This window comes from Hyaloscypha bicolor, assembly GCF_002865645.1.
Source record: "Hyaloscypha bicolor E unplaced genomic scaffold K444scaffold_183, whole genome shotgun sequence".
NCBI classification, from domain to species: domain Eukaryota; kingdom Fungi; phylum Ascomycota; class Leotiomycetes; order Helotiales; family Hyaloscyphaceae; genus Hyaloscypha; species Hyaloscypha bicolor.
The window spans coordinates 1,350,255-1,559,322 of NW_020194685.1; the positions used below are offsets into that span (position 1 = coordinate 1,350,255).

General features: G+C 47.4%; 78 protein-coding genes across 78 annotated transcripts, besides 3 other annotated features; 43 read left to right on the forward strand and 35 right to left on the reverse strand.

Moving 5' to 3' along the window:
* Positions 1 to 215: 215 nt before the first annotated feature.
* K444DRAFT_670077 (uncharacterized protein) lies at positions 216 to 5,378 on the reverse strand. Its single transcript, XM_024887583.1, has 4 exons — positions 4,696 to 5,378; positions 3,360 to 4,508; positions 2,777 to 3,279; positions 216 to 2,712 (listed from the first exon to the last, which is right to left on the reverse strand). Exons 1-4 carry the CDS (start codon positions 4,933 to 4,935, stop codon positions 462 to 464), a joined length of 4,143 nt encoding a protein of 1,380 aa, XP_024727231.1. The 5' UTR covers positions 4,936 to 5,378; the 3' UTR covers positions 216 to 461.
* A 183-nt stretch (positions 5,379 to 5,561) lies between these two features.
* Positions 5,562 to 6,900, forward strand: K444DRAFT_547391 (uncharacterized protein; the record flags this gene model as incomplete). Its single annotated transcript, XM_024876301.1, has 3 exons — positions 5,562 to 5,775; positions 5,826 to 5,963; positions 6,020 to 6,900. The coding sequence occupies 3 exons, from the start codon at positions 5,562 to 5,564 to the stop codon at positions 6,898 to 6,900; spliced, it is 1,233 nt and encodes a 410-aa protein (XP_024727232.1).
* Positions 6,901 to 6,979: 79 nt separating this feature from the next.
* Positions 6,980 to 9,087, reverse strand: K444DRAFT_546854 (Vps52-domain-containing protein; the record flags this gene model as incomplete). The annotated part of the gene is made up of 3 exons (XM_024876261.1): positions 6,980 to 8,119; positions 8,168 to 8,565; positions 8,616 to 9,087. The coding sequence occupies 3 exons, from the start codon at positions 9,085 to 9,087 to the stop codon at positions 6,980 to 6,982; spliced, it is 2,010 nt and encodes a 669-aa protein (XP_024727233.1).
* Positions 9,088 to 9,361: 274 nt separating this feature from the next.
* K444DRAFT_621706 (eukaryotic translation initiation factor eif-5a) lies at positions 9,362 to 10,628 on the forward strand. The gene is made up of 4 exons (XM_024881957.1): positions 9,362 to 9,498; positions 9,627 to 9,893; positions 9,949 to 10,081; positions 10,144 to 10,628. The coding sequence occupies exons 1-4, from the start codon at positions 9,481 to 9,483 to the stop codon at positions 10,209 to 10,211; spliced, it is 486 nt and encodes a 161-aa protein (XP_024727234.1). The 5' UTR covers positions 9,362 to 9,480; the 3' UTR covers positions 10,212 to 10,628.
* A 111-nt stretch (positions 10,629 to 10,739) lies between these two features.
* K444DRAFT_603549 (uncharacterized protein) lies at positions 10,740 to 12,779 on the forward strand. Its single transcript, XM_024878777.1, has 5 exons — positions 10,740 to 10,958; positions 11,011 to 11,535; positions 11,593 to 11,800; positions 11,847 to 12,224; positions 12,275 to 12,779. The coding sequence occupies exons 1-5, from the start codon at positions 10,797 to 10,799 to the stop codon at positions 12,553 to 12,555; spliced, it is 1,554 nt and encodes a 517-aa protein (XP_024727235.1). The 5' UTR covers positions 10,740 to 10,796; the 3' UTR covers positions 12,556 to 12,779.
* Positions 12,780 to 15,465: 2,686 nt separating this feature from the next.
* K444DRAFT_670082 (Yip1-domain-containing protein) lies at positions 15,466 to 16,730 on the forward strand (the record flags this gene model as incomplete). Its single annotated transcript, XM_024887584.1, has 3 exons — positions 15,466 to 15,510; positions 15,563 to 15,962; positions 16,013 to 16,730. 3 exons carry the CDS (start codon positions 15,466 to 15,468, stop codon positions 16,426 to 16,428), a joined length of 861 nt encoding a protein of 286 aa, XP_024727236.1. The 3' UTR covers positions 16,429 to 16,730.
* Positions 16,625 to 16,924, reverse strand: K444DRAFT_514160 (Rhodanese-like protein; the record flags this gene model as incomplete). The annotated part of the gene is made up of 1 exon (XM_024873535.1): positions 16,625 to 16,924. A coding segment is annotated over one exon (300 nt), but the record flags the coding sequence as incomplete, so codon positions are not given.
* Positions 16,925 to 17,740: 816 nt separating this feature from the next.
* Positions 17,741 to 19,929, reverse strand: K444DRAFT_575806 (putative MFS transporter). Its single transcript, XM_024877489.1, has 5 exons — positions 19,400 to 19,929; positions 18,732 to 19,306; positions 18,408 to 18,673; positions 18,290 to 18,344; positions 17,741 to 18,227 (listed from the first exon to the last, which is right to left on the reverse strand). The coding sequence occupies exons 1-5, from the start codon at positions 19,648 to 19,650 to the stop codon at positions 18,058 to 18,060; spliced, it is 1,317 nt and encodes a 438-aa protein (XP_024727238.1). The 5' UTR covers positions 19,651 to 19,929; the 3' UTR covers positions 17,741 to 18,057.
* A 152-nt stretch (positions 19,930 to 20,081) lies between these two features.
* Positions 20,082 to 21,376, forward strand: K444DRAFT_621713 (uncharacterized protein). The gene is made up of 2 exons (XM_024881958.1): positions 20,082 to 20,308; positions 20,358 to 21,376. The coding sequence occupies exons 1-2, from the start codon at positions 20,111 to 20,113 to the stop codon at positions 21,279 to 21,281; spliced, it is 1,122 nt and encodes a 373-aa protein (XP_024727239.1). The 5' UTR covers positions 20,082 to 20,110; the 3' UTR covers positions 21,282 to 21,376.
* A 2,533-nt stretch (positions 21,377 to 23,909) lies between these two features.
* On the reverse strand, positions 23,910 to 24,536 carry K444DRAFT_547220 (WD40 repeat-like protein; the record flags this gene model as incomplete). The annotated part of the gene is made up of 1 exon (XM_024876291.1): positions 23,910 to 24,536. A coding segment is annotated over one exon (627 nt), but the record flags the coding sequence as incomplete, so codon positions are not given.
* A 141-nt stretch (positions 24,537 to 24,677) lies between these two features.
* K444DRAFT_512107 (WD40 repeat-like protein) lies at positions 24,678 to 24,983 on the reverse strand (the record flags this gene model as incomplete). The annotated part of the gene is made up of 1 exon (XM_024873485.1): positions 24,678 to 24,983. A coding segment is annotated over one exon (306 nt), but the record flags the coding sequence as incomplete, so codon positions are not given.
* Positions 24,984 to 25,043: 60 nt separating this feature from the next.
* On the reverse strand, positions 25,044 to 25,686 carry K444DRAFT_547920 (WD40 repeat-like protein; the record flags this gene model as incomplete). Its single annotated transcript, XM_024876338.1, has 2 exons — positions 25,044 to 25,402; positions 25,530 to 25,686. Coding segments are annotated over 2 exons (516 nt in total), but the record flags the coding sequence as incomplete, so codon positions are not given.
* A 354-nt stretch (positions 25,687 to 26,040) lies between these two features.
* K444DRAFT_670087 (uncharacterized protein) lies at positions 26,041 to 28,852 on the reverse strand (the record flags this gene model as incomplete). The annotated part of the gene is made up of 4 exons (XM_024887585.1): positions 26,041 to 27,075; positions 27,316 to 27,762; positions 27,977 to 28,423; positions 28,508 to 28,852. 4 exons carry the CDS (start codon positions 28,850 to 28,852, stop codon positions 26,281 to 26,283), a joined length of 2,034 nt encoding a protein of 677 aa, XP_024727243.1. The 3' UTR covers positions 26,041 to 26,280.
* Positions 28,853 to 29,822: 970 nt separating this feature from the next.
* K444DRAFT_575819 (uncharacterized protein) lies at positions 29,823 to 30,794 on the forward strand (the record flags this gene model as incomplete). The annotated part of the gene is made up of 2 exons (XM_024877490.1): positions 29,823 to 30,436; positions 30,483 to 30,794. A coding segment is annotated over one exon (563 nt), but the record flags the coding sequence as incomplete, so codon positions are not given.
* A 2,035-nt stretch (positions 30,795 to 32,829) lies between these two features.
* K444DRAFT_266179 (uncharacterized protein) lies at positions 32,830 to 33,703 on the forward strand. The gene is made up of 2 exons (XM_024871439.1): positions 32,830 to 33,281; positions 33,342 to 33,703. Exons 1-2 carry the CDS (start codon positions 32,954 to 32,956, stop codon positions 33,476 to 33,478), a joined length of 465 nt encoding a protein of 154 aa, XP_024727245.1. The 5' UTR covers positions 32,830 to 32,953; the 3' UTR covers positions 33,479 to 33,703.
* A 1,063-nt stretch (positions 33,704 to 34,766) lies between these two features.
* Positions 34,767 to 35,349, reverse strand: K444DRAFT_710137 (ankyrin; the record flags this gene model as incomplete). The annotated part of the gene is made up of 1 exon (XM_024888213.1): positions 34,767 to 35,349. Exon 1 carries the CDS (start codon positions 35,277 to 35,279, stop codon positions 34,767 to 34,769), a length of 513 nt encoding a protein of 170 aa, XP_024727246.1. The 5' UTR covers positions 35,280 to 35,349.
* Positions 35,350 to 36,597: 1,248 nt separating this feature from the next.
* On the reverse strand, positions 36,598 to 38,840 carry K444DRAFT_575821 (cytochrome P450). The gene is made up of 6 exons (XM_024877491.1): positions 38,745 to 38,840; positions 38,484 to 38,682; positions 38,278 to 38,428; positions 37,260 to 38,227; positions 36,929 to 37,212; positions 36,598 to 36,881 (listed from the first exon to the last, which is right to left on the reverse strand). Exons 2-6 carry the CDS (start codon positions 38,647 to 38,649, stop codon positions 36,846 to 36,848), a joined length of 1,605 nt encoding a protein of 534 aa, XP_024727247.1. The 5' UTR covers positions 38,650 to 38,682; positions 38,745 to 38,840; the 3' UTR covers positions 36,598 to 36,845.
* Positions 38,841 to 43,285: 4,445 nt separating this feature from the next.
* On the forward strand, positions 43,286 to 44,180 carry K444DRAFT_637721 (uncharacterized protein; the record flags this gene model as incomplete). Its single annotated transcript, XM_024884161.1, has 2 exons — positions 43,286 to 43,490; positions 43,561 to 44,180. 2 exons carry the CDS (start codon positions 43,286 to 43,288, stop codon positions 44,178 to 44,180), a joined length of 825 nt encoding a protein of 274 aa, XP_024727248.1.
* Positions 44,181 to 45,456: 1,276 nt separating this feature from the next.
* Positions 45,457 to 46,386, forward strand: K444DRAFT_621722 (uncharacterized protein). Its single transcript, XM_024881959.1, has one exon. The coding sequence runs from the start codon at positions 45,481 to 45,483 to the stop codon at positions 45,922 to 45,924; it is 444 nt and encodes a 147-aa protein (XP_024727249.1). The 5' UTR covers positions 45,457 to 45,480; the 3' UTR covers positions 45,925 to 46,386.
* Positions 46,387 to 47,803: 1,417 nt separating this feature from the next.
* K444DRAFT_637723 (uncharacterized protein) lies at positions 47,804 to 48,202 on the reverse strand (the record flags this gene model as incomplete). Its single annotated transcript, XM_024884162.1, has 1 exon — positions 47,804 to 48,202. The coding sequence occupies one exon, from the start codon at positions 48,200 to 48,202 to the stop codon at positions 47,804 to 47,806; it is 399 nt and encodes a 132-aa protein (XP_024727250.1).
* Positions 48,203 to 50,094: 1,892 nt separating this feature from the next.
* K444DRAFT_670091 (uncharacterized protein) lies at positions 50,095 to 50,647 on the forward strand (the record flags this gene model as incomplete). The annotated part of the gene is made up of 2 exons (XM_024887586.1): positions 50,095 to 50,128; positions 50,176 to 50,647. The coding sequence occupies 2 exons, from the start codon at positions 50,095 to 50,097 to the stop codon at positions 50,631 to 50,633; spliced, it is 492 nt and encodes a 163-aa protein (XP_024727251.1). The 3' UTR covers positions 50,634 to 50,647.
* A 624-nt stretch (positions 50,648 to 51,271) lies between these two features.
* K444DRAFT_648288 (uncharacterized protein) lies at positions 51,272 to 52,183 on the forward strand (the record flags this gene model as incomplete). Its single annotated transcript, XM_024885444.1, has 4 exons — positions 51,272 to 51,452; positions 51,514 to 51,671; positions 51,737 to 51,970; positions 52,019 to 52,183. 4 exons carry the CDS (start codon positions 51,272 to 51,274, stop codon positions 52,181 to 52,183), a joined length of 738 nt encoding a protein of 245 aa, XP_024727252.1.
* A 33-nt stretch (positions 52,184 to 52,216) lies between these two features.
* On the reverse strand, positions 52,217 to 54,068 carry K444DRAFT_637726 (triacylglycerol lipase-like protein; the record flags this gene model as incomplete). Its single annotated transcript, XM_024884163.1, has 5 exons — positions 52,217 to 52,845; positions 52,905 to 53,230; positions 53,280 to 53,359; positions 53,410 to 53,757; positions 53,808 to 54,068. The coding sequence occupies 5 exons, from the start codon at positions 54,066 to 54,068 to the stop codon at positions 52,217 to 52,219; spliced, it is 1,644 nt and encodes a 547-aa protein (XP_024727253.1).
* Positions 54,069 to 56,363: 2,295 nt separating this feature from the next.
* Positions 56,364 to 57,165, forward strand: K444DRAFT_266327 (uncharacterized protein). The gene is made up of 3 exons (XM_024871440.1): positions 56,364 to 56,512; positions 56,572 to 57,059; positions 57,115 to 57,165. The coding sequence occupies exons 1-2, from the start codon at positions 56,460 to 56,462 to the stop codon at positions 57,053 to 57,055; spliced, it is 537 nt and encodes a 178-aa protein (XP_024727254.1). The 5' UTR covers positions 56,364 to 56,459; the 3' UTR covers positions 57,056 to 57,059; positions 57,115 to 57,165.
* A 7,097-nt stretch (positions 57,166 to 64,262) lies between these two features.
* Positions 64,263 to 64,972, forward strand: K444DRAFT_266454 (uncharacterized protein). Its single transcript, XM_024871441.1, has 2 exons — positions 64,263 to 64,481; positions 64,540 to 64,972. The coding sequence occupies exons 1-2, from the start codon at positions 64,429 to 64,431 to the stop codon at positions 64,841 to 64,843; spliced, it is 357 nt and encodes a 118-aa protein (XP_024727255.1). The 5' UTR covers positions 64,263 to 64,428; the 3' UTR covers positions 64,844 to 64,972.
* Positions 64,973 to 66,978: 2,006 nt separating this feature from the next.
* K444DRAFT_648290 (cystathionine beta-l) lies at positions 66,979 to 68,413 on the reverse strand (the record flags this gene model as incomplete). Its single annotated transcript, XM_024885445.1, has 2 exons — positions 66,979 to 67,095; positions 67,151 to 68,413. 2 exons carry the CDS (start codon positions 68,411 to 68,413, stop codon positions 66,979 to 66,981), a joined length of 1,380 nt encoding a protein of 459 aa, XP_024727256.1.
* A 380-nt stretch (positions 68,414 to 68,793) lies between these two features.
* On the reverse strand, positions 68,794 to 70,485 carry K444DRAFT_657366 (AAA-domain-containing protein). Its single transcript, XM_024886152.1, has 4 exons — positions 70,358 to 70,485; positions 70,013 to 70,289; positions 69,592 to 69,964; positions 68,794 to 69,545 (listed from the first exon to the last, which is right to left on the reverse strand). Exons 1-4 carry the CDS (start codon positions 70,418 to 70,420, stop codon positions 69,005 to 69,007), a joined length of 1,254 nt encoding a protein of 417 aa, XP_024727257.1. The 5' UTR covers positions 70,421 to 70,485; the 3' UTR covers positions 68,794 to 69,004.
* A 293-nt stretch (positions 70,486 to 70,778) lies between these two features.
* K444DRAFT_648292 (amidase signature enzyme) lies at positions 70,779 to 74,248 on the reverse strand (the record flags this gene model as incomplete). The annotated part of the gene is made up of 4 exons (XM_024885446.1): positions 70,779 to 70,957; positions 71,003 to 72,133; positions 72,169 to 72,822; positions 74,227 to 74,248. 4 exons carry the CDS (start codon positions 74,246 to 74,248, stop codon positions 70,779 to 70,781), a joined length of 1,986 nt encoding a protein of 661 aa, XP_024727258.1.
* A 433-nt stretch (positions 74,249 to 74,681) lies between these two features.
* K444DRAFT_266718 (uncharacterized protein) lies at positions 74,682 to 75,573 on the forward strand. Its single transcript, XM_024871444.1, has 2 exons — positions 74,682 to 75,135; positions 75,186 to 75,573. The coding sequence occupies exons 1-2, from the start codon at positions 74,841 to 74,843 to the stop codon at positions 75,398 to 75,400; spliced, it is 510 nt and encodes a 169-aa protein (XP_024727259.1). The 5' UTR covers positions 74,682 to 74,840; the 3' UTR covers positions 75,401 to 75,573.
* Positions 75,574 to 75,912: 339 nt separating this feature from the next.
* K444DRAFT_621734 (GPI ethanolamine phosphate transferas-like protein) lies at positions 75,913 to 79,407 on the forward strand. The gene is made up of 6 exons (XM_024881960.1): positions 75,913 to 76,282; positions 76,344 to 77,899; positions 77,950 to 78,137; positions 78,190 to 78,331; positions 78,379 to 78,487; positions 78,535 to 79,407. The coding sequence occupies exons 1-6, from the start codon at positions 76,105 to 76,107 to the stop codon at positions 79,344 to 79,346; spliced, it is 2,985 nt and encodes a 994-aa protein (XP_024727260.1). The 5' UTR covers positions 75,913 to 76,104; the 3' UTR covers positions 79,347 to 79,407.
* A 1,043-nt stretch (positions 79,408 to 80,450) lies between these two features.
* K444DRAFT_266525 (uncharacterized protein) lies at positions 80,451 to 83,713 on the forward strand. The gene is made up of 6 exons (XM_024871442.1): positions 80,451 to 80,708; positions 80,770 to 80,794; positions 80,901 to 80,918; positions 81,018 to 81,142; positions 81,191 to 83,566; positions 83,617 to 83,713. The coding sequence occupies exons 1-6, from the start codon at positions 80,572 to 80,574 to the stop codon at positions 83,678 to 83,680; spliced, it is 2,745 nt and encodes a 914-aa protein (XP_024727261.1). The 5' UTR covers positions 80,451 to 80,571; the 3' UTR covers positions 83,681 to 83,713.
* Positions 83,714 to 83,977: 264 nt separating this feature from the next.
* On the forward strand, positions 83,978 to 86,282 carry K444DRAFT_621736 (carbohydrate-binding module family 50 protein). The gene has a single exon (XM_024881961.1). It carries the CDS (start codon positions 84,134 to 84,136, stop codon positions 86,054 to 86,056), a length of 1,923 nt encoding a protein of 640 aa, XP_024727262.1. The 5' UTR covers positions 83,978 to 84,133; the 3' UTR covers positions 86,057 to 86,282.
* A 419-nt stretch (positions 86,283 to 86,701) lies between these two features.
* On the forward strand, positions 86,702 to 87,671 carry K444DRAFT_266775 (uncharacterized protein). Its single transcript, XM_024871445.1, has 2 exons — positions 86,702 to 86,991; positions 87,047 to 87,671. The coding sequence occupies exons 1-2, from the start codon at positions 86,963 to 86,965 to the stop codon at positions 87,579 to 87,581; spliced, it is 564 nt and encodes a 187-aa protein (XP_024727263.1). The 5' UTR covers positions 86,702 to 86,962; the 3' UTR covers positions 87,582 to 87,671.
* Positions 87,672 to 88,710: 1,039 nt separating this feature from the next.
* On the forward strand, positions 88,711 to 89,409 carry K444DRAFT_637737 (uncharacterized protein; the record flags this gene model as incomplete). The annotated part of the gene is made up of 1 exon (XM_024884164.1): positions 88,711 to 89,409. One exon carries the CDS (start codon positions 88,711 to 88,713, stop codon positions 89,407 to 89,409), a length of 699 nt encoding a protein of 232 aa, XP_024727264.1.
* Positions 89,410 to 90,114: 705 nt separating this feature from the next.
* On the forward strand, positions 90,115 to 91,304 carry K444DRAFT_621738 (hydrolase). The gene is made up of 4 exons (XM_024881962.1): positions 90,115 to 90,195; positions 90,244 to 90,699; positions 90,750 to 90,835; positions 90,986 to 91,304. Exons 1-4 carry the CDS (start codon positions 90,171 to 90,173, stop codon positions 91,067 to 91,069), a joined length of 651 nt encoding a protein of 216 aa, XP_024727265.1. The 5' UTR covers positions 90,115 to 90,170; the 3' UTR covers positions 91,070 to 91,304.
* K444DRAFT_266801 (uncharacterized protein) lies at positions 90,982 to 92,104 on the reverse strand. The gene has a single exon (XM_024871446.1). It carries the CDS (start codon positions 91,968 to 91,970, stop codon positions 91,233 to 91,235), a length of 738 nt encoding a protein of 245 aa, XP_024727266.1. The 5' UTR covers positions 91,971 to 92,104; the 3' UTR covers positions 90,982 to 91,232.
* A 1,437-nt stretch (positions 92,105 to 93,541) lies between these two features.
* On the forward strand, positions 93,542 to 95,596 carry K444DRAFT_621739 (uncharacterized protein). The gene is made up of 4 exons (XM_024881963.1): positions 93,542 to 93,744; positions 93,870 to 94,293; positions 94,351 to 94,635; positions 94,696 to 95,596. Exons 1-4 carry the CDS (start codon positions 93,609 to 93,611, stop codon positions 95,513 to 95,515), a joined length of 1,665 nt encoding a protein of 554 aa, XP_024727267.1. The 5' UTR covers positions 93,542 to 93,608; the 3' UTR covers positions 95,516 to 95,596.
* Positions 95,597 to 95,915: 319 nt separating this feature from the next.
* On the forward strand, positions 95,916 to 96,886 carry K444DRAFT_637741 (uncharacterized protein; the record flags this gene model as incomplete). The annotated part of the gene is made up of 2 exons (XM_024884166.1): positions 95,916 to 96,104; positions 96,254 to 96,886. The coding sequence occupies 2 exons, from the start codon at positions 95,916 to 95,918 to the stop codon at positions 96,884 to 96,886; spliced, it is 822 nt and encodes a 273-aa protein (XP_024727268.1).
* Positions 96,887 to 97,122: 236 nt separating this feature from the next.
* Positions 97,123 to 97,760, reverse strand: K444DRAFT_266817 (uncharacterized protein). The gene is made up of 4 exons (XM_024871447.1): positions 97,667 to 97,760; positions 97,504 to 97,587; positions 97,361 to 97,413; positions 97,123 to 97,308 (listed from the first exon to the last, which is right to left on the reverse strand). Exons 1-4 carry the CDS (start codon positions 97,675 to 97,677, stop codon positions 97,226 to 97,228), a joined length of 231 nt encoding a protein of 76 aa, XP_024727269.1. The 5' UTR covers positions 97,678 to 97,760; the 3' UTR covers positions 97,123 to 97,225.
* Positions 97,761 to 97,900: 140 nt separating this feature from the next.
* Positions 97,901 to 98,864, reverse strand: K444DRAFT_546800 (uncharacterized protein; the record flags this gene model as incomplete). The annotated part of the gene is made up of 2 exons (XM_024876258.1): positions 97,901 to 98,773; positions 98,820 to 98,864. 2 exons carry the CDS (start codon positions 98,862 to 98,864, stop codon positions 97,901 to 97,903), a joined length of 918 nt encoding a protein of 305 aa, XP_024727270.1.
* Positions 98,865 to 99,313: 449 nt separating this feature from the next.
* Positions 99,314 to 101,734, forward strand: K444DRAFT_621746 (N-acetylglutamate synthase). The gene is made up of 3 exons (XM_024881964.1): positions 99,314 to 99,439; positions 99,488 to 99,664; positions 99,713 to 101,734. The coding sequence occupies exons 1-3, from the start codon at positions 99,386 to 99,388 to the stop codon at positions 101,687 to 101,689; spliced, it is 2,208 nt and encodes a 735-aa protein (XP_024727271.1). The 5' UTR covers positions 99,314 to 99,385; the 3' UTR covers positions 101,690 to 101,734.
* Positions 101,735 to 101,984: 250 nt separating this feature from the next.
* K444DRAFT_621747 (uncharacterized protein) lies at positions 101,985 to 103,396 on the forward strand. The gene is made up of 6 exons (XM_024881965.1): positions 101,985 to 102,101; positions 102,192 to 102,264; positions 102,321 to 102,403; positions 102,471 to 103,068; positions 103,115 to 103,246; positions 103,305 to 103,396. Exons 1-6 carry the CDS (start codon positions 102,067 to 102,069, stop codon positions 103,338 to 103,340), a joined length of 957 nt encoding a protein of 318 aa, XP_024727272.1. The 5' UTR covers positions 101,985 to 102,066; the 3' UTR covers positions 103,341 to 103,396.
* A 382-nt stretch (positions 103,397 to 103,778) lies between these two features.
* On the reverse strand, positions 103,779 to 104,995 carry K444DRAFT_547673 (DAK1/DegV-like protein; the record flags this gene model as incomplete). The annotated part of the gene is made up of 3 exons (XM_024876321.1): positions 103,779 to 104,256; positions 104,310 to 104,735; positions 104,784 to 104,995. 3 exons carry the CDS (start codon positions 104,993 to 104,995, stop codon positions 103,779 to 103,781), a joined length of 1,116 nt encoding a protein of 371 aa, XP_024727273.1.
* A 296-nt stretch (positions 104,996 to 105,291) lies between these two features.
* Positions 105,292 to 107,129, forward strand: K444DRAFT_603612 (Dak phosphatase). The gene is made up of 3 exons (XM_024878778.1): positions 105,292 to 105,838; positions 105,885 to 106,177; positions 106,228 to 107,129. The coding sequence occupies exons 1-3, from the start codon at positions 105,375 to 105,377 to the stop codon at positions 107,007 to 107,009; spliced, it is 1,539 nt and encodes a 512-aa protein (XP_024727274.1). The 5' UTR covers positions 105,292 to 105,374; the 3' UTR covers positions 107,010 to 107,129.
* Positions 107,130 to 107,460: 331 nt separating this feature from the next.
* K444DRAFT_603613 (uncharacterized protein) lies at positions 107,461 to 108,399 on the forward strand. Its single transcript, XM_024878779.1, has 2 exons — positions 107,461 to 107,732; positions 107,780 to 108,399. The coding sequence occupies exons 1-2, from the start codon at positions 107,593 to 107,595 to the stop codon at positions 108,072 to 108,074; spliced, it is 435 nt and encodes a 144-aa protein (XP_024727275.1). The 5' UTR covers positions 107,461 to 107,592; the 3' UTR covers positions 108,075 to 108,399.
* Positions 108,400 to 119,951: 11,552 nt separating this feature from the next.
* Positions 119,952 to 121,818, forward strand: K444DRAFT_637747 (uncharacterized protein; the record flags this gene model as incomplete). The annotated part of the gene is made up of 6 exons (XM_024884167.1): positions 119,952 to 120,071; positions 120,129 to 120,201; positions 120,259 to 120,690; positions 120,745 to 121,207; positions 121,253 to 121,712; positions 121,765 to 121,818. 6 exons carry the CDS (start codon positions 119,952 to 119,954, stop codon positions 121,816 to 121,818), a joined length of 1,602 nt encoding a protein of 533 aa, XP_024727276.1.
* Positions 121,819 to 121,881: 63 nt separating this feature from the next.
* K444DRAFT_575862 (uncharacterized protein) lies at positions 121,882 to 125,981 on the reverse strand. Its single transcript, XM_024877492.1, has 15 exons — positions 125,762 to 125,981; positions 125,633 to 125,706; positions 125,352 to 125,575; positions 125,161 to 125,302; positions 125,048 to 125,104; positions 124,491 to 124,970; positions 124,388 to 124,438; positions 124,302 to 124,334; positions 124,180 to 124,234; positions 123,927 to 124,125; positions 123,641 to 123,875; positions 123,164 to 123,587; positions 122,856 to 123,111; positions 122,541 to 122,800; positions 121,882 to 122,485 (listed from the first exon to the last, which is right to left on the reverse strand). The coding sequence occupies exons 1-15, from the start codon at positions 125,806 to 125,808 to the stop codon at positions 122,017 to 122,019; spliced, it is 3,006 nt and encodes a 1,001-aa protein (XP_024727277.1). The 5' UTR covers positions 125,809 to 125,981; the 3' UTR covers positions 121,882 to 122,016.
* Positions 125,982 to 126,460: 479 nt separating this feature from the next.
* On the reverse strand, positions 126,461 to 127,494 carry K444DRAFT_621753 (uncharacterized protein). Its single transcript, XM_024881966.1, has 3 exons — positions 127,030 to 127,494; positions 126,710 to 126,977; positions 126,461 to 126,621 (listed from the first exon to the last, which is right to left on the reverse strand). The coding sequence occupies exons 1-3, from the start codon at positions 127,057 to 127,059 to the stop codon at positions 126,596 to 126,598; spliced, it is 324 nt and encodes a 107-aa protein (XP_024727278.1). The 5' UTR covers positions 127,060 to 127,494; the 3' UTR covers positions 126,461 to 126,595.
* Positions 127,495 to 128,186: 692 nt separating this feature from the next.
* On the forward strand, positions 128,187 to 129,790 carry K444DRAFT_621755 (uncharacterized protein). The gene is made up of 5 exons (XM_024881967.1): positions 128,187 to 129,060; positions 129,115 to 129,214; positions 129,263 to 129,418; positions 129,472 to 129,551; positions 129,615 to 129,790. The coding sequence occupies exons 1-5, from the start codon at positions 128,631 to 128,633 to the stop codon at positions 129,710 to 129,712; spliced, it is 864 nt and encodes a 287-aa protein (XP_024727279.1). The 5' UTR covers positions 128,187 to 128,630; the 3' UTR covers positions 129,713 to 129,790.
* Positions 129,791 to 131,058: 1,268 nt separating this feature from the next.
* On the reverse strand, positions 131,059 to 132,518 carry K444DRAFT_267262 (uncharacterized protein). The gene is made up of 3 exons (XM_024871450.1): positions 132,382 to 132,518; positions 131,267 to 132,333; positions 131,059 to 131,211 (listed from the first exon to the last, which is right to left on the reverse strand). The coding sequence occupies exon 2, from the start codon at positions 132,279 to 132,281 to the stop codon at positions 131,379 to 131,381; it is 903 nt and encodes a 300-aa protein (XP_024727280.1). The 5' UTR covers positions 132,282 to 132,333; positions 132,382 to 132,518; the 3' UTR covers positions 131,059 to 131,211; positions 131,267 to 131,378.
* Positions 132,519 to 134,022: 1,504 nt separating this feature from the next.
* On the forward strand, positions 134,023 to 135,690 carry K444DRAFT_621758 (uncharacterized protein). Its single transcript, XM_024881968.1, has one exon. It carries the CDS (start codon positions 134,034 to 134,036, stop codon positions 135,540 to 135,542), a length of 1,509 nt encoding a protein of 502 aa, XP_024727281.1. The 5' UTR covers positions 134,023 to 134,033; the 3' UTR covers positions 135,543 to 135,690.
* Positions 135,691 to 135,857: 167 nt separating this feature from the next.
* Positions 135,858 to 136,855, reverse strand: K444DRAFT_603623 (3-oxoadipate enol-lactone hydrolase-like protein). Its single transcript, XM_024878780.1, has 2 exons — positions 136,365 to 136,855; positions 135,858 to 136,308 (listed from the first exon to the last, which is right to left on the reverse strand). The coding sequence occupies exons 1-2, from the start codon at positions 136,795 to 136,797 to the stop codon at positions 135,938 to 135,940; spliced, it is 804 nt and encodes a 267-aa protein (XP_024727282.1). The 5' UTR covers positions 136,798 to 136,855; the 3' UTR covers positions 135,858 to 135,937.
* Positions 136,856 to 138,898: 2,043 nt separating this feature from the next.
* K444DRAFT_710170 (uncharacterized protein) lies at positions 138,899 to 139,307 on the forward strand (the record flags this gene model as incomplete). The annotated part of the gene is made up of 1 exon (XM_024888214.1): positions 138,899 to 139,307. A coding segment is annotated over exon 1 (398 nt), but the record flags the coding sequence as incomplete, so codon positions are not given.
* A 2,155-nt stretch (positions 139,308 to 141,462) lies between these two features.
* On the forward strand, positions 141,463 to 142,516 carry K444DRAFT_547413 (aromatic compound dioxygenase; the record flags this gene model as incomplete). Its single annotated transcript, XM_024876303.1, has 4 exons — positions 141,463 to 141,740; positions 141,795 to 142,156; positions 142,213 to 142,280; positions 142,325 to 142,516. The coding sequence occupies 4 exons, from the start codon at positions 141,463 to 141,465 to the stop codon at positions 142,514 to 142,516; spliced, it is 900 nt and encodes a 299-aa protein (XP_024727284.1).
* A 1,008-nt stretch (positions 142,517 to 143,524) lies between these two features.
* On the forward strand, positions 143,525 to 144,033 carry K444DRAFT_267337 (uncharacterized protein). Its single transcript, XM_024871451.1, has one exon. It carries the CDS (start codon positions 143,655 to 143,657, stop codon positions 143,964 to 143,966), a length of 312 nt encoding a protein of 103 aa, XP_024727285.1. The 5' UTR covers positions 143,525 to 143,654; the 3' UTR covers positions 143,967 to 144,033.
* K444DRAFT_621761 (uncharacterized protein) lies at positions 143,784 to 146,756 on the reverse strand. The gene is made up of 2 exons (XM_024881969.1): positions 146,150 to 146,756; positions 143,784 to 146,091 (listed from the first exon to the last, which is right to left on the reverse strand). Exons 1-2 carry the CDS (start codon positions 146,259 to 146,261, stop codon positions 144,101 to 144,103), a joined length of 2,103 nt encoding a protein of 700 aa, XP_024727286.1. The 5' UTR covers positions 146,262 to 146,756; the 3' UTR covers positions 143,784 to 144,100.
* A 2,881-nt stretch (positions 146,757 to 149,637) lies between these two features.
* Positions 149,638 to 150,486, forward strand: K444DRAFT_575878 (Sm-like ribonucleo protein). Its single transcript, XM_024877493.1, has 3 exons — positions 149,638 to 149,778; positions 149,888 to 149,938; positions 149,996 to 150,486. The coding sequence occupies exons 1-3, from the start codon at positions 149,677 to 149,679 to the stop codon at positions 150,179 to 150,181; spliced, it is 339 nt and encodes a 112-aa protein (XP_024727287.1). The 5' UTR covers positions 149,638 to 149,676; the 3' UTR covers positions 150,182 to 150,486.
* Positions 150,487 to 150,549: 63 nt separating this feature from the next.
* Positions 150,550 to 152,584, forward strand: K444DRAFT_575879 (uncharacterized protein). Its single transcript, XM_024877494.1, has 3 exons — positions 150,550 to 151,132; positions 151,183 to 151,521; positions 151,570 to 152,584. The coding sequence occupies exons 1-3, from the start codon at positions 150,560 to 150,562 to the stop codon at positions 152,485 to 152,487; spliced, it is 1,830 nt and encodes a 609-aa protein (XP_024727288.1). The 5' UTR covers positions 150,550 to 150,559; the 3' UTR covers positions 152,488 to 152,584.
* K444DRAFT_575880 (MFS general substrate transporter) lies at positions 152,566 to 154,395 on the reverse strand. Its single transcript, XM_024877495.1, has 4 exons — positions 154,185 to 154,395; positions 153,206 to 154,135; positions 153,064 to 153,151; positions 152,566 to 153,002 (listed from the first exon to the last, which is right to left on the reverse strand). The coding sequence occupies exons 1-4, from the start codon at positions 154,388 to 154,390 to the stop codon at positions 152,727 to 152,729; spliced, it is 1,500 nt and encodes a 499-aa protein (XP_024727289.1). The 5' UTR covers positions 154,391 to 154,395; the 3' UTR covers positions 152,566 to 152,726.
* A 3,965-nt stretch (positions 154,396 to 158,360) lies between these two features.
* K444DRAFT_710179 (uncharacterized protein) lies at positions 158,361 to 159,950 on the reverse strand (the record flags this gene model as incomplete). Its single annotated transcript, XM_024888215.1, has 3 exons — positions 158,361 to 159,618; positions 159,690 to 159,787; positions 159,842 to 159,950. The coding sequence occupies 3 exons, from the start codon at positions 159,948 to 159,950 to the stop codon at positions 158,407 to 158,409; spliced, it is 1,419 nt and encodes a 472-aa protein (XP_024727290.1). The 3' UTR covers positions 158,361 to 158,406.
* Positions 159,951 to 165,015: 5,065 nt separating this feature from the next.
* On the reverse strand, positions 165,016 to 166,106 carry K444DRAFT_621768 (uncharacterized protein). The gene is made up of 3 exons (XM_024881970.1): positions 165,914 to 166,106; positions 165,517 to 165,860; positions 165,016 to 165,471 (listed from the first exon to the last, which is right to left on the reverse strand). The coding sequence occupies exons 1-3, from the start codon at positions 166,009 to 166,011 to the stop codon at positions 165,224 to 165,226; spliced, it is 690 nt and encodes a 229-aa protein (XP_024727291.1). The 5' UTR covers positions 166,012 to 166,106; the 3' UTR covers positions 165,016 to 165,223.
* Positions 166,107 to 169,060: 2,954 nt separating this feature from the next.
* On the forward strand, positions 169,061 to 170,689 carry K444DRAFT_267513 (uncharacterized protein). Its single transcript, XM_024871454.1, has 3 exons — positions 169,061 to 169,256; positions 169,303 to 169,497; positions 169,709 to 170,689. Exons 1-3 carry the CDS (start codon positions 169,180 to 169,182, stop codon positions 170,604 to 170,606), a joined length of 1,170 nt encoding a protein of 389 aa, XP_024727292.1. The 5' UTR covers positions 169,061 to 169,179; the 3' UTR covers positions 170,607 to 170,689.
* A 978-nt stretch (positions 170,690 to 171,667) lies between these two features.
* K444DRAFT_648309 (Septin-domain-containing protein) lies at positions 171,668 to 173,442 on the reverse strand (the record flags this gene model as incomplete). Its single annotated transcript, XM_024885447.1, has 3 exons — positions 171,668 to 172,303; positions 172,350 to 172,816; positions 172,866 to 173,442. The coding sequence occupies 3 exons, from the start codon at positions 173,440 to 173,442 to the stop codon at positions 171,668 to 171,670; spliced, it is 1,680 nt and encodes a 559-aa protein (XP_024727293.1).
* A 1,204-nt stretch (positions 173,443 to 174,646) lies between these two features.
* K444DRAFT_267463 (uncharacterized protein) lies at positions 174,647 to 175,585 on the forward strand. The gene has a single exon (XM_024871453.1). The coding sequence runs from the start codon at positions 174,914 to 174,916 to the stop codon at positions 175,511 to 175,513; it is 600 nt and encodes a 199-aa protein (XP_024727294.1). The 5' UTR covers positions 174,647 to 174,913; the 3' UTR covers positions 175,514 to 175,585.
* Positions 175,586 to 175,952: 367 nt separating this feature from the next.
* K444DRAFT_267461 (uncharacterized protein) lies at positions 175,953 to 176,713 on the forward strand. Its single transcript, XM_024871452.1, has one exon. It carries the CDS (start codon positions 176,055 to 176,057, stop codon positions 176,589 to 176,591), a length of 537 nt encoding a protein of 178 aa, XP_024727295.1. The 5' UTR covers positions 175,953 to 176,054; the 3' UTR covers positions 176,592 to 176,713.
* Positions 176,714 to 177,694: 981 nt separating this feature from the next.
* On the forward strand, positions 177,695 to 179,590 carry K444DRAFT_657385 (cytochrome P450; the record flags this gene model as incomplete). Its single annotated transcript, XM_024886153.1, has 5 exons — positions 177,695 to 178,000; positions 178,052 to 178,295; positions 178,343 to 178,461; positions 178,511 to 179,293; positions 179,347 to 179,590. 5 exons carry the CDS (start codon positions 177,695 to 177,697, stop codon positions 179,446 to 179,448), a joined length of 1,554 nt encoding a protein of 517 aa, XP_024727296.1. The 3' UTR covers positions 179,449 to 179,590.
* Positions 179,591 to 181,025: 1,435 nt separating this feature from the next.
* K444DRAFT_670125 (uncharacterized protein) lies at positions 181,026 to 181,987 on the forward strand (the record flags this gene model as incomplete). Its single annotated transcript, XM_024887587.1, has 3 exons — positions 181,026 to 181,443; positions 181,530 to 181,921; positions 181,975 to 181,987. The coding sequence occupies 2 exons, from the start codon at positions 181,026 to 181,028 to the stop codon at positions 181,868 to 181,870; spliced, it is 759 nt and encodes a 252-aa protein (XP_024727297.1). The 3' UTR covers positions 181,871 to 181,921; positions 181,975 to 181,987.
* Positions 181,988 to 182,397: 410 nt separating this feature from the next.
* On the reverse strand, positions 182,398 to 184,636 carry K444DRAFT_621772 (multidrug transporter). The gene has a single exon (XM_024881971.1). It carries the CDS (start codon positions 184,469 to 184,471, stop codon positions 182,615 to 182,617), a length of 1,857 nt encoding a protein of 618 aa, XP_024727298.1. The 5' UTR covers positions 184,472 to 184,636; the 3' UTR covers positions 182,398 to 182,614.
* A 998-nt stretch (positions 184,637 to 185,634) lies between these two features.
* On the reverse strand, positions 185,635 to 186,153 carry K444DRAFT_547458 (cupin 2 domain-containing protein; the record flags this gene model as incomplete). Its single annotated transcript, XM_024876307.1, has 1 exon — positions 185,635 to 186,153. The coding sequence occupies one exon, from the start codon at positions 186,151 to 186,153 to the stop codon at positions 185,635 to 185,637; it is 519 nt and encodes a 172-aa protein (XP_024727299.1).
* A 306-nt stretch (positions 186,154 to 186,459) lies between these two features.
* Positions 186,460 to 187,287, reverse strand: K444DRAFT_267657 (uncharacterized protein). Its single transcript, XM_024871455.1, has one exon. The coding sequence runs from the start codon at positions 187,193 to 187,195 to the stop codon at positions 186,767 to 186,769; it is 429 nt and encodes a 142-aa protein (XP_024727300.1). The 5' UTR covers positions 187,196 to 187,287; the 3' UTR covers positions 186,460 to 186,766.
* K444DRAFT_710194 (uncharacterized protein) lies at positions 187,287 to 188,190 on the reverse strand (the record flags this gene model as incomplete). The annotated part of the gene is made up of 2 exons (XM_024888216.1): positions 187,287 to 187,811; positions 188,007 to 188,190. The coding sequence occupies 2 exons, from the start codon at positions 188,188 to 188,190 to the stop codon at positions 187,381 to 187,383; spliced, it is 615 nt and encodes a 204-aa protein (XP_024727301.1). The 3' UTR covers positions 187,287 to 187,380.
* A 1,419-nt stretch (positions 188,191 to 189,609) lies between these two features.
* K444DRAFT_546723 (uncharacterized protein) lies at positions 189,610 to 190,734 on the reverse strand (the record flags this gene model as incomplete). Its single annotated transcript, XM_024876250.1, has 4 exons — positions 189,610 to 190,163; positions 190,218 to 190,441; positions 190,596 to 190,611; positions 190,665 to 190,734. 4 exons carry the CDS (start codon positions 190,732 to 190,734, stop codon positions 189,610 to 189,612), a joined length of 864 nt encoding a protein of 287 aa, XP_024727302.1.
* A 418-nt stretch (positions 190,735 to 191,152) lies between these two features.
* On the reverse strand, positions 191,153 to 193,351 carry K444DRAFT_603653 (cyclin-like protein). Its single transcript, XM_024878781.1, has 3 exons — positions 192,768 to 193,351; positions 192,508 to 192,718; positions 191,153 to 192,460 (listed from the first exon to the last, which is right to left on the reverse strand). Exons 1-3 carry the CDS (start codon positions 193,007 to 193,009, stop codon positions 191,603 to 191,605), a joined length of 1,311 nt encoding a protein of 436 aa, XP_024727303.1. The 5' UTR covers positions 193,010 to 193,351; the 3' UTR covers positions 191,153 to 191,602.
* Positions 193,352 to 193,617: 266 nt separating this feature from the next.
* Positions 193,618 to 194,604, forward strand: K444DRAFT_546795 (alpha/beta-hydrolase; the record flags this gene model as incomplete). The annotated part of the gene is made up of 1 exon (XM_024876256.1): positions 193,618 to 194,604. The coding sequence occupies one exon, from the start codon at positions 193,618 to 193,620 to the stop codon at positions 194,602 to 194,604; it is 987 nt and encodes a 328-aa protein (XP_024727304.1).
* Positions 194,605 to 194,857: 253 nt separating this feature from the next.
* Positions 194,858 to 196,104, reverse strand: K444DRAFT_637770 (ribosomal protein L1; the record flags this gene model as incomplete). The annotated part of the gene is made up of 2 exons (XM_024884168.1): positions 194,858 to 195,985; positions 196,033 to 196,104. The coding sequence occupies 2 exons, from the start codon at positions 196,102 to 196,104 to the stop codon at positions 194,858 to 194,860; spliced, it is 1,200 nt and encodes a 399-aa protein (XP_024727305.1).
* Positions 196,105 to 197,204: 1,100 nt separating this feature from the next.
* K444DRAFT_621783 (uncharacterized protein) lies at positions 197,205 to 199,280 on the forward strand. The gene is made up of 2 exons (XM_024881972.1): positions 197,205 to 198,931; positions 198,988 to 199,280. The coding sequence occupies exons 1-2, from the start codon at positions 197,420 to 197,422 to the stop codon at positions 199,018 to 199,020; spliced, it is 1,545 nt and encodes a 514-aa protein (XP_024727306.1). The 5' UTR covers positions 197,205 to 197,419; the 3' UTR covers positions 199,021 to 199,280.
* A 204-nt stretch (positions 199,281 to 199,484) lies between these two features.
* On the forward strand, positions 199,485 to 200,611 carry K444DRAFT_603660 (uncharacterized protein). Its single transcript, XM_024878782.1, has 2 exons — positions 199,485 to 199,769; positions 199,876 to 200,611. The coding sequence occupies exon 2, from the start codon at positions 199,920 to 199,922 to the stop codon at positions 200,256 to 200,258; it is 339 nt and encodes a 112-aa protein (XP_024727307.1). The 5' UTR covers positions 199,485 to 199,769; positions 199,876 to 199,919; the 3' UTR covers positions 200,259 to 200,611.
* A 2,400-nt stretch (positions 200,612 to 203,011) lies between these two features.
* On the forward strand, positions 203,012 to 203,880 carry K444DRAFT_547166 (lytic polysaccharide monooxygenase; the record flags this gene model as incomplete). Its single annotated transcript, XM_024876286.1, has 3 exons — positions 203,012 to 203,107; positions 203,146 to 203,398; positions 203,450 to 203,880. Coding segments are annotated over 3 exons (780 nt in total), but the record flags the coding sequence as incomplete, so codon positions are not given.
* Positions 203,881 to 206,149: 2,269 nt separating this feature from the next.
* Positions 206,150 to 206,314: a sequence feature (Protein overlapping with rRNA (K444DRAFT_670135, PMD50405.1) was converted to a misc_feature.).
* Positions 206,315 to 206,346: 32 nt separating this feature from the next.
* Positions 206,347 to 206,425: a sequence feature (Protein overlapping with rRNA (K444DRAFT_670135, PMD50405.1) was converted to a misc_feature.).
* A 75-nt stretch (positions 206,426 to 206,500) lies between these two features.
* Positions 206,501 to 206,727: a sequence feature (Protein overlapping with rRNA (K444DRAFT_670135, PMD50405.1) was converted to a misc_feature.).
* Positions 206,728 to 209,068: the final 2,341 nt, after the last annotated feature.

Genomic DNA, 209,068 nt, shown 5'->3' on the forward strand with positions numbered 1-209,068 from the left:
CTCAAATGCTAAGGAGGACCTCACTATCTTCGATGACATCAGCTTCCCGAAGAGGGATGCTCTCACGTGTCAAAGCTTGGTACAATAGTAAAAATAGGGGGTCCCCACAACAAGCTTTGGCTTTAGATTGCCCTTGGCAACAGTTGCTCACAGATTACCCGAGTTTCAGCACTCCGCATTCTATAAAAATAAAGAGAGTGAATGCAAAGTAGGTCCTTTAATTGGCTGCAAATTTCAAGTAACGAGTGTCACCCAGTGAAAACCCAGCATTAGAGTTCTTCTGGAAGTGTTAAAGTCAGTTCCCCTCAATGAAATGAGAGAAGTCATGTGATGTGATCCCTTCTCCTTAAATTCTTAGATTATCATCCATAGCATCGTTACTGTAATGATACTGCTTTCAAGGGCTGTGACCGAGCCCTCCTGCACCGCGTCTACCTTCGTCCCAGCATCAAACATGAATTCTACAGTACAGGGCGGAGAAAAAGTTCCAAGAAAGCGTAAGCTTGGTCCACATATGCAGCCGGAGTAGCGTTGTTCTCCAGCTTTCCACAATCTGCTGCTTGGAGGAGTTCACAAAATGTTTCGAATATTTTGCGAGCTTCGGCTGTATCGTGACTGACACGAAGTAAATTCTCCAGGCTTCGTCCTTCTAGACATCTTTTCAGGATGTCCCCATCCACGTGCATCATGAGCTTCGGCTCTACGGCCAAATCTAATGGTACAGGATCGTCCTGATACGTGAACTCACACAATGATGGTGATCGTATAGCGAGATTGATTAGAAAGCGTAAGAACTGCCACGTTTTGAAATCGAGGAAAGTGTAGTGGCTGAGCACTCCTGTGATGGATAGCCCAAGTAATTCTGATCGTTTCCTTGGATCTTGAAGTTCAGTACCCATTTTACCCAAGCCGTTGGTATTTGAATTGATGCCCTTCGATATACGAACGTCATCCCAGACGGGACGGCAATCTGCAGCACGAAACCTCAGCACCGAATACGAGAGCTCTGCTTCGAAAAGTGTTACCAGAGTATCGGCTTTGGTGTGATAAGCAGGCCACAGTCCGACTATCGAGCAAAGTTTGTCCGAAACTAGATGTACTGGACGATTTGCTAAAGGTAGAGACACCATGGCGTGATGTAAACTCGCTCGAGAAAGTGGGTCACCGTGTGTCCGAACAATCTGAAAATCTCCTGATGTAGCGACTAAACGGAGCACTTCGAGCGAATGAGCTTTAGTTAGAGCATAAATGGCACCGTTGTTGTAGGAAAGATCAATGGCGGGAGACGGAAGTTGATGCTGAGCAGCGCGTTTGAACCTCTTTTCCCCCAGGTCGAGGACATCACAAAACAAGTTCTCGCCAGCACACCACAATAAACCATCAGCGAAACCAGTTACAGAATACACTGGCTCAGCACATTTGAACTTATGGCGTGTGTAATAGGAGATCTTCGACCTTGTATGGTGGCTATTTTCGACTTCGCGGTGTGAAAGGCCTGCACGTAGAAGATCATCTCGAACTCGTTCTTGGTCAGCAACCGATATGATCAGAAGACGCCCAGTATCCGTCGACACGATGATAAAGTTCCATGTCTTGCCGTCTTTAGTGTAAGGCCACTCAAACATCCGGAAGACTCTTTCATTAGTGTTGCCGAGGCCGGAAACAAATTCCACACATTCCTTGGACTTCTGATCAACCGGCTGTGACAGGTCTTCTCCCGTATCAGGATCGATAAAAAGGAGGGTGGATCCTCCTTTTATGGACGCTGCGACAATGAGAACTTCCAAAGTGTGAGAGTATAGCAACCGTGTTGGGGTCCCTTTAATCGATATTTGGCGCGGTACGGCTTTGGGCTGAGTGCTTAGCTCTGCTAGCAATAGCTGAGAGCCTGCAATGAGAAGAAGATTGCTGTCCGCACTGCTGAGACCATTCGGTGGCAGTCTGGCGATTGAGGTTATTTTTGGCTGTTGAAGATCAGGCTTCAAAGCATCAGTTAACCAGACTTGGTTGATACCGAGACTGCGTAGACACCGTTCGGAGCTAGTTGCAGATGCTTCGGGCGTATTTATTGTCAATGCGCAAACCTTCGAGTCACAGCTCACAAAGAACAGGTCCCCAGAATGTGAGTATTCATCTTTGCACAGTATAGCGGTTGTAGCCCCGATACAGTCGCACCTGGAGAGAATGATTTCAAGGGTGCTTCCACATATCTCCAGCGTCAGGACCCTTCCGTTCCGGGTCCCGCAGAGTAATAGGAAGTTTCCGGACGGAAGTGATGCTGTTGCCATGCTAACGATCGATTCCAGAGGGATTTCTTCATCACCAAAAGAGTAAGGAATTCTCAAAATCCGTTGACCTGCGGTGTGGATCGAATGAAAAGACAAGATTATCGACTCTTCATCCAATCCGGCAATGACAACGAAAGGACCTGCCTCTACCTGGCCGATGGTTAAGCTTGTTACCTGACAGGAAATCTTTGTAACTGTGCGAATACTGCTTCGTGCCGGAGATGTCGAACTATCATCAATTTGCATAATATCATGTGTCGGAATTTCAGGACATAAAACTTGGACGTAAGTGCAACCTCCACGAGAAACGGTGTATATGACAACATCTTCACCAATAGCAGCGTCGTGGATCATCGGATCAAGGCCCGAGGGAACGTCCAGTCTTGACTCAAAATGTAGAAGCTCTTCCAATTCATACACATGGCTCGAGTCGAGTTAGCCTAAGCCGTTCTCACAGACAAATTTAGAGGGTTCAGTGGGATTCTTACCACTGAGTGCCATATATCACAACTATCGACTGTTCTGTGACTTGAATCGTGTATTGCTCTTGCGTAGCTGCAGCGATTGTTCGAAATCGTAGGTCTAGGCGCGTTGATGTCACATCAAGTTCCATTATATCTGACGCATCGCTTGAAAGCAAGAGGGCTGCTGAGTGATCCCCCAAAGAGAGCAGAAATATCGAGCCACTCTCCTCTTCGAGTTCATTCGAATCTTGAGGAAGCACCCAAGACTGCAAGATTGGAATTTCGTAATCCATCTCGAGCCCCAATTTGCCTTCAATGCCGTATCTGAACTCGACAATAGAACTCTTTATGCCTTTACCGACACAAGCAAATAGTCGATCTGGTTTGGTAGGTGCATTTTCATCGTTTCGGACTTCATCGTTCGCAAGGTATTTCTTCCCTTTATCATAGGACATGATGGCCAAGTCATGTGCCGGCGACCAATTCGGAATTGGTTGAGTCAATGTAGGTATTTTCCTTGCCTCGTTCTAAGGATCACGTGGTTAGAAACATTAACATCGAAAAAAAGTCATCGGGAGGCGAAAAGAGTAGAAAATGGCTTGCTCACCAAATATGTCCCACTTGGACACGAGTCGCCCCCTGTAACAAGAAGATCACCACTCTTATTGTGTTGAGTTTCAAAGTCGAGGCAAGCTAGTGCAGTTCCACAATTGGCTCCAAATTCGCCAATATTGTTGTCCGCCTTGACAAATTCGTCTTCTGTTGAGTCAATCTCCAGAAATTTGATCAGACCGTCCTCTCGGGCGATGTATATATCGTCCCGAACTCTTGCATATCCCGGCAAACGCGGCGGTCGGGCCCATGCAGTCCACAACGGTCTCCCAGATCCATGGTGAAGCTCAGTAGGCACATCGATCCTATTGTTGAAATCTATGAAAGTTGGTGAACCTTGAAGGATACCCTGACAGACGGCCATTGAATCTTCGCAGACGAGAATGAAAGACGATTTCAAGGTCAATGGAATGAGCAAGAGCGGCATCTGTCGGGACTGCTCCAGTAAGTGGCCCTTGTTGCTATGTGCGTGGATCTGCTTGAGATCGCTGCCTGTTTCCCACTCGTATAGTAGCATTCGAGTCTTTCCCTTAATGACGACTAGCACTAGCAGGATGGTGTGACCTTCATCATCAGGTGATGGATAAAGAAACTCCATCTTTTGAATGAGTCCATTCAAAGACATGATCGACTCGGATTCGACATGGCGTAGCTCTGGTCCCATAGGAGACTGCTCTTTCAGTTGGTCCCTTGAATGTAATGCATAGATCGTTAAGAGACGCTCAGAACAGCCTATGGCCATGTACCGAGAACTTGGGTCAACAGCAAGATGTATGCCTGGCTGTAGGGTGAGCATCGGTTTTGTTACCCGGTGACGACTGGAAATAAACGCCAGTTTCCCATTTTCCAGTTGATGAAGCCTTAAAAACACGGAATCGCCAGTGTGCAGTTGTAGCAGAAGGAACTGAGGCGGCAGGGCCGACCTGCCGAGAGGCTGAGCTTTCGACTGAGCTTCGCCGTTGTCCATAGAGACGTCGTCATCCTCGTCCTTCACTTGCGTAGCTTCAAGCTTCATGTCCTCTTCGTATGCCTTGACCGATCCAACAACACGTGCATTTCGAATACGAGCACCGAAATTCTCCTTTCGGAGCACATCCCAGAGGTGTCCATCAGGTCGCAACTCCTTGATCTGGACAAACTCGTCCTGTGACAATCAGCATTTTGAGGTCAAGAGAAACAATTGATCCATCAAAATAACATGGCCCTCTTTCGGGTACACTATTATAACTTCATGTAAACCACCAGCTAACTTTATTAGGATTGTGCCATGTATTAGAAACGAACGATGAAGTTCTGAGCAGCATCGATGATCAAATGGAAAGTAATCTTACCCCAATGAAGGCTACATGCTGTGTCTCGAGGTCCTTGAGCTTGACGGGCAGAATCCAGTGGACCAAGGGGCTACGTATGACAGTTTGAGTCAGGATCCCAATGGTGGGAGCTGACTCGACTTCCATAAACGTTGTAGTAGCTTCTTTATCCTTTTGGTCATAATGCCTAAGGACGGTGTCAACATCAAGAGTCCGGGTGGTCCACTCGCCGTTCACGAGAGTGCTGGTCTCGAAGGCCATTTTGGCAAGCCAGATTTACCGTGATGCCATCCAATCGAGAGAGGGTTTTCCACTCTGTCGGGTACAAGGGGTGACACGGGCAGACGTGATCGACCCTTCTGAACCGAACTCCTGGGCCCCAGATGCTCTAGGCCGACGGGTTGAGGTACACTTGCAAAACGATCCAGTAAAGTTGCCTCTCAGTGAAGTGAAGTAAGGGAGTCGCTGCAGACCGCGTGGCAAGAGTCCAGCCTTGCTTGACGGTGGTCGATAAATTCTCCTAGCCTTGGGCGGCAAGGCTGTCGAGCTAGGCGGTGGCGGCAGCTACAACAGACAAAGAACGGTGCGAATAGCCTCAGAAAGCACTTGTTCTCCGCACGTGTGCTGGGAGCTGGGAGCCGCTCATGAGAAGATCATGGCAGACTGTCAGCATTCGAGAATGCGGCGTTGGTTGCGGACTTGACTGATCATTTTACTCTTTCCACATGGATGATGGATTCAGAGCAGGCTGCATGCGCGCTAAAAATCGCTTGGAAGAAGACACCTGCTGTCCACGAGCTGTCTCCTTCCACCCCGGAAGCCACGACCACGCCGGCCTTTTCCCTATCGAACGGCGATGAGAAGCGCATCGATGGACTGTCCAAGAAATGGAGCCCAATGGAAGAGTCGTTGAAGAAACTGAGAAGCCGGAAGACCTCCCGAGCGACCCTGACGCCTCGTCTCCGCCCCTGAGATCGAAGGAGAGCAATGCGAAGGTCGCGAGCATCCTGGACGCCTGCAAATGGAAGGATATCTCGATTTTGAGGACGCTGGCAACTTCTGAAGGCGGGCTGGTCTCGGACGAGGTTCGACGGCAGGCATGTCAGTGTTACAGTGGGAGCGTTCTGTTCGAAACTGACCTTCAATAACAGGGCCGCTGCTCCTGGGCTATATCGATCATTATAGCGAGGAAAAAGAGTTCCTCAAGGACTGGAGAATGCTCCCAAAGCATCGCGACGAGGACCAAGTGCGGCTGGATGTTGACAGGTCCTTTATATACTATCCTAATGGTGCGTCATGACCACTATATGGTCACATATCACATGAAGCTGATACTTTCGCACAGACCAGTCCTCTGAGGACCTCGACCGACGCAAAGAAGAGCTTTCCAACCTGATTACAGAAGTTCTACGGAGCCAACCATACTTGTGCTACTTCCAAGGGTACCATGATATTTGCCAGGTATTCCTACTGGTCCTCGAACCACGAAGTCGTGCAGCTGCTGTGGCACGGCTCTCAACACTGCGAATAAGAGATTTTATGCTTCCTACACTCGCACCCGCGTTGGCTCAATTACGTCTGATACCGGTAATATTGGATGCGGTTGATCCGAAACTCTGCGCGCATCTGTCTCTGACCCAACCGTTCTTTGCGCTCTCTGGAACCCTCACCATGTACGCCCACGACATCCAAGAGTACGGTGAAATCGCAAGGTTGTTTGATGTTTTGCTTGCACGCGAGGCTGTCTTCTCTGTGTATATGTTTGCACAAATCGTGCTTCAACGCTCCGATGAGCTCTTCGAAACACCAGCAGACGAACCAGAGATGCTTCACTCGATCTTATCAAAGCTGCCCAAGCCACTGGATATTGAGAAATTGATTGCAAGTACCGTGTATCTTTTTGAGAAACACCCGCCGGAGCGGTTGAGGACATGGCGGTCTATATCGTCGTCCAGCGTCTTGAAGACCGCTCGTTGGCCGGAACAAACCAAGGATCAATCGCTAGAAGAGGGAGAAATGTATTTTAAGAAGCAGGTGAAAGAGCTGCAATGGGCAGAGCAACGCGAGAGGGTCTTGAAGGTGGTATGGAAATACAAAAGACCTGCTGGCACGATCGGCGTCGCTGTACTTGTAGGAGTATTATCTTTCTACTTGCGGAGAGGTTCGGGACCATCTGGCTTGTTTGGGGCGTTTTGGAGACAATGGACAGGATACAAGGGACATTAAGAGATACCATTTGCATTCGTGGACCGCAAGGTTCTAAGATAGATCCGATTCTATAGTTGTACAACAAGTCACACCACCGTTATGAGCCCTCAAACGCTTTTTTCAGACCTTCAAAATGGTCCTGCTGTTCTGAGGCTAGCTTTCCCTCAAGGTCTCCAATAATAGTGAGAATCAATGAATAGTTGTTGTAGAGGAACCTCTCCCGCTTCCTCGACTCCCCAATACTCTTGCTCGACCTAGTGAGGAATGCTTCGATCTCACTGCGCAGTCTGATCAAGCTTGCGGAGACAGGTTCATCATCACCTGCCTCTGTGCTCAAGGTAAGGATGCCCTGCATGAACTGTCCGAAACGCTGTGTCATGAAATGAGGCGCGGCTGATTGCTTCGCCTGCTCGGATGCCGATTGCTTTCGGGTGGAGATGGCATTTGTAACTGTCCGGACCGATTCGCAATGTTGGTCCATGATAACTTGGAACCGAGGCCAGAGGAGCATGCCGGTCCCATTTATATAGCCGTCCACTGCAGGTATCTTCCGGCGTTGAAGCTCGAAAGCAAAGTGTTGGTTAAGCCTCACACATAACAGGAGGCCTAAAGAGTCGAAGGTCTCATGGACAAGGGATTTGGTGAGACTTTGGCCAAGAGCAAACGTCGGCTCGAATATATAGTTGAAATGTCGTGAGATGGCCGCAAACGATAGTGCTGGCGAGAAGAAGGAGGTGAGAAAAGAGTATTCGGCCGAGGCATTATCAACGAGGGCCAGGTTGAAGTTCCGAAAAGGAAACTCGAGGTAATGAGTAGCCTTGTCTTCCTCTGCGAGGAATGAGGGCAGTGCTGTTTGATTTGACGTCTTCAAAAGATCGATTCGACGACCTAAATTGAATGCATCATGGGGTGGACCTGAGGACTTCGTGCCAGCTAAGAGATTCGTCTTCCGGTTGCCATCATCTCCACCAAGAACGTCATGCCTATCAATGACATGAAGCTTAATTTTTTCAAGCGCTTTCTGATAACGAGTAAACTGGTTCAGGAAATACCACCGCATGGTATTCATGTAGGCCTGACCGATCTCCTCAGCTAGTTGTGAGTGGTGCTTATGCAAAAATTCATACAGGTCTTTGTATCGAATGAAATGTTGCTGTTGTATAATCTGAGCGTTGATGTTTGGAGACCTCAGCGCCTTGATTTGGGCTACAAGAAAATCCCGAATTCGTTCAAGAGCCTAGTCCAAAAATCAGCACTTTCTTTCGACGGTATCCATGTATCTTACCTTATTGACGAGATTCTCTAATAATGGCTTCAAGTCTCTGACGCCCTTGATGTTGCGTTGCTCCTTCGATTTGATGTCAATAGCTTTAGACCGCTTCTCAACCTCAGCCAAAGCCCTGACCCAGGCTTCATCGATTACACCCTCCACTATTTTCCTCACAACGGTAGGTGAGACACTGATCTCTTCAACGATCGGGCCCAGACCACTTTCCACTAATTTCCGATTCTCCAATCGTACACTCAAAGCGGTGGACCGCGCTTGTAAGGTTTCTATCTCTGCGGAGACTGTGGCAAGGTCATTCTGGAAGCTCGCTAAGTTGCTTTCAACTGAGCTCAGCACATCATCGCAGGCACGTATCGATCGATGAAGATCTTCGAACTTCGCTTTATCTCGCTCGACTGTTAAGCAGGGTTAGCGGAGTCTTGCGAAGCCGACTTGCACAACCTACACTCTTCGATCGTCTGTGTTGCATACGCGTGCCCCTTCTTGGCAGATAAAGACTTCCTCGAAACAAATTCCCGTAGACTCAAATCTTCAAAGTCCAATTCAAGCTCCAACTCATCTTTAGCCACATTGCCCCCATTTGTATGTGGTTTCGCGATAGCCCCTTTTCCTTCAGTCCCTAGAAGCTTTGCCAACACATCTAATGGATCCGGCGCATCAGTCACTGTCACCGACTGCTTGAGTCCTGATCCATTGGGTCGCCGAGACGAAGCTAATAAGGATGTCGTAGAATCATTTGAGTGTAGAGAAAGGGAGGATGATCGTGGGCTGAAACCGGGTCTTTGAGCCGCAGCAGCGGGCCCTAAGTGACTAGGTCTTCGAGCAGCTGGAGAGTAAGACCTATTCGCGGGTAGAGGGGGGGAGGCAGAGGGAGTTGCTGCGGGCGTCGAGTGTCCTGACAATCGGTCGAGCCACATTGCCTCGTCGTTGTGGCATTTAGAATCCAACTGGGGAATTACAGTAGGGTGTGCTACCGGATTCTCAGAGTCATGATCATAAATATGGGCGAAAATACGTTAGGCCGCGTGGGTCAATGTACGAGAACTTTGAGAATACTGAGGACTCTTCAGACAATACATGAAGGGTCAGCCTCATGTTGAACGGCCCGCAATTCAGTCCAACCAATCAGGCTGAACCTTTAGAGGCCGCTAACGCGAGGTTAACTTGTCAAATCCCACACGATTTTCCTGCAACCTCCTGGAATTCTCCAACCCACCACAATCTACCCGGTCCTCTCTTTGGTCTTTTCGACTTCACCACAGGCGCAGCCCTCTCCTCTGCCCAATCCTTACATTACGAACGCAGTCAAGATGGCGGATGATGCCCAGGTAATTATTTGTCCAGAGATATAAACCCCGCACACGCCCCGCCTCCGGTTGGGCGCATACTCGAAGTTCTCGACTTCAGTTACCTTCGACAGCATTTTTAGAATAATACAAACTAATCATTCGTATAGCATGAGCACACCTTCGAGTCCGCCGATGCCGGCGCCTCTGCTACCTTCCCCATGCAATGCTCTGCCTTGAGGAAGAACGGCTTCGTTGTGATTAAGAACCGTCCTTGCAAGATCGTCGACATGTCTACCTCCAAGACTGGCAAGCACGGCCACGCCAAGGTCCATCTTGTCGCCATCGACATCTTCACTGGCAAGAAGCTCGAAGAACTTTGCCCCTCCACTCATAATATGGATGTCCCTAACGTCACCCGCAAGGAATACCAGTTGGTAAGCTCATTGAAGGCGAAGGCACTGGGATTCTGCTAACGTAATACCCCTCCAGCTCGATGTCTCGGATGATGGTTTCCTCTCTTTGATGGCTGATGATGGTGAGACCAAGGATGATGTTAAGGTCCCCGAGGGTGAGGTTGGCGAGAAGATTGATAAGCTTTTCACTACTGAGGAGAAGGACACCAGTGAGTTTCCACTTTGCCACACAATGGCTGATGGTTTTGCTAACCCGTATCCTCTCTTCTAGATGTTATTGTTCTCACGGCTATGGGCGAGCAGGCTGCTATCGAAGCCAAGGAGGCTCCGCGCGGTTAAATTTCTTGAAGCCAAACCTACAGCATCGACCTTGTTGTCAGCACCGGCAAACCTTCTTCGTCTGCAGGCCCAATTTGCTTGGAGGGTGATCTTTTACGGTGGATTCTTGGAGCGTTGGGACACCTGCATTCTAATGGTCGTTGCGTGGGCACCTATCTGGACAAATGATATCACTGGTTACGTCTTCCTGGCTTTGCGAGCAACATCTTCCTTTTGTTACACTCGATCCTACCTATCACACTTGGCCGGCGTAGTCAAAAAGTGGACGCTCGGAGCGTGGGCGACATCATCTTGTAGAAATCGATGGTTTCTGATACTAACTGACCTCGCCTTTTCATGTGAAAACTGTTGTAATTCCGTTCATAACTTGTGACTCCAATAGTTTCAGCATCTACAAACCAAATTGTAACATCTGCATATTTTGAATCCCTTCCTGTTCGAGGATGAAGATTGCCATGCTGGCCCGACTTTCTACCGCCTTTCCCGGAGGCATCTCCAGATATAGTAAAGCCGACGAACCAGCACCAGCAATACCAAACTTCGCATCCACAAACATGACTCACAGCGAAACCTTGACCTCGATGTATGAGCCTCGAAATTAGGCCTAGATCTACCCGACAGATGTCTTCACACGTAGAGTACCAGAAATTTCGGCGCGGGGAATCCTGCACCGAGGAAGGTTGCCGGGCGCGGAAATTCTACATCGAGGACGGGAAGAAATTCTGCCAGAGAGGCCACGAGCAAGCCGTTCGTCCTCACACTTTCTCTTCTAAATAACAGCAAACCCTAACGAAAGTAGGGATTCACACAAACTCAGCAAGATGAAGATGATTGGAATGCTCAAGGCAAGAAAACGCGAAGGGCGCGCGAGCAGAGAGAGCGTGTTGAGACGGTGTTGAGTGGGGGCGAGGCACGTGTGCTGTTTTTGGAGTGCTATCAGTTGATTCTGTGGAAGCAGTGTCACTGGTTGGTTAATGTGAAAGGCTTCCCTCGAGAGTTGGAGACGGTCATGAGGGATTTGTGGGGCTTGAGGATGGGCATTATCCAGAAGGTGGGGGATGAGCGGGATGGATATGGCTCAGGAACGGGCACGATGATGTTCAGTTCTGCGAGTGAAGGGGAGAGCCTGGATTCTGATGCCACCGGGGGAAAGAGCTTGGGATCGAGGAGGAGTAGGAAAAGCGTGGCGGCAGAGGAAAGGCTTCCACGACTGATTGAGACATTGGGACTTTGCTACCTTGGAACCCTGCTTTTGAGATTACCCACAAGCCTGGGTGAGTTTTACAAATGGGCAGCCCACGAGGAATTAGTTTATACACGAGCTGTAAGTATATGCTAGGATGTGTGTTGGTTGAAGCCCAGTTACTAAATTTGTCACCAGATCAAAGAAGTCCCAAAAGAGATGCGATCCAAGCTACCCGGTCACTTCTTCTCAGCTCTTGAAATTAGAGCTCCATTGAAGGGAGGAACTCTTTACAGTGCAGCTTTAGATCTGGTTGAGTTCTACAACCTCCATTTTGAGATGGTCTTCCCACCATTGAATTATCCCTTGCTCATATTCAAGCACATAAGAGATCTTGGACTTCCAGGTAGGTTTCTGGACTACAGTATCATGACGAGTGCTGAATAAAACAGTTGAGATCTATCCAGCTGTTCGCCGCCTAGCTACTTTACTCGAGCTGGATTTCTCGTTTCCGATATTGCACAAGAAAACTTACAGAGTTTCTGGTTATCCCGAAATACAGTTGATGAGCCTGATTGTCATTGCGACAAAGCTCAGCCACCCATTTGATGACATTAAGCGGGTCCCTTATAGTGAGACCGATCCCACGACGGTCAAAGTAGATTGGGCAAAATGGAGGAAAATAATGGCAGAAGCTCCGACCAAGGGTTTGAGAAGAGGCGAGGAGATTAAGATCACGGACGCAGACGTCATGAAAATGAGTGGGAAACAGATGGATGATTATTTGGACTGGTATCAGCGAACGTGGATTGATGATCGGAATCCGGAGAGTATGTTTCTTGATATTCCTATTTTGAACTGGATTACTAAACGTCCTTAGTTGCTGAGCAAATTCTCGAGCTGTTCTCACTTTCAGATCTACCTCCCTCACTGGCACAAGATTCGGATTATGAGCAACGTGTGGAACACTTGAAGGAGGTCCAGAGAAATTTGACTCTTCAGAATTGGAAGCCTGTTAAATTTGGTGAGGGTGATGAGATCCGGAGGCCAGGTGAGCTTTACAAACGTTATCGACGGGTCGAGGAGCTTCACGAAAACGCTAAGGAGTTTCACGAGCTTGCTGGTGGGAGTTTTCCTTTCATATTCGAAAGCAAAAGCTAATTGTGGATAGCATTAATTGCGGGAATCTCGCTGAAAATGCTGGTTCAAGGGGTATTTCAGTTTGAAGTTCAGCTAGACAATTGGCTTTTGGCGGAAAGGAAGAAACGCTTGATGGAGGAGGAGCAAAGGCTTGCGCTAGGGAGTTGATGATTCATATCGAGCATATCGAAAGTACCCTTGAATCGGAGGTCGGCATCGGTAGTGTTCTGTTTTCGGTGTTCAGGAAGATACCCAGAGGTGAGGAAAACTTTGATTTTCCAGTATTCAATTAAGAAATCCCATTATAAATCGTCGATTCATCACTTCATTTTACGTAGAATTCGATGTGAGACAATAGAAATATTAGAACATATTTCGAGGTAAGCAGAGGTCGATCACGTGGATACACTTAAAACTCGCTTACCAGTCCGCACAAAGATACCGCCGCGATTTTCAACTTCAACCTCGAATCAACGACACCACGACAACGACGTAGAAACCGCAATCAGTAAGTTCAACCCCCCTTGATCTTGGATTTCGTGCCACTTAGGATCTTTGCTAATACTTTCTCTCAAACAGTGCAGATGTAAGCTCCCCAAAAAGCTCCCACAAACTGCCCCGCCACTACAGCGAAATTGCGCAATCTTCGAATTCGAGACTGACCAACAATAGCTTCGTCAAGACCCTTACGGGCAAGACTATCACTCTTGAGGTTGAGTCCTCTGACACAATCGACAATGTCAAGTCCAAGATCCAGGACAAGGAAGGAATTCCCCCGGACCAGCAACGTCTGATCTTCGCCGGAAAGCAGCTTGAGGACGGTCGCACCCTTTCGGACTACAACATCCAGAAGGTATGGCCACATTGTTATGGTTAGGAATGGTCAAAGTCTGCGGGGATTTGGTGGCGGAGGGAGAAAGCAGATATGGTTGAAGGAATTGATGGCTGACTGGGCTTTCAATAGGAATCGACACTCCACCTTGTTCTCCGTCTCCGTGGTGGTATCATCGAGCCATCGCTCAAAGCTCTCGCTTCCAAGTTCAACTGCGACAAGATGATCTGTCGAAAGTGCTACGTATGTGATCCCAGGAATATTTCAGATTTGACATTGGAAACTAATTAGCTGTACAGGCCCGTCTCCCACCCCGCGCTACCAACTGCAGAAAGAAGAAATGCGGCCACACCAACCAACTCCGACCAAAGAAGAAGCTAAAGTAAATGGTTCGCTCATTTGGCGTTTGGGTTGGGTCGAGAGATGGAGGGGACAGTCAGAGGAAGGTTTCTTTGCATGGCTGGCTGGTTGTATTTGTCACAATAGCATGAGCAGCAATGGGAAGATGAAGACCATCTTCGATGACTTGTGTGATACTGGTTGTCTCAACACGTGAGCGTTCACTGGATGTTGTTGGTCCGCTCGAAACCTCTAAGCTATGCCCTTCGTGAAGGTTCGTTCCGTCTACAACTTCGAGTGGAATTGCTCAATGGAGCAGGGTTATTAGGTCTTCTAAACGCTCCCAGGCAGGACGGTTTCAAGCGGGAGTTGACGATAAGGTCCAAGGAGTGGTATCACAGCTTCTCATCCTTCCATTCTATAATGCCAGAGCTGAAGATAACGTTTTGATTCTCCTATCCAAGAGCACTAGGCGGAGGCTCTTCAGGCGCCCCCCTCATATCACGAGACACTTTCTGGATGGATGCCGATGGTGATTTGATGTTAATGACCTTATTTTGATTCGCTTTTCGGTGTCCGAGTTCGTCTTGGAATCGGAAAGTTTTGGCAACTGCCTTGACTGCGCACGTGGAAGGATGTAACACTTCTGGAGCTTCCTGATCTCCAAGTAAACAGTCGCGCATACTTTGCCGCCAAACGTGGTATCGAGTTGGCTTATGCGTTTGCTTGAGATAGAGCTTCATGCCAATTTGCCAATTTTTCATATTGCGCCTAACTTGAACTACAGCATAAGAGCAGTCATCCCTATCCGCTTTGATCCGTTGTATCAATTGCTGAACATTACTGCCAACAAGATCAATCAAGTGTTCTCGGAGTTCTTTGACCTCCATAGCACTTCTGATCTTTTGGTGGGTTCAGGGCTCATTTAGAACATCAGGGAGAGCGGTAGGACTTTGATCATTATCTGAAAGGATTAGACCCTTCGCTCGAGACTTGTCATTGCTGTCTTGCTGATGAATTCCAAGCCGGATGACTTGTAATGTGGATCACATCCTCCAATAACTCTGCGGATCTTGGGGGCTTGTAGTAGTTTGGAGCCGAGTATTTCAGTCTTCTTGGAAAGACAACATGAGCTGAAACTCGAGATATAACGAGAAAATTGGTTCTTCTTCCAAATCGTGACGCTCTAATGGACCTTCCTGGTCACCGAGGGGCTCTGTCCACCGTTGTAAGAGCGCGGTTACTTGGATGTGAGAAATACCGAAAATCCCGGGTTGACGAGATCAAGAGAAGCACACTTTTGTCATGAGGGCAACACCGATCTATGTTGACTTACATCGACACCAACTTGAAGGCTTCGATCTAGTCTTCGGGATCCGGGATTGCTGCTCATGGAGGCTCGATCGTACGGGTGCTGTCAATGTGGCCCTTGCCCGGTTGGGTTTGCAAGATCATGGCAGTGAAAGTTGAATATTCCGTCAATATGCAGAGGAAATCCTTTCACGTATTTTTGGGGCTGGCCATCGGCAAATATGAAGCTCCGATGGAGCTTTTTAAAAAAAAATTAAAAAATGAGCCCTGGAGTTTAACCGGGAAGGTTGGGCGCATCGAAATTCAGATGAGAACGGAAATAGCCGTCTGCAGGGGCTGGGCTAGCTTACTTGCCGTCAATGGATTCGCAAGCTGTCCGTCTCCAGGCCCACAGCAAACATGCGATCACCCAAAATCTAAGAACACCACTCTTTCCCTCTTCTAAGAAAATGTCCGGAGCTGGGTATGATGTTGTAGTCGACGTCGACGAGGAGGTAAGCGCGTCGTGAGTGTGCGCGGCGTGAGCCTCAGTTAATCACAACGCAGGGCGACCTTGGACATACAGACCTTCAAGAGGACCTCGAATTCCACTCGTCCAACTTCAACACCGACGCCTCCACCAGCTCAAGAAAGCTTCCTGGTTCTTCCCCAGGATTGCCACCTCCCGCAACAACTGGAAGCGGCTCTTCCAAACGCTTCCTCTGGACCCTGTCCTTCTACGCGCAATTCTTCGATGTGGACACGAGCTCCGTATTAGCAAGATGTTGGGCGGCGTTGTACCCACGGGCGAACTTCCTCGATGTTCTAGAGGGAAATCCTGACCTTTATGGGCCTATTTGGATTGCAACAACTGTGGTTTTCATTTTGTTCCTTGGTGGGACAATCAGCAAGTACTTGGCCGAGACGGGCCAAGGGCATTTTGTGTATGACTTCAGACTGCTAAGTGGTGTGTATAACTCTTATGGGAGAAATTTGGCATAGCTGATTTTCAAACAGGTGCTGCTGGACTCATCTATGGCTACACCCTCGTCATTCCCATCGTCCTCTTCCTCGCCCTGAAATACTTTGGCAGCGAATCCGCCAACCTCCTCGAATGCTGGGCTCTCTATGGCTACTCGAACCTTATCTGGATCCCTGTTGCTCTTATCTCATGGTCTCCTATTTCGATCCTGAACTACGTCTTTGTCGGAGTTGGGTTTGGTTTGAGTGTGGCATTCTTGCTCCGAAATTTATACCCCGTCTTGAGCGCTACAGATAAGCAGACTAGCAAGATCTTGCTCATCTTAGTAGTGGTGTTTCATGCATTTCTAGCCATTTTCATCAAAGTTCTCTTCTTCGCACCTGCGCGGAAAACGACAGAAGACCCTACACCAGTCAAAGACGGTGAGAGTACGAGGCTATTTATGTTTTGATTGAGGGGGGTTGGGATGTAGGATTTAGTGCAGGCTTCAGCTCGGAGCATCCAAAACAAATTTATCTCTTTGCCAGAATCTCCACGTGGTGCACTGTGCCGTAGTCTAACACTTTACCATTATATCAACTCCGTGATCATCTCTGCTTTGTAGCCTCCCTTAATCAAACCAGCCTTTACCTCACAGCCTCCTTCTCCCCACCCCTCTTCTCCCAATCTAACCAACTCCCTGAATACTCCCCCACCCTCTCCCACCCCGCCTGCCTCGCCAGCTCCGCGGCCGCCCGACTCCTCACCCCCGCCTTACAATAAAAGACCACCTCCTTCTCCTTTCCTGGCCTCTCAAAGCCCATCCTATCCTCAAACTCTTCCGGACTTATAAAGAAGGCGTCTGGTTTTGATGTGATTGGGATGTTGATCGAGCCGGGGATTGTGCCGGTTGCTTGCAGCTCCGAAGGCTCGCGGGTGTCGATTAGAATTCGGTCCGTAGAGGGATTGGAGAGGTGGGCTTGTACCTGGTTGGTGTTAGATGGGTGAAGAGAGGGGAGAGGTGAGGGGAGACGCACGTCTTCGAAGAAGTAGATTTTGCTGGCTTTGGGGACATGGGAGTATGGTCTGAAGTGTGACGATGCAAAAAGAGAGGGTGGGGCTGGAATTCGCGCACTGGGCAGGACTCTCAGTTGTCGAGCTGCTTTTGGGAGTGAGGACCTTGAGGCCCGTAGTATGATGGAGGTGGCGAGGCGTGGAGTGTTCATTTTGAGGTTGTTGTGTTGGGACGTTGGGCTTGAGGCGGTGGTATTCCAAGCAAGCTCTTTTCTGTACCAAGCGCTAGAAGCTACCCCGGATTTCGCCTCGGCTGCATTGACGACATGTAAGGCACTAGACTTCTTGACAGTAGCTTGCCAGGAACATAAGCTCTCATAGTTGGAAAAAAAAATAGGTCTGTATCAGTTTATACGAGTAGAGAGGATTTTAGAAAATGTTTAATCTTAAAAGTCTGTTTCTCATTCAGACTATTTCTCTGATGGCTGAGCTCCTCCTGCATCTCATACTTGTACTGCATGGCACGTCGCGGTGGACAGAAAAAGCGGCATTAGTACTCAGTGTCCCAACTCAAGATTGGGCATTCAATTGTTACCAATAGGGCCACGAATTGAAATTCTAGAATTTCCGAGAGAACCGAAGGGGTATACTTTGAATGTACAATACTGCTGAGCACGTTGGGAGAGGAAGTATTTGTCATGTTCAACTTCACTTGGGACATTGAGAATTAGTGCCGCTTTTCCTGTCCACCAAGAGGGCACTTAAAGAGGCTGAGAATTCATTTAAAGTCAACATATTAGAGTTTTATAACATCCTCGACCAGAACCAACAGTTTCTGCCACACTTTTACTTGAAAACGAATACCACCCGTCTTCTACAACGAGCTGTGTAGTTCCAGAGTCTATGTATACTTAAATCCACCAGTTCGAGTAGCAGAGAATCCCTTCAGACCATACTTCCCCTGAACCGCCTTCAACTTGGCGTAATTATTTCCCGGATAAGTCTGATATGGTACTTGGTTATCCGCCCCCCTTATTATCGTTAGTAACAAGGACGCCACTCTAATAGACATCCGTATGTGCTCTTTTTAATCACTGCGATTAGGAACTTTGGGTACCAAGATCCAACTGGTACCCATTGCCACAATAAGTCCGACTAAAATTGGCTGCAAGACTTTCACACCTGCCGAACTGGCGATAAAACCTGTGATGGAGGGGAATAACGAGCCTCCAGCCTGAGCCATGACAAAAACGAGCCCTTTGAAAGAATGTGTTAGTTCGTCAGAGTGTCAACCAGGTAGAGGCAAGACCAAGACTCACCGAGCGCTGAAGCCTTCACTGAGTTGGGAAATAATTTTGTGCCAACCGAAACGCCCTACCCACCAACGTTAAGAGTTTGCTCAACACCGTTCAAGGGGACACATTAGGGGCGACTCACTATCGGGAATAGGGGACCGAAGAAAAACCCTAGCAAACTCAATGCAGTAGCGTTGGCGATAATATTTGGCACCAGCCAGAATATTAGCTGTAAGCCTAAGATAATGACGCAATACAGCAGAATCATTCGTCTCTCCCCAAAGCGATGTGTTGGTTCTGCAAGCAATAACCTTCCTAGAAATAGACCTCCATAGAGACCGGCTGGAGTGTAACCCACTTGCGAAAGCTTTCCGTGGCGTACGTCCACAAGATACTCAACCACCCAGCCTAGTTCGTATCTGTCAGAGATCTAATGTTGCCTCCTAGAGATCGGAATTTGACGTACCACCTGCTGTAATGCCAACGCCTAGACTGAAAAAGAAGAACAGGCTCAGTATCCAAACTACACGAAGCCGAAGGGTGTTCGCCATTCCGCTTAATGCCTCCCTGCCTCTGCCAGGGGCATTATCATCTCCAGAAGTAGAGGCCTGCTTTGGAAGTATCCGTATAGAGCCTCGAAATGCTACGAGGACGCCGACCACGTTGACCACGCCAAGCCCAACGAGAAAGACATAAAACATACTCCACCTTGACTGCATTGACGACGCAATGGGAGTGGCGACAAATGGTGATACCAAAGCTCCAAGAGCATACATGGCATGAATAAACCCGAGCCATCTGTGCGCCCCATTGACGGTGCTCACAAAGGTGTTGGAGTGCGAATCCTGAACCCCCATGCCCATGGAACAGATGAAGAAACTTGTGGCAAAGAGTCCAAAGGGAGGGTTCCAGAACCGAAGAACATTGGAAATGAGCTGAAAAACAGCCCCAATCGCTAGAATGGCACCAGTATCTAGATATTGCAACATGTGACTGTTTGCCGCCGCCGCAAGGAGCCATCCAACGAAGGACGCAGCGTAGCTATATCTCTGTGAGTGAGTGTTGTTGAATGCTACGAGCAAGAGAAAAGCAGGTAGAAGAATTTGGTGGGCTGCTTTGGAGGTCATTGCCTACATGATGGAGATGAAGCTTGTCCCAACATTGTAGCTGCGAAGCATGTAAGGGATGAGCGGGCCTAGACTCCCATCAATTGTTCCAGCAACGAAGAAAGAGAAGCCGGAGCTCAGGAGCTTGAGAATGACCTTGCGGCTCAAAGGTGTTGGTTGCTCAGCGGACGCTACATTGCGTGCATCATCGAGAGATGTATTCTGAATGGTTTGGAGTTGAAGGCCACCAGAATCATGGGGCATTGCAGTGGCGCTCATTGCGAAATGAGATGTCTTCCGTTGCGAGGGTATTGAAAGACACAAGAGCTCCCATTAAGTAGAGTTATATACTTTGTCTGTCGCGTATACTCTCCTTCAATGGAGTCCTGGGCTTTTGAGACCTTGGACTCTTGAACAGAGTGATGGGAACCGGGCCGGCGATCCGTCGTCGATCTTCGGAACACGGCAACTGGAGGTGGCTGTCACATCGCGATAACCAATTATCTGTGGTCCCGATCTAAACGCGGTGAGTGCCATTGCATTTCGAGTGGGCGGAGTTGATGTAGAAGCAAGGGTAAATTTACAACGAATGAAATCTTGGCGACGTTGAGCACTCAGGGGCAGTTTTGCGGGGTCGCTTGAGAAAAGCCGGGGTTCTGCCGAGCAAAACTCAACGCGACCAAGACGCGTTCAAAAATAACAACGAACATCACGAATCTTGAGCATCAACCTGCGCAACATGTCTCAGTCAAGCACATCAGCAGCGCGACCCTTGTCTCTCACCGAAGAGCTTGAGAAATTGGAGCAAAGCATCACATTAACACTCCAAGAGATTGACCACAATTTCAGCCGAGCACACCGAATTGTCACCTCCAGTATCTTGCCAATTGTTGAGCAGTATGCAGAGCATTCGAATGCGGTTTGGGAAGGGTCAAAGGTTGGCAGATTCTCTCCACGTCTGAAAACGCAAGCTGATCCGTGGGTAGTTTTGGAAACAATTCTTTGAAGCAAGTGCCAATGTTTCTCTGTCTGGTGTCGAAGAACGAGATGAGGACGATGATCTCTCTTACACCCAGTCCCACGAGAATGCAAGCACGTACGCAACTTCAACTTCACAGCGTAGAGATGATACACTTCATCCTGATGGCGAAGAGCACGAAACCTACGACCAGGCAGATGATTCTCTTCTCGATAATGTTGACATTAGTGGCAGCACACCTCGGGCTCCACGGCCAAGGAGTGCCACAGAGGAGAAGCCCAAGTTTGCCGATTATCCGTCACCTTACGAAGAATTGAAGCAAGAACTCAAGGGTGGAGCGAAGGAGCAGGATGACGGTAATACACAGATTGCTCCAGCAACACCAGGCGCTCAATCTCGGATTCCGGATATGTCTATGACACCAACTTCATCGCCGTTCGATCCGACTTCTTACTTTCAATCTACTGTGCAGCGAAAGCCTGGGCAAGATCCTCTGCTACACCGAATTCTGGATAAGAACTATCGCGTGCAAGCTACACCCCATACCACTCGCAAGGAGCACAGAACCCCGGCGAGCAAACCCTCCTGGCGAGACACGACGTCTCCTATGTCTTCCCCACCAGCTGCGGCACCACAGTTGCACGCTGAGATCTTCAGTTCGCCAATCAGACAGCAATACAGCAAACCGACCGCACCAAGAACTCCGGGAGTGAGCGTTCTGCCCTCGAGGAGCAAGGCAAAGGAGGCGGCAGCTAAGCCTCCAAAGAAGGACGAAATCAGTTGGGAAAGCGACAGCGATGAAGATGCCGAGGGTGTCTACAGAGAATTGGGGATGAGCCCACCCAAGACCATTCAATTTTCACTGCTTCAGTCAAGGCTGCTACAAACTCCAGGCAAGTACTCTGGACCTTGGGATTTCTTTCATGGCTGACACGAGACAGCACGCGAAGCTAGTAAGCGGATCGTTGAGGACTTGCTTACAACCGCAGGAGCAGGACTGGATGATACAGATGGCCTTGATGACAGTCCTAGTGTTGTAGCTATGAAGAACGATTTGGATGATAGTTTTTAGGGAAAGCCTTCCATTAATGTAGTAATCTATCAAGGACTTTTAATTCCCGAAAGCATACCAAGACCTGGAATGCCCGTACACTTCCTTCAAAACCCTGTCGACCGTTTCCATTTTACATTTTGCCAATCTTGGGCCGACCGAGATTTACCAACTCCTTGACGCCTTGCTTCCGAAACCTTGTGTCCCATTGCTGATATAAACAAACAAATTTGAAGAGGGTGGCACGCCGGTCATTTGACGGAAGCAAGGTAGAAGAATGCTGCCCCCGTTTCTTTTCTCGCTATATCGACAGTCTGATCAGCTCTAGTTTCTCTTTGGTATTAGGTCAGATCGGCTCACCATTATACTCAGGTAATTGCTTAGACTCACGAGTCTTCACGACCTCCTTCTCCTTGACAACATTGGATGCTGCCTCGGCATCCTTCCGAGCTCGGTGCTCCTTGTAGGAGACCGGCAGCTTCCTCTTGACGGAGTCCTTGATTAATCCGACAGTCGAGGAGAAGGTGGATGTGCTGGCCATTGAGGCAGCGTCTACATCCTTTGCTGGCTTGGCGGGTTTAATCTTAGGTGAGGCAGGATGAAACCACGATGGTGGCTTTTCGTTGGGATACTCTGTTTGATGTTAGTAACAAAATTGGGAAGCTCTGGAGTGTATGAGAACATACGATTCGCAAGGGCGGCTGGGAATCCGTTAGGCATGTTGATTGATTGTGAGGTTGTTGTTACTTGAGTATTACGTATATCGAGAGTCTTATGACTGGAGGTGGAATTGCTTGTTGCTCTTGCGTGATCTTGTTCTTTAAACTTATGACAATATTCTGATGGACAATTCCAATTCAAAGGCAGGAAGCCCTTCATATATAGCTCAGGTAAGAGTCACAGGCATCCCATCTCATATGCACGCCCTGCACCCCAACTACGGCATGTCAAGCATCAAGCCTCAAAGCCTTTCCATCCGCCTCCTGAGACGCCTTACCCCGAACTGCTCTCCGGTATCCATTCACAGCCTCCCTCCTCTCCCATGCGACGCAACCGTGAAAGCCGACTGGCTGCTCTAGCGAACTCCGGGGCAGCAAGTGTAAGCATCGCCAAGGATCCACAACGTTTTCCCGACCGGTGACTCAGGCACGACACAGCCTTTCATCAAGCTTTCTTCCTTGTCAATTCTCGCAATCACTTTGGTCAATTTGGGTTATGGTGCTTGTCAGAAGCCGACGGGATGATGTTACTGTACTGGAAATTCAGCTAGTTGAGGCTATTTCGTGTGGAGATGGTTCACCACCTCGTGAGACTGTGAGACTTCAAAATGAATCTTAGAGGATGGGATAGATGACAGTATCCAACACAGCCCCTGAGCCTTTTCTATTCCCAGGCCGGCCAATAAGTGCCAAGATATTTCACCACCCCTTCGACCTCTCTGCTTTCGTAGCTACTCGGCCAGCCTTGGCTACGCTTTCTTCCCCTCATTCGTCATCACCCTGCTTAGAAATCCACACATTCAATCATCCCATTTCCAACTCCCATTCGGTGTCCAAGCATTGTTGCCTAACGGAGTACACGAATATACGTTCATAATCGACCAGGCAAACAACGGAGTTCAAAAGCTTATGTAGGTTAAGCTACGCAGGTACCTGCTGCCTTTTGGTTGACACACTTCCGTAAACCGGCTCGACCTTAGGTTATCAGATTGTTAGTGGATGGAAGAGTGGACCGTGAGGCCATGACATAGCGTGGCATGCCGAACCTGCTTTGAAGGCTGCGGGTCTGAGGCAGAGTGCTTATAGTAGAGTTCGAAATCGGCTTCAGTTCCAATACTCAATGATTTTATTTTGACCCACATTTTATGCGGCACTAACCCTCTCTGGCTAGCCTGATTCAGACCCGTACTTCGTACACTCGCTTAATTCCCTGTTCTGGGTGTCACGTGGACCACTGCCTGAGGATTAGCCGATGCCGGCGGATATCACCTCCTAGCACTTGTACCTCGAACGGCCTAGGACCTACAACCTCATCCCAACCCTCGTCGCAACAGATGGAAACAAAATGGTACGGTTGAAAGATGTGCAGGGCAGGATTTACCGCTTCAAGAACGAGTCGGAATGCTTAAAGTTGGGAATTCTTACTCCTGTTATCCAAGACGTCGTGCGCTGCCACATGGTCCTGGTCTTGGATGTTGTGCCGGCGAAGAAAGATTACGTGAAAATAATGACAGTAAGTGCGTAAAGCTTTACAGTAAGCTAGTTATTAGTAAATAACCTTTAACCCTTCTTTGAATCCGATAATAGAAACTCTCCCTGATAGGTATCCTAAGACAAGACTTTGGTTCCAAACAGCTACACAGCTTGGTTGTCGGTATTCAAGAGGTAGCCAGAGAAATTTTGTGCCCCCTTCTACTACCCAATTATTTGACACAAGTAGAGTATTCACCTGCCTGCCGTCCGGCGAGAAGGCAGCTAAGCAGACCCAGTCTCTATAGCCCTCGAACGTCTACAGCGCCGCTCCTATAACGGCGTCCCAGAGCCGGACTATATTATCGTAGGAGCAAGACACGATCTGCTTGCTATCCGGCGAGAAGGCGGCTAAGTAGACCCTGCCACTATGGCCCTCGAGCATCTGCAGCACCGCTCCTGTAATAGCGTCCCAGAGCCGGACTATCTTGTCGCTGGAGCAAGACAAGACCTGCTTACCGTCTAGCAAGAAGGCGGCTGAGCAGACCCAGCCTCTATGCCCCTCTAGCGTCTGTAGCGCCGCTCCTATAATAGCGTCCCAGAGCCGGACTGTATTATCGTAGGAGCAAGACAAGACCTGCTTGCCGTCCGGCGAGAAGGCGGCTAAGCAGACCCAGCCTGTATGGCCCTCGAGCGTCTGCAGTACCGCTCCTATAACGGCGTCCCAGAGCCGGACCGTATTATCCTCCGAGCTAGACACGATCTGCTTACTATCCGGTGAGAAGGCAGCTGAGTAGATCCTGCCTATATGGCCCTCGAGTATCTGTAGTACCGCTCCTGTAATAGTATCCCAGAGCCGCACCGTCTTATCGTCTGAGCTAGACACGACCTGCTTGCCGTCCGGCGAGAAGGCGGCTGAGCAGACCCAGCCTCTATGTCCCTCGAGCGTCTGCAGCGCCGCTCCTGTAACGGCGTCCCAGAGCCGTACCACCTTATCATCCGAGCTAGACACGACCTGCTTGCCGTCCGGCGAGAAGGCGGCTGAGTAGACCCTTCTTGTATGGCCCTCGAGCGTCTGCAGCGCCGCTCCTATAACGGCGTCCCAGAGCCGGACCGTCTTATCGTCCGAGCCAGATACGATCTGCTTGCCGCCCGGAAAGAAGGCGGCTGAGTAGACAGTGCCTCTATGGCCCTCGAGCGTCTGCAGCGCCACTCCTGTAATAGCGTCCCAGAGCCGGACCGTCTTATCGTCTGAGCCAGATACGACCTGCTTACCGTCCGGCGAGAAGGCAGCTGACCAGACCCTGCTTCTATGGCCCTCGAGCGTCTGTAGCACCGCTCCTGTAATGGCGTCCCAGAGCCGGACTGTCTTGTTATAGGAGCAAGATACGATCTGCTTGCCGTCCGGCGAGAAGGCAGCTGAGTAGACCCTGCTTCTATGGCCCTCGAGCGTCTATAGCACAGCTTTTGTAATAACGCCCCAGAGCCGGACCGTATTATCGTCCGAGCTAGATACGACCTGCTTGCCGTCCGGTGAGAAGGCAGTTAACCAGACCGTATCTATATAGCCCTCGAGCGTCTGTAGTACCGCTCCTGTAATAGTGTCCCAGAGCCGTACCGTCTTATCGTCCGAGCTAGATACGACCTGCTTGCCGTCCGGCGAGAAGGCGGCTGACCAGACCGAGCCTGTATGGCCCTCGAGCGTCTGTAGCGCCGCTCCTATAACGGCATCCCAGAGCCGTACCGTCTTGTCGGTCGAGCCGGACACAACCTGCTTGCCGTCCGGCGAGAAGGCGGCTGACCAGACCGAGCCTGTATGGCCCTCGAGCGTCTGTAGCGCCGCTCCTATAACGGCATCCCAGAGCCGTACCGTCTTGTCGGTCGAGCCGGACACAACCTGCTTGCCGTCCGGCGAGAAGGCGGCTGAAGGCGGCTGAACAGACCGTATCTGTATGGCCCTCGAGCGTCTGTAGCGCCGCTCCTGTAACGGCGTCCCAGAGCCGGACCGTCTTGTCGTCCGAGCAAGACACGATCTGCTTGCCCTCTGGCGAGAAGGCGACTAAGCGGACCCTGTCTGTATGGCCCTCGAGCGTCTGTAGTACAGCGTTCCAGTTTGTTTGCACTTTCGGTTTTCTTTGAATCCAAGCTAGTATATCCGCCTTAAACTTTCTCCGAATAAGACTTCCTTCTGGAGCAAAGACAAGGGCTAAAGAGTATAGTTGGAGGGGCGCCTGTTCAATCACTAACCGGTTGGATAAGGCAAATCGCTTTGCATCATGGACGAATGCATATAGATTAGGACTTTTCTCGGTCTTAATATGTATTAATCAAGATTTGCTAGAAATATCGTAAAGAAAACTTACTGAAATTTGAGCCTCTAATAAGAGTATTGCACGAATCCCTTCAGAAGTCTTACCCATCCAGCCAAGTGCTTTAAGCCAGTGAAGGAGATGATTTTGTAAGAACAGATAAACTTGGTTATAGTCGTCAAGCTTAGCATCACTCTCTTGAAGATGCTGAACCCAGTAGACACAGCAGTATTGGAGTCCTTGTAGTGAATCTGGGCTTGGGACCGTTATATCTTCTAACCCGGACCCGGGGTGCAGGGCATAGATATTTTTTCGCAATTTTGACATGTCATCGATTGAGCGTCTGCTGATGTCCGCATGCCCTTGAACAGCCCCACCCTGCTAAAGCTTCGATTTGTGATTCGCTTTCAGGTAGTCCTTGGCTGACTGGTGGATTAGATAGATCGTATTCTCCTTAGTTGTCAGAAATGAGCCGCATTCCTCAACGATCGTCTGCGGGTCAATCTCAGGTCCCAAACCAGCGAGTAAGGCAAGCTCAGAGAGTGAGAGAGGTCGATATGCAAGAGAAGTAACCACCAGGACATTCTTACAATATTGCAGATCCATCGTATCTCTCCCAATTCTGGTCATCATATGATCGTACAGCTCTGGCAAGCCAGGAGGCATCTCTTTGACAATCTTGATAGCGTACCATCCACGCTCCGAGTCGAGTTTTTTGAACACGAGAGCCACCCAGAGGAACGTGTTCTCTGCTCGTCGACAGACTTCATCTGAAACCTCGGCCAAAACACTGTCGGTATATCCTTTTTTGCTCTTAAGGGTAGAGAGCTTGTGGTTGATGTATGCGTTGACAGGACGTTCCAGACTTTGAGCATCCAGCTCAACTAGGGCCCCTGTTGTGTCTGGATTCTTGAGCTCGACCTCCGGACGGCTAGAGACTAGCCACTTTACTTTACCGGAGAGAGTAAGGGAAGTTGAAATGAGCTGGACAAGGTCTGCCAATCCCTGGTCACACTCGTCAAGGGCATCGACAATGAAATACATTGGTAATAAACCAGGATCTTTCAGCATGCTCTCGAACACACGAGTCATAGCAACCAATGCATTCCCATTACTAAAAAGAGAACGGCCCTGGTACTTGTACTTCGATCGTAAATGCGAGATGAGATGTGGTTGCTAAACAAGTAGTATCCAGACTAGAGATCTCAGGATGGCCGTTGCGCTATTATGAGACTTGTTATCTGTGCCTTGACAGAAGAAGTGCGAAACATTAGGTGAAAGTACGGCGGGCTAATCCGAAAGTTGGCGAATAATCCCAATTAAGAGTATCGTCTTCCCTGTACCGGCATGACCCTTGACCCATAGCAGTCGACATAACGGTAGGGACGATTCGTCATTACTCCAATTCGTAAATACTATATACTCCTTCGTATTAAGGATCCACTTATACGCATCGTCGAGCAATTTATCCTTTTTCTTCTCAATTGTGTCTATATCATCTTGCGGATCCATCACAAAGAGGTCGTAGAGGCATTCTGTATCCTTGTTATCCATTTGCATCTCCTTCTGCAAAACGATGAAATCTCGAAGGGTCTGGCGAACGTCCCCAAGCAGTTCCTCCATTGTTTTAGCAAGCTCGACAAGCCGCCCCAGGGAGCTTTTCGCATGCCAGCTATTATACTGGTTCGAATCCGTTTGAAGAGCGACTTCTGCATCCGTAACACTCTTCAGATCGTCATCCCAGTTATCCAAGTTCGCGAGGCCACGGAAGAAGACTAGGACTTGGCTCCGGTAGTAGGAGCAGATGCTCTTCATCTGATACAGGAGGAGAGCCTTGTAGAGCGTAACAACCGTCTTTTCCAACTGCTATAGGATTGTCTCGAAAGACTCGCTCCCGACCACGATGTTGTCCTTGTTCAGGAGATGTTCGGTCAGGCCGCAATACCAGTCCATTCTGGAAACAACATGTATAATGCCCGCGAGGTTGGATCTTGTCGCTTTCGCAGGATTCAAGAGGATCTCGATAGATATTAGTTGACAAGAAACCAGCTTTTGTGATAGAGGGGTGAGTGCTTACTTGCAGCCCAATACAAACACCAGCCCACGGAAGGGCAGCCTGTGGTATGTTCTGGATCGCCAGGTCGACCATCCCCTTGGCCGAAAGAATAAATTGGGCGACATCACCGACTCCCTTTGCAATATTCGACGCTGTGAAAACTTTCGCCTGGCCATCTTCAAGCAGTTTCTTCATGTGCATCTGTCGCTTGATCGGGTCTTTCAGTTCAGTTGAGACATCGCTGGCTTCAGTAGCGGGGGTGTCAGGGGTTTTCTCGGCCTTGAAAACCATCTTCAGGGTCTTCACGTAAGCCTTGACAAGCTCTGCAGTCTCGTTGTCACTCTCAAGGCTGTCATAAGCGGCATTCCAGATTCTCTGGGATGTGGAAATAGCTTGGGTCTGTTGCACCGCAAATTCTGTCGCTGGCAGAGGCTCTTTGGCCCGCGGATCGTCCCCGGCATGACCCGCCTGGGCATTAGTGACGGGTACAACTGAAGGTGGAACTTGAGCGTATGCAACATGGCTGGAAGAAGCTTTCAAAGTCTCTTATACAGCGGATACTGGGAGGAGAGGGTTTTTGGTTCCTGCGTCTGGGCTAGCGGGAGTGCCTTGAGCATCAATAACGATAGGCGGTTTTGGAGGACTGTGTGGCTTTGTAACGCTGCTGAAAGCGACTGTCGTATTGTCTTTATCAAGGGAAGCACTACCACTCAGGTTTTGAGCCCGAGACAGTTCGGGAGCCGTCAAAGTTTCCGCTTCGCGCTTAGACGTCTCCGACGCTACAGGCGGGGTAGTGGGACCGTCTGGTGGATGCCCGTCGTTCTGCACCTCCAGATTCCCTACTCGCTTGGACCTGAGGCTCTTGAAAAGTTTCCGCGGCGAGAAATTGGCAGACATGGCTTCGACGCAGATTGGCGAGACCGGTAGGGATTGTAATGAGGTGGTTGATGGTTATGCGAAGTCGACGCGCCGAGTTTCTCGAGGCAACTGAGGGCTGAACTGCATGAGAGCTGGCCAACCTCTGCGGCCAATAGAGCTGAGCAGAGATGGTAACACGACCATTGCTCGAACAACTGGAGATACTTCTATACATACGAGAACTTCGTGTCTCCAAGTGAGGCAACACTGTAGTGACTATATGGTACTGCAGCGTTGTATCTGTTCCATCACGTGAGGGGATTGAACTTCTGCCTGAGGATTGTTTTGGCCTTTGTAGAACATTCTAGCAATCTGGCTCTGAATTACATCCTCCATTGCTGTCCTTTCCCTAATTCTACTCCCCCTAACAGTGCTGTCGTATTATTGACTCTGGGTATTCCTCCCCTAATATCACCATAAACCAATCGACTCAGGGCATAGCTCTCATTGGCAAGTCATGGCTTGGGAGACAACGTTTCGGCGACCTACTTATGATAGCACAGGATTGGACAGCCAACCTACAGCACACTACCAGCGTGCTCTATTGGCAAGTTATCGTCTGCTTGGGTGACGCTCTAACGACCTACTTATGGTGACACAGGCTTGGACGACCAGGACCCCTAGCTCTGGAACGCGGTTGTCCGAAAGGCAACGATGAGCAGCCCTACCCCTTCCCTCGACCCTGTCGATTCATATGAGCAGTGGGATCCATACGATGATGTCAGTCAGTAGCAGACACAGTCGAACTATCTTAAGCTATACCAGTTTCCCGACTGGGATAGCGAGGGGATATACGATAATGATATTCATATACATTACTCAATCGTATGGAAGGTTACACGGAATAAGAGGGCAGTAGTAGGACCAGATACGGTACAAGATACAGTTCTGGCCCCTTCTGCCTTCTGCCAACACTTTATCCAACCAAAGATTGACAGTTATTAGCAAGGGAAAAAAGACAAACCAGTCAGGTCCGAGGATACGAATGTTGTGGTTTCGGTCACACAGCGCAAACAGGATGGCCTTATAAGACGCTTCCCTAATACTAGTATTAACTGGGCAGTTATAGAAAAACAACTCGTTGCCTGGGGCGAGTTTTATCGCACAGGTAAGAAACTAATACTCAAACTCTCATTCAACTACATAGACGTAACTCCGTCCTCGACTACCTTATCAGGGAGGCCAGCCAAAAGAGGCTTCCGATCCATAACCCAGCAGATACTAGCCGAAGGAGCTCTGCAGGTAGATACAGAACAGGCATCTTCCGGACAACCATCCGTTTGGCGGAAGGTATATAATACCATACGTTGCCCTGGCCCTCCCTGTAAGAAGGGACATTACTGCTGGGTTGACCCTATTAGTAAAAAGCATTACCCACTGAATACGCGCCAGCTAAAGAGCCTCATTATATATGTACAAGAGAGTCATATATTAGAAACACATGATGATATACCCGAGAATGTTCGGGAGGAGTTATACACAGAGGAGCAGAAGTCACTCGAGAGGAGTTAAAAGGCTTCTGGGACATCTATAGCAACCCCTCCTGCTATTCATATTACAAACGTACTGCCCCCGCCGTCTGGTCCAATACCCCACCTGACGTCTTCAGATACAACTCTAGCTCTGGACATGCCTTCAAAATCTACTCCTCCAAATCGTCTCAATATTCCCGGCTTTCGAGATAATACTATAGAGGAGTACTATAACTGGCAGAAATCACAAAACAAGAGGCCAGAACTAAAGCTAGAGTACCAGAAAGCTTGCGATATAATAATTAAAAAGGGAAAAGACCTTGGACTGATCCGCCAGAATCCAGACCCTAAATTTTTGATCGATACAGACGTTCTGGAAGGGATTGCCGAACATATCGTAGGTGATATCGACTACTAGTTCGAGAATATCAAGCGACCTAGAATTGAGGAATAACTAGAATGAGATAGTATGCGTTGCAAGTAACTTAGTCTGGTTATTTAAGATTTTGAATTTGAAAACTGTTCTGTTACCATATGCCAAGCTATGGCTCTTTAATAATTAATCCTGTATGCCTAAAATGTCCTCTAGCACTGTTCTTCTTTTGACCAACTACGTTAATATACCACTCCAAAAAGCTATCAAAGCCTTGCTCTGGATTTTCCTTATAAATATACCAGTTCCGTTTAACAAAAGCTTTTAACTCGGCGAAGAACTCTTTAATTAGATTAAGATCTGGTGAGTATATCGGCAGATATACCAGCTTTATACCTGTATTACGATATATCTGCTCGATCCGCTCCGTATAATGAATAGTTATATTATCCATAACAAGAACCGACTTCGGCTCTGGCCATCTACCATACAAAAGAAGGAGCTGCTCTACGAAATCCTTAAAGACAGTACTGTTTGTGGATCCCAGGAAGACGCGAGCGAGGATAATGCCGTCCTGTATATATACGGGCAATATCTGATATCGCTTCTTATATTAGAATCGGGCAATTTGAACAGGAGTCACACCAAGGGAAGACCATCTTATCTGTCTAAATCCACTCCGTTTGTCATAGCCAGATTCATCTACGAAAACATAATAATACGAGCGGAAGCCCGAATCCCATGAGTTATACATATACAAGTCTCGTAGATCAGCATTTCGTCCCTTTGCTATACGGCGAATTGTTTTCTTAGTCCAACCGCAGGATTTCAGTGCTCTCCCAATACTAGAAGGTGTTACGTGCGTATTGAACTCATCCAGTACGAAGAGCACCATCTCGTCCCGGTACAAATCAGGTTTCTCGAGCAAGTATTCACACAGAGCGTCTAATATCAGAGGTATAATGCTTCGGGGCCGTCCGACACTATTCGAAGGGGCTTTCGTAGAGCCAAAATGGCGAAGGTTTGACTGTATCGCAAACACGGAACGCTCACTGCAACCTACGACGTCAGCTATTTCAGCAGGAGGACGGCTACTAAGGATCATGTCGCGAATCTGCGCATGCTGCGACTCTGCAAGGTTCGGCGCCATTCTGGGGAGTGATGAGTGTTCGAGCAACACTCTCGTCGACGGTGCTGAAAAGGACAAGTGGTTTGTGCCTGAGGCCATAACACAGATGGTTCTTGAACCTCAGTATTGGAAACCTCACGCAGCGACGTCTTCCTGACCTTCCAAGCAGGAAACACACCTCTAGTCTCTAAAGCACCGCGGTGGTGCTGCCAACAAGCACACAACATTTACCCCCCTCCTAGGACTTTGTAATCCTGGGAACGTCCCACCAGTTCAACCCATACCTGCCTATTGGAAGAACGTCCTCTTGGTTTGCTTGCTTAATCCGCCGTAACAGAGCTCGTTGGGTTAACTTCATCCTCTGACACAGAGCCGACCAAAGAATAATGTCCGTTCTCGGGGTGCCGGTTGACCACAGATTGAGGGACATCATCCGAGAACTAATAAAGCTCAACGGAGCTCCTACTGCCTCGAACCTTTCGTCCAACCACAACGAAAATCTTCGACAGCTTTCTCAATTTATACGTGACCGGGGATAGTCGATATCGGAAAATGAGGTCGACTTCGCCTGCTATCTCGCGGAGCCAGCAATCCGGGGTGGCATTGTCGTAGCATTAACGCAGCCGCCCCCGAATCAAGACTATAGTATCCCATTTGACGATATTGTGAAGGATTATAACACCTTGCTTGCATTACGAGAGTTAGTAGAGTTCTTTAGCCTGCCCTTTGACAGGTTGAGCATCTTCAATGCGTATCCCTTTATTACCGAAAAGGAGCTTGATCAAGAAGATATCGACTATTCCGAATCCTATACCATATTCCACGAGATAATATTAGAGAAATAGCTAACGGTGGTATTAATAGGTTAGATATCCCCATATTTCGGGGGTTTTATAACGAAGTCATTACGGAAACGGGCTATCGGTGTAGTATTCCCTTCGCCGACGATTCGCTATTGCGGGTTAACTTTTTCTATGGTTAATATGCCTTATCCTAGCTACTATATGAACTACCACCCTACTAAGAGCTATTTCCGCCAGTTATAAATTCTAGAGTTTGCCCAAGCTTGTGGGCGTTTGTGGGGGACGTGGCAAGAAAAGGGATGGATGGCAGACTTTCGGGGAAAGTGCAGGGCTCGAGCCAAGTTTCTGTTTAATAGTAAGTTTGACTCGTCTAGTATATTTATCTGTATTAATAGAGGAGACCGTTGTGATTCTTCGGATAAAGCATTCGTTACCAAGCGTCTTACTCAAACCTTGACCCAGCTAGAGCCTGTACTTATTGGGATACGTTATAGCTTCTCTTCCAAAGCTCAGATTAAAGACCATATATCCAAAAATAATATCTTAGAGCTATATACAGATGCCTCATTAATCTTACGCCACGTCGACGCAATATTTAGTAATACGGAGAGTGTTGAGTGTGCTAAAGCAAGTATGACTTTCCTCTATACCTGGTACGAATATCAATGGCCAGCATTAAGCGAGTTCTTAGTACCTGCCTCCGCCGGACTTCCAGGTATATATGCTCATGGTTGCTTTGACCGAATTCCTGTAGTGGATATGCCGCCCCTGGCACGGCAGATCGAGTCTTGCCTTATAATCTTTGCCAAGAAGATGAATCTAAGTTAGATATCTTATGGGGATAACGATTTCGAAGCGGACTTTGAAGCTCAATCTTCAGCTTTCTTTTAGCTAGTAAAAGGCATTAAAGATATAATGGATGAGACCCCAGATAATACCCGTATCTGGGGGAAAACTCGGGATGAGCTCGTTACTGCTCTAGAGGCTTTGAATCTTTGAAAGTAGGCCTCCCCTAAAGAGGGTTTTAATTATTAATAGCTTGTGCGGAACCACGATAATGATAGTGAAGCATCGTTAAAGAATCATGATACTAAAGGAAACTTAATTAGATCAGGCGAACTGGGCACTTGGAGCGGGGTACTTTAGCTTATTAACCTGAGCTAGGGAATCTGGTAGTCTGTATATGGCCTCGACGATCGATATTCGAATTACTAATAGTCTGAGTAGAACTAGGGTTAATAATGGTTTAGTTTGTGGTCTTGTATTGCCAATAAGCCACGAAACCATAATTAGCACATTTAAATAAATTCTTCCCAATTATAATCTCGCAGATACCGCATTAACCTCTCCCTTTCTACTTTAATAGCCCTAACGCCGAGTGAGAGCATGGTTGCCATTTAGTCTCATATGGATTTTGTCTCCGTACTTCTGCTTCCGCCTTTAACTTACCCTAACTTTCCCGAGTAGTATCTTGCTTCTTCTGGTATATAGTACTAGCAGGCTTTAGCTCGCCAGTACTAATCTGTTGCTTTTTGGTTTCTTCTGTTTCTCTTCGTAGTCATTCGTTATCCGCTGCTATCCTTGCCTTGGCCCAGCTTTCTTGAATAGCATAGTATTTCTTATACCTCGAAATATTAGCAAGCCTCTTCTTCTCCACTCGATTTTGGTGCTCTGCAGACTCTTTTATTTTTCTTAATAGTTCTTCTTTCGCTTTCGCATTCGCTTTCTTTTCTGCCTCCCGTACCTTTAGCTTCGCAGCACGTTCGGCTGCGAGCTCGTGGATTTTACGGATCCTCTCCTCCTCTCGCTCTTTCTTTTTCCGCCGCTATTATTAAATGGCTTGGTCAAGTAGAATAGCGTCATTAAGCGTAGTATTAGTTATGTCCTGGAAGAGAAGCTTAATAATAGAGTTCGGATTTCTCTTCGCAAAATCCTTGGGACGCTAACCTGATTTATCCCAAGAATCCTTAATAGCTTTCTTCTCTAATAAGAAATTCATAGTTATTATGTTCCTATACCAGATCTCATTCTTCTTATCAAACTTTACCGCATAGTATAAAGGCGTCTGCAGGTTCCCATCCTTAACTTAAATACCCATTCCTCTATTAAGAAGTAGTTATATAATATCGGTAAATCCGAAGTGACTTGCGACGTAAAGGATAGTCGGCCGATTTCGTACTAGGAGGGGTTTCATGAAGTCTGCGCCGCTCTCAAGCAAAACACGTATAATATGCTCATGTCCACATATAACGGCTCCATAGAGAGGTATAATACCTTTAGATATTCGCGCATTAATATCAGCATCACTTTGGATCAAAATCTCCACTATAACTAGATATCCACTTTTTGAAGCCAAGTGGAGCGCCGTTGCGCTTTTGTCTTTATCCAACATTGCCTGAACGTTTGCTCCCAAGTCGAGGAACTTAAGAACAGTATTAGTGAGTCCATAATGCGCAGCCCAGGGGAGGGCTGAATAGTCGCTTGTCCGTATATGATATTGGTATAAAAACGTGTTGAGCAAATAATAGAGCTGGCTATTCGTTCGAGCAAAAGCATTAATGCCACTTTCGCATCTCAAACTCTCTGCTATAGACAGGAGCAACTCATTTGGAAGATCCAGCAGAGACATCCTAGCGATATAGGAAGGTAGAAACGGTGGTCAATGCCGATATTAGGGGTGTTCAGTCAGTAATCTTTGTGAGTGCAGCCGTACGTTGAAGCAAAAGTGGATGGATGACGCTATCCAGGAGCCGCACATCCCATTAGTGCTTGAGTTCTCAATTCTTAGGCAGAAATTAAGTCAGCATCCGCCGACATCGGCTAATCCTCAGGCAGAACAGGAGTTAAGCGAGTGCATGGGGTTCGCATAAAATGTGGGTCAAAATAAAATCATTGAGTGTTCCGACTGAAGCCGATTTCGAACTCTACTGTAGCTCAGCATATTGACTTCGATTCTAGAGTTCGGTGGAGGGGAGTGGAGTGGAGTGAGTAATTCACGAACTGCGGGAAAGTTTAGCAATGTAAAAAGGTTTACTCCGAATGCTTGATTTCGTCATTCCAACGGGACTTAGTTGAAAGCCGTTTCTAGCCAGTATGACGAAGTGTATTTATCCCTTCAACAAGAAGAAGAGGTTTTGTCTTGGCATTTGGAGTCATATTCCCTACGTAGGCCCAAAATACCGCAGAACCTTGAGGTTGGTGGAGACTTGAGCCCTTCTTCCTTCGTACAGTGCGATTGGACGCTGACTTTCTGGAAATTCCGAAAAGCATGTTCACTTTTACATTTACTCCCCCCCACTAATTAAATGTAACGGTGGGTCAAAGTGCAGGGGTTTTTTTGTCTGGCAACTGGACCGTGCCAGGCTGGTTTTGCGGGGACCCACTATTACATTTATTTAGGGGGGAGGGGGAGAGTACCAAATTCGGTGAGCGTTGAAAAAAAAAAAGGGGGGGGGGGGGGGGCACTCACCTGAGTGTGGAACGCTAAGCCTTGCGGACGCGACGCTGTGTTGATGTTGTGATTTGCTGGGCCGTGGAGGTCGGAGTAGGGTATACTCATGAATCACTTTGATGTTGCTCTCAACTTAGCAAGCAATCTTAAGGGATATGTGGACTTAGAGGTGAAGGGCAATTGGTTTGGTTTCATCGTGAACTACATGTTGAGTTAATGGAAGGAGTTCGCAAGACACCCTTCTCTCGAAGAGGGAGAAATATATACGACTCAGTCAATGAGAAGTCTCTCTCACTCGGGACATTCAGGACATTTGGAACGACTCAATGGTCACGATTGGTGGTGAGAATGTACTCGTCCCCATCGTATGGTTGCTTCCAATCCGAAGCCTGGACCAAAGCTCAGCCTTGCCATCCCATGCTTGGATTGCCAGAACCACAGTCTTGCATTACGTCGATGTCAGCCATGTGACAGCGAGTCGGAAGAGAGACTATTTGCTCAAACAGGCTCGAAGCCCTTTTATTAGAATTATTACAACCTGATTATTCTTGATGGCATCACCATCGACTCATGAGTAAATACAATGTGTGGACTTCTCGGAACGCCTGTATACTTCCCTATTTGCAATGCAGTGGAGGCAGAATGGCACAGCACGCCATATCTATAAAAGCAAGCCCAAGCCGGATTGCTCAGATACAGAGATCTTTTTGCACCCCTTCACACCAAACTCCATGACTGCTGATTTCATGCTCGCTTCGAGAAAGTTAAAGGACAATCGTCCTATGGTATGTTAGCATGAGGCTAATACGAACGAGGAGTCTACACACCATTGGGAAGATAGTTGCAAACACCTTGATCTCCTCTGAGCGGGGCGTTGGGTGGTGAACCCACTCGAGAGACATTGAGGCCTTCCCGATCATAAGAGCCAAGTTATTCTGTGCATAGACCTGTCCAAGGCAGTAATGGGGACCAGTTCCGAATACCAAGAAGTTCTTTGCGCCCTTCACCTCGGCGTCACCCGTTACATAACGATCAGGATTATATTCATCGGGATTTTCGTAGATCTCGGGATCACGGAGAGACGGATATACAGTTGGAATTATCATAGCGCCTGGAAGAGAATTAGCAAAGGCCAAGTTTGGAGAAACTAGTACTGACCTTTAGGAACGGTATAGGTATCGGTGATTGGGAAGGGCTTCTTGGCAACATACGGAACCATGAGGACTGGGGGGCGATATCTCAACAGCTCTCTGACGGAACCCTTAGTATAAACCATCTCATCCAGCATATCCATTGTGATAGCCTTGCTTCGATCACCTCCTCGGACGCGCAAATTCTCCTCGCGAATCTTGTCCAAGACATCTGGTCGTTGGGCCATGGTTTGGAACAGCCATGTGGCCGCGCTGCTAGTAGCGTCCTGGGAAGCAAACAAGAAGGTAAAGACGGTCTGTGAGATCTCGTAGTCCGTGAAATCGCGCAGCAGAGATGCTGGCTTCTCGATACCTTCCATGGAAAGTCCTTTCGCCTCACGTTCGCGCCAGGTTGCAGAGTCCAATTGAGCCTTGACCCACCCATCCATGATGCAAGTGATTTCGCCTCCAGCTGCCATTCGGACCTTGCTCTTCGCAGCACACTTTGCGAACTCTTCCAATACCATATCAGCGGCTTTCTTGCCATACCAAGTCTTTGTGAATGGTATTATAATTGGGAAGTTGACCAGTTCCAGGGCCGCGGTGATATTGTAGTAGTCGTCGGCAATCTTCTTGATAGCCTCATCGGAGATATAGTGGCCAACAAAGGTTCGGCATGAAACTGCACACATGAGTTCACGGAATTCGGGCATGAACGGAACTGGTTTTCCCTCCGCATCCTTGGTGACCTTAAGGAACTTCTCAAAGTAAATGTTGTACACGTCCTCTTGCCCCGGCAGATATAATTCCAGTGCTTTGCGAGTGAACAGGCCATTGAGACCTTTGCGGAAGTCGACATGTGCTTTTCCATCGAGGAAGACCCAGTTTTTTGCTCCAAGAAGCTTGTGCGCCACATCAACAACGCAGGGCTTCACAAAGCTGGGAGAATTGAAAACCTTCCTGGACATGTCCCGGGTGGATGCAATAACCACGAATCTAATAAGGATCAGCACTGGGTCTCGTAGAACCTACTCCGCCACACTTACTTGTGGAAAACGGAGACGCAACTGAGAGGCCCACTGGCCCATTTCGCCATGTATTCTTCGAACTTCGGATCCATCGACTGGAGGAAAGGGCCGATGAACGGAGTCTTCCATGCTGGGCCAACAATCGAACCTTTCTGCCAGAGGTAGGAGCCTGTAGATGAGTGAGCTCGAGGCTAAGTGGTGTGCTTGGCATGCATAAAGCTTACATTGATCGTATGCGATCAGGACGAGAAGAATGGTAAATGCAATTTGCCAGCCGCTGAGCTCTGCCAGTCTTCCAAGCAATCCATCGATTTGAGGGTGTCCGACGATTTGCGCGTACTTCGCGTCTGCCAGGGGCGAGGCGAAGCTGACGTTCGATGCCGTAGCCATGGTGCTGAGGTTCGTGCGCCTTCGTTAGGGGTCCTATCAGCGGTCAGGTACAGTCTGTCAAATGGTAGTGAAGGTTTGTGCAATTGGGGACGCACGAGAAGGAGTCTGTGGGCGAGACAGACGTGAACGAGCGAGCGAACGCGGCGGATGGCGGGAATTGAGAAGGAGAGGATATATTTGCAGATTGTTTTAGGGTGAAGTGAAGTCGGCCGTGGAGAGATCCACACCGGGAAATTGCCTCCCGGCTACAGGCGAGTACCAGGTGGGGAGAAAACCGCACAGGGGAGGATGTCCTGATCTGTCTCAAAATTGCACGAAAATTACGCGCTAAATGTATGATTTGAAATTGATGTCTGATTTAATCATTTAACTGTGGACGAGAGAGGATTTCGGTGATTATCAATCCTGTACTCACGTTCTATGAATATGTAATGAAACGTCCTCAACATCTCGCCCTCGCTTCAGTACATTTGTGTTCGGATGCTTGCCGTTCTCTACGGAGGAGAAATAAGCGGCGGCCGATATTGGCCCCTGCGCCAACACCAAAACCTGAACTTCCTACCCTCTTTTTGAGACAACACAAGTCAATTAAAGGTGCAAAAGACGTATGTAGGACTTGCGAGATCTGGTATGACTGTAAGAAGTTGTAGAGAGAAAAGAAGTTAATTTGCTGTCTAGTAAATACTGATTTTCTGGTGTCTGCTGAATTTGTCAAAATCGGCCATTTTCTTCTCCTCCCGCTAACCGTCCAAGCCATCAAACCAGGGGTCCAGCGCGATTAGCTCTGTAGCTGATAAGGCGTCCTGCTCACCGCACCGCAGTATCCTTCCTGAGAACGGCTTCTTCTTCTAGATTCAGATCTATATTTTGGGTGAAAAAAACCTCAATTCACGAACGGCAGCGGAGACAGAACTCAAGGGTACTCCGTCTCAGTGTTTCGTGCTTTCCCCATGATTTTAATTACTCAGCCTGCAAGCAGGTTCGGAGCTATCTCAAATGTACCCTCACCGCCTTTCCAAGCATCCTATACTACCTATGAGGAGAATGCGTCCAGCCACGGTAAAGACATCGCCTGACGATTCGAGATGACCATCTAGTAACTAGTTGAATCGGGAGGTCTACTTCGTCTTTCTGTTCATGTTGGTGGGGTACGGCACACTACCGACGATGTCACCGCTTTGTCGCTGGTTCTGTTGCAAGCTCGCAACTTATGCTCTATTTACGAGGTATACCCCTACCCTGTGCAACAGCTGCTCGAGCTACTGGCTCATAATCCTTGCAAGAGGGTATGATAAACCAGAGCTTATTGTGCACTTTGAATGTTATCGGGCTTAACTGCTTCGTTTCCTCAGCCCTTTGACATTTCTTCGAAATCCTCTCATCAATTGCTCTAGCTAACAGACAGCATAATGGTTAAAGCTTGAGAAAGTCGGCAAGCGAGACCTGTTACGGGCATTTAATTAGCACGTGGATGCGTCAGACACCAGATCTCCAAGCCCTACGAGATTCCATTGAACACCTACTTTAACATCCTAGCATGCACTTCTGTTGCTGTTTCCGACGCTGATTCATTAGGCCCTATCAAGTCCGGGATCACGAGAGTACGAGGGCGTTTCCGAAGCTTTAGAGGCTTTAGCAGCCCCTAAAAAGACGAACTTGGTGAACTTGGGTATGGAATGGAATGTGTGCGCTCGTCGATGCATATGGGTTGGGGTGACACTCCCGGCCATGAACTTTTCGATGCTGGGGCTGCGAGTTGTCACCACCAACGAAAACGCCGAATTTCAAAAATAGAAGATGGTTTAATTTTGACACATGTCGAAGAACATACATTCGAACGAGTTATTCTTTTCCTAGAATCAGAGGATGAGTTGAAGGAGTCCCTCCTTTTAGGTGATGAGATCGATGGAACTTTTAGGATGGGAGTATTCACGGATGTCAAGCTTCGGGTCGTTAGTGATCCGAACTGACCACTCCTTAGTTCTGCTTGGAAGGATTTTGTTTGTTGCGAGAGGCACTTTCTACTTTTAGAAGGAGACAGGCTGGCATCATATCCTTGACCAATCCATTGGTTCTTTTTTAATTCGACTCAAGTAATGCTATTGAGACTACCACAATTTATGGCAGCTCATTTGATGATTGATCGAATACTTCCAAACTTCTTGCCGTCGTGCAGTACATTCACTTCAAGGTCATGGAACTTGGGCCAGGCGAAGTATTCTCTCCTCCATCCACCTCAACGCTTCCTCTCGTCATCCCAACGCACCACGCATCAAGTCATCGACTAACCATCCGCTCTTCCCGATGTTACCGACAAAGTCATCCTCGAAAAAACATCGCGTCTCCAAACCCTCCCCGCTCAATTACCACGCCTGGAGCCCCCAGCAAGCATGACCGAGTTCACATTTCCCCAAGGCTCCCCTTGAGCTGGGCAACAAAGTCTGGAAATACGCTTCGTTCGAGCCCAGGATTTTCACGTCGTTCGAAAATCAATACTGGTGGAACGATTCAGGCACCAGAGAATCGAGGGGCTGTACTCGCGAGACCTTCACGAATACAATTTCGATCCCAAAGTCCTGAAACAAATTCAGTATCTCGACTTCGACCACAACTACAACATCAGCGATGAATTTCCGATAAGCGGAGTATGGATGAAGTTGATATCCCATATCACGGCGCTGGAAGATCTCACGGCCTCGTTGGATGGTTGGGGAAGATACAGAAACGACAGAGAGAAGGCGTTAGGCCCGGTCAGCTTGGATTTGTTGCGTCAAAAAATCGAATTGGATGGCCTGGAAAATATTTCATCTAACTCAAATTGGGGAATCAGTTGTCCGATCATGTTCAAGTTCATGCTTCTCCAGGACGACTTCGACACAGCACCGTGGCTAGTCGATCAGCAGCCCAATCGGTATTTCGGTGATTTGACTTTTTTTTTTTTCTCGGGGGAGGACCCTTCGAGATTAAGGAGATATTTTATAGGTGCTGAACAGGGTTGATCAGTGGAGAGCGAAACAACCAAGAAGATTCGGAGATGGATTTTGTGCAAGGGTCGCTGAGGGGAAGCGAGTTGTATTGATGCTTGATGAGAATTTGATTGGCTTGAGCTCTGAGACGGGAATTCAACGATCTGTTCCAGTCTTAAAATATTTCAATGCTTCGGGGGAAATATTGGCGTTACTGCTGGTGGATCTGTATTGAGAGAAAGATGAAGGTGGCTACACAAATGACATTTTACTCGAATCGAAGAACCGGAAGGCACTCTGAAAAAGTCTGTACTTGGTAGGAATCTCCGATCTAAACAAATACCTCGCTGACGCGTCTGAAAGGTCTGCAAGACTGTCTATCTTATCTTATCTCTGCGTGCATCTGGCTCGAGCCTTTCTAACCTGCAAGTCTACCTTATGGTTCGCCCTTTAACAAGTGCCAATGCATGGATGAAATGAAGGAGTATCAGAAACTGGAACAGTCAATTAACTTGGTAAGAGTATCTAGGAGACTTTCGTTGTCAGATAATATGCATCCAATGCGAGATGGTGTAGATGATTATCCTAAGTTCGAACACGGAATTTCCTGGCCCTTTTCGTTTGGAGCTTTCATCTATCAAAATAAGCACTTTCCCCTAGGTAACGGATCCAGTAATATGCCAACGCAAATAACTTCCTGAACATGCCTTAAACTTGCGTTATATCCTCCACGAAGCCTGCCGACCTCGATTGTCGAAATCTCCTAGCCGGGCTGCCTTATGTATTAAATAAGAAATTTTCAGTTAGCTAACAAACAAGCTCGCTTGTATGTTGTAAGCCTCCACCTCAAAGTGGTTAAACACCCTCCGGAATGGTATAGAGGATAAACTAGTCAAAAAGCGCACAAGCTTCAGTCAATATACCCTTTCACGGTCGACACAAACTCAATTTGTCTGGTTTGTCTCTCTGTTCACCCTTTCCGTGCGCTACACGACTGCGTCGGATTGGCTGAGCAGCAAAGTTTTGCTGTTTTGGCTATTGCAAAAGAATAAAAAATTGAGGATGCGTGTGCCCACTCCTAACCACAACTAAGGCAGCAACCAGGGTAACGACTTAGAAGTGATGTTCTGCCATAGTAAACTGAGCGACAGGCAAATTCTTGAGTCCTCTAGGATTTCTTTTGCTTCTCTTATTTATTAATATCTTTGCGTCCTGGTGTTTTGCAATTTTTTGGCAATTTTTTGCAGGCTGTGCTAAGCGAGGGGGTTTGTTGACTTTTCCTTGTTCCGACTGCTAGACGGCGAATTCGGAGTCCCAATGCAAAAAAGACCCGCAAAGCGAGGCCTCACTCGAGCCTAACAGAAATTTGTCTCTCTTCCTGGTATCGGGGTCCTGAAAGTGAAGTCGCCGCCGCCGTTGCGCGAGGCTAGAGGAAGCCAATCTACAGCCTTCTTTTCTGTCAACGCTTCAACTTTGCTGTCCCTATGCTCATTGCGTCACAACGACACTCGCCTACTGTCCGCAATAGATACTCTGTGAGCGCGAGCTTGTGTGTTGGTGTTGCGCAAGACTCGCATTAAGGAGTCCACTTACTCCTCCCATAACACTCTTTGTTCCCTCCTCGAAACTGAGACCCGCCTCCGGCCAGGGAACCTCTGGTCAATCTAGACATGACGCGTCTTCGAGAGCTACTCACGCAATTGCAACCTCTCGACCTCAATTATGGCCGACCTCTGGAGGCATTCACCGTGTTCCCCAAGCTACCACTTGAGCTCAAGAAGAAGATCTGGAAGTACTTGATAGATGAGCCGAGAATGATCAGACTGCATCAAGTGACATGGGAAGATGACAACCTGAGCAACCCTGTTATGATAAGTCAGCTTTATCCTCCCCGACATGTTTCTTGTTTCTTTTGCTCGGTGGGAGTGGCTAACTTTCATAATAGAAGGACTCCCCGTACCAGCTATACTCCACGTTTGTCGCCAAGCCAGGATCGAAGGACTCCCTCACTACGAGTTAATCCATCAAAACGGCTTGAATAAGGATGGTGAGGATGATCAACTTGAAGCAGCTCCAGCAAAAATGCTATACGTCAACTTCAAAGCGGACCAGTTCATCTTATACTCGGTTTCGAGCGATGTGGGGTTTATTGACAAGCTCAATTTCGACAAAACTGTTCTCAAGAAGATTCAACATCCAGCCGTCTACTGTTATGCTTGGAACCGCGGCATGTCAGATACTCAATCGGCGCTGCTTAGAGCAAGACTGTTGGCAAGCATATTCCACACCTACAAGGCGAAGGAGTTGACTGTGATTTATCACAGGGCATGGGCATTGTCAAGGATGGGAGATTCGCTCGCTAGACATCTGTTTCGTCGCACAGTTCTGGACAGTCTCCCCTCTCGATTTGAGATGCCTGCAGGAGAGAAATGGTGGTGGGGCTGTCCGCAGACGATCACAGACGACCTGAGCATGCCTCTCAATGTCTTGTGGGACGTTATCGACGATGATGATTTATCTCCATGGTACACGATGGGAGAAACTGCCGTGTCCCACGGGCAGTGATATTCGCTGGTAGGAAGTTTGAGAGTTAAGACGATATTGAGACAAGCTTCTTTTTGGGAGGGAAGTCACAAATGAAATCCTGAACTCGACAGCTGCAACTGCACTACGTGGCACATTTATGATGGGATGCATGGGATTATGCGTTTGAGTAGGGCGCAACCGATTTGAGGAGCGTTGAAGATGTTTTACGACGAACTCCCGTAGTGGAACGATAATCGAAAGCGTCAGAAGCAGCTTCAAGATTGATAAAAACGAGAAATTTGTTGCAGAAGCAAGGTTCATTTGAATTCAGAGAACCCCTTTCTACTCTCGGCAATTCTTTCCCTGTGGTTGTGAATGCATGACTTTGATTCGGAGAAACTTGAGTTCAACCACTTGGCTTTTTATTACAAACTTCCGGAGCAGAGACTCATGGCAGGCAAGTGTTGATTTCAAGGCTGCAGATGATGTACTAGTCAACATGGCTGTGGCCTCCTAACGGTCGGAATATGGCTCCCTATTTGGTCGGCAAGCTGATGCGCTTTTCTCCAATTTGGCCAAAATGGCACGCGACCCTTTCTCCGTAGCGTCACCACTTTAACCAGACGCATCAGAGTAATTCAGCCTTCGAGCCCCGCCGCCAAAACTCCTACACCTAAAATAGGTTCCTTTCTCAGTCACTTTATGATGCTTCCTTCGGCTGCGGGCCTCACTGCCCTTTGCGACCTCGGGAGCTATCCACGTCGTGACGCCAGTCTTTTCTTATGGGGCTGACGGAGAATTGAACGTGATGAATGTGGGAGAAAGAACTTGAGTGGCAACACTGAATATATGAGAGTGAAAATGGAAGGCAGCACCACGTTGGGAGCGTCCATTTAAGTTGTATGCATCACCTTCTTCCTCTCCCAATTTCCCGTATCCACCTCAACCCTCTCGCCTTTCCCTGCTCTCTTCTTCACACCAGCAACAATATCTATATCTTTCACTCCGTTACCGATTATCTCCCTTTCTGCTCTTTCGACTTCGTCCCCCAGTCTAGAAGAGCTTGCACAACTTGCACCTCGTCTCGACGAGTTTTTCTCCACGCCCCGGTTTTGCATATCTCACCGATCTTCCCCTCACCTGTACCTATGAAGGTGTGTTCGGCCTTTGCGATGGGTTCTTCGGTTCGAAAGGAATTCCAATGGAAGGGAAGATGAAGCTTGCGAAGAAGACATTCGTCAAGACCAATGCCAATACATGCCGAGGGTAATCTTCCTCTCACATTTTCAACCTGGCTCGACTGACCTGACTTCCAGATATTTCCCACCTCAAGTTGGTGATGACAATTTCAAAGAGTGATTTGAGCTTGGCAAGACCCCCAGTAAACCTCTGGCTCCTGTCCCAAGCGTGGAGTTCAACCTCGCAGAACCAAACGTCTTTCCTTCCTCCAAGCCGACCTCCAAGTTTGGCTGTGAGACCCTACACACCGAGCTTCAAGAACTCTCGGCCCGCCTTCTCCGCCTACTTGCCCTTTCCCTTGGGGAAAGCTTCTTCATTCTTTGATCACTATCCCACCGACTCGCTCAGCACTTTGAGACTGCTGCACTACCCACCGCCCCCCGCCTCTCGTCAACAAGAATTGATCTGTACACCCCGCACTGATTCCGATATTCTCACTCTTCTTCACCAAGATGAGACTGGTGGGCTCGAAGTTAGAGACAGCACCGGCGGATGGATCCCAGAACCTCATGTTCCTGACAGTGACGCCTGTCAATATTGGTGACTTGATGGCGAAGCTTAGTGGGAACAGATGGGTAGCCACTTTCCTCAGAGTCAGATCCTCGAAAAATTGGGTGCCGCACCAAAGGGGGGATACTTGGTTATATTCTTCTTTGAGCCCGGATTGAATTGTGTGGTGAAGAGTCTTGACGGTGGTAAGGTTGTCTATGGTGAGCATGTGCTGGAGAAGATGAAGGGATGGGTTGAGTTTAGGGATGTTGACGAAATACCTGGTATGATGAACGCTAAGAGAATGGAGGTGGAGGTGTATTGATTGAAGCACCCGGTCCAAGGCTCTAGAGACTTGACGATACCTCTTGGCGATCTCCTCTCGGAAGGCACAATTACTGTGCAACCTTTGAGGGTGCACGATCTCAAGTTGTGAGTTGCCCCTTGCGTTGCTCACCTAACGATGTGTTATCGATCGATGCGGTATCAATTCGCCCTTCATTTATAATCAAACGCGCGCTTGCTTGACTCGGTTTGTTTTTGCCAGATATTCATGCTCCTCATACCTGCCTCACCATATTTATGTGTTGTGGTGATGCGGTGATGCGGAAAAAGCTAGTTTGCCTTCCTCTGTAACCGTATTGCGTCGTGCGAGCACTGCGAACCTGGCCTTGTTTACCCTGGCCTTGGCTTTTGAAATGTGCTCGTTTCTATTTCATCAGTTTTCAAATTGCGATCCGTTGCAGGAGGCAACCTTTCCACCATGCTTGCCTCATTATACCTGGCAAGTGTGGCTGATGCGGTCAAAGGATCCTAACAAAACTGGAACAGTGCTTGAAGGAAAAAGGAAGGGACATCGAGTCAAGCTTCATGTTGCAAGGCCACCTCTTGAGCGTGCTTCTTTCTTGATCTGTAAAGTTGCCAGGGTGCTCAAATCACTGATACACGATATAACGTTCGACAGTAACTTCACATGCAAACAGAGTCAGCTCATGTCGCCAGGCTAATATTAGCTTCAAAGTTTTTCGGAGGCGCCCCTGAACCTTGTGATCCCGTGGGGGTTGTTCAATATGATGTGGTACAACCAGGGGTGGGGAGCAATCGTTCGAGCCAGTAACCTCGCTAAACTCTCAAATTAACCCCTCTGGTTGGCCAAGTTACGAAGAAGGCTGTGGCGCGATTGAGCCCGTTATCTGCAAGGCTACAAAGCTCCCAAGCCTACTTGGAGGGTCAATTGGAGAAAGTGCACCTTTCAAAGAGATCTTTCGGTCTCTCACTCAAGAAAACTCTTCACCTTATCGTGCAAAAGCAAAAGTCATGTAAGTAGACCATTTCGGAATGGAAAATCAAAAACAGCCCAGCTGACGACTTTCAAGCGTATGTTACGAAGCATTTGACCTCCACCTTGCTTCAATTTTACAACTCTGCTTCGATTCTACAGTCTTCGAAGCAGGAGGCAGGGAGATGGTGGGGGCATTCCAGAGCTATTTCCGATTTGTTTCAATTTACGATCGTAAATTAATGTTCGTGTGGCCAAGCTTATCGTTCGTGGGGTTGAGAGACTGTTTGCACGGGGCCAGAAACTCCAATCCCCTGCGCCGTCTGCGTGTGACATCGAGCCCGAGTATAAGGAAGAAGGCCTGACTCGGATTTTGACTTGGCTTACGGACTCTTTCGGCGCTTGCAAATGGTTCCGACGACTTGGAAAAAAACCCTTTAAAGGCGGGCCGCCTCAACCTTGTGTAACACAAAGCTGACTCGAGGTAAAAACCGCCTTTCTCGGATGATTGGCCAATCAGTACCTATGGAATCGTGTTCGGCCGGGAAAGACACATCACAATTTTGTCCAAGGGCTTTTGAAGGTGAGTGGTGGCCAGGGACAGCGGGGTTTCAGCCATTTCAGCCCTCTTGTTGTGGCGTTGCCCAAAAGGGGGTTACAAGAGGTCCGAGGGAGAACTTTGGCTGGCAAGCAGTGCAAACATGCCGGTAATTAAATACAAATTGACAAGCCTGTATCTGATCACCAGGGGAGCAAGATATTGGCGTCGCAGATAGAGTTCAAGAGGGCCCGGACTTTTTGCAAGTATGCATGATATTGGATGATCCTCCGCCCCCACCACGCCTGGATTCTCGTCACATTTCTTGCGCGATTTTGTCTCTCGTAGGCAAGCCACCGTTGCTTCTTCAAATTCCCAAACAATTTCCTCCGCTGAGTCCTTTTGGTCAAGGATCAGATGAGCCCGGTACAGTCGTGGGACTTCCAATGTGGCGTCCAAGCCAGCACTGGTGAATCTCTCGAAGTCGTTGGCACACACCGAGTCAAAGTCACCCATGCTTTGTGAATTATATGTCACGGTAGAGGAAGTCTTCTACCCCCCACACAGGTTTATATATCGCAGGTAGTCCTTTCATGTTTGCTGGAGTCCATTCTACAACGAGGTTGTGGAAGACTCATCAGTTTCCAAGTCCTTCATACTTTCCGAGGCGTCAAAATACGTCAGCAAGTTCCCTTGACCACTGATCAGCCACCGGTCACTATAGTCCTGCATTCCATTATCCATTACCATCCACTTCAATGAAGGAGCTGGATCGAGACTTGGAAAATCAACAAAGCCCCAGAAAATAGTAAGCCCCGCCATCTACAACTGTTCAGGCAGACTTATACTAATATTTTCCCTTTAGATATTCGACTTCAGGTTCTTCAGAATCTCATCCTGTGACTTTCAACCCACATCCAAAGTCTCTCTTACGGCAAATCCGGCAAGCACTTCTCCTATTGCTGCTGCCAGACTTCCTGAGATGGATGCCCAACTAGATCTAGCTCGTTCCGAAGCCGGCAGGTCCACCAATGCAGCCGAAAACGGCTCTGCTGCCACCAGTAGCGAGCGTCAACCAGCTCCAGAGCCTGGCAAGAAGACTCAAGCCGCACCTCAGCTGCATAAATGGGTCTATCAGACAGCTCAAGCGGACCTCACACTTGCGGAGAATTTGGAGAAGTCTAAGTGGGAAGAGGGGTTGCAAGTGTGCGGGGAAAAAACGGGGGAATAATTGTGTAGGGAACAAGTGCAGGATTAGAGGGCTTGGGACTGACTGATTGGCTTCTGGTTTCTGTTTTTTCAACATTTAATGTTAATTGTCCTTGGTTTATATGCAGAAGAAAAGGGGTCGTTCTGCTTTTGATCTTTCTAGATGGTGTCTATTCAGTGGAAGTTCTCTCCGATATGTTTATAAGAAGATTTTTGTTGCATTAGGGAATTGGGTCATTTAGGGATATATGGTGAAAAAGACGAATACGGTCTAGTCGTGAGGATTATACAAAAAGCACTAGAAAAATATATTTCCGTTGCGGACTTATCCAGAGTTATCTGTAGAAGCTAAAAATCCCTGGCTGTTCGAATTTTCATTTATGAGATAGCTCCTTGGAGATAGGTTTCAATTGACTTCTAGAGCACTGGCTCCCGAAGGCTACCTCGAAGTTTGAGAAAAAGGACCGGAGCCCTCTCCATAACTCTGAAATTAATCCGGATTGTTCTTTCATTGGTTAGGAACATTAGTTGAGATGCTTGACGTTCAGAAACACATGGGACAGCCATTCCACACCGAGTATGCAACAATCTGACTGACAAGAAACTTGATAGGCATTGCCGCTGACTTCTGTCGTACTCTGGATATCAGTCCAGAAAAATTTCGAGTTGGGGGGGGGGGACGATGCCTTCGGCTTGCAGCAGCCCCCTGTCTATCACCCTGCACGTCGTTAGAACAGGATTAGCGCCCAGTAATCTGGACTTCAGGATTGGCTATACACAAGGTGGCAGAGCAAAACAGGATTAGCGCGTGCCTTCTGACAGGCTGCCCATTGGGTACTCAATCACAGCCCCTGGTCCTCCCATATATGGTCATCCCGAGCAGCCGCACATTCTCTTCATTCGCAGGAAGTGATATCAGAATGAGAGAGTAATTGGGCAGACCTGAGTGCGGCGTCTTGAAGATGTTGTCTGCCTGGTTGTAAACCTGGTTCGGTTGGGTTCAGTCAGTGAAAGCTGGTGCACTTAAGGCCGGAGGCCCCCCACCAGCTCAATTTCCGTCCCCTCATCTCCTCTTCTCTGACAATTCCTTCTAACTTCAGATATTTCAACACTCGACCTCTGCTATTAATTAAGTTGTTCAACCAGTCAATTATACCTCTTTGAAAGTCTGTCAATCTCAAGATCTTCATCCATCTATGATGGCGAGGAGACATTTCAAGCCTCGAGCAATTGGTACGAAGAACAATAAGCGGTATTGAGCCCGTACGACTGTGAAACAGATATAACAACGCAACTGACACTTTCCAGCAACAAGTCATTGCGATCCACGGCTCATGTTGGCAATGACCGTCAGGCGGATCAGGGGCAAAGGCTAGAGCAAGCTTCGAAACCGATAAAAGCTGCCAACATTACAACCACTTGTCAAGAAAACGATCCAAAAGATCATCGAAAAATTGTCCTCGACGATAGGGCGAGCAGCGATTGGTCACAGAACCAATATCGAGCTTCTGCAACTGAAGGAAAGGAAGTTGATGCAGGAAAGCTGTCCAAAGTTGTCCCCTATCAGCTTCAGCAGTGGATGTTTGAGACTTCGAATCCAAACATCACCCTTGCTGAGAGGCTCGAGAAGTCTAAATGGAATTGTGGGGATGCAGTTACTGAGAAATGCTTGAATATGGAAGAAAGTTGTGGGAGTTGGGGACGGAAGCCATATGACTGGATTCTCTTTGATGAATAATGGGTGATACACGGAGTAGATGAAATCAAATACCATTCTTAAGCAATTTATAACTATTGATGTTCTATACGCCTCCTGAAACATTTCAGAAGTTCCTGTCTGCCTAGAAGGCCCCGAATGCACACTACGCCCAACGTCGGGCGGTCTGGGGACTTGCAAGGTGCATCAGTCCTCATTGTGAGGCCTAGCGATATTCTTATTCCTTCATTGCTTCTTAGATCGCACTATCTTGCTGTCCGACGACGCATTAAAAATCATGGTTATTGTTGAAGTTCAGGGCAAGCGAGAGGAAAAGGGGAGGCAGTGAGGAGGAGACACTAAACTCAAAGCGGGCAGCGGCTGCAAAATGACCAGGGTCGGCATTTTTGTCACGGAACTCCGAACTGCTTCAGTTCTCAACTTCCATTATTAATCAATCGAAGGGTAAGATTTGATTTGCAATCGAGTTCTGATCCACTGAGATAATGGCTCATTTTACGGCGGTGTTGTTGAGCCATCAATTGTATACATAAAACCAGCCACAGGTTTTCTGGGTTCTGGTTCAGCTCCGAGCACCATTTTCTCATTCAACGTCGCTCCACTCCTCATCGCCAGCTCGAGTTACAACACCCCAAAGACATCATTTTAAAACGGAAAACATGGTCCTCTTCCAAATCCTTCGCTTTGCCCTCCCCCAATCTTCCGCCATCTCCGCCCCCGCATTTCTCAAACTCCGCGAGTTCGTCAGGTCACATGGGCAAGCTGAAGATCAATACTTTGACCACATTTTATCGGATCCTCAATTGCGGAAACAGAGTGATGAGATGTGTTGGGTTATCCGTTAGCTCCCCCAAGACAATCTTGAACCCTCTGAGCCAAAACTGATTTCAATCGATTACAGAGTGGCCCAATGGCTCTGATCTCCGCACGAATGCTTCGTTCAGAAGCAAGTTGAACGAAGCCACTCAAGACAATTACACAAAATCTCTGCTGTTCGAGTACAATGAATCTCAAACGGCGGAATTGAAGAAGGGATTAGAAGCGCCTGTCACTGAATTTGTGTGTCCCTTCTTCTTACCACTCCTGGTACAATGGAAAAGCGGCTAACTTAAAGACTTGGGTAGGCAATCATTAATCTCTCGCCCACTGCACCTCTCCAGGATGCAGGCTTGCAACGTTCTATGCACAAAACGTACACTGATTGCTATTTCGCAGGAGGTTTCAGCGGAGGGAACTGGGCTTACAGCTTAAATACGAATGATGTCGATGAGCTCCTGAGGGAAAACACGGGTGAAAAGGCAATTCCGGCAGAAGGGAGGAGGTTGGCGGTATATCCTCTCGGATGGGAGAGCAAAGAAGTACGTCTCTTTTCCATCCCCCAGAATGATGGCTCTAACAGTTACTAGCATCACACGGCTTATTCTTGTTCTCCTCTTTTTGATGAGGAGATACTGAAGTTGGCACCTTGGTTTGGGCCGGGGACGGGAGCGTGGTGGGTGACTTTGGAAAAGCATAGAAACAACCAATTGCCAATTGCCAATCCCTCTAGCATCGAATTGCTTGGAGGTTGAATTTTAATGTCCAATCTCGTCAGTCCCTCACGCTTACTGCTCCATGGTGACAGCCAATCCCTTCCAAAACGCACACCGCCGCCTCTGATCCGCCGGAATTTTCTCCATAACCGTCCCGTTAGTCTGCAAGAGAATCCTCCTCCCCCCATCCTTCCCATGCCCAAAACTCTCCCAATGCGGCGCGCTGCCATCCTTATACCGATTCGGCGTCAGCTCCCTCACAAAGCTAATCCAATACGACATCACTATTGGAATTATCTCTGCATTATAAGTAGCATAACTTGAGAGGATGTTATTGTTCGCATATCCGAGACCGAAGATCGCGGGAGACTCAAAGGTGTGTGGGACACCAAGACCAGAGGCGACGTTATTGGCTTGCAGGACGTTGTATCGGTAGTTCCAGACTTTGGAGCCGGAGAGGGCATTGGCGAAGGTGTGGGTGATGAAGTTTCCGGGGCAGGTGAAGGTTGCCTCGCCATAGGCTGCCGAGGCGGATGGAAAGTAAGCGGCATGCTTTGGGAGTGGTGACACGAGGGGGTATTCTTTATTTATTGCATCTGTGTCTGCTGTTGTCAGGTGGGGATAATTGTTCTGCATGAAGGTTGCGACATCTGCTGGAGATGACGCGTTGACTGCGAAAATTGAACCTTCATCTGTGTCGTCTTGAAGAGGTCACTATCAGAACTGTTTTTAATAGCCAAAGGGAGGCGTTTGGCCTTACCTCCAAATATGATTGGGACTTTTACGAACTTCCCCTGTTCAATTAAGCGATAAGGATAGTCTTGAATGAAGTCGCCATCAATGGTTGGTGTCCAGTAAAAATTTGGTGCCGAGTTGCTGCCAGGATAAGGGCTCGGGATATTTGCAGCTTGCAAAACAATTGTATCTTTTGACCTCAGACATTGAAGTTGATCAGTTGTTCCAGAACATCCTGTCGCATTCGCATATCTCTCAAATTGCCATTCGAGTTCTGAAACTTGCGGCTGTGTTGGGAAGAAGACCGACTCGCCAATTCCACCGACGAACAAACCGTCGTCACGTCCACCGCTAATGTATATTAGAACAGCTGCCTAAGATTGGATTCAATCAGACTCACTATGCTGTAAGATGCAATGCCACTGAACCTGCACCGGCTGAAGCTCCATGGATTACCACATGCTCTGGATCGCCTCCGAACTATCAGGAAAGTCAGCCGCTAAGCTCATTTACAATTTGGGAGTCCCTACCTCTGAGATATACTTCTGAACCCATTGCAGAGCAAATCGTTCATCAAGCAGACCGGCATTCAAATTTCCATTACTTCTGACTTTCTCGCTGGCCAAGAATCCCCAAGCTCCAACCCGATAATTGAAATTAACAAAGACAATATTCTGGCCGGAATTCTGTACTACAGTGGAGCCATTATAATTCGCATTCGAGTTCGATATATAGCCTCCACCTTGGATATAGACCCACACAGGAAGGTTCGAGTCGGCAGTCGCTGAAGCAGGCCCCCATACATTGATAAAAAGACAATCCTCGGCCTGGGTCCTTGACGGAAGTTTGGTACTAATACTAAGGCAAATAGGTTGAAACTGTACGACCATTAGCGGGTAGCCAGCAAGGGCAAGAAATAGCCATTTACTGCTGTAGCATTTTGCAGGCTAGTGGTTGTTAGAGGCTCTGCGGGTGCCCTGAATCTCAAGTTACCGACTGGTGGGGAGGCATATCGCATCCCAAGATATTGGTTGACACCTGAATCTAGTCTTATGCCTTGGTATTTGGAGTACCCAAGGTCAACAACTGGCTGACCAGATGTGTCGAGTTGTGAAGCTGGCAAGCTATTAACATTATTAACTAGCAAAACTATGGACACAGCCCATTCAAGGAATATAACTGAGAGCATATCGAAGGGGAAAGTAGAAACGCGGGCGAAGTGCGAGTAGAGAGAAGACGCGAGAGTGAACATGAACCTCTTCCTGGTGTTCGGCTAATTGTGCCTTAAATAATCGTCCGGACTACCGGTTGTCGGCCATGACGGACGAAACTTCTCGGTGTAGTACTACACGAGAGGAACAAATTCGCTCCAATGATTGTAAGTGGGAATGCGGTTCTTTTATCTGCGCCTGCAGTAGAGCCTCTCTCATCCTTTATTTGACAACACTGGTGACATAGCGGGGTAAAGTTGGACTTAGCTCAACGAACTTTTGCGCGGGGTACCCGTTCGTACCTTCCACTAGTTCCACTGGTGGTTCGTGAAAGCGACCTGGCCAAGTATTTCACATAGTAATTTGTGTAGGAGGTACTTCTAGCTAGCGGGTCTGTGCTGGTCTGCTACAAATTTAGCGAGGAACACCAATTTTGGGGGGTTGGCCAGGTCGCTAGTGTGGCCAGGTCGCTTTCACGAACCACCAGTGGAAACTAGTGGAAGGTACGAACGGGTATGTCGATCATTTTCCGTGTGAGGACAGGGACTTATGGGAAGAGGAAGGGAAGAGAAATGATAACACCAGTAATACAAAGAGCATCTCTTGTAAGAAGATGAGCGCATTACATCTCCTATAAGCTTGAACGGAGCTGTCTGCGGCACAATGGCGCAGGGAGATCGGGTATTCGGCATCGAGCCTGGATCTTTAGATTTGTTGACGCAATTTGCCGAAGCGAATGAGAAATGTTTGGGTAATTGGCATGAGACTGAAGAGTTCTGTGGTAATTATTCCTGAATTCAGGAGGTTGGGGGAAGGAGGTCCGATTCTTAGACCCACTTTTTTTTTTTAGCACGTCTTCCAATCCTACAGTAACTTAACGCAGCCCCACGTTTTCTTCCTTCAATATCATCAACGACATCGACACCAGCGTTACGGTCTTATTCAACATCAATCCGGATGGGAACATCACATACCTTTCGCAGATATTCAGACTGATATGGCTATCAGCTGGATCGTCAATGTCGTGTCTCTCGTGCGAGTTCCGTTTGGAGGATGCTTAATTCGACGGCAGATTTTCCGGCCCATTAAAGATAAATCGACCGATACGCTCCCTGGCCTTTTTCTTCCACAACAGCTGGGCGAAATGGTGATGGTGTCTGTTGGCTGCCTCATTGCCATGGCCATTGATTCACCCTGGATCTCCTCTGATGATCGGCGGCAGCTCGGCTGATTGATACAACTTGGATTGCGAATTTAAATTTGGAGTCCGCCGAAGCCACCGGCCACACTGGCGGGTCGAAACAAAGAGGCGCGGATAAGGCAACGGTTTCTCCTGTCGTCACGCTGTCAGCGGACCCGAGCACGCGGATATGTTGTTTGCATTTGGCAGCGCCATCGGCCCAATAAATTTTCCCAAAACGTGGATCACCCACATCGAAATCCAGAACCGTCAGTCCAGTCACGCAAAGGCAGACTTCTCCTTTAGCTCAGAAAAAAAAGCATCAGACACGGTTCTCCATAATGTCCATTCCCTCCCGGAGCAAATACAATCAGAAACGTCAGACTGACAGTGTATCGTTCATTAGCAGGCGGGCCAGTCGAGTGACTGCAGTGTGCTGAGCTTTTGATATCAAACTTGCAGTGTCTCTGAAGATCCCATGTTGGTTCGCACAAGGCTGGACAATGGCCTCCTGGATTTTGTTGAAGAAAACAGAAATGGGGAGGAGGGGGACGTGATTCTACCGGTTCTGGTGGTTCGCATTTTAGCGAACCCACACAGGCTCATTGCCTTGTTCAACCGAGGGAGCGCCTTGGGACTTGATTTTTGATGTCACGCGGGGGCTCGAGTGTGGGATCGCGGGCAAAATCCCAAGAAAAAAGAAGGGGGAATGGGAGTTCAGCCCTCAAAGTGGTTCGCCCAAAAAGCGCACCCGTCCTGGTGCCGATGCCTCAATCCAACCGAGAGGCAGCCATGCAAGGCTGATAAACAGCCTCGCTTCTCGAGTGAGAAACTACCAGCAAAGTGTGGGATGTGCCTTCAGTTACAACGTGTTTTTGCATTTTCCCCGTTTCCGAACTGGACGCCTTGTACCATTTCGGCACATATGCTGCATACGTGGAGTTATGTTATCTCATCACCAACTGACACCGAGAATGCCGCTCCTGCAAAGATATAAAGGATCGACCTTCCTCCCTTCTATTTTCCCTGGCCTTCTGTGTTGCCAATCGAGTCCGCAAATGAATAACCCATTTTGCCATAGTTTGTGATCTTCAAATTCCACCTACCCCATCCCCCGAGTATATTTAACGGAGTACGCCGGTCCGTCACCAACCTGGCACACACCAGTGGAACCACCAAGCCCACCACAATGCCTAAATGCAAGATCGATCCCAAGAAAATTTCCAAGAAGTCTAAAAAAGGGTCAGGAATGATAATTGTTGTTGGTTTCGTCTTACGCAAACTGATTCGTCTAAATGCAGTGCCTCTTCGATTTCTATTATCTTGACCCAGCCTGCCGACAACTTTGTGGCACATGATGCTCAACAATACCCACTTGAGATCCCTCGAGACAATGATTCGTATCGAATGCACGAAGAAACCCACCCAAAAGATTTGCGTCTTCCTGATGTCGCCGAAGCCAGACTAACCATTTCGGGATCTGGGCTCACAGATGAGCTTCCGTACCTTCATTACGCAGTTCACTCCAAGAAAGAGGCCACGAGCACGATTGCCAACTTTCAACAGGGATTTGACAACGAGTTGTGGCAGCTTCTCCTTCCTCCGTCCGTGGTTTCCCAAATCGAAGATACTCATTTGCTTAGCGATCGATTCAACGATGGAACTTCCGTTGCCAACCAATCTCTACTTCAGCGGTGGGTCTACGAAACCTCCAACGCGAATATCACATTCGCCGAGAGATTGGAAAAGACGAATTGGGAAGGGTCAAGAATGGAGAGATTGTAATATGGTGAGATCTAAATACCTTGAATCCTCCCAGAAACAACTAATGATTGATATCCCAGGGGGTTTAAAAGTTTGCTTACCCTGCTGTTTATGCACCTTTGATGGATCATTGCTCCTCAAGTCAGACGCCCATGACAAGGAGGCTATGCTTAGTGTACAGTATCTCAAGTGAGACGTTCAATGGGTTTAAAATGCATCCTTTCAAAGTTGCTCTTAATTTGCTCCTCGCAGATTAATCTCATGCATGCTTTGATTGGACCCGTGCTTGTTTCTGAGCGTATGGCTTTACTGACATCTTTGAACTTGAGTTGGTCAAGGAATCCAATGGCCCCCCAAAATTTACTAAAAGTTGTCGATAGAGATGTATATAACCAACGATAATGAACCGAGCAGAAATAGCACCGAGTCATCTTCATAGGTGCTGGCAGGTATTCACTGCGCATTCTGCCAGGGATGCTTCGCATGCGAGAATGACTCACGACTTAAGAACCAGTGGGATATAATTTGGCCCCCACTCGGGCCTCACTCGGGACGATTCACCTGGACGGGTCCTGCGGTGCAGCTTCGGGAAATCCCGAAATTTATGCTCGGGCCGAAGGTGGGGCCAACTTGTCTCAAGATTCAAAGCATTGCTACCGGTAGTGTGTAGGATGAAAAGAAAACCCCCCCTGCCTGCAATGTGTTTCCAGCACATTCGCCCCACAAAGCCTTGAATTCCAGCTGTCTTATTCGTTAGTACCCCTTGTTACGGCGTCTGTGGATCCAGACAGGACATGGGATCTTTTTTTTTACCCAAGTCGCCAAGTAGCAAGCAATATTGGCAGTCCATGCGGGACAGCATGTCAACGACGGCCGACGCTTATGGCGGTTGTTGATGCAATTAGTTCAGTTCTGTCAACCACAAAGTAAGTATTGAACTCTCCGTGCGGCATTCTCCGTTGAAGATCACCGTCATGTATTCGCCATCCCGGAATTCCAGTCATTGAGGACGCACAATACAGATCCTAGGCCCCGGCCTTGTGAACGAAGCATTCCCTCCTCACCTTGTTTGCAAGGTTGACTTCTTTGCAATGGAAATGAATATACGTTTCCAGGTGATTCCTAATTTTTAGATTCAATACCGACAACAATCGCTCCATTCTATTTTGAGGAGCCTGCATGGCATTGCCAACCCGCTTCGTAAATTGGAGCTCCACAGACGACCGATAACCGGCTCCCCTGACTTAGTCTGGGGAATACAAGTAGCCCAGTTCGCGGGGTGATCCAGCACCTATGCAGTGGTTGGTGGACGGCTGCAAAGATCGATCAGTGGCTGGCGCTAGTTCCAATCTTCTGGGTATGGTGCATTAGTGCAAGCTGAGATCGTGTCGTGGGGGAGAGATTTCAGTCACCAAGCTCGGGAATACAACGTATCAGATCCACGTCCTATCCACATCCTATCCGCGGTATTGACGATTATTGGCTTTTCCGGGAACATATTTCTTGCTTGTTGTATATGCCTCAATGCCCTTTCATCAATCGAATCGATCAGTGCGGTTCAAATTTGTCATCCGGGCCAGGCCGAATATGCCCACACCTCTTCATTCCTGCAGCCGTTTGCAAAGGCCACGTAAGCACTCTTCTCATGCACGGCTTTGATCAATTTCTTTCAGTCGCAGTTAAATCACCATTTTTGGCCAATTCCAGCACCATGGCATAAAAGCAGACGGTCCCATGTCTCGAGTTCCCCTTTAGTTTCATGCGTCGCATACTGTAGGGATCAACCTAGAGCAAGCTCAGAGGAGGATTGACTTGGGTGGTCTGACCTACGGCTCCCGCGGATTCTGGGATCAGGAGTCGGGTTATCCATGTGGTTGGGAAAGGTGGAGGTGTGTCACCATCCGTGCCTGACGCCTGTGCAGCATCGTGGCCCGGGCTTGAACTTGAAGACAAACGAAAAGGCTTGCAATGGCTTTTTCGGAAGGAAACGCTTAAACGCAACCCTTTACCGCCCGAAGCCGTCGATCACCAAATCGGACCGCACTGACCACAAATGTTCGCTTCAGTCCAGGAGCACTGCAGGAGGTTTCTTCATGATCCCGGCCTGCACGGCTATACAGGCTCTGAACAATCACTTGAACACGGGAGGTAGTCGGGCTCCCCTACGGCGGAATCAAGACTTGAAGGCCCAAGTTCTAACATAACTCAAACATACAGACTAATGGTGGCTGGGTATATGAAAGCGTTCTGGCTGTTAACGTGTTTGGTGTCCGTGTGTGAACTGCCCCCCTTGTTTCTCTCCTATCAGACCTTTAGCTCCGGAAGACTGAATCAAGAACACCTAAACCCCTATAACGTATAAATGCCACCGCAGTTCCTCGATTAATTCCAACTCACTCTCAAAATCCTCGTACATCCTTCCCTCGGAGCTTGGCAAGCCTCTTTTCAAATCACTTTCAAAGTATCTTTTGCGAACCTATTGCAACTCAGCGCCAGCAAACCTCCACCTTCCAGTCATGGGAAAGGCGATTTTCCAACCAAAGAAAACGTCAAAGAAATCGAAGAATAGGTAATATGTCTATACTCACCGCTTTCACGAATATTGTTGACAAAGCCATTTCCAGAGTCACTTCGAAGAGCTCTAAGGCCAAGGGGACCCCACTAATTCCTGAAGAATCTCCCAAGAGAAACTCCTCCATGGCGACTCCCGCATCCACCAATCCTCCAAGCTTCAGCAACAAGATGTATGATCCATACACCCATGAGCCAAGCCCCGTATCTGGGTCATACTCTCAAGCCGCACTCCAGCACACGACTACCATTCTAGCTCCGCATCACCAAATCAACGCTTATCCAAACTTTCAAAACACAAACTATGCTTCCACACCCTATGCCGCCAGTGGCAACTACACATCATCGAACACGTACCATCTGCAGACCGCTCAAGCACAAGTGTCCGACTCCTGCCCTGCCGAACGGCTTTCTACAACAGATGTCTTCTACACTTACGAAGAATCGTACAAGAACTCGTCCACGATGTTGGAATATTCCTCCGAGGCTGGGGATCCTGCAGACCAATATCAGCCACAGAGCCCTCAGCTCCAGACATGGGCGGAGGAAACGTCGAATACGAACTTGCCTGTCAATGAGAGACTGGTTAGGTCTAACTGGGAATAGAGCCAATCTCAATTGTGAGGTAATGTGAGTCTACTCCATGTATGGCACTATGCTGGCATCTTGCGTGGAGAGGGTACTAAGCGATCGGACATTTCTGGGTTTGCGTTAAACTTAAAAGGGATTATCAATGATGTACTAATAGAGTATTTGGATTCCGTGTGCTTCCAATAGCTCAATCAGTATCATGCTGATAACGGAGAGTAATCAGCAAGTGATATAATTTCAAGCTGCGAGTGCATTTCCCATCACCGCTGCATCCCATAGCGCCGAGCACGGACGGCCATGCAACTCTTCAAGATACGAAAACTCTTTCATATCCGTCTTTATCCTACCCCATTCTCATAGCTGCAACGCGTCGGCAACCTTGGATATTCTGACCCCGAACCAGGCCTTGTGCGCCGCCCCGACATCTATGATGCCACCAACAAACAACAATCACTTCACGAGTACACCAATCATCCCATCGGTTGCAAAGCAATTGAGGTTGACGCCATCAATGCACGACTTGAGCTTCTCGGCAAGAATTTTGCAGACCCGATCGTGGACAGGATAGCCTAGGGGGGGGTCTTATTGTAGATTAACGCACTGGGCGAGGTGGTCGTGGGCTCGTCTGTATGTGAATGTGGGGTTTGTGTTGAGATCGATAAAAAGGTATGTGGACTTTTGAAGGTTAAAGAAGATGCCGCTGAAGTCCGAGCCAGAGTGGAGGTATTGAGTTCTCGACGGGGGGCTCAGTTGTGGGATGAGAGACAGGGGTGTCGAAGAACGGAACTCGTGGAGGCAAATCGACTTCGAGGCTGCCAAGAAAATCAACCCGAGTCCCGTCAACAAATGAATAGTAGAATGTCGAGATTTGTGTAGTTGAAGTAAGCACGTTTGGAGAATCGTTTCGGGTTAGGTTGCTTTCCCTTTTTCTCTGAAATGGCTAGCTTTGTCTGCAACAAGCTTCCAACTGCGTTGGACTTAACCATCTCCCCATGAGGACTGCTCAGACTTGAACGAGTGAACGAATTGCAAGTTCAATGGCTAATAAGCGGGATGGCATTGGGTAAAGGCAGGCTGTTCATTATAAGCCCCTCCATTCCTGTTTTCTTTCTCTACATCTCGCTTCGTCAAATTTGCTTTCTCGTGTCTCTTCGTCATATTTACTGGTATAACCACCATTCTTCGAGATGTGTTCGAGCGGGAAAGTCAGTTTTAGCACCGGCGTTATCACAGCACGCGACATACAGAAGGGGCGTCTTGCTGTTGTCGATATCAGAGCTGCTGTTCCTGATGGCAAGATCACTGTTTTTGCAGGTGGACCTTGCTTCTCTGAGATCAGTTCAAAATGCTGCCAAGAAATATCTCGGCTCGTCGTCACGTCTCGATATTCTATTTAACAATACAGGGGTCATAGCCGCCCCTGCGGGATGGACGGAAGATGGATACGAAATTCTCATGTATTGGCACCGTGGTTGGTTTCGACCGCCAGCTTGGTGGTGCTAGCTACTGTTCAGCACAGTGGCTTGAATAAGCTGTGGGCAGCGGCGAGCAAGGACTTTCAAATTGGGGAGTTTGATGTTCCTGTTGGCAAGAAGGCTGGGTCAAAACTTCCTAATGACACGGAGTTGGCGAAGAAGCTGTGGGATTGGACCGCAAAGGAGCTTCACTCGTGTAATCTGTGAACGTGGACTGGATGGAACGAGGATGATGGCACTTCAGAAACTTCACGACACAAATTACATGCTTGGTGACGATACCAGCTACATTGGCGAGGTCAGAAGCTAGAAGCCATCGCCGTGAATATGATGTAAGTGGTCACCGCCGAATGTAGTAAAGAATGCTACTACACTGAGGGCAATATATAGGTGCAAAACGATATCATTAATGGTTGGCTAGGCCTAATTAAGTAAAGTACAGGCAGAGTGAAGAAGGAAAGAGGAGAGGTGAGGGTACAACGCCTCGCTCTTATAGCCAGTGGCTCCAGCGATGTGTGTGTTCCAGTGTACGTGTTCCTCAGTACATGACGATATAAATGACGATATTAATAAGCTAATAAGCTCTCGCGAGTGACGCATGATAAATGAGAATGTAGAAAACTAATTAGTACTTGAACCTGGTGCTGGAAGGAATGGTAAACTGGTTAAGCTAGTGTGCCGCCAATTCAACAAATACCTTGGCCTCCAGAATACGAGTAAAGAGAAGCCCGCTGTCGCTGAAACAAGAGTCACTGACCCCCCTTTTAAGCGAGTTAACGATTACCGCCTTCTGATGTTCCGGACGCCGCGACAGTTACAGAGCTCCCTTTATAATACCAATTTCCGATAGCAGGCCACAATACCCTGAATGTAGATAGTGGAGTGGATCTTTGCTCGGACTAAAGTGATTATGGACTAGTGTTCTATCCTTAATCAACTCCTGTTGGGCTCTGGTTGTTCTTGATACAACGGCGCCAATTGCAAGGTAATCCATGCCAAGTCGATGGGGGGTAGCGCTGAAGTCGGAAGTGAAGTTTGTGACAGTCACTGCAATTTCCGGCCAAATCAGGAGGCAGCTCTCGGAAGGGTGTTGTTCACAGCCACTGCAAAACCGGTGAAGGTTGTTGGTGGCGTTTAGGGCAAGGACCTAGCCTTACCAGTGGGTCGGGCCACCCACCTAGCCCCCAACTTTACGAGGGAGCCTTGGTTCCCGTGCGGAATTGCTAATAGTATTTTGATTGCTTCTTGCTCGCTCTGATTCCGGGAATGGAGCACTGAGCTGCTTCGAATGTGATAGGAAATGATGGAATGTGACGGATGTAAGGTTCGCGGAAATCTGCAAAGCTCACACGTTCACCCCACTTCGTCTGTGGCCTCTCAGGGAAACACCTTCACTTCGGAACCTGGACAACTCAGCGACGGGCTTAACAATACCTCTACTATAGGCAGTCTGTTCTTTCTCTCCCTCTCTCCGTGTGCTCAGTGCGCCATGTTCTCGAAACCCATACGGTTGTGAGATGGTGTGATATGGGCTCTTCTCTCGGCTCCTTCCTTTTCTGGAAATGGATCCCCATCCTGCGTGGTTTGCGTAAGGAAGGCGGGATCTTCTCGGGGAGCGGGTGCGTCTAGAGTTGCGTCTGGAAACGGTTTCAGTGGAGAACCCGTGGCTGGAGTCCTCCTGCCCCCCATGGGCTTACACCGCTGCGCGCACCCTGCCTTCGGAAGCACGGTATCTCGTTCCATGGGGACTATTCCGGCCTTCCCTGCTCCGCAGCAGCCAATGTTCACGTCTCAACTCGTCCATCTCAGCTTGTTTTCCAGAAGGCTTGACTCGAGCACGCGGAGGGAATCCCAACATCAGAAAGAAGGGGGTTTGGTGTGCCGGTAGGTTGGGTTGATTCGGTTCGACGCGGATAAGAGCGCTTGCTTCCCCATTCAGTCTTCCTGCAGCCCCATCTCGCCACGTGTGCATTGATCTTCTGCGAGCCACAGTGTCAATGGGAAGCCTGCCGAGAGGCCCCGGGTAGGAAAGATCCTGTTCCCCGGGGCGGGATTATGTGGTTGTGCCCCAGCACACACCCCACGGGACGTGAATTCGCAAGTGACTACAGTATGTAGAGTTGATGGGACCAACCCCCTTGCCTAACCGAGATCAACGGTCGAAGTCGGCAGTGCGTGTGCATGCTGAAGGAGGGAAAAAGAAAAGATACCGATTAATTTGCACATGGGTAGTAAATATCCTTGAATGTAATGTCTGGTAGTCCAGTCCGGGATGGCCATGACAAAAAGACGCAAATGACAGAAATGAGCTGCAATTTTCGCAAGTCCTCGCTGAGATCGACTGAAAAGGAAAGGATGTGCCGGCTTTCATGTCAAGTCAACGGTATGGGACCCTTGTCCAAGGGAGATATAGTAGCTTTTTAAGATACTCGGCTTTGAAGAAGGCTGTCGCTCAACATTAAATTTGAGAGGCGGTGTCAAGCCCAAGTTCTAAGACCCAAAAATCAGAGTCCCAAATGCGTCGCTCATCAGCTGAATGGTATTCTTTCTTTATCGGCGCATTTTCCTTCACCCCTGATTAGTTGTCCAACTGAGTTACGGGACGAGAAGAAAAACTAGCTAGTTCTAGGCAAGTACATAACACCCACCCTTTCCCCAGCTCTCCCTCAACCCAGTATCTGTCACTTTCCAGATACCTCTAATCTTCTAACTTGGGTCCGTTTCGCCTCAACTCTTTGGACTTCCCCTGTTGGTCAGATGGCGGGCTCAGATGACAAACTTCAAGCAAGTCCCAGTAAGTCGGACAAGAGGTATGAAATCTAGCGTAGCCATTCCCATTAGATGGACACTTCCTAACATGCCATGCAGTGCTATTTCAAAGACGGCTCCAGAGCCAATAAACGCACCCACTGGAGACAACAGCTCACCCTCCACATCGAATGCACCAGCTCTCCACTGTAGCCTCGCCCCAAATAACAAGAATGGCTACAGCAAGACCACTGACTCTGCTGCACACGATTCCCGATCTGACATGCACTCGCTTGCTCTATCCGAAGACCCCCATGAAGTTGCTCCTGCCGACGAGCAAAACCAACACCAGCTCCAACGGTGGGTTTACGAAAATCGTGACTCCGTCGTCCCTGTATCCGAAAGATTCCAGAGGCCTGGCTAGGAGAATAGGGAGGGACAGACTTGAGGCATACGAAGAGCTGAGGGTTGAGTCACTTGACAAAACCTCCCCTCGGCTAATCTGCCGTAATGCCTCAACAAGATCTGAGAACTTCAAAAAAGGGGGGATTTATTGCCCGAGTTGATGGATATAATGGATTTATGCATTCCGGCCAGGCCAAAGCACAATCACTTCCGTTTCACTAGATAGGTGGTCTTGTACCGCACTTATCTAAAGAAGGGCAACAAAAAGTTGTCATGTATGGCAAAAAATAAACTGTGTGGCTGGGGGTTCTGCGTAACAAGTTTGGAAAGTGTGAAGATAGAACTCACTCAAAATTCCCAACTTCGTAGAACCGAATTCGATGAGAACATGCAACCTTTCAATGACAAATCCAGGCATAAATTTCCCCCCTCAAGCAATCCTCCTCTCTTCCCTAATATCCTCCCTACACCCCACCTCCCTCAACTCCAAGATATCGTCCGCTTCCCTCGCACCTCTCCCTTAACCTTCCTTCTCCAAGAAACAAAAATTCCAACAGCAAGAATCACAATGACCAGCACCATAACCCCCCCAATAACACTACCAGCCACAAACTCTTTGTATTTCTACTGCGGCACATACGACCCCGCCTCGACTCCATCACTCTTGCTGCAGTGCGTTTCCCGCTCCACCTCCCCCTTCGCAGTCGCCGCCGAGCCTGCAATCGATCTCGTAAAGGCTACCCCTGCGGAAAGAGAAGTCGAATACAACGTCTGCGTTTCCTGGAGCGTGAACCCCCCCGGTCTCAGTAGTCTTGACTGATACGCGGGATCCGGGTAGCGTAAGTGATATCCGCGTCGTCTCCTAACCAGCGTGGTAAGTGTCCGATGGTGGTTTGACCGTGGTACGTTATGTGGACGTAGAAGGGCTCTTCGTGGCATGTTGATTGGCAGTGGAGGATTGAATAACTTGCTTCGGGCCCTACACGGGGCGTTGCATAGTGGGGGAGGTCCGATCCGCTAGCTGGAGTTAATTATTCTGCTATTAAATGGGAAGGGAGGAAGTAGTGACTGAGATGCTTTTTACCATCGTATTGCGCTGGGATTGGCAAGGCAGTCGGCGTAACACTCTTGCAAGGCACGATAGGGTACGCATGATGGATGTAGTTAATCGAAGTTGGGTTTTCCGCAACCGAGTACTTTTAGATGAGAGTTCCAAAGACAGGTCTTGTGGCTCGCGCAGGTATATGGATTATCTGGATTATGTTCAGCACAGGAGTAATACGAGAGTCCGAGAAACCTTTCTCACATGATTCGAATTGAACATAGCCGCAAATATGAGGAGGCTCGTAAGTCGAAGGAGTCTCGATGTGGGTTGCGCGAGTCGCGAGACGGCGCTGCTGTATCCAATGACGCCGCTGTAGCATGAGAGTGCCTAGTCCTAGCCGTCGACGACGGTCCCGTCCATTTTATAGCAACTACGAGTGCTAAATGCAGGTACCAGAGTAGGATGCCGTGAGGCCGCTCGGCGATGACATTTGGGCGACAGCGAGGTCCCTACAGTGTTTACAAAGCTGGGGTAGGCCCAACAGATAAAAGAAAAGGGATTAAGGGATAGAAGCACAACAACCACGAAGTGTCACTGGGTAACGTGATACATCCCAACCCTTCGGTCGTGGCGCATTGACGCCAAAACGGGGGCTTGAGAGAATGCAGGACATCAAAAGTTCGATGTAAAGGTGCGCTGGGGTGGGCGAAGTCTAAACCATAGCAAGCTGACATGCAAAAGCAATTTTTACTAGAGCTCATGTATCCTTGATCTCAACGGAACCAGCTCCGTGATCCCGGGATCCCGACAGCCCGGGCCTTGTGTGATGTGAAATCGTGAGGAATGTAGATCATTGGTACCAGGCGAACTCCGAGGACAATTACAGAAGCCCTCATATCATCGACTATCGATTTGACTGGTCAATTTCTGATAAAGAAGCAAAAAAGAATGAATGAAAGGTTCTGTAAAGACAACGGCAAATTCCACCGACGTCTATTTTTTCCCCCATGACGCTCTCCAAACCAGGTTTAGCCGATTGAATATCTGGAATCGAAATTTTCCACTCCACAAACGCCAGCGCCTGCAATGCCAGGAAATGGATGCGAGTATCATGATGGTGCAGCAGCAGCATCTGATTCCTCTATTGGGACGTCAGCTAATGCCGCCGCTGAGCCAGTGGCGTGAAATCCATCCAAAGTCACAGTGACAGCTCCGGCTTGAACAAGCTGTTTGGATATTAGTTAGGCTGAGGGGTCAATGAATCTCGAACAAGGCACTTACTGCTCTGCTTAAATCGTCAATCAAATCATCTGGGTCCTCGATGCCAACACATAGTCTGATTATATCTTCTGGCATCTTGCGTTCCTTCCTCGTCTTCGCATCGATGCTCGCGTGACTCATCTGGCATGGCATGCTGATCAAGCTGTTGACACATCCAAAGCTCACACTAATACCCCATAGTCGAGCAGCCTCGACGATTCTCTCGGATAAAGTAACATCCCCAGTCTCGAAGGACAAGACAGCTCCTGCTCCTCTTGCCATGGACCAATGGAGATCATACTGAGGGTGGGATTTCAATCCAGGGTATCGAACTCGGAAACCGTGTGCTTCAAGGAACTCTGCAATTCTCTGTGCATTCGATTGCTGTTTCTCCATACGGATTGCCAGAGTTTTGATACCTCTCATGAGCAGAAACGCGTCATTGGGCGCCAATCCACAACCAGTCGAATTGATGGTGAAATACATCTTGTCTCCGATCGCTGGGTCATTGAACGCTAAGACTCCAGCCATGATATCGTGGTGTCCTGAAAGATACTTCGTTCCGGACTCGTAGACGATATCCGCGCCGAGATCGAGGGGGTTCGATAGCAAGGGAGAGAGCATGGTGTTGTCAACCACTACTAAAGCCGTCGGGTTCATCTTATGCACAATCTTCGCAATCGAAGGGATATCTACAATCTTGATCAGGGGGTTTGTTGGAGTCTCCAATAGCACCATAGCCGTCTTCGCTGAGACAACTTCCTGCACCCGCTGCGGAATCGTGGTATCGACATGGTGGACGATGATTCCGTGATTGGTGGCCATATACGTCAACAGCCTGTTTGTTCCTCCGTACAGGTCATCACCGGTAATAACCTCATCTCCTGGTCGCAAAATTCGCGTAATAACATCCAAAGCACCCATTCCTGAACCAACAACCAGTGCTCTCGAGGCGTTCATGATCTTCGCAAGATGTCTCTCCAAGTGTGTCCGAGTTGGGTTTCCTGACCGAGTGTAATCGTACTCCGAGCCTCCCGAAGCAGAGCTCTGCTTGAAGGTCGCCGATTGATAGATTGGCATGCTTGAAGCTCCATATTGATCCTTGCTCTCTGTATACACCAACTCCGTGGCCAAGGCGTATTTTCGACCATTTCGAGGACTCGAAGGTGCCGGAGAGGGCGGCAGATCATGACCATCCAGGTCGATATGAGGAAATGCTTTGCCTACGGCTCCATTGAGCTTGCTCTCTCCAAACCCTTCTGATGGCCGTGGCGGTGTAGACATTTTTCTCTGTCCGAATATCGGTGGGACCGTGGTGGCAGTGGGGTTGTCGTGGGTGATGCTGTCCGTCTTCTTCAGGTCTCGAATGCGACTGAGGTTGAGCTCAATCGATGCTACCAATTGCTCCACGGGGATTTCCCTCTTATGTACCACCAAAAATGATTGTGGAAGGTTGAAGTTGAGTTTGTGCCTGGGAGTCACCAATAGCGGTTTCGTGGGGTAAAACAGCTGCCGGGATCGCGGTGGCGTGCTCTTTTCGCTGTCGTCTGAAATGACGTGCTCAGACCCGCGGAGCCAATACCACACCAGGGGCTGTGGCACGCAAGAAAAGAGAACAGTGGAACTGTTTACTCTTTACGTGGAAAAGGGTGAGTGAATCTAGAAAGGGAAAGAGGTTTGCCATGGACAAACTACCAATATTCATGAGAAGAGATGAAAGTCTTCTATCCTTATTTACCCTCACACGAGCTCTGTGCTCCAGCAACTCCATCGTTATCTGCCGCAGTTCTATTTGAAACCCGAGAAACGCCCCCGCCATATGCTACACAACTACACAACTATCCAAGTATTACAGTACCCAACAAGTTTCCAGGCTCAATCCATTGATTCCGCTGCATCATTATCGTCGAAGTCTTCGTACTCATCGCTTGAGCCCTCAACCTTCTTCTCGGCCCGCTTGGCTGATTGCTGGGCATGATTATCCTTGATAATCTGTCCACCCCCCTTCCGCCCGAAGAAGTCCTCTGTCCTGACGCCCCTTATGGAATTGGCATCCGCTCTAACTCCAGCCATAGTAGCACCCTGCTCTCTCTGCTCTCTCATGAACTCCCGTACTGGCACCATAGCTGCATCTCTGCATGCTTCTTTGATATCACTGCCTGACATGCCGGCCATTACCCGAGTCAAGTATTCGATATCAAATTTGTTAGGATCGATCTTGGTGTCTTTCAGAATGAGCTTCAAAATCCGCCGTCTCTGTGAGTTCGAGGGTAAAGAAACCGGGAATTTTTTCGGCATTCTTCGTAAAATGGCCTCGTCTATATCTTGTATTCGATTTGTTGCACCAAGAATCATGATTCGAGCAGGAACACCTGCCTCGTTTGCAGACGTCAGACCATCCCACAGAGTCATAAATCTTGAAGATGTTAGTAGCAAAGATGTGGACAAATATGAATACTCACTCTGCCTTGACCATACCGCTTGCCTCGTGCTCTCCGCTTCGTCTTTGCCCAAGAACAGCATCTATTTCATCGATGAAAACAATCGTCGGTTGTAATTTTCTGGCCAGAGAAAACACAGCTCGTACGAGTTTGTTCGAGTCTCCATACCACTTCTCTGTCAGGGTCGAAATATGAAGATTGATGAAACATGCTCCGCTCTCGTGTGCAAGAGCCTTTGCGAGCATAGTTTTTCCACATCCAGGAGGACCATAGAGGAGAACACCTGAAGGTGCAGCCAGGAGGGACGACGAGTGCGAGTATAAATGTGGCATTGTTAGGGGGTATATGACGGATTCTTTGAGCTCCTCGATAATATCTTCAAGACCACCGATATCTAAATTTGTTAGTTAAAAAAACAGGAAATTCTTTGGGTAAGACCGACCATCAAATCCAACTGGTATATCTTCTGGCGCAACAACCTCCATCGCTATTTGACTCTCATATTGATCCAAATCGAAGTCCTCCTTTCGAGGTCGCCGTGAATTATCCGTTCCTCTCCCTGAATCGTCCCCCGAGTCCGTGTCGTGCTTTAACCTGTCGAGCCTTCGAAGATTTGCCGTCGCCTTGACACGTGCTTGCTCATGCTGCTCTTTCTCCGAATCCGTCCCTAATGGTAGGCTGGACACTACACTCTTTGCAATATAATACATGGAGAAGCTCTACAAATATAGCCACAATTAGCAAATGTGCCTTCCTTTCTCTGAGGGCATGTGGTGATATAACTTACAGAGACAACGATGAGCAGGAGATCCTGCAGCAGGCCATACTTTCTTGACCCGCCATCACCCATCGTGATGATGTTGGCAGGGCCCTCGGATATTCTTGGCTTCGTGTATGGGAATTTCGAGATGATTTGCCTCGGTGTCGAGCGTGTAAAGAAAGCATTCGCGTCCGCCACAACTTTATCGGAGGCTGATAATGATATTGCTTTGTCAGTCTAGGGCGCATTGGGACTAGTCGCTCTTGCCTTACTCCGTAAGTTTACGCAGATGAACGCCGACGTTTTGCCGGGCAAATCAAGCGAGACAAAAAGGGGTCGTTTTTCGTTATCGAAATTAAATTGCGATAGAGTTTCAACTATTTCTTTCTTTAAAAACATTTATATCCATCATCAAAGGTATAGTAGTGTAAGGAAAAGATTAATTATCTTAATCCAAAAGCAGGAGCTTTGCAGTCGACCGTCCATTTTTACCCAACACAAGAGCAATAACCATTGTCTTGTGGATTTCTGCTTTGCCTGTGGTAGCATCGACTTTAATATCACTCTCCGTCTCCCAATTTGTACCTTGAATGGCAACGGCAACACTTTTGCCATCAACAGTCACAACTAGGGTATCCACGTCGTCAGTCTCCCCAGCTTCAAAAGTCCCACTCAACCTCAGCAGAGCCCGGCCATTGCCATCTACCCGCTTCTGCCCTTCAATTGTGACTATTGGCGGACTTGCTCCTCCTTTCGCAACCCTAGTCTGGGTCTGAATCAAGTCGCTCTCTAATTCCGGCGTCCCTTTAGGCGCTCTCCTATTCTTACTCTTCTCTTCATACGCAAATGCATACTTCAACAGCTTCGTATCATCATATGCCTTTCCAGCAAAGGTCAATCCGACAGGCATCTGCGTATCCGCCATGATTCCCATGGGAACCGTAATTGTTGGAATTCCCAAATGTCGGATCACGCGATTGCCATTGGAATATAGAACCCCGTTCTTCCACGCTGCATCTGCGGATGCTTCATTTGTGTCTGTATCAGCGCGACCCACGTCTGCATTAGCAGGAAAGACGATGCAGTCGAAGTTTTCTACCTGAAGCCAGAATTCGAAAGACTTTCGCCGATTTTCGAGGGCATGAAGTGCAACTTCCATGCCTGGAAGGGAGTTGATCGATCCTCTGTCTTCGGAGACAAGGGACACAACCGTGGAGTATGGTATCGGAGCACCCAGCTTTCCATATCGATCCTGGAGGGCGCCAGGAGGGCGAGGAAAGATTTGAGACGCGTCGACGCTGGAGAGTGATGGATAGGCAGGGTCACCGTTCTGGCGCAAGAAGTCATCCCAAGCATAGGCAACAAGCTCGCGTCTTTCGATTGAGTTCCACTCTTCCGTGATGCCATCGCTAACAGACATGTTTCGGAGTCCCGTATTATTTGCTGATTGTGGAGACTTTGCGGGATTTAATGTGCTGACGGTATCGTACTCGGTCATGAGAGGAAACTCCGTCTCAACCACTGTTGCGCCTAATCTCTCGAGAGTCTTCTTTGCTTGATACCAGAGGTCTAGGATGGATTGACGGGTATTTATTGGGTTGTTCAAGGTTTTTGATTTTCTAATATAGATCTTTGGAACACCGATGCGTTTGCCTTGTAGCGTCTTAGCGTTTGTCAGGGACTCGAAGGACGGCGGTCTGACATCGGAAAGGGGAGGGAGTGTGACAAAAGGCTGGGCTCGCCAGAAGTCTCCTGCTCTGCGCTCATCCTTGACCAGAATAATGTCCAAAATTTCGAGCAAATCTTGTACATTGCGATATGTGGAACTACCACATCACACGTAGGATATAGAGGCCAGTTTCCCCGTATTGAGATTAGTCCTCTCGAGGGTGTGTAAGCTACTAGTCCGTTGTTAGAGGCAGGGCTTCTTCCCGATGATACCGTCTCTTCAGCCATGCCAAACGCAGCAAAGCTGGCAGCAGTAGAGGTTGCCGATCCATTAGAAGACCCCGAAGCGAATGCGGCGGTAAGATAATCCTTATTGTATGGACTTTCGGCTCGCCCGTAGACACCGCGTTGCATCCCACCAGCTGCCATCGGCGGCATGTTTGTTTTCCCAATCAGGATAGCGCCAGCATCTCGAAGCTTTTGAACAGTGAAGGCGTCCTCGTTGGCTACGAGATTTCGAAACGCAGGCGAACCGGATGCTACAGTCATGCCTTTCACCTTATAACTATCTTTGACAGTGAAGGGAATGCCTTCTAGTAGTCGTATGGGAAGGCCACTAGCTCGCCGGTGATCTGATGCAGCCGCATCTTCGAAGACTGATAAATTCAAGACAGGTATCGAATTCAGCTTCCCCTGTCGATCGTAAACCGCAATTCGATGCAGATATTTTGACACGAGCTCAACACTGGTGATCCAGCCCTGATCAAGTGCTCTGCGTATCTCGTTGATTGAAGCTTCGACTATGCTAAGACCATTGCCGTGATCTGACACAGGGTCAGGAATCTGGAACAGAATGAGACCGACTTCTGTGTGGTTGAGGAGGGAAGACACTTACAGATGCCATTATCTGCGAGCGCGTAGGAAGTTGAACATACACCAACTATATTCGTTGTTGGTGTCAGAAGAGATGAATCAGGCCAATGTACGAGTTAGAAGCCACTAAGTAAGAGGATATAGTCCTCCAGTGAGTGGGGGAAAAGCGTTCCAGAGATCTGAAGGCTAATTGCCCACTCTTGGAATTACTCAACCCGTCGTAAGCCGAAACTTTGCTCAGATCTCAGAATATGAGAGACGCAAACCTCTTTGAATCAATGACAGAAAGGAGAGGAACGTGTTTAAGTATTCGATCTACCATGACAAGTTTAGGTCTCGGTCCGTAAGAGTTTTCTGACTTCGGAGTTCGGACTACCAAGACGGTGTTGTCTTCGCGATTTCCTCCCCTAATGGTATCCATATTCGTTGGCCACTCGGCATTCGCCTCCCACTCATGGCCAGCAGAGCTTAACATCTGATTCTGGCTAAGAGGGGAAGATTTGGGTGCTTTGTTGAGGAGATGCAAGTGCACTGGGTTTCGGGGGTTTCTCGTCGAGGTTTGATGTGGCTGAGCTCCCTAGCCGAATATGGACTAGTTTCCGGCTTGATCGTGGCTACCGATTCTATTTGTTTACTTCCAAGTTCCCACCAACCCATCCCCTCACTCGTTGCTATCCTTGCTACAACTTCTCAACACCCTAGCATTCATCTTGCGCACGACATCCAACGCGTTGATATACCGTCTGCAACTCAATTGCTTTGCTTCGCTCTCGAAAGTAACATCCTTTCGCTTCGTCGCGTGTTTCCAATTTAATACTCGCCGCGACGCGGTAGCAAGCATTTCTGGCTAACATCAATCATCATCCGACCCAATGCCGAAACCAAAGCACGCACACTCGACGCTCTCTGGACTGATTGACTCGGATTCTGAAGACACACAATTCGTTGACGCGATGCCTACTCCAGATTCAGCTGCCGAGAATAGAGCTCCTGGGAAGAAAGCGCGAGGACGGCCTAAGGTTGCGCCTGCGAAAGTAACGAAAGCCAAAGCCCCAGCTCGCCGCACAAGCGGCCGTTTGACTTCGAAGGCGAAAGCAAATCCCGCAACGACGACAAGGAGCAAGAGACCAGCGTTGGCAGACAAAACGAACCAGCAGTACGCGAGTGAGACTGAAGAAGTGGAAGATTTTGATGCGAACGAAGATGTTGATATGGGAGGTCAAGATGTGGAGGATGCTATTGTTGTAGAGAAGCAGACAAAACCCAAGACTACGACGAAGAAGACTACGACGAAGAAGGCCACGACTTCTAGTAAAGGTAAAGCGACGAAGGAGATGTCATGTACAAACAAAAACATCGCGGATACTCCCGATGCATCGAGGCCAGTGTCGCGCGTGACGAAGAAGCGAGGTCCATCAAAGAAGGAGACACCTGCAGATCCTTCACCGGAGAAGATTGTAATGGAGACACAAGTCCCGCCAATGGACATTGATGCCGAAGCTGAGGAAGATGAAATAGTTGAGAAACCCATCACCAAAACAGCTCATAATGCTTCTCGTGCACGGTCGAATTCGAGACACCGCCAACCGTCTCTACAGCGGCGACAGGTTGGGAGTGCATCAGACACTGAAAGAAACGACCCGGCTTTGAGAAGAAAGCTTGGTGAAGTTACAAAGAAGTACGAGAATCTGCATCTCAAGTACCAAGACCTTCGAGAAATTGGGTTGAAGGAGGCCGAGAGGAATTTTGAACGCCTAAAGAAGCAAAACGAGGAACGAACGAAGAGTATGTCATGTGCAAATTCCATCATGGGTATTAACTAACTTCCTTAGTTTCTAACAACCTGATTGCAACTCTCAAGGCAGATGTTGCTGCACAGACGGCATTGGCTAAGGATTCAAGTGTCTTGAAGAAGAAACTCGATACTCAGAAGAATGAGATTGCTTCCCTACAAGCACAGCTTGCAAGGATGACCGTTTCGTTATCGGAGGCACAGTCAGAAAATAAGACATTGTCTGCAAAATTGGCTGCAAATCGAACCGCTGCTACCTCAGTCGAGAGCACAACCAGCAAGGTCCCAAGTAGTGCGGTCAAAGCTAATGGTGGCATCCGGATGGTTGGATCTGCAGAGGCTGCTCAGGTAGCACAAGCAGCCCAGCTTAAGGAAGACATCTACAGTGATCTCACTGGTTTGATTATCAGAAGTGTGAAGCGTGAGGCTGAAGAAGACGTTTTTGATTGTATTCAGACCGGTCGTAACGGCAGTAAGTTGATAAGCCTTGTTTTGCCTGAACTTTACTGACCAAGTTCGCAGCTTTACATTTCAAATTAGCTGCCGGAAACGAGAAGTCCGCCGACAGCTATGACGATGTGCAATGCAGTTACATCCCACAGCTTGATTCAAGTAGGGATAGAGCTTTGATGGAGTTACTTCCAGATTATCTTGAGGATGAAATCACATTCCCAAGACCACAAGCTGCGAATTTCTATGCCAGAGTTGCTAAGGCCTTGACGGACAAGGCCGCTTGAGGAATGTTTTGAGAATAGTGAGGAGTAATGAGTTTGAACGGTGGGCATGAGGAGTTAAGGAGCATTGGACGTCCATGTTAGACTTATTGGCGTAAGAGCATGCATTTTTGATTGTTGTATTATACCTAGTTCGATTCCGCCCTGAACATGGAAATTCCCTGAGGCTGGTCTATTAATCTCCTCTGAAAGTCGCATGAATTCAGTGCATTGGTTTGTTACCCTTTAGCTGGAGACAGCCCGAAACAGAAGTCCGAGTTCCTTTAAGCGAACAGATGCATACGTTTCCCATGACGTTTTTATCGTGTATTAAAACGATAAAAATTACGAGAATAGACTTGCTTAAGAATGACTTCCAATTCCGAAGTATGCTTCCAGAGTTTCGATATAATTCAAGGCTGTATTGAGCGTCGAGAAATCTCAGAACCCTATTTAGCCTTAGCGCGCTCTTTTAATTTTTCCGAGCGAGATGACGGTTGCGTCCCATCAAGGTAACAATTCGTTGATCTCCAAAACCTCCATCCTCCTAATTCTGAAGACACGCTCTTCAACAAAATTTACATATGCATTTGTCCATCCAAAGGACGCGCCATTCTTTTAGTAATTTCAGAAGAGACCTGATTTTACGGGTTCCAGACCATTCAATTATTTTCTGAGGACGACGCGGTTCACAACTCTGAAAGAGAACAATCAAAAACCCATTTACCATGGCCCGAGTCAATCGCTTTGGCTTTTTAGTCATTGCGCTCACTTTCCATTTGGTCTACATCTTCTCGATATTCGATATCTATTTCGTCAGTCCCATTGTCTCTGGCATGCGAGAGTTCGAGGTGGTAAGGCCAGAGAGTGTTGAAGCCCCTGCAAAGCGTCTGGTTCTTTTCGTCGGTAAAGTTACAACTTTCCATGATAATATTTTCCTATTTACTAACTGCGATCAACTGCACAGGTGACGGCCTTCGAGCGGACAAAGCTTTCCAATCATTTCCGGAACCATATCCCAAGGACGATGCAGATCTCGTCCGCCGACCTCTTGCCCCCTTCCTACGATCACGCGTCCTCGAGCACGGTACCTTCGGCGTATCGCATACCCGGGTCCCTACAGAGTCTAGACCTGGGCATGTGGCTCTGATTGCAGGGCTATACGAAGATGTGTCTGCCGTGACGACTGGATGGAAACTGAACCCAGTCAATTTCGACAGCGTGTTCAACAGGAGCAGGCATACATGGTCTTGGGGAAGTCCAGATATCTTACCAATGTTTGAACTGGGCGCTGTACCTGGCCGGGTCGATACATACACGTATGCCGCAGAAGAGGAAGATTTTTCTCAAGACGCAGTTCATTTAGATCTCTGGGTCTTCGATCGGGTCAAGGCGCTTTTCGCTGATGCGGCCAAAAATGCGACCCTGGATGCTGAATTAAGACAAGACAAGCTTGTCTTCTTTCTGCACCTTCTGGGGCTGGATACGAACGGGCATGCCTACCGACCATATTCGAAGGAATATCTTAACAACATAAAAGTGGTCGATGAAGGAGTGAAGGAAATCACCAAGTTAATCGAAGACTTCTATAATGATGGCAAGACTGCTTTTGTCTTCACTGCAGACCACGGAATGAGTGATTGGGGTAGTCATGGCGATGGACACCCTGACAATACTCGCACGCCTCTTATTGCATGGGGTTCAGGTGTTGCAAAACCGGTGACGACCACTGATACGATTGCACCAGGCCACGATGAGCTGTCTGCAGATTGGGATCTGGATCATATCCAAAGACACGATGTTTCTCAAGCAGATGTTGCCGCATTGATGGCATATCTTGCTGGTCTTGCTTTCCCCGTCAATTCTGTTGGCGAATTGCCGTTGTCATATTTAGCAGGAGATATTGCTATTAGATCCGAGGCTTTTCTCGCCAATTCAAGGGGCATACTTGACATGTATCGCGTCAAAGAAGAGCAAAAGAAGGCCACTGAGCTGCGATATCGACCCTTCAAGCCGCTTAGCGATGAAGCACATTCTATGGAGCACCGCTTTTCAGTTATCAGAAGTCTAATCGATCAAGGAAAATACGAGGAAGCCATACAGGAAACCGCCGCCTTTGTCAAGGTGGGTCTAGAGGGGTTGAGATATCTCCAAACCTATGATTGGCTTTTCCTTCGAGCATTGATTACCACTGGCTATTTGGGATGGATCGCATTTGCACTTACAACAGTCATCGACCTTCACGTACTTCACGGCAAAACCGAGACTTCGAGGACCCGTCTCGGAAACATTTTCTTCTCTTCCATTCTTGTATCACTTTACGCTTCTTTCATTGTATCAAAATCGCCGTTCACATACTATGCTTACGCCATATTCCCCGTTGGCTTTTGGGAGGAGGTTTATGCCCGCCGGAATGCTTTGATGGAGGGGAGGAAAGCCTTGTTTGGTCACATCACGTCAGCTGGCGGTTTCGTAGTGCTCCTCTTGAAAGCTGTCATTGGCTTGATTCTTATAGAATCTCTAGTAAGGCTGCCGAGCTTCCCTCCGCTGGCAGTAATTGACATATGCTCTAGGCACTTGGGTATACCCATCGAGAGGTCTTCTCTATATTATGGGCAGCTGCTGCCTCGTGGCCGGCGTTTTACGGAATGGCTTTTCTGCAGGCAAACAAAGAGCTTGCAGGAACTTGGGTAGTATCTTGCTTAGCCATGAGCTCATTTACTTTATTGCCTGCTATGAAGGTTGAAGATGTCACCCTTATGTGAGCAGGGTTTCCCCATCCCACTTGTGTTAAAACTGATGTGGTCCAACAGCCTATCCGGCGGCGCCCTAATGGTTACAATTGGCGTCTTGTACCTTGTTTTCGAGAAAAAGTTGCTTTCGAAGTCAAAAGTAGCCAGAGATTCAACAGCAGCGGCGGATAACGCTTTGTCCAGATCGCTGGTCGGGATTCAGGTGAGATACTCGGAGATCGGCCTATGACATGTTTCTGACAGAAGTAGATTGGCCTCATTATCCTAGCCATGATCGTCACAAGGTCGAGCGCATTGTCCCTGCAAGCCAAGCTAGGACTTCCACGTGGAAACCAGATTGTTGGGTGGGCTGTTCTAGGTATGCATATTCTTATTCATGCCCAGATCCTTACTTAATCTCAACAGTTCTGCCTTTAATTATGCCATTCTTGCATCGTTTGCAACCAAACAATCACTACCTGCACCGATTGATGGTCATATTCTTGACATTTTCTCCGTTATTTGTCATTCTCACGATATCGTACGAGGGGCTTTTCTATTTAGGTTTTTGCGTAACCTTAATTACCTGGGTTCGCCTCGAGCACAGTGCTTACACATACGACAAGCCACAGCTCAGACCCACCCCGAATGGGACTGCTGCTGTCCCTGGCTCTCTAGCACCTTCTCCGTTCCGATCGCTGACCTTATCCGATGCACGAGTCTCATTCTTCTTCCTTACACTGCTCCAGTCAGCCTTCTTCAGCACCGGAAACGTCGCATCAATTTCGGCTTTCAGTTTAGAGAGCGTTTCTAGGCTGATCCCTATCTTCGACCCCTTTTCCCAGGGAGCATTATTGATGTTGAAGCTGATGATTCCTTTTGCTTTGATTTCGGCTAACCTGGGGATCTTGAACAAGAGGTTAGGAGTAGCTCCGTCCGCACTCTTCATGGTGGTGATGGCTATCAGCGACTTTCTCACTCTGCATTTCTTCTGGGTTGTCAAAGACGAAGGATCGTGGTTAGAGATTGGATCAACGATCAGTCACTTCTGCATTGCAAGCCTTCTTTGCATGTTTGTGGCCAGCTTGGAAGGGGTGAGCGAGCTATTCATTGCTGGTGTGGAGGTTGAGGATAGTTCACCACAGTTAACCAAAGAAAAGGAGCTCGGTGCAACTGTAAATGGAAAAGCTTCCAACGGCATACCGAGGAAGCCTGTCCCGAATGGGAACAGTACATAGTGTAGACGAAGGATATACGAGTGTCAAGTTCACGATCAGGAAGCGGAGATGAGGTCCTTCACATTGTCACATTATTTCTGTTTCACTTGTGACGTCATAACATAATACTCCGCCCACACGCCTCACAGTCAGTTGAGCTTCGCCGCAAATAACGGCGCCCGATTTTTAAGAAGCTGACACGGCAGGATGAGGTATTCAAGCCAGGATGGTGTTTCAACCTCGGCATCTCCACTTTTAACTGTATCCGTTCCGTCCTTTAGAGTTGCGCACCCCCCTACTTTCTGGGGTACGCCTGCAGGGGAACGATCTACGGCGCCTTGGTGAGGTTTGATTTGAGTTTACGAGCAAAAAGGGGGTGTGGAGCGGGTAAAACAGGGAGAGCTGACATCGGAGGATTCCCATTGCTGTGGGGATTCTGATCTGGGGAAGGGAGAAAGCCAAGTTGTGAGCCGAGCCGTCAAGGGTCAGGCACAGATCAACCGCCTTCCCCTCTCTTGTGCGTGTAAATTACCATACAGGCACCAGGCTCCTCACTTAAATCTTAAAGCGGAATCTCCCTCTGCTCCGCCAGAGATATATGCTATCTAGGGGCACAGAACGTGGCTAAGGCTCTCTGCCACTGCTCGGTATCACAAGCTTGTCTGTTGTCTTAGTTGTTTCGAGTGAGTCCTTGGCTCGACTTGCCTCCCACCGGCTTTCAACTGCCTTGCTCCCGCTGGATCCGCACGCTCCATCTCCATCATTTCCCCATCGCTCTTGTTGAATTCTACGTAATCCGATTTGATCGGAGCCAGCCAGGGGCCGTTGGATCCAAAGTCCAGAAGTGGTCGCTCTCGATTTCCAACCCGGATTCTCCCACGGCTGGCAAGGCTGTTAGGCCTCCCCGGTTGTGTAAATACTCAATGATGTTATAATTGTGTAGAAGAGCGGTCTCCAGCTTCATCCATCGTGCCCATCGAGCCACGTACAGCAGAACTAGCATGAAATCCGGGTTCAGGGCAGCTCCATCCCCGCACGTGAGGTGTTGGAAGGCTCGACCCCAACTTTTTTGCTGACTGACCTGACGTCCAATTCGATTCCCTTCGCTTCCGGCCTTTGCCCAAGCCCCTCGAAAACCCCATCAACAGCATAGCATCAACACACAACCAACCTACAGGGCAGCTCTGCACGACGGCGGCGATAACGCAGACGCATTGAACGCGGCGGATGAAGACAGGACAGCATCATGGACATGGCCATGGCCTCCAGCGAGCCGGCCGCGCAGCCGCGACCGAACGGATATGCAGGACCGTCGAGTAACGCACCACAAGGATCGAACCCAATGCCAAACAATCAGACTCCCGGCCACCCGAGCTTTAGAAGGTGCGTTGAAAGGTTGCGCATGCTGCTTGGAAGTATTTATCGCTGACACGCAGGTACAAAGACAACGTGCGTCGCGAGCTTGTGAGGTACGAAGCCATCCCATTCCTTTTGTACAGGCTGCGGTCGAAGCGTGCCTCGGCACCGAGGATCGAGTGTAAGTGAGATAATTGCTAATCAGATATCATCCAACAGACCTGTCATGCGAGAAAGGTAACCAATAATTCCCCAAAAAGCCTCATGCTGTGGACACCGATCACATTCATATCTTGGACGTCGCGCCGTATAGGGACACATGGTTGACGGTTGTAGGTTCGATGCGATGCCGCCAGCTTGGGCGTGCCATGCACAAACTGCGTAGCATTCTCCATAGAATGCAAAATCCCGACGCCGAAACGGAAGAAGACGGCTACTGGGAAGGCAAAGGATTCGGATAGGTATGGCTGCCGAGGATGTCATGGGAGTCCTCGAACTGACACGAGCAGTGACCGCGGCGAAGCTGTCGATGAACGTTCCCCTCGAAATGACTCCCCCGGTACAGGCCGAAGCGCCAGTGTCTACAATTCACAGGATGGAACTCCTGCTACCTCTCTCACCGAGGCACAGTACAAACAGCGACAGGATGACGATGGTATATACGCACAATTCATGAAGCCCAAGTTTACAAGAGCTCCTATCAAGGAGGCCGGTAGGGTGGCATATCTCGGAGAATCCTCGAATTTGACCCTTCTCGTTCACGACAGACACGGAACTGCGGATGTTGTGCACTACCCTCTGCCTGAGCATGTCAGAGGTTCTAGGGCACGATTGACCGAGTTGGACAACGTGGAAATCGATATCCTCCACCAACGAGGCGCCTTCTTACTGCCACCGAGGTCTCTTTGTGACGAGCTGGTGGATGCATACTTCAAATGGGTTGCTCCAATTGTCCCCGTCATCAACCGAAATCGATTTATGAAGCAATATCGAGACTCGAAGAATCCACCCTCCCTGCTTCTCCTCCAAGCCATCCTGCTTGCAGGATCCAGAGTCTGTACGAACCCTCAGCTTATGGATGCCAATGGATCAACCACACCAGCCGCTTTGACGTTCTATAAACGCGCGAAAGCACTTTACGACGCTAACTACGAAGATGACCGAGTTACCATTGTCCAGGCTCTTGTACTCATGGGCTGGTACTGGGAAGGTCCCGAAGACGTGACGAAGAACGTCTTCTATTGGAGCAGAGTCGCAACGATCGTGGCCCAAGGTTCAGGGATGCATCGAAGTGTCGAGGGTTCTCAACTAAGCAAAGCCGACAAACGACTATGGAAACGAATTTGGTGGACACTCTTCACACGTGATCGATCAGTTGCTGTCGCTTTGGGCCGGCCGGTTCATATCAACACCGATGATTCGGATGTCGAGATGGTGTCTGAGGAGGACTTCATTGAAGATGATAGTGGAGAGCCCCCAGAGTTCCCAGCCGATCCGTTGCACATTCAGTTTTTCTTGCAATATGTGAAGCTGTGTGAAATCATGGGGCTTGTTCTCTCACAGCAGTACTCGGTGGCGTCAAAAGCTCGTCGACAGAATGCCATTGACCTTACTCATAGTGATATGGCTTTGGCAGACTGGCTTCAAAACTGCCCCAAGGAAATCTATTGGGAATCATCTCGGCATCATTTCTGGTCTGCTTTGCTTCATTCAAATTACTACACTACTCTTTGCTTGCTCCACCGGGCCCACATGCCACCGGCAACAAATCAGCGAGGGGGAGGTTATTTGGATGAGCCCTCGTATCCGTCGAGGAATATTGCGTTCCAGGCCGCGGCAATGATCACATCTATCATTGAAAACCTTGGAGCACATGATGAATTGAGATATTGTCCAGCGTTTATTGTCTACAGCTTATTCTCTGCGCTTATCATGCACGTATATCAGATGCGATCGTCAGTACCCTCAATCATCCAGGCTACCCAGGAACGGATGCACATCTGTATGAATGCCTTGAAGGATGTATCAAGAGTATGGCTTGTTGCAAAGATGGTGTACACACTTTTTGAGTCTATCTTAGGCAATAAGGTTCTCGAAGAGAGACTTCAAAAGGCTGCTGGGAAAAGGCATAAGAAAATGGCCCAGAGTCTTACCCAGGGCATCGACCAAGTAAAGAAGGAAGAATCCACAAAACGAAAGTACGATGACATGGCTCTCGATTTCAACGTCAACAATCCACCTGCGCCTCAGGAATCGTATGAGCGATCGCGACCTCAGACACCAAGTCACACCCCAGGACGCGAGATGGGTCATGGCCTTGCTCCTATGGCAGCACCACCGATTGCATCGCCAAACTCGACACGACAAAACCAAGATACTTTCATGGGTGGGACAAATTCTCGTCCTCATACCAGACCTGCGACTCCATTCAACCCCTCATTTTCTGTTCCAGCAACGCCTCCTGATTTGTACCTCGTCACTCGCAACTCGCCAAACCTTTCACAATCTATCTGGGAGAATTTTCAACCAGACCAATTGTTCCCGGAGGGATCGGCTAGCATGCAAGCTAATCAATTCTCATCTCCACCGCCCCATAATCTGGATCCAAACTTAATGCCTCACATGGGAATGCATCAGCAAATGCCAACTCCGGGTCAGACGTCTCAGCTACCTCAAAGGATGAGAACTGGGCAGCCTGGAATGAGTGGCAGTCCTCCTCAAGGGAACATGCTTCAGCCCGGAGTGGCAGGTTATCAGGTCCAACAAAATATGTGGCAAGGAGGTTTTGATCCGCCGATGCAGGATCCTCAAGGCCATAGTCCCAGCGACACCTTGAGCAATACATCTGCGCAAGCAGTGCCTATGACTATGAATGTCGAAGACTGGTAGGTTGTTCGTCTAGTTGATTTCAATACACGTCACTGACTCGAGATAGGTTTCAATTCTTTGGCATTAACGGTGATCTTAGCGGAATGAACGGGGACGTGCCTCTTGCTTGAGGGCATTGCCTTATTGAACTTGTCAAAGGTGTCTTGGTCGTCTGGGAAATGAAGCGTTGGGATTTTTAATTACAAAAGCCAATGGTCGTGTTGATCGTGTTGTACATTAGGGGTGGCATTTTATGAGAATGAGCTTCGTAATTCAAGGACGATGGCATAAGACTTTTGTGTTTATAAACGTACCTGAAGGTGAATCGTGACCCGAACTCGTGCGGTGATGTTTCTGATGAGGCTGAATGCGCGGATCCTGCATCCCCGCAAGATCCCGGCTTCTGATAGCCACTTGTCCCCTTCATCCACGTAATCAACGTCAGCGAATTAACAACCAAATGCACCAACATCCCATCGGAATGCTATCACCATAATATATCACGTCGATCGGATGCAACAGGAAGCCAGCACTCATGCAGGCACACTGCACAGGAGCCGCTGCCGCTGCCGCTCATACCCATCATGATACCGTCGTCCTCGATCCGCGCGGCCACCACCTCGAACCTCCGATCCGACTCGATTCCGCGAATAGACAGTAGTGTGAAGAGGGTAGAGGGAAGCAATGGGGGTGAAATCAGACCTAGGAATCGGCGGCTGGCGACTGCGGAGCAGGAGTTGGTCAGTACGAGTGCTACGAGTACGCCTGGTGGCAGCAGGGCCGTGAGTCCGATTCCGCAGAAGCATCCGAGTAGGAGGGTCGAGAGGGGAGGGGGGAATGGAAGGGGTGAAGGGAGTGGGAGGCCAGTTGGGGGGTTACTGGCTCCGCCGAGGGAGACGGGAGGCAGATCGAGTCCGATCTCCACGGGCGTGTCGGGCATCTGGTGGGGGGCTTTGCAGGAGCTTGCCAGTTCGGTGCTTGGGGGGGATGTGGCCGAGGAGGAAGGGGCTGAGAATGGGGAGGGCAGTACTTGGGGGAAGAAGAAGGCGGCAAGTGGGTTGGGAAGGATGAGGCTGCCGGATGCTTGGGGACCGGAGACAGGGTTGCCGAAGAAGAATGATGGGGGCACTGGCATAGGGAGTACGAGTGAGAGGGATGCTAAACTGATGCAGAGGAAGAGGCGGGGTGTCTTGGAGGGGAAGGACGAGGATAAACAGGTTATGGATACGAGTGGGAACTATAAACGGAGGACATCGACGGAAGAAGCAAGGCCTGGAAGCTCGCAGGAAGACGACTACGCGCTGGTTTATATACATCATGTCAAGCCCCACGATACACTGGCGGGTGTGGTGCTGAAGTATAACTGTCAGAAGGAGGTATTCAGGAAAGCCAATCGATTCTGGCCCAACGATTCGATACAGATTCGCAAAACCGTTGTCCTACCGGTTGATGCTTGCACGATAAAAGGACGACCTTGCGAACCACCTACCCCGAACTCTCCTCAAGGAGTAGATCTCCTTGCTCCTACACCAGCTATCGAAGATCCTCCCTTCTCGAATGGAAGCACATGGCCAGGAGCCTCGTCGTCACAAAACGGGACGTCTGCAGAACGTCCCGAAGATACTGAACACCCTTGGACTCACGTCCGCTGGGTTTTACTTGATGCATCGCCAAATTCGAAACCGGTCGAGATAGCACGAATGCCTCAAAAAACATTGGGATATTTTCCGCCTCGGCGAAGAAAGAGCCAAGCCACACTTTCCTCAGTCTCTACACCTCGTGGATCCATGGAATTTCCACGAGTATCACAATCTACTTCGAATGATCCTTCCAGCAGTACAGCAAGTACACCGTCACGACGAACGAGTAATCTTGGACCTCGACCTCAACAACCTATGAACACCATTGGAAGCTACTTTCCTCCTGTGCAACCCGGCACTCGCACACGCCGCGAAAGCGTGAGCGAAGCTGCGGGTCGATTAGGATGGTTCAGTGGCCCTGGTGGCGTTGGTACATTTGAGAAAAACGTGAGGAAACCTGGTCCAGCACAAGACGGCTTGAACAGCTGGGCAAGAAAACACATGCCCGGTCTGGCTATTGATTCTCTGCCTTCCACCTCAATATTAGGCGCGGAGACTGCTCATTTTGGATTTACCGATGAGCTGGCTAGCATAGCTGAAGGTCCTGTCAATGGTAGGGCAGTTAGTGGTACTAGCACCCCTAAAGGCGGCCAAGGTCTCGGTCTCGAGAATGCAGCGTCTGTACTCGAAGGTTGGGTACGGAAACTGGCTACCAAAGTCCCTGGAACACCGAAGATAGGTGGCAGGGCAGATCATCCGGACCTCATCGAACTCTTAGACGGAGCAGGCAGCGATGACGGAAGAGCATTCGACTTAAACCCTGGTGTTGGGAGGAGTTCAGCGCCAGCAGGTACAGGGAGAGAAGATCTGGATGGGATGATTAGAGGCAGAGCGACTGCTGGTGCGAAAGGGGGCAAGAACGATTGAGTGGGTGCGCGAATGTTGGATTTAGGGGACACGGTATGCATGAGATGAAGGCGCATTTGGACACGGCGTTGACTGAGCGGACTTATTCTTTTCGGGCTGGTTTCTTGAGACCGCTGGGTTGTTTGAATTTGAGACATAGCGAGAGGGTGGCAGATGACACTGAATAAGGTGTTGATTTGAAAGTGAGAAATGAAATTCATTTCGAAATTGAATTGTTCATGCTTGTCCTACATACCCATTACCCTTGATTTGATTTGATTTTAACTCGATTTGGGGCAAGCGCCTTTTTCATGCTCTCAGCTTATTTTCTTCGGATACTGTACTCTTTCTGATATCGAGGCTGCAGCTACGGGACAGGTGATTGGGTCATCACTAGTCCACATGCAAGGTGCTTTTGTGTTGCAATGCGCACAGTACTCTTGTACGATCCGCCAATCACCTCGCCACTTGAAGTTGATCCTGTCGCCTTATGAAAGGGGTTCTCCTTCAACCTTGCGAAGGCGCTCTGCTGCGCTGCAACAACATGATGGAACTAAGCTAAATAATTCCGCACCTTGCTGACCTGGACATTTATATCAGCCTCGCCTGGGAGTGAGAGAATCCCTATTGTCACCCAAGTCTCAGTCATGACCAAGTGGCTCTGTTTCCACCCCAGAGTCCACCGAAAACTCACGAATTGTACTCCTTGGAGTTGGGACAATATGAGCGAAGACGAAAATTGGGTGAGTCAGAGGATGATATGGATGAACGCAACCCCCAAAGTATGGGGTCTCATGCCACCACGATAGAGACGCCTGTAGCAATCCCAGCAATCCTCCTACTAAGAACGATTGGGAGCGATTCCGAGCTATTTTCACCCAATTGTACTCGAAGGAGAACAATGCTTTGAAGGATGTTTAAGAGATTATGGAAGCTAAATATTCCTTCCGAGCAACGTCAGTATTCGCAATGTGGCAAATATTGATTGTGCTGACGATTCTATTTGTTTAGAAAAAGAATGTTCAAGAAGTGGATCAAGGACTGGAATTTATTCAAGAACTTTAAGGAGTCCGAGAAAGAGGAGATAATACGCAGGCTCCAGGAAGACGAAGATGAGATCGTTGATCATGCCAACATGCTGATTGAAGGTCGACCAGTTCAGTTGCACAAGATTCGGAGGTATCAAAGGACAAACGCGTCTCAGATTCGTAAATACATAGAAATCACCCTCTTGGCGCCAACGAGTGTTTCGATCGGCAGTAACGCAATCCCCATCCTGGTAGTCCGGCGCAAAGAAGACTACTTCAAAAGCGAATATCTGAGATATTGGAACCAAGCCGTTCAATTTCTACTTCCGGCGAGAGAAGTGAAAGTGAGACGCTCGTTTGGCACATGCAAAATTACTTTACTTCTTATTTTGAAAGGGAACCATACAGTCCGCGTGCAAGGCGATTTCAAACCCGGTTCGACTCACCGTCTAACTCCATTGTACCTCTCTGCCCCACGGAATGTGTGGGCCCCAAACCCAGCACGGCTACTTGATTAGTACACGGCATCGATAAAGCTCATGAAAAGAGGACAGGGCCAAGCTGGATGGAAACTGATGCACGACCTCCATGAGTTTGCTAAACAAGTCTTCAAAGATGAGCACCCAGGACTAATCGGCGTCCTCATCACCATGGCCAGAACTCCGCCGAACGAATTCCCCAGATTGTACGAAAGAGTATGGGAATACTTTGCACGCCTTGCAAGTATCATATATCAAAACGATCATCATCCAATTGCCCTCCTCTGCCACTTCTTGGTCCCACAACCACAGACCACACATCAAAAGAGCTATTGTTCAGGCATAATTACGACATATTCCGACAGCACCTAGGTGGAACCCACGACAAGACGATTAGGACTAAGCTTAATCTTTGCGACTTCTTGCTGGATGGCTATGAAAGATGACCAGAAGTGCGGTCTATGCGTGAAGAGACTGTCAGAGATTGCAAGCAGAACTACGACGAGAAAGATATCCTAGTGCGCACGATTTTGTATCGCACGGCCTGGATCTACCCCCCAAGCTCAATGCGGCTCCTATGTTTTGGGCTTGGACGCACTGGCACCGCCAGTCTACGGATTGCTCTCACAGAACTGTCCATAAGCTTATCACGGGTTCTCAATGATGGAGAACCCTCCTGACGCATTGCTCTGGTGCGTGGCGTTAGATGCAGAGTACGACGGGAAAGGAAAGATGTGGAAGAGAATGGATTTCGATAGAGTCTTTGCGGGGTATGATGCGTGCTTGGATATGCCAGTGAGTCTGTTTGTGGAGGAGTTGGTAGACCTCGATCCGGAGGCGAAGATGATTTGTACTGTGATAAAGGAATATGTCTTTTATTATGATTATGTTTTCTTGTAAGACATTGGCAGCGGAGTAGCGCGACGGCAAAAGAGTCAGTGGTGGTTGCCGCGGTCCATATGTGAACTGTCCAACAAGAATTATATACCTAGGTATACAAGTCTTGATTACCGCCGCCTTTCAAAAATAATGGACTGAACTGTGAAGGCACGAGAACACCACTAGATCGCAGCGTAACAGCTCGATAAGACACAGCACACGCATTAAAGGCTACATCAAGTTCGAGCTACACCGACGACTCATGGCGGCCTTCCAATATCTCGACACGATGCCTGGCTACACTAGTCCTTCCTTCGCTCCCTCGGCGGATATGATCGAAATGAAGAACAATCTTCTCACCGATGTCGAGATAAACACTCCAATCCACCCACCCCTCAAAGAACACCGACAAACCTTCATCATTCTACATGGGCGTGGATCTTCAACTGAAGAAATTGCGCCTGCCCTACTATCGTCTACAAACTCAAAAAACGAGGCGCTTCAAAGTGCCTTTCCTCATGCCAAGATCATATTTCCTACTGCAACAAGAAGCCGACCTTACATCTTCAAAGAAGTCCGAACAGAAAGCTTCAGTTCATTGCTTATACATCAATGGTTTGGCAACTGGTTTCTCCAAAATTACCTTTCGGAACGGGAAAAGCTTTCTGTTCCGGGATTGTATGCATGTTGCTCTTATATGCATAAGTTACTCAAACGAGAGATTCAACCAATAGGCAAAGTGAATATCGTACCATGGGGTTCAAGGCAGGGTGCTGTGCCGGCTTTAAGCACACTGTTCACTTGGGATGGAGAGCCTTTTATTGCACTGGTTGGAATGAGTGAGTGGCTACCATTCAGCAACTGGCTGTGGGATTTCACCCATGGAGACGATTCAGATTTACATCGCAATCCATGGTATGATCCTGATTCCTACTGCCGAAGGAGCATGAAGACAGCCCAGATTTCGACTGGCCAACAAAGGCAATAAAGTATTTCCGGTGTAAGTAGTTTCTATGGGGCAAAAAAGGTGAGGTCTTCAAGCAGATCCCAGTGTCCATGGACCAAGGCAGAAAGGGAAAACTAGTTGAAGTAGGAAGAGAGGCAAAGGAGTGTCTTGAGATTGTTGGAGCACAGGTTCAAATGGTTGAGCATGAGAGTTTATCTTCGGTTCATGGGTACTCTAAGGAAATGTTGGATGGTACATTTGACTTTCTTCGAGATAAGCTGAGAGGAAAGTCTGATGTCTAGGGGATTGGGAGGTTTAGAAGCTGTGGAGAGTCAAATTCTGAACGCCTCGGAAAACAGGATAGAAAGACGTAGAAAATGGAAGAGATCAACCTATGAACGAGGTGTTGCGCTCCTGACACGGCTCAATTATTTAGGACTACTTATCCATCAATGTCACTTCTGTGGAAAGCAGAGCAGTGCCCTTTGATGCAGTAGATATTGCTATATCCCGTGGCCTTTCGCTCTTTGGCCACCTCCCCTTATCTTAGCTCACATCGGGTTTCCGATGCCGTAGCCATTGGAAGGGCTCAGAAATATGGATGAAAATTAAGACTAACCAATCGATAGTTAAAATGCTTGCGGGACAAGCATCCGATCGCACATCAAGAACCGAGAGTGGGGTATTCTGACAAGGAGAAAGTTTCATCGACTTTACTTATAAAGCAATCCCTCATCCATGAGACACAGAACAATCATCAGGACATCGAACCCGGAATCCTCGATATAATCTTGCAAATGACAATGTCCGAATTCGATAAGCTTGCAGGTGAGTTTAATCACGTGATATTAGAAAGGCAAAGTCTGACAAAAACAGAGAATTATAGCCGCTGTTATGGCAAAAATCAATTGAGATTCGGGTCGAAGCCAGTATTGGTTGTGATCGACTGCGTGAAAGCGTATCACGATCCTACCTCGCCCCTTTACGCACCCAAAAGATTCGACGAAGCACTGAAATCCATTCTACGCTTGATAGAGAAATGCAGAGCAGTTGGAATCCCCGTCGTTTACACCTCTGTGATCTATGAAACGCCCCAATCAGGAGGGAAATGGTATACCGAGAAACTTCCCAATGTTCTTTGCTGCTACGATGCGGGAAATCCGTTCAGAGATTTTGCCGAGGGAGTAATGCCGAGAAAGGACGAGGTTGTGGTGTTGAAGCAGTACTCGAGTAGCTTTTTTGGGACGACCTTGAGTAGCTTGCTGGCGAGTTGGGGGTGTGATTGTACGATTTTGTGTGGATACTCAACTTCTGGATGCGTGAGAGCAACGGGTAAGCAGTTGCTTCCTCTTAACAATGTTGATTGGCACTGACATTTATAGCACTTGATTCGATGCAGTATGGTTACAGCCCGTTTGTAGTTAAGGACGCGTGTGGGGATCGACATGCGTCTGTCAATGACAGTAACGTAAGGACAACATTTTTTTCTGAATTCCCGTTTTTCAGCATCAAGGACACTTGCTCTCTTCTTTCCCATTTCACACACTAGTAGAAAGCTCTCGTCTCGCCATACCCTTGACACCTTCGAAAGAGGCAATGCTGACTTCTGTTCTTCTAGCTGTTCGACATGCAGGCAAAGTTTGCCGAGGTGCTTGCAGAACAGGAAATGATGAAACTGATCGACGGAATTAAGAAGCAGTAAACTTCTCAAAGCTGGAAAGCACAGGCGATTTATGATAGGCTATTTGTACACTAGGAACTCTAGCCTTGACGGGATCAGACTCCAAGCTCCAGTTTCTTGGCAACAAGCTTTTTGTAGAAATCATGATCATAGCCGACGCATTGCAGGTATTCGTAGAAAAATCTCATCGATGGGGCAGTATCAGTATCGGCCTTGACTTATTAGCGTAGCACGTCAAATTAAACGCAATAATTATACGACCTACAGTTTCGAAGGCTTTTAATATCTCACCTTCTCCGACTTCATCAGCTTCGTCGGCGGTAATTGGTCGAGTAACGGGGTACTCTTCGAAATCGTCATGGAGCTTTTCCTGATACGGGATGAGCCTTTTGTAGTTGTCGGTCAGCCAGCCCACAGGAACTTTGGGCCATGCTGCTCGCATGGCATCGTTGTGCTTTGGGATCTTGCCGTCACGACGCATGGCACCGATTTGCGAGGCCCAGTGCTTCTTGACGTACTCTGGGACCTGTCTCATCTCATTTCCACCAAGACGGTCAGAATAGCGAGGTTCTCGGTATGTGCCATAGTATTTGTAGCCGCCTTGCCCACAACGAATGAACAGGGGAAATGTAAGGTGCTCATCGTCAACTTCTGCCAGAATACATGAGAGTTGTGCACCATGCTCTCCCGGACGACGTGGCAGCAATGGATCGTAGTCGGAATTCAAAGTTCTGAACGACTTTAACTTCGGGAAAAGGCGCTTTTCTCTGGTCTTTGGTGGAACTACCCACCAACCACTGGACACTGCTTTGCCTCCAAGCACCCTTCTGAGGAAATCAAAGGTGAACGTTTCGCTTGGTTGCTGTGGAAGTTGCAAGTCAGGTGCTGGAGGCAGATTCTCAATCAATTCGGGCATTTGCATGCCGTCGTACAATTTGATGGACGCTAGTGTAATTGTTGGTAGGTTCAAGTCTTCTTCGAATCCAACATGCCATTGTTTAGGGGTCAGCTCATGGGTATTCGACTGCGAACCTTCTCTTGGCTCAGGTGTGCTGTGTTTGAATCAATATCATGTATCTTGAGAAAGTCAAGTGTGGTTCCTCACGCGTCGTAGAGATTGGTCTCCATATCGTCCTCCTCACTTTTTACAGTTGACTCCTCAGACTCACTTTGCCCAAGACGTTCTTGAGTTGGCGTTCTCCCTTGGAGGCAACCATCAATTGCTCTCCAAAGATCTTCCAGTTGGTTGTTGTGAGCGTTGAGAGCGCACTCAAAGCGTACTCTATCAATTGCCTGTTGACGACGTAACTCAGTGATCTCAGCGCGAAATTGCTCCACAACATCAGGTCCGGTATTGCGATTCCCTTGAACAATTGGAGCCGAAGGGCCTGGGGAAGCAGGATTTTCAAATCGTCGAAAGTTGCGATTGAGTGCTTGAGAGTCTTCTAGAATCTCAGGAAAGCTTCTCCTGAACCTCTTGCTTTTTGAAGAAGCGGACGCTGAAGCCATCGAGACAGCATTCCGCTTTTTATTCACTGCATCCTCGTTTGCCATCGTCACGCTGAAGGAACAGTCAGTGTTAGTATCAACATATTCACCTCCGCCACTTACTGTCGAGATTCACAGGTGACTTGGTGAATGTAATCTTACCTTGGGATCCTCGCAGACTTCCTTAGTGCGAATCTGATCTCATTGAGGAGGATAATGACATCCAATTCCTTTACGCGGCAGCTTTGCGAGCAGATTCCAATCACTGGTTTGCTTTCCGTACAAAAAGGCGTATCTTGGGTAAGATTTAGGGAGGTTGGATGCTGATTTAAGACCGCGGATTCTATCTCCATCCCAATACGCTAAGCCCCGTTTGACCTTACTTCACGTGATTCATTAAATTTACCCCTTTATGAAACTATCCTCGATTCGCTTGCCTTGGAAGAACAGCCTGCTTCTCTCTCAAATCGTTAGTAAATGGTCAAGATTCGCGTTATCTCCGCTGGCGTCGCGACATTGAGAACAGATTTTGGCCAGTGGATATAAAGTTCATATTCTGGTGAAACCCAGGATTTGGTTCATAATTTCCTGTAACCTTATTCTTGATGCCTGTCAAACTTGCTCTTCGAATCATGAATCACATGAGGTTCACAACATCCACGAAAGCTGCGCTGCTTCATAGATTGAATTTGAAGTCGTCTTATTGCTTTCTTCTTGAGTCGAGTGTCTTGTCAGCCCTACCCAGGCTAGGGGCAGGGGAAAGGACTCGTCAGACCCATTAATCCCCGTGGCGCAGCCTACTCCCACAACTACTCCGTACGGAGTAAGGTTGCCGAGTGAAGGGACAGGGGGTGGTGCATCGTCAGATCCACGCCCCGAAGCCTTCTCATTCGCCCACAATTGCGACCCGACCAATAAAACGCGCTGGCTCGAAAGAAGTCGCAGCGAAGGCAAATGACGGGGCTGAGGCTGGAGGTCGTTTTAAGATCTTGATAACCTCTGCATCGGTGGGGTCTGGAAGGTCATCTTATGTTGTCTGCTGATTTGTACGACTTAAATCGTCTTGATTGAGATGGCTGCACCAACTTCAGAAATTGAGAGTGGGGAGGCACCGGAACAACTAGCTTCGAAGAAGAGGTCGAGGGCGAAGGCTCCAAAAGTCAGGACAGGTTGCTTGACCTGCAAGATCCGGAGAGTAAAATGTGATGGTGGGTCTTCAGCGCAAAAGAAACTCAACTTCTACCTTGAAAGATATCATAATTTGAAGCCACCTTGTCACGGCTGCCCCACTTCAAGAGTCGGGAATGGTGTTGCAGAACTGACGTCGTTTTAGAGGGAAAGCCAGCCTGCAAACGATGTATTCGGTTTGGTACGACGTGCGATGGGTATCTCCAACCACGACACGAGACAAAAATCACCGAAGGGAAACGAAAGGTGCAAAGGCCAATAGAGCCGAAACAACCAGGGATACTTGCCCTCTGTCGATCACTATCCAGCAACCAGTTTTCAAACGATGGAGAATACTACTACTTTCGATTGTTCTGCCACCAGACGGCGCCACAGCTTTCTTCCTGCACGCAGTGGACGGAGAGTCAATTATGGAGTAAGATTGTGCTTCAAGCCAGCGAAACAGAGCCTTGCATTCGGCATGCCATTATTGCAATCGGTGCGTTGGATTTCAAGGACTGGGCAGCCTGGAGTAGCAAACCAGAATTGGCGAGTGCTCGACGCCAAGTTGCTTATCATGAATATCATAGGTATGTACAGTACTTTCGATGGCTATACATCTTGCATGGGCCACTGACAGGGAACAGAGCCATACTTGCTCTCAAAACAGGGATCGCAGAAGAGCGAATTGATCTTAGGACCAGAATCTTAGCATGTGTCTTGTTCGCATGTTTTGAGTCCTATCATGGGAACAAAAACGAAGCAGTCTCTCAAATTTTCGCAGGGACTGAGATGGTTGGAGAATATCTGAGAGTCAAGGCTACGGAGGAACCTGGGAATACAACCTTGTCTCGTCCCGGATTGGAGGAGTCGATCTACATGACTTTTGTAGTTGTGGAAATTCAAGCAATGACCATTGGAGGTAGAAAATGGTATGGCTCCAATCGATGACATTCACGATCTGAGACCTCACTTGCTGATGAAGGATCTAGTAAGGAGTGGCACGCGGAAAGAATGAAGAATAGTCGGGCGGCGATGCAGCCCATACCTTCCGAATTCAGCACACTTCAAGAAGCAACCCATTCATTGGCATTGATAATCCTAGGATCCTGTCATTGGTGGTTGGCGAAAAGAAATACCATGTTCAGCCTCGCCGCTACTCACGCCACTTTGGTGGAAGGTGTTCCTCCTTCTGACGAGTTGCCAACCTCGCAATTGTCTATCTTCATGACGGAACTTGAGCAATGGATTGTCGCCTTCAAAACATTGTGGAGAAGAGCTAAAAGCCGACAAGGTGAAGCCATATTCAAAAAGGCCGCGCTCGTCAGACTCTTTTACCTTTCTAGCTACTTATGGCTTGCAAGTGGAGCTTCAAACTCTCAAGTATCTCATCGGTTTACTCGGGAGCTGGAGGAGGTGATCCATTTATCGACGACATTGATGGAGCTTCCTGGCGATTCGGTCATTGATGCATCCTTCTCACTCGACACTAGGATAGTGCTGCCATTGACAATTGTTGGTTTTTTCTACAGACATCGCGCTTGCAGACGAAGGGTAATCGACATCTTCTCGAAGCTCTCAAGAAGAGAAGGATTATGGGATACACTCTGGACAGGAAAGGTTATTGCCTGGGTTGCCCAGCAAGAAGAAGTGGGCCTGACAGATGAAGAATATGTGCCTGACGATGCAGTCTTGAGGGTGACCTCTTTGGATACGGACACAGTCAAAAGGTCCACTCTGGTCTGTGGCGTTCAGAATGTCAGAGGGTCAAAATCGAAAACCGGACTGAGAGAGACTGTAATTTATTGGTAAAGAAGGGAACCATGCAGACATGTAACAACATGATCAGGAGCAAGACTTTAACCGGCGAGACTGATGGGTGTTGATCAAACGAAGTCTTCTTCAACCTTGAATGTGAACGAAATGTGACACGAACCCTACTTGGGATTCTTATGATCTAAACCTCTTCTGGTTGTTAGTTCCATAGGCATTGCCTAAACGCTCAATCGAGAAAATAGGGAGAGGGTGTTTCCAAGAGCAAGATACTTGGAGCTTTTCATTGAGTACGGAGACCTCGGGCGCTTCTTGGTGCAACATCTACGGAAACGCGTCTCCCAAATCGACTCCAGAAAAACACTCTAAAATAGAACATCACAATATGTTTGCACCCAAAACACGGTCCAGCTACAGATGAACCTAATCCATTTATGCGATGCCAATCTGCATAGAATGTCGCTATCCTGTCAAGACCCTTTACACCGAATACTCCGGCGCAGATGATCGGTCCAGCGGCCATGGAGTGCGGCTCACAGTCTGCAAGAACTGCGGACGCTTCTGCGACAAATACGTAGAGCATGACGCCGTAGTATTGTTCATTGATCTGGTGTTGATCAAGCCGCAGGTATGTTGGGCAACCTTTGCGCCAAAGCTATCGCTGACAAGCCAAAGGTCTACCGACATTTACTACACAACACGTTGATGAGAGAGCAGGATCAATTCGATGCACGTACACTTCCCATTCTCACTGCCATACACTGACACTCGATACAGCCTTCAATAATCCGCCTCGGCATCCTCCTCCTCCTCTTCGACGTCTACCTCACCTGGGCGCGCACCGAGAAGCAAACCTCTTCCAACCCCTCCATCATCACCGATCTGAACGCCAACAACTTCCTGCGCCTAACACAGCAACCCATAGTCTTCCAATACGTCTTCTTTCTCCTTCTCTGCGCCCTCTCGACCCTCTCTTTCCACGTCTCGATCCGCTTCCTGACCTCCTCGCCTCTCTCCCCTCTGGTACTATTCGGGTTGATACCACGCTATTCACGGCCGAATTCTGTCAGCACGGCGTTGTTGGTGAGCTCGAGTACGAAGCTTTTCCCCATTTTGATGGTGATTTGGGAATATGATGTCCCGGCTGCGGCGAGGAGTCTGGGCTGGGCGGTTGTTGCCAACAATGTGGAGGCGTTGAAGATCCTGTTGGATTGTGGGTATGGGACTGCCGCTGTCCTGGCTACGGTTGGGGCCATAAGTAGATGGATGGTTGGGAGGGGAATCCTCTGGGTGGTGGGCTTGGATGGGGTTGATACTGTGGGGGATTCGGGAGTTGCGGCTGATGGGAAGGCGTTGTGGGCTGTGGTGGAGCTCGGGAGAGAATGGGGAGGGAGATTAGGCCTTGGATAGTCAGGATAGATATCAAGTCATGATGGTTCTCTGCCTGGTATGGTGATATTTGTCGCCTCCGAGCCGCTCTCAATGTACCACCTTCATTCAATGACTGAGCAAACAAAACTTCTCGAAAGAGCCAGGCTTTCATCCAATGTCCAAATCACCAAAACGCAGGATCAAGATTCGATGGCAGCGACAAACGATTCAATAGCCTTCTCGCTCATCATGCCTGTCGCCCAATTCCATATTGATACACCACTCTCAAATCTGACCTTGTAATCTGCCAGCAACCTCAACGCCAAAAATGTACACCTATGCCACGCGAATGCCCCGACTGTCCTTATATCTCTTCCCTCAACTCTCGTGTATTGCACCTGCTCTTAGGTCGCCGCGTCGAGGTACGATGAGTGGATGCCATTGTGCGAGGAAAGTAATAGCTATAAATCACTCAAGTTAGGACCGATGGTGCGTGATGGAAAAGAATCATACCCCACATGATATAACAGCTTGCGAAGGACAGGATCAGAGAGCTTCGCCAGATTCTGTTGATGGTCAGCTCAGGTTTGGGTTTGAATCAGGAAGTACAGCTTCGAAAAGCCTTTGGGGACTCGTGGTAGAGGAAGTGTGCGTACGTTTGTGTTTCTCCTTTAGGTGAGAAGAACCATGCTGCTCCGCAGGCAAGCAAGACTACCACGAGGCCGATGATGATACTCCAACTACATTGAAATGTGAGGGTTAGCTGTGTTATCTCAAGTTTGGGAAAAGAGCTGGGGAGAATATAGTCATCTCGCATACCCGTTCGCCATGGTGGTGAGTGTTTGTGAGCTTGTGATGAGAGCTTGGAGATGCTGTTGCGATCATCTCGAAATCGTAGGCAGTCGGATTGGGGAGCTTTGAGATTAGTCAGCGTGGCTTCAAACTTAAAAGGCGATTAATTTTCTTTACCCAACACTTCACTCCATACCTTCGAAGTAGATTTACTTTTTTACATCAATTAAAATGTTCTCGCGGATTTTTATTTTCTCATGTCTAGTTCTCGAATCTTAAGCCTGCTTCTTGTCTCACAGCACCGTAAATTCCAGCAATGTCACCTGCCTCCCCTTTGTGCTTCTTCACCATCTCTAAATGCGCCGCACCAACCTCAACATCCTTCAATCGTGTCCCGGCTGCCTTTGCCAATGCCATGGCATGTCTTGCGTCTTTCCTCGCCAAATCTACCGCGAACAAGGGCTCTTCTCTTTTATGGTAATCACCCGACAGCATTCGAGCGCTGTACGCAGCATATGGCCCTGGAAACATCGTCTCAATGAACTGATGAAGGTTATCAGTTCCAAGCCCAGATTTCTCGGCGAGGACATGGCCTTCAGATAGCGTTTCAACCATGTTTAAGACGAAGGTGTTCCCGATAACTTTCAAAAGCGTAGCCTTTCCAACTGGTTGACCCCCGAAATCGACGAAAGCTCGTCCCATAACATCTTTAGTAAAAGGCTTGACCTTCTCGACACTTTCCTTGGGTCCAGCGAGTACGCAAATCAATTGTCCGTTGTCGGCCATAGCTGGAGCCCCAAATACGGGGCAGGCAACGAACTCAGCACCAGCTTCTGTGATTTTCTTTGCCAATTCTTCTGAGGTATCTGGATGTACGGTGGAGCAGTCAACAAATAGTTTTCCTTTTGTGCTGCCCTTCAAAGCCGCATCGATAATATCGTTGATTGCTGCGTCATCTCCAACACATGTGAAGATAATATCTGCCTTTGAAACAGCTTCGTCGATGGAGGAGGCAACGGTGGATTTGCCAGAAGGCAAAGACTGGCTGAGATCCATAGCCCGCCTTTGAGTTCGGTTGAAGATGATCAGGGGCTTATCAAGGTTCCCTTTCTCAACGATATTCTTACACATTCCCTTCGAATATTAACAAGCGCTCGGACGACTAATACATGAAGCTTACTCTGCCCATGTTTCCGAGCCCAATCCACGCCAATTGAGGAGCCATACTGTCTTTCCCCCTCTCTAAATTCAGAATGTAAGTCTTAAGAAGGGTTTGAAGTTTCGAGTGAGTAAGAGAAGGGAAGAGTCAATTAAATAGTCTCAATGCGCGGACTGAAAGCGGTTATTGCGGACCTCAAACAAAAGCCGATCTGATGTCACTCAGCTGACGGAGAAAATGCTTAGTAGTGGTAAACAGATTCTTACAGACTCTTTTCGAACTAATCACCTAATCCTGGACGGTAACTTTTAACGGTATTTTCATCCAATTGACTTCGTCTTCAGGTCTCCTTATTGTCAAGTCAAGAAGGAGCGTTTCTCTCTCTCCTGATGTGTGGAGTGAGAGGGAGGGGAAGCTTATCGATAAGACGGGCCGATTCGCCGATTGCGGTGGATGACCACCTGGAAATTTCTTGTGCAGCCAAACAGCCCATTTCCCCACATCTGAGCCATGTGGCAATAAATGTCTCTCCAACTCCATATACCCCTCAATCAAGCTGCAGAGATAATATTGTGCCAACATGCACAATGCTCTTGCAAAATCTAGCCTCGAAGGAGGGCAAACAAGTGGTTGGTCATAATGTGAGTCAACACTGACGTGAGCGGTGAGAATGTGCCTGACTTGACCAGATACAATCATGGGCGAAGCATAGGAGACATTGCGGAAGTAGCCAAGAGCATGGCGCGCGTCATTACAGTACAGAAAGGGGACCGTCGAGTCAATTGAGGGAGGAATGGGCGCGAGAGCATGTGAAAGACCTCTCGAACAAGCAGAAGGCGAAGAAGGAAGCTAGGGCCATAGACAAGGTAACATGTCTGTCAATGAGACTGGAATGCGAGGTTGATGTGCTCTAGGACTTTTTCATGTCCGTCCTAGGCTCGTCTGCCACGAAACGAGAAGCAAAGTCCTATATTCAACGCTTTACTCCTTTGAAAGATCCCTCGCCGGCCACGAAACCTCCCGTTGACATTGCGCTGAAACCACAACCAGCACGCGGATGTGGAGTGAATCTTGGTGGATTCTATGGACCTGCTGCTGTGGAAGAGAGCCCCAAGTTTGTTCAACAACCAGAAAAGAGGACGAAAATTTCCGTTAGACCTCAGCTTCATGTTGCATTGGTTAAGCTCAGAGCCCCGCAGACTCTGAACGATGAAATATTGAATGGCATTGGAAGGACACTTTCTCAACTCGGAAGGCTTGGCTTGATTAGTGTGGTAGTTGTTGACAGCCAAGATGGATTGAAGCCTCACAAAGCGGACGCCAATTGGCGAGCCCAGGAAACAAAACAAGCAAATCGAGCTGTAGCAGCTATTGACGCAAGTGGAGAATCAGGCGCACGACTGGTGGACAATATCATTGGAGTTTATGAAGAAGCCTCGAAGCAAGGCTTTCGCCAGCACCCGACACACGTAACTCTGCGAAATTTGTTAATGACTCCTCTAAGGCGGGGCGTCATTCCTATTATCCCTTGCGTTGGTTACTCAGACATCACTCAGACAGCTATCCCCGTCTCTGCTACTGATGTCGTACTGGCTCTTACAAGAGAGTTGGCTGGGTTGCCGTCAGAGCTGATGCCGGATGAGGACCCAAATGTTGTGAGAGAACGTTTACAGGCTCTCCGGGAAGAAGTGTCGCTCGACCGATTGATTATATTAGATCCTCTAGGAGGCATTCCTGCTTCTGATCAACCTAGTGGCTATCACGTTTTCCTAAACATGGAGCAAGAATTTGAAGCTGCAAAAGCTGATTTGCAGCGTGATTTACAGCTAGAAGCTGATGAAGCGCATGTGCCGCGTCAAAACAAGGAAATACACATATCAGACCCCGGGGCCAGTAACCCTTTTTCGTTTCTTGAAGTCGAATTTGGTGGCCCACAATCATCTGCCGAATCACTGCCGCAGCAGGAGACCCTTGGAGATGCAAAATCTGGAAATATACATCATCTACAAAATCTCGAATTAGTTAGACGGGTACTTTCGATACTACCACCCAGCTCGTCCGCATTGTTGACCACTCCTGAGGAGGCGGCGAACTCTGGAAAAGATGCGCCATTCCAAGCGGCCAGGGTAGGGACTCGACGACAGCGAAATCCCTTGATACATAATCTCCTCACTGATAAGCCTGTCTTCTCTTCCTCCCTGCCCATGGGACGTCTCGGCGGGCAGACATCTGTTAAGGGACCGGTATCTCCAGCAGAAAGCACCACTCCGACAACTTTTGCTAAACACGGAATGTCTGTCACAATCTTTCCAGATCCGAAAGTTGCTCCTTGGACGCCGCCAGTCCCAGGACAACCCTATCTGACCTTGACAGATTCCAGAATCGATCTTGCTCGCCTCGTTCATTTGATCGAAGACTCCTTCGGCCGGAAGCTTGACACCCAGGAGTATCTTGAAAGAGTCAACGGTCGTATCGCAGGAGTCATTATTGCTGGAGAGTACGAGGGCGGAGCTCTCCTGACTTGGGAGATACCGCCTGGAATGAAAGATGACGGCTCTCCAGAAAGCAGAGCACGAATGGTACCCTATCTCGACAAGTTCGCGGTTCTCAAGAGATCACAAGGCAGTGGCGGAGTTGCAGATCTGATATTTAAGGCGATGGTCCGAGACTGCTTTCCTCATGGCGTTGTCTGGAGAAGCAGAAAGACAAACCCGGTGAATAAGTGGTACTTCGAGAGATCTCGGGGTACTTGGAAGCTACCTGGCACAGGGTGGACCATGTTTTGGACCACGCCGGAGCTGAGCATGGATAAGCAATTATTTTTGGACTATGAGGGAGTTTGCAGAGGAATAGAACCCTCTTGGGCTGACAATAAGGCGATCTTAGACTAAGTCAATGAATGAAGAGCTTGAGCATGATACATTGTTCGACTCCGGCCAGGGGTAATTTTAGGTCTCCTTATGAAATGTGCTTGGCCGATTCTCGACGCTGAAATATAGAATTGTAAAGCATTTGGGCTATAGACTGGAGAGAAACAACAAGGACAGAAACAATTAAGTTCACGATTTCATCGGCAATATATTTAAAACAGTTCGTCATGCGGCGCAGAAACGTTTATCACGTGAAAAGCAGGGTTCTGTTGCTAGCGTACGACATTGTAAGGCCCGTAATCATCTCGAAGCTCTCGAAGAACCACACCTCTCCACAACAAATAAACAACTATTGAACACACATTCCATCAAATCCGTTCACACTTCAATCTGCCAAGATGGACAAAGTTCAAGCATTTGGTAAAAACTTCACGTAAGCTCCACTAAACGCCAGGAATGTCAACATCAACAGAACTGTTCATCTGTCTGCCTTAGCTATATCATGTGCTGATGACGATCGCAGGGCCTCTTTCACTCCCTTCGCAGCTCGCACGCAGCAGTATGTGAAAGAACAGCTTGGTCAAGCTGAGGATAAGGTCAGATTGATATCAAGTCGCCGGCGCAAGAGCGTTTGCTTATTTCCTGTCTACAGACCCAGCTCCCTCCGGATTATATCGAGCTGGAGAAGCGGGTCGATGCTTTGAAGCAGGTTCATCAGAAGATGCTGGCTGTTACGTGCGTACACATTCCTTCCCAGATCCCCGATCAATCACAACTAATGTCTGACTATTTCCCTCAACAGTAACCAGTACTCACACGAGGCTTACGATTATCCTGCGAACATCAAGGAGAGTTTCGGTGACCTCGGTCGCACAGTCAGCGAGAAAGTACACCTTCTATCAACTGCCACTTCACCCGCCGAAGCGCAAGCTGCCCTCACTGCGCCTCCATCTGCGAAGCCACAACCTAAAACATTCAACCACGCAATCGCCCGTGCCGCATTGGCTAGTAGCCACCTTCTGCAACAACAACATTCTGGCACGGGAGAAGATCCCCTTGCGACTGCTCTTGAGAAGTATGCCTTGGCGGAAGAGCGTGTTGGCGAGGCCAGACTTGCCCAGGACTCTCAAATCCAAAGCCGCTTCCTTGCTGGCTGGTCGACTACTCTGAATACCAACCTGATGTTTGCGACCCGGGCCCGGAAAAGCGTTGAGAACTCAAGGCTATTGCTCGATGCCGCAAAGGCCAAGGCCAAGAACCCTGGTTGGAAAATGCCAGGCCAAGCCCAAGCTGCCGGGCGTGACGACGAGGTTGCCAGTGAGGAGGCCCGAGTTGAGATTGAGCAGGCTGAAGATGAATTTGTTGGCCAAACAGAGGAAGCCGTTGGTGTCATGAAAAATGTATGTTTCCTTATCCTATCGAAGCATCACAACTAACGACAGACAGGTCCTTGATACCCCTGAACCTCTCCGAAACCTCGCCGACTTGATCGCTGCCCAGCTCGAGTACCACAAGAAGGCATACGAGATTCTCAGCGAGCTTGCACCAGTTGTTGATGGACTCCAGGTTGAGCAAGAAGTACGTCGGTCCGAAGCCTTCTCTGCATAAACGCGGTCGCTGATGAAGCTATCCGCAGGCCAGCTATCGCAAATCTAGAGATGGAACTGCTTAAGAGTGAGCTCTAACTGGGCCTGCAGGAGACCAAATCTTCATTTTCGTCGACGAGGAGTGGCGGTGATTTGTTCTGATTTATCAGGGAGAGCTGGATGGCTTACGAGCTGATCTCTTCGTGTTTCCCTTCGAATCATTATCTGGGCGTCGTTGTAAGGTTTATTCAAGTCAATCGATGAGATTCCCCTGGTTCCTTTTTCCATTTTCGTGAAGCCTGGTAGGGCTTAGCAATCAATGAATTTAAAGCCGTTGGCTCTCAACATCTTGTGAACGAGACCTCAGAAGGTGATTTTCCTTTCCGACGAGAACAGCCTGTAGCTATCCTGAATTGGGGTATTTTCAGGAAACCTACGTGTCTCTCGGCATAATTATATAATGTGTCCCTATGTTTTCTACTCAATTGAACCATCAACTTTCATTGTTTTTGTTGCCTCATCCCTTACTGTCTCCAAGCAGCAGTTTCCGCTTTCCTATCCCAGCACGTCAACGCCTCATCTCTACTCAGCACCCCCTTCTCCTCAAACCCAGGCAATCTCCAAACAGTAAACCCAAACCCACTCTGTTTCAAACTCGTCACCATAGGTCCCAACGTCAATCTCCTCACAGTAATCCCCCGACTCTCCAACTCCTCAATAGCCAGCTCTGCAAACCGAGCAAGCACCTCATCAGAAGTACTTCCCGAACTATTTACCAGAAGAACGGCTTCACTCTTGCCATTCTTGGGGAAGGGGATAAAGCCTCGATCGGGATCAGATGTGTCAGTGAGGAGGTTGATCATTTCTTGAGTGAGTGATTCTGGACTGGGAACAGGCGAGATTGACCTGAGGCCAGGCTCGCCATGGCAGCCCAGGCCCAGCTCGATGGTTGCTGGTGGAAGGATCTGGATCTCTGTTATGACGTTGTTTGGGAGTGCGACTCTGCCATCTGTCAGCGACCAATCCTGTTATCCTTGGAAAGTATAGGGACGAACCTGTCAAAAGCGACAGCAATCGTCCCCGAATTGGCAGCGATGTATTCCATCACATCTCCTACTCTCTCTAAAGACTCCCCTTGATTCGCCAACGCACATGCGATCTTCAAGCCTACGACATGACCACTTAACCCGCGTCTACCGACTTTTCCACCTTTCTTCTTTCCGACTGCGACGTCGTCGCCGATGGGGATGAAGCGGACTTTGTATCCCGCTGCTGTTGCACGCGTGATTGCCAAACCAGCGTTGAGAATATCGCCTGTGTAGTTTCCACATACGACCAAGGTACCTTTCGATGGTGCATTGGGTGGTTGGCACAGTTGGATGGCGGCGAAGATTTGTGCGGCTGTTGGAGATGCGAACATGTTGCCCGAGACGGAGCAGGAGAGGAAGGAGGGCCCAACGAAGCCGGCGAACATAGGCTCGCTGATGGCTTTAGTAGAGGGTCACATTTTTGGGGTTCTCAAAACTTACTGCCCTCCTCCGGCGAAGCCAATTGTCGTTACATGGTCTTGTCTGAACGCATCTAAATCGCTCCGGTACACAATCTTATGCGTAGGGGAGTAGCTGAGATTCGGATTGTGCTCTGTGAGCCCAATTGCTGCTTCATTTATTGCATCTCCTGGGTCGTTGATGAAGTGGAAAGTTTCCCTCGCTGGCTGTTTTGTTAGGGTATCTGCAACCATCGTGAAGTGAAGTGTGGGGTTGGAATGCGGGGTAAGATCTGGAGCTTTTGAAGGTATCTCCTCACATACAGGTACTTGGGACCTTATGTCCGAGGAAGAATCATGGAAGAAATGATTGAAAAGAGCAGTTCACTGAGATTGAAGTATTTGCCTACAAGAATGGGTTTGTAAGGATACGAGTACCTCGACCGTTCTTCGGATTTCCGTAAATAGGAAGCCGCGAGTTGCCCCGCATGCTGATCTTAGGTGGGGAGCTCGCACCTTCCTCCTAACACATTTATGACAGCTGGCTGTGTCCCATTATTCACTTCATCTCAAACCATTCAAATTCTTCGTCTTCTCTCGGTCGGAACATTGCCTCATTGTCAAACTTTACATAATGTCGGTGGTTGTTGAGCAGACTCTCCCATACACTGCCGTAGAGCTCAAGCTCGAGGACCCTACGAGATGGGCCCGCTTATTTCCGTTGATGCGACCCTCGATCAAAGTCATTGAGACCACCAATGAACAGACTGTGGTAGTTGACACCGCTCTTGCAGGAAGCAAAAATGTGTTGATCGCTGCAATTGGAAGCGTGGGGAATTTCTCCAGCAAGATGCTGAGCGAGTCTCACCTTGCAGCTTTTACAACCGAGCGGCCTGGAAATCCAACTATATCAGCAGAAGAACTTCAAACGATCTTGAAAGACAATGGATTCCCAACACAGAACGGTGTTGTGGTCCTGAGATCGAGTACAAACCAAAAATTGAGAACGTCACGGGGAATAGTCGAGTTTTCTGTGGAGGGAGAAGTAAGGTTTGACCATGTCTTATCCTTACTTTCCGCAATGAAGCCAGACATCAAGTACGTCGTTCATCTTTCCCCCAAAGACCGAGCTTATTGAAAGAAGGCTGTCACTTGACAAGACACAAGCTCTACTGGAGCACTTTGCAAACGCGGCTACACGAACAACATCCACGTTTCGAGAGAATAGGATTGGAAACGGACCCTCAGTTTCTCATTCTCTAGAAATAGCGGAGTTCAAATCAGCCAAGTCAGCTGTAGACAAGGACCTTGGCAGACTGCTGAGCTCTGGACCATTACTGGGTGGTGATTTGATTTATTCCATCCATTGCTCGGATATCAATGGATTCTCCCGGCTTGAAAACAATATACTGGCTCATGAGTTATCAGAATATCTCGGTATGCAATGGATTAATTTCGTCTTGTTCAAAGTTACTGACTCCTCTTAGCCAACAAGCAACTAGCTTCACATACTTCACACTCAACCATCCTTGATCGTCGTTCCCAAGCACGTGGCTGGGCGATCTCACTCTGTGCTATGCCTTCAATATTTTTGAGTCCACGATCAATGCCGACAAACTCCATCAGCAGCAAGAATGAGACCATACCATCGACCAAGCCAAGAGAAGGCACTCCCAAGATCCAACTCTCCGATTCTCAAGTCCGAAAGATCATCATAACAGGATGTGAGCGTGTCATCAAGGAAGAACCTACGATCACCGAATACGATACTATCGTTGGAGATGGAGACTGTGGGTATACACTGCGGGATGGCGCCAAGCAAGTCCTGAGCTTCATCAGGAATGCCGACCTTTCAAAGCTTCCATCAACGCTAAGTGCTCTCGTCGATGATCTTGAGGTCAACATGGGCGGAACATCTGGTGCACTATATTGCATCTTCTTCTCGTCTCTTGCACAGAATCTCTGGGATGCACCGAGCCTTCCCGCGGCTTTGAAGGCTTCGCTTGACCACCTATTGAAGTATACTCGAGCGAGATTGGGTGATAGGACATGTTTGGACTGCTTGATTCCGTTTGTGGATACATTGGTGAAAACTGATAATTTAGCCAAAGCCCTGGCCGAGGCTCGGAAAGGTGTCGAAACGACGAAGAAGCTGGAGGCGAAGTTGGGAAGATCAAGTTACTTAGATGAGTCTGCAACAAGAGGTGTCCCTGATCCTGGGGCCTATGGACTGCTGATGTTGCTGGAAGGGATGGCTAGCGCGCCATGATGTTTATTTAACAGTTCATCTTAACATGTTCGCTCAATTAATGTCTCAGTACTGCAGGATTTGGATGCGAAAAGAGGCAAGCGCATGTATCACGTGATTGCCATTTTCTTTAGAATCGACGCCCTCAAAATCTCCTTTACGCCGTTAAACCGCTCATATGAATATCTGCCCCGCATCTTGTCATCTCAAGTTTAAGGAGTGTTCGACCGAGATCCTACCACGAAACGAAACCATTGGTCGATCAGACGTCTGATGTTGCTAAGCGAAGCATCTCAGGGGTAATCTGATGGATCTGATACTCAATCGAGTATCATAAAATCTGATCTCTCGAAAATATTCCACCAATAACCTGACTCTTGCTTTAGTTATGGGGGCGTCTATAATCTTCAGTGCATTTCGTTATCGGTTATTCTTAATCTCGGGAAGCTGATAAACGGCGGATCGCCCCCATCTCGTTTCTTTTGAATCTACCACTCTTTCGATCTTTTCTATTTTTTTCCTTCTACGCTCTTTTCTTATCTATTTTCATTAGAAATTCAATCACTCTCATTCTCCCTATTCTACGGTTGATCCGAGATCCAAAATGCAGCCCCCTCTCCTCATCTCGCTCTTCGCAGCAACCACGCTCGCAGTCCCGACACTAGTACAGCGAGTCCCGGCACCAGCTAACACGAATGTCAATCCAGCTGCAATCACAGGCACAACTTGTACCGATAAATCAACGTACCCTCCCCTTCCGGCCCCTAGCCCAGTCTCTAATCAATAAACAGGACGCTCGTCTCCCACGACATCAACGTAGCCTTGCTTTCCATCTGCGGCAGCATTGCAGGCACGATCGAGCAATGTGCAGGGAACCCAACAAGCACGACTGGCGCTTCTGGAACGGCGAAGTTTAGTTTGAGTGCGGCAACCCAGGGACAGACGATTGATATTACCAAGGGTCGATGGGAGGGCTGTGTCAGGGCGGCGAGGGCCGTGTGTGGGGATACGCCGTTCACGAGTACGTGCATCGGGGGTGCGGATGTTAATGCTGGGAATGTGGATTTTACTTTATCAGCGAATTGAAAGAGGTTGTTCTGGGGCGAGGGATGTAGAAGTGTGAGATATAGACATGGCTCCTAATCTCTCGCTTTCAATCCACGACTTTGTCAGTCGGATCGTTCTCGTCGATCTCTCGCTCGATCTTCCGAGGGTTTTAGCTTCTTTCCTCCCTCGTGATGAATTTCATTTAAGAAGGGCTGTGCGGGGAAAGACCGGCAATTCCAGACGGGAGTGATGGTCTGGATTTCTTTTCCAGACTAAAGTTAGTCATGGCATTGTTTTCTAGATACAGCAGGAATGTCAGTGGGTTTTGACAGTAGTGCAACTTAAAAAAAAAAGCAAAGTATTCAAATACTAAGAGCATACGTACCTTCCATTTTCTAGCTAGCAGCTATTTAGTGCGCCTTAGTTCACGATCCGGGGAGATAAGTGTCAATCCCCCACTCCGCAAGCGCGGGGTAGCTGCGGAGGAAGCCTGCGTACTACTTCGTACTACAAATGCAGTAAAACTAGTTGCAAGAGCGCCCAGACTGCGTTGACAATGTTCTAGACGCTTTTCTATATAAATCATGCGGCTATTGTTACTGCAGATTCCTACAAGCATTCAACACTAAACTCTTCGAGGACTTGAACTATCTGGTTCTTCTATCCAATGCTCTCGCAGCCCACAAAAGCCTCGGGCAGTATTACGACCCTGGGCTGAAGACCTGAAGGCAAATAGCTCTGTTGGGTGTATATGTAAACGTCTAAAGAGAGAAGAGAGCAGGGAGCTCGAGCTAAGTACAGGGTGCCATGCTAGGGCCAGGTCATGTAATACTGATATTATAATATTCCCTCTTTAATAGTAAGAGTTCTCCGAACTCGAGTAAACTAGGTAGCTAGCCTGCAAATTCTTCTTATAAGTAATTATATTTTATAAAATAAGAAATTAGATATCTAGTATATTATGGTTTCTAAATAAGGTTTTTCCTAGCCTAAAAAGTATTATATTTTAGCTAGTAATATAATAGATAAGAATCTATAAAAAGTAAAAATAAGAAATACTTAAATATATTTTAAATTATATTAGTAAATAAAGTTTTATTAGTTTATATTATAATTTAGAAAAAAATAGGAAATACTTAAGTATATTTTAAATTATATTAATAAATAAAGCTTTACTAGCTTATATTATAATTTAAAGAAATAATAGAGAAAATATAGCTAGAAAAAATATAATTAAAAAAGATATAGCTAGAAAAAATATAGTTAAAAGAAATATAATTAAAGAAAATATAACTAGAGAAAATATAGCTAGAAACTAGGAGATATAATTAGAAGAAATATAATTAGAAAAGATATAACTAGAGAAAATATAGCTAAAAAATATATAGCTAAAGAAAATATAACTAGAAGCTAGGAAATATAGCTAGAGAAAATATAGCTATTTAAGATTTTATTTTTATAAGTTAAAATATTTAAAATAATAAAGAAAATAAAAAATAGATTTAAAATAGGAAAAATTAAAGAAAATTATATTTCTAAAAAAGATATTGTCGGTTTACTAGTAATGCATGGCACTGTTATATAGGCGTGGAAATGCTGGTTGCGTTAGTTGGTGAAGTTGTTTTTTTTCAGAAGTAGGGATTATAGTATCGTAGTATTAATATGCGATCCCTAAATCTGCTAAGCCTAAAGGGGTCTAGTCTACTGGTCGAGTCACTAATGGGATGCGAGGTCACATGACTATGTCCCGTATCCCATGTCCCATTACCTATATCCCGTGTCCCGTATCCCGTAACTACGTATATAACTCCTAAAGGAACAGCTGTACCAATACTGGAAACTCTCTAAAAATGCGAAAAAACAGTATCTCCCTCCGATTATATGCAAATTCCCTAATCCGGCCTAGTACCAGATTTCTCAAACGCTCTGTATATCTATATCGCTTCCGAGGTTTTGGTTACATACCAAAGGCCGCGGCCTTTTGCACGTGACTTCCCCTCCCATAATATCCTCCCATCCCATATGTCCATTTCTCGCCCTATCCGCGTTCGACCCATTCCTCTACGTCCAATTATATGGTATTCGTATCAATTAGGCACTTGAGGGCGTTTATTGGCTTCGATTTCGATTGTAGATTTGACTGAAGCGCCCATATCAAAGCCGTGAGCCATACCGTAGAGTTCCGAAGCTAGAACGCTTCTGGTAACTCTCTTGCATTTGGTGGAGGACCAGTGGATAATATTAGCGTATCCAGTTCCGTCTGCTAGAACTAGAACGTATCCGATTTGGGAGGAGAGATCTCTGTTATTTGCAAACAAAGCGTCCGTAAAAACGATTAAATATAAGGACTCCTTTGCTAGCTTTACGAATCTCAGTCCTCTGGCGGCATTCTCAATTTGCTATTAAATGTGCTTATTAAGTGCCTTTATATTAGTTTCCGAGGGTTCGATAGCTTGAGCGGCAATTAACAGGTCATATAAAGCTTCTGGTTAACAGACTAATGCAATATACGCTCCTCTAGTATATTGGGTAATATATTAGTCCTTAATAGAGAGATCTTAACAAATAGTGCCCCTACTACTTATAGTAGTAGTATTCCTTATAGAAACGGTTCGGAGGTTTTTATACTAGCATTCCTATATAAGGGTAATTCCAGTAGTATCCGTATAAATAATACCTCTATTAAACTTGAGATTATAGTTAATAGTAAGGCATTTATATTCCTTGGCCAAAAACTTAGCCTCTTGGAGCTTTAGTTACTCCGTCTTTATAAAATCGTTATTTCCGATAAATAGGGTATTATTAGTTTAAAGGCTAATGATTCCGAAGGGTTACTTGTTATAGAGGAGGCAAGAGTTATAAGTTAACTATTCTATAGAAAGCTTATTAATATAATAGGAATAATAAGTCTTAAACTAGTAGTTCCCAGCTTCCGGTATACTATATAGTAGTTTTATAACCTTTAGAACCAAATCGTTATTTAGATTTAGCTTTCTAGTAAACTTGCAAGGTGAGTTAATATAAAAATTGCGGTTAAATAAGGTTATTAATTAGATATAAGCTTGCGAGATATTATATAAATATAGCTCTATAGTATCTATTATTATAGTAGTAATACTAAGGATAATTCTCTGGCTAATATATTAAATAATAGGCGATTATATTAATACTATATGTTTTTTACTATTATTATAAGTCTAGACGACTAGTTTCGATTTCTTAAACTCTTTCTCTATATCCTTATTCTTAATCTTATTAATAAACCGGGAGTTAAAGATATATACTTCCTTTAGTACCTGAGATCTGGAAATAACCTCAAATATATCCTTTTCTAGGAGGCTAGTAACTTTAACTTAATAGGAGTTCTTATATAGGTTATTATCTTATAGGAATACTATAATATCCGGGTTCTTATAAGGGTATTCTCTATTATACTTTAGTAGAATAGCGGGAATAGCAGGAGAAATTATACCTATATTACTTTTGGTTTTACTATAGAGTTCGGGAACAGGTTCAGGTTCGGGGCTATTAGTAATAACCTTAATATCTCCTATATAAAAGGGCTTTACGGAGGTTAAGTAAAAGGTAGTATTACTATATAATAAAGCTAGTATATAGTTCTCTCTATTAATAGCTACTAGCTTATATGGCCTATCCCAACTACTAGGTTAACCGGTATTTCCTTTATATTATATGAGAATATCCGAATTCAAGAGAAGTTTATAGATATTAGTAATACTAGAACTATTTCGGGTATTTAGGGTATTTGTAATCTGGTATCTAGCTTAAAGCTTTTGAATTTCTACTATTACCTTCTTGAGTACTACTAATTATTATAATATAGTTAGTAATAGGGTATTATATTTGGTTATTCGGGGTAAAGTACTATAAACCAAGAGAATTAGAATAATACTATTGGGTCTAGTAGAATTATTAATAGCCTTAAAAGCCATTTGGAATACGGTATCCTTATTAATTCTATTAATTTCGGCTATAATAATAAGGTAAGTATATTAAATCGGGCTATAGTAGTATTCTATAATTCCGATAGAACTATAAGTTTCTATAGAAACGATTTTAATCTTAATTCCTATAGTATTTATAAGCTAAGTAAACTCCTTACTAGTAAACTACTTTCCGGTATCTACTATAATCTAATCGGGAGAGCCTAAATAGGTATTAATCTAATACTACTTTAGGGTATCCCAAGTATATAATATACTAATATTTTAAAGCTATTAGTCGGCTTAATATCTAGTATTTTTATTAATAATATAGAGTATAGGCTTACCGGAAATATAGAAAATATTAATAATAATAGAGTAATTAAAGCTAATATTATCTCTCAGGTTAAACTTAAATTATTCCGGTAATTGTCTGAATTTCTGGTATTATTTATAGTACTTTATAAGGTATTTAAGGGCTTCTATATTAATATTATAGCCTGCTCGTTTTAGTATATTTCGAAGCTTACTAATAAATAAATAACTAAAACGGCAATATAGATATTATAATTCGACTTCTATAAAAAAGCAGGGGTTATAAGTAAAGAATTCGGAAATAAAGCTTTATAGAGTAATATTCTAAAACAGGAAAGAGTATCTAAAATATTATACTATAGATATAAAGTATTTATTAGAAGTAATGAGATAATTAGTAAGATTATTAAAGTAAACTTCTAGCTTATCTATATTAGCTAAGCTAAGTAAAAATAGAGTTTTTATAGGTATAATATAGAATTATATTTGCCTAATTAGTATTCTTATTATTATAGATCTAATAGAGAATATAGATCTAATACTAAACTAGATATTAACTTGACTTTTAGTAGTTTTATTAAGTTAGATATTACTATTAGTCTATTATAAAGCTTGGAATTAGTCAGAACTAGTAATTGAGAATCTAGAGGCTCTGGTATTAATTATAATTCCGTAAAAGTAGTAAGTATTATATCTTAATATATTATTAATTATAAATATCTGGATATTTTCTATTTATTTAATAGATTCTAAAGTATGGTTTTTGCTTATTATCTAATATATAAGAGAAATAGAAGTAAGGTTATTTATAAGGGTATTAATTATAGGAATAGTAGAAATAGGGGCTATAAGAGTAATTAGGAAGCTCTTAATAGAAGTGAAATAGGAATTAGAATAATATTTCTCTCTTTTATCTATTTCTACTAGTAAGGTTTTAAAAGTATTACCTACTAGTTTGTTCTTACTATTTTTATTATTCTTTTCTCCTTTAAATTCGGTAATATATTATATATAAGTACTACTAAAGTATTTATTAAAGTTACAAGTATTTCGGGATCTAAATTAGTAAATATTTCTATTCTTAAATCGAGCCTTTTTAGTTTTTTATTTCTCTGGTATATACTTCTATAAGTAGTATTCGGGTCTCTTATATATAAAATACGATTTTGGAGTATAATTATTATAGTTACGGGGCTTAAAGTAATTATTACAGGTTCTAAAGTTATAGCTAGGTCTGTATTAATGATTTCCGGACGGGTAGTAGTTTAGAGGGTTTTGAGAATAGTATTATTAATTAGTAAAGAGAATCTCGGTATTAATCTATTATTTCTTCTTATAAATAATAATAGATAATTAGAGCTTATTAATAAGTTAGCCGAGATTAGGAGAAGAATCCAAAACTATATATTAGTATACTAGTATATCTTAATAAGAGGTAATAATCTTATTATATAGGAATTCGGTATTTTATAAAATAGGTACTAGTTTATATTATAATTTATATAGGTTATTAATTAGTAACTAGACGAGCTTAAATATTGTCTTTTTAGGATATTAAGCTATTATAATTACTATTATAGTAGTATTTCACTTATCTAAGTTTTAATATTAGAAACCAGGGCCTTTAAAAAAGCTATAAATATTTATATAGGCCTCTTTATATATATATTAAAAGAGCTAGTTATTATAAAAGTAATCTTATACTAGTTCTTTTAATATAATAGGAAAAGCTCTTACTAATACCTTTTATAGAAGCTCTATATATTAGTAGATATTAAGGAAAATAACGAGTTTTTAGTTAAAACTACTATTAGTTCTATTATATTTCTATATTTTAGTATATATCTTTATTATTTCTCTAATTAGCTTTATAGTAAAAGGGCTAGCTAAAGGGCTATTTAAAAATAGTAGAGGTAGTAGAAGTAGTAGAAATCCGTTATTACTAGCTCTTTATAGTCCGGTATTAGTAGGAGCAATTATAGGTAATAAAGAAATATAAATAATAATTAGTTTAGTTTATTAATTTCTTATAATACTATTATTAAGGAATATATATAATAAGGTAATAGGGCCTATATTAAGATCTAGTCTAGTAGTAATAATATTAGCTATAGTTCAAATATATTACTCTTTTTCCTGAATAGTATTAACTAAGAACTATATAATAGTAAGTCTCTTATTATTTTATTTAATATAAATACTATTATATTATAAAATAGCTTATAATTTATATAGTATATATTAATCTAGATAATTAAGTACTTTAAGGTTAAAATTACTAAAATTCTTCTTAAATAATTCCTAGAGATTATTATTAGTTGATTTCTCTACCTTATACTAGAATAGTCTAGTATTAAGATAGTCTAGAACTTCCTTATTATTATAGGTAATTAGGTTAATATTACCTTTCTATTTCTTTACCTATATATATCTATTCTATAGTTCTACTATACTAAACCCCTAGGGTTAAGCCCTTCTTAATATATATATGATTTATAGTAAGAGAGGTTCGAAGATAAGATAGTTTATAGTAAGTTTATAGAAAGGGTTTAGTAGTAAAGATATCTAGATATCTGGTTTAGATACCAGATACCCCAGATATCTAGGGATATTATAGGTATTAAAGTAAATATTTCGCCTTTAAATATTTTATTTATAATAAGAAATTTAGGAAGTGAAATATTATAATTCCGGGAAGGTCTAAAGCTCAAAGAACTCGATTTAATAGTAAAATTAAAGTAGTAGTTAAAGAGCTTTAAGGGTATATATAAAGTATATATTCTAGAGAGAATATTCTATAGATACGGGTATTATATAAATAGAAAAGATAGATTCCAAGAAAGTAGTTTTAAAGCCAAAAGAAGTTAGTTTTAAAGAATAATAAATAGTTAAGTAAATAGATAGCCAAATGGCTAACTACTTATTAATTAGTAAGAACTAGAGTCTTTTCCCTTAGGCTATCGGATACTTTATAAAGTTAATAAGTAATTCCTTCTTTTAATAGAATAGTTATTAGTCCTTAGTAAGAGCTAGCTATTTTCTCCCCTAGGCTACCGGATACTTTATAAAGTTAATAGGTAATTCCCTCTTTTAATATAGACTAGTTCAATCTTACTATAGGCTACCGGATACTTCTTTAGCTTAAAAGATTCTATTCTCTAATCTATATATATAAACTAATTAGTATTAGTTTACTAGTAATATATAATACTATTATATAGGTATGAAAATACTAGTTATATTAGTTAGTAAAGTTATTTTTTTTTAGAAGTAGGAATTATAGTATTATAGTATTAATATATAATCCCTAAATCTGCTAAGCCTAAAGAGGTCTAGTTTACTAGTCGAGTTATTAATAGAATATGAGGTTATATAACTATATCCCGTATCTCATATCCTATTACTTATATCCCATTACCTATATCCCGTATTCCGTATCTCGTAACTATATATATAATTTTTAAAGGAATAATTATACTAATAAATATTTTAGCTAATACTTTTCTAATAAAATAGTTATTAGGTTTTTATATTTTATATTTTATATTTTTTTATTTTCTAATTAGTATTTAGCTAATTTATAGGAAATATTATAGCTTAATATATATAATAATTACTAAAAACTATATAATTCTTTAATTAGTAATTTGAATTCAAATTAATAATAAATTAAAAAATATATAAAAGTTAATTAGAATTATAAATCTAGTTATATATATAGAAATTAGGCTTTTTTTTAAAAAAAAGAAAATTAAATTAAGAATCTTAAGATATTACTATTATATTATAACCTATAATTAGTATTCTAGAAATAGAATTAGCTATATTAAATATATATATAAATATCTAAAAAAAAATAAAAAAATAAAAAGCTTAAACTAAATATAAAATATTATACTAGAACTAAATTATATAATATTAATATTATAATAATATTATACTAATTATAGGTTTAGATATAGCCTTTTCTAAACTTTTTTTATTTTACTAAGTTTATTTTATTTTAATTATAAATAAATTATATATATTAGATAATAAAATAATTATAATTAGAATTAGGATTAAATATTTAAAATTAAATTATAATATAAATAATACTAAAACTCTTATTAAAAATTATTATTTAGCTATTATATTTTTTATTAGATATTTATAATAAAACTATTTTATATTAATAGAAATATAATTATAATTAAACTAAAAATAAATAAAAAAGAAATTAAAAATTATCTAAAAAAAAAAAAAGTATTTCTAAATTATTAGTTCTAAATTATTAAAGCTAGAATAAAAGAAGCTAAGCTTATATTTCTTTTAAACTAAGGAACTATTTTATAAACTTATATATAAACTTAATTAGAATTTTATAAAAACTATTTTATAGGTTCCTAAATAATATTATAATAATATAGTAATAATAAAAATTAAAAATAACCTATAATTAGTTTCTAGAAAAGTTACTAGCTAAAGAAAAAAAGTAAGCTAAATATAATATTAGTTATATATATATTTCTTTTTTATAATAATTAGGTTTATTTATAAAATTACTTATAAAATTCTTAATATATATAATTACTTTCTTATATTTCTTTCTTAAAAGGCTATATCTTTTTACTAATTTCTTTAATATTTAAAATATATTAGCCTCTAATTATTTATTATAATATTAGTATTATATAATCTAGCTCTAGTATAATATTTTATATTTAGCTTAAGCTTTTTGCTTTTTTTTTTCTTTAAATATTTATATATATATCTAATAAAGCTATTTATTTTTAGGTCTTTAGTTTCGAATTATAATATAGTAATAATATTTTAAAATTCTTAATTTAATTTCTTTTTTTTTAAGAAAAAAGTCTAATTTTTATATATATAACTAGATTTATAATTTTAATTAATTTCTATATATTTCTTAATTTACTATTAATTTAAATTCAAATTACTAATTAAAGAATTATATAGTTTTTAATAGCTATTATATATATTAAGCTATAATATTTCCTATAAATTAGCTAAATATTAATTAGAAAATAAAAGAATTAAAAATATAAAATATAAAAACCTAATAACTATTTTATTAGAAAAGTATTAGCTAGAATACTTTTTCTAGAAATATAACTTTTTTTAGTTTTTCTTATTTTAAATTTATTTCTTATTTTTTTTTTATTTTAAATATCTTAATTTATAAAAATAAGATCTTAAATAGCTATATTTTCTCTAGCTATATTTTCTCTAATTATATTTTTTCTAGCTATATTTCTTCTAGTTATATCTTTTCTAGCTATATTTTCTTTAGTTATATTTTCTAGTTTTTAGTTATATTTCCTCTAATTATATCTTTTCTAATTATATTTTTTCTAGCTATATTTTTTCTAGCTATACTTTTTCTAATTATATTTTCTTTAGTTATATTTCTTTTATTATTTCTCTAAATTATAATATAAGCTAATAAGGCTTTATTTACTAGTATAATTTAAAATATATTTAAGTATTTCCTATCTTTTTCTAAATTATAATATAAGCTAATAAGATTTTATTTATTAATATAATTTAAAATATATTTAAATATTTCTTATTTTTATTTTTTATAAGCTTTTACCTATTATATTACTAGCTAAAATATAGTATTCTCTAGGCTAGAAGAAATCTTATTTAGAGACTATAATATACTAGATATCTAATTTCTTATTTTATAAAATATAATTACTTATAAGAAGGATTTACGGGCTAGCTACTTAGTTTGCTCGAGTTCGGAGAACTCTTACTATTAAAGGGGGGATGTTATAATATTAGCGTCACATGACCTGGCCCTAGCGTGGCACCCTGTACTTAGCTCGAGCTCCCTGCTCTCTTCTCTCTTTAGACGTTTACATACACACCTAATACAGCTGATTCTGCTCCCAGAACACCAGCCACGGGTCGTGGCTCTAATGTACATATCACGATGCGGTCCGTCCTGCGCGATCCTTTAGTGTGAGGTCGGCCTCCGTGTCCTTTAGCAATTTTCTAATTTTCATATACCTCCCCCGGCGTGTTTTCCTCCAGCAGCAAAGTGAAGCGCCCTCTGTGCATACTCATCTTGCACGTCAATGGTATTTTTGCCTAGTAGCACCAGAAGACTTCAAACCGCCTTCTTAGACCACGTTCAACTGCAAAATGAAGCGATGTGCGTCCCTTGGAGTCCTGTATTAGTGTTGGCCTCTTGTCTAACAAGGGTTTTGACTACCTCGCCACTGAAAGTGAGGCACTCTGCAGACTTCATACCTGTGAAGGTGGTGGGAATTGTTTCTACGGTAGAGGCGTTGTCCTTGATTCCAGTAACTAGAAACCACGTCACACAAAATATCTTGGTCAAAGTCGAGAGTGGTTCTGAGTTGGATCTTCTGGCGATATGTCTCGGGACAGATGGATCGAACGTAAGGTTTCAGATCCGATAAGCTTAATTCGGGAAAATGTAAAACGACCCCACCCCCCTCCCTCCCGGGTGTCGATTGGGGGCCGAACTAACCTAAAGTAGAGGCGCTCGGACAGGAACACCAAAACTTTGGCTATTTCTATAATTTAATTCAATTTTATAAGGAATCAATATAATTTAATACTTGTTTCATTTGTTATAGCGCTAATTAAGCGCTATTTAAATATAAACTTTTTATAGACTTTGGATTAGTAATAGCTCTTTAAATTAAAGAAGTTAAAATTTCATACCTTCGTCTGGCGAGACATAGTCCACGCTAGCAAGGGGGCCTGGCTCAGACTGGAAAGTCGTAGCTTTGGTTAGTCATTCATTGCCTTTTCGTCCTGTGCCAGGCCCCTTGCTAGCGTGGACTATGTCTCGCCAGACGAAGGGATAAGTGTTTAGGGGGGATAGTATCATTTTCGTCAAGTTTTGACGACCATGCTCAAGAAGCCCAAACAAGATCCCAAAGTAGATCACTAAGTGGACACCTGTCCAATAGAAAAGTCAGATTCTCTGCCTAAAGTGTCACCGGTAGGATGCTCGAGATGCTTGCATCGCAAGCCTTGTGTTGACCCCCACGCAGCCCTCAGCACTTCAACCGCCCTCAGGACAGCTCGCTCAGACTAACACAGAACCACCGCCGAACATATAACCAGCCAACCTCCCACCTCTATTTCTCACCGGTCTCGCACCCAAAATTGCCGTAACAGATTCCATTTGAGCCTCGTACTTCTCAAACACTATTCATTGAGAAGTCAGACTTTCAAATGAGAGCTTATCGAGACGAAAGAAGCGGCAGAGATTCGCTACCCTGTTGCCTAAGAAACTAACCACGACCCTAAAGCCTTCACAAACCACCTGCACAAAGCCACGACATGCTCCGCCACAGAATAGTTGCACTTTGCTCATATCTCTTGGGCGTGATGTTCGGTGCTATAACGATAACCGATGCTCAGCCTTGAGCCGACAGTGGGGGATGACACACCTCCTCGCCAACTTTCCACTGCTGAGCTTCGATAAGCCAGCCCTTACATCTAGCCCTCCATTCATCGTCGTTGTGTACGCCTCATAATTCCTTCACGCCTTTATCTTGAGGATGTGCATGGTGAGGGGGAACCGGCCTGAGACCTCAAAAGGCCGGCCACCCTCACTTTAGAACAATATATTGACTTCTCTATGCGTTGAATGGGTTCTTGCTGTGATATGGATGTAACTCAGCCAGATATAGAGTTGCAAGGTATCGGAAATACAACCGATTTCGAGGCTCAAATTCTTGCTCCTGTCCGCACACGTTTCACCCGCGGCAATAGCTTCTTCTCTGGGGTATAGATAGAGCCGCTCAGATGTTAATTCAACAATAACGCTGAAACTTTAGCTTAGAGAGTACAAACCGGACTGAGCACAAGTGCTGCTAGTATCAGATCACACTGGTCTGTTCAGTGGATCGCGCGATGTAAGTCCTCCCAACTATCTGGAAGCTGTTCAACCGCCGATCGAGGATGTTTTATAGGGACCCCGAGGCAGCCGCCACCCGCGGCAAAGCCCTCGCTATCTGGCGAGAGAGTCGCCTCGGCGGCGCGAGATGAGTACATTGCGGCTCTCATGGGAAGTGGGACTGGGTCTGAAATTGTGGAGGCTGCATGTCAATGGCAGGTCGGCTTCTTGGAGTCCCAGATCAAAGAAGCGTGGATCCCATTGTTCCGCCGGGTGTTGAAGGGTGTCGACACCACAGGTCTGAAACCGAGCGCTGATGAGCTGTCCATCACCTTCCAAGTCCTTGCTGCGATGGTGGAAGAATTTCGTCGTGATGACCGGGCTTTGGTACAGATTGTTGATGAGCTCTACAATAGTGGAGTTCTGATTGAAACAGCTGAACCCGAGGATTCTGACTATGAGCGGAACCCAGCAAATCAGATGGTCTTTACCGCGCTTGGAATGATCAGTGAGTGGGCCTCAACATCGCAATGAGGGATGAATTAATCTGACCAATTTCTAGGCATGCTTTACTCTCCGGAACTTAATCCCGCCGCCGACAAGTTTCAAATCAGCACGCGCCAGACACAGAGTTCCCGAACCAGCGGTACTCCTGAGCGGAGACGGCTTATCACCAGGTCTAAGACATATAAAAGCTATAAAGAGACTCTGGATTACAAAGACGAGAACGTGGCCTTGCTTCTGCGGCGATTTGGCACGATTATCCCACATTGCCAACGGTCCATTTTCGGTGGCCAATATTCCCCAGGTCCAGGCTTTGCTCCGCTTATGCCGGACGTTTCGATCGAGGTCTCGAGATTGAATTACCGGAACCTATGCAGAGTCGTAGACATCAATATCGAGTGGGTCGACTGCTTAAGTCTTCATCTGGAATTCGATCGATCAGGGAAGGTGCTCAAGCTCTTCCGGTTCCCTTCCATCTGCTTAATGATGTGTTGCTGCCGAGAGAAGTCAACATTCGCGCCGTGAGCACCCCGCTATGCATCACGGAATATCTACTGACCACGCAGGATCTTTGCTGACTCCATGAGCTACAACAATCTGCCAACGTCTGAACACGATGGGGCGAGGGAGTACTATAAGGAAGTCCTTCTCTCCTACCGGCTCATCTTCGGCCAGGGCCCAGGATCAGCAGAGGATTTCAAGCGCCGTGCACACCTCTGGGCGCCAGCACTGGCAGAGCTTTCCGATCCCCTTCTTGCTATCATTTGTGGTGAGAATTGGGAGAGCGAGAAGGCATGGCCGATATATGATGAGATCCAAGCAGAGGACACCGCTGAGCGCTATAGTCCTTCCGAAGACTTCCCATACCTTGGGAAGCGTCTTCTGAAGATCCAAGAATATGTGAATGATCATCGGCCCAACAATCTGAGACAACTGTGGCACGACCAAGCGAACAAATGGAATTGGTGGATGTTATGGGCGTTCGTCATTCTTGGCTGCCTTGCTCTTCTATTTTCAATCATCCAAGTACGCATCGTATCTGTGAGAATTCCATGCCTACTTACTGACTTTCTCTCAGACAGTCCTCCAACTAGTTCAACTGATTTTCACAGTACCTCCACCAGGTCGATAATTCGATGGTTTTCATTGCAGCAGCAGTCAACATCAGTTTAGCGCGGAGCCAGGAGTAGGTGTTCGACGTCAAATTTCATTCGGGATACATTTCAAATGTGATATTTCATTCTGTGTAGTTGAGAGTACCCGCTTGACGATATATGACCTCAAAATAATAAAGAAGAAAAATCCAAATATGACCCAAAGAAATGTCAAATCATCTAAAGTAGCCGGGAATCAAGGCATCGTAAGAGTCCTCATCCTCCTGATTATCTGGATCTCCATTCTCGTCGAGTGCAATGACGATGCCTCCCTCTCCATTTCCGGTGAGAACCCGCCTGGCCACTTCAGCTCTGATGCGCATGTCGTTTGCTTGTTGGTGGTATGCACCAACAACATCGCTTTCCAATACCTTGGACAATTTCCATAAAATTCGCGCGATATACCCGTCATCCCTGTGGGGACTTCGGAGTGTGGCAATGGCCATCGCCTTCTCCAGCTGGCCTTTCGCATTATCTACATTACCCTGCTCGAACTCAACACAGCCAAGTGAGTAGTACGCTGATGCTGTTAATGGATGGACGGCAGAATTGAGCAGCGAGACTTTGAGGCATTGCTCGTACGACCGTTTCGCAGATGCCCAACGCTTTTGATCTAACTCAATATTGCCATAAGCGTAATGAACGCTTCGTCGTCAGTCAGTTTGGATTTAATATTGTGTAGAGGTGGGAATCTTCTTACTGAGCCATGAAATGCGCATTGTCTCCAGCAGTTCGGAAGTACAGTGCCTCGGATTTTGCAAGCAAGCTGAAAGCCTCATCGTATTCCTTCCTGTAGAAGTGGACGCGAGACTTGCAGAGATATGAATTTGCAAGAAGATTCGAAGCTGCATCACCGGCATTGAGTCGAATATGGATTGCTTTTGTGAAATAATCCATGGAGTCGATCAGATTGTCAGACGATGCCTCCAAAAGTCCCATGTTATGGAGCGAAATAGATCGCTAAGGAACTGTTAGCATTGTGGGAGGTCTGGATCCTGCATAGAGAATGGCTCACGTCCAAATCGTCTCTTCCCAAATGCTTCTCTTGCAAGTGGTAGAATACTTCAAGATTTCTCCTGCAATCTCCAAGCTTGTTCAACTCATAGTACGTCAATCCCGCAATGTTACAAAATACTGCATACTGCATGGTTTCCGTGTTATTACCACAAGCCAGCTGGCCTGTCTCGACCATACGTAAACAGATATCGTAATTGCCAGTCTCATATAAATACCATGCACAATTTGCCAAAAGTTTGATAAACCATTTTGATCTAAAATTTTGGTATTAGTATTGTTATTTTCGGAGGGGGGTTTGATGGTTACCCTTTCAACTTCGAGGAAGCACGTCGATAGGTAGAGAATTGTAAACTCATATGTGCTCCATGAGAGATATATGTCTGACATGCGCTCCATTGGGTGGACAAATAATCACCTGCTACTTGCTTTGGAAATGCTTCATAAACAAGAGAACTTGCGCTGTCAAAGTACTCCTGTAAATCTCGGTAGGAGAGATAATTCATGGCCTCTTGTACCACACGATGCGCGCGTAATTCTCTGCCTTCTTCGGTGATCAACTTGAAATCTACCAACTCGTCGATTGCGGCACGAAGAAGTGGTGGGATAGTAATGACACTGGATAGTGCGTGGGCTTTCTCATCTACAAGATTGGGGTGCTGCTTGCAGAAGTTCAGCTTTCCATCGAGAGCTCGTTGATTCTTTGGCAGGAAGAGATCGATAAGTATACGGTCTCGCAAAGTCAGTCACATGCATTGTCTTAGCTTGGGAGAGTAAATAATATACCAGGTGAAAACAGTGAGAGCACACTCAGCATATCTCGAGCATTGCGGCTCAAATGCTTGAATGTCATGTCCCACAACGAATCCAGCGAATGGATAATGTCGGAGCGATCTGCAGTCTGTCTAGGTGGAAGGGATCGCTTGATTTCCTTGAATGTCTCTAAACAACCCGCAATTGTTGTGCCAGCAATGTTTGGCTTTTTGATGAGCTGAGCTGCTTGTTGAATTGCGAGTGCGAGCTGGTATTGAAATTAGCTTCATTTCATACTCCTTAGTATCTTCGTACTTACCCCTCCTAAATTCATCAAGAGTTCCTTCGCGGCTGACTCTTCGGTGCCTTGGATCAACCCTCTTCTGTCTAGATCTTGCCACTCAGGACCTAGCAACTTCATAAGCAGATCCCAACCTTGTCTATCATTGAAAGGTTTGACTGTGTCGCCCTTGCGTGATGCATCATTCATGAAGTTGTAATACTTTCGGGAGGTAATGCTAGATGAACACATAAGAACATGTCTTCTTTACCTGATGGCAGGTTCAACTTACAGAATGGCACCATTCGCACCAAGCGGCCAGTAGCCCCTGAGAATGGACTCTCGTTCTGTCGAAGCATGTCAGCCTTCGTCAGGAAATAGGGAGGGGTCGATCTCCTCGTGGAGCAGACTCACCAGCATTATCGAAAATAAGAAGCCACTTTTTCTCTGCAAGTGAAGTTAGTATTATCTCCCCTAGAAGGAGGTCCAATCAAGCATACTAGTGATCTTCAACCACTTTAACACGGCCAATTGATTCTCCTCGTCATGTCCTAATGTCTTGTGAGCATAACCAGGACTTTTGTGAATTCCATTGAAGCTAACCATTTCTATCCGCACCCGGCAGGTTCAAGTTAACAGCCATATCAGTGAAACTTTGGCGAAGCGACAGTGAGGTTTCACATTGGACCCAAAAGATAGCATCAAAGTTCGCAGGGTTTTTGTATGCATACTCCAGTGCAATGTTGGTCTTTCCGACTCCACGTCGTCCATAGATCGAATAGGTTCGCAGAGGGGGATTGTTTGAAGAGTAGTCCAGATAGTTATTTACGCGGTCCAATTCTTCCTTGCGGCCATAGAAGTCTTCATTTCTTTCTCTTGGTATCATTCTGATGGGGAATGTGGCATATTCTTCTGGGATGACATGAGGAGCATGGCGGTTCGCCAGATTCTGGACCTGTCGTTGAGTATTTGCTTTCGAGTATGAGGTAACATCATTAAGATGCTTAACCGTGGCATCCATGTCCGATAGGTTTTCGTTGACTCTTATATCAAGATCTTTTGCAGCCCTTGCCGCTTCCGCATCTGCAATGTTCTGGGTTAGTCGGCAACGCAAGTGAATTTTTGACTTTCGGGGATGTTTATAGAGGAACAATTCATACCAGTTGGGCATTGCCGAAGATGTCTGCTAGACTCGGCAAATAGCTGAAGCAGATATTCTAAAGTTTGGGAGTTAGCATGACAATTCAGAGAGAAAGGGGATATAGGATCATACCTAGAACATCCGCCATAGACAATCGAGCTTCGTTCATGTCCTCGCAAACATCTAAACATCGGTTGAATAGCTCCAAAACACTGCGCAATCTCTTCATCCACGATACAGTTCTGTTAAGCTTTGGAGTTGATACCAACGACAACTATCTACCATTAATCAAGGACCAACTCATGGGAGAGGATAGGAAGCACCTTGATATTGAGCTCAAGCAATCCCCAGAGTAGTCTGAAATCGGCTTCATATGGAATAATCGATCGAGTAAATATTCCAAGGAGAGTATTCATAGTTCTGGGAAACGGAAGAAGGTGATTCAAGAGCCGTCTGGTGATTGGGGCAGCTTTTAGATCCAAGCTCTGGTCTCGGATATAGGTGTGAAGGGTTTGCCAGTCTCTTGGTAAAGAAGCCTTTTCGTAGTCTGTTCAACTAGTCTCAGAATACACACTCTAGAACCAAGACTGTGGACTGCACTTACCGGCTCCTGACACTGTTGATTTAATCGCAATGGTAGCATCTTTCCATCTTTTGGCGGCAAACTCGCTCGTGTCACTACCCAAAGTAAACAGGCCATTCCCAGAATAGTCGAGAGGGAGAAAGTACGTACTTGAAATCCACATCATGTTCGTCCTCAGTGTACGTCCGGCGCTCCATCTTGATAAGATAACGAGGCTCGAGCTACGCAGAGCGTGTTATACAAATAGCAGCTATTGAAAGAAATACTCGCAGGAGAAGAGCAATAACTTGGGATATCGAGCTAGACTACAGTGCGCTTGGAGGAGCGCAAACAAGGTCTGGCTTGGGAGATCCGCACTTCGGAGAAAGTGAGGGGAATGGATTTTGGGGAGAAGAAGGAAAGAAGGGCTGGCAGGCTGTAGGGCTGTATTTAGGCTCTCTAAGGCAGGAGGGGAATTTTGGGCGCTGCAATCGGGCCTGACTCTGCATCCCCGCGCAGCCCACTTGGGCGACCTACAGCTATCTCCCCCATCCCTCACGCCCTCCCCACTCAATGCGGCTGCAGGTCAGAGTCCATACAAGAGTGTCGAGGCAGGCAACAGCGAATCATCTACCCCTTGGTCTGAGAGAGTGATTCTTCCCACCCCCAGGTAGCATCAGTTATCCACTCAGGATTGTGCACGCGTTCTCCGCGGGATGAGAACCTGGTGGAGGATCCAAGCATTGCGTAGGATGGAGGGGGAGAGGCTCTTGTTTGTAACATCGCACCCAGACACTGGATGGATGGACTTTTTTTTGTTTTTTTTTTTGTTTTTATGTAAAGAAAGTCTATCGTAAATCCAAAATGGAAGAGGGAATGATCGATCGATCGATCTCTACTTCTAGAAATGAACGTATCGCAATAATCTTCCAACCCCAATGGCAAACCCATCGGAATGAGGCCTATTCCCAATCGCAAAATGAGCCCACGTGACCAAACGTAGTCTCAGTATCCTCCCAAATTGCCGCTACCTAGCACAGAGAAATACAATGTCAGATATAGGTATACTTGAAGGATATGTAGACAGCTTCCGACGCTCTTTGTGCGGTATTGACATACCGTAGGTGCATATTCTTGGGCATGCGACAATCAGCTGTCCATCTTTTGGTTCCTGAGGACCATTCCAGCGCGATTTCCATGGCTGCGCCTTCTTCGGGCCCTTTGTGGTTGGAAAGCCCGCAGGACTCACCGACTGGAAGAACTGGTGGACCGCGGGTGGGAGCTCGACATCGGACTTTGTTGACTCGGCGTCGGATTCGGGGGAGGAGGATCGAGAGCACGCGCTCTGGCTCTGGCTCTGGCTCTGGCTTTGGCACCCGCTCTCGCCCTGGTTCAGTTAGCTGTCTGCCAGAGATTGAAGATTGGCGGCGGATATTCACCTTCTTATTGTCTGGAATAGAGGCCTCCATCTTTCTCTGATGTTTAGGGGTAGTGCGTAGGTGTTGGGGGCTAACGGATTGGGATCGCTTCTGGGGGTGGGAGGAGGAGGAGGAGGAGGAGGAGGTAGTGCTGGATGAATTGTTAGCAATCACAATTGACTCGGTCGGTTCTGGGCTATACAACAATGCGCTCAAGATCTCACCACACCTACCAGGGGAGGGAAGATAGGAGATGACGAGCGAATATATCCGGGGCAGGCAATCCGGTGCCCAAACGCTCTCCAAACGGTTCTTGGTTGTCCTAAAGTACTTTCCTTCTCAGCGACGACAACTATTGTGGATCGCCGGCTGCGAACTCGGCGAGGTAGGGAATGCTCCTGAGAGCCGGGGGGGACATGGCAGAGATAACCAGCAGCGCGTTGTTCGGTTCCTTTCGACTTTATGCAATCACCCGGTAGGTGGTGTCAGAATGGATATTCGGGGACTACACCGTATATTGATGATAAAATCGTGTGAGAGTGCGTCCTTCTCTGACGAGCCAGTAACGGGGAGCGGGTATCAGGCGATGGAGGATTGATGGAGTCTGCCTTGCACCGTGCGCGGGAACTATTCTGGTGAGAAAAGCCTTACTCGCTACTCGTTGTGGCCATACGCATTAATCTGTAGCCTAGATTCTCAGGGTCAGGACTGGCAGGGTTAAGAGTACTGATAAGAGAATGCGCCCAGCGAGCCAGCCCTTGCCCCTGCCCCTCCGACTCTACCTACTATGGTAAATCAACTTGAAATCCGCCTAATCCTACTTGAACTAACCCAACAAGGCAGCGCTCTACACATAAACACCTCAACCCCAAGGCACAAACAGCCCAAAGGTATCCCAAATCCTCCGGAGGTCTGGAGGAACCCCCTCCAGTTGTGATAGCGTACCTAAAGGCACTAACTCCTGGAAGTCTCCCCCTAACCCTAACCCCCTAACCCTAATCGTTGTTCTAAAAATGAAGTTATAAGGGAGCAAGTTTTGGTGAGGAACAAGTTATGAGGGATATACGGGAAGGCATTACCCTGTTAGGCTAGATCAAATAGGATTAGGCGGATTTCAGTCGATTTAGGTGGAGTCGGCCCTCCATTCCTCTCACTCCACTCCCTCCGTAGAGCGCTGCGTGAAATATGTAGCCGCAATCAGCCAGCCAGTCTGCCTACTGCAACGGCAACAGTAACAGCAACACCGAGGTCCAGCAGAGCAGTACAGCTTATCTCCCGCTTACGATCTAGGTAGGTAGACGAGCCAATCGGTGTCTGTCTGCTCCACAGTGCCGACACCGACCTCCTGCACCTCAAATATTTGCTATTTGCGACCAGGCTTTCTCTGTTACTTCGCCATACCTCCCTCCCTCATTCCCTCCCTACCTATCGAACCTTACTTTGGACTCCATTCATAACTCCAATACTACTACTTACTCCTTCCTACGACCTACCCAACCTTGACTGCCAAGAAAGGGTACCCTCAATCTCACCCTACTCTACCCAGTCTTCCCCGCCAAAGTCAATCGGCACTCAATACAACTGCCCTCCTCCTACCCAACATTGATTGACAAGAAGACCTCATGCCTGATGTGACGGGAACCCTCGAGTACCTTCAAAAGCTCGCACTCTACGAATCCGAAAAACCATATTGGTGCTTTCTCCCTCCCCATGATGGCTTCGACCCGGACGTGGAGCGAGTCGACAACTTGGAATTCGAAGACCATTCCGACGTCCATATTCGAGATATCCGAGACCTAAAGCACGCCTTCAAAATCAACGACTGCGGATTCGAAGTTGTTTCTCATCATAGCCGCTTCTCCAGCTTCCAAAAGCCCGACGATGTCGCACAATATCGCGCAGAGGCAGATCAGCTCTTAAAGGATACCCTGGACGCCGCCTTTGTGAAATCTTACGACTCCATCCTTCGGAGGAATGTGCCCTTTCAACGAAACCAGATGGATTTAGCCGATCCTTTACACACAGAAGGACCTGCTCGTGGTGTTCACAATGGTACGTCATCCTCTTTTCAAAGATCGTGTGATGATATGCTGAAGCAAGGCCCAGATATTACTTATGATTCTGGTCCGGAGGTCATCAATCGTTACTTGACAGACGAAGAAAGGTCACTCTTCCTCAAACCAGGATACCGCTTCAGGATTATCAAGTAAGAAGAACCCACGAAGACTGAATACGCTGACTTAACTCCGGCAAGCACTTGGAGGCCGCTGGTGCCAGTCCTTGAAGATCGACCCCTAGCCCTCTGCGATAGTCGGTCGGTAGACCCAGAAGACTTGGTTCCAGCAGATCGAGTTGCGCCAGGAAGGTTTGGAGAAGTATACTACCTCACTCACAATCCAAACCACAAGTGGTATGGACTAAAAGGACGACGACTACGCGTACTCTTGCTAATCTTGGACTCAGGTTCTGGCTCAACAAGCAAACTCCTTCTGAACCATTTATATTTACCATGTACGATACAAAAGATGGTCCACATGCGAGATGTAAGTCTCAAATTCATTCTTCTTCGAGAACGACTTAGCACAGAACTAACGGTCTCATACCAGTCTGCCCACACGTCTCATTTGTGAATCCTCTTGCACCCAAGAACGCAGCCCCACGAGAGTCGGTCGAAACACGATCAATAGTAATTACAAAAGAATAAAGACTAATTTTAAGACTTCTACCTATTACTCCTATTAGTTAGCTAGGAACTCGGTTCTATAATACTTATATAGTGCGCTATTAATAACCTTAAGTATTAATAAGGAAACTTATTAATAAAGTTTGATAAAGATAAAAAGTAAGGATTTAATTGAACTTAATTATGAGGGGTTTGTTAGTAGGGAATAAGACAATAGAATGAATTAGTGAGTTGTGAAGCCACAGTGTCAAATTCAGTACAGAACTAATCTCTGTCCCTCCTGTGAGGTCCAGGGAAGCCTCCTCTAAATAGGAGGCCCTGATGATATATGTGACGGCGGGATCAATGCAACGGTCGAAGGCTCAAAGTTCAATGAATCTCATGCATTGAAAATACTAAGCTAGAGAACAAAGAAGGGAGGAATGCCTCGACGTTTAGTAGTGCTTTACCCATACCTCTGGCTTAGTTCCCTGTTTCAGGCCTGTTTCCTAATTCCTATTCCCGGCAGATCATGCAGTTATGCCAGCCGTCACAACTGCACTTCTTGTACTTTAGATATCTCAATTTATATTAGCTTTACCCTTATATTTTGAAGCCTAATTCCATGTCAAATACTGCCTTGTTTATGCAATTGTCATAAATAGTATTGTTTCTGTAACACTGGTCTGAGAAGTGTCTTTAACGGGGGCGGATCGCTTATATCGCGGTATTTAAGCATATCATCTTTCGAAATCTCGTTCTACTAATTGAACTATAAGGCGGTTTGGGGCACGGAAATAGATGTAATAGATTGTCCAGACACAACTGAAGCCGGATATACACAGGTGAACGACTCGAACGAGGAGCTTGGCTTGCTGAGGCTAATGGGGATTAGTGAAAGATAATATTGTCCATAGTGGACAAAAGACAAATGCTTGATTTTGCTCACGAGGGAAATTCAGAGGGGGAATCGTGTCACGTGCTACGTACAGGGATATATATAGCTTCTTCACCGCCCTTAGGACACCATCATTTCTTACATATTTACACCAAAACACATACATTCCACTTCCACAGCTTGTCCAGGCCGTGACAAATCGACTGGGTTCATATAAGAAGCACATCTGTGCAATGGCGGCTTTCGGACACGGTAAAATGTATGGATATCTCCCATCTGCCTAGCAGTCTGTCACGTGCTGCGCACAGGCCACTACAGATATATATATAGCTTCTTCCCCGCCTTTAGGGCACTATCATTCCTTACTAATATACCAATATATACCCATATTATCCGCACAAGCCTCTTCAGGCCTTGACACAGTCTAACCTAGTACTTAATCCCGACCCGTTTAGTCTTTTCTAGCCCTCAATTTAAATTTCTATGCCGCAGCGTGTTGTCTATAAAGGCCGTGATATCCAACCCATGTGCGAGGGCGAGACCAGTTTCCTAAATGGGCTGTGTGCACGTTTTCGTAGGTTGGGTGAAGGAGAAGTGGAGGAAGGAGGGTGAGAAGCCGATGACGCAGGTGTGACAGTATACACTAAGGGTCTGATCAGAACAAGTAAGATGGGAGTATGAGTTTCAAATATACTGACTGCAGTGGGAACTTGGGGCAGTGTTGAGCCATTTTCTTTGACGGCCAGACCGGCCAGAAGATCTTTGTACCACTTTTGGAACGTTCCGTACTGATTTGTAGCTGTGATACTTCTAGCTCTGGGGCTGCGGGAAGTCGGTGTAGTTCCCTCCTCTTCTCGAGTCACTGCAAATATTCCCTTCCAGGCTTTCCAGCTCTGAAATCAACGCCTGTTGATCATCAACCTTTCTAGAGGATTCGAAATCGATCAGATATGCGCGAGACGGCTGCACCAGAAAATTGTGTTTATTCAAATCTCCGTGGTGGATTCCAAGGCCGTGTAGATTTGATACCGCAGTGCGACAAAGCTGCAAATCAGTATGTCCAGCATGACGTCCATACACTTTCTGAAGTAGGAAACCGATCACCCTCTCGCCCTCGGTTACATGCCCGAGGAACTTGGGTCCGATATCGTGCCCTTCAATCCACGAGTAAGCTTGCGTTTCCTGATCGTAGTAGTCTATCTCCCATGGGAATCGAGCGAACTTGACGATGACTGGGACATGGAATCTGGGTGTGGTTACTTCATAGACGTTGGGTAATAGAATTTTAACCATGGTATGTGAGAGATAGTCAACATATACCAAGTGCCAAGTGTGCTGGATACTGGAGAAGGTTCTCTGGATCGTCCAAGCGAAGTGAGGGGAGATGTCATCCTCACTTTTAGCGATATGGCCAAGGTTCCATTCACCTGACGGGAGGTTCGGTAGCTTGGAGACCAGAGCTTGAGGAAAGGCTAGATCTTCGACATCGTAAACACCCGAATCGATAGAGATGTATTTGAAATATTTGCTATCAACAAGGACGTGATAGTAGCTTTCCAAGCCCGTATCATCAACATATAAGTGAAGGACCTTCAAATCTTGCATCGCGGGTGTTGCTAAAGGTGTTCGATGGTATTCCAAATGGTATCTTTGGAATTCAGGATCTTTTCGATTAGAGCACCAAGAATAAATTGCCCGGATGACTAAAAGCATTTACTAATCCAAAATTTGAGATTTTCTCAAAATGCTTAGAAAATTCTAAAAACTTCCAGGATTACTATAGTGAGGTCAATGATCACGAATATGGACTTACTTTTTTGGTTTCGTAGTGCTGTTGTCGTGTAATTATGGTTTGGGAGGTTGGCTTGGCGGTTAGTGTGACGGCGGGATCAATGCAATGGTCGAAGGCTCAAAGTTCAAAGAATCTCATGTATTGGAAAATACTAAGCTATGGAACAAAGTAGGGAGGATGCCTCGACCTTTAGTATTATTCCGTCCAAGCAATTCCGGCTTAGCTTCGTTTTGTGCCTGTTTCCGATATCCTGTCCTTGGCAGATCATGCCCTTTGTGATGGGCACACGTGATGGCGCATGGACAGGTGTCAGATGTCGTGGATCTAGTTTCCTATTTTGGGTACAGCTTGCGATCGGAATCGTATGGATCGCATGGGATTTCCTAATTAAGTAAAGGGCTTCGCATGCCTGGCTAAGCACTAGGGAATATATAGGGAGACGCTCCTAGCTTTGGAAGGGGCATCGATTAGTCTCTTGTTGGAATCAATTCTTGGAATCAGTTACACTTGCAAGCGTCACTCCGCAGCTTACTTACCTTGACTACTTGTGCATCACCCTGCTATTACGTGCCTTACACCCTTACGCTAGCCGTCACAGTTAGCTAGTGAACGCCTGCCTCTACTTCGTAGTCAAGGCGGAGCAGTTTCAATTGAAACAAATCATTTTGGAACTTGCTGGGCCCACTTCTTCTCGGTGGCAATGGTAATGAACATATACAGACTGGAGATAGGATACCCTGCTTACAGCTTTGTGCGGTTGCCCCAAAAATATATATAAGGGTCCATTCTCTTTGTTGAGATATTAACCATATCCCCTCCATTCCATTTGCATTCAATACGCAAATTTTCTCACACAACTAATTCTGATCTTTTAAAGATAATTGAAATCATGAAAACAATCAAGAAAAACCTCTGGGACCTGGTTGGCACTGCTATGAAGACCAAGTCGGGACTAGTGTATTTTAAGTAATGTTTATTTTAATTCTTATTAACTTCGAGCTTTAAAGCTTATATTTTATATCTCTATTTAATGTGTATAATAGAATTTATTAGTGAATTGTTTTTTGAAGCCATTTAGAAGCATTTAAGGCTAATAAGGCTACTTAATTAGTTCTTGTGACGGCTGGCATAAGTGCATGATCTGCCGCAAATATCACACGAGAGGAAACGTGCCTAAAACGGGGCAAGTGAGCTAGAGACTGACAAAACACTACTAAAGGTCGAAGCATTCCCTTCTCCTTTACTCTCTAGCTTCGTATTTTCAACACACGAGATTCTCGGAACTCTGAGCCCCGACCATTGCATTGATCCCGCCGTCACAGTTCTGGTATTAAACTTTAAAGTAAACTAGCTATACTTTATTTATTGGTAATTCTCTATTAATATACTGAAAGGATTTTTTTACTTTTATAATTAAACAAATAATTAATTACAACGTAACAAGAGATTTAATTATTATATAAAAAAGTTAAAGGCTATATATAGGGTTTTCTCTATTATAAGTTATTACTAAACTTGCCTCCTCGAATGTTAATATTAAATAAATAAAAGTGAAGGGGGGGGGGGGATAACAGTCTCACGTGATGCAAATATTCAGCTGCAAGGCTACGACTCAGCCTCCCTATTCTTCATCTCAACCTCTCCGTCTGTCAACAACCACCACAAACCCCAAAATGCCACTCTTCGCCCTTCCCCTCGCCCCCTCCTCAACGACCTCACACTTCCAACCCACAAACACACGTGTCCCCCTCCAAACCTCCCTCCCAATCCGCAAGCGCAAACGCCGCCCCTCACCTTCGCCCGGTCCATCCTTGTCCGAAGACGACCACGACCACGACCACGACAACGAGCTCCCAGCATCCACAAACCCGCTGAGTCTTACGCCGAATGAGATAGCACAGTATAAGGTTGCGGGACTGAGGCTTGATGAGGAGATTCCGGGGGTGAAGGGGTGGCCGCATCGAGGTTTAGGGCCCGCGAGGGCAGCGGAGGGGAAGCAGGATTGGAAGGGAAAGGTTAAAGAGAAATCGCACATTTTGCAACATGGAGAGGGAGTGGATGGCGAAGGCGGAGAGGTCAGGAAGATCGGAGCGGACAACGGGGAGGAGGGGATAAAAGAAAAGAGAGCAGAGAGAGGACCAAGATTACGATTACAGCATCTCAGTGTCCTAATGACTATATTACAGCGGTGTTTACTGGAGGGCGACATAAGCAGAGCGAGTCGTGCGTGGGCGATGTTGATTCGGGCGCAGGTTGGGGGACGGGGGGTGGATTTGAGGGGCAGTGGGTATTGGGGTATTGGGGCTGAATTGCTGATTCGGAGTCTGGAGAGGAGGGGTAAGTACTCTTATGATGAGGAGAGTGAGGGCGAGGGAGAGGAAGGGGGAGGGGAACAGATGTGGGGCAGTAGGGAGGGTCTGGAGAAGGCGAGGGATTATTATGAGAGGTTGATTCTGCAGCATCCGTATAAGAGGCAGTTTGACGGGAGTGTGAGCGCGTTGGACTTTTGGCCTGTGTTGGTCGGCTGTGAGGTTTATGGGATTCAGTTTGAGCAGAATGAGGAGTTGAGGAGGATTACTAGGGAGGCAGAGGAGGATGAGGGTGGAGAGAGAAGTGAGAGTCAGAGCGAAGAATCTGAAGAGGATGCAAAGGATGCAGAGGACGAGGAATTTGGTATGGATGCTGCATTTGCCGCAGAGCAGAGGAGGAAATCTCGCCGGATGAGACGGAGGGCGGAGAGAAGGTGGACAGAGAGAGACGAGATTCGGAAGACGGCTCTGACGGCTTCAGAGAAGATCGCTGCCAGACTGGACGACCTGATGACAACTCCTCCATATTCTGACAGCCACAACTTGCTTCGACTTCGAGGAATGATCGCACTTTATATTGGCCATCTGAGTGTTCCAGCACCGCCTCCGGATGAGACAAACGAAGATAATGAGGGAGAAGGCCTCGAGAGAAGCCGACGATTGAGAAGCGCTGACAAGAACATGGAGCGTAGGTTTTTATTCAGCCAACGGGTCGGCGACCATGAGCGTGGGAAGAAGAAGCATAAAGAGGAGCAAGAGCGAGCAAAGAAGCTCTTTGACAGGATCGCGAGAGAAGGAGGGGATATCGAAGATATCAAGCTGCCCCTGGAACAGGACGAAGATCCAGTGGAGTTCTATGACGCGGAAAGATAGCCACCTCCGTTTAAATGGAACCATCGATCAGACTTCTTTTCCAAGTACCAAAAGCTTGATATTTAACCGTCTCTGCCAGGGGTTTAACCACAGTCGTGAGTCAAGATAGCTAACAGCAGATATTTTCACTGTAATGAAGCATTCATCTCTCCTTTTAAGATCATACATGATCTTGGCTTCACCTTGTGTATCTGGTCATTTTCACCCTCGCCGCCGGGCACCGCCTATGAATATGATACCATGCCATCCCTATATAAATAGCCATGAGATAAGGAGACGTGTACGAAAGACAGGTCTCGGACACGGGGCTTAAGCAGAACATCGAGTTTCTTTTGATTCTGAATTTGCGCTTAGAGAGGCAAAGGAAGGGGCAATGAATTTGCTTTGGAAGATATTTATGCGAGGCTTTTAAAAAATGTTTCAAGATGCTTCACCACATCATCTGGCGCTTCAACGCAATGCCAATGCCCAACGCCATTTAATACCTCGAGCTGTTTCTTGTCCTTTGATGTTCCGCAGGCAGTCAAGATTGCCTCAGAGCCGGCAAGAGGTGCAGTCTTGTCCTCGGAGCCAACAAGAATGAGTAAAGGAACTTTGATGTTGCTATATTCTGGCTTGGAGGTCTTTGCAATCACGCTGCATAGAGATATGTAGCCTTCCGAGGATGTTCCGAGAATCAATGATCTGATGAAAGCGTGCTGGAGGGGACCAGCTTTCGATCCTGTTGCTCCTGTGGGAATGATGTTTGCAAGGGTTTCGAGTCCATCTATTTCGTTCTCATTATTACATTCTCTCTTCATTGGTGATGGAAAAGATACGAACCCTTCACAACAACTTCAATTCTCTTGCCAAAGACGCCCGCCAAAGCTGGGTCTGGATTGACAGGCCCAACCAGCACGACGCCTTTCACTCGATCCGGATACTCAGCAGCAATATAGCTTACCACGATCCCGCCCATAGAGTGGCCGACTACCACGACTTTCTCTTGAACTTGGAGCGAATCGAGAACCGCCATTGCGTCTCTGGCGATGCTGGAAATGGTTTGCTCTGCCGTACCCAGCTCGGAGAGTCCCGAGCCGGGAGTATCGAGGGAAATGCACCGGGCTGTAGATATCAGAGAAGGTGTGATGGTTTTGTAGAAACAAGAACTGGATCCTAGGCCGTGGATGAGGAGAGCTGTGGTCTTGGCAGGGGAGCCGTCATTCTGGTCGATGGTGTAGAAGAGCGATTTTCCATTAACTCCCACTGAAGGCATTTCCGAAGATTCCTATCAATTACGAGGAAAAACAGAGGGGAGACTTGTCTTATCTAGGTTCTCTCCGTGGCTATAGAAAGAACGACGTTGGAGATGCTCCGCTTTTCCGTCTGCGAAGATCAATGATGTCACGAGGCCGTATATCTGCATGAGAACAATGCCAACCGTCCTGGCTTGAGGTTTTGAGGAAGAGGTATATCTTTACTTCCTCAGATATACACACCTCCGACGATTGGCCAATTGCCAACAGAGGAAGCTGAAACACGTGAGTATTGACACGTGATCGTCCTAAGAGGTTACCTTAAGCTTCGCTGAGGCAGAGGCAGGGGTGGTTCATCCCTGTTATTGAATGCTTCTCCTGACTCCATAGATTCACAGTTACACGACCTCGAACCTATTAATCTACAACATCTCCACCCTTTCGCCTGGAAAATATCCTCCCATCTCGTCTATCAGATCGCGGCCTTAACGCTCCTGACTGCTCAGCATTAACTTTTCCAGAAGGAGAAGCAGAAGAAGCAAGAACCATCTCCTCCAAGCACGGAGATGTCATCGGAGAGTTAAAGAATTGGTCGGTACTTGCCCTCAGGCGAGCAGCCCGCCCACGATGCAGCGCAAATCCCATCATTCTACCATACTCTCCCCCCCCCCCCTAATTAAATGTAACAGTGGGTCCCCGCAAAACCAGCCTGGCACGGTCCAGTTGCCATACCAAAAAACCCCTGCACTTGGACCCACTGTTACATTTATTTAGGGGGGGGGAGAGTAGTAGTAGATCGTGATAGCTGACAGCCAACCAGTGGTTTCATTGCAATTACGAAGATTGTGGCGTAAAGTGACGGGATTACAGGGCATAATTATATGCAGTCCACTAAATAGCCCTGTAAGGTCTCACTTGCCCCCTGAAGGGTATTTCGCTTAATTAATGAACGTTTAGGGGGGCTAAATCAGCTGACCAAATTGATAATAAATGAAGATAATCCCGTCACTTATGCCGCAATCTTCGTACAAAGCCGTCAATCCATCCAAACCATTGCAAAAGGCTTGAGGTCTCCAATATTGGCCACCCTAGGTCTGTGCCTTAGGATATGAGGATCGCATGGCCAGGAGTGCCAAAGAAAGGACGTCGCTGTGATCAACCGTCGCTAATCCAAGATCCTACCTAGTGGTGACCTCCCGTCGTCAATGGCGTTTTGGTATTTGGCAGCATAGCATGCGGCTCCTTTTTCCCTCCTGGGGTGCCTCTTGCCAATGCTCTCTGGATCATGCCACATGTAGCGCCCAATGGCATGATAAGGGGGCCTGGCCGCAAGTGGCTTTTGCACTATATTCCTGCAGATGCAAGGTGCCTCCGTTTTGTGCATGAATCCTTAACCGCGGGCTTCAGCCGTCTGACTCGGAGCTCAATATTTCCGTTTTGGTCTTCTACGCCAAATCCAGTATTGCCTTTGTTGGTAGTAGGGGTCCCGCAGTCACACCTTCTCTGACTTGTACGCCCAATCCGGCTGCATTCGGTTCCGGGACTGTTGGTGCCTCATCACCGCTTACGATCACTTGCAAAGCAGGCACAGCTATCACCATGAAGTACTGTACCTCTAACCTAGCCATATGGTCTTGCCTGAACTCGTCGCTGCCAACAGCAGTTGCATCTGGAGCCACATTCACCTTCCCGGTTACAATGGCTTTGACTCCAGTTGCGTTGGCGTACGCTCGGGATTACTAAAAGACTCAGGTTGCGCCCGGAAATATAGCCTCTCTGTTCAATCTTGCCTATACCGTTGGAATTGCCCCTAACACCGTCTATGCACTTCTCCTTAGCAATACAGTGATTGCCGCCGCAGGATACCTCGCTGCCAACGGACAGACGGTTGACTTCGGTGGGATTGTAATGGGCTCAGCCACGCAAGCCTCGACGAAAATAGTCACCCTTACAAACACGGAAAATCTGTTGTAACTTTCACCGGCTTTGCTTTCCAAAACCCGCTCATTGCTCCGATGACATACACGAATATCACTGTTGCAGCCTCCAGAAACATCGGTACATACTATGCAGCAACGGGTTCCCCGGCTGTTGGTTCAAGCTTAGCAGCGGGCGCATCGACAACTATCACAATGGCATTTACTCCTCATACGGCAGGAAGTACCTCGTCTCTGCTTAGCTTCTGGTCCAATGGTGGTTTCATCGATCTCTTGTTGACAAGCACTGCATCTGGTGTATTCTCATCCTCAATTTCGTCATCTGTTCGTTCCTCAACATCGTCGACGAAAGTTTTGAGCACACTCTCTACTGTAACAAACACGAAGTCGTCCTTTTCAGGCTCAATTTCCAGCACAAAGTCGCCCTCTTCCAGCTCATTTTCCCGCACAAAAACTTCAACTTCAACTTCAAGTAGTGTTTCCCCTCCCCCCTTGGCCTCCGTAAGCACTCTCTCGACCACCTCAGCGTCTACAACCAAGACCAGCTCTTCAACACCCGGCTCAACCCTTAACCCTCTTGAGCCAGCGGCCATTGGCTCAGTTACGTCTATCGGATGTTACTATGACAACACCGGTGTCAACCCTGTCCGAAGCTTGACCAAGAACATCAAAGTTGACCCTGAAATGACTCTCGAAATGTGCGCTCAGAACCGCGCCGGTTATAACTTCTTCGGCGCTGAATACAGCAGCGAATATTACTGCAGAGACACTCCCAACACCTCTCCGAAGGCGTTAGAAACCGATTGTACTTCCTCCTGTGCTGGCAATCCTTCGGAACTCTGTGGAATGAACAATCGACTCAACGTCTACAAGAGCATTGTCTATGTTCCTCCTCCACCACCACCTGCCCACGTTCCCCAAGTAGGAGGCTACCAGTGACAAGGACGCCACCCAGCGTGCGTTGACGGGACCAAGATTTGCTAGCAATACGATGACTGTTGAGGCTTTCCAGACGTTCTTCGCTGGACAGACTGGTGGATCTCTCCATTTCGGTGTCGAGTATGCTCGCGAATGTGAGTGAATTAAAAATTAATGGTTGATCATACCAGACATCAGTTTAGGTTACTGTGGCACCACGTTGTCTGCTGGATCTGCCAATACAACCGTCGGCGATTGCAAGATGTTGTGCTCGAGCAGTGGCTCTGAATTCTGTGGAGGCCCCTCTAGGTAAACTCCTTTCCCCTCATCTCAATTAAATAAATCGCTAACCATGAACGCAGGCTCGACATGTACTACCTTTATTCCGATGACAATGGCCAAGGCGAAAGTCTAACAGTGCATCAGACCGGAGTTCAGTTTAATTTAGTCAAGAAGACATGCAAGAGGTGGCAGAGTCTGGGGTTAGATGTTACGATTTTTCTGTTTAAATAAGATTTGAAAGATTTTGTCTTCATGTGTATTCCGATCCGCCCTTTGTTTTCCCAGCTCAACACCAGAGGCTGGTGTATAGATTGATATAGTAATGACCTGAGCGACTATTCCGCCGAGAATACTGCTGGCCTTCTTCAGAGCCGCAAATTGCTGATTGACTGGTGAGTTTGATTCAAGTCGGTTCTTGTCAGTGCGCCGAGACTTCGCGGCCATTTCCGATCATTTTCATCTCCCTTTTCAAGCAAAAGCAGGCACCAAAAATCATGCCCATGTTTCTGGAAAATCTAATCTATCGAAGCAAAGATGTACGTAAAACAATCTTGTTGTGTGTACTCCTGAGTTGAGTGCATGCTTTTGACGCATGTGTGAGAGGGGTGACATTGTTATTGGCTTGGAGAGTCTCGGCTAAGTTGGGTCTGCGTGGGAGAAATTTAGATGCCAAGAGGAGATGAGAGGTTTCAGTTGAGAAAAAGGAACGGGGACGCCTTGGGGAAGGGATGCTGCTGTGGCCGGATCTGGGCTAAAGGTTGTTTTGATTCAGAGAATTGGGAGACAGAGGGGGGTGGGGGGATGGAGAGTCGCAGGGAATTAGCGAGACGGAGAAAAGGGGCTTGCACGTGATTAGGTTGAAGTGGGGCTTTGTGTTGATATTTATTGAACAGGCTGATGCCACTACAACTCTGACATACCCCACAGCAACTCCGACACAGGTTGTTGAGCCTATTTTATTAAATAAAAACGCAACCACATATCGGACCTTTATAGAAGCTTGTATATTGAATGCTCTAACTCTATTACACAAGTATACTACACGTTATTTTTTAATTTAGAGGCGTGGTATTGTGCTATAAATTAATTTTACACGAGCTCGCCATATGAAGCGGCGAGTAGGATTTGATTTGGGGCCATATCCGCAACCCCGCACCCGCATCCCCAAACAGCCGAGCGGCAAGTGCAGGGGTCGCGCGATGGCCCCTTCCGCACTCCTCACCACGAATATCAGCAATTGTCCAACCACCCAGGCCACACACGTCGGCAAGCAAGATGACACTTCCTTCCAAGCGGCAGCCGCGAACAATTGTCCAGGTTCCCCTGGTTTCAACGCCCAGAGTAATTGGGCCACTCGGAAGCTTGCTGAGATGACGCCGGAAAGCTTCCAAGTATGACAGCATTCCAAAAAGACATATCGGGTAATGGACAACCTCGTGGGAAGGCCGAAGACCATCTCCTAACCGCCAGAACAAACTCTGTTAACAGCTAATTGACAGTACCATATCCTCTCAATCAATTGTCAAACTATCTATACAGAAGGACAAGATGGCCACGACGAACGGCAGTGCTAATGTGGCGGCTGACTCGAGATTCGATCCGACTTTCACACAGCATGTCATCGAGGCTATGGGCCCAAAGACGGCCCCACGGATGCGGCAAGTCATGGGTAGTCTGATCAGACATATCCATGACTTTGCCAGGGAGAACGAGCTTACGATTGACGAGTGGATGGCGGGGGTGGAGATGATCAATTGGGCAGGGAAGATGAGTGACAATAAGAGGAATGAGGGCCAGCTCATGTGCGATGTCATCGGGCTTGAGTCGTGAGTTGAGGCGCACCCACTTTAGTCGAGAGCAGGATGGCTGACCTCCCCCAGGCTCGTCGACGAAATCACATTTAAAAGAGCGGCAGAGACAACGGACGCAGCAACTGCAAGTGCCATTCTCGGCCCCTTCTTCCGGCACGATGCTCCTATACTCGAGAACGAATCCACAATCGTACATGGTGTCGATGACGGTGAAATCACGTACATGCATGGCAAGGTGCTTGACTCGGTCACGAAAAAACCAGTAGCCGGTGCTTGGATCGATGTGTGGCAAGCGTCTACGAATGGGTTGTACGAGCAGCAGGACAACGATCAGGTTGAACATAATCTCCGTGGCAAATTCAAGACGGATGACAATGGACATTATGGCTTTTACTGCTTGAGGCCCACACCCTACCCTGTCCCTTTCGATGGTACGGACATAACTCCAGATTGTTTGCATTGAGGGATGGCATTGACAAGATTCTAGGCCCTGCTGGGAAGCTGCTGCAGTTGTTGAATAGGCATCCCTTTCGACCTGCCCATATCCATTTGATTGTAAATCACCCGGATCTAAGTTGGACGCCAGCTAACTTCAATAGGTGCAACGAGAGGGGTACAAACCAGTCACTACTCAGATCTTCGATCGTAGAGATCCATATCTTGAAAATGACTCGGTCTTCGCTGTCAAAGACTCCCTTATTGTGGACTTCACACCGCTGAAGGGCAACCCGAAAGCAACGTTGGAACTCGAGTACCCAGTTCTTCTTGCTCCTCAAGGAGAGTCTCATTGAAAAGTATGGCAAAGAGCGTAATGTCGAGTGGATATACATGTCTGATATCTGAGGTATGAGGTGGATCTTGGTTCCTCAAATATACTCAGTATCAATGACTTGTGACTGCTGAAAGATCTCGGATTCCTTGGTGTGATCGAGTGTGTTTCCTGTACGAGTGTACGATGATTGGTTGATGTCACGTAATCTCATAGGGGCATTTAACATTCCTTTTGCATTCTTTTACTTCATTTGTCGGCGACTCGCCTACTTGGCGCACTTCACAGTATCATGCAACATGTAATATTCCGAAGCTGGACTATCTGTTGCCTTTTGTGTGATTGAGTATTATGAAATTGGTCTTCACTGCTTCATTTCCTAATTATTACATGACCAAGAACCAGAAGTCATTCCCTATTCCGTGTTTTGTCCTTAAGCCAATTGTCACTCCTCAAAGGTTAACGTCAAGGAGTGGCGCGCGCGTTGGTCTTGAGCCTGTTCCTGGAGTAGAAGCAGATGCTATGTACCGTTGGAAAGATCATTCCTGTCGTAGTACTCCGATTTGGCGATATCGTATCCAGTCAAGGGATATCGAGGGTCTCTCCGTAGAGGGTATGGTGGAACGACCGCGTTCACTTCATCGCCAAGTCTTTTGTTTCTCACTTCCATTTGCTCGTGCCCGGGCATGCCTCTGATGAGTTCGTTGGTTACACCCAGGCCTAACTCCCAAGCAGTTTGCCACTTTCCGTAAGCAAGTTCTCGACGAGCAATGAAGTCTTGGAGAAGTGCAGCTTTCTCCGCCGCTCGATTTGACTTAGCCATCGAAACGACACACGAGGTGAGAAATAAGCCGAGCATCCATGGTTATCACGTCTTTTGGCGTGAACTCCAGACTGCATCCAATCTCAGGCATGCAAAAGTCTCCACAGACGAACTCTCCAAAAGAGGTCGAGATGTCGAGTCTGAGGTCTGCATTCAGACCCCTGAGATTTCTGATTGTGTCCTTGTCAGCCTTTTGATAGCAATTCAGATCTGAGAGTCGACTGTTTGTGCTGGCGAGCTCTTCCCTCACCCATGGGAGGGCCCGAGGTTCACGATCAACAAACTCTCCGGTCTTCGGACCGATAGAAAACTTGAAGTGTGACAACTCCTTCTTGTAATGTTCATTCGACTTTGTGAGCTTCTCACCGTCCTTCGTCAGATGACTATATGCACCGCAACAGTGACGCTAAAAATTAGACGACCAAGGAAGGTCACTAACCTATGCAATGAATGTGGCAACTCATCTGGCGCAGCGAAGAGAAGTACTAAAAAACCATACCTTTGTAGTTGTTCCGTAAGTTTCAATTTAGCTACCTTACCTTTTCCTGACACTTGTCATCAAAAGTTCACTCAAAATGCAGAGAATCAGGGAAGTGCCTGCCAGATGGTCATTTCAATTCTCCAATGTAATTCCTCAGCTGGACAATAGTCATCCGATGTCGTATCTGTATATGCAATAAAAACCCAAACCCAATATGAGACAATGAAAGATTCTACAGCAAGGTAAGGTATATTAGGCTCTTAGTCGCCAAAATCCAACAATGACACAAAGAAAACATCCAACTAGGACTTCGTATCCGGACCCAAAATATCACTCACACTCCCCGCCGGCGAATGCGAAGGACTATACTCCGTGCTCCCAGGCGTATATCTAAACCCATCCGCAACGAAACTGCTCGCTTCACTACCATCGTTGTCTTCATAAGCAGGCAGTTCCTCTCCATCGCCAACTTGACTCAAAGTCTCGAAATCTTGCATCAACGGCCTCGTCTCCGTTGCCGGGATGGGCATTGGCTCAACAACGGTCATCGAACGGTCTTCTTCGGCAACAACCACATCACCTACAACCTCTGCTGCGTTGCGAAGTTGCGTGATATCTTCAGTCATTGTCGTAGACATTCCATCTTCGGCATCTGAGAGTAAAGCCCTGCGTTTCTCTTCGTAATCATCAGATTCAGAATCCGACTCGTTGCCCGAGATGCGAGCCAGGAGGCGAGTGATAGCGTGCTTGTGCACCGCTCGACGGTAGGCTCGGCGACGCTTGCGCTCTTCTCGTCGTGCTTGCCGGTCTGCACGGCGTTTGGGCGTGCATGCTCGTCGGTGGAGAGCGAGGATGAGGAATGCGAAGAGGAAACCGATGGCGGTGAACTTTATGACTTGCAAGGCTTTGACGAGGCCTCTCGGGCCGTGTGGAGGGGGGCCATCAAAGTGTGGTGGGCCATGAGGAGGAGGCCCATCGAAGTGGGGTGGGCCTCTGTGACCAGGTCCATGGGGCTCGTCGCCTGGGAATTCGATGCGTTCTTGCTCGAATTCGGGAGGCGGGGGACCAGGGGGGCCGTGGTGAGGCGGCTCGTCGAAGTCAGGAGGAGGGGGAGCATGGTGTCCTTCTCCATGATGGGGTCCGTCGAAGTCTGGTGGGGGTTCGTGGTGGCCTTCTCTGTGATGAGGCTCATCGAAATTGGGGGGTGGAGGAGGCATATGCTCTTCCTCGGGGTGATGGGGTGGATGAGGTCCATCCATATCAGGTCCGTGATGGAAGTCAGGTTCGTGTGCCCATTCTGGCGGTGGTCCTGGAGGATGTCCAGGGGGCTTTCCAGGTTTCCTATGGTGAGGTGGTTTTCCATGATGAGGCGGCTTTCCGTGGTGAGGTGGAGGGTATCTGCAAATTGGCAGAGGATGGTGTGGGAAGTGAGGCTTTCCTGGGTGGGTGTGATTACCCTTTGGGGGCCCAGTGCAATTCTTGCCGCCACGGAAGGGCGGATGCTTTGGGAAATGAGGTTTCTTGATTGGAAGCTTCGGGAAGTGAGGCTTGAAATGTGGGTGGTCAAACTCATCATCAAACTCCTCATCATCTTCGTAGTCGCCTCGAATTTTCCCATATAGATGGTGAGCGGCATGTTGAGCCTTCTCAGCAACTGTCTTGAGAAGACACTTGAGGCTATCGCATTCTTCGATCTCTGGTTCGAGGCGGTGCGAAGCGTGGATGCGAATGGCATGCTTCTTCTCGAAGATCAAATATGCGAGCTCCTGCAGTTGGGCTTCCATCCACTGGAGCTCGGCAATATCATCCTCGATGCTCCACTGAGGGAACTCGTCCTCCTGATCAACTGGCTGCAGAGATTGCGGGTTGGGGTTGGCGGCGATCTGGTCGGGAATGGAGAGGTCTGTCTCGATATTCATGATCTCCATCGCCCCTGCCTGTCTAAACAATACGGAGAACCCGACGTTTTGAACAGCCTTGCCATCGATAAAGTCGACAATGAACTTCATGAACTGAGAGTTGGGAACACCATTGATTTTGATGCAGTTGAACGACCATGAGGCGACGATGCTCTTTTGGTTGATAGCAAAAGTGCCACTCCCTGTCGAGACATCCCCATTGAGGGTTTGAGGTAGTTCCTGGCCCTCTACAGTCACATTTCCATAGCCACAAGCTGCCTCAGAATTGAGAAGTTGGAGGCGAAATGCCAATGATAGGTATGAATCCGCTTCCCACCCATCAGGTGACCTTGAACCAGCCGGAATATCGACATTGATCTGGGTGTATAAACGGTCTTGAGTTAATTAGTGTTAGCCTAGGCATTCTCCAAGAGAAACGTATAGGATGAATACCAATAGCGGCAACTTCTCCCACTCGTTCGTGATCGAAGCCGACTTCTCGCACTCTGAGAGCTGATGCGAGCGCCGGTGCGAGCACCAAAGCGGTGCCGATAAGGCCGCGCATACTGGAAACCCTCAAAACAATAGAAGATAGGAAATATGAATACGAAAAGGCGGCAGACGTAGGTCAGCCTAAGGAAAACCGACTTTGTCGACGCCTGAAGAGGACAATTTCTTCCAAACACAGCAAAGGAAAGGACTCAAACCGCAGCCTGGGGTGGCTCCTGAAGAAGTAGTCTTGAAATATTTCGGTGTGGCTGCGCAATCTCTGTGAGTTCGTCGGCGTGTGGGGGGATTCAGCAGAACGCTGACGACGACTCGGGCACACAGCGCTTTGCGGATTTCAGGGCATGGTGCCACCCGCGGCCCGACAACGAATCAGATGCATGAAATCCCAATCTGGCGATGTAAATCCGGTGATTGTGAAGCCTGAACGCGGTCATGGCTGGAGGGCGACGAGGCAGGTGGATCCGCTGCGTCGGGAACGGGCGAGGACCAAAGTTCATATCGAAAGCCAAATCTGCTATGAAAAGCTTGACGTTGACGTCGTCAAGTCGAGGTGTCGAGTGACGAACTCATCCGAGGAGCCAGACCTGATTCTGAGTCCGGGTCTGCAATCCACCTCGTCCACCTTCCCGTGACATGTCACGTGAATAGCGCGTTCTTAGAAAGGTGGTTCGTCGTTCTTATTATGATACTGCCATTTTCGAGAATTGTATCACACCTAAAATCCATCCGCTTGAGGATTCTGACAGGAGTTTTACAGGCTGATACATATTCAGTGGCGACGCCTCTCTGCCAATTAGACAAGAAGCATAAAATCAACCTCGAAAGAGATTCTCTGACAATGCCTGCTCTTGTTGCAGTTGCCAGGTGGATTACTCCCATTTTTGATGCATTTAACATTAATCTTCTATCAACACTTGCACAGCAATCAAGCTCATGCATATAACGATGAATTACCACAATACGTTGTGGGCAAGATCGAGGAAAGCGTTTGATTCCTCTTCGACTCATCGAGTCAAGGCAGCAATTTGCAGCTGAGTGGGATCTTACAGTCGCAGACGGAACAGATGCTGCCCAGAATCACTTCCAGGACATGCATGAAACCGCCCAGCTGCTCATGCCAGAATTGTGGGTTAGAGGTGCTATCCTAACACGTTGTAACTCTTTACTAAGAGGCCACTCGGGGGTTCGTCTCGAGGTTACCGATTCGCTGCTCAAGCTACTGCATCATGACCTTATTCCGCGGGTCCCGCTTCGAGGAAGCTTAAGTCCCACTCACACGGTGCTGCCACTTTAGAAAGAAATCCTGAAGTTCGAGTATAGATAAGACCACGGGCATCTCGAACGTTGCTTCCAGCAGATCAAGCTCTCGAGACATTCAAGCTCAATCCAGTCTCTTTTAAGTCCGGGGAGACTCCTAGGTTTCCAAGTGGCACTGCCTTTTCACTTTCAGTTGCAACTATCGCCCAACATTGAGCTGATATGCTCGCGGTGCCAGCCTCGATTCTCACGGCAATACGCGTAGAGGCTACATTGGGAACAACAGAGAGTTTTCATCCCTTCATTAGTTCAGTACGACCTCAGAGGAGCCAGGTAGAAGTGGCTCAAACCATTCTCGGTTTTCTGAAAGGCTCCAAAGTTGCTTCAATCGGAGATTCTAGTGTGCTTCTCAGTCGAAGACCGCATCATGACAGCTACGCATTGAGGACAAGCAGTAAGTGGTTAGGCCCCGTTCTTGAAGATCTTGGTCTCGCACGATCGCAAATTGAGATTGAATTGAACTCCACAACTGACGATCTCCTGATCAATGTTGCCAACAACATGATCCATCACGGAGGAAATTCCCAAGCATCCTCGATAATTTCGTCAATAGAGACGACAGGATTGTCCCTAGACAAAATCGGAAGACTACTCTTTGTTCAAAGCACAGAGCTTCTAGATGCCGGCTAAGCCTACAACCTTCCGCCGAATCTCGCAGCTAACGATCTCATACCTTGAATAGCGTCGACCTCAACATGGCAGCTACATATCTGAGTTGTCTTGCGTCGCGAACCCTATGAGCACTCATGGGTCATCAAGCCAAGCGGTCAACAATACGGTCTTGATCCGCGCTCGTGCTACAACTACAGCTGTTGAGATAGTCTCATTGACGTCCTCGACCTATCTTTATGCTCTCTGCGAAGCTCTCAATCTCCGCGCCATGAATGAACAGTTTATGATTAAGTTGAAGCCGGAAATCTAAAATCTTATATCAGATGCCTTCCGTTAATTCGCACCTAATGAGCGACTGCAATTACTTCATACCACGATTTGGTCGACAATTCTCCAATCGCTGGCTGAGATACCGCTTCCAAGGATTCATTCGACCACTTCGTCACCATTGCTCAATCAGCTCAACACCTAATGGTTGACGCCTTGGTCGCATATTGGAACACTGGCATAAAGCTTGGAAATTTTAACCTCGTGGCTCTAGTTACTTCCTGGACTAAAGAGATTGCTGTTCTCATGGAGAAAATCATCCTCGCCAACAGAGAAAGCCATCTCGTCAAGCCAAATGCTTCAGAGTGCCTAGGCAGCACCTCCAAGCGCATGTACAGCTTCATTAGAAACAAGCTGAAAGTTCCAATTAACCGGGATCTTGTTGGTCATCCGAAATTTGAGAGCTCAAATGGAAGAGATAATGATTAACAGCGGCCTCGTTTCAACACCGGATCTCACATCAGTCGGATATACCAAGCCCTCAAAGATGAGCGAATTTTGGCTCCCCTAATGGAGTATCTAAAAGAGGAAGTGGAGGCAAATAAGAAACAGTCAGTTGGCAGTGCGAAGTTGTGAAAGGTTTAGACTATTGGAACTGATGTTTTACCTTTGGATGCGGGCTTGTTGGAATTTAGCCTTTCTTTTGGAATTTTCCAATCACACTTTGGGAAAATTCGATGCTCATTCGGCTGAGTCCGACTGATATACACGCACAGAGTTTTTAAGTACTATAATCGAATTGGACAATACAGGAGACTCTCTCTTCATCCTAAGCTCGAATTGCCAACCCCTTTCTGTCAAGCGAGGTGTTTGTAAACATGCCCAGAATTCGTGAAACCGGATTTCCAGAACAGCCAAGCGCGACCCAATGATTTGCCATAAATAATCCGCTTTCCAACCCAGCTCTTAGAGCGAAACTTACACCCCGAAGAGGGCGAAAGTGAACTTGTATGTTCCTCAAGTCACGTGCATCGCCTCTCCAATCGCTACGGTGCCCTTCCCGCGCAAACCCGCAATATCAACTTAATGATTCTCTAAGCTCCAGCCCACCACCAAAGCAACATCACAACACAACCATCCACAATGGTACGTCCTCTCCTCCTTTCTTCCATCGCGGTCGCGTCACTATTGCGCCTCACCCAAAGGCAAGAATTGCAGGCTAATGATAGTAAAAGCTTCCTCTCGGCCTCCTCACGGCCGCACAAGGCCATCCGATGCTGGTCGAGCTCAAGAACGGCGAAACGCTGAACGGACACCTCGTTACGTGCGATACCTGGATGAACTTGACGTTGAAGGAGGTGGTGCAGACTAGTTCGGTATGCTCCCCCCTCGAGACCTGAGGCAGGGCAGAGCGAAGAGGAAGGGAGGGGATGGTGACAGAAGCCGGAGGGAGGGAGGAGAAAGCTAATTTGGTGGGAATAATAGGATGGCGATAAATTCTACAGATTACCGGAGGTTTATGTTAAGGGAAATAACGTATGTCGCATCTAGTCTCTTGGGAAGCAAAAGGTGGCTAATGGGATTTGTTGGCAGATCAAATACCTGCGTGTACCAGACGAGATTATCGACTTGGTGAAGGAGCAACAGTCTAGAGATCAGGGCAGCGGGTACAGAGGTGGTAGGGGAGGTGCGCAGAGGGGTGATCACCGTGGTGGTGGGGATAGAGGAAGGGGACGAGGTGGTGCGAGAGGGAGGGGTAGAGGAGGGAGAGGTTCGTGAGATGGAGAGAGGTGATACAGGACTCGGAGCCTGGCGTATCGGCTCGCTGGCTGGAGCTACGAGAGATTAATTGGCATGAGGTCATGAAGTGAGATGATTAGGGACCTCTGCTGGAGCTGTGGAAAGGACGGCGCAAGTTCGCGAAGTTAGGCAAGGCCTATCAAAGGCAAATGCGCAATGGGCTGAGAATTATGACACAACATACCCCCTTAAGCAGAGAATTCTAAAAAGCGCCGAGAAAATAAAGCTCTTTTCCTGCTAGATAAGAAGTATGTAACTTATTCTTGAGCTCTGTTGACAATCGCACGTGACCGTCTGCAAGGCTGCGTCAGGGCTCAAAAATTGAAGCTTCACCTCGCGAAAACATCACGCATCTCAATGCCCACCACTCGAATCCCAATTGACGGACTATGGCGCTGCCTCTGCCCTGCAATCAATACAATAACCTCCGCGCATCCCATACCATCCAGAGCAATCCCCGGAAAAGCTCCCATCACTCCCAATCCCTCCGTCCGTCCGCGAACTCGACGATTTCATAGCTCGACTCGACCCCAAGCGTTATGGGGAGGAGGCTGGGCAAGCAGGCCTGACTTTGCTACCGGTGTTGAAGACAAGTCTCGCACCATTCCTCCCAGAAATGAAGAAAGCTACCATTCCATCGTTCCCAAAGTGAAAGTTACTAATCGAGTCGACAATTACGAAATCGCAAAGCTTCATGGAAAACTGCGGCAGCTGTGTACGGAAATAGGGGCTTATCATAGGATCGCCGAGCTTGTGGAATTCCTCATCCGAGAAAAGGGAGAGAAGCCAGCGCTGATACATTATGATGCTCTTATAAGGGCGAATGTGGATGCGGAATTTGGGAGCGCGGAGGTGGTGAAAGATATTTTAGTTGAGATGAAGCAGGAGGGGATTGCTGTGGATTCTGGGCTTTACCACGGTGTTTTGCAGGTTTGTGGTCATAGAGAGAGGTTTGGATACTGGCTGACTGGAGGAAATAGGTGCTGGCAATTCATCCCGATTACCTGCTCCGCGAACAGATCATGCAAGAGATGAAAGAACGTTGGTTCGGGCTTTCTCCAGAGGGTTGGCATCATCTGGTCGTAGGGCTTATTCGTGACCGGCAATACGAAGTTGCTATGGATAAGCTGGAGCAGATGCAGTCGGATGAGATAATGGTTCAGCCATGGCTCTATGATGTTTTCATGTTCCAACTCTGCGAGGCGGAGGAACTGGACGAAGCTTTCAAGCTGCTGCAGTATAGATTTCATACCCAGAGAAGCGGGATACTACCCAGTGTCTGGTACTATCTGCTCGACAAATTCAGCAATGATTTCCATGTATGTCGCCTCTCCCTTTTCACTATTCCTGGCTAATTTTATTGCTAGTACGAAGGTACGAAGTTCATCTGGAAATGCCGTATCGAAACGTCAGATATGGTGCCTTCAGACGGCATGTGCCTCTCAACCCTCAACCTGGCAGCCCGCCATTCCGATCCCCCTCTCGCTACCAGTTGCATCAGGATCTTGTCAAAGAGGCAATCAGCCCTCTCCCCTTACCACTACGAAGCACTCCTGACCGCCTACGTCGGCGTTCAGGATCTAAGAACCGCTTTCAGGATCCTAACCATCATGACCAAAGCCGGCGTATTGCCGGATATCAGCACAACTCGCCCCTTATTCCTCTACCTCACTTCCTCTGAGTCTCTCCCTTTACACGCCTGGTCCATCTTAACGTCCCTTTGTGAAGCAGGCAATGTAATTCCCATCGCAGCTATCAACGTCATCCTCGAATCTCTAAATGTCCTTGGAAAAGTGGACGAAGCGATTTCTGTGTATAAAAAACTCCATGATATCTGTGAAGAGGGCCCAAACACAGAGACGTTTAACATCCTGCTTCAAGGAGTATCGAAACAAAAAGACAAGAAAGACCTGGCCATGTTCCTTGCAGCCGAGATGGCGGCGCTCAGGGTCAAAGCCGACAGGCTAACCTATGACCGTTTGATCTTGTCGTGTTTGCAAGTAGACGATTACGAAGACGCATTCAGGTATCTCGAGGAGATGATTCTAGTTGGACAGGGGCAGGAAGTAGAAGACGGGAAGAAGGGGTGGTGGATGAGGACCGGAACTGCGCAAGAGTTGGTAAGGAGATGTGTGGTTTCTAAGGATGAAAGGGCTTGGGATCTACTTGATGAGATGACAGAGAGAGGGATGGCGAATCATAAGTTGAGGGGTTGGGCGAATACGCAGTGGGCAGAATTTACGAGGGAGGCGAAGGCAGCTGTGACATCTGGTGGGGATATATGATATAGATTGAGGCATATGAGAATACCATGGTTTCCTCCCCGGCCCCTTGCTCCGTCGATCGCAATAAGGTATCACAGACAATTGTCAAAATCAAGCGTTCTTCATTTTTGAAATCACTTATGCTGCTTTACTCGCTACTTCATTACTCCGTACCCAACAAAGCACACCATGCACAAATCATCTAACACCAAACTCCCTCGCCACAAAAGATTCCTCAACTCTGCCGGTTCCCACCACCCTCACCTCGTCTCAACAACCTCCAAATGCCTCAAATACCTCGTCCCCTTCCTCAACCTCGGCCCCCACTTCCAAAACGCCCACGGAATCGGAATCAAAGCCACAGCAATGAAGCCCAACACGCTCGTGGCCCACGCAAAGCCCAGCCGATCAATCATCTGCGCGGTGAAGAGAGGAAAGCTGGACGAGATGGTGAAGCGTATGAAGGTTGTGGCGGCGAGGACGGAGGCACCGTAGTGGATTGTGTAGACGTCATTGTTGTAAATTGGGAGGCAGAGCTGTGTTTGTTAGGACGAGAGTTGGAAAGGGACGGTCGGAAGGGAGAGGGGAGGGAAATACCATGGTCAGGACGTTGGAGAAGCCGAAAAGAGCGCCTGAGAGGATAGGCACGATAGAATGGATTTCCTTCCTGCCGGACCAGGCGAGCCTCTTCACGTTAGTATCCTTCCCTCATGCATCGGTCAAGAAGAGCAGAGCTTACCAGAACAATGAGACGGGAAGAGTGATGCTTCCCAACATGGCAGGGTACAACCGCTTCTCTGGTGCCACCGTCTTTCCCAACCTCAACGCCTCTGCCCTTGCTTTCTGGTACAGAAGTTTATCAAAAAGAGCCACAACTGGAACGGCGAGAAAAGCCCCGACAACCAACGGACCAAACGCCATCCCGACCTTGAACTGGCTAAAGCCGTACACTCTTTCGAAGAGAAGTGCGTACCCAACATAATATGCCATGATGACAGACTGTGCGACAGCCAGCATGAGGCCGGTTGGGAAGATGATCGGCTCGACAAACATCATGTGCAACGGCCTTCCAATAGCTGTCAGGAAAATAGATGCATTTGTCCCCCGTGACGGCAACGCCTGTCCCATTTTCTTCGCGCGAGCACGAATGATCTGTGGATGATACGTCTCCGGAAGCAGAAAGCTGCAAACGGTCGTTATGCCAACGAGGATAGCAGCAACCCAGAAAGTCCAGCGCCAAGAATGGTGCTCAATGATCGCAGCGCTGGCCATAGGACCTATCTGCGTGGCCAAGATGACGAACAGGACGAAGAAGACTGCGAAAGTGGTTCCCGTTTTTTCGAGGCTGAGATCCCAGAGGTCGTTGAGGACGCCGACTCCAACAGTGAGACAAGGACCGCTGAAAAGACCGGCCAGAGTGCGAGCCACAGCGAGCGTAGCAAAGTTCTGAGAGCACCCGCCGACGATGGTGAAGATTAGGGCAATGGGGAGGGTGACTTGGAAGACGATTCTTCGGCCGTAGATCTCGCAGGCCGCGGTTGCGATGAGGGCGCCGATTCCGAGACCGCAAGCGTAGAGTGAGATGGGGGAGATGGCTAGTGTGGTGGTGATGTGGAACTGCCGTTGGATTCCAGGAATTGCTCCTATGTAGATGGGGGTTCCGATGGTGCTGGGCGTATTGTCAATCAGTATTGGTGAAGTGTTGATGGTAGGCTTACGTGACGAAGGTGGACATCAGAGCGAAAAGACCAATAGAAACCTTTTTCTTTTGGGACCATGATCGCGGGTTGTCTGTATCATCTGCACTCAACTCTAGAGGTTGCTGTCGAGAAACGGCAACTATTTCATGGGGTTTTGAAGTAGGTTGCTTGTCTTGAAAGGAACCAGTTTCCAACGAGGATGGTGTGTACGATTCCGCGGCCATTTCCGAGGGATAGATCGAGGCTCCGACTCTGCTTCAAAATGACAAAGAATTGGAATACTAAGAAATCCCGAGTTTTCGAGGACAATTTCAGAGTGATATGGTTTGTGAGAGAGTTCACTTGGACCGGAAGGAAATATAAGGAAGTGAAAAGCTATCTCCGCACCCTCCAGCACCTGCCCCCAAAGCGGATGCGACACCGTGCTCCGTGTCATTTCCATACTTACAACGAGGTCCAATGCAAGGCGGAGATCGTCATTGAAATTCACGGGCTTACCTCCCATCAGTTACCACTGGTGGTTCGTGAAAGCGACTGGGCCACACTACGAGTAGCGACTGGGCCAAATCAGGTGCACACTATTTGAAGGGCTCACTAGCAACTGCCCAAACACTTTTGCCCCTGTTAGAATACCAAAATTTTGAGATTTTTTCAAAGTGCTCAGAAAATTCTGAGAAGTTTACAGATTGCGAAGAACACTCTAGCAAGCCCGGATGTAATATTAGTTTCTTGAAATTGTGATATTATGATCGTCAAATATGGTTTTGAACGGTTGAGTGGTGTAGGCGTTTCGCTACTAAACCCTTCAAATAATTTGCACGTGATTTTGCCCAGTCGCTACTCGTAGTGTGGCCCAGTCGCTTTCACGAACCGCCAGCAGTAACTAACTGGTGGGGGTAATTTACGAACGGGTAGGCTGGTTTGATTTGCTGTTGCAGCAGCCATTCGGAATCCTGAGGCAGAAGCAAATAACGGTCAACGGTTGAATGGCACATCCTGCAATGACAGGTAAGGAAAGATGCAGCTCGCCGGACAGTTCGAAATCAAACGCCCTGGAAGATCCTCAAATCTCTATTGGGTAACTGCTTTAGTGGACAACTGGGCCTTGTAAGCCACGCGAGAGGTGCATAGTATGGAGGCTCATGCACCCTCGCCTTGGGCCTGACGAGAGAAGAGTCAGGTAGCCTACTTTAGTACTGGCAGTCTGGCAAGTGAGGGAATGGCTGAAGACAGCCTACTGTATGAAGTAGACAGGGGATATCCATATTTAGCGAGACGCCTCCACAAGAGTGCGGGGGGCTAGGGAGAATTTCACGCGAATTGGTTCCCGCACCACCCCCACCTCTCAACCTCCTCAAATCTTTGGTCGTCGTCCGCTGTTAAGCCTTGGTTGGACTGATTGTCGGGCCATTTACCGCCAAAATGTTTGCACTATCGTGGATTTCGAATCAAGGCAACCTTGAGGGAAACTTGGTGACAATGCTGACAAGACATGAGGGGGTCCAGAGAGGAAGGTAGCCCAGCTGGCTTGCTTGGCGTCTCCACCTAGCCTGTTGCAGGGGGTTTGAAAGGTTGTTTTAGCGTAGCTAGCCAGTGATGCCTGAAACCCACTTCTTTTTCAGAATGTTCAAAGTTCAAACCGGCTACCCGTTCGTAACTCCCACCAGTTACTACTGGTGGTTCGCGAAAGTGACTGGGCCATACTAGCGACTGTGCCAAGTATTTCACATAGTAAATTTGTATAGGAGGTAAAGGGGGCGGACGCATCGGATTGGACTCATGTAAGGTGATCATATGTCGCTGTGCTGTTGCCATAGAGGCTTTTACGCCTAAAAGTTTAGCAGATAGGGTTTGCACGTGCTTTCACTATAGCAACACCTGTCTCCAACATATAGCTGCATGTACAGGAGTTCAATCCGATGTGTCCACCCCCTTTACTCCTCAGAATCGAAGCACATTTTGAGGTGCTGTCCTGTGCAGGCGAATTTTCAAAGCTGCTCTGTAGCGCGGATACTTTATGACGCGCCTCTGAAGTGCATGTTGAGATTGACGATTTATTCAGCTTCTTGCGGACAGCAAGGCGGGAACTGAGCCACCGAACCCTACAAAAGCTGCACAACTTCTGCTGTCTCAAGCCCTATGCCGAGGCGAGCTTCGGACCACACAGTATGCATATTGTAAAAGCGTTGATGAGACATGGAACTTCCTTCTCCTAAAGAGTATTGAGAGCAAATCACTTCTCACCAGACCCATGAATTGCACCTTTTAACCGATCTCCACCCCAGCCAGACAAGCTGATTTCAGCTACTTTAGGACTGGAATATAGAGCATTTCAAGCAAGAAACAAAGCACGAACAGCGGAGTTCGGTACGCGACCTCACGGCCACTGCAACTCCACACCGTGGGGTTGAAACTGTGTGAGGAAGCTGAGCCACATGGGTGTCATACCCTCGGGATCTGTCATCCGATAGAACCTCCAGGCACTGCCAACATTGCTGGCCGTATACATAACTCCAGCACTTCCACCGAGTAGCGACTAACAACTGAGGTCAATTTTACCCCGGAGATTTTGGCGGTGTACAGTTGAGGCACACCAGCAGGCCAATAGCCATCTCTAGTTTGAAATGATCCAATTGCAAGATTGCCACAAGACGCCTTCTTTTTCCAAACACGAAAAACAAGAACCCGTATGAATTCGCGGCGGTCTCTCAAAGCTTTGCTACTACAGTTGACTTCCTGGAGCTATGAGTGGGACGCACAACGTCTTTCTTGAGGCAGGACAGAGCTCTCCAAGCCTCCCCTTTGGGTGGCTTCCTCGTAGAGAACTGAAGACCAGGAGACACGGAAAGGGAGTCGAGGAACAAATTTGTGAGACGGCTTTCGTTACGCTGACTTGCGCGGAAAGTCCGTTGACCCCGCACAAGAGCGTTCTTAACCTGCGGAATCGGCAGGTGCAAACCAACTCTCAATCGAGCACGCCTTTTTGGGGAAGCTCGTAGCCTTGACAGCAGCCACAACAGAATCAATCCAAGTATTATACGTCCTTCAAATGGCGGCTTCAATTCGAATCCAGAGCGCGTCACCCTTCTCCCCTGGCTGAGTCAACGCGTACTTACTCAACCAAAACAATACAGCAACGCAAAACCAGAGCCTTGACTGAAAGCGCTTGTCCTCAGAGCCTTTCGATATGATTAATTCAGAGCCCGAGGAATAGAAAGTTGGACAGAAATGCAGGGAGGAAAGGAGAAAGAAGAAATCTTCCACGGTGGCTTTATTTCAGTGGCATGTCAAGCGCGCCACCGGAGCCGAAGCTGGGCAAATTTTATTCCGACCTCCATCCTTCCCGTTCATCTTCAAGATTTATTATATCTTCAGACACACTGCCCACGAACTATTCGGACCGCCTGCCGAAGTTGGCAGGGAGTGTTCGTGATCTGCGATGTTCGAAGTTCCTGCTGGTGATTGCACCATGGATCCGGTTCCGTTCTGGCCATCTTTCAGCAGATGCACAATCAGGAGGCCCAGCCTACGAGTCCTTCCACATTGCTTTAACGCTCTGTGTCCGATATTTGATGGCAAGAGCCATTTGTTTTGCTTCTTGGAAGATTAGTCTTACTTTTTGAGGCTTCGATTGTTTCGAAGATCCTGTCCTTGCCTTTCAATTTTCCCTGCTGCGATCAATGGGTTACACCGTTGGTCCACGTTAGATTCTCACCATGAAAGAAACACTAAGTGGCCTTAGTTTTGGGAGAGATTTATGTGCAGGTCGATCACGTCTAGCTAGGCAGTGTACTGCCACACGCAGTCTGACTCCGTCGACAATGCAGAAGATGTGGGCAAGCCAAGGAAAAAGCAAGGAGAAAAGAGAACCAAGCAGCAAGCAGCGCAAGAAAAGCAAGAATCACCGATGTCTGACGTTGAGGCTCGATGTCAAAAGAAACATTGGAAAAGAAATCCCTCCATCAACCAATCATCCAGAAAGTAGTAAAATTTCGCTTCCGGCGAACCTCGCTCCAAAACCATCCATCTAAAGCGAGACCAGGATCCAAACATCCTATGGCTTACTTTGCAGAAACTCCTTCAAAATATAGCCAGCTCGCAGGCATCTTTTCCCTTTCAGACCCTTATGTTGTTGGCGAGGATGTGTAATTTGGTCCATGGGCGCTTCGCCCCGCGCAACAGATGTGATGCAATCATCAGCAGCCACCACTGCTACTGGCCGTGTCTCTGGCTGATTGACTCAGTTGCCATCCTCTCCACCGGTATCATCGCCGTCCTCGTAGTAGGAGTTCTCACTCTGATTCAATTCATCTTCCTCGACGGGTTGAGCAGGGGCATTGCCGTCAATGAGGCTCAAGCCCATTGTGATGCCCGCCATTTTCAAGGTAGGGAATTCCAGTCCAGCGCTCAGCGAAGGATCTTCTCTCAAGCGCCTGACTCGTTCCTTGTCGCCCTCAGAAAATGCACACTGGATTTTGCTCGTGGCAAATCTCCCATACTGCCTCCGCCTCGCCTTCCCAAGATGCAAGAGCCAGTCAACGATGTCTCCATAGTCTTTACTCCGACTACTGAATGTTGGCCCATTGTAAGGGTGGTAGATTCTCTTTAGAAATTCGTTCACAATCAAGGGATTCACCCCTACTTTAAAATCGCCCTTTCTGTCGCCGGTCGTGTTGATCAGTGTTCCTTTGATAGCTTTTAAGCCTCTAATGTTTTTGCGCGTGACCATAAACTCAAATGAGGCAGCGTAGCCTCTTGGATTCGTTCTCCAATCTTCGTCGAAGAAGAAGTCTGATAAATCGAACCTCGCCCCTCTTCCTACTCTTCGTGAGAAGCGTTGTGCTCCTCGTGCGCAAGGTCTTCTAGCCCGTTGCGAAGGAGCGAATGGGGTATCGGTTGGCAAAACCAGTGATTGGGGTCCAACGGTGGTAGTAGGAAGTTGTCGTGGGTTTCCTAGAGCAGCCTTTCCGATATGGCTATCTTGGCGGTTACCCGTATCATATGTGCACACACACCGCACGAGATCACCCAACTCCTGGATACGCTCACGTACGAGACCTACGTCTGAGGGTGGTTGAGAGCCAATTAGAGGGGGAGGAGCGGGAAGCACGTAACTCGTACTAGCTGCCGCGGAAACCGGGGCGTTCAAAGGATTCTTCTTTGTGTTTTTCGAAGCTCTCTCTTTCTTATTCGCACCACCCTGTTGAGGTTGTCGTCGAGAGGCGGTTTGAGGGGCAAGGATTGGAGGTGTGTAAGTCATGCTAGCTGCAGCAGAAGCCTGGCCCTTCAAGGGATTCTTCTTCTTAGTTTTCGGAGCTTTCTCCTCCGTATCTGCACCAATCTGTTGAGACTGTTGTTGAGGGGCGGTTGGAGGGGCATGGGTATCGGTAGCTTCAGCCGCAGCTTCAGCCAAGGGATTTCTTTGTTGAGCTGTGGCGCCAGTGTTCGATTCCTTTACAGAAAGAGGTTAGATAAAACAATCCTTGTGTCTTGGAAGGGAAGATATGGACCGCGTAGACTCACATCATGTCTCTTTGTTGGCCTATCTGATCGCGGATTTCCCTGCTTGACTGATATTGCACGCTCTTTCGCACTTGGGTTAGTTTTCGTCGAATTAACAGCTGAAACAAACTTTAGCTGAATGTCAAAAGTAAAGGCGAGATGGAACTGCTAACTTGTTTGCTGCCCATCGCCATCCTCCGAATCATCTCCCGTGAGGTCGATAGTCTCAGGACGATATGGAGAGCGATTTGAGTCAGGCGGAGTAAAAGACTGAGAAGCCATGTCGACAATTATTCTTTGACAACAGGCGGGGAGGCCCGAGCTCAAGAGATTCAGGGGCAACTCAGGGGGTGGGTCTCGTGATGACGCCAACCCAATGTCGTGCAAAAGAAAATTAGAAGTAAGTGGAATAGGTGCAAGGAGGAAGAAGCGTAAAGGTAACCAAAGATCCAGGAGATCTAAGGCCAGATGGTGATTGTCTGGAGTTGAAGAAAAGTCACGAGGGAACAGGTCAGCAGACTAGTTTAAATAGAGCTTTGGGCTAGCTCTGACAGCCTAGTCTGAGGCTGGCCAAAAATTTACAGCTTGGAGCCAAGGTGAATTTACAGTAAATTTACAGTGGGGACCAGCATCACTGCTGCGAGGGATAGCATGAGACCCCCAGCCTTGGTCTCGAGTTCTTCAACGGCTCAAAATCAGCAAGTGAACCTACGCGGAAATATTACGCTAAAAGGACTCGAATTTAGCAAGCTAAAGCCGTCAAGTCTGAAGTGAGATGGTTATGTAGACACCGTATCCGTCGACACCACCAAAGAAAGGAACAAGGAGAAAGACGCTTCGCTGATTAGGGGAATCCGCACATGTATTCAAGAGGAAGACAGGAAAACGGTACTCAGAAGTTGTTGGAAGTATCTCGCCCCCATAGCCTTCTCCACACATCCACACATATCTCCCTGTATCACGTCTTCATTTCCTTGCACAAACGCTGAAGAGACTCATATTCTGCATCCCAAGCCCTAAAGTCACTTCATTAGAGGCGGAGAGTTCGAGAGGCTTTGATAGCAAGAAGCTCGACCTGCACCCCACAAGTTTGGTGTGACACTACCAGAATCAAGATTTATTATCTGAGCCGAAACGTGCAAAAGAATAGGTAGAGAAAGGCGGTGGATGCAGTAATATGCAGGCACCCAAAGACTTCTGCAAGCTGAGTCTAGATGGTTGCTGAAGGAAGGTCTGGAGGTTGGTTAGTTGACCAAAATTTGTAGCCCTGACCTGTCTAGCTCAGACAGCCAGCCCACTTTGCAATGGAAATTAATGAGTTTCAAGCTTGATAAATTTGAATCAAATTTTTAATAGCTTAGCTGCTTGCACCAAGGATTGGGAAGAGCGCATCTTAGCATGTAATTCACTTTCTATTCAAGGAACTGCTATTACCACAAGTTCCAGTCGAGGGCAAATCATGCAGCAATATAGTCCGATCTCTTAATGCAGAGATTTGGAAGAATCGATTGTAAGTTTAGCTCAATGGAAAGAACAGAACCGCGAGGAACAGCCCAAGCAGTCGAAAATCCAAGAATCATGTCCCCAATTGCGAAATTCTGCCTTCTGCCTCGAAACCTATGCGAACAGCATGCTAGAGCTCCAAGAATCCATGGCAACCCCCAGTGTGCCCTCAACAGCCCATCGAGTATGACCAAAGTATTCGCAGTCGAGAAACCATGACAGATTCGCAAAATTTGTAGAGCCTTTTTCTCAGAGAGCAATTGTAGAAGCCTAAGAGCCACAATGGTTTATAAGAGTGTAAGGAGTGACAGGAAGCTCGGCAACTATTCCCAAGGACGAGGAACGATAGGAGCGGGAGGCTAGGAGAAGTTAGCTATCTGCCACCCTCGATCCCTGAAAGGTCAATCCTACATCGCAGAAGTTGACTCGTCGCTGAACGCGACGGTTGCCATCAAGGTAGCAGCCACGACTCGCAAGTCTGCGTCTACTAAACCAGTCCTATGGGAACGTTAGACGCTTGGGCCAATTTGATGAGTCCAGGGACCTCTTGCCTTGACTATATCCACATCAGCGCGAGTTTGTGAAGCAATTTCCACATACTCGATACGCCATTGGTATCGATCTTTCTCGAAATGCTCCTCCAGGGCATTTTCCTGTGCGTCAGTGAGGTAACAGGGCCAATTCCAGGCAGTGTAAGGGTCGATGGGCGTGGATTGGCGAACTTGGGCTTCATTCGACGCAGATTGGACTTGACATGGAGGTTGGAAGTTGGGCTCTTGTTGCTCCTGGATATAATCAGAGCCTCATTTCTCTCCTTCGAAATTAATTTCATCCTAGTCCAACTTACATGAGCCTCCTTTATGCCTTTGGCAGCACCCTGCTGTGTCTTTCTCATCTGGACAACTACTGCAACTCCTAACTTGAACTTAGATTACCTCCGAGGGTGGTGTAAAGCATGGATGAAATGAATACCTGGCTCAATGACCCCATCCATCTCCTCCCCATTGCCAGACGTAAGGTCGGTGACACTTGGTGTAGCAGGCATTGTTGACAGCAGATGACGGGCTAACAACAAGAAGATGTGGTGGCGTTAGTGCACAGAGTGTGTAAATCTGTGGAAATTTGTCTTTGAAAAGACGTGGCATTGGTGCTGTTGGAGTGTCGGGTTGTCAAGAGGAAGAGGATAGCAAGGTCAGCTGACTAACCCCTGAATCTCGCTTCGACGTGTCAACAAAGAGACAACGTGGAGGAACTGAAAGAGATGAATTTTTTCTGTTATTCTGGGCAAGTTGGTGCAAATAACGCCAAACAACAGAGATAAAGTGGTTGCTTGTGCATGTCATTTCTTTCACTGAGAAAAGCTCCTTACACAACAACCTACCCTCCAAAGCCACAATCTGTCGGTCTATGCAGCAGAATATCATGGAATAATTTGATGAATAACATGATCAGGAGCGGGACAGTTTTAAAGCATGTCAGGAGTAAGAAGCTCAGTGGTATTGGTATCACGGGTCATCAGTTGAGAGGGACCTTGTGGCAAGGTGCAAGGGTAAACATTGCAACGCTGGTGCACGGATAACAGAGGGCTTTATGCTTGCACTACCTCATTGCACGTGAGACCTCTTCCAAACTGCCATGCGGATGCTGAGATATTTGTCGAAATTGACCGCTTTTTCCATTTCTGATAGCTAAGACCAACTCCTGCAATGGCTTGCCAAACTCCGAATCACACATCATGCATCTACAGGCTTCCACCAATCACCATTAAGTAGAAAAAGAATGGCCTAGCAAGCTTTGGGCCACTAAACACAGACCCAGTGAGACCCTCCTTCTATATACGAGCGCCGAGCAGTGGAATCCATCGAAATCCATACATATTACGAACGAAATTCATTAAACATCATGATAGCCAAGGATTCTCTCCCTGTTTCACTCCACCGCTATTTCTTGAAGGCGCAATCCGCTCCATCGCCACAACCACCTCCAGACCCCATGCATGTCTTCCCATACTCATATTAATTGCGTTGGGTAGAGGCCAGGCTTGTGGAGCGTCACACCTCCTCTTGTCTCTCGAAGGAAGACAGCAATGACAAACAAAAGGTATACATTTGCAAGCTCTTGAATGCCTTCTATCCACCTCCAATCGGTCGTCTCGACAATAAACCCAGCATAGATAGGAGCAGCGATTGCTCCCAGGATAGCCACATATGGGAAGCAAGCTATAGGGCACAGCTCTATGGTCTGGTCGATAGTTATCACTAGAAGTTTCACTGACTTGGGTAGTTCCTACATACCCGAAGAGACCTGAGAGGGCTCTCATGACAAGAACAGTTGCAATATCCTTTCCCAATGCCAGCCCGATGATGACAATTACGAAACGCGCACATGCCCCGACGTAGTAACCATTCGGTCAGCAAGCTCGCAGCTGTTCCCCAAGATATCGGGGTCAGCACACTTCTTCAAAGTATGTTCGGGAGTAGAATGTTCCAGGAACTGTTGGATATTGCTATAAACCCCGTACAGAGGAGGGAATAGAGTAATACTCCGAGAAGTTGGGACTTACAAAGGTGCAAGGAAAAGAGGAGCAAGGGCGCATGCAAAATTGAAGCAGAATAACCCAAGTTGTCCAAGTTCAGTGGATACCACCATACCCTAAAGCCTTCCACCATGCCATCAATTTCACTGCTGTATGCTGTTGTTGAAGACCAATGAATAGTGTCATGAGACACAGCAACAAAGTGATGAATGCTTTCCGTGCAACACTCCAATTGAATGGGTTCTTCTTGCCTCCACCCACGAAATTGAGGAGTATATGTTCTTGACCGTTTCGGTAGATAGCCTCAGTCAGGGTAGAAGTAAGTCGAAGCCGACTTACTTCAATGGTCCTTCTGCTCATTGTCCGAGTCACTCTTATGGAGATCTTTCAGGAATGACCCCTCCACAACCCTTCTTTTCTTCCTCGTTTATCTTTATCTTCTTCCTGTTTCTTAGAAGGCAAGTCCGGCGAGGAGGAATCCTTCGAAGCTAAAGGTGATAGTGTTGGCTCATGCTTCTCGATCCCCGCTAGGTTTGGTGTTTCTTGGTTATTAGCCGACATTCAAGAAGGGTTTGGATAGGCTCCAAAGTTTAAGTGAGAGAATTCCATCCCAGAGGGAGACCTCCATGATATTCGAGCATCGTGAGAACGGCCAGCTTTCAATGGAGCCTCAACATAATAATCCGATCCTTCCTATCGCCGTTTGTCGTCATTGGAGTGAGGGACCGAGATAGGACCGTCGAAAGAAATTCTCGGTGAAATCCAATTGCTGGCTAGAAAATACCGATTTTTCTGATAGCACTTGGATTAAGAGTCAGAACTAGAAATGGACCGTTCCTAGATAACGTTGCCGAAGCGCTGACGTCGAAATTGAGGTGCTTCACGAGATCGATCAAAGACTTCCCTTCAGCCTCTCTGAAAGACCCAGAAACAGTTTGGGAATCATAAACCCACTTTAGGAGCAAAGTCTATGCAGTACATGGTGTCAATATCGAACTTAGACGTTCACTTTAAGCAAGTGTTTCCTCTAATTACTTGCGTGAAGAGAGAATTATGTACCAATCTTGGCAGAGGTCCAGTTATTTTCAAGACACCACTGCCGCCGCCATTGCAGAATCTTTGACAAGGGGTACGAGGCGAGCTTTTTAAATTCCGACCTCCTGGATCCTAACAGACTTGACCCGTGTGGAGAGGTCACTTTCAGAATTCCACTCGGATTGATTGACGAAGCTGCATGTGCATGATTTTTTTAGCTTGGAACAAATTGGAGGCTCGCAGACCCAGAAGTCACAGCCGGCGCTCAGAAACCAGGCATATACTTTGTCATTACAGATATGTAAGGTGCGTTTCTAGAACGAACGAGCTTCAAAACAGCAAGCACTGTCCATGCAAAACATAAAGCCGAACATCGAGACTAGCAGTAAATACAATTTTGTACATATCGTAACGTTCATGACTCGTTCTCTCATCGTTCCAACCCAAGTGGAACTGTCCACTCTCATACACATCGAGAATCCTAAAAATATGATGGCTGGCCTCTCACCACTCTAGAATTCACAGCCTTCGGTTCCAACTTCCTCAGCGAGTATCTGTTACTTCCTTTCCTCTGATTCTCGCGGTCTTGTCTTAACCTTGCCTCAAGACGATTCATCGCACGATTATTGAACCACTTTTTCCAGATTTTACGTCCAAATGCTCCACCTCTTGAAGTGTGTGTCCAATAGTGACCTTCATATCTGCGTTGTTTTGGGCGGCCATGGTAGCCTTCACTTGTCAGCAAGCGCTTGAACAAATCAACCCTGAACTTACAGCGTCCATTATGTTGCTTCTTCCTCTTGGTAAACATCTCACACTCGCCACAATAATGAAGACTGCTTGGCATCCAGGATTTGATTCTCCGATGCAGCCTCATATGTCTGGTGTAGCATTCGCAGTGATTTGATGACCATCTCGTCCTACATTTCCTCTTCATCTCTGGAGTTGAACGCCCGAGTTCTGCATTGCGTTTGCAGACTGCTTCATAGGAGGCTTTGTGGCACTCATATCTGTGAGGATATCGTGGAACAGAGTTGTCCTTGCCACAAAGTGGTCGAATGTCGGTATTTTCGAGGAAGACAACTTCTTTTGATGGTGAGAGGTTATACATAGCCTTGCTGGAAGGTGTGAGTAGGAGATCTCGGGGAAGCGATGTTTCAAAAGGCATTACCATGCGAGACGAAGACAAGTGAGATCATTCGGCGGACACGACCCAAGGATCAATGACAGGATCTCAGGAGGGAAGGACGTAAATTGAGGGAAAGCCATGATGGGTTAAGATTCTCTGTTAGAAATATATGTGAAGAATTAGGGATGATGTTCAAGTGTTCAATGTTTTCTTCGGTTGAGGACTGAGATTCAAAGTCAACTTTTGAGGAAATTGAGAGGATTTATGTAGAATTTCAAGTCGCGTTATTGAAAAAACACGGGAATTCAAAATAGCAAAGCTGAACACGCCTTTGACACGCTATCACGAGATTGTTGCTAGGCAGCAACCAAGCCCTGCTAAAAAGGGGGGCAAATGCAAGCACATCGAGGTCATGTGCCAGGCAACAGTCACATGATTGCTATTTATAGCATTCGGCACGTGCACTCAGGGGCTAGATTTGGATAAGCGAGAAACGGCAACCGCGAATTACCATTTCACTCTCTCCTTCTCATCCACACATCTTCACACTAGATCTTGTGGGAATCTCTCCGAATCTGATTCGATTAAGTTCTGGCGAAGTCGGACCTGAGCACCCAGTCCAAATTCAACTGGGCCCAATTGTTTGGGCTTCCTTATCAACTGCTCTAGTTGACGTGCGGTGGCTTTTTAGGATTTGTGTGCTGCTGCTGACATCGACAAGCGCGAGGGTTGAATGTTTCACAGAGCCGAATTCAAGCTGTGGCCAAAGCCCACGGCGGGTTTATGACCTCTTCACTCGTCAATGTGCTGACTGGTAGAAACCGAATAGCAATGGGTTGCCGACCTCGGCCCCGTCGAAATGCCCTCGAAATGCGTCTCGAAGCTTTTACTAGTTCCCAGCTGCAAATATATAGTGAAGACATAGCTGGCGCTCATTCTAGGCTGCAAATGATTTGATTTGCGATTTTCGAAGGGATTGCCTCCCTTCTCGAGCAGTGTGTCAAATGAGTAGAGTAGAGTAGAGTAGTGGGTCCTACTCATACTCTACTCAACCAATTATAGCGCTACTCATACTCTACTCATACTCTACTCAAGCTACTCATGAGTAGTATGAGTAGTGTGAGTAGGTACCCACGTGACAGATAGACGTAACAGACTAGCCTAATTAGGTAAGCCCCCCGTCTAGTACCGCTCTAGCGCCATGTCTCTGCCTAATTAGGCAGTGGCATTACTTAGTAAGCAAGATAGGGGAAATCAAGATTCTAAAGAGTATAACTAGTTTATTATTATAGAAAATTAGTATTTAGCTAGTCTTATATAAGCTCTAACTTACCTTTACTAGGGCTACTTAATAAATACCTATATTATTTAATTATTATTAAATAAATCTTAATTTATTATTGTCACGTGACGGCTACTCATAACTACTCATACTACTCATGAGTATATACTCTACTCTACTCAAATTTTTAGGACATCACGCTACTCATATTCTACTCACGCTACTCATGAATATTCATGAGTAGTATGAGTAGCATGAGTAGTTCTTTGACACACTGTTCTCGAGTCTTTTGAAGCGGCAGAGTTCTTCGGATACCGGCCCAGGGTATTGGCACCAGGGTCATATGGGATACTGATATGAAAATATTGCATCGTTTAGCCCTCGAAAGTCCTAACCGAAAGGTCATGCCCAAACCAGGTGGCCGTCACGGGCGAGAATGCCTTCAATTCTCAGTGTTCTCCTCTCAAAACATCCCAGCAAAATTTAGCAAGCTTGCGCAGCCCACATCGGCAATCAGAATCGAAATCCATAATTTCCATGCTTATTTTGATACAATTAAATCTTTTGCTAAAGGTAATTTCATGTCGACGCCGCCAAGTGAATTTGCATTCTTTATTTTAGCGAGCTGCGGAACTGCTTAAATCTATACCTTCGCGTTTAACTCCGCTCCTTCCTCTTCAATCTTCTTCGAGTTCCTCCCTTCCACCCACTCCGGAAGCAAAACCACAACTTTACTCACTGAGTTGATCACAAAAGCAGACGTGCAGGAGAGGTTCGGCGTGATTCGCGTAAGCCGACATAAATCAGTGGTGTCGAAGTGTTCTTCGAGGCTGACTTTTCTAGAACCATCGCAAGCCGCTCCCAGCCCTCCCGATCTATGAGGCCTTTACATCCGCTCCGGAACGCTGTCAACACACAGCTCCTCCAGATACGCCGTTTATCATGGCAACAATCCCACCGGTTCAGTATACCGTCACACTTATGCCCCTTAGCGAGTAGGCTTTCGACGTTGATGCTCCATGCAATGCAGATACTGATGAAAACAGCCAGCTCGGGGTCGACATTTTTAACGGCTAAAGCTGGCTCTGGCGAGAATGAGGAGACATTCTCTCTCTACAAGAAATTGATCTGTCAAAAGGTCACCTTTTTCGACAAAGTATTCAACAGTCAATTCACTGAGGGAACATCTCAACAAGCTACCTTGCCCGAAGTCGGCCCAAAGGCTTTCCATCTCTCCCGCGCGTAGCTCTACAAGGATGCCACTGAGATCTTAAAGACCGATAGTGTGATGAGCCGTATATTAAGCTCTTTGTCTTCGCCGAAAAGTATGGTATTACAAAGCTGGCAGACAAAACCGCGATTGGCTTGGTTGACGTGATGAAGGCAAAAAACTAACATACGTCCCACCATCGACTATAACGGCAAAAGTCTACAGTCTCACCCACGCGGCCTCGAAGCTTCGAATCCCCATCTCTCGCTGCGCAGCTTACATCATTTTCAATCGGGAGGAGGAAGCCACCAAGCTAAATTGGAGCAAGGCCAAAGTTGCAAGCAGCAATCTCGGAAAATCCTGAACTCGGAAGCGACAGCTTGGAGGTATTTAGGTATCAAAACGGCAGCATACGGTCTCTCTTCACCATTGTAAATAGCATGCCATAAAGAAAACAGTATGCCACTTCTCAACTTCCTCATCCATGTTACTACGAGCGTCTACTCTCCCTTCAATGATCGATAGCAGCTTGAAACACTTGCAACTCATGAAATATCACACGACTTCTGTTGAATAACGTCAACTGCCGATTTTAAAGTTGCAAAGGTGTTGATTCTATCTTACGGCACCCAGTATTCACCTTTCAACATGTTTATTACGCTTCTTAAACATCAGATATTCACTCCAAGATGACTGATATCGGACGTCTTTCGGATCCCAGCCATCCTATTTTCCCACCACACAAGACGTTTATTTCAAATCAATGTCCAAAATCCATCAAACCTTCCAACAAATCAATCAACGGCCAACAGAACCATGATGGCGCAAATCCGAGAAGTCTCTGCTGAAGTAGCGATGGCGCGTCTCCTCATGCACCAGCCAGCATCTGACGAGTGAGCCCCCTTCACACTTCAACACACCACGTTAACAATTTCAAAGCCAAAAAGGTCAGCCCGAAGTCGAGAAAATCACTATCAAGGTCGGCACTGGCAAGGATGCCCGCCATTTCGAAGTCCATAAAGACCGTCTCTGTGCCCGGAGCGAGATCTTCAGAGATTACCTCGCAAGTAAACCGTCCGTCACAGAGATTGATCGCCCCGACGAGGACCCTTATGTATTCTCCCTCGTCATTCAGTATGTATATTCTCGACTGCTTCCGCCTTCCTTGAATGATCTGCAAGCTGTGGGATATTCAAGAATTCCCCCTTTCCAATGTCACTCGAAGTTGTGGGACCGTCAGAGGTCCTTTTCTTCAGATATACGGGAACTTGGAGTACACCCAAAATCTCTCCTTTCTAGTTACATTGGGAACTGGGAGTGCAATCGCTGACTGGAGATGATGCAGGTACCTCTACAGAGGTACTCTCCCCGACGTCATCCCCCTTCCTCCATTCATCATCACCGTTGAGCAAAAGACCCAACTCCTCAACTACCTTGGCAGGGTCCGCAAGTCCGAATACGGAAAGCCATTCCAACGACCTGCCCGTGAGTTGTGGCCCGAGATCGCAGAAGCCTACGCCGAAAAGGTCGGCCAGCCGATTGACCTCCTTACTATCGAAATGAACGTCTGGGGAGACTGGTACAACAACCTGGACGAACTGAAGCCCCATTTCGACCGCTTGTACAATAACTCAGTCACCTTCAACGGTCTCAACCATCCGATCAGCAATTGCGCTCATAACCTCCGCCGCCGCATGTTCTCTTTCATCGACACTCTCGAGGAGCAGGCAGAGCGTGACACCAACGGCTCAACTTTCACCAGATCAATGAAGAAATCTACTGGTCCTAGCGAAAAGGAAGAGGAAGAGGACGCCAGAAGCAGAGAAGGCCGCCACAACCTGCAAAGGTTAATCTGTGTCTCCGAGCGCTACCGTCTCGACTCGCTCACAGCAATCTGCATGGACGCTCTCACCCAACTCTACAAGACCCACCACCTCTCCCCCTCCGCCCCATCCATCTTGTACATCTACTCGCAGACCAGCGTTGGCTCCAAGCTCCGCCTGTATGTTTCTCGATCCCTCGCACATGCAATTATGAACAAGTCGCCAAATGATGGTGGAATTGGAGGTGTTGAGACGGACTGGATTTGGGATGTTATGAAGGAGAATAATGAGCTTGGTATGGACGTGTTGGCTGAGTTGAGAGGAAAGAATGGGATGAAGGTTGCGGAGGCGGAGGATGCTGACCCCTGCGAGTATCATTGGCATGGAGAGGGGGATATTTGCACTGCTAAGTTGTATTGAGTCTGGGGGGAAGCTGGAGGAAATGGGAAAGGAATGGAGTTTGAGATGGTGCGGATACCCTCGAGGAATTTCAATTGCAAACAAATGAATTTTATTTCTGAATTCGGGTCCACTTGACGTGATTTCGCCTTTGCCTGAAACTATCTATTTACCTTAATCTAATACGATGTTAGTTACATTCAAATGTGTGTTCTTTGCATTCAATTTGTAAATACCACGCCCGCCCCCCCTTTTTTTTTGGCTAGAATATGCTATTTCAACGCATAAGGGTCAAGACAAAATATCTTCAGTTCCTGAATGTTCATGAGAGCTTGGAACATTCTAAAGGATCAGATGCGTGAGAGTACAAGGGGAGCTTAGGACTTTTCCCACGGCAAGAGCTTGATTGAAAACGATATGGGACGGATGGAGTGCACTTCAACAGATGAAAAATAGTACTGACGCTAAACCTCTTCTGTTCGTGGCTTTTCTCAGGAACTCTATCCACGGATAGCGGGTCCAAGTTTCTCCTTTTACCGCTCGCTGTTAATCGAGACAAGCTAAGTCCTGAATGTTTGCGCGTCCCGTGACTACGGATAGTTTCGGGCATTGGCAGAAGGACAAAGCTAAAAGCTCACAATCGGGGCCATGATTTTGAGATAATATCCCTTTTCCATTTCATAACAAAGCAAAACAAGAAAACCCAAAGGAGAGCGAATCTCGAGCTATCATAATAAATACAGATCGATTCCGAAGAAAACAGACCACAGGAAGAAGGGAAGAAAGGCAAGTAAAAAAGCGCTCAGCCAATTTTGTGATTTCTGGACCACTCTTTTTTCCATCCTCATCCTGCAAGCAAACTCCTCGAATCCACCCGTGCTTGCCACGAATATTCTGGCATAAACAACCAGCCTCGCAGAAGCTAGATCACTACACCCTCTCATTGCTCCCCCTCACTCTTCGGCATATTCCGCAGTATTAAGGATCTGTGATTAAAGAGACAAGAATTGAAAGTAAAGTGCCTGTTGGTCGTGTCGATACCGGAATGACGGAGGTATGTCCGATGTGGTGGTGTAGTCGGCTTAACGGAGCGAGAATCCCTTCCTCTTTCCCTTTTCTTCCAATGGTCTTCCACTCTCGACTCGTGACTTCTTTTCTTCCAGCTCCATTCGTTGGCGTTCGAGTTGTTCCTTCATCTCGCGATGACGCGCGTACAACTCTTCTTCGCTCTGCTTCAACTTGCTCTCCTTTTCGGCAACCTTCTGCTGGAAGACCATCTTCATCTCGGCCTCCATCTTGGCGAGCTTTTGCTCGTGCAACGTGCGCTCTTCCTCTTGCTTGACAGCTGGGTTGACCTCCTTGAATACACTTGGATCTTGAGCGACACCAAGAGCGGTGAGCTTCTCGGATCTGTAGTTCTCGTACAGAGCGTTGTTGGTGTGCTCCTTGAGTTCCTCCATGTGTGTTCGGATCAACATCTGGCGCAACTTGACGAAATCACAATGCTCTTCGTTGTCGACTTCGATGATACCCCATGGGTATTTGCGTCCACGGACCTTACGGCCATCCGCGCTCGTGATCTCAGAGTTGGCACCAACGACGGCGAATGGAACCTTTGACATGATCTCGTTGTTCTCGGCAATCGTCTCGTCATCGTCAAGTTCGTATCGAGGACCCTCGAATATTTGGATATCGTGGTGCTTAATATCAGCGAGGATCTGGAAAAGTTAGCCTCAATTAAGGAATTGAATTCATCAAATGTACTCTGGCCTTGAAGGCAATGATCTCCTCATCAGTCATGGTATCAGCCTTGGCAATAACCGGAATCAAGTTGACCTTGGTATGCAGTCTGCGCATGACCTCGATGTCCAACGGCTTCAAAGCATGACCCGTTGGTTGAATGAAGTACACGCAAGCATGGACCCTGTTGTCAACAATGTTCATACGATTGACCTTGTTCTCCGCATCCAAGTAAGCATCGAAGCGTTGCTCAATGTTGTCCACAATTGGTCGCCACGACTCATCATTGTTAACGAAATCACCAAAACCCGGGGTATCAACAACAGTCAAACGTAAACGAACGCCGTTCTCCTCAATGTCCGCGCTAATAGATTGAATGGAAACCGTTTTTGGGATGATGTCGAGACTAGGTCCTTTGCGCTCCCGCGGTGGGTAGAGCGAGGTGTTGAAAAGGGTGTTGACCAGCGTGGACTTTCCGAGGCCAGATTCACCTTTGGTTTGTCAGATATGGATGAATCACACGTGGAAGACCCAACATACCAACTACCATAACGTTGAAGTTGAATCCTTTTCGGACACTCTTGCGGTGCCACTGATTTGGCAGATTCGCAAATCCAACATAGCCGGTCAACTTTCTTCGGACAATGTTTCGCATATCGCTCGCCTGCTGTGCAGCAATCTTTGGATCAGTTGAGCTCACACTTTGTGGTATCTCCTGGGAAGATACGGCTTTGCCATTTTGTTGCGGTGCTGGGGAGGCTCGAGTTGGTGCCACTGAGGGAACGCCATTTGTAGCTGTGTAGAAACATAAGATGTCAGCCCAATCATTCGTGATATGCTTTCGTGCTGTCTGACTGAGCTTCTCGGTCACCCAGTCTTCCATGGATTCCTCTTTCTGGATAGCGATAGCCTGAAGGCTTGGAGTGTCGACATCGAGCATGCTGCGATAAATTGGCACTGCGGGATTCGACCATTGGTGACGATGCAAGCTTCCTGGATAGATCCGAGGGTCGCCAGTGCTCTCAAGCTCTTTGACTACCATGACTGGGCTCTTCGAGGAGCTCTCAGAACGAGTGGCCCGCGACTGCAGCAGAAGGCTAGAGAAGGCGGATGTCATCGTGGAAGAAACCAGCCAAGAATTGTTGCCTTATTCAATCCGTTTGCAAGATGTGTGAAGAGGTTGGATATGGTGCTTGAAAGTATGCAAGCCCTCTGGGCACGGTATTGCACCGTTGTTCCACAGCGCTATGCCGATCGAGAGTGTTTTGGGTGTTTATGTTCGACCAAGTAGTTTTCGTGACGTCGAGGGTGCATTTGGCCATGGCTCCCGGGTTCCTGCTCCTTTGAAAAGAAATGTATTGCTTACCCATTGTCTCGATTACGATGAAGAAGGATCGACCGTGTTTGCGGTGAAGGAAGGTGCGAGGAGAGAGTCTGCATCAACGAAGGTTCGAAATTAGCTTCCGTTTTAACTGACGCTTGTATTCCGCGGCAACGTTCAGATGAATACAGATAATTTCAAGACAAATGGCTGTGCACCTGTGCCTCGTATTGATGGGATGGGGTGATGCGCAACGCAGGGAATACGATGGACACGTACCAATTGTGCTTGTCCAGCTGTCACTCGCGTCTTTGCGCAATCGCAGAGGTTTCTTGGTCTCGGTACGTCGCTCGTGAGACTCGATCTGCTGCCGGCGCGACGATGTCAGTGGTGGTGTTGATGTTGGGAGGATGTGACAAAGTTTTGTGAGGTCGGCCGTGGACTTCACGCGGCAAAAGGGGGTTTTGGGATATTGACAGGGATCGTGAAGCTGTCATTTAATTGTGGCGGATCATTTGCGCGGGCTGCAGAGAAGAGAACGCACCGTATCTTTGGCCGAAGGCACAATTGAGGGGCCAGAGGGCTACAGCTGTCGAGGCTCCTGGTAGGCAGAGGTCGTACGTGCTCGAGGACGAGGAGGAGGAGGTTGCACGAAATAAAATGCTGGCTCCTGTGGACTCGTGGAGAGGTCTGAAAGGGGGCAGACGCTATCGCCCCGATTTGGCGTAGCACACCATTAGCGCAGCACGTGACGCGACTCCAGTGGACCAGAAATTCTCCATTCGCGAACGGCTTGGGCTCAGACATTAGCCGGACTCACTGTGATTTGGCACGCAATATAAGGGGAAATCTGATCTTCATCCCAGGCCGACGAGAGAGAGTAGGGGAGAGCGCGGCTTCTGAGGCTGGCATCTGGAGACGGGCGTTACAGAGTCTACAGACCAAGGTGAGTGCCTTTTCAGCGGGCCCTGCCGAGGCGGCTATCTCTCGTTTGACAAGATCTCGCTGACACGAGGGGAGAGCGCAGGTCTCGTGACACGGCGTTGCGGCGTTCCGGCTCTCAAGCTGTGGTGTTTTCGCTCTACATGAGGGGTAGAGCACTCATCACGTTTCTCAAGGACTTGTGCCTGATAAGCTGAGGTCGTTGCGATATCTGCATTCTGCACGCGTTGCGCTCACGGATCGGGGAATTTATCGCAAGTCGCTAGTTGTCTCAAATGCACAGTGCCGACCAGTTCCTGCGGGATCAACAATAGTCACTGTGCCAATGGATTCCGAACAACTTTTTACAACCAAGGCAGAGCTCCCAGAGACATCGAGCACAGCGGTTGTCACAATGGATCCTGAATCGTCTGCTCCAGCCACGAAAGCTTCGCAAACCCGGGCCCGGATGACTTCTCGGACTCTGACATCTCAGAAGACTGCTCCAACTCGGACAGCCCATTCCCAAAATCGCCCCAAAAAAAAAGGTCTCTCAAAAACGTGGAAGCCTTATCTTGAGCAGTTCACCTTGTTCCCAAAACTACCAATTGAGATCCGCCAGGCTACCTGGAGGTTTACTCTCCAACCTCGGGCTGTCGAAATCGCCTACACCTATAATCACGGGTACTATTCTCACGTCGGGATCCCAGTAGCTCTGCGTGTCAACAGAGACTCCCGCAATGTAGTCAGCTTGCTCTACCCTCTCTGCTTCGGCAGCATCCTCCACCAGCCAAGAATTGTGTTCAACTTCTCGATGGACACGCTATGCTTTGATGAGATGATCTGGACCGAGCTCCCTAAATTCCTTGTCAGTCTCGGGGATGTCGAGTTGAAACAGATTCAATCTATCGCGGTCGACCGTTTCATCGACGAGGCCCGCAAATGAGACGACATGGGCTATAACTTCTATGACAATATGGACTGCTTAAAGATGGCGGTTGCTGCGATGCCTGCCCTCCAAGAATTCTTTATTGTCGTCAAAATCGATGGTATGTGGCACGAACATGGTATCCCAGAGGGCGATGGAACTACTAAGCTTTTTGACGAGCTCCCCGATGACGTTCAGGATTACTGTTTCGAATTCCACTTGGATAATTTTGAGCGGCAGCGCAATTATATGGAGAAACCCGCCTGTAAGGACCTGTTGAACGGCTTCGATGTTCCCAAGATAGGTTCCATCTGGGGTTGGCGACCAACCAAGGCAAAGTAGACGTTCTCGCCATGAGATAATGGATTCTCAAGGATAGTGGGGCTCTCGAGCGGATAGTTATAGACTATTCGGGTCTACGTGGTGTTGCTTCGGAGAAATCAGGCACAGATCTAGATTTCAAAAAACATCGGGGCTCAAGAGCGTTAAGGTTTGCTGAGATAGAAAATCGGAACAGAGTTCGATTTGCTTTCAAGACACCCAAGGGGCTAGCGTTAAGATGGCTTATGAATCAAGGGTCATGATATGCTGGACCGATATAACTTGCATCAGAGGCAATCAAGGGGAGCACCATAACTACTGTCTCTTATGCCATGTGCTCCCCAATTCACGAGTTCACGATAAGCCACTACTTCGCGAAGTCACGACCCCTCATCTGCATCCCATCATCCCAATCCACATCGTCCGTGCAGCTTCCCATGCCACCGTCTGTGTCCAAGTCCGAGTCATTCACAGCGTCTGTGCCACTGAAAGATGGGATCGTCCGGCGGCTCAGCGAAGACCGTGGAGTTCGGACGACGCGGTGATCGAGCACGGCCGAGGTCGATGGTGTTTTCAACCCAAGTTGAGGTCTAGAATCGGGGAATTTGACGACATTAAAGCGACGGTATGGGGCACCAAGTCTGACGTCCTACCAGATGTTTGTCCTCGATTCTCATCGAGAATTAAAATACGCTGCAGCGACGCTTCCATCTCTCAATTCCAGACCTGGAGCTCCGCATACTTCAGAATCCAAGGTACAGTTCCGCAGAGCTAGAAAGATCAGGTTGAGGCATTGTGCCACCTTTCTTGGCTGGAGCTTGCCACTTTGTAGAAGCATCGAAGGGCCGTGGAAGATTCGGTTTCGATCTGTTTCATTGCCGAGGATGTGTCAGCTGCTCTTCAGCCACACTTCGACCTCCATCTATATCACCAAAGCTTTCCTCACGGCAGCCAATTGATGCCCGAATTCTCAAAGATAGGCTACGCTCATTTAACTAGTTTGGCAATGAGAAACTCAAATCTGGTGCTGCTGGAGGTGGTTGATCGAGCTGGGAGACCAAGTCTGCCTGTTAATGGTGATCAGAACCCCTTCCATCAGGGTACAAGTCGCGAGCGGAATGAGCCTATTAGCAGAGCCTGATGCATCGAGTTTCGATCATCAAAGTCTGCCTGTTGGTTCCTTATACGCAGGAGGAAACCCTTGCTCCTCCCCGCTCATCGTTCCCCGCACCTCAAATGGAGCGGCTATATTCTTTCGCGAGTCTCCTGATCACAAGAAAGGGCTGAAATCAGCTAGAGGATATCACAATTTCTTGGAGATGCTCAGAAGCCTCAGAGAATTTGACCCGGAGCCTTAGTATTCTTGCTTCAGTTTGCAGGTCTCATCGCCTTTCCGTCTGGCCAAGCAGTGTGTCAAAAAAGTAATCAAGGTATTCCGAATATTCATGAATATTCATGATTAGCTTGAATAGAATATAATTACCGCAATGCTTAAATAATTTGATTAGATTAGAATATATAATCATGAATATTCATGAATACTTTGATTACTCTGCACGTGACTATGGCACGTGATACGCTGGCCTAATTAAGTAGAGATCCCGCTCTAGTGTCGCCTTAGCGCCACCTCGCTGCCTAATTAGTGGGTCGAAAGCCTTGCAAAGACGATGCTAGATCGGGAGCCATACCTAATTAGGTTAGTATATCACGTGCAATAGTCACGTGTATAGTAATCAAAATATTCATGAATATTCATGATTACCTTAATTAGAATCTGATTAGAATATAATTAATGGGTATTTTTGATGAATAGATTAGATTACTAGCCAGTATTCTAATCTAATCTATTCATTTGACACACTGTGGCCAAGTCAGATCATGGCTTCCCTTGATCTCATTTCGTGGCTATGGCAGCACCCGCTTTTCGGTGGGGCATTATTAGTGCTTTCATTTCTGCTCCAGAATTGGCTGAAGCCAGGATTACGATCCATACCTGGCCCTTGGCTTGCAAAATTCTCTAATATATGGCGATACCACGATGTCGCGAAAGGTCGACCAGACATCACCCTTTATAAACTGCATCAGAAATATGGAGACTATGTTCGACTGGGACCAACAGCAGTCAGTGTCAAGAACATACAAGTTTTGAAGACAATTTATGGCATCAATTCGGGGTATGCAAAGGTAACATCTATGTTCTTTAGTTTGGACGTCCAAAGCTAACATTGAGGATAGAGTTCATTCTACAGAGTGCAGCAACAATTGGCTAATGGGAAACCGACTGTCACTTTATTTACATCCCTGGATGAGGACTTCCATGCTTCCATCAAGAAACCCATCTCGTCAGCCTACTCAATGACAACACTTACGGAGTTTGAACCTTTTGTCAACAGGACCATTCAAGCTCTGGTAACACAGTTGGACGAGCTCTTTGTTAAGCCAGGGCTACCTTGTAATATTGCTACCTGGCTTCAATATTGTAAAGTTCCCTCATCGTGTGACATACTCAAGCTTACCAGAATGTAGACGCGTTTGATACTATCGGAGAGCTCACATTCAGCAAGTCTTTGGGCTTTCTCGAGCAAGGCCAAGACATAGATGGCATCATCGCAGCATTGGAGAAGACTTTCGATTACAGCGGCAAAGTATGTCTCAGAAACCTTGTCACCACCCTCCAGCTGACCAAGATTATAGATAGGTCAAATGCCATGGCTCGACTACGTCTTCGTCAAGAACCCCATCCGAGCCAAGCTCTTCGGCACCAAAACAACGCCAGTCGCAAAATTCGCAAGAGATCGACTGGATGAACGCCTCAACACCAACGAGAAGATATCGAAATCCCTCAAGCAACCGAAAGATTTCCTAACACGCTTTCTCGAAGCCAAAACCATACATCCTGACATCGTAGACGACAAACAAGTCTTCTCCTACACGGTAACAAACATGTTTGCAGGTTCAGACACAACGGCAATCTCACTCCGGGCGGTCCTTTATTATACTCTCAAAAATCCACCAGTTCTCGCCCGCTTGAACACTGAGCTCTCGACTGCCTTTGCAGAAGGAAAGTTGAGTTTTCCTATGACTTGGAAGCAATCCCAATCCCTCCCGTATCTTGATGCTGTTATCAAAGAAGCGCTCCGTCTCCATCCTGCTGTCGGTCTTCCACTTGAACGTCTCGTCCCTGCTCCTGGCCTTCAACTCCCAAATGGCCCATCCCTCCCGGCAGGCACGATCATTGGGGCTTCGCCATGGATAATCCACCGAGACGAGAGCATTTTTGGTGCAGAGGCAAATGAGTTTAATCCCGATCGCTGGCTGCGAAAGGAAGGAGAGACAGAGACCCGGTTCAAGGCCAGGGCAGGGGGAATGATCAGAGCTACGTTTACATTCGGGGCGGGGAGTAGGACGTGTATTGGGAAGAACGTTAGCTTGTTGGAGATTTATAAGGTTATACCTTCGTTGTTTTGGAGGTATGAGGTGAGTTGGTACTTACTAAAGTGAAGGGGGATGTTCGCTAACGGGATGAGCAGATTAGGTTGAAGGATCCTGAGAAGGAGTGGGAGTTGATCAATGCGTGGTTTGTGAGGCAGAAGGGCATGGATGTCTACTTGACGCTGCGGGAGGATAGGTAATAGAAAATGTTAAGTTCGATCCTTTTGATTACTCTCGGGTTTCTGTTCTAGTAAGAATTGGAAGTGTAGATGCCAGAAGAGAAAAAGGAACTCACCCATGGTCCGTCCCGCAACTAGAGCCACATATCACATATTGCATTCCTTTTTCAGCCAACTTATTCTATTTCTTTCCACTGTCCGCTCTACTTTCGTCCAGTCACCTGTTCTCTCATCACATCTGCCTTTCGCGAACAAATCGATGAAGATGGCGTCAACGACGTGACGCGATTAGCTTCTGCCGTTTCAAGGACCTGCCCCATGAGATTCGGCACCAGGTATGTTCAATTCTCCAAGCTCAATTTTTATCTCCAAGGTGTTTGGCAAGATATGTCTTCTCTTTAGACATAGCCTTAACAAGAAAACACCACCCAAGCATTTTTCCAACCGCGACAACTCTTCCCAATCTGGTAATGTTGACTTCGAGATCACCAGATATGGCACGGCACGGCACCACCGAGCTACGCCTTATCAAGCTCCATCCTCACCGGTCGAAGAGCTTCCACATAAAATTAGCAACTCCTGTTGCGCTAGTCTGCCAGGAGTCGCGCGAGGAAGTTGGGAGATTGTACTCAATCTGTTTCGGAACAGCTACCGATCCAGGGTACATCCGATTTTGCTACGACATCGACATCTTGTATCTGAATACCTATGCCCCCGTCAATGAACAACGGAAAGATGTCCTTTCCGTCAAGAACCTCGCGTACGGCGACAACTTACTCTTTTCTCGCAATTTCGATACGTCTCGGACAACACATCTCTGCAATGCCCGCTCTGCAAAGAAAGATTCTCATTTATGACTCCTCGGATTGGAGAAATGTGGTGTGCATGGAAGGGAGCAGGGTCGAAATCTGGAGGAGGAGCCGATGGGGCTCCGCGAGACTATGGAGTTCTTGGCTGGTTGGATGCTGCTCCATTTTCGGCGCGGAATCTGCGAAATAAATAGCAGAAATTGCCAAAGCGGGACTTCGAGATAATGTTCGGAGCGAGGAAGTCAATGGAGAGACGCTGCTGGCCTCGGCAGGGCTGGTCAGCCCTGCTGAATCCCGCCGTTGATATTCTGGAAGAGAGGGCTAGAGACGGAAATTAACAGCATTGAGCAAGGTATGCACAGGACTAGGTAATTCAAAGATTAGGGGGACTGAGAGTGTGCCGTCCACGTTTGCAGGTCTGGATATAGTGCCAAAGTAAGGATTCTGAGTTATGTGGGTGCCCGAACAAGCTGGACTCTGCTGAGGCGGAGGTTGTAGAAAAGAAATGCAATTTCTGGTTTCACTTCAACTGTTCTGTCTCTCTGATGCACTGTAAGTAAACTTCTTTTCAAGGTTCGAGCATTCTCCTGGTTTCAACAAGCACGACTCGTTCGCTGTAGTTGTGCTGAGGGGAAGCCACGCTGGTGCCTCCTTCGCGAGATCAACGTCCACAGCCCCGCCTCACTCATTCTCTTCCACCTTCTCATCATCACCTCCGAACCCCCGGGTTCGACGGTGTCTTGAGTTCCTCAATTCTGATTGTTCTCGACAGGATTTGAACAATCCAAGATGCCTCGACCGATGAGGAGGGCTCGTCGAAGCAAGAAGTCCGCGCCCGAAGGTCCTAAGTTCTCGCTCTTTCCCAAGCTACCGACAGAGATCCGAGCAATCATATGGAAGCTGACGCTCGAGCCTCGTGTTGTCGAACTGGCACGTTATCCTGATGCTGGATTCCGAGCCCTCGTCAGTAACCCCCCAGCACTTCAAGTGTCCCGCGATTCTCGCGCCGCAATCATCCAACTGTACCCACTCTGTTTCGGTACATATTGGTATCCTCCTACTACACGCTTTAACTACGCGCTGGATACCATATACCTGGACTATGGCATCCTCCACGAACTTGCGTTCTTCTTCGCCATTCTCAACCAATCCGAACTCTCCCAAATCCGTTATCTAGCCTTCGATATGTCATTATTCATCGACGAAGGTACATTTCCGTGGGAGACAACGGTACCTATCAAGAAACGCTATCGGGAGGACTCGAACGTGTTGTCAATGTACTGCCTAAGTTAGAACAATTGACTGAGGTGCATGATATGCGCGTGTGGGCAGAGCATTGTCTTTGGTTTCCGGAGAAGGATAGTCTCTATAGCAACGGAGGTCAGATTAAATTCTCCAAAGAGCTTCCTCTTCGTCTTCAGAACCGAGAGCTTCAGATCAATCCCGATCTTCCTGCTCCCTCGGAACATTTCAAAGCCTGGGGACTCAAGAGTCACAAAGTCGTATTTGGCTTGAGGAAGGAATGGACAGTGGGTCCTGGTGAGCCCGAAAATCCCAACTGGAGGACGGGGTTGCATCGTGAGAGTGGATTTTCCAACGGCGTTTATGGAGGAAGATTCGTCGACTTGACATAATGGTATCTTGTTCTTGAGTCAACGAAAACTGCCAGGTCCACCGAGAATCGGGTAAGTAAGCCTCGACCTACTTCTTTTCTTGTTTGTGTCTAACAGAATTGTAGTGCTATCTTGTTCAGGAGTCAGTTAACACTAGAAAAATTACCAACCTTTTGCTATCGCTCTTCCCTAGTTGCAATGTAAGCATATATTCTGTTCAAATCCCTACGAAGCCATTCAGCAAGCTTATCTTCTGTAAGCTGTCTTGTGTAACGGCATTTTACTCGATCTTGTTCACTAATCGCGAGCTCGCAATACCATACCAAAATGGAGCATGTGATAGCTTATACAACATATCGCATGCTAGTCCTCGGCGGAAAGGGAATTTGCAGGCCACCCTTGAGCATCCGCCCTAATTTAGCAGCATAAGCCTTGAGGGAGTCAGCTCTACCTGCCGCCGTGTTCATGGTTTCAGTCTAGAACAAATGCATGCCGCTCACTGATGAATAACCACTTTTCATTCGCATGTGAAGCGTAAGATCAGTGTAAGAAATTCGGTTCTATGATATATTACTCTTTTTATTATGCCGGCACTCAGGATGCAGTGCAAGCCCAGAACCCCAATTGCACATCCAAATTGATTCATCCAGACCAATTCTCTCTAACCCCTTACTCGCTAAACCCTGAACACCCATCCTTTTCCAACCCCACTACACCCTGTATTCCAAATCCAGGCAAAGGATCAAGCTCGAAAGAAGCCGCTACCTAGATAGCAAACTTACTCCTTGCTCTCAACTTGGCGCCATAGATCCACAGCACAAACATCCCAATAATACCGATTACACTCAATCCACCCAACACGCTAACACCTTTGCCAACCCCAAGATTGATGAACAGCGGTCTCCCAAACAGAATGGAACCACAAGCAAACGCAGACCTCAAGAAATCGTTACCTGCGAACAGTGAAGCGGCGTATTGAGGATATGAAAGCGGGACGTAGACGAAGATACATTGCATGACGACGAAGACAGAGGCTCCGTAGATCGTGATACCGATGGTGGGCGCGATCCAATGGATATCCGGTCTCGCAGTCCACCCAAACATGAATAACCCAATGGTTGGACCGAAACAAGCGAAGAGCGCTGGCACGAGTCTCGACTCCTGGGCTCGCAGACCGTGCTTCATGATATCTGGGATCAGGAAGTAATGAAGATATGCGCAGTAAACCGCAATACCAATAAGACAGGCGACCAAGATACAAGTGAACACAACACCGATCATACCGAGTGAGAAGCCGTAGTACACAGGATAAACTAAAGGGAAAACCTCAAAAAAACTATAATATATCCCATAAATGATCGCAGTGTAGACGTTCACGAACGCGATTGCTGGGTCCTTGATCGTGATTTCGATCGGCTTGACGATTGCGTCGATGACAATCGCGCCGGGCTTCATATTCTTCTGGTCAATCTCAGACTGAGACTTGAGTCTGTTGTCGCCTGTGAGTTTTCGTAGGCGAGCGGCACGACGGAGAAGGATGTTGGGTGTTGATGTCTCGGGGAGGAGCAGGAACATGATTAGGAAGACGGGCCCGGCTGCCCAGAGGATCTCCCATAGTGACCATCTCCAACCCTTCGCGGTGACGGCAAAACCTGACAGCAATGGCCCAAGAGCTGGACCGCAGTAGGCTGCTGATACCCAGGCGACAAGTGCGTATGGCAGGTACAGGAGAGAGTACATGTCTTGCATTGTTGCGGCGCCGATGGCGAGACAGGGGGAGCCGAAGAAGCCTTGCAGGAAGCGTAGGACAAGGAGCCCTGCGAAGTTGTTTACCATGGCGGTTGGCAGGGAGAGGATGGTGAAAAGTGCCATTGTTGCTGCGTAGACGGGGGAACGGCCGATGATGGGGATTTCGGAGAGAGGTGCCCAGAGGAGGGGGCCCATTCCGTAGGCCAGGACGTAGAGGGAGAGTGGTAAAGAGGCGTCGACGGGCTTCAAGTTCCACTTTGCCATTACGCCAAGCTCGCTGGAGGTGTAGATTGCCGATCCGGTGTAGACTACGAAGGTGTACATGCAGATGATCAGAGAGACGACGAAACGCTTGCCATTGCTCCAGTTTTGGGGGTTGGCTGGGTCGTCGGTTGTGTACCAATCGACCAGGACCACTCCGTCTGCTGTCTTGATTGGCACGATTGGCTTTGTTTGTGTCCGTTCAATGGCGAGTTCTGCTTCGAGTTCGAGACGATCCTCGGTGTAAGGCACTGTTGACAAACGGCTTTTGGTTCGGCTGATGTTTAAAGCCACCGGGTCTTCGTAAGGTCCTGGTTGTTGTGTCTCAGCCTTCTCTAAGTCCTCACTGACAGTGTTGGTCTCATCGGCGGTAGCTGACTCGTTGGATCCGTCACTCGATCGCCGAGTCTTCTCCCGCGTTACTGTTCGTGATACCGGTGGTGATGATCGTGGAGCTTGCCCTTTCTCCTGGGAGGTAGTAGAATTTAGAACAGCGTTGTATGTCGCTGGTAATTCGAAACCTTCCATCTCTTCTGGATATTTCAAGAGTCTGTTCCTCGTGGCCCATCTAATAATTTGGCCCAACGGGGCTTCTCGAATAATCTCCGCCATGGTATCGTGTGTACAGAGAGCTTGTGGGATAGGCGCAGAGGGGTATCGTTGAGCAAAAGGAAGTATCGAAAGGCTGAGCTCAAATCAAGGCGGAAGCTTCAAGGGCGTAGCACAAGAACGCACACAAGAGCAGATGGATCGAATGAAGAATGAAGAACAACTTACTGGGACACCAGACAGCATATATACTTCATTGATAGACAACTATTGCCCGTCTGACATGGGAGCTGTGATCTGGTAGCTTGGACCCTGGACCTGACAAACGCACGTAGGCACTTAATTCCGTTTCTAATCAATTTCGATGGCTTTCACTCGTTGTCCACCTGGCACAGCGCACTGACCATTACTAACACAGGCCGTGTCCGTACTTGAAGGCCAAAGAAAGCCGACCTCTCATGCGGAGTAGGGAGGTGGTTGGGGACAGCTAAAAGCCTATCTGCGGACGAAAGCACGGTGGCGCTCGCCAAGTGCCTGTTAAAATCCGATGAAATTGGGAGGACAAAGCAAGTTGCTGATTAATTCCGTGCGACAACCATGATGTACAGTAAGCTGTGACGTATGAGAGGCTCTTGCAGGGCAGCTTTTGGCACCACCAGCTGCGATCGCATTCGTGATTCGCTGCACCATGAACAGAAAGACTCACCGTTTCGCATGTCCAAGTCGTGATTACTGAGCCTCGTTGTGCTTTGAAACGCTTGGGACAATGGCGGGATCGAATCGGATGTACATTGGCCCACCGCCGGCTTTCGGTCGAACTTGGAATCACGAGAAGTGACCCTGCAATCTCGTAATTACCCACTTGGCTACTTCTTTCAGTGGAGTTCTGAGGTGAGTTGTTGAAAAATGGCATTTAGAAATCACGACGTTGACTCGCTTCAGCGATGTAGACAAAATTTCCGAATCTGGGCATTGGTACACGTGCACGTGAGAACCTTACTTGACATTTTAACGAGATAGCATAGTGGATTCATGTTAAATTTTTTTTACGAGAAGCCTTTCCCAACTTGGGGTTGCTGTATCACTATCCCTTGAGAAGGAGAGCATTGTAACTAATCACGAGAGATCACGTGGTGCAGATATATCCAGGTTTCAAACACAAGTTTCTAACCTGCGACTCAGAGATTCTAAATACATACTCTGTATATGTGCATTATACCACCAGCTCACACCCCGGCATGCTTCACAGGAAAGAAAGCCTCGTCCAACACCTTCCCATCCTTCATCACCACCTTCTCGGCTGGCAACATGACAAACAGCATCCGGCACCATTTATCCGACTTATTGAGCCAAGAATGAATCGTCCCCATCTGCACCATCATTTCTCCCTCCTTGATAGTCTTCTCTACCCCATCATCTAGTCTCGCAACGATCTCACCCTTCAAAACGACCATGTAATCCACGGTCACGGTTCTGTGGAATGGACTCTCGGCACCTGGCGGCATATCTGAAGTGCCAAAATATGACCCTTTTGGCCCTGGGCGAGGGATGGTGGTTGTGATGAGTGAGGGAAGTTCGCCCGTGTTGGAGGCAGGTTCGGAATCGGTTGTGAAGAGGGTTGTGAATTGACCTGAATTAAGACCAAAGGGACCGAACAAAGGCGCCTCCGTATCTCGAGAGAAGACCGACTTCCCTTCTTCATTGTGGGAGGCAATGACGATGCGAGGAGGTGGAAGTGGAGCCATGTTGATTGATTGAATTTGTTTAAGAGGTTGAAGAGGTTGAAGCTGCTTTGAGAATGAGGCTGGTTGATTGAAGGTAGAGTATTGAGTGCTGAATGAACCCAATGTGGGAGATCACTTTGATACTTATATCCAGTTTATCCAAGGCCCAATCTCCACGATCTTTTGCATCAACTTGGAGCCGGACCGGACTTACACTGGGGATAGCATCATCGAGAGCCGGATTGAGGCACAGCTCGTGACTGCTTCACGGCTGGCAATCACGCTTACAACGTATTTGCATTAATCCGGATCCCGCATCCCACAAGTTGCCGAGCCGAGCTTGATCAGAAGCGTCGAAGAAACCCGGGGAGGCCAATCACAAGCGCTCGCTGATTTCTACCCCTGAATTGCCGAACCGGCTTAAATCCGACCGGTCGACCTTTCTTCTCACGACTTCATCTAACTCGCACACTATCAGCCTCCGAAGTAAGCGGGCCCGATTCAATACTGGTTTGAGTCTCCTTATACCTTCTTGGATCTCGTTTATCCCAATTACCCTCAACTGGAACGGTAGCCTTTCCACCAATGAATTCGCTTGCTCTACTCCCGGCACCCATTTTTGAACTTCTAATCGTCAGATGATATGGTTTTGACAATAACAAGCCTCCCCTGTGCAGCCAACTCTCATCAAGGCGATATCTTCCGGAAGGAATGACACAATCAATTCCTTCTCAACCTCAGATGAAGAACTACCCCTAGCATCCACCCCGTGTGTCCATTTCTGAAATACCTCCGCAGACGCAAGAACAAACCATCCGAGGGATAAAGAACCCGCTATATTCGTCCTCCTTATATAGGAATTGATCGGGGGCCTTCTCCTAGCTACAACCCAACTTCTTCTCGGATATGGGGTTCTATGTGACAGAAGGGGCTTTTGTGGTGTAGAGTACGCGTTTGCGTGAGTATGAAAATGGCAGTGCTTCGTATTCATGAAAGCCCATGGATTGCGCTTGGAAGCCATCAAGGGAAAAAAAGGAAACTTGTAAAAGAAGAAATGAAACATGCCGAGTGTGAAAATGGCTCATGGAAGTGTGTTTCCATCTCCCCAATGATTCGAATTGTCCCAACCGAGAGCGTACCATGATGGCGCTATGGAGCGAGTATTTGGAGAGATTGTGTGCAGAAGCTCTTTTATGTTGATATGTTGTGAGATAGATCCGGGAAGTGCAAGCACTAAACACTGCGATGTCACATCTCGTCATCTGCCATCGCATTCATGACCGCGATCCGCTCGTTAGGTGGAAGTGCAAGCACTGCAGCCTCGACCTCAGCATCATGAAAGAAGTCATTAGCGTGGACCTCGTTCAGTGCTCTCGTCAAGGCAGCAGGTGGTGCGATCTGAGAGGGTGTTGAGTTTGGGAGCCGCAGCAGGTGCGTTGACCGTGCTCTCATCGACGAGATATTTGTAGATATTCTTCTCTTCGTAAGGAGCGCCATCGAAACTACCAGCTTTGTTACAGCCTCCATGATTATTAAGAGCTGTACTACATGCTCGCCGCCAGTCTCATAAATTCGACGCACCATTACCTCGCGAGTACCGAAGAAAGCGAAGAAGTCTAGATGAAACCTTAATATTTGCTTGTTTCCCCAATACACTTGGTCATTTTCGATATCGAAACCTTTGTCAAGGTCATTCGTAGAGTCTACTTAGTCCTAAGCCCGTTCTACTATGTAGCATCTAGCCAACACAGAGATTGCGGAATTAATGTCACCTTTGTAGTCGTCTAGTCTCTCGCAGAGACACCGTAGAGCGTTCTGAAGCCTGAGGGATCCAAGCTTGTTATCAAGATACCAACGATCAACAGTCCACTCACCATTATCAAGACTAAAGCCGTAAAGCCATTTGACAAAGCATGGTATGATTCCGTTGAAGTTGCTATCGGTAAGACGGCTCTCGAAGACTTCAACGGGCTCGCCTAAAGCTTCGTCGGCAGTAAATACACGTCGCGTGGCGCTTTGAGAACAGAAATATCTCTCAGGCGTGAGGAAAGAGCACATGCCAAAGTTGGGGAAACAGTAATGGCTCGGTGTAAAGTGGATTCATCCCTATCTCCCTTGGTAACACATCGGGTCTGAATCATGTTTGATTCCACCAGTCTATGCCAATCATTAGCATCCATAACATCATTGGAAGTGAATTACATGTTTTGCCAGAAGGTCCGAGTGAAGACTCGTAGCAAGGCTATGTAGAGCCATTTTGAATGTGACTGAATAAGCGTGCTTATTGACGCCGTTGCCAAAAAGAAAGATGGTTGTTGAGACTTCGAAGATGAGCAAGAGTGTCTTTGAAGACAAGGATGAAAGTTGAAAGCTGAAAGATCACTCTCATGTCCGGCGGAGGCTGAAGGAAGGATGATCTGTCGAACGCCAAAGCACAATGTACGAGGGAAGGGTGGAAGATTGTGTCGAACTTGGATTCGGAGATCCTCGAAAGATGACAATGGGAAGGACCGCTCAACTTGTTGTTAGCTCAAGATGTAGGCTGTTGACAAAGTTGAGACGGAAGGAAGCCGGCCATGACCTTGGCAAACCTTCTATCACGTGCTAATGCCCAAGGTTCAAAGCCCGATTCTCCTTCAAAAGACCCTCGAGATTGGCGAACAGGAACGACCCTTCCAAAGTTGATGAGAGTGGAAGGCGGCCGCCGTTGATGGAGCAAGATGGAAGGAAGCCAAACTCCAAGTGTTGGATATTCTGAGACGTAGCACAGCAGTGGAAGTGAGACCAAAACCTGCTCGATACGTTCGGTATCGGCAATGGTGATGTTGATTTCAAGGGTTCTCCGGAAAAGGTGTAGAGTCGAAGAGGCAAAAGCTTGAAGCAGCGAGGTCGAAATCGATTGGAATGGAAGCTTCGAGGTCCTCGTGATGTTTGAAAATCAGCTTTCAAGTCAACGGTAATCTTAAAGCCACAAAAGCTTCCAATAGACTTGGGGCATCGTAAATAAGTCGGCTGGTCAGTCTCTGCTTCCAGAACAAAAAACTATGGCAGTGCAAAACGGCAGGTAAGTTGGACTCAAATACATACCACAAGCAAAAGTAGAGCCTAGCTCCATACTTCCTATACCATTCCATTTATTTCATTTACCAAATACAGACACAAACAATACGCAAGCAGCCAAAGAAAAGCTGCGGAAACCACTGATCTCCCCTAACTACGAGTACACACCCTCCACCCCTCACCACATATCTCACATCCTCACGCGTATAACCGGAAGAAAAACCAGACCAGACCAGAACGCTATGATTGTATGATGCATCATCAAAGGGAACACCACTCATTCTCTCTCAGTCCATACTACGTATTCTACTTCTCCTCCATATATTGCTCTTCTGTGCCATATCTGCCGTGCTTCAACACAAGCAGGCCACCCCATCCCATTCTCTGATAATTTTCGAGACCGGTTGTAGAGGGAATTTAAGAAGCCTTCTTCTGAGCCGGCGCACCACCGACATACCTCCCAACATCAGTAGCATCGTGGAATGACCGCGCACCCGTCTTGATACCACCCCATACATTTCTAGCTGCAGGAGGCGTAGACTCAGCACCAACGAGACTGTCGATTCTAGCCTCAAGCTGTCTGAATTGTCCTTGAACGAAAGCAGATTGAGCGTATCGTGAACGGAGGAAGGCCGTGTAGATTGCGATCAGGATCCAGGAGCCTTTGGCGAACATGATTGCGGAGAGGAAGAGGCGGCCCCACAGGAGGATTTCGAGGACGGCAACAAGACCCATGGAGGCGTCATAGTATTCCTTGACGAACTTGCCGATGGTCTCAGCGAGTGCGTTGGGCTTGTATTGCGGCTTGGCGGAGGGAGACGCGCCGGCAACTGGCGCCTGGGCAACGGGAGGTTGGATGGTGGGGATCAGGTTTGTGCGCGTGTAGGTAGCGACGTGGAAGATGGAGTAGATACCGAAGGGGAGCATGGCAAGAGGGTACTGAGGGGAGAAGAGCCAGACGAGGGCCATAGCTGTGAGAGTGTTAGCTACAGCTTATGCCAGACAAGCAAGATGAGTAGACTGACCCAAGTATTGAACATTTTCATCAGCGGCAAGAGCAAGAACACCTCCTTGAGCCTTGCTACCAGCTCTTGAACGAGCACGGAACGCCTTGTAGACCACAATTCCGTATGTCACCGCTGCGGAGATAAAGGCAGTACGGTAGGAGAACTGGGCCCATCGCGAGTAGTAGTTGAGTGTGATATACGACAAGGAATATCGGAAGATGCAAAACAGGAGCGACAAGTGTCTGTCAGCAGTCATTAGCAATGCTGCATGAACCCTTCATAACATGATACGCGGTAAGGAACTAGAAGCTCAACCCCGAAGCCGGGATGAGCTCAAAGCACACATTGCCAAAGCTCCACATTGTAGATCGAGGACGAGGAGGGAGAAGCACATACCCGACAAACCAAGCGACTAGAAAGAGCATTAGTATAAGCATCCACCACAGTCCTCAGACGGGTACTCACATTGTAGAGTCTGCGCAAGCTGCAGGAGTCTTTGCTGAAGCGGCTGGTTGGCCGAAGGGAGAGGCGCCATTGTTGATGCTGCTAAACTCGAGGTCTGCTAGCGAGAGAGGATAATCGATTGTCTATCGCAGTCGCTTCGCGGTCTGGTCTTCTTTTGCGTTATGGAAAGGTGTCGTGTGGAAAAGAAAGTTGGCGTGGTGAGCTCTGCAGGAAAATCAGAAGGCTGGCCAACAACGTCACAAGCGACCCAAGCTGACTGCTGGTAGCGGCGTGGGATTCATACTCACAAATTTTTGCAAGCACGTTTGCGGATTTGAGGATTCAGTATGAGGAAGGGAAATTCGAAATTCAATCGAAGACAGCGCAAATGTTCAATTATTCTAGTGTAGTGCTCAGCCGTCTGCCTTGATTCGGCGTTGAAAAGCCACATTGCGTTTTTGACTTCTCGTTTTAGTTTCCTTTCAAGGGAACATCGTCATCGCGGGTGGCTGGCGTCCATTCCGAGGGACCATCACATGCGAGAGGCAGCTCCACCCTGCAGGGATTCTGAAATCGAGCTGCAGAACAAAATCAAGTTCCGTCTGGACAAGGCTGTCAATATTTCGACGACGGCAGACAGGTGGAGTGTTGGCGGGCTGATTGAAAGCAAGGAGGGGGCAGAAATGGAGGGGATCAATAGATAAAGTAGAATCGAGCCCCAGGAATGAAGCTGTAAGTATAGGTTACGATAGGAGAGAATTTGATTGAATCAAAGTACTTCATTGCTTCGTTGTGGTATCATCCTGACTTAAAGCCCATAACTCCAGTATGCTCATGCATATATGCATTCCTCAGCGCCTGGAAAAAGCAGAAATGTCCGCCAACACCTCGTATGCACCGTAACACACATTCCTGCTTTTTGAGTAAGAAAGAAAATATGTGCACTCTGTTCAGGCCGTTTAGAGACGTCTGCCACGCTTGCTTGGGTGATATCTATCCTCTCTGCTTCCAGGCCCGCCTGGGCGGTGATGATTTTGAGGAGCGCGCTCTGGCTGGATAGGCTCCTCGACCTCGACCTCGTATTCTTCGTACTCAATTCGGTGGTACTCGTTGACGACTGCACGCTCCTTCCTGGCTTGGTCCGGATCGAGCATGAATCGAGCAGTGCCATCTTGTCCAGGGCGAGGGCCAGGGCGACGCGAATCAGAAGATCTAGGACTCAGAGTGGCAGGAGATGCACCATTGGCACGGACATCAGAAGGGCTGGCAGGGGTAATCGGGGTCTTGGGAGTCTTGACGTTCGTCTTGAAGCCGTTGGTCTTCTGGTGCTCAACTTGGTGTGTGTATCTGCTCAGACCCGGAGTTTGCTCAACCTCCTGATTGAACTTTATCCGGATTTGAATGAACAACTCGATATTGTACTTTGGACCAACTTCCGACGTTTTTTGAAAATGGGTGTAGAGGTCGAGAAGGTCGAGTACGGTTTCAACAACCTCAGCTCTGCTAGTGGACCACTTTTCATAATCCTTGATGAGACTCTTCATGATATCTTGATCATCTGCACTTTCGGTAACCAAGGTAGCAAGTTCAGTGCACGCGAAGGCCATAGTAGTAGTAACCTGCTTGAGAGGAGCGAAGGTTTTGTGCAGATCGATCATCATATCATAAGCCATTGTACTGACTTCTGTGCTGAATCCAGATGACTTGAGGAGCTTGACGAGGGTTTCGTGTGGGTGAAAGGATCGGAAGTCAAAACCTGAAGCTTCAAGGACGAGGCGCTCCAATCCAATGATAGCCTTAGATTGGCCCTCAAAGGTCTACACAGCACTTAGCTACATTCTTCACCGATATGTGGTAAACTCACAATATCATCCGGACTGAGATGATCGGCACCAGGAACTTTGATGTTATGAGCAGCGCACAAAATATCCTTTGACTTCTTCAATGTATCCTCGATCTTGCAAGCAGTGAGTAGAGCAGCAGCCGAGGCGTCTTGAAATTGGTATTCAGTATCTTTGTGGGTGAGACGAAATTTATGGTAGTGTATAGTTGCGACGGTGAAGGTGCTAACAGGTCTATCAAAAGATCAGCACAAAACTTTGACATGGCTGGGACAAAACATACAGTGACAAAGCCTTTCTAACATCATTGATCCATTGAACACCATGTAGTCTGAAGTTGTCCTCGCGAGTTGGATTGTTGCCAATAGCTATCATGTGGGTCTGGATCTGCTGTTGGAATACAAACCGCTTGGCGACATAGATGAAGGATGGAGTAGGGCCAACAAGACTTGCGGGACCATTGCTCGTGTTTAGAGGCTCGTTGGCTTGCCCAGAGGCTGGTTGAGACTGAGCTGGAGCCATCATTCCCCGTCTGAACCCCAGATGAAGCCAGAAATTTCTTTGTCGGTGCGAGGTTTAGGAGTGTAGGTCTCAGGGTTATCCCCTTCTCGTTCCAGGTCCGCGATTTTGCGTTGGTAGTATGCTCTGAGCTTCTGGTGATAGGCTCTCACCCTCTCTTCCTGAGCTTTCTTGATGTAAAAAGGTTCGAGGGGGTCCTTCTGGGCTCTCTCTTGTTCGTACTCTCGTCTCAGTCTTGCCCTCTTTTCCTGGAAACGCTGGTTCTTCTCTTCTTTTTCTTCTTCTTCTTGTGGTTGGGAGATGACAATTTTGGACGACTCTACATCCATCGTGCAATGCAAGGTTGGCGGCGGCGCCGGTGGTTACTTTCGCCGACAAGCCAATGAGCGCTCGATTGAGATTTGAGATCCCATGTCGTATCGATAAGCTTTTGTTTTAGCTCCACACCTTAGTGCCAAAATCACGTGATCCAAGCAACCCCAAGTTTCATCCCTGCCAGCCTTGTCCATTTCCATCAGCACAACTCACCAATACGATATCTCCTTATCATCATCGTCCGGAAAAGTCCCCGCTATCATCTGATTGTCACCCTTTTCCCAAGATACTTCGCCACGATGGCCAAACTCACCACAGTTCTCTCCATCCTCGCAACGTTACCCCTCATCAGCTCCTCGATTCTCCCAATAAAACATAAACAACTTCCCCTCTCAGACGACGATGACAACGACACACCTCTCCCTCTGATAATATGGCACGGCCTGGGTGATAACTACGCAGCAGACGGCCTCGCAGAGATCGCTTCACTCGCAGAGGATGTAAATCCGGGAACTCTAACCTACATAATCCGCATCGATGACGACGCTTCAGCAGACCGCTCTGCCACATTCTTTGGCAACCTAACCCTTCAAATCGAGAAAGTCTGCGCCGACCTAACAGCCCATCCAATCTTATCAACAGCACCAGCAGTTGATGCTTTGGGATTCTCTCAAGGCGGACAATTTCTCAGAGGGTATATTGAAAGGTGCAACTTCCCACCGGTTCGAAGCCTTGTAACATTCGGAAGTCAGCACAACGGTATCTCAGAATTCCAGAAATGTGGCAGTACCGACTTCCTCTGCCGCGGAGCTCAAGGCCTTCTGCGGTCCAGCACTTGGTCTGCTTTCGTCCAATCGCGCTTGGTTCCTGCACAGTACTTCCGCGATCCAAATCAATACGAACAATATCTTGAGTTTTCGAACTTCTTAGCAGATATCAACAATGAACGAGAAGTCAAGAATCAAACTTACAAGGAAAACTTGGAGAAGCTGGAGAGGTTCGTGATGTATGTGTTCGAGGACGATGAGACGGTTATACCGAAGGAGACCAGCTGGTTTGCAGAGGTCAACGGTACGGATGTGACGCTGTTGAGGGATAGGGCGATTTATAAAGAAGACTGGCTTGGGTTGAAGACGCTGGATAAGAAGGGTGCGTTGAAGTTTGAGATGACGGCGGGAGGACATATGAGTTTGAGTGACAACTTGTTGAAGAAGGTCTTTTCAGACAACTACGGACCATACGGTAGGAAACTTGGGGGAAGTGAGCAAAGCAAGGAGGACTTGTAGGATATGATTATGTTGTACGCCACTTGGAGTTATGAGAACAACGGAATCGATTATTTTTGCTCTTTTGTCATGAAGCTTCATACCTCTTGTATTTAAAGTATTTCACATTCAGATTCTAGAGTAGTCATTTGCATGCTCATCCAGGATGTACAATAACACTACGATTTTGAAAGTAGCACCTCAGTAACCACGAACCATTTTACCAGTCCATACTCCTTAGACGCCAAGCAACATATCTCATAAACCAAGTACTTCACACCGCAATCTCCTTCGGCTTTTTGCTCTTTTTCGAAGCCTTGGGAATGAAGCTGTCGGCATCTTCATCCACCATCGCCTCCAACTTCTGCAATCGTAGCTTCTCCTTTCTAGCCTTGATCTCTTCATCCAACTTATCATCGTTGCTCTCCAACAATTTCTGCTTTTTGCCCTTCTCGCCCTCGACTTCCCCGTTCACAAGCGCTCTTCCTTTCCTCTTCTTGCTGACCTTCGCCTCCTCAATCGTTTTCACCTCCTCCTCTCCTAGCACATCTCCCTCATCAACCCACATCTCACTTGCCAACCAAATGGGCAGCGCTGCCGTCTCTGCACCCTTTACATGAAACGCTTTAACCCCTCTCCACTTCTTCGGCACAAACTTCTCCACAAGTACCTCAACCACAGCCTCAATATTCTCCGCCAGCTTCTCCGCACTCCAGTTCGAATATCCTACTCTAATCGAGGTCTGCGTAGACGGCGAAAGGTGTACGTAAGTGCACTGAATTGCCTTCTCAATCGCAGCAGCAATAGTTTTCGGCTGGGCTGCTCCTCTGGTCTCCCCCTTTTCCCCCTCCGTTCTAGTAATCCTCTTCCCCTCCGCATTAGCAAGTGCGGGTTGAATAGAAACAGGAATCGGTCGCTTTATAGTATTTCCATAGAACGTCTTTCCCAGTAACTGCGGTAACCGAGTCACGATCCTGTCATCAGCAAGGAAGATATCATGTTCCGCATACAGCTTGCGCTGTGCCTCATACTGCGTCCATTTATTCTGAATCTTTTTGACTCCGACGACCTTGCTGATTCTTTTCGAGAGAGCGGCAGGGAAGGCGGGGGAGGCGACGAGGTCTTTGTAAATTCGTTGCGGGTCGGCGGTTATGAGGCAGATTGTGGTGTTGGCTGAGGAGTTGAGCGGGTGTGGGAGAGGGATCTTGGAGGGCTTGAGGCGTTTTTGATCGACGATGTGCTTTTTGGTTGTGAGGACGAGCCAGATTGGTGGAGAGGTTGAGTCTTCGTCTCCTTCGGAGTCGTCGTCGTCCTTGATTAGACTCTTTTTCCCGGTCGCCTTTGTTTTTTCTTTCTCGGAAGATTTGATGTGCTTTAGAAGAGCTTGCGAGGCTTTGAGGGTCTGCAAAATTGTGAGTATTACAGCTTGATTTGTGTGAGTGCACATACCTGCTCGTGGTTGAGCTGATAAGGCGAACCATTCTCCACCCTCACAGTCAACGCAGTTGAAGTCGGTGACATGATGGCAATTTTAGGATTGAGAAACCCAATTACGCAATCATAAATCTAAGGAGGATTTTGAGTACGACGTTGTTACATGGATTGCAATCGCAGTTGGTCTTCTCGATTGTCCCGCAAAATAGTTTTCGATATCGAGATTTTTTGGGAGGTCGGCAACCTTTCCACAAAGTTCCGACATTGCGCCTTACCCGTTTTAGTTCTAGCATTTCAAAGGTCTAGATGTCACGACAAGGCTGGCTCACAAATTCAAACTTCACTCTCTACTTTTTAATATGAGGCTAGAAAATGGAATCGATTGGCTTTCCTAATTAAATTGGACTTCCTGAACAATGAACTAACACGTAATGCGTAAGTCCAAAGCCGAGAACACGGTTATGCTTCACTTTCTGTCACACCGCTTTCACTTACATGTAGAATGCAGGATCTTACTAATTTCTGCGGAAGAGGTCCCATTTTACGGAAAGAACTAGATAGTTCCTGCTTGCTGAGTGGGCCAGTGAAAATCAATGAGCCGAGGACTGAACAATCCGCTGCTGTACGAGACCCGATTTGTCTCATCGGCGCGTAGGATCCTGTATGCTTCACGTCTCTAGCGTGCGCAGCGCGATGAGGAGGCTGGGATAAAGGCCGAGGGTCAGCGGCCGAGGCACGCGACTGAGCAATCAAAACGCAATTGATGCTGACTTGGGATTTGAAGAATACACGGGCTATACTTTGCCAACACGTCGAAAGTCAGATTTCATAAGAAGGTTTTAATGTGAAATTCTCTCAGTTGTCAAAAGGTTCTTCTTTGATATGCACGTCATATCCTTGTACCTTCGGGCAGAAAAGGCTCCCGTAGAAAGTTGACATGGGATGAGAACTACCAAGAAGTTCTACAGAAACTGAGGAATTAAAATTTTTATGGAAGAAATTTGAAAATAGTAAAGAGAAATAGATAAAGTTCTGATTTTTCTGCATAATTAATGCCCAGAAAATGCAAAGGAGTCTCATGAACATGCACGACTGGTCGGACATTTCATATCCCAAGCGAATCTTGAACGCGCTAGTCTTCGTCTCTCGCGTTCCTAGCAAGAGACCCAATCTTCCTGATCTGCCAAAAGTCGACCGTGTTCGTGACCTTCAAAAGTCAACTTCCTCCCACTTTTCTTCGTCACGCCCGTACTTCTTCGTGATTTCTGCTTTTCATAATTCCTTCTACGGCAGACAATTCCTCCAATATCAACCGTGGTGTCAGTCGCGTCCAGGCGCGGTCTGATATCACGTTGAAAAGTCTTCCTCTGCTACACAAAACCTTTGGTAGATGTCTGCCATGATGGACTCCACTCCAAGCAAGATCAATGCCCAGCCAAGTCTTCCATCGACTGCAGGTGTAAAGCGTCCAGCACCGACTCTGCTGCCCGCGTTCGAGCCACACTCGTCCTCCCCAGGTTTTCCCCGGCCACAGAAGAGACAAGCTCGATCTTCCCCGTCCGAACGCGAAAATGCTTACCAAAAGTACCCCACACCAATCCCGACCTCTACGACAGGTATTCTCTCCTCTTCACCGCCGCAAATCACTACGAGACCTGGGTTGCAAAGAACTCAATCCTCGGTCTCAGAGCGCGCTCCTCTCTCAGCCGTACCCTCAATTATCCTTCCCGAGAATGGTGAAATACTTCGCATGGGTAGATCGAGCAATTCTTCACACTACCAATTATCTGCCAACCGTCTTATATCTCGTGTTCATGTCGAAGCTCGGTATATTGCCGCGACTGTTCCTCTCGAACCCAACAAGGTGGAGATTAAGTGCAAAGGCTGGAATGGCGTGAAGCTGCATAGTCAAGGTCGGACATGGGAGTTGGCGAAGGAGGACACGTTCACATCGGAGACTGAATTTGCTGAGGTTATGTTGGATGTGCAAGATGCTCGGGTCTTGATCAAATGGCCGTCCAGAGATCGGAAGGATTCGGTTGGAGAGCAGACAGATTCTTCTTGGGACGATGAAAACTCGCCAAGTCGTCGTATAGCTGCTGTTATCAGTGCTCGTAAGCAAGTGATGGAGTCAAGCCCGTTGCGTCGCCATTCAACTCGCATTACGTCTCCAGTCTCCCCAACTCCGGCAGGGCCCGGAAAGTCTGTGGCTGATCTGACCAAACTCTTCTCTGATGATGCAGAGCCTGCTGTTGTCAAGGTGTATGAGGATGCACCATCTCCAGAGGGTAATGAAAATGAAATCGCTGTAGGGGAGTCGATGGTTTCGACACAAGCGGCGACATCGTTCCCTGCGCCTGTCGAGAGTCAGTCCAGTGATCTTAGCGAGGCAGAGGAGGATCCGGATGAAGAGAACGACCCCATTGTCCATTCTTTCGGCCCGTTCGGTGCTAACATCTCCTCCCGCATGGCTTCGTTCACCCACGGTGGCTCACCAGAGGTTCCCCGTGCACAATACGAACATGCTGCTTCTCCCAACCGTAGAGCTAGCTCCGAGTCCACAAGTCAGGCCGACCCTGTCCCGATTGTCAATCATGTCGTCAATCAGCTTGCCTTCTCACGCCTCTCGTCCACACCTCTTTCAGTCATCATGAACCATCTCCCGGCAGATCTCAAAGGTGGCAGTCCTACAGTGCAAGAAAACAAAGGAATGACGAATGACGAGTTGAGAAAGTTACTAAACGCTACCGCTTGTATTGGCGAGATTCATCGTGAGGGAAAGGACGCAGCAGGCAAACCACTTGAGAGTGAGTTCTACTACGTGCCGGAAAAGGATGATGACGCGGAGCGAAGAGCTGCTGTCGTTGATGGACTCCGAAAGCCGAGTCTCCGAAACTGCAGAAAGCAACACAAGGTACGTAACCCAAAAATACCATATCATTAGCATTTGCCATACTAACCTGATATCAGCAATACTACTGGAAGAAACCCAAAACCCCATAATGAGCACAACGCCTGATGCCGCAACTGCTTTACGGTAGCCCCTTGTATACGGCCTTGATACCACACCACACATTCTGTTGTCCATACTCAGTCATACCCATTGCATAGCGAGGCGTATGATGTTTAGTTTCCTTTCCTTTCGCGCCTGGTGGATTCGTTGTCATCGCGTTCAAGCTTGAAGCTTGATGAAGCTCAAATAGCTTGGGGATGGCGTTGTTTAGTAGTGAACAGGATAGGATCTGAAAAAGAACTCTCTGCCATCAACTAGATCCCCCTCTCTTCTGCTCTCGTGCCTTCTCGAATTATTACTTTGTGTGCAATACCAAGAAGAAATTCGATGTGCTGCATTTATCACCCCCTTGCAAAATAAATACCCCACCAAAGCTTCCCCGCAGTTAAGCGGACCCCTGAAATCTGAGTCCGGTCACCTTGGGCGTCCAACAAAGCACTTGCCCCTCGCCTCCCTGACATAGAAAATCAGATGTCAATCCACGATCATCCCATTCTACGCAACTATCATGTGAAATCTCCTTGCTCATCCTCTCAACCAATTTTATCAGCACGAATTGAATCACGTTCCAGAGGGTACTTTTAGTCAATCCCGTGTGACGGTGTCAGGCTCGCAACGCGATCCAGCGCCCTGTAAAAGAGGGGTATTGCGGCTCCTGGAAAGCACATAAGGAAAGCCGACCCTGAATTGGAAGGTTGCGTTTGGCATAGAAGCACAGGACTTGATTCAGATTATCAAGGTAAGGCTGATTAACTTTCAACTTTCCGTTAAGTTTATCAGATTGAACATGGCGTGATGTTGTAGTATTGAAGTAGTTCACCGACTTCCACTTACAGCGATCACAGAACAACAACAAACCTCAAGAACTTTTCTGTACTAGACAAGAGCGATGGCAACAGAAACAGTCAAACAGACAGCCGCTGGCTCACCGAATGCTCCTTCAACCACAAAAGCAGGCGTCCCGTTCCATCCTACCTCTACCAACTACGCCGATGCCCAAGCGCACGCAAACACCGCAGAACAGATCCATATCCCAGATGGCAGAAGAAACAGCCAAGGCGAGATCCTTCCAAGCCCGACCGAGAGCTGGAAACCGAAGATGAACAGGGTGCAGAGCTGGAATCAGGAAGACTTGAAGCGGAAGGCCTACCAGGTAGAGATGGGTGAGTGCGAGAAGGGACAAGGCACGGGGTTCACGGAGGGTGGACCGGGTACGAGACGTATTTGAAGGGAAGGGGTTGACTGATCTCGAATGGGGACTACGAAGCGATGATGCCGATGAGGGAAATCCCACCGAAAATGAAAACACATGATGGCAGTGGCATTTATGCTTGGTTTCGGCGTTAGGTGGACTGGTTGGTGATTTGGATATGGCGTAAGAGCATACACGGCATCACGAACCAAAATTGCACGACTGGTTATGAGACTAATGATTCATCTCATTGTGCAAGCGGTTTGGGAGCTCAGAGTCTGCAATAGTACATATTGAGCATGATTCTCTTCTCATTCTGCTTGGATTTCTCTCTATTTGACCTCATCTTTCCCGTAGGCTCTTTATCAATGCTAGAACTCCATCCCAAGCCTATGTTCCAGTGTCCCGTGTCCTTCTAGTACAATGTCGATCCCTCTCTCATTGATACTATCCAACACTTGAGATAAATGATCTCCCCACATCACCAACAGTCATCATTCGTAAATAGTCAGGAACTCCAAGTCTTCGCTGCTTCCATTTGAGAGCATTTTTAGACTCGTCTGTTCTCAGAACCTCTTGAATTTGAGAACAGCGAATGGCAGCAACAAGCATAATACTAAACATGGAATGACTTACTAAATCAGTCTGCAAAACGTTCAAGAAAAAGATGGAAGCGAAGAAGTGACCGCTGCTGTTGACGAAAGGGTTAGCATGTGCTTGGACTTTCACGTTCACTACCTTTACACTTCTTGACTTCGACTTCGAATAAAGGTATACGGGAATAGGGCTCTCCCCGAAAGATAGTCGCACCTGCGCTTGCTTGTACTTTCCTGAGAGTGGAGGTAGCGTCAGCAGCAACCTCTTTGAACTGGGTACACAAGTAAGTCTTATTTATTATCGGAAAATATCGTTGTTTAGGTAAGTTCTATCGAGTAGAGGGAGGCCGTGAGACTTGGATGTATTGTGATCTTGAGGCAATGTGATTCAATTTTGAGATAGCTACAGGAGTGATAAATGTATTGCGCATACATATGAGGGCTGGGGAAGCTTCAATAAGCGTGAGAGACGGTGAATCGGGCCAATTGGTGTTTTTGAAACAAATACAATGCTTCGAGCATGACGCCGAGATGGCAGATCACGACGTACGTCTTATGTATCTTCGCATATAAGCTCAAAAGTATGCCTCGTCTGGACTGGACGTTGAAACGATATTAGAAGAAAGGAGTTCACAAGAATGAATGGTCGATCTTGGGCCTCTCCATGTCCCCGATTGGCGGAATGTTTTCCTACTTTAACTCCTGCACTGGGTTACTCCAGGGGACCGAGCGTAACTTTTAGGGTCTACAGGGCTTCACCGATTGATAAGCGAATTTGGACGACGGTATTTTCTATCTACCGCCAAAAATTGTCCCATTTTGCTGCAATTAATATGAAAATTCATGGTTTTTAATATCTGAGGTCTATTCAAAGTATAATTATTTGCATATTAATTCGACTAATTTGAATACTAATTTTAACGATATTATGGTAGTGAAGTAGCTTGATATGCCACTCCCGCCGGCCCCCGACGAGCTAACCGAAGGTAGTAAGCTAATTTCTTTGAGAGTAAAGAGCTTCCAAGGCAAAGAAAGGCGTAAGAGATTAGTAAACTTTTAATAGCTTAATTCCGGTAGTAATATTAATCTTTTAAGTATTATATATATTATATAAAAGCCGGTTTTTGGGGGGGTTATATATGGCTTTGTTTTTTGGTTGCATATTCGGTTTTATATTAGCTATCCTAAAAGGAGCCTAGTTTGCGTGATTTAATGCCTGAGGATTACCGCCGCACGTATTTTTGGCCCTAGTGCAATCGCTTCCGGTGGAATCGCGCAATTACGCTCGGTCCCCTGGAGTAACCCAGTGTAGGAGGTAACGACAATCCATCCAGTTCCCCCTCTCTTCTCTTCTTTCCTCTCCATATGTTCAATGTCACACAAAATACTGTGGATCTACGGTCGGACCATGAAGTTCGTGTTGGTCATCTCCACACCATCCGTCTATCCAGCCACCTCATTCGTCTCCTTCATCACAGCTTGCACCTTGCTCCGAGCATCATGCTCGGAAGACAACTGATCACCGCTGCTGTGATCCTCCATCTTCCAGTCGTCAGCTTGTTTCAAACAAAATTGTTCCGATGTCCAGACACCAGATGGAAAATTGTGGGCTGCATAATGGTTTCTCGTTCAGCTCAGGGGTGAGCTCCACAATTGTGTTTGAAACGCTGGTAGAGAAGGGGTCACCACGCGCAGATATGTTGGACCTGGAATTTTCTGAGCATCTTCAAACAACTACCAACGTCCTATCTAATCTTTATCATACATCCGCTAAGATCACCATGCCTGGCGGCAAGGAAACCATGTTTCTTCAGCATGCCACTGCCTGGGAGGAGTGGCAGCCGAACTTGACTCGATGTCGCACGGTTTCCCGCCTCATTTTCTTGACTCAACCCAACTGTGAGTTGCGGGCTAGACCCAGGCCCCAAAGAAAAACTGTACTGGTGGGCCAGAGGAAGAACCTATTTCGGGAGCAGATAGTTAGAGTGGGCATGTCCTCCTTGGTACTGGTGCTCATCTTATACGTTGCATATAAGAGTGTTGGAAAAGCTCGGGAAGTTTCTCGTCGTCAACATCTCCATTCTTTTCACTGCTTGAATATCCTCTTCATAGATTGAAGCCGGCCGATATACTTACCAAGCCCGAACTCATCACCATCACGCTGCGCGCAGATTTTCGAAGCTACTTTCTAACATGTCTTTCTCTACCATCACCGCCCTTACTGGAGCAATTGCTCTTGTATCACAAGTCGCTGCTCACGGCACGGTCACTGGAATCGTCGCAGATGGTGTCTAGCATGTCACCATTATCCTGGATTGAACCCGAAGGCTAACCGTTCTCGCAGCTACGAGGGCTACCATGCAAGCTTCCAATATTTGCAAACCCAGCCAGTAGTCGTAGGCTGGTCGATCCCCAAGGATCTGAACAACGGTTTCATTGCCCCAGATGCTTACACCACCTCCGATATCATCTGTCATCTGGGTGCCACAAATGCTCAAACATCAGCGACAGTTGCAGCAGGCGGACAAGTTGAGCTTCAGTGGACAGCTTGGCCGAGCTCTCATCATGGCCCAGTCATTGGTAGGTATTCTACTTCATGTAGACCTTGTGTGTTCTCACTAACTTACTTAGACTACCTCGCCAACTGCAATGGAGACTGCAAGACCGTTGACAAGTCTACACTGGAGTTCTTCAAGATTGATGGAGTGGGGCTCATCGATGATACAACAATTCCTGGCACCTGGGCGTCAGATACCCTGATTGCGAACAACAATTCCTGGACTGTCACGATTCCTTCCGATATTGCTCCGGGCAACTACGTTCTCCGCCACGAGATCATCGCCCTGCACTCAGCCGGCACCGTTGATGGAGCCCAGAACTATCCACAGTGCGTGAACCTGGAAGTTACTGGCTCTGGAACAGCAACACCATCTGGAGTTTTGGGCACGGCACTTTACGTTGAGACCGACCCAGGAATCGAGATCAACATCTACACCTCTTTGTCGACCTATGTCGTTCCTGGCCCAACTCTGTACAGCGGCGCTATCAGTGCAAGTCAAACGGGCGGAGAGGCAATCACTGGTGTCGCTTCCATCACCACAGGAGGTGCCTCAGCCGCTTCCAGCGCACCCAACAAGGTCACCTCTTCACCTACTGCTCAAATCACCTATGTTGCTTCTGTAGCCTCTGCCTCAGGTGGACTGGTAGGCATTCAGTCCTCAGGCGCACCATACTTGAACAGCACCCGCACCAAGAAGTCCGCTTGCAAATCCAAATCCTCCAAGACGGCTGCCACGGCAGTCACCATACCGGAGGTCGTAGCAGTTCCTACATCATCTGGGCTCCCCTTTGCTACGCCCGTCACTATCCCTACCTCCTATTCCGCAGACTCAACCAGCACCTCCAGCGCCGCAGTCACTGCGCCAGCAGGAACCACACTCTCCGATCTTCTCTCCTGGATCTCCTCCTTCTACAACAAGTTCAAGGGAGCCTCCTACGACGGCAACACCGTCGCCCGTCGTCACGCACGAGATGTTGCGCGTGCCGAGATGGAGAAGTTTGACCGCGCTGGTGGCTTCGCGGCTGGGGCTACGGGATCTGGGTTCCCTCACCCAACTGGCCACCACCACCCTCACGGCACTGGATTCCCACATGGCACTGGATTCCCACATGGCACTGGCTTTGCAAAGCCGACAGGAACACTCGCGTCTGGATTTGTGGCCCCCACTGCGGGCAGACACTTCGCTGCTGCGGAGTTCGGCCCATGAAAAGAGGACTCACAGATTAGGATAGATCATGATTGATATTAGAACCGGTGGCTTTCTTGTATATAGAATTATTCCCTTCCTTTCTCTGTACATATATATCCAGCTCAGTTAGACATTGAGCTTGCTCATTTATGGAGCGAATTAAACAGAAGTTCCTCCAATAATCGCCTTCTCTTCTGCACTTGTGCTAAACCCCTACCTAATACTGCTAGGTCTTTATCAAAAGAAAATTGGTGCAATGTGCTGGGAGAAGGAACAGCGTTGGGTTACAATCAACGGCAAGATTCATAGCAGCAAGCTCATAGATTTGGACGAAGTTCTCAGATCTAGAGACTGGAGATCGATAACTCAAGTATTCCCAGGGAGGCCCAACCTAAGGGAATGCAGCAAGGGTGGACTGTAACGGATATTTGAACCGATCTTTACTGATGAAAGCAGAGTCGTCATATGTTGGGACGTCACTACTCTGTTTCCTTGTACTATACACGGATTGAAAGCCATCCCAGGTCTCAAACTTCGTGGTTCTCTGGATCACCGATGAATGCAAGCTTGCTCCTGAAAGTCTATTCCTTCCTCCGATCAAGATAGAAATCCTTAAGGCCTCATTCTCATCTTTTTGACTCAATCTTCTTGCCACGCTTCCCACGCTTCTTTCACCCCCGCCAGATCGTAGCCAGGAGTCGGCAGAACGATGTCGAAGATCACGTATTTGCCACTCTAAACCTCCTCTGCAGTCAGAGCTCGAGCGCCCTAGTAGAGGTCATTGTGGGTGACGGCAATATCATAACCACAACCTCACCATTCACATCTGCTCAATTCCGATCTTCTATTTGACGTCAGATGAGAAGTTGTTTGGGCGTTTTTTCAAGTTTCAAAGTCGAGCCGGCTCCATTCACACCATCGGAAGGACACCCACAGCTGAGCAGTCGAACCTTCACATGTTTGACAGATTGAACATGCTCAGCCGGCTGGTTGATGAAGACGGTCAACGGGTTGAAAACGTTGGTCAATTCGAACAAGACCTTCATGTCCCCCGACTTGTTCTTCCCCTTCCCCGTCCCAGACTTATTCCTCTTACTCGGATCCTTCCAGGTACTGTACATGCGCGCTTGGGAACGCCTCTCCTCAGTCTTGCAACCCGTCTCGTCTGTTGTCGTCCTCCACTACTATCCATTGCACCAGACCCACAATACAATGGCTGGAAAAAGTTAGCATTGCAATCAATGAGGGTACACACTGAAGTACATACCATTTTCCTTCTCGACACCATCCCTCATGTCGCTGGGAGCGCGGCCGGACTGCTATCCCTTGTCGTGGGAGAGCAACTCTTCGATTTTGATTGTCAAGAACTGCGACTAGGACGGCCATGATCCCCCCATGTCGTTGGGAAGGTAAACATCCGGAGCCCTGCCTTTGTTGATACTGAGCTTTCCAGCATCTTATATCCATCTTGAGTTAAGTTCCTTGGAACAAGACGTCATAGATGGTGAGAACCCCGTACGTGACTGGGTGCCTTCGTTCGTATAAAGCTCTTCCGACGAGTCGAGTTGTGTGGGAATGCAGCTCAAAATGGGTCGTAGATGGACTCATAACCAGCCCTGTCCAAGTGCCAGCGAATGCTCTTCTGGTTTTTCTTGCCTTTCCACACAGCGGCTTTTTCGTCCGTCCAAGGAGCGTTCATGATGTTTTCAAGGAAGACGATCCTCGGATGATACAACTCAAGATATGCCTTGACGGCATAAAATGTGTCGCCTGACTCACTTTTCTCTGACTGCTCCCCCTTGTCGTGGGAGAGCAGCCCGAGCCGCCGCTACCCTTCCATGTCGTTGGAAGTCGCAACCTACAGTTATTGATCACCCAGATCTGCTACTGGGACCGCCGCTACTCTCCCATGTCGTTGGAAGACGTAACTTACAGTTTTGATAACCCAGCTCTGCTACTGGGACATCCAGCTTTTGGCCAGCGCCTTGACGGACTGGGTGTAGCTTCGACTCCTATGAGAGCAGCTGCTGATTCGGCTTTGATGATGGCTGGCTGGGAAGGAGGTGAGGTGCTTTGAGTTGGCGTGATTTGAGCAGTGGAGGTAATACTGGCCTCAGTATTGCGTACTGGGTCGACGTTCTCATCCACCTTAATGGTCATGGAAGATTCAGTCTCCTTTATGATCGAGGAGCGTTTGGAATTTCAGCAATTCCTTGTATGCTCATCATTACTTTCTGCCTGCTCGGTCTTGGCTACTCAATATCCAATGACTTCTAAAACTTCACGATCTCCGATCTGATCATCCGAGAGCCTCCAAGGATGTAAAGTTGTTCCCATGAATTGCTGTCAAGGGCCAGAAGCAGGAGCAGTGTTGATCAAGGAGGAGCAACACAAAACCCAAAGACTCCTTCCGAGTTGTAATTTGTCGAAGATGCTTCGGGAATGGCTTGCTCCGGTCTAAGTTCCTTGGCACAAACCGTCATAGAGGGTGAGAATTCCAGCAAAATTGTATAAACTCCACAAAGTAGACACCGATTCTTCAGAGGAGCAGAAATGGTCAGGGCAAGGCCAGGAGCACAATGAAGCCGATGTAGGTATCATCTCTTCGCTTGCCAAGCAAGGTCTCCAGCAGCAAAGTTTTCAAGGCTCCTCTCCAGAATAATTCCCCGTTACCCGTTGGTTTCTTTCCAAGGACGATCCCCGGTCTGTCGATTGAGTCGGCGACTCGTTCTGTCATGCCGGGCCTGGGGCGTTGCCATTCTGGCAGTTCCTTTGATCCGCCGGACTCCAATTCGTGACTGGGTGTCGTCTCCATTGATCTTCACGGCTGGAGAACTGCCAGCAAACCCTCAAGGCCGGAAAGTTGTTCAAACTTGGTCATTTAGAGGAAGTAAAAGTCGCAGGAGGTAGCAACCGAGAGCTTGTCGTTGCGATTGTTCAGCAGTGTCAACAGCTTGAGGACGAGCTTTTCTTTTGACCATCATTGGAGATCAATCGGAAAGACATCTCGCAGTGGAAGGACCACTATTGCTGAGCAGTCGGGCTTCTGTTCGTTGCGTCAAAGTTGCTGGATTTATGAGACTTGAAAGGTGATGTTGCCAGAACCCTCAATTCAGTTTGGAAGAGAACCTTCATTGGCGGTGGGCGAGATTCTGCTCCTTCTCCCACACAGAGGCTTGCTCTGGGTGCTCGTACGGGATATACTTTCCCTTTTTGAGGAACCAGAGAAGCGCTGGAACATCTGGAGCACACAAGTGACAAACGCCGACGACGTTGGACCAGAAATTCCAAGTAGAGTTGTCCTCGGAATGTCCACGGATCCGAAGTTCCTTCTCCAGTGTCCAAAGGAACTCGCGCCAAAAGGCTGCCCACAAGCAATCAAAAACTGACCGGATGGAAGCAAACAGCTACTAAAGAATTGATGTTGTCAGCGCTTTTGCCGTTGTCAAAGAGATCGGACGGATCATACAAGAGCTGAGCTCATCCTCTTTGGGGTGACCGCTGCAGAATGTCCGGTGGGTCACCCCTTTTCCGAGAAGAGAAGAGCCGAGAAAAACCAAACGAGAATGCCTAAGCGAAAGAAGACAGCTGCTAGGAGAACAAAGTTGTTAGTCTTTTTGCCTTGTCAAGGAGATCAGACGGGTACTTACAAGAGCTGAGTTCATGCTCTTTGGGTCCCCTCCCTACGGAATGCCCGGTGGAGAGGACCCCTTATGTTTCAGTGCTTCGATTTCGGCAAAAGAGGAGAGCTACTAGGACAGCAAAGTTGTTAATGTTTTGCTATATTAAAGGAGATCAGATGGTGACCTACAAGAGCTGAGTTCATACTCTTTGGGTCCACCCTGCGGTATGCCTGCAGGGCGGACCCCTCTGTCCAAAGTTGAACCTGGGATGTTCCTCCTCAAAGGAGGTTGTGCCCAAGAGAAAGCAGACAGCTGCTAGAATAACGAACTTTTCAGTACCTTTGCTATTACCAAGTGTTCAAATGGCCACTTACGAGAGTGCTGTTTGTGTTGTCTGGGTGCAGCCCCTTCGGAGTTGGAGTTGCCGAGCGGACCCCAGGGCTGCACCCCCTTTTTCTTTCGCGAAGAGCAAAGCCGGAAAAACGCAAACGAAGTTGTCCGGACGAAAGCAGAAAGACACTAGAGGTGGCTTTGTTATTAGTATCTTTCCTATTAAGAATCAAAGGGTCGTACCAGAGCTGCGCTCGTGTTATTTGGGTGCAGCCGCAAAAGTCATAGAAGGCCAAGGGGGAGCCGAGGATAAAGCAGAATAAGCACATGAAAACCATGCTCCCCCGCCCCCCATTTCGCGGCCACACCCCAAAAATTTCCAGAAAGCTCTTCCAGAGCAAAGCGAGTATCGATTTGGAGACCTCTGCTCTCTCCATTGAGGAGAAGAGAGAGCAGAGATCTGTTCATTGTTCTGTTTGTCTGCCAGAACGCCATGTTAGCAAAACCGGACTGTTTAATCTCTCCTTGACTCTCAAATAGAAAGGTGA

What these genes read in the sequence shown, in the direction of transcription:
- K444DRAFT_670077 (XM_024887583.1), bottom strand. Translation starts at nt 4,935, where the DNA reads ATGGCCTTCGAGACCAGCACTCTCGTGAACGGCGAGTGGACCACCCGG. An exon ending in GTCCAAGTGGGACATATTTG is followed by an intron (nt 3,280 to 3,359) that starts GTGAGCAAGCCA and finishes CGTGATCCTTAG; the next exon opens with AACGAGGCAAGGAAAATACC. An exon ending in GTGATATATGGCACTCAGTG is followed by an intron (nt 2,713 to 2,776) that starts GTAAGAATCCCA and finishes ACTCGACTCGAG; the next exon opens with CCATGTGTATGAATTGGAAG.
- K444DRAFT_621706 (XM_024881957.1), top strand. An exon ending in CCCGCAAGGAATACCAGTTG is followed by an intron (nt 9,894 to 9,948) that starts GTAAGCTCATTG and finishes ATACCCCTCCAG; the next exon opens with CTCGATGTCTCGGATGATGG. An exon ending in TACTGAGGAGAAGGACACCA is followed by an intron (nt 10,082 to 10,143) that starts GTGAGTTTCCAC and finishes CCTCTCTTCTAG; the next exon opens with ATGTTATTGTTCTCACGGCT.
- K444DRAFT_603549 (XM_024878777.1), top strand. Translation starts at nt 10,797, where the DNA reads ATGAGCCTCGAAATTAGGCCTAGATCTACCCGACAGATGTCTTCACAC. An exon ending in AGAGAGGCCACGAGCAAGCC is followed by an intron (nt 10,959 to 11,010) that starts GTTCGTCCTCAC and finishes TAACGAAAGTAG; the next exon opens with GGATTCACACAAACTCAGCA. An exon ending in AATTAGTTTATACACGAGCT is followed by an intron (nt 11,536 to 11,592) that starts GTAAGTATATGC and finishes ATTTGTCACCAG; the next exon opens with ATCAAAGAAGTCCCAAAAGA.
- K444DRAFT_575806 (XM_024877489.1), bottom strand. Translation starts at nt 19,650, where the DNA reads ATGAGCGCCACTGCAATGCCCCATGATTCTGGTGGCCTTCAACTCCAA. An exon ending in ACAAGCTTCATCTCCATCAT is followed by an intron (nt 19,307 to 19,399) that starts GTAGGCAATGAC and finishes ACAGAGATATAG; the next exon opens with CTACGCTGCGTCCTTCGTTG. An exon ending in TCGGTCCCCTATTCCCGATA is followed by an intron (nt 18,345 to 18,407) that starts GTGAGTCGCCCC and finishes GTTGGTGGGTAG; the next exon opens with GGCGTTTCGGTTGGCACAAA.
- K444DRAFT_621713 (XM_024881958.1), top strand. Translation starts at nt 20,111, where the DNA reads ATGTCTCAGTCAAGCACATCAGCAGCGCGACCCTTGTCTCTCACCGAA. An exon ending in CGGTTTGGGAAGGGTCAAAG is followed by an intron (nt 20,309 to 20,357) that starts GTTGGCAGATTC and finishes ATCCGTGGGTAG; the next exon opens with TTTTGGAAACAATTCTTTGA.
- K444DRAFT_266179 (XM_024871439.1), top strand. Translation starts at nt 32,954, where the DNA reads ATGGCAGACTTTCGGGGAAAGTGCAGGGCTCGAGCCAAGTTTCTGTTT. An exon ending in TGTTGAGTGTGCTAAAGCAA is followed by an intron (nt 33,282 to 33,341) that starts GTATGACTTTCC and finishes GCGAGTTCTTAG; the next exon opens with TACCTGCCTCCGCCGGACTT.
- K444DRAFT_575821 (XM_024877491.1), bottom strand. Translation starts at nt 38,649, where the DNA reads ATGGCTACGGCATCGAACGTCAGCTTCGCCTCGCCCCTGGCAGACGCG. An exon ending in TACCTATACCGTTCCTAAAG is followed by an intron (nt 37,213 to 37,259) that starts GTCAGTACTAGT and finishes ATTCTCTTCCAG; the next exon opens with GCGCTATGATAATTCCAACT. An exon ending in TTGCAACTATCTTCCCAATG is followed by an intron (nt 36,882 to 36,928) that starts GTGTGTAGACTC and finishes AACATACCATAG; the next exon opens with GACGATTGTCCTTTAACTTT.
- K444DRAFT_621722 (XM_024881959.1), top strand. Translation starts at nt 45,481, where the DNA reads ATGACAATTTCAAAGAGTGATTTGAGCTTGGCAAGACCCCCAGTAAAC.
- K444DRAFT_266327 (XM_024871440.1), top strand. Translation starts at nt 56,460, where the DNA reads ATGCCTAAATGCAAGATCGATCCCAAGAAAATTTCCAAGAAGTCTAAA. An exon ending in TCCAAGAAGTCTAAAAAAGG is followed by an intron (nt 56,513 to 56,571) that starts GTCAGGAATGAT and finishes GTCTAAATGCAG; the next exon opens with TGCCTCTTCGATTTCTATTA.
- K444DRAFT_266454 (XM_024871441.1), top strand. Translation starts at nt 64,429, where the DNA reads ATGGCGGGCTCAGATGACAAACTTCAAGCAAGTCCCAGTAAGTCGGAC. An exon ending in CCCAGTAAGTCGGACAAGAG is followed by an intron (nt 64,482 to 64,539) that starts GTATGAAATCTA and finishes CATGCCATGCAG; the next exon opens with TGCTATTTCAAAGACGGCTC.
- K444DRAFT_657366 (XM_024886152.1), bottom strand. Translation starts at nt 70,420, where the DNA reads ATGGGTGATGGCGGGTCAAGAAAGTATGGCCTGCTGCAGGATCTCCTG. An exon ending in TCCTGCTCATCGTTGTCTCT is followed by an intron (nt 70,290 to 70,357) that starts GTAAGTTATATC and finishes CTATATTTGTAG; the next exon opens with AGCTTCTCCATGTATTATAT. An exon ending in TATACCAGTTGGATTTGATG is followed by an intron (nt 69,965 to 70,012) that starts GTCGGTCTTACC and finishes TAACAAATTTAG; the next exon opens with ATATCGGTGGTCTTGAAGAT.
- K444DRAFT_266718 (XM_024871444.1), top strand. Translation starts at nt 74,841, where the DNA reads ATGACCGTTTCGTTATCGGAGGCACAGTCAGAAAATAAGACATTGTCT. An exon ending in TCAGACCGGTCGTAACGGCA is followed by an intron (nt 75,136 to 75,185) that starts GTAAGTTGATAA and finishes CCAAGTTCGCAG; the next exon opens with CTTTACATTTCAAATTAGCT.
- K444DRAFT_621734 (XM_024881960.1), top strand. Translation starts at nt 76,105, where the DNA reads ATGGCCCGAGTCAATCGCTTTGGCTTTTTAGTCATTGCGCTCACTTTC. An exon ending in GATCGCTGGTCGGGATTCAG is followed by an intron (nt 78,332 to 78,378) that starts GTGAGATACTCG and finishes TGACAGAAGTAG; the next exon opens with ATTGGCCTCATTATCCTAGC. An exon ending in TGTTGGGTGGGCTGTTCTAG is followed by an intron (nt 78,488 to 78,534) that starts GTATGCATATTC and finishes TAATCTCAACAG; the next exon opens with TTCTGCCTTTAATTATGCCA.
- K444DRAFT_266525 (XM_024871442.1), top strand. Translation starts at nt 80,572, where the DNA reads ATGGACATGGCCATGGCCTCCAGCGAGCCGGCCGCGCAGCCGCGACCG. An exon ending in GGCCACCCGAGCTTTAGAAG is followed by an intron (nt 80,709 to 80,769) that starts GTGCGTTGAAAG and finishes GCAGGTACAAAG; the next exon opens with ACAACGTGCGTCGCGAGCTT. An exon ending in ACTATGAATGTCGAAGACTG is followed by an intron (nt 83,567 to 83,616) that starts GTAGGTTGTTCG and finishes GACTCGAGATAG; the next exon opens with GTTTCAATTCTTTGGCATTA.
- K444DRAFT_621736 (XM_024881961.1), top strand. Translation starts at nt 84,134, where the DNA reads ATGATACCGTCGTCCTCGATCCGCGCGGCCACCACCTCGAACCTCCGA.
- K444DRAFT_266775 (XM_024871445.1), top strand. Translation starts at nt 86,963, where the DNA reads ATGGAAGCTAAATATTCCTTCCGAGCAAC. An exon ending in AAATATTCCTTCCGAGCAAC is followed by an intron (nt 86,992 to 87,046) that starts GTCAGTATTCGC and finishes CTATTTGTTTAG; the next exon opens with AAAAAGAATGTTCAAGAAGT.
- K444DRAFT_621738 (XM_024881962.1), top strand. Translation starts at nt 90,171, where the DNA reads ATGTCCGAATTCGATAAGCTTGCAG. An exon ending in CGAATTCGATAAGCTTGCAG is followed by an intron (nt 90,196 to 90,243) that starts GTGAGTTTAATC and finishes TGACAAAAACAG; the next exon opens with AGAATTATAGCCGCTGTTAT. An exon ending in TGGATGCGTGAGAGCAACGG is followed by an intron (nt 90,700 to 90,749) that starts GTAAGCAGTTGC and finishes TGACATTTATAG; the next exon opens with CACTTGATTCGATGCAGTAT.
- K444DRAFT_266801 (XM_024871446.1), bottom strand. Translation starts at nt 91,970, where the DNA reads ATGCAAATGCCCGAATTGATTGAGAATCTGCCTCCAGCACCTGACTTG.
- K444DRAFT_621739 (XM_024881963.1), top strand. Translation starts at nt 93,609, where the DNA reads ATGGCTGCACCAACTTCAGAAATTGAGAGTGGGGAGGCACCGGAACAA. An exon ending in GCTTATCATGAATATCATAG is followed by an intron (nt 94,294 to 94,350) that starts GTATGTACAGTA and finishes GACAGGGAACAG; the next exon opens with AGCCATACTTGCTCTCAAAA. An exon ending in ACCATTGGAGGTAGAAAATG is followed by an intron (nt 94,636 to 94,695) that starts GTATGGCTCCAA and finishes TGAAGGATCTAG; the next exon opens with TAAGGAGTGGCACGCGGAAA.
- K444DRAFT_266817 (XM_024871447.1), bottom strand. An exon ending in CCTAAAGGAGAAACACAAAC is followed by an intron (nt 97,414 to 97,503) that starts GTACGCACACTT and finishes GACCATCAACAG; the next exon opens with AATCTGGCGAAGCTCTCTGA. An exon ending in AAGCTGTTATATCATGTGGG is followed by an intron (nt 97,309 to 97,360) that starts GTATGATTCTTT and finishes AGTGATTTATAG; the next exon opens with CTATTACTTTCCTCGCACAA.
- K444DRAFT_621746 (XM_024881964.1), top strand. Translation starts at nt 99,386, where the DNA reads ATGCTCTTGCAAAATCTAGCCTCGAAGGAGGGCAAACAAGTGGTTGGT. An exon ending in AACAAGTGGTTGGTCATAAT is followed by an intron (nt 99,440 to 99,487) that starts GTGAGTCAACAC and finishes TGACTTGACCAG; the next exon opens with ATACAATCATGGGCGAAGCA. An exon ending in AAGCTAGGGCCATAGACAAG is followed by an intron (nt 99,665 to 99,712) that starts GTAACATGTCTG and finishes GATGTGCTCTAG; the next exon opens with GACTTTTTCATGTCCGTCCT.
- K444DRAFT_621747 (XM_024881965.1), top strand. Translation starts at nt 102,067, where the DNA reads ATGGACAAAGTTCAAGCATTTGGTAAAAACTTCAC. An exon ending in CAGAAGATGCTGGCTGTTAC is followed by an intron (nt 102,404 to 102,470) that starts GTGCGTACACAT and finishes TTCCCTCAACAG; the next exon opens with TAACCAGTACTCACACGAGG. An exon ending in GACTCCAGGTTGAGCAAGAA is followed by an intron (nt 103,247 to 103,304) that starts GTACGTCGGTCC and finishes AGCTATCCGCAG; the next exon opens with GCCAGCTATCGCAAATCTAG.
- K444DRAFT_603612 (XM_024878778.1), top strand. Translation starts at nt 105,375, where the DNA reads ATGTCGGTGGTTGTTGAGCAGACTCTCCCATACACTGCCGTAGAGCTC. An exon ending in GCAATGAAGCCAGACATCAA is followed by an intron (nt 105,839 to 105,884) that starts GTACGTCGTTCA and finishes TATTGAAAGAAG; the next exon opens with GCTGTCACTTGACAAGACAC. An exon ending in TGAGTTATCAGAATATCTCG is followed by an intron (nt 106,178 to 106,227) that starts GTATGCAATGGA and finishes GACTCCTCTTAG; the next exon opens with CCAACAAGCAACTAGCTTCA.
- K444DRAFT_603613 (XM_024878779.1), top strand. Translation starts at nt 107,593, where the DNA reads ATGCAGCCCCCTCTCCTCATCTCGCTCTTCGCAGCAACCACGCTCGCA. An exon ending in ACTTGTACCGATAAATCAAC is followed by an intron (nt 107,733 to 107,779) that starts GTACCCTCCCCT and finishes ATCAATAAACAG; the next exon opens with GACGCTCGTCTCCCACGACA.
- K444DRAFT_575862 (XM_024877492.1), bottom strand. Translation starts at nt 125,808, where the DNA reads ATGGAGCGCCGGACGTACACTGAGGACGAACATGATGTGGATTTCAA. An exon ending in GCCGGGTGCGGATAGAAATG is followed by an intron (nt 124,439 to 124,490) that starts GTTAGCTTCAAT and finishes ACAAGACATTAG; the next exon opens with GACATGACGAGGAGAATCAA. An exon ending in TCTTATTTTCGATAATGCTG is followed by an intron (nt 124,235 to 124,301) that starts GTGAGTCTGCTC and finishes ATGCTTCGACAG; the next exon opens with AACGAGAGTCCATTCTCAGG.
- K444DRAFT_621753 (XM_024881966.1), bottom strand. Translation starts at nt 127,059, where the DNA reads ATGGAGGCCTCTATTCCAGACAATAAGAAG. An exon ending in CTATTCCAGACAATAAGAAG is followed by an intron (nt 126,978 to 127,029) that starts GTGAATATCCGC and finishes TAACTGAACCAG; the next exon opens with GGCGAGAGCGGGTGCCAAAG. An exon ending in CCCAAGAATATGCACCTACG is followed by an intron (nt 126,622 to 126,709) that starts GTATGTCAATAC and finishes TCTCTGTGCTAG; the next exon opens with GTAGCGGCAATTTGGGAGGA.
- K444DRAFT_621755 (XM_024881967.1), top strand. Translation starts at nt 128,631, where the DNA reads ATGCCTGATGTGACGGGAACCCTCGAGTACCTTCAAAAGCTCGCACTC. An exon ending in TGCTCGTGGTGTTCACAATG is followed by an intron (nt 129,061 to 129,114) that starts GTACGTCATCCT and finishes AGCAAGGCCCAG; the next exon opens with ATATTACTTATGATTCTGGT. An exon ending in TACCGCTTCAGGATTATCAA is followed by an intron (nt 129,215 to 129,262) that starts GTAAGAAGAACC and finishes AACTCCGGCAAG; the next exon opens with CACTTGGAGGCCGCTGGTGC.
- K444DRAFT_267262 (XM_024871450.1), bottom strand. Translation starts at nt 132,281, where the DNA reads ATGCTTTTAGTCATCCGGGCAATTTATTCTTGGTGCTCTAATCGAAAA.
- K444DRAFT_621758 (XM_024881968.1), top strand. Translation starts at nt 134,034, where the DNA reads ATGCCACTCTTCGCCCTTCCCCTCGCCCCCTCCTCAACGACCTCACAC.
- K444DRAFT_603623 (XM_024878780.1), bottom strand. Translation starts at nt 136,797, where the DNA reads ATGCCTTCAGTGGGAGTTAATGGAAAATCGCTCTTCTACACCATCGAC. An exon ending in AATTGAAGTTGTTGTGAAGG is followed by an intron (nt 136,309 to 136,364) that starts GTTCGTATCTTT and finishes AGAACGAAATAG; the next exon opens with ATGGACTCGAAACCCTTGCA.
- K444DRAFT_267337 (XM_024871451.1), top strand. Translation starts at nt 143,655, where the DNA reads ATGTTCATTCGACTTTGTGAGCTTCTCACCGTCCTTCGTCAGATGACT.
- K444DRAFT_621761 (XM_024881969.1), bottom strand. Translation starts at nt 146,261, where the DNA reads ATGCGCGGCCTTATCGGCACCGCTTTGGTGCTCGCACCGGCGCTCGCA. An exon ending in GGGAGAAGTTGCCGCTATTG is followed by an intron (nt 146,092 to 146,149) that starts GTATTCATCCTA and finishes AATTAACTCAAG; the next exon opens with ACCGTTTATACACCCAGATC.
- K444DRAFT_575878 (XM_024877493.1), top strand. Translation starts at nt 149,677, where the DNA reads ATGCTGGTCGAGCTCAAGAACGGCGAAACGCTGAACGGACACCTCGTT. An exon ending in AGGTGGTGCAGACTAGTTCG is followed by an intron (nt 149,779 to 149,887) that starts GTATGCTCCCCC and finishes TGGGAATAATAG; the next exon opens with GATGGCGATAAATTCTACAG. An exon ending in TTTATGTTAAGGGAAATAAC is followed by an intron (nt 149,939 to 149,995) that starts GTATGTCGCATC and finishes ATTTGTTGGCAG; the next exon opens with ATCAAATACCTGCGTGTACC.
- K444DRAFT_575879 (XM_024877494.1), top strand. Translation starts at nt 150,560, where the DNA reads ATGCCCACCACTCGAATCCCAATTGACGGACTATGGCGCTGCCTCTGC. An exon ending in TTTACCACGGTGTTTTGCAG is followed by an intron (nt 151,133 to 151,182) that starts GTTTGTGGTCAT and finishes TGGAGGAAATAG; the next exon opens with GTGCTGGCAATTCATCCCGA. An exon ending in AATTCAGCAATGATTTCCAT is followed by an intron (nt 151,522 to 151,569) that starts GTATGTCGCCTC and finishes TTTTATTGCTAG; the next exon opens with TACGAAGGTACGAAGTTCAT.
- K444DRAFT_575880 (XM_024877495.1), bottom strand. Translation starts at nt 154,390, where the DNA reads ATGGCCGCGGAATCGTACACACCATCCTCGTTGGAAACTGGTTCCTTT. An exon ending in CTGATGTCCACCTTCGTCAC is followed by an intron (nt 154,136 to 154,184) that starts GTAAGCCTACCA and finishes CAATACGCCCAG; the next exon opens with CACCATCGGAACCCCCATCT. An exon ending in TCTCCAACGTCCTGACCATG is followed by an intron (nt 153,003 to 153,063) that starts GTATTTCCCTCC and finishes TAACAAACACAG; the next exon opens with CTCTGCCTCCCAATTTACAA.
- K444DRAFT_621768 (XM_024881970.1), bottom strand. Translation starts at nt 166,011, where the DNA reads ATGGCTTTCCCTCAATTTACGTCCTTCCCTCCTGAGATCCTGTCATTG. An exon ending in ACTTGTCTTCGTCTCGCATG is followed by an intron (nt 165,861 to 165,913) that starts GTAATGCCTTTT and finishes CACACCTTCCAG; the next exon opens with CAAGGCTATGTATAACCTCT. An exon ending in GAAGCAACATAATGGACGCT is followed by an intron (nt 165,472 to 165,516) that starts GTAAGTTCAGGG and finishes TGACAAGTGAAG; the next exon opens with GCTACCATGGCCGCCCAAAA.
- K444DRAFT_267513 (XM_024871454.1), top strand. Translation starts at nt 169,180, where the DNA reads ATGATGGCGCAAATCCGAGAAGTCTCTGCTGAAGTAGCGATGGCGCGT. An exon ending in CACCAGCCAGCATCTGACGA is followed by an intron (nt 169,257 to 169,302) that starts GTGAGCCCCCTT and finishes ACAATTTCAAAG; the next exon opens with CCAAAAAGGTCAGCCCGAAG. An exon ending in GTATTCTCCCTCGTCATTCA is followed by an intron (nt 169,498 to 169,708) that starts GTATGTATATTC and finishes GAGATGATGCAG; the next exon opens with GTACCTCTACAGAGGTACTC.
- K444DRAFT_267463 (XM_024871453.1), top strand. Translation starts at nt 174,914, where the DNA reads ATGGATTCCGAACAACTTTTTACAACCAAGGCAGAGCTCCCAGAGACA.
- K444DRAFT_267461 (XM_024871452.1), top strand. Translation starts at nt 176,055, where the DNA reads ATGGCTTATGAATCAAGGGTCATGATATGCTGGACCGATATAACTTGC.
- K444DRAFT_621772 (XM_024881971.1), bottom strand. Translation starts at nt 184,471, where the DNA reads ATGGCGGAGATTATTCGAGAAGCCCCGTTGGGCCAAATTATTAGATGG.
- K444DRAFT_267657 (XM_024871455.1), bottom strand. Translation starts at nt 187,195, where the DNA reads ATGTTTCATTTCTTCTTTTACAAGTTTCCTTTTTTTCCCTTGATGGCT.
- K444DRAFT_603653 (XM_024878781.1), bottom strand. Translation starts at nt 193,009, where the DNA reads ATGATGGCTCCAGCTCAGTCTCAACCAGCCTCTGGGCAAGCCAACGAG. An exon ending in GTTAGAAAGGCTTTGTCACT is followed by an intron (nt 192,719 to 192,767) that starts GTATGTTTTGTC and finishes ATCTTTTGATAG; the next exon opens with ACCTGTTAGCACCTTCACCG. An exon ending in ATCTCAGTCCGGATGATATT is followed by an intron (nt 192,461 to 192,507) that starts GTGAGTTTACCA and finishes AGTGCTGTGTAG; the next exon opens with ACCTTTGAGGGCCAATCTAA.
- K444DRAFT_621783 (XM_024881972.1), top strand. Translation starts at nt 197,420, where the DNA reads ATGGACTCCACTCCAAGCAAGATCAATGCCCAGCCAAGTCTTCCATCG. An exon ending in ACTGCAGAAAGCAACACAAG is followed by an intron (nt 198,932 to 198,987) that starts GTACGTAACCCA and finishes ACCTGATATCAG; the next exon opens with CAATACTACTGGAAGAAACC.
- K444DRAFT_603660 (XM_024878782.1), top strand. Translation starts at nt 199,920, where the DNA reads ATGGCAACAGAAACAGTCAAACAGACAGCCGCTGGCTCACCGAATGCT.